The following is a 288,358-nucleotide window of genomic DNA, read 5'->3' as shown; positions in this document are numbered from 1 at the left end:
AATTTGAATTATCATATCAAGAATTACCGTCCGTTTCGGCTTGACCTGTCATCAGGAGGGGGAGGGTTGTTAGTGCTCATCTCAACAAATATTTGCCACAGGGCATGCATTTCTTTCAAATATGCGGACAATGAATGTGAAATCCTTGCGGTTGACCTCAGCGTCCTAGGTCAACAGCCCTTTACGGTAGCTAATGCATATTTCCCGTTTGGTGTGCGTGACACTCGGCCCCTTGACTCACTCATGTCTAGTAGCCGATCTCAGGTTCTATTAATTGGAGACTTCAATTCGCACCATGTGACGGGGGGATTAAAAACAGACAGCTTTGGTTCTAGACTATTTTATTGGGCTTCTGATAACAACTTGATCTGCAACAATTCCGGATTGCGTACGTTTGTTCGGAGCCAATGCCACTCTGCCTTGGATTTAACTTTTTCCTCCCCAGGAGTCTCTGTTATGTCTTGGGCGCCTGTTGACTATGCAACAAACAGTGGTCATCTACCGATTAGTTTCAAGTTTGCGTGTACATTAACTCTTCCCGTGCGACATCAGCGCACGTTAATAAATTACAGTTGCTTTAAAGACACGCTAGAATCAGCCCTCCAAATCACTTCGGACACTTGCGCTCAGACAAGTGCCGAAAGCAAGGCTGCACATCTAAGTTCAGTACTGGATCATGCAAGGCAAAAGTCTGAATTTTTGTTTAAGAGAACCAAGGGTGCAATCGCGAACAATTGGTGGAATTTTGAGTGCACGCGTGCATATAGACGACGGAAAGCAGCTTGCAAGAAACTTCTCATCAATCAATGCCCAAAAAATTGGTTGCATTATAAGTATGTTGCAGCAACATATAAGCGTATTGTCGCCCGTGCAAAGGAGGAGTATAATACAAATCATTATGATTTTCTTTCACAATCATGAAATAAACGAGCTTTTTTTAATTTCGTGAGACGCAACAAGGTGATTCCACCGGCTGCCAACATTGAATCGCTCGTTCAGACCCCTGCTGACATCGAAAAGGCCTTAAAGGATATTGCGTGTGGCCTAGAGCTTCGCTTTACATCTGCTCTACCTTCTCCTGCTATATTCACATACACCTGAAATGATTTCACTGAGGTCTTTATGCCTGAAGCCTGAACTGTCGCAAATTGTTCTGCGCTTATCCCTAGCAGCTCCTGGCCCCGACAAGGTCACTTCATCTATGATCAAAATTTTGTTCAGTGAATCTCCTGCAGACCTGTTGGCTCTAGGTAACCATTCTATTAAAGGTCCTTGGGTACAGCTGGAGTGGTGTCCTGCTGAAATAGTTCCACTGCTTAAAAAGCAAGGGGAGGGCTTAACTTTAGACAATACACGCCCCATTTCGTTAACATCGAACCTAGTGAAATTGGTGGAAAGGGCCCTTCTCAGCGATGTCATGTCATTCATTTCAGAAAATGCTCTATTGAATCCATGTCAAATTGGATTAAGGCCGGGTTGTTCAATTTGGTGTGCCCATACTGACCTAGAGAGTCGTATTAAATTAGCTCGCTATAGAAAACAGTTTGCTGCGCTTGTCACCTTGGATGTCAGTAAAGCATACGACAGCGTTGAGTACTCGACTCTATAACAAAGATTACAGGAACTGAACTTCCCAAGCTATTTAGTAGCCTGGATTTCTTTTTTGGAAAATAGAGAATTTTACTGCTGCCAAAATGGTAGTTCTCTTACCTGTTCTTTTTAAGATTTTTCTAAGCTCAATTCCATGCATTCAAAATGTGAAAACTTATGTTTACGCCGACGATATTGCATTTTTTGCATCAGCAGGTGACATTCACACTCTTTATCGAACCATGAAAAATTACCTTAATGTTCTTGACAACTCGTGAGGAAGAATTCATCTGTCTCTTAATGTGAAGAAATGCGCATTATTAGTATTTCCAGTTTCTGTTCCTGTAAATATCTGCCTGGTCTATAGAAATGACATAATACCTCAAGTTCAGACGGTGAAGTATCTCGGAGTAATTTACGGCTGTACTCTTTCCTGGCGGCCACACATTGAGCAAGTTTCTGCAAACGGAGTTCGGGCCATTGGCGTCCCGCGAGGCTTTGTAGTGCTAGCACAGGAATGAGAAGGCATACACTTCTGAAGATTTATAAAATGTACGTCCGCCCAATTTTGGAGTTCGGGTGTATTTTATTCTCAGGAGCTCCTGCCTATAAACTTCGCCCTCTTATGCTGTTGGAGCGTGAGGCGTTGCGCCTTTGTCTTGGGCTTCCAAAATATGTCGCCAATGCTGTTCTGCACCTTGAGGGGCGAATGCCATCGTTATCAGCTATGTTTCGCCTTTTAACAGTTCAAACATTTTTAAAATTGTGCGACTCAACTCTACACGCTTCCAGTATAAAATTTCTCAGTCAACCTTCCACCTTTTTTAGTGCTGTCTGGTCTCGTTTTCATACCCCGCAGATATGTTACATGCAGCCCCCTTTTGATCCCATAAATATTCATTTCACAGATGACCGCCAATTTTATAACAACTCATCATCTGTCCAGATTGAATTCGATGACATTTTTCCATCGAATGCAAAGCTGCAGCCCCTCCCGCTTCTTCGGGGTCTGTTGAAGGACCACCTAAGGTCCTTTCCTTCTCATGTTCTTATTGCTACCGATGCCTGGCAGGATCGCGAGAATGCAGGTGTGGGAATTTTTGCGCCTTCACTGGATTGGTATTTTTCTCTCCGTCTTCCTGACTTCACTCCCATTTTTCTGGCTGAATTAATAGCAGTAATCTTAGCCTTAGGCAAATTAGAAACTACCGTTTCGAAGGTCGTGGTTATGACAGACTCTCTGTCCATTTGCTCTTCCTTATCCTCACCCACTGCGTCTCGGGCATTACGCCTCTTTAGGTTCCTTATTCCTCTCCATCTAAATTCGGTAAGGTTGCTTTGGGTACCAGGTCACATGGGTTTTCACTTAAATGAGGTTGCAGATTCCTTAGAAAGAGCCTCTCTCTGCGGCCCAGTTGTTACTGTCCTGTCAACGTGTGCATATACAGCTTCGGTGAGGTTTCGCAGCTACACAATATTTCAGAAATTTGCTGCCTCGGCTCTTACATCATCTCCCGAATATCAGCATCTTCTGCATCATTGGAGTAGCAAAGACTGGCGCTCAGGCAGACTAGAGGTCTCTTTCACGCTCTTGCGTTCCCGGGTCCCCCTTCTAAATTTCTACCTTCACAGGTCTGGCCTGGCGGCTTCCCCGCTGTGCCCTTTTTGTGCCGAACCTGATACAATAGATCACTTCCTGCTGTTCTGCCGCCGCTTCTCTCATTTGAGGAAGAATCTTTTGCAAATTATATTTCATCAAATGGGCTTTCCTGTGTCCTCCGCGGTTGTTCTTTCCATTGGCGCTTCTTTGCTTGGATGAAGCGAGAGGAGTGTGCGCTTTGCTGTGCAAAATTTTCTTCAAGAATCGCAGCTACTCCCATTCTAATTTCTTCTTCCCGCTCTCAGTCAGTAAGACATTGAAACATTACAGGCATTGTATACTATTATGCACATTAAGCCATTGTCCCGTCTTCGATCTCCAAGTTAACAGGACCCCTGTCCTTCCCTCTTCCAATCTATCAGACTAACTCCTATTACCTCTCCTTTTCCCGTCAAAACTTTTCGGGATTCAGCAATTAACCGCCTGTGTCTTGGCCACTCCCCCGTTGTGGGTATGTGCCAGCAACGTCTGAGGCCTTCCTTCCTTCCTTCATTCGGTTCTGGACGCCTCCTACAGCAACGCCTCCAGGCGGTCTCTCAGCTTCGGCCCTGCTGCGGCGTAGCGGATAATACCTGGCGGTGTAGCGCTGGCTTGCTCAATTTCTCCTTCTTCTTGTCTGTGCCTGCTCGCTCCTGTTCGAGGGCGATTCGGCGCGGGACGAAGGCTTAATGTCTACTTCTTTTCCCGGCCGGGGGTTTTACCCTTGGTCAGCCTCTCTTCCTTGAGGCCAGCTTCCAATCGATCTCTTTTTCTGCAGTGGCGTTTCCAGCATTCCGATCGCTTTAGGGCGTTCCGACATAGGCGCGATCTGAATGAACAACCCGGGGGCCGTACAGGTGGCTCTTCAATCCACATCGAAGCACTACATGCGCATTGCTGACGTCCGGTAGTTCGACAGGGGTGGTATTTTGTGCTGGTCACCGGTTATGGACTGTATAAAGTGTTTTGCTCTGCGATGCACGACAGGCTACAAGTCTGTGCAAAGGAAAGCTGTTGCTGTTTTGGGAACCAAGCACGAAGAACGTTTGAAGGTATGGATAAATGCTATCCCATGTTATTACCTTTTGCTACAACGTTCTGGCTATTTATGTGAAAAACATTTCAAGCCTCATCTCGTGTCGAAAAGGTGGGAAATCATGCACAAGGGTCTTGTACTCGTACGTGCACCGCGCATACCTTGTTTTGCGAAAGATGCGGTGCCAACAAAGTTCCCTGACTGTTCTGCGCACCTTTAGAAAGTCAGCAAGCAACAAAAACGGCCTGCTGAGAGCCACGATATTCCTGTGCAAAAAAAAAACGCCGTTGTTAAGCTTCATGCCGCTCGACGGTCTTCGAGGATGCGGCGAATGAAGACGCGTTTATGAAGGAGGGACCGGAGGAATCATGTCCTCCTCGGACACCACACCACGCCGCTTCAGCTACTTCTTTGAAGTGTCGCCGAACAATTCAACTTCTAGCTCTTGGGGCTGAAGTCTACTCGAACTAGATTTGGAGTCAGAAGCCTGTACTTTTCGAAAGCTAAGCGCGCATCAAATTTAACCACTTGACAGCACCGCCAATCCCGTCTCCTCCAGTCGTGTCGACAAGGATCGTAAATGTTAATGAGGACTTGACTAAGACGGTAATTTTTATACTGGGAAGGCAAATCTCACTAGATGAATTTCAGCTGCCAAGTGATACGACCCGAAGCGCTGAAAATGTGGTCGCAATTTGCTCAAACAAGTGGATGACGCTGTTGTCTGTCGTGGTGGAATAAATCCGAAGGTTTATCCTCCAGTTCTGCCGGAAAGCGGATTTCTCTACATAAGAGTGGCGCGGCACAAGCAATGCAAGTTTATTCTGAAGTGTTGGACAGATAGAGGACATATTGCAGGAGACAGCGTCAGCGGTACATAAGTATGCCGAAGAGTGTGGCGTTAGGTGTGCACTAACGAGATCATAGATAGCTCCTTCATATCACGGGCGACAAAAAATCGGCAAGCAAAATTCAAATAATGATGAACTCGGGTCTCTAAGGTAGGAAACATCCGCGTGTTAGGGCTACATATCAACAAGAAAGCTAATAATGACATAGCGATTAACAAACTTATGTCCACATGCGAGCAAATTAGTACGACGATTGGCAGGGTTTTCGGCAAGCACGATGGGCTCATGGAAAAGGAGACGTTACGCCTGGTGCAGGCTTTCGTCATTAGCCAAATAACATATTCTGTGCCCTACCTCAAAGTATGGCAGAGCGAGAAGAAAAACTATACGTAATGAATAGAGCGGCCATCAGGAAGGCGCTTGAACTCCCATCTAAGACGTCCACTGATCGCCTTCTACACCTAGGAATGCATAACACGCTGGAAGAACAACTCAAAGCTCACCAAACAAACTGAATAACGCGATTATCAACAACCAAAGTTGGTAGACGAGTCCTCGAGGATCTTCACATAGCGCTGCCACCAACAACAGAAGACAGAGGGGACATATCCCCAAGGTATCGAGAGATAAACTACGAGTTAAATTAATACCAAAAAACATGCATCCCGAGAACAATCAAGGTTGGAGAGAAGCCAGAGCTTGAGCTATAGAGAAGTATTAAGGCAGCGAAATTGGCACGTATTATTCTTACGCGGCGGGCCCTACGCAAGAGGGCATCTGCACCGTCGCGGTCATACACGAGGGAAAGCAGGTAAATGGACTCTCGGTGTAAACTATTAAAGTTTCGTTAGCCGACGAAGTGGCGATAGTGCTGGCAGCCACTCTCTCCGACGCCACGCTGTTAAATTCTGATTCTCAACACGCCCCTCGAAATTGTATAAGAGTAAGAACCGCGCCACCTGCCTGCAAAAATTTCGCAAACGCGCAACAGAGCTCAATGCAGAGAACAAAGCAATTGGTATAGGTGCCCGGAAACCAGAGAATAGAAGGGAATGAGGCTGCTCACTCAGCCGTCCGAGCGTCTCTCTAACGGAGTTCCACTGAATTCCGAAACTTTGTTGAGACTCCTGTACCGAATCCGCTTACCGCATATGCGGATATTACAGCTTATCTGCGCCTCATTAGGCAGACGTTCCCCGAGCCTGCCAAGGGCCTGGATAGAATGCAGGAACGACACCTCAGAAGTCTGCAAACGGGGTCGTTTCTAAGCCCTGCGAATCTAATACACATAGACCCAACTTTTTCGAGGTACTGTAAATTTTGTGAGATGTGGGCAGACGCACATCATATGGCACGGGCTTGGCAGAAAAATCCGCAAATAAGAGAGTAAATAAGCAAATGAGGGAGGGCTGGCAAACGACTTTGTCCGGTTGCTTGGACCTGGAGTCCCAGAGGGCTCTGGTTTAAAGAGCGCAGGCAGCGGCTACCGCCAATGGCTTCCCGGAATGAGGACTACCACCTAGGCAAGAACGGTGAAACCCTCCACTCTCCTCTAAAACCCGCCCGAGTGCATCAAATAAATTTTTTACCTTCACCACCATCCACAACTAGGTCTAAGCACTGGTCTAAGATGCCTCAGTTTCTCGAACACCTTGAAACTCACCGAAAAGCGGTTACCGAAGACGGGTCGGGCAGCTGGAACACGTAGGTTTCGTTTCAAGTCTGCAGAAAAGGCTGAACAAATGACGGCACTGAAAAGGGCGTACTACTCACTTGAACTACGTACGCGAACTACGTCAATGAAGATTTGTGAGTACTCCAAAGCAAAAAAAAATAAATAATACCAATTGGGAAACAAGACAGAAACACTGAGGAAATTGTCAAAGAAGTATTTTTGGTTGCACCGTACGTGGAATGGCTGGGATTTTAGTTTCTATAAATAAGCGCGAAAAGCGTGGTCTAGCTAATTTTCTTGCGGTTTGTTCTGCAGGTCGTATATGCACTCTTTCGCTCATCAGTGACACCGATTACAGAGTGTCTTGCTTTCATTACAATAAAGCTCGTCATATATGTGCTGAATGAGTGCAATATTTTGCAGTTTCATTAGCATGCAGACTGATTCATTCACAGTTAGGCCTGCGCTCTTTTGGCTGGCGTGACATATTTTGACACTATGAATGAAATTTTAAGTTTCATTTATTTAACTATCTAGTACAGAAAATAGCAGCTATCAGAGTCTGCTCAGTCCAGCTCAGCTATCAGATTTTGCTCACCGCAGTCCGCATCCCTGCTCTGACAACCTCCACGCTGTGTTGGTATAAATCCCGTCAATGTTTTACGGTTTGACGGTTTGATGAATTACGGATGACCGATCAATACAGGCTTTCCTTTTTATCGGCCTGGTGGCAAGCGAATGGTTGGAGTTCCCAATGTTTCGCAAACGCTAAATAACCTGAAGGCCACGAGAACGACTTGTAAACACTGGAAATTATAGAAAAATAGGCCTCTTATTTTCTGGTTATTTACTCATTTTGGCTAAGCTTTGTATTTAAACTAGTCGTTCTAATTCCCTCTCAGTGTATACTTCCACAACACTCCAACATTTTCTTGCTAACTCAATTCCTGTCCAATTCAGTTTGCTTTTCCTAACTTCAAAAAGGGCCGAAGTTGAGTGGCGCCATCTAGCCGAGCGTCGAGAACTGCGAGGGGTTTTCTGCCACTTGCCGAGCGCTCGTTGAGACACCTTTCTATTCTTACACCGTGTTGCTCTCCATAGATGCAGCAGGTGGTCGATGGAATAAAAATTCTTACGGAGTACCTCATAGCCACATTTGCAGTAATATTCCGCCCGTCAAAGATAAAGGTGTGGCCATTGGTATTTCGAGTAGATACTTTTAACTCTCGGCCCCTTCAGTAACAAAACTGCAGGAGACTTGGCCACAGCGGCAAAGCCTGCGCATCGGTCTTACGTTGCTGTGCATGCTGGGAAGGTCATGGCAGAGAGAAATTTGCTGAACAGCAAGCGAAATGTTGTTTGTGTACTACTGCTAACAATGCTGATTCGCCTGACTCCTGCACGAGCACAAAAAGTTCAGGTGCTCGAGCTTATAGACAACGCAGGTGCACTCGGAGAGAAGCTTTTGCCGCAGTCAAGGAGAGAGGCTCAGCCTACTCTAGTGTGGCCACCAAATGCCCACCCATAATGGATGCCAGTTGGCATCAGGCTATCAGAGCTGCAGTTGAGAAAGCTGTTGCAAATGCAATGGATCGCATTATGGAAGCCACACTCGAGTGCTTTACGCAGGTTATAGCTACCCAGGTGACCAATCTGGTGCAGGTGCCCACCGCTCCGGTTTTGCCTTCTCTGGGTTCTGAAGCTGCTCCTCCTTCTTTGGACATTAATTGCGCTCCACAGTGCACAAAACAATACGAGCAACAAAAGACTTCTCAGGTATCTCTTCCGAACAGCCTTATGAACGCATACTGTATGGACTGTGTGGATATGGATTTAGATATCCGCGCCCAGAAGCTGAATATTGCAGCTCCATCTTGCCCACAGTTGAATACAAAGAAGAACAACGCTAGTCAAAATCGCAAGAACAGGATTGTAGAAAAGGCAGTCACCACTGCGGCACTCCCACCAAGATAGGCTTTTTAAGTGTACTCCAGTGGTATTGCCGTTCTATAGTCTCAGCTTCAACTGATTAAAATGGTTTATGCAATTAGCTTCTGCTGAATTTAATTGCATTACAGGGCTCCAGATTTCAACTATGATCTTAAACATTACCGCACGTTCCGGCTGGACCAGTCATGAAGAGAGGGAAGGTTGTTGGTGCTAATCTCAAAAAGCTTTGTTATAGGGCAGGCATTTGTTTACAATATGCCGACAATGAATGTGAAATCCATGCCGTTAATCTCAATATCCTAGCTCAACAGCTCTTTATGGTAGCTAATTAGCTAACGCAAATTTCACATCAGGTGTGCATGACACTAGACCCCTTGGCTCACTCCTGCCTAGTAGCCGTTCTCAGGTTGTGTTAGTTGTAAACTTAATTCGCACCATTTGATGTGGGGGTTTGAAACAGACAGCTTTGCTTCTAGATTATCCGATTGGATTTGTGAGAAGGATATTGTCTGCAACAATTCCTGGTTGCCTGCGTTTGTACGGACTCAATGCCGCTCTGCCTTAGATTTAAATTTTTCCTCCCCAAGAGTCTGTTTTACGTCTTGCGTTATTGTTGACTTCAAGAAGCAGTGATCATCTAGCCATTAATATAAAGCTTACGTGTAAATTGACTCTTTGCGAGCGACATCAGCACTCCTTCATAAAGTACAGTCGCTTTAAAGACATGTTACAATTAGGTCTCACAGTCACTTCAGACCCATGCGCTTAGAGATGTGCCGAATGTAAGGCTACATATCTATGCTCAGTGCTGGAAAGTGCAAGGCAAAATTCTGAATCTTTGCTCCAGGGAACCGAGGGTGCAGTCGCCAATAATTGCTGAAACGCTGAATGCACGCACGCATATAGACGACGAAAAGCAGCCTGGGAGAAACTGGTCCTAAATCAGTGCCCCAAAAATTCGTTAAATTATAAATATGTCGTAGCAACTTTTATGCGCACTGTCTCCTGCGGAAAGTCGTGTATAATACAAATCATTATGATTTCTTTTCACAATCAAGAAATAAACGAACTTTGGTTAATTTCATGAGGAGCAGAAAAGTGATACTACTAGCTGTCACCATTAAATCCTTCGTTCAGCCCCCTGCTGACATTGTCAAGGCCTTAGAGGACATTGCGTGTGGCCTAGAGCTTCGCTTTACATCTGCTCTACCTTCTCCAGCTATACTCACATTCCGTTCAGGCGATTTCATTGAGGTCGCTATGCTTGAGCTGGCGCAGATTGTTCCGCGCTTATTCGCACCACTCCTGGTTGACTCTTTTGAAGACCTGTTTGATATAATTAACCATTTCATTCAAGGTCCTTGGATGCGCCTTGAGTGGCGTCTTGCTGAAATAATTGCATTGCTTAAAAACCAAGGGAGGGTTTTACTTCAGACAATATACGCCCTATTTCATTAACTTCAAACGAAGTGGAATTTGTGGAAAGGGTCCTGCTCAGCCCTGTCATGTCTTTCATTAATAGAAATACTTTCTTGAATCCATGTCAAATTGGTTTCAAGCCGGGCTGTTCGATTTGGCGCGCTCATACTGACATCGAGAGTGGTATTAAATTACCTCGCAAAAAAGAACACTTTGCCGCCGTTGTCACTTTGTATGTCAGTAAAGCCTCATCGTAATCATCATCAGCCTAACTGCACCCACTGCAGAGCGGAGGGCTCTCCCATTTCTCTCCAACTAACCCGGTCCTTTGCCAGCTGCGCGCACCCTATTCCTGCGAACTTCTTAATCTCATCCGCCTACCTAACCTTCTGCCGCCCCCTGCTACGCTTGGATTCTCTTGGAATCCACTCCGTTACTATTAAGAATCAGCGCCGACACAGTGGCTGAGTGGTTAAGGCGCTTGACTGCTGGACCGAAAGACACGAGTTCATTCCCGGCCGCGGCGGTCGAATTTCGATGGAGGCGAAATTATAGAGGCCTATGCACTTTGCGATGTCAGTGCATGTTAAAGAACCCCAAGTGGTCGAAATTTCCGGAGCCCTTCACTACAGCGTCTCGCATAGCCTGAACCGACTTGAAACGCTAAACACCAGTAAAGCGATAAACATCTTAAGGATTAACGGTTATCTAGCTTCACATCATATGCCCTGCCCAAGCCAATTTCTTTTTCATTTCTACTAGGATGTAATTAACGCACGTTTATTTCATCACCCACTCGGCCCGCTTCCGGTCTCTTAACGTTACACGTATCATTTCACTTTCTACAGCTCGCTCCGTTGTCCGCAAACTAAGCCGAACCCTTTTCGTTAGCCGCCACGTTCCTGCTCCGTAGATGAGTACTGGTAAGATACAGCTGTTGTACGCTTTCCTCTTGAGGGATATTGGTTAAAGTGGTATTCATGATATGAGAGGACCTGCCATATGAGCTCCACCGCATTCTTAACCTTCTAATTTTTTCCCTCTTATGATCCGGATCAGCTTTCACTACCTGCCCTATGTAGAAGTATTCCTTTGCCACTTTCAGCACCTCGCTTCCAATTGTGAACTGCAGTTCTCTTGCTAGACTTTTGAACCCTACTTTCGGTTTCTGCATGTTAATTTTCAGACCCACCGTTCAGCTCTACCTGTCTAAATCATTGATCATGATTTGAAATTCATCTCCTGAGTGACTCAGCAAGGCAATGTCATCAGCGAATCGCAGATTATTTAGGTATTCTCCATTAACTCTTATCCCCAACTCTTCCCAAATCAGGCCGCAAAATACCTCCCGAAAAGAGGCGAATACCTCCTGAAAACATTTGCGATATCGTGTCTCGTTGCCTGACACCCTTCCTTATGGGAATTTTATTGCTGACTTTATGGAGAACTATGGTAGATGTGCAGTTGCTATAGATATATTGCAGTAATCTGTCGTAAGGCTCTTCTACACCCTGATTCCGCAATGCCTCTATGAATGCTGACGTTTCCACTCAGTCGAATGCTTGCTCATAATCAATTAACGCTATATAATGGTGTTGGTTTTATTCTTCTCATTTCTCTATCACCTGTTTGATAGTGTGAAAATTATCTACTGTGCAATATCCTTTACGTAAACGTGCTGATCGTTTGATTTATTAATATCTGAGGTTGCCCTGACTCTATAAAATATTTCCTTAGTAAATACTTTGTCGGCAACTGACAGTAAGCTTATCGGCCTGTAATTTCTCAAGTCCTTGGCGTCGCCTTTCTTATGGATTGAGATTGTGTTTGCGTTCTTCCAAGCTTGCGGAACGGTTGAGGTTATAAGGCACTGCGTATACGGGGTGGCGACTTTTTCTAGCACAATTTCCCCTCCGTCCTGCAATACATATGGTGTTACCTGTGTCTCAACCGGTGCTTTTCCGTTTTGCATTGCTCCTAAGGCTTTCTTTACTTCCTCTTTCGTTTCTGGCGGGATGACGCATTGCTGTGCGCTCCTGTCTCTCTCTGGCGCGCTCTCATAACATTGGCTACTGTATAGACTTCTTTAGAACTCATCGGCTGCTTTAACTATCTTATCCACATTTCTAATTACATTGCCCTGCTTGCCTATTAGTGCATGCATCTGGTTTTAACCTATGCATAGTTTCCTCTTGACCGCTTTCAGGCTACCTCCGTTCTGTAGAGCATGCTCGATTCTCTACATATTGCACTTCCTTATATCGGTTACCCCCACCCCCTGGCGCCTAATTGTTAACTTCAAAAGCTCTGCTAGTTCTATCCTGTCTGTAGTGTTAGACGGCTGCATGGTTTGGCGTTTCTTAATCAGATCTTTCGTCTCCTTACGTAGCTTGCCCGTATCCTGTCGAATCGTCGTACCGCCTACTTGTACTGCGCACTGCTAATGATAGCTGTCAGATGTGCGTAATGATAGCTGTCAGATTATCGTTCATTGTATGAACATTAGGATTATCTTCCTCAGCTAAGGCTGAATATCTGTTCTGCATCCATATACTGAACTGCTCTATTTTTCATCTTATTGCTAACTGGTTAATGGACTTCCTTTTCACTAGTTTCTTCCGTTCCCTCTTCAAGTCTAAGCTAGTTCGAGACCTTACCACTTAGTGGTCGCTACAGCGCGCCTTTCAGAGGACGTTCACATCCTGAACGATGCCATGTTGAGCGCATATATGAAGTCGATTTAATTTTTAGTCTCACCATTGGGCCTCTTCCAGGTCCACTTCCTGTTCTTCCTATTTCAGAGATCGGCTGTGTTTTATTCTCAGGAGCTGCTGCCTATAAACTTCGTCCTCTCGTGCTCTTGGAGCTGAGTCCTTCCACCTCTCTCTGCGGTTTCTAAAATATGTCGCCAATGCTGTTCTGCACCTTGAGGCATGAATCTTATTGTTATTGGCTAAGTTTCGCCTTTTAACAGTTCAAACGTTTTTTAAAATTGTGCGACTCACCTCTTCACACCTCCAGTATAATATTTCTTAGTCAACCTTCAGCTTTCTTTAGTGTTGCCTGGTCTCGTTTGCATACTCGGCAGATATTTTTCGTGCAGTCCCTCCTTAATCCCTTAAACATTTATTTCACAGATGTCCGCCAAATGTATTACAACTCACCTTCTGTCCAGACTGAATTTCGATGACATTTTCTCATCGAATGCAAAGATGCAGCCCTTTCCTCTTCTTCAGGGTTTGTTGCAGGACCACCTAAGGACCATTCCCTCTCATGTCCTTATTGCTACCGATGCCTCGCAGGATCGCGAAAACGCAGGTTGGGAATTTTTTCACCTTCACTTGGTTGGTATTTTTCATTCCGTCTTCCCTGACTTCACTCCGATTTATCTGGCTGAATTATTAGCAGTAATCTTAGCCTTAAGAATATTAGAACTACCCTTTCTCAGGTCGTAGTTATGACAGACTCTCTGTTCATTTGCTCTTCATCATCCTGACCCACTGAGTCTCTAGTAATGCGCTTCTAAGTTCCTGATCTCACTCCATCTAAATTCGGTAAGGTTGATTTGGGTACCAGGGCACAGGGGCTTTCACTTAAATGAGGTTGCAGATCCCTTAGCAAGGACCTCTATCTGCGGCCCAATTATTGCTGTGCTGCCAACCTGTGCATATACAGCAGTGGTGAGGTTTCTCAGCTACCCAATGTTTCAGTAATTTTCTGGCTCGTCTCTTATATCATCTCCCGAATATAAGTATATTCTGCATTCTTGGATTGGTTTGCCTGTGTCCTCTGCGGTTTTTCATTCCACTGGCGCTCTTTTGCTTGGACGAAGCGACAAGAGTATGCGCTATACTGTGCAAAATTTCCTTAAAGAAACGGAGCGACTCACATACTGAGTTTTTTTTTTTGCCATCGCACTCTCATTCAGTACGGAATTGAAACATTACAGGCGTTGCATACGATTATGCAAATTAAGAAATTGTCCCGTCTCTTTCTCCAAATTAACAGGAACCCTGTTTTTGCGTCTTCCAATTTGTCAGCCTATACATTATTACTACTCCTTTTGCAATGAAAAGATACCTGTTTCTACAATTAACCCCTTGTGTCATGGCCACTCCGTCAGAGTGGATATGTGCTAGATTTATTTGAGGCAAACCAAACAGCTAATATCATACGTCTTTTTCGACAAACCGGCCGCGCATAGAGCATTTTTCCTTTTCTTTGGAATTTCTATTTTGTTTAAACATATCGTGCGGTGTTGAAATACGAACGACCACACTGAGAACGACAAAGAATTCTGCTAAATCATTTACTTCACTTCTATGAGATGAGACGATGTAGGCAGGTCACTTTGCACATAAAATATATAAAACATTAGATGACAAAAATAACGCGAGCTGAAGTGGTGGTCATACAGGCTGGACGTGAGCAATAAGCAGGGTACAAAGCCCCCCTGCAAAAAGATAACATTGACGCAATGTGTCCTTTGTGTTCCCCGTAGATTTAATAGCTGGTGAAGTAACCGCCCTCGGAACTGATTGTCCTCGGAAGTGATCTTTGACCTCCTCCTTGGCATAAAATTTTGAAGACTAACGGTATATTCGTGGTAAGCTTGAAGGCTTTCCCACGAATGGCGTTCTACAGAGCGTCCGCTGTTGCCCTGGGCAAGTTTCGTCTGGGCAGTCAACACTTCATGCGCACCCACTCGTTTTCTATGGTATTTGGGTCCAGGAGACCAAGATTTTCAAGTGTGGCCATTTGACGCGCCATGTGCACGAGGCTTTTCTACTGCTGGAAGAGGAAGCAGCCGTCGGGGGAAGTACCCATCTAACACACACGGAACCATGGTGTCTTGTAGCTGAGAACTGTAACAGGACGCGATGAACTTCCAGGCAAAGCGGACAAGGGACCCTAGCTCAATCATACTCAAGGCACCCGACAGGGAGTCTGCAAAGCCGTCGCTAGAAAGAAAGCTCTGAGTATAACCAGGCTCTTATCTTTACTTTTGAAGGACCCGGAATGGACTCGCAAAAGATTTTTTAAACTGATTTAGCGAAAGGCAAAAATAATTTACAATATCAATTCTGTACCTTCAAAACCGTACCAACTTGCATGCAAACAGTTTAAGAACACACGGGTTAAGGTTGGTACAAATGAAAAGCTGCTTATGCGCATTTTTGTTTGCTGGCAGGGTATTTATTTCTTATTCGAAATTATTAGGCAATTCTCTTTGCGTTAATAATTGCAATAATTAATATTACCTGAACGAAAGCTTTCCTCATATGCAAAACACCAAATCAGTGAATAGTACTAAGAAGTGATGACAGTGATAACCTGGAATTCAAATCACACTCGCTGCTGTTATTTCCGCCGATGGCAAAAAGTGGGCTCATCAGTAAAAACGTACGTTCTGCCATTCATCTGTGCAATAATGCCCATGGTCTTTTTTCTAGTCCGGGCACTTTCCACGTTGTCGTTCAGTGAGGACAGGCTTTTTGCGCAGAGCACAATTTTATACCCGAGCTGCTTTCAAACGCCGGCATATTATCGAAGTAGAAATATTCATTTAGAACGAGTTACGTATTTTTTTGCCATTCAGAGAACAGTTCTCCAGATTTCGTCCTTATGCTTCGTGACACTTCGCCCTCATGCTTCGTTACCCATGGCCAGCTGGACCGTTTCGCATCTGCAAGTTATCTCTCACCTCGAAAGACACGGATAATTCTGCTTACTGAAGTCTTCGATCTGCTAGTTCTTCGGAATATCTTCGCGGTACACCCTCCACGAAAAAGTGTGACGACCTTCGATCTTCAATCGGAACACTCGGTACCATTTCATTGGACGGCACGCCTTTGATCGGCGCCAAACACTTTTATACCTTTCAAAACCATTAGTGGGCACTGAAAAGCACGAACACGTGACGAGGGGGGCGGAGATTAAGGAATGGCGTGGCAGCTGCGTTCTAGTGGGGCCAAAGAAAATGGCCTCGTTCATGTGTAGAAAAATCTTCGTGTAGGCGCGGTAAAATTCGCTGTTTCCCGAAATACTGTTGCCCCCAAAAGTCTGTTCCTCCAAATGGGACGGCCTTCATAACATAAAAGCCGGAAATATTCACCATGTGAGCATAGGACTTCATTTCATGGAAGCATCGATGAATGCATTGTTTTATTCATGAATACTTTTTAGGTTGACGCAATGATGTGACTATTCCTCTTTAGAAACAGTGTAGTGCAGGCCGCCACGTTTGCTTATAATTTCATACTATCATCGTAATCACCGTAAACAGCCTGACTACGCCCATTGCAGGGAAAAGACACCTCCCTCATTTCTCCATTTAACCCTGTGCTGTGCCAGCTGCGGCCTTTTTATCCCTGTAACTTTTTAATCTCATCCGCCCGTCTAACTCTCTGTTGCCCCTGCAATGCTTGCCTTCTCCTGGAATCAACTGCGTTGCCCTTAAGGAAAAGTTATTACCTCGCCTTCGCATCACATTCTCTGTTCAAGCCCATTTCTTACTCTTGATTTCGACTAGGATGTCATTCATCCGAGTTTGTTCCCTCACACACTCTGCCCGCCTCTGGTCTCTTACCCTTACACATATGATTTTTTTAATCTCACTGCGTTGTCCTTGGCATAGCTGCACTCATATCATTAGCCTCCACGTTTCGTCAGTCTCCACGTACCGGTAAATACATATACTATATACTTGTATACTATTCTCTCGGATATTGGTAAACTACCATTCATGATATCAGAGAACCCGCCATATGCGCTCTACGCTAGATTGTAAAGTTTCCTATTCTTAGGGGTGTACTACAAAGTGCGAGCACATGACGAAAATTCGATGAGTAGCTTAAGCAGTAAATCTGTTAGTGAAATGTGTGTTCTTTACGGAACGGGCTGAGCGTTTATGCACTGTGCAGCAAATCTGCCGAGCAATCTGTGGGCGAGCTATTTTTTCTCAAGCTTTATGGTACACGTGAACTTTCATAGAGATAAATACGGCAAAAAGATGTGGAATATTTTAATATGTATAAATTCATCAACCATATGCTTTAATGAAAAAACCTAGACGAAACTTTTTGTCATTAACCTTTTAAAATGCCGACGAAACGTCGAGTGGGCGGATGTGATTAGAAAGTCTGCGAGGATAAGGCGGCCGCAACTGGCACCGAGAATGAGGTCAGAGGTCAATGTAAGAAATCTTAATCCTGCCATGGACGTTGTCAGGCAGCTTCTGCTGCGCATGAATATGAATAGAACGTTGATGAACCATTCGTAAGTATAAGACTGAAATCGGCAGTGAATATCATTTATATTCCAATAGTTGTCCCGTTCGAATGCGTAAAAAAATGACGCGTGACTGTGGCTTCCGTTGCAAGGAATAAATAATCACAAAAGCCTGTCCACTAAATGTGCCATATTTCTCACAGGTGACCTAAGTATAATAATAATATCAGCCACCAACAATACTTTACATCTTGAGTGCGTCTGGACAGAAAAGGTAATTTAGTTTGGTGGGGACAGTACGCTTGCTTCATATAGTTATCTTCAGTCACGAGTTGCGCCAGTTCATTAAGCTTTTTTCAGCTCCCCATTTCACATCGCTATCTCCGTGGATGGTCACTGGCAAGGTGTTGAGGTGCTAAGCAATGTGTGCTCTCCTAACCTCGACCGCCGCAGTTCGATGGAAAGAAAGAACTAATCTACCGTTAATGATAGTTCGTAGACAATCAGTAGCACGAAGTGGACAGAACTGAAAATCTCCACTATGCCTCGTACCAAACCAAGTTTTCAGAATGCGGAAATACTATTTATTTAGTCATTATACGTTGGATGTCTCCAATATAAGAATGTCGAATGAACAAAAATTTGCTCTAAGGGTTTGTCTCTGAGGCACGAAAGTACAGACAGGAGGTGATGACGGCAGGCAAGAGCTCCGACTAATAGAACAGACGGGCAGGCTGGCGCGGCATTCACTTTCAGTCAGGAATATGAACCCACATATAAAAAAATGGTTGTCATTAAACGCAAACAAACCAATGCTTCACGTAGTCACACTCAGCAAATTATCGGAAAATTTTCGGAGACCAAGCCTTTAATTTAGAGAAACTGCGCAAAGGAGATCAGACGAAAAGACATTTAACCACAAACACAAAGCGCACTGTCTCTGCCATTACATGCGTTTTTGAACTCGTCTCCTTCACGCTGTTTCACACTGAGCTTCAACAAACGAACTAGCCCTTCGCACGTGACCACGTTCCTTTGGAGCAATCTGCTCTCGTCAAGCCAGTTTGAAAATTACAATGCGCTCAGTGTGGTTACATCAAATATCAAGGCCGCGTGCGATCAGCGAGGAACCATAGCCCATTCCAATAACAACGAAAGCAACCTCTCAGCTATAGCTATCTGTCTAGTCAGGACAAAGCGAGCACCGCAAGCTTCACCATCAATCTGCCCCGCCCGAGCGCACACCCTGGCGCATTGAGTAAAGAAAGCGACTCTTAAGACCATCCGCTGTCCCTATCAGCTGGGACGCTGCAAGCGAGGAAAAAAGCAAGGCTCCGAGCATGCATTGGATTTGAAAAGATACTCCTGGTATCTGTGAATCAGCTATTTATGCTGGTTCTTTATTTTTGAACTCTTTGTATAATTTATTTAGGTTTATGAGCGTGTTGTCGCTATCTCCCAAGTAGAGCTTAATGAGCCCTTTTCAAGTTGTTGCTACCAACTTTCAGCCCCTGAACCACTGCAGAATTGCATTTTCGTTCTAGAAAAAAATGATTGATTGATTGATTGATTGATTGATTGATTGATTGATTGATTGATTGATTGATTGATTGATTGATTGATTGATTGATTGATTGATTGATTGAAAGGAAGCTCACAGGCACCGCGATATCTCGACGACAGAAGTGAACATCCCGCCGGCGCTTCCATGCAGATCTACCCTATCTTGGCATCCTCTCAAGTGCCTCGACTTATTTTGCTAACGATTGTGTACCGCTAGACTGCACAAATACATTTTTTTCTTTTACAACAGCTCTCATTCAGTAATAGTCAAACGTGGGAATGCGACGAAATTCCTCAATATTGTCCCCGGAAACATTCCCGCAATAATCTGTCCTATGATGAAAATAAGCACATTGAGCGCTTACGTATTTCAAGCTTTGCTGTATACATTGCATCTGGGTGGTTTCTGCGAGTTTAGTACAGAAGAGGAACCTAAATCAAATATCATACCGTGATCCAAAGATAAAAAGGCTCATTATCAGCGCTGGCTAGCATACCTTGCGTTTCTGCAACTGTTGCATTTGTCATGAACTGTGAGCCACGCATAAGCCCAAGTCAATTGTGCATTCGTTTTGAGGAAAAACAAGAGTGCTATGCGGTGTGGAAAATGTCTTTCTACGGACTGGACCATTTTGTCGTGCACCGCGTTGGCGGGCAGCGTCCCGGCGCGTTTTTCCTCTGTTTGACCAGCCCTACCTGCCAGACTCTGGCCTCCAACCTACATACAAGGTTGAAAGGAAGACGCGCCTCCTCGGCTGCATCCGCGGCACCCTCGCTATCCGATTGGTGCGTCATTCTGGCACTGGCCGCTTTACCGTAACTGCGCCGGCTGCAGATGAGCGCTAAAACGCTAAGGACAAGCCGCTATTAGCGGAAGAAAGCTGGATGTTTTCCAACAAACAGCAAGCAAGCCTCGCCGTTTAGAGTGGCAGCGAACAAATTACGGCAATATTTCGGGACGTCCGTATATACCGGGACTCTATCATCTTCGCTAGAGTAGACGTTGATAGCACTTGGCGCAACAAAATCTAGAAAGCAGATGCATTGACGCGTTCTATACGCGTTCAACACTAGGAAACTTTATCGCTCGTGATAAAAGCCTGGCTGTGTGCTTCAAGGGAGGACAAAAGACAGATGTCAGAAGAGTCCGCTGATAGCAACAAAGTCAGTTTGCAAGAAGGAACTTCTCGTGAAGGCTACCTGAACGGAATGATTTCTTGGAGAGACGCAACACACGAACACAGCGACTTCTTCACATATCAATGCTCTTGGCATATAGAGATACTGCCGTGAATCATTGCAGATAAGGTAACACAGCAGCGCTCAACGAGGCTCCTCTACGCACAGAAAGGACAACGTTAATTGTTTGACAGGCAAAGAGGTAGTGTTAATGATACACTTCAGGAAGATACTTTCATGTATAAACTAAAAAGATTGCTGTGTTTTGCTTTCGGACACTGTCAGTTCCAAACCGTTCACTCATATTTTTCCAGCCACTTCATTTATTATCCTCTCTGGCTTTGCTCATTGTTTTGAAGGTAAAGAGAAGCAAAGAATGGAAGGAATAAATAAATTTTAATTTATAAATATATGATGAGGTCTTTTACCACTGCCACATGGCAAATTTAATGTCATTCAAACCGAATGTCATTCGATGCAACGAATGTCGTTCGGTCTCCTTCGGTGCTACACGGTAAAAAATTATGCAATTTGAAAATTATGGTAGCAACGATCAGTGAAAAAAAAAGTACAATTGAAAGACATCAACGATGTTTGAAATTGATATGTAGTGTTTCAAAAGTGGGTGAGAACATTTATGTACAATATTATAGGCTTGAAATATTATTTCCGGCAATTCTCAAGCTCTTTAGCCATAAAAAGCCGAGCCAAGTACAGAGTCAACCACAAATCTGATAAACGTCAACAAACAAAATGGCTGAAGCGGCGGCGCGCGTAGCGTGGAAATGACTTCCAAAAGGTGAAGTGCTCAGTTACATCTTTAAGTACTTGCGAGCTAAACGAACACGGAGCGCCAACTAGCAAGAAACGAGCAACCCAAAATGATCGACGGTCGAGGGAAAAGCCCTGCTTCACGGTCGGCCGCTGCCGTTGGCTGCTGCCGGGACCGAGAGTAACAGCTATCCACGGCAGCTTCTAGTGTCAAGAGGTTCTCTCCAAAATAATATTTCTTTAGCAGAACTAAATAAATACAATTTCTAACGTTGGCAGTGCGCAGGCTATTTTTCTGCGTCGCTTGTTTCTGTTGCGTATCTGATGCTCAGAGTACACATTGAGATCGAGATCGAATGCGATTGAGTTCCCCAAACACTTTCGATGGCGAATGTCTTTCCAACCTAATGACTATAAATGTTCCCGTGTAGCAACCGATTAATGACATTAGGTGCTACAGGGAATGACATTTACCGTGTGGCAGGGGTATTATTCTCAAGAAACAGTTTTAATAGACTATGCAACTCATCTCTATTACGCATGTAAAGGTAATACAGTACATTAGACGCCGCGGTGGCTTAGTGGTTATGGTGCTCGGCTTCTGGCCCGAAGACGAAAATTCAGTCCCAGCCGTGGCGGTGACATTTCGATGGAGGCTAAATGTTAGACCGTGTGATGTGAGTGCATATTGAACAATGCAAGGCGGTCCAAATCAGCCGGGGCTCTCAACTACAATTTTCTTTTTAGCCTGGTCCGCTCTTGGCCTTTAAAACTAACCAAACAAACAACAGCGCCCCGACGAAGCTGTAGTGAACTGCGCATACATCTGGAAGCAAAAACAGCAAAACATTAGTGGTGCTTACTTTCTAGTAACAAGTGAAAATACCTCAATACTACCCACGTAAACGTTTGATACGCATATACTGAAAGGTTTCACAGCCATAGAGGTCTTGATTAAGAAAAATTTAAAGCAGGAGATGACAAAACAGCCAAAAAGTCGAAAAACAGTTTTTCGCTCATTAGTGTCATTGTATTGTCACGTGGAAATGACAATATGGCGTCTAGGTACCTAAGTATGATAATGATGAACACAAGGAGAGTTGCAATCAACCTCAAACACGATCACGAATAATTCTTTAGCTTTTGCAGTCATTCGAATGACTGCAGAAGGAAAACAAACGAAATGATCAAGCGGAGATTACTCTTTGTCTTTATTTGTTTCTTTTCTTTGCAGAAAACGGAGCCAAAGCTAAAGGTTACAATGCCTGACGAAGGCTATCGGTTCAAGTGACGTTAAGCGAGCAGATAAAGGAACGTGCTCGAAAGCCATTTGACGAATGCGCATCGAAACATAAGCACCAATTGTAACGTTAGAAACATGGTCGTGAAATTAGGGCTGCACATAATCCCAAAAGGTAAAAACCTCTGCAACAGAAAAAACAATCAGCTAAGATTAACAATACATTATGAATTGCTTCGCAATAAACAAATCTCAGACAAGACAATCAGATTAGGAATGAAAATACTGGACAATCGATATCTTAAAAGCCTGCAACTGGATACCGCTTAAGGCAATTGTCTAAAAATATACATTTTATGACAATATAAAGCAGCATGATCAATGCCTAATCTATACAAATTAAATGTCATGCGTGAGCAATATGTAGTTAAAAAATAATTTATATTGCAAAATTACGTATGAAACGGCGGAATTAGGACGCTAAGCCCAGGAAGCTGCGAAGTCCTTCCAGGCGCTGGGGGCGGTGCTGGTAGCTGAAGCCGCACCGCTTTCCTACCCTGCGGCACCACCCTGGCCTCAGCTTGCGCTGCACAATGCTTAGCAGCGGTGCGCCGAAGTCCGCCGGCAGCGTCATCGAAGGCACCACGGAGTTGAGGCGCAGGTCATCTTCCGGCGGTGCTCGTGAGGCGCCGCGCCCGCCGCTGGGTGGTTACCGCGGAGGTCAGCGTGGATGACCATCCTGAGATCCGCAGCCTGAGCTCCCCGGAGGAACGGCGAGCGCTGCCGCACTGCGTGGCGGAACAAAGCGGCGAGCGTGGGAAGGCGGCGACTATGTACCAGGTTCGCGGCAGTCCTTGGTCGACCCCTACCCGTCATCCACTGAAGCCCTCCATGGTGCTGCCGCCACCCTCGGTCGCTGCATGGAGGGTGAGCCGAGGATGGACGTTGACAACCCAGGGTAGTTAGTACTGGCCGCCAACGATCGGTTGCAGCAATGGCGAGGCGCAGAGCTACGCGGCGACACACACCCTGGAGATGCACCGGCCTCGGCTACTGTGCAGGGCGCACACACGACTTCTGTGAGCGTACCTTCCCGGCCTTCTCCGGCGGCACTGCGGAAGAGCGGTGCTTGTTTCGAGCTTGGGAGCAACGATGCCCCTTGGGCGCTGGGGCAGAGACCCAAACTTCCAATGTAGTCATTATTTTTTCTTGTGACCCTGAACGCTGGCGGCGAGCGATTCCGGGGGCGTGCGGCTACCCAGCACCTCCACCACTTGTGAGCCACCGCTTGCACAGGCGTCTTTTATTCGGGAACAGCCTGGCACACAGCGTGCGCTCCCCAGAGCCCAGGCAAGCGACGACGATGATGATGGGGATATACGGATGAAAGAGGTGAAAGTTCGCGCAAAGCGCTCACAATATTTTAGGGCTGGTTTGTTTAAACTTGCAACCCCATCATACCTACTCAACAAGGTTGGTATCTGATAATCTGTGTGCTGCCGTTCATAGATTGTTCTTGTGTCTGATGATCTTGTGAGTCTTCTAAGAGAATAATGTGAACATGGCTTTAACTTTGTTGGTAGGTGAAACTTGCTGTTCTTTTGTATACTCTAAGAGTGTAATTCCACGAAGTTTGCTGTGAGTATTAAATGTTTTGGAAAGAACGGGCACGACGGATGCACAGGCTTGCCATTGAAATTTTAAATATCTCCATTCGTTTGTTCTCTAATGAGGTTAACTACTTATAATTTTGAGCTGTCTTAGTTCCCCATAGCAGATCGAAGAGGGCATTGAGTAGACTGAGACGAATACACCCTATAACAACCAAATCTGAGCGAGGGTTTTTATTCTTATACATGTAGCGAGCTGTCCTATTTATGTAGTATATTGATTTGCCAACTAGGCCCAACAGAAGTGGGATTTAACGCCTCTTAGACGACTCTCATGTGTATTCTAAGATAAGTTGCTTTCAAATCATACAACTGGAATCTAAGTGTTGTAACTTGGCCTATTAAGTTATTGCGGAAAAGTAAGGCATTTTTAAAACGCAGAGGCCTCTTTCTTGGTGCCCATATTACCTACATTGTTTTGCCGGTATTCAACAACAAATTATTATAAGCCAGCTTGTGAAACGGTGAGTAGAGGCAATTATTCACTGTGACCTCAAGCAGAGGAAGCGATGTGCCCGAAAAGAAATTATTGGTATCGTCTGGGTAGAAAATATATATAGATACGCTTGGAATGCTCCATATATCATTGATTTACAGATTGAACAACAGCTGTCTGAGAATTCAGCCTTGCGGTACAACGTATAGTACTTTATATTAGCCGAGGCCGATGCATGATATATTGGAACATATTGGGGCCTACTATCATTCTCATTACGTTTAATATATTACCTCTTATACCGCTGTCATAGAGTGTTATCTTAACATTTCATGGTCTTCCGAAATAAAGGCCTTTAGGAGATCCCAAAATATCTGTTGCGAAACAGTTTTTGTTTTATATTTCTTAATATATCGTTTTAAAGGGCAATATTGCCTTTTCGGAGTACTATAAGATCACAAGAACCAAATATCCTCTTCCTCACAAAACCCTAAGTAAATATGAAGAGCACATAATCAGGCGACTACAAACTAATACTCTGCCCAATCCTTACCTAATGAGTAAATGGTACCCAGACACCGACGATTCGTCCTGCCTCTTCTGTGGAGCAGTTGGCACACTCTTTCACGCGGTTTGGGAATGTCAAGAAAACCCAGACTTGGACAGCAATCCCGATCCGACTTATGAGCGCTGGGAGGCAACCCTTCATAGCCACAGCCCCATCGACCAGAAATCGCAGGTTGAGAGGGGCCGGATTATGATGGTGACCAATGGGTTCTCGTACTGAACCCACCCAGTTTTTATGCTCTGAATAAATGTTTTTCCTCCTCCTCCTCCTCCTCCTCGTGCCTGTTCGGTTTTATTGTATTTTTAGTCCGTATTTGGAATCATAAATTGCAATGTTTTGATGAGCAGCTTTCTAGTTTGACGGTTATGAAAACATCCAAGAGTTTAATGGTACGGAAGCGCTTATATAGAACGATAATTATTGCCTGAGCGATCACTTCCAAATTTGTAAATCAGGCACTATCATGCGAATTCGACCTCACAAATAAATATTTCACTCTGAAGCGTACTTTAAATGGTATAGGTTTGAACGCCACAGATCACATCGGAAACGTATTTCATAATGAATTGACTTAATACCATCGAATACAGCCAGCCCCTATTTTGTATCAAGATCTGCTATCAGATTCTGAAAATCGAATTTTCACTTAGTGATTAATACTGAACTTGGTATACCAGATTGGGGCAAGGCAACGACAGCTGTGCATTAAAATCGTTATTGTGTATATCGGCTGCTTCGTCGTAACTTATGTTTGCATGTTGCTATTAAACATAAGCAAACTTGGTATAAGCTCTGCAGTGCTTATAGTTTCTGACCTCTTTCCAAAATTTCCCGGAGTTCCTGCAACCATGCCTGTATAATTTTTAGTAGTTTCGCTCTGTTTACTGAAATCGCTACGTATTTACTGATCTCATCATTTTATAAGAGATTTCTATATTCTATATTTGGGTTTAATCTTATCCACGAGTGCTGCAACTATCCATGCTTCCCCTAACTTCTTTTAATGCGAAAACCTTCACTACGCTGAATAAAACATTCTTCGCTTAGGGCGGAAAATGACCTTGAATTACCGTCAGCCCAACCACGTTTTTTGTAATTGTATTTCTAGCGATCATCTAAAGTGCTTTATTGTAGCATTGATTTATGTTTTCAGTGAAAAGACTGTGCGCGATGCTTGGACTTAGTTCAACAACGAATTCCCAATTCATGACCACTATCGGCGACTTGTGAGCCACAGTGGTTTTATCTGCCAAATGAACCAATGATGTGGAGCCATGTTGTAAGAGCTTTGCTCGCTCCCCTCGTACCGTGAGCTTCGAAACAACATTTAGCGAGCTCGGCACCAGAAAATCATTCCACACAGGCTGGCATACTGCCATGTTGGCTGGCTGGCTTTCCGTAGTCACGGTCAGCAAATGATCATGAAAGTTTCAGAGAATTAGCCTATTAATTATAGAAATTACGCAAATGAGATCAGACGAAAAGGCTCATTTAATGACACAGATAAAGCGGACTGTATATGTCATTAAATGCGTTTTTGCAGTCGTCTCCTGCACGCTGCTTCACTCTGAACTTCAACAAACCAACTAGCCCTTCGCACGTGACCACGTTCTTCTGGTGCAATTTGCCCTCGTCAAGCCAGGTGGAAAATTACAATGCGTTCAGTGTGGTTAAAGAAAATATCAAAGCCGCGTGCGAGCGGCGGTGAACCATAGCCCATTACAATAACAACCAAAACAACAGCTCAGCTATAGCTATCTGTCTAATCAGGACAGAGCCAGCACCGGAAGCTTCACCATCCCTCTGCCCCGCCCGAACGCAGAATTGGCGCAATGAATTATGAAAGCGACTCCTAAGGCCAAGAGCTGTAAGTATGGGCATAGACGCTGCAAGCCAGGAAAAAGACAAGGCTCCGAGCCTGCTTTATATTTTCAAAGATGCTCCTGGCATCTGTGAATTATTTAATTATGCCGGTTCTTTATTTCTGAACTGTATATTCCAATAGGTTCATGTGCGTTTTCCCGTAATCTGTCAAGTAGAGGTTCATGGGCTCTTGTCTAGTTGTTGATAACAGATTTTAGCGCATGAACCTTTGCAGGATGTACATTTTCGTTCTAGAAAAGAAAGAGCTGATTAATTGATTGATTGATTGATTGAAAGGATGCCAACAGGCACTGCGATATCTCGACACCAGAAGTTCAACGTCCCGCCGGCGCGTCGATGCAGACTTATCCAATTTTGGCATCCTCTGGAGTGCCCCCACTTATTTTTCCACTGGTTGTGCACCGCTGGACTGTACAAAAACATTTTTCTTTTACAACAGCGCTCATTCAGAAATAGTGATACGTGGGAGTGCGATGCACTGCCTCAATAATGACCCAGAAAAGCATTCCCGCAAGAACTGTCCGACGATGAAAATGTGCACATTAAGGGCTTACGTATGTCTAGCTTTCATGTATGCATCGCTTCTAGGTGGTCTGTGCGAGTCTACTACAGAAGAGGAACCCAAAGAAAATATTAAACGGGGATCCAACCGATACAAAGGATGGTTATCAGCGCTGGCTAATACACCTTGCATTTATGCAACCGTTGCATTTGTCATGAACGGCGAGCCGCGCATAAGACTAATACCCGTGTCACACGTCGTTCCTCTAAACCGTTTCCAACAAATGCACCATTTTTCACAAAAGGAGCGAAAGCTTAAATTAGCAGCGACGCAGCTACACGGCGCAGCTCAAAGGTGAAACTGTCGTTCAGGCTTAGCACCCGCTGCTGTGCTCGAGGCGTCTGAAATGAATGTTTTAAAATTAAAGTGGTGTATTCTGTTCATTCGTTGAGCTAAGACAATTTTTTATTCCAACTGCATCATTAAAAGAACTGCAACAGCTACACTAATCAGCAACAGCATGTTTTGTGTATTGCCTTGGCCACCAGGGGAATTCGGTGTTGCTGCAACACTTTCACTGTCATGAAACCTAGGCATAAAATATAAACACCCGTACAAAAAGCAAAGCCAGACACACCTTTTTTATTTAAAAAAATTGTTTTCAAACATTGTCGGCCGTATTTATTTTTTTTATTGCTTTAACTTTTTAATGTTGGGTGGCACTGCGGTCGCAGGATCGCAGGAAGAAAATATCTATTATAACTGTAGGGGGAGCTCTTTGTTATTTGAGGCCAGGACTGGAGTTTTGCTGATTAAGACATATAGAGCCAGGTATCATGAAATAGACACGTTATGCGTAGCGTGCGGAGAGGCGGAGGAAACGGCTGAACACTTCATACTTTTCTGTAAAGGGTTTCACCCTACAGTGGAAAGCAGCGGGGCTGATTTATCCAAGGCATTGGGGTTTAATGACAGTGAAGGGAAAGTAGATTTTAAGCGGGTGGAAGTAACCAAGCGAAGGCTATCTGAGTGGTGGCTAACATCAAGAGAAGAGTAAATTTTCATGTCATGGCTAGGTGGCTTGAGCCACCGCCCGATTTAAAGGGTTCAGACGTATCCATCCATCCATCCATCCATCCATCCATCCATCCATCCATCCATCCATCCATCCATCCATCCATCCATCCATCCATCCATCCATCCATCCATCCATCCATCCATCCATCCATCCATCCATCCATCCATCCATTCATGCATCCATCCATCCATAATATCCATCCATCCATCCGTCCATCCATCCACGCACCCACCCGCCCACCCACCCACCCACCCACCCATCCATCCATCCATCCAACCAACCAACCAACCATCCATCCATCCATCCATCCATCCATCCATCCATCCATCCATCCATCCATCCATCCATCCATCCATCCATCCATCCATCCATCCGTCCATCCGTCCATCCATCCATCTTGAAGGCCGCGCCTTTTGGCTCCAAAGGTCTCTGACCGGCGCCTTCGCCTCCAAGACCCTTAGCGGCAAAGGCGCAACATTTGTGCTGTGTAGCTGCACTCCTTACGCCTTTGGTCATAAGATCATCATTCTAAAAGGCCTTTGCGGTGCCCGTGTGACAGCGGTATAAGTCAAGCGTGCAATCGTTTTGATGGAAAAAATTGGCGGTGGTTTTGCTCTGGTTAAACTTGGAGTGACGCGATAGCTACAGCTGTCCGAGTGCAACTTAGTCACGTGATCGACCACGTGACGAACCACGTGATCATCCACGGCGCCGTGCCGCCGGCAGCTGCTCCGCACCACGTGACCAACCACGTGACAGCGTGGCGGCGCAGCCACAGGGTGGCCCTGCCGCCACAGGATGCCAGCTCAGCCACATGGGGTCAGCGCCACCACCGCCACGGCGCCGCCTCGCTGATGGCTCGAAGTGCTACCGTAATGTAGCTATCGCAACAAAGTTGGCGCTGGTTTAGCTTAGATAAACCTGGAGTGACGCGATAGCTACAGCTGGCTGAGTGAAACTAGGTCATGTGACAAACCACGTGATTAGCCACGGCGCCGCTCCGCGAACAGCTGCTCGCACCACGTGACCAACTGCGTGACAGCGTGGCAGCGCAGCCACACGTTTGCGGCCCAGGGCGGCAACGCCACCACTGAAACGCTGAAGGCTCGAATTGCTACCGTAATATAATTTATCAATTGCTACAAAGCAAGAGTGCTATGCGGGGTGAGAAATGTCTTCGTACGGACTTGACCATCTTGTCGCGAACCGCGTTTGCGGGCCGCGTCCCGACGCGTTTATGCCCTTTTTGACCAGCCCTACGTGCCAGATTCTTGCCTGAAACCTACTTATATCATTCAAAGGAAGACACGGCTCCTCGGCTGCATCCGTGGACCCTTCGCTACGTGATTGGTGCGTCAAGTTGCCACTGGCGGCTTTACCTAACAGCGGCGGCTGCAGCTTAGCAGGCGTGCGTGCTTCTTTGGCGGCATCTATCGACCTCGCACCACACGCCAGCAAGACAGTTACCTCGATATGTGTTATATATGCACGACGCGGTCTTGTGACCACGGACTCACGATGTTAACTGACGTCGTCGATGCACAGACGGGGTAGCTTTGCGATTACAGCTAACACTGTTAACTTCAGGGCTAGGAGAGCCTCAAAAATAGACAAGTAATGTCTATATGCATAAGACATCGCTTAATCTTCAGTCGATTGCAAGCCTATGCAGCATGAACATATACTTCTCTGATATTACGAAGTTATCAAAGACGACGGATAAGAAAAAAATATATGAAGGCGCTGTGTACAAAGAAGCCTGCGGAATGCGTCACTAAGCTAAAGTGCAGCAAGCAATTCGCATGCAAGAGGATTTACATTGGCCAAAAAATACGATGCCTAAACGAAAGTGCGAGACAGATTTAGTCTGGTGCAGAATGGCGGAAGTGGGCAATCTGCCATTCACTGTCGGGAATGGAAAAATAAACTGCTGTTCTCGCAAAACGAGCCGCTAGGGCACGTAATTGAAGCAATCCGTACAAAAAAGAGGATAATAATTGTTCTTTCAAGGTGTCGTTCCACGAAATGGAAGTGGGTTTCTTGGAGAATTTCTATGAGCGGGCACGTCGCACATATTGAATGTAATAAAGAGTTGGTCTTGGCAAGAAAATATATGGAACTGCTGCGTCTGCTTTGTCTTTATGTTTGTTCTGTTTTGTTCTTTCTTTTTCTGTGAATTGTCTGCAGCGGTTGCGGTTGAGACAACTTCGCTTTATATATATATATATATATATATATATATATATATATATATATATATATATATATATATATATATATATATATATATATATATTGTAATGGGACCGACTGGCAGGAGTTCAAGCAGCGCAGAGAAGAGGTAGACGAAGTGCAGCTGTGATTCTCGAGTGACGCCTGTGAGTGTGTCCGTCGCCCCGCCGTCCGGAAACTACGCGCCGATCAACGCCTTCGAGTCGAGCTCAGCTCCCTGCCGAAACATTCACTAGTTACATCGAAGATATCGTTGACTTGTGCAAGCGTGTCCACCCGTTCATGACCGAAACTTTGTTAAAGTCAACCATATCCTAAAAGGGATCGCCAATGACGCTTTTCATATGCTCCTGGCGAAAAGCCCCAGCTCCGTCGCTACCGTCATCCAGCTGTGCCAAAGTTACGACGAACTCCGAAAGCAACGCGCAACTACGCGGCAGTCCGGCGCGCCTGCAGAGGGTCTCGCTGGCTTGGCCCTTGGTGGCTCGTCTTCTGAGCAGTCTCTGTTCATGCAGCAGGTCAGAGACTTCGTCCGCGAAGAATTCGCTCGCCAGCATTCACTGCTGCATCACATTCCCGACCCCGTCTGCCCTACGCCCGACTTTGCGCCATCCCTTGCGCCCACTATCCGCCGTGCTATTGAAGAGCAGGTCGCTGCAGTTCTGCCACCCAGCTCCCCACCTCCCCCTGTGCCACCCCCGCTCACTTATGCTGAAGCAGTCGCCAATCCACGGCGTTCGCCCACCGCTGCCGCCTACCGTAGCAGCCCGGCCATTTATGCTCCGCCGCCGTGCATGCCACCGCCGCTAGCCCCGTATCGTCGACACCGCCGACACCCAACGAACCCTTGGCGTACCGACGACAATTGACCAATATGCTACTCTTGCAGTCTCCCGGGCCCTATCGCACGTCTTTGCCGTCAGCGATCCCCTCGTTCTGGGGATGCCGTGCGCACGTTCCACTACGATTACAAGCCGCCATTGCCTAATCTCTCTTCTGGCTCATCTATGCTTTGCTCCCAGTACCCTACTCGCCGCTCGCCTTCACCTCGACGACGTTCCATCTCTCCGATGCTCCGCCGCACGGACCACCCTCCCTGAGGAAAACTGAATTCCGTAGTTCCGGAGGCAAGAACTGTATGTTTTGCGAACTCGATAAGTCCTCCGTTTCCTCCTGCTAACGTCATTGAGGTGTCTGTTGAAGGCGTCCCTGTTCTCGCGCTCGTCGACACGGGTGCTGCCGTGTCAGTAATTAGTGATGCCCTTCGACGCAAACTTCGAAAGGTGACAACGCCGCTGTCTAAATTTTCACTGCGTACGGCCACATCTCCGCGCATCCAGTCCAACGCAGCCTGCACGGTCCGCGTTTCTATTAACGACGTCGCCTATACAATGAGTTTGTTGTGCTCAGCGCCTGCTCTCACGATGTCATCCTTGGCTTCGACTTCCTCTCGACCCACCGCGCAGTGATTGATTGTGCGCGTGCTGAACTTGAGATCTCTCCTGTGTGTAATGTGTCATTGTGTGACGTGCCTTTGCGCTCCGTTAAGCTTCTAGTAGCCGCCGACACCGACATACCTCCTTTCTGTTCTGCCCTCGTTCCGCTCCACCCTGACTCTTCCCTCAGCAGCCCTGTTCTTTTCACACCCACCGCAGCCGCCGCCCGCCATAAGCGCCTTCCGATTCCATTCGCCGTTCTCACAATTTCCGGCAGCCACTGTGCCATCTATGTCGCCAACCCATTTTCCTGCCCGTCGTCTGTTCTTCGCGGCGAATGCCTAGGCTTTATTGAATAACTGAATCCTGCTCTTGCGTCCGAGTTCTCCGATACTCGTGTCTACATGTCCACCAGTAACTGCCATAGGCCGTTGTGCGGCAGCGCCCAATCTTCCCTCCGACGTCTTTCCTCGTGCCATCGCTCCCGACCTTCCGTCCGCTTACCCTGACCAGATCTTGGAACTTCTCTACCGCTTTCGGAACTCTTTCGACCTTTCCCAGCCATCCTTGGGGAGTGCCTTGGCCGTCTCTCACGCCATTGACACTGGTACGCACGCCCCTTTGCGCCAGCGACCGTACCGCGTCTCGCCGGGTGAACGCCGCCTCACCCTTGACAATATTGACGACATGCTTCAGCGCGGCATTATACAGCCCTCTCACAGCCCATGGGCCTCTCCTGTTGTCTTAGTGACGAAAACAATGGGTCAACCAGGTTCTGTGTGGACTACCGCCGTCTCAACAAGATCACACGCAAGGATGTTTATCCTCTACCCCGAATCGACGACGCAATAGATTGCTTGCTGGGAGCGAAGTATTTTTCATCTCTCGACTTACGCTCCGGCTACTGGCAAGTGCCGATGGCTACCGCTGACCGGCCGAAAACCGCTTTCGTCACCCCAGATGGCTTGTATGAATTCAATTTGATGCCATTCGGCCTCTGCAATGCTCCAGCTACATTCGAGAAAATGATGGATAACATTCTCAGCTTCCTCAAATTGGAAACTTGTCTAGGTCGCCTGGATGACATTGTCGTTTTTTCCAAAGATTTTCCTTCCCATCTGCAGCGCCTCCAGCGCATACTCACGTGCCTTGCTGACGCCGGATTACAGCTTAACTTGAAATGTTACTTCGGTGCTGCGCAGCTGACAATATTAGGCCATGTCATCTCCAAGGACGGCGTTCTCCCTGATCCTGCCAAACTCCGCGCCGTCGCTGACCACCCCGCACCTCCACCAAGTGCAAAGGTGTTTATTCGAACCGCAGGTCGGTAGGCGTTGGTCGGAGGGCGGCACGACGGACACATTCACAGGCGTCACTCGAGAATCACAGCTGCACTTCGTCTACCTCTTCTCTGCGCTGCTTGAACGGCTGCCAGTCGGTCCAATTACTATATATATATATATATATATATATATATATATATATATACACCTTTGATCCTTTGATTGAAGCTAACAGTCAGCGAAACAAAGTAGCATAGGGACATTTTTTAATCTTTTTTAATGTGTTGTGCTGATCAGTGGGATAATAATACTGAGATTAGTCTATCGCTTAAAGAAACTTAAAAAAGAGCAGAAAAAAACAACCATGCCGCCGGTCGGATCCCACCAGTGGCATGGTTGTTTTTTCTGCTCTTTTATGAGTTTCTTTAAGCGATAGACTTATCTAAGTATTATTATCCACTGATTAGCACAACACATTAAAAAAATTAAAAAAATATCCCTATGCACCTTTGTTTCGGTGACTGTTAGCTTCCTTCAAAGGTTTGCCAAACGAGCCCCTCATTTTCTTTACCATGTCTGCAATATATATATATATATATATATATATATATTGTAGTGTGGTAATCTTCATCGATATAACCACTGACATGCGTCGCGTGCTGCCGCTCTCAAGGACGAAGAAGTTGTTCGCTGCCTTGCTCTTTCGCCACGCCTGACGCTTCGCTGCGAGTCTCCCCTGAGCGGCTGGAATCATCTGGGTTCACCGAATAAACACACCCCTACAATTGGTGCAGGTGCTGCTGGGTACGTTCCCGTCCACCCTGGAACTAAGAAGCCGCACGTTACCCTCTGCTTCCAGCATGCCGGATGACACTGCCACGACATCGTCGCCCCTCCCAACCACCGTTCTACCCGGCGGTCCGGTGTTAGAGACGACGCCATCTCTACACTTGCGCTGGGCGGTTCTACCCCATCAGAGGACAGCCCTTTACTTCAGCAAATCAAAGCCTTCGTTCGAGAAGAGGTCGCCCGCCAGCTATCGCTGGTCCCTCAGTTACAGGATAGTGGCCGCCTTGTTCCTGACATGGCTCCGTCTTTGGCCCCTACCATACGGCGTGCCGTTCAAGATCACATCGCTGACGTTCTTCCTCCCAGCTCCATGCTCCCGCCCAGCCCTGTGCTGCCGCCCAGCCCCGTGCCAGCGCAAGTAACGGCACCACTGACTTACGCCCAAGTTGCGGCCAGGCCGCTCATGCCATCAGCATCTCTTTCCTACCAGGCCGCTCCTTCCAACCTTCCTTCGCCTTTGCCTGGGTCTGCATTCCATGTCCCTATTCCAAGGGTACGCCAACGCCCTACGAACCCTTGGCGTACCGCGGACAACCGACCAATCTGCTACTCTTGCGGGCTGCCGGGCCATGTCGCACGCCTTTGCCGCCAACGCCTTCCACCTTCTCGACCTGAACTATGGAACTACTCCTACAATACAGACCAGCCCTCGCCGAGAAATCCGCCCAGTTCCGAATTTGTATCTCGTGACAATCAAACGTACACAGCTCGCCGATCACCTTCCCCTCGTCGCCGTTCCCCGTCCCCACTCCGACGTTCTACCGGCACCGTTGAGGGAAACTAACAGTCGCAGTTCCCGGGGCAAGAACTGCGCTTGGTTCGAACTCTTCAAGTCCTCGGTGTTCTCCCACTAACGTAATTCAAGTGTTTGTCGACGGCGTCGCAGTACTCGCTCTAGTCGACACGGGCGCTGCCGTATCAGTCATCAGTGAAGCTCTTTGCCGTCGTCTTCGTAAGGTGACCACCGCACTTTCCGACTTTTCGCTTCGCACCGCCTCATCACAGCGCATTCATCCCTCAGCGGCGTGCACGGCCCGTGTTCTCATCGAAGACGTCTTATACACCATCGAGTTTATTGTACTGTCTCGCTGCTCACACGACATCATCCTGGGCTACGATTTCCTTTCCACTCATCATGCCGTTATTGACTGCGCCCGCGCGGAAGTTTCCTTTTTACCTCTTTGTGATACCGTCTTGTGTGACGTCCCTACCCGGCCTGCAAAACTCCTCGTCGCCAGTGACACAGACATTCCTCCATTTTCTGCTGCCCTCGTTCCACTCTCCTGTGAAAGCGTTATTAGTTCGACTGTCTTCTTCACACCTTCCGACGCCGCTTCACGCCATCCCTGCCTCCTGCTTCCATTTGCGGTCCTCAAGATCGAAGATGGCCTTAGTGCAATGTACGTCTCAAATCCATTTTCGTGCCCGTCCGTCCTGCTACGCGGCGAGTGTCTCGGTCGTATTGAAGAACTTGATCCCGCGCTTGTAAATACTCTTCCTGCAACGCCTCCTTCATTAGACGTTAATGTGCTCAGCTCTTGCGATACAGCGACCGCTTCGACGCCACCCGATGTTCTTCAACAAGCTATTGACGCAGATCTCCCACCCGCACAACGCGATCAACTCGCTGCTCTTCTACAGAACTTCACTTCTGCCTTCGACCTTCCTCACACTGCTCTGGGTCGCACGTCTGTCGTTACGCACGCAATCGACACTGGTACAAACGCACCTTTACGACAGCGTCCTTATCGCGTGTCGGCCTCTGAGCGCCAAGTCATTGCTGACAACGTGGACGACATGCTTCGCCGGGGCGTCATACAGCCATCTAACAGTCCATGGGCTTCTCCGGTTGTTTTGGTCACCAAGAAAGATGGTTCCATCCGGTTTTGCGTCGATTACCGTAGGCTTAACAAAATCACGCGCAAAGATGTCTATCCTTTGCCGCGAATCGACGACGCCTTGGACTGTTTACAGGGAGCCGAGTATTTCTCCTCTTTGGATTTGCGCTCCGGCTACTGGCAGGTACCGATGGCTGATAATGACCGCTCGAAAACTGCCTTTATAACACCGGATGGATTATACGAGTTCAACGTTATGCCCTTTGGCCTCTGCAATGCCCCGGCTACTTTCGAGCGCCTGATGGACACTGTTCTTCGTGGACTCAAGTGGCAGACCTGTCTTTGTTATCTGGACGACATCGTAGTTTTTTCTGCCGACTTTTCTTCTCACCTTCTCCGCCTAAAGGATGTCCTCACGTGTCTCGCCGGCGCTGGGCTTCAGTTGAATTTGAAGAAGTGCCACTTTGCCGCTCGAAAACTCACAATTTTAGGCCACGTAGTTTCTAAGGACGGCATTCTTCCCGACCCCACCAAACTTCGCGCAGTTGCAGAGTTCCCGAAGCCAACCTCCCTGAAGCAGCTTCGGAGCTTTATCGGCCTCTGCTCCTACTTTCGACGTTTCATCTTGAACTTCGCCTCTATCATCGCTCCTCTGACCCAGCTCCTTGCCGGCAGCTCCGACCTTTCCGCCTGGACTCCAGCCTGCGATAAAGCCTTTGACACTTTACGCCGCCTTTTGGTTTCGCCGCCCATTCTACGCCACTTTGATCCGGCTGCGCCTACGGAGATCCACACTGATGCCAGCGGTATTGGGCTTGGTGCCGTCCTTACCCAACGTAAGCCTGGTTACAGCGAGTATGTTGTGGCATACGCCAGCCGAACATTGACAAAGGCAGAATCTAATTATTCAGTCACAGAAAGGGAATGTTTGGCCATTATTTGGGCTATCGGAAAATTTCGTCCTTATGTGTATGGTCGACCGTTTTACGTTGTGACCGATCACCACGCTTTGTGCTGGCTTGCCTCTCTGAAAGACCCATCCGGTCGCCTTGCTCGCTGGGCTCTTCGTCTCCAGGAGTTTGACATTCATGTCATTTATCGATCAGGGCTGAAGCATACGGACGCGGATGCTCTTTCCCGCTCGCCATTGCCTAGAGATAATTCGTCTGACCACGTCTGTGCCTACGATATGTCGACTCTTACAACTATCGACATGGCTACCGAGCAGCGGAATGACCCCTGGATCAATGCACTTTTGAATTTTCTCTCAAGTCCTACTCCCGGTCATTCCTCCAAAGCGCTCGTCCGCCAAGCACACCACTTCTCCATTCGTGACGGTCTTCTCTATCGCCGCAATTATTTGCTTGATGGACGGAAGTGGCTTCTAGTCATCCCGCGTCATCTCCGCGCCGACATTTGTGCTGCGTACCATGGTGACCCACAATGTGCTCACGGTGGCGTATTGAAAACCTACACACGCCTACGTCTGCGATTTTACTGGCGTGGAATGTACCGCTTCGTCAGACATTTCGTGCGCGCTTGCGAATCTTGTCAACGCCGAAAAACTCCTCAGAAGTCCTCTGTTTCGTTGCAGCCGTTACCCTGCCCTGCTCGTCCGTTTGACCGCGTTGGCATAGATCTCTATGGCCCTCTTCCGACTACTCCTGCTGGAAACCGGTGGATTATTGTGGCAGTAGACCATCTGACTCGCTACACTGAAACATCACCGTTACCCTCTGCCTCTGCAAGAGACGTTGCTTTGTTCATTCTCAACAACTTGATTCTTCGCCACGGGACTCCGAAGGAACTGCTCAGTGACCGCGGACGCGTTTTCTTGTGCGACGCTCTCGAGGCCCTACTGAAAGAATGTCGCATCATTCATCGCACCGCTACTTCTTACCACCCTCAGACGAATGGCCTGACAGAACGCTTCAACCGTACTCTGAGTGACATGCTGGCCATGTACGTCAACGACGCTCATTCCAACTGGGACCACGTTCTTCCCTTCGTAACCTACGCGTACAACACTGCGATACAGACCACCACTGGATTCTCTCCCTTTTTTCTTCTTTACGGGCGCGAGCCAACCTGCACAATGGACGCGCTTTTTCCCTACCGCCCTGATGTTTCTGAATCGACGCCACTCTCGGACGCCGCCCAGTATGCAGAAGAATGCCGTCAGCTCGCTCGTTCGCTCACAAAGGAAAATCAATGGCAACAAAAACACCATCGTGACACTGGTGAGGCGCCTTCATATGCGCCCAACTCCCTGGTGTGGCTCTGGGTTCCTGCCACAACCGCCGGCCTGTCAAAGAAGCTTCTTGCTCGGTATCACGGTCCATACCGAGTGCTTCAAAAAACATCTCCTGTGAACTACGTAGTTGAGCCCGTTACGCCATCTGCGGACTTGCGTCGCCGCGGACGCGAAATAGTTCATGTGGACCGAATCAAGCCCTACTACGATCCGTCTGTCCTTTCGGCACCATGAGTCGCCAGGATGGCTCCTTCTCTGCCCGGGGGGAAACTGTAGTGTGGTAATCTTCATCGATATAACCACTGACATGCGTCGCGTGCTGCCGCTCTCAAGGACGAAGAAGTTGTTCGCTGCCTTGCTCTTTCGCCACGCCTGACGCTTCGCTGCGAGTCTCCCCTGAGCGGCTGGAATCATCTGGGTTCACCGAATAAACACACCCCTACAATATATATATATATATATATATATATATATATATATATATATATATATATATATATATATATATATATATATATATATATATATATATATATATATATATATCACTAACGCTGATTGTTGTCTCAAACGGTTTCGTTTTAGACATCAAGGAAAAGCAGGTCACTTTGGAAGTAAGAAGAACTTTCTTGTAGGCTTGTCGTTTAAACGGCAATCAAGAGGATGACTGCTGACCGGCACTAAAACGCTACAAGCAGGCCGCTATTAGTTGAAGAAAGGTTGATGTTTGCCAACAAGCAGCAAGCATACCTCGCTTTATTGAGTGGCAGTGAAGAAACTCCGTCGCATTTTCAGGATGTCCGTATATACCAGGACTCTATCATCTTCGCTAGAGTAGACGTTGGCAACACTTGGCGGAACAAAAACTAGAAAGCAGATGTACTGACGCGATCTGTACGCGCTATCGCTCCTGACTGAAGTGTGGCTATGTGCTTCAAGAGAGGACAAAAGACATAGATCAGAAGTATCCCACTGATAGCAACAAGGCAGTTAGCAAGAAGGAACTACTCGTGAAGGTTGCCAAACGCAATGATTTCTTGGAGAGACGCAGCACACGAACTCAGTGACTTCTTCACATAGCAATGCTCTTGGAATATAGATATACTGCCGTGAATCATTTCAGATATGGTAACACGGCAGAGCTCAACGAGGGGCCTCTACACCCAGAAGGAACATCGCCACCAGTTTTACAGGAAAAGAGGTAGTGCTAATAATACACTTCGGGAACATACATTCATGCATAAACTAAAAAGACTCTTGTGTTTTGTTTTCGGACACTCTCAATTCCTAACAGTTCATTGATTTGTTTTAAGCCACATATTTTATTAACCTATCTGGTTTGCTCATTGTTATGAAGGTAGTTAAAAGTAAAGATGGAAGCATGAATTTTTATATAGCCTGACTATAAATTCACCTTAATGTCTTATTATCAAGACATAGTTTTAATGCAGTATGCCACTCATATCTCAAGCACTTTAGCCGCTGCGGTGGCTTAGTGGTGATGGTGCTCGGCTTCTGGCCCGAAGACGAAAATTTGGTCCCGGCCGTTGCGGTGACATTTCGAATGGAGGCGAAATGGTATACCGTGCGATGTGAGTGCATATTAAAGAATTCAAGGCGGTCCAATTTAGCCGGGGCTCTCAACTGCAGTTTTCTTCATACCCCGATCCGCTTTTGGCCATTAAAACCAACAAAACAAACCACAGTGCACCGAGGAAAGCTGTATTGAACTGTGCATACATCCGGAAGCAAAAACGGCTAAAATTAGTGCCGCTTAGTTTCTAGTAACAAGAGAAAGTACCTCAATAGTACCCCCATAAACGTTTCTCACGGTTATATTGGAAGAGTTCGCAGCCCTAGTGGTCTTGTTTAAGAAAAATTAAAAGCAGGAAATGACAAAACAGCCACAAAGTCGAAAAATTGCTTTTCACTCATTCGTGTCAATGTATTGTCACGTGGAAATGACAATATGGCGTCATATCATATGTCATATCATATGGCGCAAAATAAAGGTTACTATTATTATTATTTTCAAGTACCTACGCATGATAATGATGAAAACAAGGAGAGTTTCCATCCATCTCGAATACGATCACTTATAATCCTTTTAGTTTATGCAGCCATGGTAACGACTGCAGAACGAAAACAAAGGACATGGGCAAGCGAAGGTTTCTCTTTGTCTTTATTTGTTTCTTTTCATTGCAGGAAGCCGGAGCCAAAGCTAAAGACTACAATGTCTAACGAAGGCTTTCGGTCCGGGTGACGTGCAGCGAGCAGGTAAAGAAACGTGCTCGAAGAGCATTTGACAAATGCACTTCAAAACATGAATAAAATTTGCAAAGTCAGAAACATGGTCATGAATTTAGAGCTTCACATATCCACAAAAGGTAAAAACATTTACAATAGGAATAATAATCCGCTAATATTAACAAAACATTATGAATTGTTTCGCAATAAACAAACCTCAGTCAAGAAAATTATATTAGGAATGAAAATATTGGCACATCGATACTTTAAAAACCAGCTACTGCATGGCGCTGAAGAAAATTGTCGAAAAATGTGCATTTTATGGTACAACAAACCAGCATGAAGAATGTCTGAACTATACTAATTAAATGTTATGCATGGGCAACATGTGGTTAACAAATGTTTAATATTTTAGGGATGGTTTGTTTCAATTGGCAACCGCTTCATATCGATTCGACAAAGTTGGTATCTGATAATCTGTCTTCTGCCGTTCGTAGCTTGTTCTTATGTCAGATGTTCTTCTCAGTCTTCTAACGGAATACTGTAAACATGGCTTTGAAATTATTGGCTCGTGAAACTTGCCGTTCTTTTGCACGCTCTAAGAGAGTGTAATTCCACGAAGTTTGCTGTGATTATTAAACGCTTTGAAACGAACGCACATGACGGAAGTACATGCTTGCCATTGAAATGTTAAATATCCCCATGGTTTTATTCTGTAATGAGTTTAACTTCTTATAATTTTGAGCTGTTTTAGTTCCAAATACCAGATCTAAGAAGGCATTGAGTAGACATATACATATAGCAACTAAACCTGAGCGAGGATTTTTATTCTTATACACGTAGCCAACTGTCCGCCTTCTGTAGTATTATCATGCACCCACTAGGCCCAACAGCAGATTGATTTAACTCCTCTTAGACGGTTCTATTGTGTATTCTAAGATGAGTTGCTTTTAATTCATGCACCTAGAATTTTGGTGTTGTTACTTGACCTATAATGTTATTGCTGAAACGTAAGGCATTTCTAAACCCACAGGCCTTTTTTTGGTTCCCAGAATACATACATAGTTTTGTCGGCTTTTAGCAACAAATTTTCATTATCCAGATTGTGAAACGGTGAGTAGAGGTAATTATTCACTGTGACCTGAAGTAGAGCAAGCGATGTGCCCGGAAATAAATTATTGGTATCGTCTGGGTATGAAATTTATATAGGTACACTTGGCTACTCCCTATATCATTGATATGCAGAGGCAACAACAGCAGTCTGGGAATTGAGCCCTGCGGCATAAGTACTTGCATTGCTCGAGGCCAGTTGCAAGATTTATAAGAACATATTGGGGCCTATTCTCATTCTCATTATATTTAATTTAATACCTCTTATACCGCAGTCTTACATTATTTTCATAACATTTCATGGTCTTTCGAATTAATAACATTTAGCAGATCGAAAAATATCTTTGTAACAAAGTTTTTCTTTTGTATTTTTGATGTAGCGTTTTTAAAGGGCAATAATGCCTGTTGGTTTCAGTTCTTTTTTTAAACCGTATTTTGCCTCATAAATTGCAATGTTTTGATGCGCAGCCTTCTAATTGACGTTTATGACAGCATCAAAAAATTTAATTGTACGGAAGCACTTGTATAGGACGCAAATTACCGCCTGAGCGATGACTCCACTTTTATTAATCAGGCACTATCATGCTATTCTGACTTCATAGGGAAATATTGCAGTCTGAAGCATACTATAAATGATACAGGTTAAACCGCCAGAGATCAAAACGGAAACGTATTTTATAGAGGATTGACTTAATATCATCGAATACCGACCCAATGTTGTCTAAAAATCTGCTATCTGACTCTGACATTCAAATTTTCAATTCGTGACATTACTAGTTATTTAAGTACACTAGATTGGGGTATGAAAACAACGGCTGTGCATGAAATCGTTATTGCGTGTATTGGTAGCTTCGTCGTAAATAATGTGTGCATATTGCTAGGAACCATACGCAATCTTGGTATAAGCTCTGCAGTGCGTAATGTTTCTGAACTCTCGCCAACAATTTGCGGAGTTGCAGAAACACGCATGAATAATTTTTAGTAGTTTCGCTCTGCTTACTAAAATTACTACCTATTTATCGATGTCATGAATTTAATAAACACTTTCAATATTCTATGTTTGGGTTTAATCTTATCAAGGAGTACTGTATCCATCCACGCTTTTCCTAACTTCACTTCAAGCGATAACCTTCACAAAGCTAATTAAACCAGTCGTCGTGTAGGCAGGAAAATGACCTTGGACGACTTTCAGCCCAACCACGTTTTTTCTAAGAGTATTCTTAGCGATCACTTAAAGTGCTCTTTTGTAGCGGTGATTTATGTTTTCAGTAAAAGGACTGTACGCGATGCTTGAACTCAATTCAATGAGAACAAATTCCCAATTCATGACTACTACGGCGACTGCTGAGCCACAGCCGTTTTATCTGCCAACTGAAGCAATGATGTGGAGCATGTTGTCAGAGCACTGCTCGCTGCCCCTCGCAGGCGTGAGCTTCGAAGCAACATTTAGCGAGCTCGGTGCCAGAAAAGCATTCCAGACACAGTGGCATACTGGCAGCTGCGATACTGCCATGCTGCCATGCTGGCTGGCTGGCTGGCCGGCTTTCCGTAGTCACGGTCAGCAAGTCATGAGAAAATTTTCGGAGAATTAGCCTATTATTTAAAGAAACTGCTTAAAAGTGATGACACGAAAATACACATATATTGACACAGATAAAGCGGACTGTCTCTGCCATTACATGCGTTTTTGCACTCGTCTCCTTCACGCTGTTTCACTCTGAGCTTCAACAAACCAACTAGCCCTCCGCACGTGACCGCGTTCCTCTGGTGCAATCTGCCCTCGTCAGGCCAGCTGGAAAATTACAATGCTTTCAGTGTGGCTACTGCAAATATCAAGGCCCCGTGCGAGGAGCGGGGAACCACAGCCCATTCCAATAACAACGAAAGCAACCTCGCTGCTATTGCTATCTGTCTAGTCAGGACAAAGCGAGCACCGCAAGCTTCACCATCAATCTGCCCCGCCCGAGCGCACACCCTGGCGCATTGAATAAAGAAAGCGACTCTTAAGACCATCCGCTGTCCCTATCAGCTGGGACGCTGCAAGCGAGGAAAAAAGCAAGGCTCCGAGCATGCATTGGATTTGAAAAGATACTCCTGGTATCTGTGAATCAGCTATTTATGCTGGTTCTTTATTTTTGAACTCTTTGTAAAATTTATTTAGGTTTATGGGTGTGTTGTCGTCATCTGCCAAGTAGACCTTAAGGAGCACTTTTCAAGTTGTTGCTACCAACTTTCAGCCCCTGAACCACTGCAGAATGTGCATTTTCGTTCTAGAAAAAAATGATTGATTGATTGATTGATTGATTGATTGATTGATTGATTGATTGATTGATTGATTGATTGATTGATTGATTGATTGATTGATTGATTGAAAGGAAGCCCACAGGCACCGCGATATCTCGACAACAGAAGTGCAACATCCCGCCGAAGCTTCCATGCAGATCTATCCTATCTTGGCATCCTCTCGAGTGCCTCGACTTATTTTGCTAACGATTGTGTACCGCTAGACTGCACAAATACAATTTTTCTTTTACAACAGCTCTCATTCAGTAATAGTCAAACGTGGGAATGCGACGAAAATCCTCAATATTGTCCCCGGAAACATTCCCGCAATAATCTGTCCTATGATGAAAATAAGCACATTGAGCGCTTACGTATTTCTAGCTTTGCTGTATACATTGCATCTGGGTGGTTTCTGCAAGTTTAGTACAGAAGAGGAACCTGAATCAAATATCATACGGTGATCCAAAGATAAAAAGGCTGATTATCAGCGCTGGTTAGTATACCTTGCGTTTCTGCAACTGTTGCATTTCTCATGAACTGTGAGCCACGCATAAGCCCAAGTCAATTGTGCATTCGTTTTGAGGAAAAACAAAAGTGCTAAGCGGTGTGGAAAATGTCTTTCTACGGACTCGACCATGTTGTCGTGCACCGCGTTTGCGGGCAGCCCGACGCGTTTTTCCTCTGTTTGACCAGCCCTACCTGCCAGACTCTGGCCTCCAACCTACATACAAGGTTGAAAGGAAGACGCGCCTCCTCGGCTGCATCCGCGGCACCCTAGCGATCCGATTGGTGCGTCATTCTGGCACTGGCCGCTTTACCGTAACTGTGCCGGCGGCAGCTGAGCAGGCGTGCATAATGTCGCATTGTCCTTTGGCGGCGTCTTTCATCGACCTCGCACCACACGACGGCAATACGAAGTTAACTGGAGATGCGGGATATCTGCACTGCGTGGTCACGTGACCGCGGACACGCGATGTTAACTGAAGTCGGTCGATGCACAGGCGGGGAAACTTTGCGATAACAGCTAGCGCTAATACCACCAAGCCTACGATAGCATCAGAAATAGGCAAGTAATAGCTATATGCACAAGACATTCCTTAATATTAAGTAATTAGCCAGCCTATGCACCATGAACATATACTTAATTGACCTTTGAAAGTTATCAAAGACGACTGATAAGGAAAAAAGTTATGAAAGCGCTGTGTGCAAACAAGCCTCCAGAATGCTTCACTAAACGAAACTGCAACAAGCTATTCGCTTGGAAGCATATTAACGTCGGTCAAAAAAATTCGATGCTTAAATGAAAGAGCTCGAGACCAATTTAGTCTGGTGCAGAATGGCGGAAGTGCGCAATCTCCCAATAACTGTCGGGAGTGGAAACACAAACTGCTTTTCTCACAAAGCCAGCCACTAGGGCACATCATCTTATACGTTGAAGTAATTGAAGCAATCAATACACAACAAACGATAAGAATTGTTCTTTTAAGGTGCCGTGGCGTGAAGAGGAAGTGGATTTCTTGGAGGATTTCTATAAGGCGCACCTGCGTTGTCTTTATGTTTGTTCTGTTTTCTTCTTCTTCTTCTTCTTCTCAAGTAATATTCTCAAGCGATACCTCTTGAGACAACAAAGACAAGTCGGACGCTTTGGAAGTAAGAAGTTCCTTGTAGGCTTGTCGTTTAAACGGTAATCAAGAGGCTTACTGCTGACAGGCGCTAAAACGATACAAGCAAGCCGCTATTAGCGGAACAAAAGTTGATGTTTGCCAACAGGCAGCAAGCATACCTCGCTTTATTGAGTGGCAGCGAAGAAACTACGGCGCATTTTCAAGATGTCCGTATATACCAGGACTCTATCATCTTCGCTAGAGTAGACGTTGGCAACACTTCGCGTAACAAAAACTAGAAAGCAGATGTACTGACGTGTTCTGTACGCGTTATCGCTCTTGACAGAAGTATGGCTATGCGCTTCAAGAGAGGACAAAAGACCTAGATCAGAAGTATCCCACTGATAGCAACAAGGCAGTTAGCAAGAAGGAACTACCCGTGAAGGTTGCCTGAACGCAATGATTTCTTGGAGAGACGCAACACACGTACTCGGCGACTTCTTCAGAGATGAATGCTCTTGGTTTCATATATACTGTCCTGAATCATTGAAGATAAGGTAACATGGCAGCGCTCAACGAGGTGCCTCTACTCCCAGAAGGGACAACGTTACCAGTTTGACAGTCACAGAGGTAGTGTTAACTCTGCACTTCAGGAATATCCATTCATGTATAAATCAAAGCGATCGCTGTGTTTTGTTTTTGGACACTGTCAATTCCAAACCGTTCGCTCATTTTTTTCAGCCACATTATTTTTTATCCTCTCCGGTTTTGCTCATTTTTTTGAAGGTAAATAGAAGCAAGGAATGGAAGGAAGACTTTTTATATAGCCTTGCCCTAAATTTATCTCGAGGTCCTATTCTCAAGAATCATTATTAATGGACTAAGAAACTCATCTCTATTACGCAAGCAAAGGTAATACAGTACATTAGACGCCGCGGTCACTTAGTGGTTATGGTGATCGGCTTCTGGCCCGAAGACGCATATTCAGTCCCGGCCGTGGCGGTGACATTTTGATGGAGGCCAAATGGTAGACCGTGCGATGTGGGGGCATAGTAAGGAATGCAAGGCGCTCCAAATCAGCCAGGGCTCTCAACTACGATTGTCCTCTTAGCCTGGTGTGATTTTGGCCTTTAAAACCAACCAAACAAACAACAGCGCCCCGAGGAAATCTGTAGTGAACAGTGCATACATCTGGAAGCAAAAACGGCAAAAATTAGTGGTGCTTACTGTCTAGTAACAAGTGAAAGTACCTCGATACACTCCACGTAAACATTTGATACGCTTACACTGAAAGGGTTCACAGCCCTAGTGGTCCTGTTTAAGAAAAAATAAAAGCAGGAAATCATAAAACAGCCACAAAGTCGACAAACAGTTTTTCGCTCATTAGTGTCAATGTATTTTCACGTGGAAATGACAATGTGGCGTCAAAGTACCTTAGTATGATAATGATGAAGACAAGGAGAGTTTTCATGCACTTCGAACACGACCACTTATAATCCTTTAGTTTATGCAGCCACGGTAATGACTGCAGAACGAAACAAAGGTCATGAGCAAGCAAAGCTATCTCTTTGTATTTATTTGTTTCTTTTCATTGCAGAAAGCCAGAGCCAAATCTAAAGACTACAATGTCTGACGAAGGCTTTCGGTCCGGGTGACGTGCAGCGAGCAGGCAAAGGAACGTCACCGAAAAGCATTTGACAAATGCACTTCAAAACATAAATAAAATTGCAAAGTGAGAAACATGGTTTTGAAGTAAGGGCTGCACATAATCCCAAAAGGTAAAAACGTCTGCAGTAGAAATAATATTCAGGTAAGATTACCAAAACATTATGAATTGTTTTGCAATAAACAAACCTCAGTAAAGATATTTATATTATTAATGAAAATACTGGCACATCGATAATTTAAAAACGAGCTACTGCATGGCGCTGAAGAAAATTGTCGAAAAATGTACATTTTATGGCACAGCAAACCCGTGTGCAGAATGTCTAAACTGCACAAATTGAGTGTTACCAATGAGCAATATGTGGTTAACAAATATTTAATATTTAGGGCTGATTTATTTAAATTAGCAACTGCTTCATACCTATTCATCAAGGTTGGTATTTGATAATCTGTGTGCTGCCGTTCATAGACTGTTCTGGTGTGAGATGTTCCTATGAATCTTCTAAGAGAATATTGTGAACATGGCTGTGAATTTGATGATACGAGAAATTTGCTGTTCTTTTGTGTACTCTAAGAGTGTAATTCCAGGAAGTTTGCTGTGATTACAAATGTTTTCGAAAGAACGGACACGATAGAAGAAGAGGCTTGCCATTGAAATTTTAAACATTCCCATGGTTTTCTTCTCTAATGAAAATAACTTCTTATAATTTGGAGCTGTCTTAGTTCCCCAAACCAGATCGAAGAGGGCATTGAGTACACTAGACTCGAATGCACCATATAGCAACCAAAAAACTGTACAAAACATTTTTCTTTTACAACAGCGCTCATTCAGAAATAGTGAAACGTGGGAGTGCGATGAACTGCCTCATTAATGTCCCAAAAAGGCGTTCCCGCTAGGACTGTAAGACAATGAAAATGTGCACATTGAGGGCCTACGTATGTCTACCTTTCCTGTATACATCGCATCTTGGCGGTTTGTGCGAGTCTACTACAGAAGAGGAACCCAAACAAAATATCAAACGGTGATACAACCAGTTAAAATGCTGATTATCAGCGCTGGCTAGTATAACTTGAATTTCTCCATCCGTTGCACTTGTCATGAGCGGTGAGCCACGTATAAGACTAAGTCAATTGTGCATTTGTTTTGAAGAAAAAAATCGGCGGTGGTTTAGATCTGCTTAAACGTTGAGCTGCAGTTGGCCGAGTGCAACTTGGTCACGTGACCGACCACATCACGAAGCACGTGATGTGATGTGGCGCCGAGCCGCCAGGAGCTGCTCCGAATCACGTGACACACCACGTGACAGCCTGTCTGCGCATCCGCAGGATAAGGCAGCGTCGCTGCAGGATGGCAGCGCAGTCACAGGGTGGCAGCGCCGCCACCGCCACGGCGCCGCCACGCTGGCGGCTCGAATGCTACCGTAATATAGATATCGCTACAAAATTGGCGATGGTTTAGCTCTGGTTAAATATGGAGTGAATTGATAGCAACAGATGGCTGAGTGCAACTTGGTAACGTGATCAACAACGTGACGAACTACGTGATCAGCCGCGGCTCCGCGCCGCCGGCCGCTGCTGCGCACCACGTTCCCAACCACGTGACAACGTGGTGGCGCCGCCACACGGTGGCAGCACAGCCACAGAGTGGTGGCGCAGCCACACGGTGGCAACGCCGCCACCGTCACGCTGAAGGCTCGAAATGCTACCGGAATGTAGCTGTCGCTACAAAGCAAGAGTGCTATGCGGGTTGGAAAATGTCTTGGTACGGACTTGACCATCTTTTCGTGCACCGCGTTTACGCGCAGTTCCGCGACGCGTTTTTCCTCTGTTTGACCATCCCTACGTGCCAGAGTCTGGACTGTAACCTACTTACAACGTTGAAAGGAAAACGCACCACCTCAGCTGCATCCGTGGCAACCTCGCTATCCGATTGGTGCGTCATGTGGACATTGGCCGCTTTACCGTAACTGTGACGGCTACTGCTGAGCAGGCCTGCATGCTTTGGCGGCATCATTTATCTACCTCGCACCGCATGCCACCAAGGCAAAGTTACCTCGGTATGCGTGATATAAGCGCGACTTGGGCACGTAACCGCGGACACACGATGTTAACTGTCGTCGGTCGGTTCAAATACTGGGTAACTTTGCGATAACAGCTAACTTTGTTAACTTCAGTGCTAGGAGAGCATCAGAAATAGACAAGTAATGTCTATATGCACAAGACATCGCTTAATCTTAAGTAAATAGCCAGCCTATGCAGCAGGAACATATACTTATCTCGTGTTTGAAAGTTATCAAACACGACTGATAAGGAAAAAAATTATGAAGGCGCTGTGCACAAAGAACCCTGCGGAATGTGTCACTAAGGTGTATTGTAGCAAGCACTTCGCATGCAAAAATATTTACATTGGCCAAAAAATCCTATGCTTTAATGAAAGAGCTCAAGGCAAATTCAGTCTGGTGCAGAATGGCGGAAGTGCGCAATCTCCCAATAACTGTCGGGAGTGGAAACACAAACTGCTGCAGTCATCAAGGCAGCCGCTAGGGCACATCATCCTATACGTTGATGTATTTCAAGTCTTCAATACAAAAAGAGGATAACAATCTTTCTATCAAGATGTCGTGTCATGAAGTGGAAGTGGGTTTCTTGGAGGATATCTATGAGCGGGCACGTCACACACAATGAATGTACTAAAGAGTTGGTCTAGGCAATATAATGTAAGTGCAACTGCAGCGTCAGCTTTGTCTTTATGTTTGTTTCTTCTTCCTCTTTTCAGGGAATTGTCTGAAGGTGTTTCGCTTGAGACAATTTCTGTTTCGGTCGTTTCGTTGAGCACTGCCGTGTTACCATATCTGAAATAATTCGGAAAAGTATATTCCGATAACACTGATTATTTTCTCAAACGGTTTTGCTTGAGACATCAAAGAAAAGTCGGTCACTTTAGAAATAAGGAGAAGTTCCCTGTAGACTTGTCGTTTCAACGGTTATCAAGAGCGTGACTGCTGACAGGCGCTACAACGCTACGGGCAAGCCGCCATTAGCGGAAGAAAGGTTGATGTTTGCCTACAAGCAGCACGGAAACCTCGCTTTATTGAGTGGCAGCGAAGAAACTACGGCGCATTTTCAGGATGTCCGTATATACCAGGACTTCGCCAGAGTGGACGTTGGCAACACTTGACGCAAAAAAAACTAGAAAGCAGATGCACTGACGCGTTCTGTACGCGTTCAACACAAGAAAAAGTTATCGCTCCTGATAGAAGCGTGGCTGGGTGCTTCAAGTAAGGGCAAAAGATAGAGATCAGAAGGGTCCCGCTGATAGCGACAAGCCAGTTAGCAAGAAGGAAGTACACGTGAAGGCTACCTGAACGCAGTGATTTCTTGGACAGACGCAACACACGAACTCAACGACTCCTTCAGATAGCAATGCTCTTGTCATATAGATATACTGTCCAGAATCATTTCATATATGATAACATGGCAGCGCTCAACGAGGGGCCTCTACGCCCAGACGGGAGAACGCCATCAGTTTAACAGCAAAGAGTTAGTGCTAATGATACGCTTCAGGAAGATACATTCATGGGTAAACTTAAAAGATTTTCGTGTTTGGTTTTCCGACAGTCTAAATTCAAAACCAAACACACATTTTTTTTCCGCCACATCTTTTATTATCCTCTCTGACTTTGCTCATTGTTATGAAGGTAATTAGAAGCAAAGAATGGATGGATGACTTTTTAAACAGCTTGAATATATGTTTTCCTTTATGGGTTATTGTCAATAAACAGTATTAAAGGACTATGCCTCTCATCTCGATTGCACAAGTAAAGGTATTACAGCACATTAGCCGCCGCTGTGGCTTAGTTTTTATGGTGCCCGGCTTCTGGCCCAAAGACCCGAAGACGAAAATTCGGTCCTGGCAGTTGAGGTGACATTTTGATGGAGGCCAAATGTAGACCGAGCTATGTCAGTGCATATTAAAGAATGCAATGCGTTCCAAATGAGCCGGGGCCCTCAACTGCGGTTTTCTTCTTAGCCTAATCCGCTTTGGTTAATAAAAAGCCAAACAAACAAACCACGGAGCACGAAAGAATCTGTAGTGAACTGTGCATGCATTTGGAAGCAAAAACGGAAAAAATTAGTGTTGCCTAATTTCGAGTAACAAGTGAAAGCACCTCTATACTACCCAGATAAACGTTTGTCACACTTATACTGATAGTGATCACAGCTCTGGTGGCATTGTTTAAAAAAACGTAGGAATAGATAAAACTGCCACAAATGCAAAAAATTGCTTTTCACTATATCGTGTCATTGTAATGTCACGTGAAAATGACAATATGGCGTCTCTTTACCTACGCATGATATTGATGAACACAAGAAGAGTTTCCATCCACCTCGAACACGATTACTAATAATCCTTTAGTTTTTGCAGCCCTGGGAATGACTGCAGAACGAAAACAAAGACCATGACTAAGCACACTTTACTCGTTGTCTTTAAGTGTTCCTTTCCATCGCATAAAGCCGAAGTGAAATCTAAAGGTCACAATGCCTGACGAATGGTTTTGGTCCGGGTGACGTTCAGAGAGCAGGTAAAGGACCGTGCTCAAAAAGCATTTCACAAATGCACTTCAAAACGTAAATAAATATATAAATTCAAAACGTGGTCACGAAATTAGGGCTGCAAATAATCCCAAAAGTTAAGAACATCTGCAATAGAAATAATATTCAGCTAAGTTTAAGAAAACCTAGTGAATTGTTTCGCAAAAACAAAACTCAGAAAAGACATTCATATTAACATTGTAAATATATTTTAAACACAGCGATATTTTAAAAACCAGCTACTGTATAGCGCTGCAGAAAGTTAACGAATTATATACATTTTATGGCACAACAAAACAGCATGAACAATGCCTAATCTATACAAAGTAAACGTCATGCGTGAAAAATATGTGGTTAAGAAATATTTTATTTTTAGGGATAGTTTGTTTAATTTGGTAGCCGCATCATACCGATTCAACAAATTTGGTATCTGTTTATCTGTGTGCTGCCGTTCATAGCTTGTTCTTATGTCAGATGTTTTTATGAGTCTTTTAACAGAATATTGTGAACATGGCTTTGAATTTGTAGGTATGCGATACTTTCTATTCCTTTGTGTATTTTAACATTGTGCAATTTCACGAAGTTTGCTGTTTTATTCAATGTTTTAAAAGAACGGACACGAGGGAAGTAGAGGCTTGCCATTGAAACTTTAAATATCTCCCTGGTTTTGTTCTGTAATGAGTTTAACTTCTTATAATTTCGAGCTTTCTCGGTTCCTACGTACCAAATCGAAGAGGGCATCGAATAGATTAGAGTGGAATACACCATATAACAGCCAAAGCTGTGCGACAATTTTTTTATCTTATTCAGGTAGCGAACTGTCCGGCTTTCAACAGGGCAGAAAGTTGAGCTAGTTGGTACACGTTCATTATGAAAAAACCTGGCGCTATCAAACGACGACACAGAGGGGACACAGCGCTACTCGCAACTACAAGAAATTTTATTCAGAGGCTTCTATATATACAACAAAAACCAAAACAACCCAAAGTAATCGCACGCCACTTGCCGACCGAAGTACAGGAAGAGATTAACACACGGATTTCAATCGCTCTTTCAAATAACTTATCTCTCCTTCAGACAATCCAACTGAAGGGTCACTGACACATGTATGTCCCGTTTCCGCGATATGATAGGCTTCAACAATCTCACTCGTTACACGATCTCGGTGACGAAAAAGAACACACGCTTTGGAAAAAATGGGAGAACATTTCTTCTTGTGCTTGCTGCAGTCACGACAATGGATAACCATACTATTTGAAGTGTCACCTCTTTCCAAAGCTCCAGCATGCTCCATCAGCCGCACATTCAAACATCGACCACTCTGGCCTATGTACACCTTTCCGCACGACAAAGGGAATTTGTACACTGTTCCCACTTTGCAAGCGACGTATGGTGATAAATGTTTGACAGCACATCCTCCTTTTCTTTTCTTTGCACTCTGCTCCACCCTAGCTGCAATCCTAGCTGGTTTTTGTTGTATATATAGAAGCCTCTGAATAAAATTTCTTGTAGTTGCGAGTAGCGCTGTGTCCCCTCTGTGTCGTCGTTTGATAGCGCCAGGTTTTTCATAATGTCCGGCTTTTGTAGTATTAATATGCACCAAATAGGCCTAAAAGCAGCATTATTGAACTCATCTTAGACGGCTGACATGTGTATTCAAAGATCAGTTGTTTTCATATACCTAGAATTTTGGCGTTGTTACTTGATCTATTAGATTACTGCTGAAACTTAAGAGATTTTTTAAAACGCAAAGGTCTCTTTATTAGTACCCAGATTACGTACATAGTTTTGTCGGTGTTTAACCATACATTTTTATTATACAGCTCATGGAACGGCGATACGAGGTAATTATACACTGTGGCCTTAAGTAGATCGGGGAAGTGATGGGCACGAAAAAAATGATTGGTATCGTATGGGCACGAAATTTATATACGTAAACGTATCATACTCCATATAACACTGATTTACAGACTGCACAACAGCAGTCTGGGAATTGCGCGCTGCGGCGTGGCATATAGTATTTTTATTACTGAGGCCGATGCATCATTTATTGGAACATATTGGGCCTATTCCCATTCTCGTTAGATTTAATGCAATACCTTTAATGCCGCAGTCACACATTGTTATACAAACATTTCATAGTATTACGAATTAAAGTCATTTAGTAGATCAAAAAATATCTATTGTAGCGCAGCTTTTGTTATATATTTTTGTTGTAGCATTTTTAACGGGCAGTAATGCCTGTTCGGTTGAATTGTTTTTTCTTGTCCGTATTTTGCCTCATAAATTGCATTGTTCTTATGCGCAACCTTATAGTTCTACATTTTGGACAGCATCCTAATATTCAATTGTACAGAAGTGCTTATATAGGACGAAAATTATTGCCTCAGCGATCACTTCCACTTTTAGAATCAGGCACTATAATGTTATTATGGCCTCAGAAGGAAATATTGCAGTAAGAAGGATGCTATTAATGAGAATGATATGTGTTAGAACGTCAGCGATTACATGGGAAGCGTATTTAATAAAGAATTGACCTAAAATCACCGAGTACAGCCGCTATGTTGTTATAAAGATCTGCATGCGGTTTCTGAAATTCAAATGTGCAGTTTGTGATATTACTTTGTGATAGGGCTCTGCTTGAGCTGTTATTGCGTATATTGGCAACTTCGTGGCATATCAGCAGCAAATGTGGGCAATCTCGGTATGTGCTGTGGAATGCGTAAATTTCTTGACCTCTGGCCAAAATTTCCCGGAGTTGCAGCAAACATCTCTGAGTAATTTATAGTAGTTTCGCTCTGCTTACTAAAATTACTACGTATTTACTGATCTCATGACTTTGCTAAAAGATTTGTACATACAATGCTTGGATTTATTTTGATCTAGGAGTATTGCATCTATCCACGCTTTTCTTAACATTTTTTGAAGCGAGAACGTTCACTGCGGTAGATAAACCAGTCGTCGCGTCAGCCGGAAATTGAGCCTGAACGACCTTCTGCCCCAGCCGCGTTTTCTTTTTTTGTAATACGATTCCTAGCGATCATCTAAAATGCTTTGTTGTAGGAGTGATTTATGTTATCAATAAAACCACTGTACGCGATGCTTGGACTTAATTCAGTGACAAAAATTCCCAATTTTTGACCACTATCGGCGACTGCTGAGCCACAGCTGGCTGGCTGGCTGGCTGGCTGGCTGGCTGGCTGGCTGGCTGGCTGGCTGGCTGGCTGGCTGGCTGGCTCACAAAGTCAGAGATCCGGAAAAACCGGACTGGTTTAAGACCGCAGTGATACTCTGAAGTTTTCGCTCGGTGCCATTAACCATTCGAGATTGCCAGAATAATTTTATAGTTCGTGTATCCCCGGAAGGCGTGATTATTCGTCAGACGGCGTTTCTTTTTCCATTCTTTATAGATTCCTCCCTTTGGCCTCCCATATATTCTCGGCTATCATTTCTCCAGATACCAATGTGCTTTTACGCCTTTCCTATAGGACCATCTAATTTTTGTAGCGTGATCGTACCAGACTCATCATTATAAACCATGAATCCCAATTTTTCAGCGCTAATTCTCAGTTATAGAGCCTCCGCGCCTTTTCCATAAATGTCAATGAATAGTTGAAGATCCCTCGCACCGTCTGCACAAAGTTCGATGTCATCGGCACATATCAGCCAAGGCATTTAACCCGTCTCCAGTTGGTACATTTGCTACAATACAGAAAAACCTAATCCGCTCATTTCTGTCTTCTTTCTTTCATTGTTCCTGATGTAGAGCATGAATAGAAGTGCGTATAGAGGACATCCTTGCCTGAGTGTCTTGTCAACCGCAAATTTTCTGCAATACCTGGTATCTCGAAAAAAGCTGATCTGTCATCACCAGCCCTTAGACAGCTCACGCTAATACATTTGTACGAGAACTACCGTGACTCAACGCATATTTACACTGTTGGATCTGTCCTTCCAAGCAGCTCCGAGGCGGCAATCGTAATTCCAGCGAAAGCTACAACAATCAAATTTAAGACGACCCACACGACAGCATCGACGGCAGCAGAGTTCGCAGCGCTCTTATCAGCCCTTCATCACATTGGTGATGAACCGCCACACAAATGGACAATATTCTGCGATTCGAAGGCGGCACTGCAGTCTCTACTATCACCTCTACGACGCGGACCGCACGAACAACTAATCTTCCATATTACAGAGACGTTACACCATATAAGTGATGCCGGCCATGAAATAACGTTCCAGTGGCTTCCAAGTCACTGCGGGATTATCGGCAATGAACGGGCGGATCACGCTGCCCGCTCAGCCCATACTGAGGAGCGCCACGTCCCAATTCCTCTTTCTAGAACTGACACGGCACGGAAGCTCCCCCTACTTGCTCGGCAGTGCACCGAGTCGCAATGGAATGAGCCACATTTAAGAAATACGCGACTGTACTCACTTGATCCAACATTAAGTCTTCGAGCGCCATCACAGCTTCGCCGTAGAGACGCCACGCTTTTATATCGACTTTGGTTGGGTGTTGCCTTTACTAAAGCCTATGCCTTCTGCATAGGGATGACCGACACCCAAACCTGTGACCACTGCGGCCATGAAGAATCAATTGGCCATATATTGTCTTCCTGCCCGCAGTACAGTCCACAGAGGGCATGCCTTAGCCACGAACTTGATCAACTGGACGACCAACCGCTATCCGAAAAAAGAATTCTACAACATCGAAAAGACCTACCGTCCGAGAAGAAGGCCGTGCAAGCGCTTTTGCGCTTCTTACAATCTACCGGCCTGTGTGAAATACTTTAACTGGAACGCCTTGTGTGTGTGTGCCTCCATGTGTGCACGTTCCTTTTTTTTGCGTTTTCCTCTCTGTCATCTTTCTAACCGCTATCCCCCATCCCCAGTGTAGGGTAGCAAACCGGAGACTCAGATCTGGTTAACCTCCCTGCGTTTCCTTTTCATTCTCTCTCTCTCTGCAGACTCTCTTTCCTGCTAATTCACAGTTGCGTGGTTTTCCTTGCGAACTTCATTGAATGATAATAATATTTCCAAGGCCATGGTCTATTTTTCCTTAATTTGCCTTACCAGGGCATTGGTTACACTGATGTCTGCACCGATGACATCTAAGAACGCCCTCTACAGTTGTTGCTCCTCACTTGCAGCCACTTCGATGCGTTACTTTACAATGCGTTAGATTACTATTACTTTTTAAAATAAATAATCTGAACATTGATTATAGCGTTTTGAAATGAATCGAATACTTTATTCAAAACCGATCACACTTTCTTTCCGCTAAAAACTACAATTCACCTTTCAGTGGCATTTACACGGGTGTGCCTCAAGGGTCAGTCATTGCACCACTTCTCTTTCTCATTTACATCAATGATCTTCGTTTCAAAGTAGCATCTAAAAATCACATCTTTGCTGACGACTGCTTTGTTGTTTGCGAAATAAAATCACCCGATGATGCTGACCTCATTCAGCGCAATGTTACTTATATTTCTGCTTGGTGCAATGATTGGCTCATGCACTTAAACAGTGACGATTGCAATGTATGCGAGTATCTCAGGTATCCCGAGTATCCAGACAGCTGGCCCTAGTGTTGTTATTTTTTTGACCCAGTTCGGTTTCAGGAGTGTTGTGTCAAAGAATACTGCTTTTCCACAATATGGCTGTTTCGAAACAATATTAACAGTGATCCATGGAAAGTGAGAGTAGCGCAAAACGGGACAAAGGGACAGAGAAAGACAGACACATCACCGTTACCGACTCGCCCAAGTTTCTACCCTTGTCAATATTAACAAAATGTTCCTCGACGTAAAACAATGGAAGCTTGACATGCACGGCAAATTAAAACTTAATACAACATTCCGGTTAGGTTTCTACAACACCATATTTATTCAACGGCGTCCTACAGGAACTACAGGAGACGCGCTCCGCATTAAGGGTATGACGCCATATCGTATTCGGTTAATTCCCATATATGCGGAAGGTCATTCTCTACTTTGCAATAATATATCTGTGGCAGTGCTCATGACCCTCCTGGCGCAGTGCTTCAGCTGTTCAGCGATGCGCCACTGCCCTGCAATGGCAGGAGCTCACAGCGGCGGCCTTGTGCGGCGAAGGTTACTCGTTCCAAGCGGTCAATCATAATTTTAAATGCCACCTGCCATTGTCGGCAGTTTGCTCATTATCCAATGAGGGCGTTGTGATGGCGTCACAAGGCCACCAGACCTAGGCGAACCACGTGCCTATTAGCTTCCTCTCTGGGGACCACCTTACTGAGCCATGCCCGTGATATTTGACTCACAGCGCCGACTCCGAATTTTTTGCGTAACGGGATTTTTAACGCTTAACGTCAATACACCCGCCTGTAATACGGTCGTCTATAATGATGGAGTTCCAGGACGATGTTCACCCAAGTTGGTCGATAATGCAGTATGAAAGCATTCCATGCCTAGACACTCCACTAGCATCTTTGTATACGTTACCTTTTTGATGGCCCAGAACACATAGGCAGCCATTAGGTGCGCGCTCTCAGTACCTGTCATCACGCTACATACGCTCAACCAGAGATTGGAATCTTTGGATAGCAGAAACTGAGATTACTTCAAATGTTTAATTCTGAAGTACCATTTCTGCGGCATTTACTGATGCAATTAAAAATAGTACCGTGTCTACGAGTGTTGATTCATGTTAGCAACCATGATCTGCTCAGCGAAGTAACAATAACAGTCTGGGCAAGAATGTACAACTGTTTTGCAAGTTGGGATGTTTGCAAGCAGAAGCTCCATGATTGTTACGCAAGTTTAATCGTGTCCATCACACCGCGAAAATTAATGTGTATATCGCGCCCCTATCCATAGGGACATCGAATGACTTGTGTCTGGGATGCTATGCAGGGTATGTAGCAGGGCTAGTTGGTAGTTGTCGAACATCATGAACTAGCAGCTCTGCCAGAGGAGGACACAGAGAGGACACACAGACACAATTGCGCTTATCTTGCCGAAATCGACCACTCCCTCAATGCATCATCAAGACGTGGCTACTTGAGACTGTCCTTATCACATATCTGTGTAGTAGATGCTCTTGAGTGTTCACGCCCTTCTGTTAAGTGTAAGGCGGGGAGCAGACGTGCTCAAAATAAAGTTGACAATTCAGCGCAATTTTGTGTGTGTGTGTGTGTGTGTGTGTGTGTGTGTGTGTGTGTGTGTGTGTGTGTGTGTGTGTGTGTGTGTGTGTGTGTGTGTGTGTGTGTGTGTGTGTGTGCGTGCGTGTGCGTGCGTGTGTGTGCGTGTGTGTGTGCGTGTGCGTGTGTGTGTGTGTGTGTGTGTGTGTGTGTGTGTGTGTGTGTGTGTGTGTGTGTGTGTGTGTGTGTGTGTGTGTGTGTGTGTGTGTGTGTGTGTGTGTGTGTGTGTGTGTGTGTGTGTGTGTGTGTGTGTGTGTGTGTGTGCGTGCGTGCGTGCGTGCGTGCGTGCGTGCGTGCGTGCGCGCCAGCGCTGGGATTTCATGATGTTAAGGATGCTATAAAAGAGTACCATAGAGTTGGTAGCGTCTTGTCATCGACTCGCAAACTGCTGTGACTACTGAGAGCCGTATGTGGCAACACATTCAGCTTGCAGCAGTGCGAAGACTGCTCAGTAGTCTGCTTTCTTTGCTTTCAGCTGACAAAATTAGTATTTGCTTCACTGATCGTTTCGGCCGCCTCTGAACATCGCTGTGCATATTCAACCAGGCGGCACATCAGAGACACGCAATTCACCGAAGCATTTCAAAAAGTTCGCGCTTAATTAAGTGGAGCATCGTTCCCGACAGGGGACCGCCGAAAAAAGATCTTGGTAACAATAAACCAAGCCCTATGTGGAAAACTGTTGCACACATTCTCATCTATAGAGCAGTTTTCCACGTATTGTGGTAACAATATTTAGCGCAGGATCAGTACGTACCGCGTTGCAAGAATAGATGAATAAAGCCTTTATTGCGAGGCAGAGATGGCACTCAGCCGCTGTTGTTCAATTAGGATGCAGGTATAGGCGCACAGGCAAGTTCTAGTGTCACGTCTTCACAGCCTTCAAGGCGGCGCCTCGTGAGTACGTCGCCGTCTCTAACACCACTCTAACACCCCTCTCTAAGACCACTCTCACTACCGTATGCCGCGATGGCAAGTCGGGGCTGCTGTGACGGATCGTATCTGGTCTGTTAGGGGGGCCATGTCGTCATGTGATATGTGCTGAATTTTGTGCCTTCACAGAGAGTTGATAGTCAAGTCCATATGAGACGTTGCAGATTTTCTGTACAGTGCGCTTGGCAGTGGACACATGTAGTGTTCATAGGTTTCACTTGATTGGTAAGATAGCACTTGTGAAGTAAGTAAGGGGAAGAAGATCTCTTGTTGCCGACAGAGCTTATTCAATAGTGTCAATCAGCAGCTCCTGTGTTCCTTCGAATAACCGACGCCTGTTTTCTGCTTTTATATTGGTGCTAACGTTGTGCGATAAGTATCCTGCCGGTGGAGTCTTCATTGAACATTTTTCGTCAGCAATTTTGATCCAGAGGGTTCAACAGGAAGTTGGAGTGTGGGGCGTTGAACTTTTCATCAAGCACGACCGCTTGCGTGGCAGCGTTTCCCCGTTCGTGGCAGTGTGACTAGGTGTCCATATAATTTGGATGTTTGTTGCCACGTCTCATACTTGTTTCAACCTGTTGCTGATATTTCTCGCCACAGCGTGCAATTTAGTTGGTGCTGTCAGTTCATCTATCGCTGCGTATCAGTCAGTTACGATTCGGCAATAATTTCTAATTTTTTTGTTCCGCAACAAGCTTGTGGCGGTCGTAGCGGCATTTTCCGCTTCCGGTATGGCATTGTATTCCGCGCGTATTACCGAGCCGCCATGTAGGTGGCATGTGTGCAGGTCTTTGCGTTGCTGTACTAGCGTACAGTCCTAGAACATGCCAAAAATTTTGTTTATTATTCAGCTTCTAAGAAGGTGGCATCTTTGCTGGTCATTGATTTGCTGTAGTAGCGCACAGGCCCAGATCATGCCAAATATTTCGTTTATATTGCAGTGTCGGTGTAGATGTCTCTTGTGTGCGGCGTTCCCGTCATTTATTTTCTCTATTAAAAAAGTTGCCTAGCGACCGCGTTTTGCCTTCTGATAGGTCGCAGTGGCGTTCGTCCGATTCCTGGCATCTCCAAGGGAGGTGATACGTCATTCTCTATGGGCTCTCGTTTCGCGTTGATGCCGTCGCCCATTACCATAGTCTATACTTCCTTTGTGTTGTGTTTTCACGTTGGTATCGCATTCGTACTTTCGCTTCGTTGATGATGTGTCGTATGGGTGGCATTGCTACCAGCCTAAGAAACTCTTCGTTCCTGGCATGTTTTTGTAAACCAGAAATGGTGCAAGGGTGGCCTTGTGTAGCTTTTCGATGTCATCGAGGTCGCGATGGGAAAACTCATACACAGGTTCCCCGCACATAATCCTTCCGTCACCAGCTACATTTTCGAGTGTTCGGCATGATTGAAACCAAGCTGCACCGCACTTGTTCGATATTCTTTTGATGTTTCCCGACGTCGGAGCCAAGTTTCTCTTGAGTATACAAATCCGTTTCCGAGGACTGTTACAGCTAACGATTGGTTACCCCGTGAACTCGATTTGCCCGTTTGTAGATGTGAGGTCGTGGCCGCCTATAGGCAGGGTGATCCGTTTTTTGCGTTAGCGGCATTCCTGAATTCCATCTATGCTGATCAGCTTCGTCTGTTCTTGTGACGACTGTAGTCCCATGGTGTCAAAGTTGCCATTGAGGCTAATAATAATCACTCCTTATGCTCTCTTTGTCTTGGCGGCTGAGTGCTTCCGTTCATATAGTGATACCATCTGCGTAAATAATGAAGCGGGCTCTGCTCCATGCTGCCTAACTTGGCCATGACCAGTGTAGCAGAAGCGCTCGAAAGAGGGACCTCGTGCTAACAGTAATTTCTTGCATTTTTCACTTACATTTTCTTGTATTTTTGTGATTATCAATTTATTTTTACAATCGATAACGTTCCGGGTAACTCAATTACTTTTTATAATTGATCACTGGTATTTAGTTTGTTTAATATCCAAGAACAGGTTTTAATCTCTGGTACAGCAAAAAAACCCAACCTGAAGGCAAACACTGTTTTTAGTGAGAGTGTTTCCTTCGCAATAGAGTGACAACGTACCGGCGGCGGTGGATAACCTCACGGCATGTCTGGACCACAACCAGGTCACCACCGAATTTTTCGGCAGTTTTCTTCCCAAGAAACACTACGTGACCGATTTGTAGGGGCATGTGCCTTGTCAGCTAGTGCCGCAACTTACCTCTTCCTACACCCCACTCGGAGGTGCCCACACAAAGCACAGGACAACAACGAAGCGCGGCGCTTCTTTGAGAACTTTGGCGCTAGCATCGAAGCATTGTGCAACTACGTGCTGGTGCGTAAGAAATGTGAAGTTAGCGTGCAAATGCGCGAGGACTCCTTGGAGGTTGTCCTGAGAGAGGGCACCTTGAGGCCCCCCGCTGAAGCACTCTCTTCACCTTAGAAACTGTTTATGACGCGCTTTAGGTCAGAGAGGTGGTAGTTTCAGTATTCAACGGCTTCTAGCTACGCTCCCCAACGTGTGATGATAGGCTCTGGCAGGTAAGGCACCGCCGGCAACTGCTCTATAAAAGCGCACACACGAGAAGATGATTTCAGAGATACACCCTTGAGGGAAGCAATAAGTTCACTAACGTCTTTGAAATACTTTTTGAGTTCTCTACAAATACAGTGAAGCCCATGCGCTAGGCAGGAGACATGGGTCATCTGCGGAATTCCTTAACCACAAGTGCGGTCTTGTGCATATACGTAGATTGCTGCATCCGTCTAAAACACCATTATCTTGCTGTCTTTCTCACAATTTGCGTAAGGACTTTTAAGGTTTGGTTGACAATGAGGGCTACAGTTTCCTCATTTGTTCTGTACAAAGCCTTACAGCATGCAAATGATGTCCTGTTACCTCTTCGGATACCTCCTAGGAAGTTACCAAGAAACCATCCCTTCACATTCATTGTTTCATATACGCAGACGAAAAGGCTGGAGTCGTTTTTCTCATCTCGTGTCTTTTGAAGCGTTTTACATACATAGATAGGAGGTTAGTTTTTCAGAGTGTAGATTCAGATGGCATATTAATATTGCAGTTGTTCTTAAGGAACGCTCTGAAATATCAGATTTTCGATTTTTCTCCAAGAAATACATGCAGCCGCTAAGTCCTCGCATAAATAAGAGTATAAAGCATTCTTACTATTATTCTTTACGGATTATTTTCAAAGACGATTGCCTTGATAAGCCTTCTGGCCTAGAACCTTTACCTGGTGTCGTGCAGTTTTTCATTGATCCTGATGGACTTCTTATCGCAAGGAATCCACAAGAAAACGAACAAGGATATCTGCTCTAAAGATATAAAACATACCAATAATCAGGACGTGAAGAGCTGAGTATTTGGAGTACAATACAGGGTCGATACACAAATTCCATCAAAACATGGAGAATATTCTTGAATTCGCAGCACCCGGCAAAATAAACGTGGTGAAGGACAGCAGTGGAAGGTTTCGCAAATTTCTGTAGATTCCTATAAATTATTTCATAAAACACGCCTCTTCAACTTGTCCATATTCTTTCCGCATGATTGGCGCTAGGCAGTTTCACCATCTGCAGTTAAGCTTGGTGAATCGGTAGTCCATTGCTGAAACAATGCGCTCTTGGTGGTCTTTCATTTTGGCATGGTTGGGAGCCCCAGTGCAGATCCCTAACCAATTTAAAGTAAGGACTAACGAGGCGTGATGCGTCAGCGCTGTTTCTGGTGCTTTTTTTAGCGGTGCTTTTACAGGGACTTTTACAGGGACTATCTGGCGAAGAACGAGGAAACCATTTCGGCTGAAGGATAGAAGGAATATGGCACTGGAGAGATGCCGGAAGAGTAGTCTTCATAAAAGCATTAAACATTGTTTGAGTGCAGGGATGCGTCTTTGTATGCACGCAAGACTTGATAATATGCGCTCACCCTAGTATCGTGTGTGATAAGGAGCTCCCCGGAAAGGGCGCTGCAGTGGCCACAAAAAGGTAAGGTATCGAATAAGCAGAAACTGGAAGAGGCAAGAGAAGAAGATAGTGAAGCGGAAGTCCAATAATGAGTTAGTGGTAAGAGGGAAAGGAGAGGACTTGAGGATATTGCTGCAGAACAGATTCCCGTCTCTAACTGAGGAATGCGATCCTATTCTTCAAACAATGAGCGATAATCTCAAAGTTATCATTACAGAGTGCGCAGTAGAATTAGGCAGTATAATGGTTGGACAGGTATCCAGTAAGCTATTTCAGTAGACGTAAAAGCTGATTAAGACACGGGAGAGCTTGAAAGCGGTTAACCCTACGAAAAGAATAGAACTGGCAGAGTTATCAGGATTATCAATACGCGCAAAGTAGCCAAAATATGGAACTGCAATAGATAGAAAATGGAGCATGCTCTAAAAAAACGGAGGTAGCCTAAAACAGTAAAACGAAATAAATGCGTTGGTAAAACCAGATGCATGGTCTTAGAGACAAAGAGGTAAATGTCATTAGCAATATTGATAAGGTAGTTCAAGTCGCCGAAAGTGTTCTCAACAAATCTATGCAATAGCCAAATTATCACAACCTTAATGAGAGAGGCGGTAGAGCACAATAATTGGACATCCCGACAGTAACGAAAGAGTAACTAAAGGAATCCTTAGAAGCAATGCAAAGAGGGAAAGCATCTGGTGACGATCAGGCAACAGCAGATCTCTTGAAGGACGGAGGGGAGATTGACTAGCAAAATAGACTCTCTACATAAGCAGTGTCTTATGACCTCGAGCGTACGAGAAGCTTTAAAGAACGCGAACATAATCTTAAATCATAAGAAATGATACATCAAGGAGTTGAAAAAGTACAGCCGATCAGCTTACTGTTTGTTGCCTACAAGGTATTTGCAAAGGCAATCGCAAATAGATTGATATGGCGGATTACGCAGGTGGAAATCTTCACCAGTTAAACTGTTTCAAAAAGTTCGTGAAAGCATTCACAGTTAGTTTCATCTGGAACCGACTGGGTTTTGACGAATCTATAACTTACTTGGTAAACTTTCCGAAATGTGGCGCCATCTGGTCAACCAACACATTAACAGCCGTCGTCTACAAGCTGCATTGATAAAAAGGCAGAAAACAGGAAAAAGACGGTTTCGATATTTTCGGCATACGTCGATGCTAATGTTTACATAGGCGGCGCTGGTGCGGCGTTCAGAACACACAATTGACCAGGTGTTCTAAAGTTGCCATGTGTAAGTTCAGCTCGAAACCTAAATGAATTCAAAATCAAACAGAATCTGAAAGCAAAACCACAGTATATATCAGGGGCGTTTTCTGCAAAAGGACCTTTTTAGACATCAACGTGAGAAATAGGCATTTATTGTCAAAATGAAAACAAGTACTCTCACCACCAGACATTCTCGTCCCCTCATTTGTGCTCAGATATATAAATGAGGCTGCTATAAAGCGTTAAAAAAAAGGCATTTGCCTAAAATTCGGTTTCGCGTCATCGCAAACGCGACCTAGACGCATCACTGCTCACGCACGACGTAGCTCGCTCACGAGGCTTGATAGAAACGCTGCAATCGTTGGTCTCCTTAACTCGCGTGAGGACCAGCTGCGTCTGCCCGGGGACATGTGTAACGTCGATTACGCAGCGTGGCGCGACGCTGCGCGCAGTTAAGACAAGAACGAGGTTGAAGCGCGAGGGCTCGGGCTGCGGTTGGTCTTTGGCTGGCCGTCCCCTATTTTCACCAGTTTTCCCGCTAATATTATTTTATATACCCAACCCTGCAGCAATATGTTTATTCCGTTTTGTTACGGTCACGATGGTCACCCTCGACAAAGTTGGAATCGTTTCTTTCCGCATTTACTGGTGTCGCGAAACCTTTTTCGACACCCACCATGCGGCTGTATCCGCTTTCCTTGGCTCATCTGCACTGATGCTAACGTTGCATACATAGGACGCAAGCAATCAGCTCTTTGTACTTGTGTCGAGTTTCTAGTTCTTTTATATCGTAAACTTTCTTGCCGCTTTTTCTCTGATGTCAATGTATTTTGTGGTTCCTGAAAATAAAATGAAAGCGGGAGTAACTTCGTAATCTCGGATTTCATTGCGACATTATGCAGCTAAATATCCGATCGGACTATTGCATAGCGCGGCAGAAGACCTTAATGCGTAAAGCAGAAAGATGCGGGAAAAATTAAACTAGGAAGTGGACTAATATAATGCCCTTAAAGCAGAAAGATTTATATAAATACGGGTACGCGGACATAACGACCTTGGTGTATTCAAAATATGCAATAGTCTAAAATGCGAGATTGAAAGAAAGGATATTCATTGTGTCTTTACTGAGAACAATGTCAGGTGAAAGGGTTGCGTAGCATTGCTAGACTTTTGTTTCCTTGAAAGGAAGCATCCCCTAAACTTTTGCTGCTGATAGTAAAGTTCCCAAGGAAAGAGAAAAGCGTTTACGTGAACAAGCCAAGCAAAGAACGCACTAAGGGATTACATCTACTTAGGGCAGACAGTCACTGCAGGTCCGAACCGAGACATACAGCTAGGACGCTCAGAATGGGATAGCGAGCACTATCAGTCAAGTAATAGCCAGTTGCTAATAACAGCAATTCTAGAAAAGATTTTACAGTTGTTGACACTGCAACCTTATATGGGTAGGAACATTAATGCTGACGGAAGTATTTATATAAATTCAGGAGAGAGAAGCGGCCTACAGAAAGAAATATTACAGGTTACGATAAAGAAATGAAGAGGACAGAATTGGCCAGCGAACAGGCGGGAAGGAATCAACTTGAGCAGGGTGTACAAGGCTACAAGGCAAACGTTTTATAAAAAAACTGTCTCACGGCAACTGAATTGGCTTCATGAGAAGGAAAGCCGAGTAGAGGACTGCACAGGGTGAGGAGCCAGCGGGCAAAAGTTGACGTAGGAGGCAAGAAACGGGATTATTTGCGGTGCGTGCGATAGCTTTTTGTCTTGCAATGAAATATGTGAGGTGATGACGATGCTCATGACGGTTGTGACAATATCGCCAGACTGTGAAAGCTATAGAAACATTTAGAAAATTTCCCCAGTCGTACGTCTATTGACGAAGAATTCTACGTATAATTCTCTGTAAGTGAACCACAACAGTAGCGTAGATAGCTTTCCCTAATACGGTATATGATTACCCTGTCTTCCGTTACGAAATCCCATGTATTGGCGATGGCTCTTCGTGAAAACTGTTATTTTAATATATTCCAATCCGGTCATACTTGAAAAGTGTCGGCCTTCTCTTTAAAATATTAACCATTTAGATCTATAAACTTTGAGTACCGTATGCTCCGTTACATCTCTTACTACTGGCATGTCAGTTGCTCCCCACTCATGGACCGCTGAAGAGCGCGATTTCATCATCACCAGTCTGTGAAAATCTACTGCAGGACAAAGCCTTCTCTGTTATCATTCCAGTTAACTCTGTCATGTTCCGGGCACGGCCACCATGTCCCTGCAGACTTCTTACTTCATCCGTCCACCTAACTTTCTGCCGCCCCCTGCTACCCTTCTCTGACGTTACCCTTAAAGGTTACTAGTTTGCTTGCATTCACATTACGTTCCCAGCCCAAGCCCATTTGTTATTCTTTATTTTGATCATGATGTCTTTGACCTGTTTTGCTGTCCTGGCCCACTCAGCTTTCTTCTTGTCTTATAACGTTATATATCAGATTTCCGTGTCCATAGCTGCGTTGTTTTCGATTTAAGTTAATCTCTTTTTGTTAGCCCACACGTCTCTGCACATAGGCGAATGGCGGCACGATACTCCTGCTATTTACGTTTTTGATGGATATTGGTAAACTGCAGTTCAGATGTGGGAGTAGTTGAAAAATGGGCCCGGCCCCATCATTATTCACCTAGTCATTTTACTCTCGTGATTTCGATCTGCGATCACTACCTGCCCCAAGTCAACGTTTAACTTGTAACACGTGAAACGCTAAGTATGCCTTACAATTTCTACCACATCGCAATAAACTCGTAAACGACTGTTTCCTTCTGGGAGTGATGAACACTGCTTTGGATTTCTGCATCTTAATTTTTTTATACCCACTGTTCTGATTTCCTTATTTCATTGATCATACTTTGCAATTCTTCCACTGAGTGTCCCAAGAAGGCAGCATCATAGAAAATAGCAGATTGCTAAGGTGTTCTGATTTACTCTTGAACCAAATTCCTCGCAAACCAGTTCTCTTAATGCCTCTTTTAAACAAACGGTGAATAGTATTGAAAATATCATGTCTTCCTCGCCGGCATTCTTGTATTTGTTCACTTCTCTTGTCTTCTGCTGTTTTCAGAGTAAACATTTTCCAATATTTTTTTCTACTGCAGTGATTCCACATCGTTGAAGGCAAAACTGCAAAATTATAAAGAAGGTGTGAATAGAGAACTATGGCGGCTTTATTTGGCGATATAAATAGCGCTACAGAGAGTCCAATGTATTAATATATTCTTAATAACAACCCGCTGAAAATAATTAGTCTCATATAAAACAAGTTTTCGCTTGGACCACTAAGGTGGCTCCTTAGTGTAGCTCCTAAGGTAGCTCCTTAGGTAGCTCCACAGTGTATGTCCTTGTGACACGATAAAGTGCGACCTGAGGAGACCTTTATGGCGTGCGATATGAAAGACAGAGGTGTTCAGAATTCATCGCACTGGCCAAGAGTTAACATATGTCGTAGCTCTTGCTTTGTATGTTGCTCTCCTAGATAAGGTTCAAGATAATACGCGGTTTACGAGAGTTCCTCATTGGAAGCAAATCGCTCTCACCACATTGGATTTTATCACCTCTGTAGCCCTTCAAATAAGTGTCTTGTGGGTTGCAGCCGAACTGGCAAGTTGTTCGCTGACAAAGGAAGCGCTGCTCAGAACACTCAGAGCAAAGGAATCGCTGCCCAAGCTGCAGGCTGCTGACAGAAGGCCGACAGGTAAGCTATTCTGCCAATGTTTTTGCTGCAAGTTAAAATCAATTGCTAAGTACGTCTTACATCGTCTTGATCGTTTTGGCAGGATTCATTTTGTTTTGTTCTGGCATGCACTTACTGTACAGTTGACTCGATCTATAATGGGGTCGAATTTTTTTCGTTACAGTGGGCAGGATTCGTCTACAATAGCAAGAAGACAAGAAAGCGTCTGTATCGTTTTGCAGAATGACGCGTTCTCTTCAGCTCAACACGCTCTTTGTGCTTGTTTTTCTGAATGCACGCACAAATTCACTGCTCTGCGGGCAAGGTTTGTGATTCAGTATTGCTATTATTTGATGTTCTGGTTCGTCAACCTGTACTTGCACTTCTTCACTTATCTTCGTGTTTTGCTCTTTTCAGTGTAAAATATTTGCAATATTTTTTTACTGTGGTGCATCCACGTTGGTGCAGGCGAAACTGCAATACTATAAAGGAGGTGTTTATAATGGCCATGGCGATAAAGAGCTTAAATAGCTTTCGCACGCAGATACAATGAGGCCATTTGCAACGTTTTCTTTTGCAACATGGCGCGCCCTAAATAATGATAGCAATCTATAAAAGTCTCTATGACATAGTTAAAAAAAATGCGTAAAGCTTCAAGTGGCAATTGCAAAGCGAATTTATTACTCGTAAATGCGAACCTCTTCTTGGAATGCAGTGCGCACTCATGTGCTGAGGGCTGCATTTTCTCTTACGTTAATTGCAAGGACGCACCTTTACAAATTAAAAAAAAAATGCGAACACTCGTTTATTCTTACAGGTTTCGAAAAAGTAAAAAAAAGCGAACAGTCGTGTGATCTTAGACGTTCTGAATTTAGCAGAATTAGGGTGACCGAGAAATCCACTTTTAACATCTGCCAACAAGGTTTTATAAAAGGCAATCTCATGGCTCCGAAGAGTATTTTCGCATGCCCGTTCTTAAGCAAAGAAACCATAGCAAGCGAGGAATAAGATGTGCGCCTGTTTTTAAATTCTTTCACCACTACATAAAATTAGCATGTCGACTGGGTTACTGTGCTGGTTTGTGGCCTATATAAGCGTTGCATTCGGTCTCACGAGCACTAGCAGCGAAAAATTCATGCGGAGAGGACTAGCTTTCCTGACGGATCGCTTAAATGAATGGTCGCATCTGGCAATCCTACTAAGCGAGAAGAATCCAATTCAACTCTTAGGCATGAAAAGCTGATAAGCATGTTGGCCAGTACCATTCAGTGCAAACCGAGCTTGGCGGTCTTGAAATTATTTAATACCTTATTTTTTAAATGATGCTACAAAGCGTAATCTTTGTAAGCCTTTGAAAGAAGGCCGAACAGCTGATGGGCTGAGGTTTGCCAGAGTTGTATTAGCAGTCACTAAGCTCTGAGGATTTGCCTTGCTAGTAAAACAAAATCCTGACTAGGCTCGTTAGACGAAATTCTGTCGGCGACCGTCGTTTTGGAGGCCGAAGGATAGTCCGAAAAGGTTAGCGTCAAAACTGCCATCGTCCAGCCACGCAAGCAGAGTATGATGACGGTATGCACAAAATATACAAAGAGCGCCCCCACCCCTACCCCCCAGTAGCCTCCCACAAACCTGTTCCCCTTGCGGCATGGTTGGCGGACTTCCATGTGGCACCAGGCTTCCCGGTATTCGTATCAAACTTGTGACGCAACCGTTCCTCAAACAGCGTTCCGGGTGGTGTCGCTCAATTTCCTATTGAGCATAGCTTACTCCTCTTGATCAAGTTGCAGGCTCTCTCGCGGCAGAGATTCCACCCAATAACGTATGTAGCTTTAATGGTATGTCTTTCCTCCGACTTCCGTTCCACAATTGTGGCTCAACCGTTTGACGTACAGCGTTCCGGGGGATTTCATACCATTTCTCGTTGCACAAGAATAGAGCTGCTAGTCAAGTTAGCAGCTAGCTCGTTTCTGGAATTCCATCCTATGACATATAAGCTCACGTTGAGGCATTTATGTTTTTCGCTTTGCAGCACGTATGGAACATTAAATGTCGTTTGTGTTTTTATTAGTCGTTCAACACAGCCAAAAAGAGCCCTTGTTACATTAACTAAAGAATACGGTGTCGACAACTCGATGTATATAAAAATGCAAAGCATCGGAACTTCTAGTTACAAATATGTAACCGAACATTGCACCTCCTGTTGCAAACGCAAAAAATAACAGCACCCAGTACAAAGTGTACAAGCATTAATAAGGTGTTCACACAATGAAACGAACTGCACGGGTCGCATTGTTTAAATACGAAGAACTTCATCCATGCACACTTGTGATTTTATTCAAACTCCATTTCAGCAGATATCGAGCCCGTTAAAGCGCAGACGCTTGCTTGAGAACACCTTGGGCCATATTCTATAATGTGTCCATTTTAACATGGATATTTTGCGTCCCTCTAGTACTGTGACATTGGTCACTCAGATATACTCGCGGCGTTAAAGCATCTATAGAACGCAACCCGGCCATTGGGTATTAGTTAACCGGACGTCTCCGTTGCCTGGCATTGACGGCGATATGTAGGCACTGGTGAATACATCGCAACGATCTGTCAACAGCAGGTGACCAGACCTGGAACTAGGTGCGTTTGGCTGCGATGTACTGCGAACCGTGAAGTTCCGTCTCCTACCGAATGGCGGACTCGCTTTCAACGGACGATTGATAGCCACGGGCAATCTGACTGGCCAATCGCAGAATTCCAGATGGACATGAAATGGTCATTTTAAAACGAACAGCTTACAGAATACGGGCCTTGGTCAATATTTGGGCAAAAGGTCTTTCTGCTCATGCTCCTTGCTAGGCTAATGTTTCTCATGCTAGGCAAATGCTATGCTAATGCTAGGCTAATCCAAGGCAAATAGTTTAACGTATTTCATGTCATTTCAGGTTTGTTATTTCAAAAATAATTTTGAATTGTCTTCCTCTAAACTCAATATACACTTTTTGTCTCTTCGAACCCAACCTTTTGTCTTTTCGAACTTTGCTGGCTGCGAAGGCGTTTGCGAAGTGCTCGTCATCAACCGCTGGCTGCAGAACACCATCAAAACTCATCGTCGAAGGTATAATTGTATAACTTTTGAGATTCCCAGAGCGAATAATTTTCAAACAGTGGATATTGCAAAGGTTTCTTGTGCAATAGCATATTTAACGTCGCCATGAATGAACTTCACTAAATACCACCAACAGTCGGCTTTTAAAGCCTGCTCATGAAGTAGAGGCCAAATTTGTGATTTGACTTCGTGACAATGGTCCGTGCCCCTGTTTTGTTAGTGTTTTTGAGGGCTGTTAACAGCATCTGAAAAGCTGTATTGCTCACATACCAAACTCTCCAATAATTCACTCTTCATGTTTTACTGCCTTGTCTTCATTTCTTTCTTACAGCGCAGGACTTGTACGAGAGGCAGGTGTGCGCTGAGAAGACTATATTCCGGTGCTACGCCAGCTATCTTCCAGCGCTGACTTCCTCGTTGCTTGGGCCTGCGGCTCAAGCAAGTATCAAAAGCAATGAGACAGCACATTACGTGAGAGCATGCAGGTATCTTCCGTGCAGTATTTTGGATATGAAACACATGACCAGTCCGGATTTGCAACAGTGTTTGCGGCGCGTTATATTCCACTTATGTTCTGTGCTGGAGCAGCGAAAAAGGAAGCACGCCTCAATTTTTATTTATCACTTCACTTGTCTGTAGTAGCACAAGTACCTCAAAACAAATCAGTCGATGTGAGGCAGAACCGGCTGCAACCAGATTTATTGCCCCAAAAAATCAGAGAATAACAAAACATAAGTTGGTATAACGCGCTTCACGCGGAAGAAGAGAACTGCTTTTACCTGCATTAAATTTAATTACTGTAAATTTCTGACTCATATTCAATAAAGCACAAAAGTAATTGAAACGCTGATTATGTGAAGATGAGTTGGATACATGCACTACAATTACAACGCCTTTAACAGCACTCACGCGTTGTTGTCTTCAAGTCCAACACCCTGCTGAAGATCTGCTAAATGTCCAAGTCTAAATACTTCGCAGTCTCCAGTGATATATTCTCTTACGATGAGGTTTATGGACTAATATCGTGAATTTTTTCTTCAGCCAAATACAGCAATAGTTCGCCCACCCAAGATAGCCGCAACATGACTGCTATGAAACATTTGCTCTAAAAAGCATTAATTCAGAAGGCAGTAAAACTAGTCCAGGGACCACATTCTATGAGCTGTTCATTTTCCATCGTCCCTTTCGCGTCCCTTCGGTCCTCGGTCAGTGGCTACTCAGGTACACCCTATGATTTTAAGCGTTTGTGGCAAGCGACGCCGCTATTGGGTGGTCGGCGACCAGAGCTCGCAGCCAATGGTAAGGTCCGATCGCCAGCCACCCAGTGGCCGGCCGCTGGCCACATACGCTTGAAAGCCACGGGTATACCTGAATGAGCACCATCGGAGAAACGAATTGATGCGAAGTGGACAATAGAAAATGGGCCGCTTAGGGAGAACGGCGCCATGTGCCCATTTTGTGAACGCCGTGTATGTTTCCCGACGGCTTCTGGAGGTGCAAAATTAGAAAGAATTCAAACTATATCGTTCTTCCACGACCCGCTCGCTTTCCAGACGTGCGCCGACTTTTGTGATAGCGGGTGCACTTTATTTAGCACCGCCTTTAAAATTAACTTCTCCTAATATTGCGCCTGAGCACAAGATGTGCTCGATTTCACTATCTTTACGTGAACCGCACATATTTTAGCATTTATGTTCGATTTCTCGTGTGGTTATCGCATAATGAGCGATACACTGAAAAAATTACGCAGCCGTTCCTCTTCAGCCGGTAAACTGCAACTTAGGTGAGGAGCCTAAAGAAAGATCTGAGCTCAGCTCAGGAGAAACAAGTCGTTATTTCGAAAGAGTTCTGAAGATACTTTTTGAAGTCTATCGCTTTTAAAGCCAATGCCCTATTTTTCATACCAAAAATCCCAATGTCAAGTTAGGTGCGGGCTTGACATTTAGCCGAGGAATCGGATGTGTGGAAAGTGACGCCTTACGACGTTACTCACAGTGGAGAGGTGTCGCAGCTGCGCTTGCTTGGTGCCTAGCCGCTGCTATACCACGCGACTAACAGGGGGCATAACAGGTGTTTCACTTTGGTTGAGGCACACGCACCGACTCCGGTGTCATGTGTCACCGTGCTTAACAGGGCTTCACTCGTGTCACTAGGTTTAAAAATCCTAAACCTCTACTAGTTTTTTTTTTACACGGATTGGTCCTATTGTGTACAAGGCAGATATACTGGCATGATTAGGTTGAAACGTGTGACACTTTCCTTCACAGCCTGCTCAAGGCAAGGTTGCCGTGCCACAGGAGGATGGAACACTGCTCAAAATATATTAAGGAGGAATTCATTGACCAGGAAAAAAGCTACAGATATATAAAGGACACATTTTGCGCTAGAAGCACCACGAGAGGTAAGCAAACGCTCGCTGAAACATACGGATACAACAATTTATAATATTCTTATTAACATCACAGTAACATCTATTGCACCGTTTCGGCGCAACACCTTATTAAGGGCCAGGGTAGCCGGAATGGGAGAAAAAAAGCTTTTTGCAGTCAAAAAATACAAGTTGATTAAGCCTTGATTGATATTAATCTTCTACTTGCGCCCTTTTCCGCTCTTTAGTACACAATGAAAAGTATCGCATAAAACATCCAAGTGGCCAGCTCGCGGGCCTGCTATTTTTGGAGTTTGCCCTCCTTCTGATTTGAATAGAAGAAAGGCGGCGTTCGAAGGAAAAGCGGCAAAATTTATTAAGCAAAGTAATTCCCTTACCAGCAGTAGGGAACAAAAATTATATATTTTGCGATTTATAGAATTTTGTAAACGTTAATCTCTGGTTTTCATAATGCCTATGAGAAGCGAAATTTCTGCAGTAGAGTATGGCTACTTTGAAACATTCCTTTTGATTTTTGCTTGTGCATTTACAAAGCACGGGTGAGGCTGTTGAGGCTATATTCTTGATCATGTTAGTGTCCGACAGTTACCCGTTTCACTTCTGTCCTTTAAACACGGCGGCATTTCATTTGCGTACCAGAGCCGATGGTCAAAAATATTTTAAGCAGAAATGCTGGCCGAATTTGGCGATTCGCGCTATATTCACAGCTTTCCAACACCTAACTCCAGCCGAACGTTTGAGCAACTGTCCGCATGTGCAAAAATAAAAATACATACAGACGATTTAGCCATGCTGTCTCGAAGCACGCCGGAAACGATGACTTCCTTAACATACCATGCTAAGTTCACAAACATTCCAATCACCAGTCACTACAGGGTGATATCGCTATGTATGCGGTATATCGCCATAATGCTAATTTATAGCTGGCTAAGTAGAGCGAAACGTTCTTTAAAGTACTGCCTTGATAGAAATGCAGAATCATAGTGAAGACCATGCAAGTAATATGCAAACAAATGTAAAAATTTGTGAATAACCAATAGACCTTTTAGGCGCTGCCTTCTCCTGACAAAAGTTAAAGAAGATGCTAAACCTTACGAACCTTTGCCTCAGTTTAACTGCGCGTTAAATTCGGCCGCATATTAGCAGAAAAGGAAAGATATAAAATGCTGATTTTTTTTTCCTCAATCCGTATATAATGCGCCACTCTAAAGCTTAAGTCTCACACTTCTACACATAGTTCTTGCTAGAACTGGTTTACTTTGAGGAACGGCGAAAAAAACGTATCGTTCCACACAATTAAAGGGCAGAATAAGACAAAATAAATAGAAGTAGGTGTGTATTGCAGCTTGTGAGAAAGTGACGCTTCCGATTGCTCAATATATATAGAAAGTGCACTTCGTACTGTGGTTCTCAAAACTAGGCTGATCACAACCTGCTCGAGTATGGTTTTGTTCTCCCTACCGCAGATTTGCATATGTTAAAATGGAATGCAGTTAGTTCTACGTATCGAATAAAAATAATTATTTAAAACAAACCGCTTCTCAGAATACGCCAGTACTAACCGTTGAAATGAAGCAAATGGTACAGCAGCTGATTTAAGAGTGCCTATTTCACTTAATTCGGATGACGTCATTATAACATAGAAGTTTTGTTAGGCCATGAACATCTAGCTAAATTTAGGCTCAGGGCCAGCTTGCCGGCTGGCTCTTAACAAGGTGCCGGATAAGTTCCAGTCAGTAACTAAAACTGAACTGAAAGCTTTTTACTTTCCTTTTAAATCAGTGGAGCAGATCCACCCATAAATATACCATGGCAATCTGCAGAACAACGTTCAATTGAAATTTAAAAAGTTTTATGTGCAGCAGTATTGCACATAGATGCATCTGAAACACTGATCCGGTTGTATTCTAGACAGTACTATGTGGATCCGGTTTCTAGGTATCTTTATTGAATAGGCTGATCCCCCATATGTCCTAATGTTTCACTGCCATGCGCCCTGCTCTGCGGACGATTCTCCTCTGAGTTTGAAACTCTGACTTCGCGGGCCTTATATGCTTAGGCGTTAAAGAATCTGTATAGTTGGACACGGCCTAAATGAATGGCAACTCTCTGCATGTGACTATTTTATGGCTGATAACACTTCGGCGACGATTTTAGACACATTTCTAAACAAGATGCTATATTGCGACCTGGAATAATATAGCATACACGCAAGCTTCCAGTTTTTATTCCTTACGCAAAACTCTTTAGAGATAGGAATTGTACTGGGAGTCCTGAAGATAGACATGCGTAGCAGTTAAGCGCTCGATAATTAAGAACTTCCGACAGGCACAAGAAGAAACGCTGCTAATGCTTTTTTCTTAATGACATGGACTTGTAAAGAGAAACTGGAGCATTACAGTGGTGTCTGCTTCAACATTAGTTCTTATAATAAACTTAAAAATGACTAGTCTATCAAGAAGCCTCACACAGTTTGTGAATGCTTGGGTGTAGGATTAAATAAAGGCAATAACGTCAAAAACAATTCTACTTTTGAACACTTGAATACAATTGTAAAGTGAGCAGCACCTTTTATATGCTGCTATCCTACTGGACTACTTTCCGACTAGGAACTATGATACTTAATACAGTTTTAATGTTGTTCTACAATGGTTGCAGGTATCCTTTGCAGCTTTCTCAGAAAATGTGCCACCTAAAAAAGCAAAACCATGCTCAACACACAGAAAACGCTAGCTCCAAAAGATTGGACAAGCTCTTCTAGTTAGTTTGGCTGTTACCCCGCGTCGCGCGGCGCGGAGAACGTAAAGCGAATGCTCAGTCCATCTTCCGATAACTGTTAGAAATAGTTATTGCGGACGCAGGAAGAATTTTGTAAATCAAATTTTGCAGAAGCGAAAGGGTAGGGCATAGTTCCCACCAAGTTCGCGTGAAATGCCGATGCCTCTATTTTTATGAAAGCTGCAAGTTCAAATTATTCTGTTCGAGCTATGCGGTAGTTGCTTCTGGTAGAGAACAGATATGACTAGTAGCGAGATCTCCAGAGAAAGTGGGTATCAGTGAAATATATTAAACAAGGTTCGTGTTCGTCTAAGAAGTTTTATGTGAAACAATTATATGGATATTTAACACACCTAAAAAGAATAATGCGACAGCAGTAGAGGCGCTGCTGTTGATGTATTTTGGAGCTAGTCTGTAGTCTCATCGGTTCTAGAGAGACCTCTAATAGGTGTGGATCCTCGCAAACTGGAGCTGCTCGGCGCACGTTGAAACTCAACGACGAGCTGCTGCAGACTGACGCCAGTTGCCACGCGGCCGGTGGAGGTGGTAAAAGCTGTTATTTAAAAACAAGGCAGAGAAAGCACCGAAGGGTCTCACTACACCATACTTCGGGATGTCAGCGACAGAGGCCCGTTGGACTAGAGTTCTCCGTTGCTGTCGTCCAGAGCTGCTAATCAGTGTTCCGCTCGAGGCCTCCCGAGAGGGGTTAGGAACGGGCCCTAGTGTTGAATTTGATTGACATGCCAACAGCAAGTTTCAAATATCTGCCACCACACAACTGTTGTTGAACTGTCCACTCAATTTAGGATTGAAATGATTTGCTGCCACTGGGAAGAGCAGTGGCCGCCAGGTACACCGAAAACGCGTCCCAATCTGCTTGTCTCGCCCTTTCCTGTTTCCCTGCTTTCTCCTTGACTTTCTGTTCATAGGTTTTAAAACAGGTTGCCCACGCTATATACCCTCCCGACAGGAATATGTTCCACCCATCTAGTTGGTTGCACGCTAGTCACCTTATTTTAAGTGAAAAGTTCTTGCGCCAAGGTCGCATAACCTTTCTACATGATTGCCGTCTCGCTGGACTCATACGATCCGCCATCAGCATGTGCCATGCCGCGCCAGTAGTACCGGAGTCGGATGTGAGTGTACGTCTTCAATACGCCCGCGTGACTGCATTGCGGTTCAGCATGCAAACAGGTGCAGACTTGCGGCCGGAGATGTCGGGTAATGACGAGAAGCAATTTCCGTCCATCAGAGTTTTTAGTTGTGCCGATAAGGCAGATCATCACGAGATTCAAAATTTGAAGCTTGGCGACGAAGGGCGCGGGACGCTCTAGCCATAGATGGGTTGCAGAGAAAGTGAAGAAGGGAGACAATCCATTGATCTTTACGCTGCTTAGAAGGCATGTCACAGGTGGTGAGCGAAGAACGCCGACTTGGGGGCATGGTGGTCGGTGATACGGCAAAAGGACGGCCATAGAGATAAAGTCTAGACTTTCCAAGGCCCAGACAATGGCCAATAACTGTTTTTCAGTTATGGAGTAGTTGGATTCAGCTTTCGTGAGGGTGCAGCTGGCGTACGCTACCACATATTCATCGAATACAGACTTGCGTAGGGCGACCACAGCCATGAGGAAAGTGCCACTGGCGTCCGTGTGTACTTCAGTTAGGGCTTGCGGGTCGAAGTGGCGCAAGATGGGTGGTGCTGTGAGGAGACTGCGCAAGGTGTGTAGGCTTCGTCGCAGGCAGCCGACCAACTCGAAAAATCCACATTGCTGCCAAGAAGCTGGGTTAAAGGGGCAGCAATGGCTGCAAAGTTGCGAATAAAACGTCGAAAATAGGAACAGAGGCCTAGGAAGCTGCGCATTTGCTTAATGAATGTAGGTGGAACACGCAGTCAAAGCACGAAGTTTGGCGATGTCGGGGCGGAAGCCCTCTTTTGACACATCGTGGCCTAAAACTGTAAGTTCACAGGCAGGAAATCGACACTTTTTTAAGTTCAGCTGAATGCCGGCGTTCGTAAGGCAGGTTAAGACGTGATTCAGCCAGGACAGGCGAGCCGCACAGTCGGGCTAAAAGATGTAGATGTCGTCGAGATAACAGAGGCACGGCTTCTATTTCAGGTCGCGCCGAATAGTGTCCTTAATGCGCTCGAAAGTAGCCGGAGCATTACAGTGTCCAAAAGGCATGACGTCAAATTTATACAGGCCGTCAGGGCAATGGAGACCTGCTAACGCCCTCAGCGTAAATCAAGAGAAGAGAATTGTTCCGCTCCTTGAAGGCAGTTCAGAGCACCACCAATGCTGGGAAGAGAGTAAACATCCTTTCGCGTGATCTTATTCAGGCAGCGGTAATCAACGCAGAAAAGAATAGAGCCATTTTTATTGTTTATGAGTACCACGGGTGAGGCCCGGGGATTGTGTGAGGCATGAATAACGCCGCTCTGAAGCACGGTGTCAACTTCTTCTTGAATAACTTGGCGCTCACTGTCGGAAACACGATATTGTCGCTAATGTCGATGGGGTGGGCGGCAGTCGACGTGCGGGTCTTAAAGCGGGTTGGTGTGAATCGAAGGAGGAACGAAATTGATGAAGCAGCGTCAGAATTTGAGCGCGTTGAGGTGCAGGGAAAGAGGCGTCGATGGACGGAAGGAAAACGCCTGGAGGCGAAATGTCGAGTGCAGGAACCTGCGGGTGGAGGGCATCTACGTTTAGGGACGGTGAATCGTCAGTCTCATCGCAATAGTGAATGGCATCAATGATCTGGACGGTACCGAGGCCCTCACCGCGAAGTGCAGTTGAAACATATGTAAGCGGATTGGTCGCGAATAACTCGTTTATGGCCAGCTTACAGGGAGAGGACGGCGTACGGTATGGGCAGGTACTTGCGGCACAGAAAGAGGGGCGATGGTGTAAAAAGTATGTTACCGCCGCGAACAAGGTCAGAAGTTATGAGCACAAGAACAGAAGAACAGGTACACACTTCCATCTCTTCGGCAACGACAGCTTTGGCAGGAGCACCAGAAGGGGCATCGGGCGACAAGGAACCGCTGAGCGCAAAGAACTCGAGTTCAGCACGAGCACATATGGCGCGATAGGAAGTCCCAACTGAAGATAATTTCATAAGACTAGGTTGGCAAAATAATCAATTCAATCACGTACAGATCTCCTGAATAACGACCCGAGCCGTGCACGTCGTTAACGGCGCAATAGCCTGCGCACTTGCTGTGCGCAGCGAGAATCCAGAAAGAAGTGTCGTCACTTTTCGCGACGAGCGGCAAACGGTGGCGGCCATGGCAGAAAGAGCAGCACCAGTGTCGACAAGCGTCGGAAGCGAAACACCCACTACAGAAATGGCGATAATATTTGCGGGATATAAATGAAGCATGGGGCATCTCGCTGGTGGCGCAGTTGCCACATCAGGAACTGCGGCATCTAGTTTTCCTCTCGTGAAAGATCAGGGCGCCTACGCATGGAAAAAGGTAGCGGCAACGAGGAGAGAGTGACCGCTGGCTGGAAAGGTAGTGCGATCAATGAAAGAGGGCGACTGTGGTGGCTCGGCTGGCGGTGAGCATTCACTGGTTGAGGACAGTAATCGGCACCTCCGCCAAATGTAACGGGGGCTTAGGTCAGCTCTCAGGCGGTGGCGACAGAGTCTCTGGTCTGTCTACGACAGCAGGCTCTCGCTCTGAGTGATGGCAGTGCGGCAAGGATAACCCCCTTTTTCTTCTTCACTCATTATCAAAATTCTCTTGATGAAATAAGAAACTTAGTTGTGAGCATGAACAGTACTGGCTGCAGCCTTAAACAATCTCCATGGAAGTCACCTGAAAGTGACAATTGATATCACTGCATATGCACTTAAACCCATAACACGTGTTTCGCACGAGTAATACAAACGTTATTTTGCAATGTTTCTCCAGTGTTTGTAAAGGCCAGAAATCTGTTTAATTAGCGGCCAATTTCAATGGTTCCTAATTTGAGTCAACTGAAATGCTAACAGAACGATGCTTATCAAAATGCCTCGGAAAGTTTCCTGTTCTGTATTCGGAACAATTTGGATTTCGAGCTGTACTTTAATTCTACAATACTTTCATGCTTATGTTTGCGTGACATGTGCAGATTAAAAACTGATAAAGGCAACTTGCTTCAGTTAATACTGCATGACTTCTCAGAAGTATTTGTCACAGTAAACCGCGACAATCTCTTAGCTAAACTTGAATCTTACGGTATCTGGGAAACCACTAAATCTACAACATAGCTACCTGTCCAACCGTAAACATCTCAGGTTTCTTCTGAGAAAAAAAAATTATTAACATCATTGATTCTCATGGTTCAACTCTTTTCACTTTAATTTTTTATTCTTCATTATTGATCTCACAAGCTGTGAGAATGATTCTGATTATATTTTATATGTGAATGTTACCACTGTTTTGTAATTAACTAAGTGCTTCGCTTGCCTAAATAAGACAATTATTCATTATCTTCCTACTGTTTTTACAAGACATTCTAAAAGAAACTGAAGATCTATCCCTTCGATTCAAATTTAAGGATATTCAGCTAGAAGGCTATTCTACGAGACGAAAATTGTCAGCTCTATATTAACTACTACAGTATCCTTCCAACTAGTCAGTGTATGTTTCTGACTCTGCATGGGATTATTGGTTGAAATCCGGCCACCATAAAAAGTCATGGCAAAAATATAGCTAATCTCTAATTAGAATTAAAGAAAAATTGAGAATTTGTTTTTGGGAAAGGAAATGGCACAGTATCTGTCTCCAATATCGGCGGACACCTGAACCGCGCCGTGAGGGAAGGAATAAAGCAGGGCCTGAGAGAATAAAGCAAGGAAGATGTGCCGTAGCGGAGGGCTCCTGAATAATTTCGACCACCTGGGTGTCTTTAACGAGCACTGACATCGCACAGAACACGGGCGCCTATGCGTTTCTCCTCCATCGAAACGCGGCCGCCGTGGTCGGGTTCGAACCCGGGTACTCCGGATCAGTAGCTCAGCGCCCTAACCACTGAGCCACCGTGGCGGGTAAATTAGAGTACTACAAAAACTCGTCGTGCCTTTGATTTGTCTACATTAATAACTCATTGCTATTCATTTATAGCCTGATGTTTATAACACGGTATTTGTATTATCTTGTGCACGTTAACCCTTCTCTTGAATTACGTCTGGATATCTTTTTACACATTTACATCACCTCTTTTTTTGTAAATTTATGATAAAATGTGACAATACCTTTAGGTGTAGATACAGATATATTGTATACAACTTTTGTACTGCGGTCACTGTTGCTTACCGCCGGCTCCCTGGCCTCCTCAAGCTGTTGCTACAGCTTTTTGCCTGGGAGGCCGTTAACGTTGCCAAATGTTGAAAAATAGAGGTGAATTGAATTAAATTTCTACGTAACATCTTGGCGACTGCCATCCCGTTCGCATTTATCTTCTGTCCAGTTTGTCTAGAATCAAGGCGTTATACTTATCACATGGAATACTAGGCACTTACCGTGTCCCATTTATACAACTGGCTTAAATCACTTGTGATTTAATATCTAAATAATTTAAATGTTGGGGTATTTGGTGAGACAGTAGTAAGTGATTATATTCTTTTGAAGTTTATATGCATGAGAGATATTACTGACCCAAATGTTAAGCCCTTTCCAGGTGCAATAGTTCTTGCTTTTTTAAAGACCGCACACACTTCAGAATATGAACAGTTAGATTGTCAAAACCTGGAACGCATCACCTTATAATATTAAAATTCTTCATGTGTATTGTCACTTGAACGCAAACTTCATATGTTTAGTGATAACTTATAGTAGTTACGCTTTTATTATTTGTTTGCTTATTGGGTGACGTTGCGTCTATCGGTTGTGCATCTTTTATGTTTTAATATGTACTTTTAATCAAATATGTTGTGTTATGTACCATCTAGGCCAAAGCGCGTTAAGGTCGTCGTTGGTAATAATAGCGAACAATTCTCATAAGTTCATACGTTTATCATAGAGGTACCATTACAGCCTATATCTTAGCGACCTTTTCCTGTGTGCATAATCAGTGTATATATGTTTGCTTTATGTATTACAAAAAAAATGAACTCCAAACAAATAAACTTAAAGCGTAGAACCGCTGCATTAGAAAAAGAATCGCGAAAATTATTCCTCCAGCCATCAGTGGAATACAAAAAAATCGATCGTCTCTCACGCGCCACCACAACACGGCTTAAAGTTTATACCTCAGCTTTCCTATATATTCCCTGGAGTTTCCGCCTAATTTATGAATGCGAAGTGCTGTACTTCAAATGAACTAATGGAGAATGGGAGAAGCTGTGGTGGCGTTAAAAAGAAGTGATTGCAAGCGTTGACCAAGTATTTGTGCTCCGTAGAGACTAGCTTTTGTAAGCGTTGTCTTTCGTCGCGCCAACTAGAGTTCGTTGTCATGTGTAAAAGGATGATATATCCTAGCCGTTTTACTAGGACCATCAATCAGAGATCAGTTTTTAGGGCTTGCACTAGGCTGATGGAATGACTTTTTCGATGGCAGCCAATAAAGACTGAAGCTGGGATCGGAGACGTTTTTTTAAAAACAAATCTGAAGATATATGCAGCTCCGTCTCGTTAAGACGAGAAAATCAACGAACTAGAATCAGTTACCAGCTGGCTTAGCACTTCGGAAGTAAGGCGAGTATATCGAAACATTTGTTGTTCGGCGGTACTTTGAGGCAAAGGAAATGAAACAACACACATGTGCTGCGACATGTGCGTTTACGTTTGAGAGCTCGAGTAAGGCGAGACTTACATTTAGCCCTCCAATACGGCTTGTTTAATACTCTATACACCTTCGATTTTCTGTCCCATTGCAAGAATATTTCTGATAACTGCAAAAGAAACTAAAGGTTTTCGCACTGGTACATGAGAAATCGAGTTGCTCTCAACAAGCGCTTGCAGACTGTGCAGCCTTCGCCACGTGCTTTATTGCGTATACCATGAAAGTTTAAAATTTGCCGTGGGAATGATGAAGTATGGCACATCATTCTGATTTACCATCATCAGAAATTTTCGCTGCCAGCGCAGGAAGAATTTTCTAAATAAGAGTCGGCAACCTCTATCAAGTACAAGCCACTACTCTCAAAAACATCGCACACCATTTCTAGGGCGGTTCTAGTTTTTTCTAAATTAAAATTCAAACTATTTTTCGTCAGTAACGCGGGTTTCGCAGTTTGCGGCTCACATTAGAAGCGAACTCTTGATATCCAGGAAAGCTGGTCCTTCATGGCTTCCGCCTCATGCTTTACACATAACCTGTGAATTTCTGCTTCTAGATCGGACACGACGTTTCGCTCAAGCAATTAAAGACGCTGTGAATGAGTGCGTGGACACCATGGAATTTCTTGCGTGCAAGCTAAAAAAGCTGAAAGATTGGGATAATGCCGACCGATCTGACATTTCACCAGGAGCAGTGTGCAAGTAAGTATGCAGAATTTAAGGGTAACTTTACTTCGCTGTCCACAACGCCAACCTAGAGGTTTAACCATACGCTGGATGCACTGAATGTGCGGAAGTGGGCACCATTCGGTTTGCCTCGTTCCATTTTCGGTTTGTCTGGGCTGAAATGGGCTCAAATACAATGCAAATGGGAGTCTTACGTTGAGTAAAGCAAAATACCTTGTGCCATGGTGCTTTTAGGCGAATGCGTCCTTGGGCCGTTAAGATTGATTATAATAAACTTAACGTCGCGATATCGGCGAACTGAAACTTTGCGCCACTGAGACCCTGTGGCCTAGTAAGGGCCCATGAAGTTTGGGCCCCATGAGGATTTTTATCAAGGCATTAAGACTATTCATAAGCGTTCTAGCATTGAATTCCTTAACATCGTGACCTTGCTAATATTACTCACTGGTGCATGTTAATGGCAGTGTTGCTCTGAGAAAGTGTTTCATAGCATTTAGCAATTCAATGGAGGCAAATTTCTAACGACTCGTAACCTGTGCAATGACACTGCACTTTAAACAGACCCAGGTATTCAAAATTATCCGGAGCTTTGCCCTCTGGTGGTCCTCAAAGTCTTAGTAGCTTTGTGATATTAAACCCTCCAATCCAAAAATTAGGTATTAAAAAATGCCCGCGTAAACCCATAGTATTATTGGGAGTCATTGGTTCAATGTAATAGCTGACAGGATACTGTATCCGACATTTGTCGTCTTCAGGACTTTTGTGCCGGTTAAATAAATGTCTGCTTTATTTTTCATTAGTTTGTGGAGGGGAAAAGATAATTATAGTGTGCATATCAGGTGCTTGGTTTTACCTTTTACAAAATTTTATTTTAGAAAATTAACGGTCCTTTAGCTTTGGTTAAATCGAGTGAGAAGCGGTAGCTTCACGATGGTTTAGCATGGCAAAGGCTTTTTATGCTTTTCGTTAATCGCCTCTTTGGTATTTTGCATGCTAAAGCATCGTGAAGCTACCGCTTCACGCTCGGTTTAACCAAAGCTAAAGCACCGTTAATTTTTTTAAGGTTGCCTGAACGCATGGCATCACGGCCTAGCACGTGAACACCGCATGTGGACCTCGTGCCTAGGCGCGCCGGCGCTCCTTCGGTAATGTACTCTGTTTAGGAGGCCGTCACGTCACTGCTTCGCACGTGAACACCACATGTTGACTTATTCCTAGGCGTACCGGCGCTCCTTCCTTCATGTACTCGGTTAAAATGGCGTGGCGTCACGCCCTATCACATAAGCGCCACGTTTAGGCTCCTCGACGAGCCCAAAGTCGATCACGTGACCAAACGTTGGATGACCTTCACCCTTGACCTGCACAACTGCTTCCCCATTGATCCAATCATTAACCATCCACCGGTTCTCCAAACTTAAAAACAGAATTTTTGACGCACGGCGATCTCAGCCCGAGACCTTTAGTAGCTAAGCTACCGCTTCAAAATGGTGAGAGACGTGTCGGTGCGCTGTAGAGTACATTCTACAAGTTTTGTCCGTAACGTTTCGAGGCTGAATTATTTCTTCCTTAGAAATGAATCTCCAGAACAAATGTTGGCGCGTATGTGTAGGACCAACTTTTTAGGGCTAACCTCAGCTATTTATGTTACTTGCTGTGGCAGCCGTTAGATAGCACTACATATAGAAAAATACGTTCTCACTAGTCGTCTGCGCATTCTACTGTGAGTGAATTTGGAGAGATGTACGTCCACCTCGAACAGCATGTAAACATAAAATTCTGTATGAAGCTTAGCAAGGCAGCCATAAAGACATATGAGCTCCTTCGTGACACTTACGGCAACGCGACATTATCGCGGGCGCGAGGTTTCGAGTGGCACAAGAAGTTCGTTTTGGGAAGAACGTGTGTGGAAGACGACACAAGGCAGGGGCGCCCTAACCCTCACGTAATTAAAACAACGTGGCACGGATCAGGGAAATCGAACAGCAAGACAGACCGCACCATTGCAGTCTACATGCTACCACAAGCTCCGAACATTACTAAGACAACATGCCGCCAAATTTTCCGTGAGAACTTGGGGAAACGAAAGCTGAATGTGAGACTTGTGCCGCACTCCCTCACACAGGACCAGAAGGACATGCGCACAACAGTGAGCGCTGATTTGCTGTCGGAGGCATAGAAGGATGCTGCATTATTCGACAGCATCATTGCCGAAGACAAAACATGATGCTTTTATACGATCTTCAAACAAAGAGGCAGAGTGCCAAATGCCTGTCCACTAGCTCTCCGGCGTCGAGAAAGGTGCGGCGATAGAAGACCGAAACAAAGGCGATGCTGATAGTTTTTTTTTTCGATGCAACAGGTGTCATACACCACAAGTTCGTCCTACAAGGGCTGACGGTCAATCAGGAGTTATATGTCCGCGTGCTCCAAAACATGTGTGATGCACTGCGACGTCGTCGCCCTGGCTTATGGACGTCTGGAAAATGGAGCCTTCTCCACGATAACGCAAGGCCGCACACTGCTCTCAGCGTGACAAAATTTCTCGTCAAGCACATCTTTACTGTACTTCCCCATCCAGCATACTCGCCTGACCGCTCCCTATGCGATCTTTCCCTGTTTCCTCTTGTGAAGAGAGCCCTAAAAGGTCGCTGGGTGGGGAGTGTTTAGGTCATTCAGGGCGCCACGGCAAAGGAGCGGACAATCCTGCCAAAAGAAGCGTTTTCCAACTGTTTCCAAGACCTTAAGATGCGTAAGAACCTCTGTTTAGTCTTCAAGGGAGACTATTTCGAAGCGTTTCTGCACAAAATGATTTAAATGTTAAACGCAGCTTCTTAAATGAACTCACTATCGGAACTTTATGGACGAAAGTAATATAGCAAAACAGACGTTACGTATGGTAATGATTTCAGTTATTACACGATAGCTAATCGCGATCAACCAACCAGCATTTCTCTCATAAATTTCAAGTAGCTAAATAAAGAGGAGAGGAAAATTTAAGGACATCAACATCGTCGGTGAGCACAGTCTTAAGTGTTTTTAATCGGATACGTGCTTCGAGATATGGATAAAAAAATACGCATTAGAAACCCTAATTAGTGCGCTTTCCCACGCTCCATACTTTAAAAAGGCGTCATTTAACTTCTTGTTGTAGTCGGAACGAAGCTAATTTCGTCCGCATCATCAAATACTGCGCCTGTACTTGATGAGTTAAAATTGCGGGTGACGTTACATCAAAATAATCTATGCGGGACGGGAACTGCACGAGCTTTGAAATGCGTAATTTCTACGTTCGATGTTTCAAGCAATATTACCGATTAAAACAATTAAAAACTGCACTAACCTTCGAGTCTGACGGTCTTGAATGTCGTAATGTAATCTTGCCGCATGAAGTCGATTATAACAATGTTGAATGCTTAATTTTAGCTAATTAAGCGCCTAAGTTCTAGATCTATTATGTGGAGCAAGGCGGAATGAAACGCGAACACGTATGTGCGGTACTCTTCTGGCGTATAACAAGGTATTCATTCCTCATTTTTTAACTGTGTTTTGTTCTTCGTGTACGAGGTACCGCTTTTATGCAAAAGAGTGTACATTGGACAAATGGAGCGATCACTGAACGTTCGGCTCATAGAATATGTTAACCTTTCTTCAGACGTCATTCGCTCAAGCATCGCTCAACCCTGTGCACAGTGCACCAAGAAAACAAAAAGGCATTTAAAGCTGTTTTCAAAGATACCACCATGCTGTACCAGCATCGTGACCAGCGCACTGGAGAGATTATGGAGGCGTATTTTATCGGACAGAAAAAAGATATCTGTGTTAGCACTCATTCTGCCACGTTGTTTGAAAGGGAGATATGATTTTTAGATGCCTCTTGATGTGTCACCTGCTGATCTGTGGCGCAATTTATTTCGGTTTTTTTGGACGTTAGAGATGACAGTGCCGCCTACGCTGTCTATGTACTGCGTGCCTATCGCACCTATGTCGTTTATTTGTATGTATATATTTTCGTTCCTTCTTAACAAAATTGAGTTTCGAGACAGCGCTTGTTTCGCCCCTTTTCCAATGTCCTTTGTCCCTCCGCACTGAATTTACAGCTAAAATGAACTACATCCAACTCGCCCAACTCACCACTCTTCTACAACAGCATTAACTTACATCTTGTTTATGCATGTTTTCTTCAGTAGGCCATTTACCCAGAAATCTGAATTAGGCTAGCTTTGCATTGCAGCTCAAAGTACACAGGTTAAATATCTTGCTTTTGTTCACAGGTGCTGCTCGCGTTTCATTCTGGCCTGAATGCACATAGTGTTCGCCTTGCTGCACACTCTACCTGAGCAGATTATACCTACGTACCTCTCCCGTGTTTTAAAGTCAAAATCTGCTAAATTTACAGAATATTGCTTGCAATGTTTCCGTTCTATACGAGTAACCACCGCTACAGCTCAGTGCTTCTCGTTTCGGATACGCTTCCTTATCAAAACTCAGTCGCACCTTATCAACAGCGGTGCCTTCATCAGGTCAGAGGCCGCTATTTCAGGTATGTTGGTACGAAATGGAGAAAGTGATCTAGAAAATTGACAAGCAAATATAGGGACAGCAGTAGGGGGAAAATCGGCAACTATCGGTTAAGAAAAAGGTTAAAGAAACAGAGAGAGCTCTGGAAAACAGGTATGTTGACCAAATAAGCACTGGGAACATAGAGAATTTTCAAGCAGGAAATTGCCAAAGAAAATATCTATAACTATAGGAGGAGCTCTTTGTTGTTTGAGGCCAGGACGGGAGTTTTGAGGATTAAGACATATAGAGCCAGGTAACAGGAGATAGACACGTTTTGCGTTCCGTGCGGAGAGGAGGAGGAAACGGTTGAACACTTGATACTTTTCTGTAACAGCCTTCACCCTACAGCGAAAATCAGCGGGGCTGATTTATCCAAGGCATTGGGATTTAAGGACAGTGAAAGGAAAGTAGATTTTAAGCGGGTAGAAGTGACCAAAGAAGGTTGTCTGACTGGTGGTTAAAGTCAAGAGAAGAGTAAAATTTCATAAGTAATGCTACATGGCTTGAGCCACCGCCCGATTTAGAGGGTTCAGTCGTGTCCATCCATCCATCCATCAAGCTCACATGAATTGGCGCACTCAAGGCAAGCGGCGCGAGCAGCAGTGAGCTAGACGACAGTCAGCGAGAGTCTGCTTACGAACCAAATAGCGAAATCGCTCGAGAAGTTCGGTTTAACCGTGTTCAACCAAAGCTAATTTTCTTTACCATGCTTAACATTATTTCCCTGTTTTCTTGGCATTTTGTGGAGCGCACCATCGTTAAGGTCATGCAACCATGCACACTGTAGCAACACTTGTCATTCTTTATTTTTTGCCTTGCTCTACCGCTTTATCCAGCGCCTGCACGACATGACGCGGTGAAGTGTATTATTATCTTCAAACATTGCTCCCCGCTTTGTGCTGTTGAGGTTGTGGAGCGTATAACACGTACTGCGTGTAATCCTTCGAAAAATATTGGAAGGTTTATCTTGTGTGCATGTGCGTGCGCGTGTGTGTGTGTGTGCGTGTGTGCGTGTGAGTGTGTGTGTGTGTCCTTCTTCCACTATGCTCATTGTTTTGCACAGCTTAAAATTAACATTTTCAAATGCGTATTTCTGGGACTTTACCACATTCGATGTATAATACACAATAGGGAATTACTGCTTTAAAGAAAAATTTTGCATATATGGCCTGAACACGGTATGTAGTCCGCAGGAATAAATTTTGGCTGAAAATAAGCGTTTTAGATTGTCCGCAAGCAGAATGCGGTCGATTCCATTCCTCCACTGAGTCTTCAGGCTCAATTTGCCCAAATATCATGTGCTGTGGAACAGCCAGGTGATCCTTTTTTAGAAACCTGGCGCACCACAACAAAGCACTCGTGGTTTCCTAGATACCTCTCCAGAAGCAATGCTACGCAGAGCCAGCTGTTCCTATCTTCACGGTTCATACCGTATTGCACTCTTCCCGCTCCTTTTCTTCCTATTCTGTCAGCTTTTCTTCAAGGTTTGGACTGAATTTGTGCATAGACGGTGACTTCTGGAGTGCACTTTCTTTTGCTCTGAGTGAATGTGTGCATAGAGGGTGACTGAGAGAGTTGAATATGCACTATTATAAGTGACTGTGCTCATAGTATGGCAGATCCGACAGTTTTTAGGTCTTCATTAACATATAAATGACGCGATGGTGAACAAATTGCCGGCAGACTAAGCAAGGCTAATTTCGCCTGCAGCATACAAAAACTCAGCTCAACTCTCTAAGATTTGGACTAGCTGGTGTCCTCCACCTCTGTCCTTTCTTCCGCGAAGGCATTTTCCCTCACATGCTTCAAAAAAGCAGCTCCCAAGCGTCCACATTTCGTATCGAATTCATTTTGTTTTAACACTTAGCGCTGTTCGGTTCAACATTAGTTCTTGCGCACAATCCACTGCGTTGAGCGTACAGCCATCTCCCATTTCTCGAGCCATCGCAATGATTGTTCTTCGTGAGGGACTACTCTGCCCTTGGCAATAATCATCGATATTTTGCGGACGTGGTCACAAATACATGCACTGATAACCAGCCACTGCGAGCAGAATTTACTTGCACACCAAAGCTAATTGAAGATCGCTGCTGATTTCGCTATCTCATTGATACGTAAAACATCGCAGGCGCAGTCGGACTTTGTTTTAAAAAAATGTCATGCACAGTCCGAACAGATAGAGAGACCGCACAATGGAAAATTTCAAGTTTTAGGCGCGTGTAACCTACGGTCTTAGTCCGGAAGATATGATACTACTTCTAGGGAAGGCTAGTCAGTTTCAGTGCGAGGGCGATCTGTCAGGAATAAATTACGCCACCCCTGGCATTTTCCACGCACATTTTGCAGTATCCCGCATCACTTTTGTTCGGTTTTCCATCTACTCATCATCATTCATTTTGCAGAGAACATCTTCAAATGTTTCTTGAAATGTATTATGTTCTTGCATTGATTTTTGTTTTGCCTTTCCAGGTTCTTCTATACCACGGCGGAGTGTTTTCAGAATTCAATGAAACCGAAGTGTGGAATACCGTACGAGCTTTTCAAGAGCAAGATTGAGCTGGCTTCCAGTTCTTTAGCCCGGCTTGCTGGCTGCACATCAACGGGATCAAGCCAGTTACCTCGTGCATATGTGCTTGTACTGGCAGTGCTACTCTTTGGAAGCTGGTTCAGAGAATAGAGTTTCTCAATATTGCCTAGAAGAAAAGATGGCTCCGCCGTCTATGCAAGCGTCTTAAAGTGCACTTCATCCCCGCGGGGAATGCCGGGAATACAAAGATCCATATCTGGTTCGGCTAGCGGTGGGCTGAAAACGTGGATTCTGCCTCTAAATCCGGCACTTTAGCCGCGGCGCTCTCCTCTGCATGCAGATGATTTTTTTTAACGCTGCGCTTTTAATTTCTTGAATAAATTCACCACAGGTGTTGGGCTGGTATGTAAACCCTTACATCATTTATTACAGGTTAGTCGCGAGAAAGGTCTTAGAGGTAAGCTCAACAATAGCCAAGCGAAATGGCAAACTTCATCTTCCCGGCTGTGCTGCGTCCCTCGGCGGTGGACGAAGTGCAGTGTTGCCCGAATTTTGTCTTTTGGTATAGTATTGCTAAACTCTTGGTTTTTAGCTTGCTTCAGACGGAACTTCAAATAAAACTGTTTATTTGTGTCCTATAAGAAATATTTACGCATCGCAACGTCATAAACTCAGTTTCTGGAGTTGATTTTTCTACTCTCTAAACCATATGACTCCTATTGAGGCGTCACCTTGTGCTGCAGTCCACGAACAATTTACAATCCCAACCAGTTCTCCCCTTTCGTGCACTTATGCCTGCGCTCGCAGACACCCTCAAAACGTGTGGCGGTAGTGGTCTCGGTCTGATCTCAAAGGAAGTGCCCTCGACTTTGCGTGGCAAGCTCAGCCAGATTCTAGCTACCAATAGACAAGGGGTTGGTCGTTTGGTGGCCAGCTTTCGCTGGTCTAAAGTCATAGAACGAGGTCGAGCCAAAGGTTCTCAAACAAAGCAAAGTTTATACAGAAAAGAGACGATACAGAGTAATTTATAGTCACTTGTACAGACTTATAAAAGGTGCTTAACAGTACAATGCAACTTATGAAAAGCAACACTCGAGAGAGAGTACAATACCGCAAGAGCCTTACACCGGAATTGCACTAAGAAAGAAACAAAACAGCACAATTAGTTCACCGCGCACTGCGACAGTCCGACGACCGAAGGATCACGACGGATTCTTCCCGGAGACAGATGCGCGCTGCATCGAGGGTCTGTGGCGAGGAGAGTGAGTTTATACCCGGGAGTCGTGCGGGAGTCTTCTCTGAAGCTGAAACGGCGGCACTGGCTGGCATGCAGCACTCAACGCCCTTCATCCGTATAAAGGCACGCTCTGCGTCTGTTCGTTCTTCTCACCAAGGCAGGCGCGCACGCTCACACAATATTAACTGCACAATTTAGTGCTCATTCTCGCACCAGGCACGAGTCCCCATTCGCCAGGCGTGGAGAACGTTTTCCAGAAAGTTCTAGATCTTTCTACCGACCCGCCGCCGCCAGCGCGCGATCGCAGTGGAGAGGTCATCACTTAGCACGCTTATGGCTACGCCGTCTCCGTCGGTAATGAGCAGCATTTAATCCAACCTTCTCGATTCGTTGACAGCGGGCCGCTGTGGTGGCTCAGTGGTTATGGTATTTGGCTCCTGACCCGAAAGACGGGGTTCGATCACAGCCTCGGTGGTCGAATTTTGATGAAGGCGGAATTCTAGAGGCGAATGTACTGTGCGATGTCAGTGCACGCTTAAGAACCCCAGGTGGTCGAAATTTCCTGAGCTCCTCACTACGGCGTCCCTCATAGCCTGAGTCATTTTGTGACGTTAAACCCCCATAAAACAAGCCAAACCATTCGTCGACAGCGCGCACGGCGTGTTTCTTTTGGCGGCACGTGGCCGAGCAAAGGGAAAAGGGCAGCAACACAGAAGGTTTGGCGCTCTCCGGGGTTTCCTTCTCCACAGTTCTAGAATACTCTATGGTGCGCATTAGCCAGATTACTCCCTTCCAGCCTTGCGAATGCGCGCTGTATTTTGTGACACCAGTGTAGAAAGAATAATCGCAATTTTGCGAAAATTTTCAGGTCTCTGAATTTTGTCAATCTCGAATATAATGAAGGCATCATGCGTCCACAGCTATCGTGTATGGCCGCCAGCCTGCCAACCTGAATACTGTGGTAATCGAGAAACTAAAGGCTATTAGCTGTGACGTTCTGATTACGCAAACATCAATACCCTCACAAAAATAGTTTAACCTACTTTTGTATTTACGTAGTATCGGTTCACTCCGTTTGCACTGTATCGACTTTCATTTCTATGAAAATCTGCTAATCCACAGTTAAACGAACGATCCGTCGCAGTGGCAGTGGTTATAGCTGTAGCTATACCGACGGCAGTGGTTATAGCGGACACGAAAAAAACGGGTTCGATCCCGGGAACGCTGTTCGAATTGCGACGGAGGCGAAATTCTAGAAGCCCGTGTGCTTTGCGATGTCAGAGGACGTTAAAAAACATAAGGTGGTCGAAATTTCCGGAGCCCTTCACTACGGCGCCCCTCATAGCCTGAATCACTTTAGGATGTTAAACCTCCATAAAGGAAACCATAGTGGTACGTTACTTGTTTGAAATTTTGCGCTGAGCAAAGAAGTTTAAGTAGATGACGCAGGTAGAAGAGAAGACTACGAAGAAAGTGCCGTATTATAGCAAGGCTTTCTAAATAACTGTATATGAATAACAACAACTGTCTTGTTCGTGCTCCGTCACTGTTGCAACGGCGCAGTCAACAAACGTTGGTCCTTACAGCCGCCGTAGTGGCGTAGTGCTCAGCTGGACATCCTATAGACGCTAATTGCATTCCGGCCTGGGAAGTCGCATTTCGATCGCGGTTCAAGGCTGCGACATTTTGCTTTGTATGCGCGTTAAAGAACCGCAGTTGATTGAAATTATCTGCAGCCCTTCCCTACGGTGTTCCTTATAGCCTTAGTTGCTGTTGAACAGTATACGGCAAGTTACCATAAAACTAAATCTTCGGGCTTTAAACGGATCTCCGCGAGCCGCTGCGGACGGTAAGCCCTTTGAACGACATCACTCGCCGACCGAAGATGCCTGCAAAGCATGTGGCCGACCGACCAACGCTGGCTCATCGAGCGTGCCGAGACAATTGAGGTGGCAAACGGTGCCATGGACTGAGAGATTCTTGAGACTGCTCTGACCGGCACGAACCTGCAAAACCAACGAACCAGCGACAGCTTGTCTGGCGGGCACGCATGATCACGCTGGCACATGGAGCCCTGGACTTAGGGCTCCATACAAAAGGACGAGATCACATTTTTCTAATAAAATTTTTTCCTCCTCCCCCTCCAGGGAGCCCTCATACCACTCCTGGCACAGTAGTGTGGCGGTTAAGCGATGTGCTACTGCCTTGCGATGGTGTGTGCTGCCACCTGTGAGCCATGTGAGCCAGGGGTTGGTGTTCCCGAGCGGGCAATCATTAATTTAACTACCCCCTGTCTAGGTGTGCTGTCTTCTCACAATCCGTAAAGCATGTTGTAAAGACGCCGCAAGGACACGTGACCGTGGTGGCCCACATGTGTCCTAGGTTTCTTTTCTGTGGATCTTTCGTGGATTTTTCGCATGCGAGATCAGCGCCACGCTCTGAAGCCTCGGCCATACGCGCCCATAAACGCGCCCATAGCTCATGATCCACTGCCTCGCTCTTCGTCTTCTGGCCTGTCGTCAACTGCAGGTGAGGCCGTTTCGCGAGTGGGGGATTTCGCCAGGTTTTTTCTTTTGGATATAGGCTTCATGCCTCTGTAGGATTACGACCAAGGCTAAGTCTTTCACGGGCACCGGTCTGGTAACCTGGTTCGCAAGTTTGCCGGCTGAAGACGTGCCGCTAAAGTCTTTCTGTAGGAACGTTGCAAAGCTTATCCCTGTGGCACTGGTCAGTGTAGGCGATGCTGTAATTAAAATTAAACAAATGCTGGCGGTTTAGCTCTGGTTAAACCTGGAGTGACGGCATAGCTACAGCTGGCCGAGTAGAACTTGGTTACGTGACAACCGCGTGATGAACCACGTGATCATCCACGGCGCGACGCCGTCAGCAGGTGCTCCGCACCACGTGACCATTCACGTGACAGCCTGGCGGTGCCGCCATGCATAGGGCTCAAAATGCCACTGTAACGTCGCTATGGTATGATATAAAACTATCGTATGATCTAGGAGCAGGTCAAGGCTGCGACCAGCCGCTATATTGAAATTTCCTAGGTGCCACCATTTGGAAAAAGAAAAATTTTGTGCACATCAGCTGACTTGTATTGTGTTGCAGACTTGCTGTATTGCACCTCTGAACGGGTCACCTAGCTCGATGAGTGGGACGAGTCCGCGAAGCTGGAGAAAGTATTCTTCAGCATGGAAGACGGCGCTCGTACGAGGTACGAGAACAACGAATAAGTTTTGGCATGAAGGCGTGAGTTCCGCCGTTGCCTGCATCGAGCCATGCACCAGCGCGGATCAACGGGAATGAACTAAACGCACTCTGCAGTACCAGATTCAGATGCGCAACGAGACGGTCGCCTTGTACGTTGAAGACATGACGCGGTTCTACCGGCGAGCTGACCCAGCCAGATCGGAAGCTAAAATTTACGCCAATTAATGCGCGGGGATAAAGAATAGCGTTTCGCTAGCCTCGTGCGCACCCCCCCTCCCCCGATCCCCCTGTACCGTTACTGAGTTTGTGACGGAGGCGGTTACAAGAGAGCAGGTGCAGCAGTTCCTGCAGGTCCACTTCGACGCCAGCAACATCGGCCTGTGTGCTATTCTTGTGCAACACCAAGATTGCGCGTTACGTGTGATTGCTTGTGCGAGTCGCGTTTTGTCTCACGCCGCAATCAACCGCTCTACTGCGGAAAAGTAATGTCTCGCGGTTTTCTGGTCCACGATGAAATTTTGATCTTACCATTATGGCCGCCATTTCAAAGTCGTGACAGACCACCATTCTTTGAGCTGGCTGGCCAATTTGCAGGGCCCATCAGGCCGCCTAGCAAGGTGGAGCCTCCGCCTCCAAGAATCAGATTACAAAATCGCGTACAAATCTGGGCACAAGCACGAAGAAGCGGACACGCTCTCTCGTGCACCGGTCGAGCTAACTGATGATGGCACGGGTGACGACAGTCGTTTCCTTGGAGTGGTTAGTGATACCGACGTAATAGCGAGGTAGCCACCTTACATGAACTTACAATATTTCTTGGACCATTTAGAGGGCCGCACTGCTACCGTACCGCGAGAGTTTCCCCTGAACCTCTAATCCTTCTGCATGCGCAATTGTATCCTGTCCAACAAAAACTCGAGCCACAATGACCACGCCTACCTCCTCGTCGTGTCATCAGACGTCCGTGCCGTCATACTTTTTTCCTCTCAAGACGAGCTCACCTCTGGTCACTTGAGATATACACGCACCCTCCCTCGATTGCGCAATGCCTATAATTGGTTAAAACTTGCTGCCAGTATCCGCTGCTACGTCCGTGGTTGCAGTGATTGCCAGCGCCGCAAGTCACCTCCACCCAAGAGCGGCAGATTGCTCCAACCGGTCGCACTGCCTCGCACACCCTTTGACCCAGTCGGCATAGATCTGCTGAGCCCATTTCCTGTATCAGCGCCAGGAAATAAGCAGACCATTGTCGCGGCAGACTATCCGGCACGCTATAGATCTAGAAGCTAAGGCTGTAACGCGTTAGACATCGTCTGAAATCTCGCAGTTCTTCATGCACGACATTGCTTTACGGCACGGCGCACCATCATACCTAACCACCGATCAAAGAACGGCTTTCACAGGACAGTTCATCCATGGCGGATTCAAGTTGAGTCACACGAGCCATCGCAAGACTTCTGACCACCATGCGCAGTCAAATGGGCTCACCGAGCGACTCAACTAAACAAAACTATAGATCTCAATATAGCGACTCAAGAAAACGAATGTAAATAGACGTCAAGCCTAAGACTTAGGACGAGATCCTCTCATACATGACTTTCACTTACAATACGGACGTTCAAAAAACACGCACTTTATGCAATTTCACCTCGTTTATGGGCGCGATATGGCTGATGCCATGTTTCCATGTGCTGCCGAAAACCGGGCGCTGACGCCAAACGCTGAGGAATTTGACCAACTCTTGGAGGAAGCCCGCCAACTCGTCCGCACGCACGTGAGGCGGCAACGGGAGACAGATGCACGCCACTATAACCAGCGACACCGACACGTTGTGCAGGAATCGGACGACTAAGTGTTGATGTGGTCCCCAGTCCGGCGCCCAGGCTTGTTGGGGAAACTTCTATGCCTCTACTTTGGCTCCTAGAGAGTGGTGCGCCGCATCACAGATGTGACTTATGAACTTCTCCCCTACAATTCTGCGCAGAGTGCGCGCCGTCGACCCCAGCCTGATGTAGTGCACGTACTCCGTATGAAACCCTATTTCAACCACTAACTTACAGAACTTGTGCAGCTCGTTTTTTATCGCACGGAGCCCATTTCACTCCTGTAATTTTGCCCATTCGTTTGTGGCTGCCCTTTAACCTCTTCAGTTACCAAGTTGCGCCCGAATATATTCATTGATGTTTTCGGGAGGGGAGAAAAATGCCACAAGGTGGCCCCAGGTAGCACCAACAGACAAGGAGCTGGCGCTTTGCACGCGCACCCTGAGGGATTTTATGGGAACATTGCTGGTGAACGGCGTCCCATCCCTTGGTTCCGTGACAATATAGAGCTTCCCATCCCCACATGTAAGAAATTTCAACTCTCTCTGCCGAATTTTGTAAAATCAGCCAGAAGAGCGCAATTTGAAAATTCTCCCCCTCACTATAATGATGTCACCACCCCTTTTATTAGTACTTTTCTACACATACATGCTGTAGTTACATAGGTGCAGTGCTTCGCTACTGCTGTGGTACCACGTATGGACAAACATTATGTGGTGGAAACGGAGGTTCGTTGTTTGCTCTGTTAGGCCTCAGGTTACAAAGAAAGTAAACTAGAGAAATCAGTTGGAGGAAGCGTTGGAAAGGAATGGATATTCCAGTGAAAAGCAATGCGCCCTAGTAAGCACAAGCACTCGAAAATATTTCCGGAACCCTGGAACAGCGAAATGCTGGGCGACTTAGGAGTCCAAGGATGCGCCCTCGTGCAGAAAGGTTACATTTGAACTCACCAGCGTTATCAGGCACCACGACCCTTCTGGCTCCGGCAGCCTCACTTTGATGTGGCCGGGATACGAAAACGCGCGTATGATGTGCAATGTCAGCGACAGTTCCTGAGGTGATCAAAGTTATTAGGAAGGCCTGAACTACCTCGTCCATCATAGCCCATGTGTCCCTCTGGGACAATAAATCACATAATTTACAATTTCAGTTAACATAGCTGAGTATCGAGGCGTAATGAAAATTCAGAATTTGTGTTATTATCCACTTGCAAACGATTCTGGGGGCTATTGTGCCGACACTTAGAATAGGCCTTTGCTGTTCTTTGTCACCAATTCTGCACCAGATGCAGCCTGTCAAGGTCGCTGTATACAGTGCGAGCGCAATAGAACGTTAAATTAGATAGGTGGAAGCATGTTAACTTCATGTGACACCTTCTGAGGGTTTGTTTTACGTTTCCTCTTGCAGCGACAGGTCTTAAGCGCAAGTCTCTGGGATTTCAGTCTTATCAGTGGTGTTATCAGTAGTAGTAGTAGTAGCAGTAGTAGTAGTAGTAGTAGTAGTAGTAGTAGTAGTAGTAGTAGTAGTAGTAGTAGTAGTAGTAGTAGTAGTAGTGGTGGTAGTAGTAGTAGCAGTTGTAGTAGTAGTAGTAGTAGTAGTGGTAGCAGCAGTTGTGGTATTAGTATGTCGTTGTCGTCGGCGTAACCAGTGAGTGCGTTACGATGGGAACCATTCGGATTGTGCTTACCTTGAAGCAATACGTTATAAAGTGATGGAAGTAAAATGAAACCAATGGGTGGTCACTAAGGGAACCATCAAGAAGGTGGTTACCATGCGAGCAAGAGGGTGTTGCGACAGCGGAGGAATTCCCAACCCAGGAAAAGGATGTCTGGCGTGGAAGGATATGGTGTAGTGTTTGGATTTGATTTGGCAAATTCGCATTCATGTTCTCGTTGGTGCTTCTGTTCTTGTAGAGTACCCTTGGCTAAGAAATATGCGTAGTATGAATATTTTCCCCGCATCATTTATCTCGATAAATGATGTTCTGCTCAAAGGATATCTCGAAAGACTACATTCCTTCACCTGAGTAAATTCCCTCAGCGGATAAAATAAGCACCGGCTACCTCTGCAAATGGCTTTTAAGGCTGGTCGACAACAATATAAGAACGCAAGTTGTAAATATTTTCAAACGCTTACGGATACACGCCTAATCCATTGGTTATAAAATAAGCAACAATGGCATTGACCGTAGATTCGCTTATGGACAAGCCTAGGCAGGGAATCTGGTATTGATACACTTGCTTAAGAGGTCATACGTACACTATGTCGCCCCATAGCAGTCTTGTATAGTCGTCCACAAACCTCTCTAGAGCTTTCGAGCGAAGTGCTGTGTGGTGCAATAAAAGATACATTTAGCATAGGGCATACCGCGATCACTACCGCGTACCGCGAGCCTGTACTGCGTATGTGCAGATCGCCCCGGGTGTGCCAGTGGGCGCAATGTTCCCGTCAACAGCGCGCATTCCTTGCGTGTCGTGACCAATCAGCGCGTGGGTTGTGGCGGGCCGCTGTACTCGGCAAGCGGTAGCGTTACGCTCTATGCTAAATGCATCTAATGACAGTCGCTGCTGACTAACGGGCCAGATATAGCTTCGAATGACCTGAGGAATTAAACACAATTAATGGGGATGTGCGTGCGTTATAAGGTCTTACTTCGGGTCCTAGTCCAATCATAAATGCTATCTTCAAGCTATGCTAACTTTAAGAGTACAGCTAACTTTACATGCTGAGTACAGCTAACTTTAAGATAACAGTGCTATACCATTAGAGACCGCTTCCGCGAAAGTACTTCTGCCGCACATGTTTTGCAGACATGTCTGTATTTCTGAGTGTGTCACTCTCTACCCTATATGAATAGAGGACGGGCAATCCTCATACGGATAATAATGCACAGATGCAGTGGTTAAGAGATGCGCCACATCCAAGGCACGTGGCAGTTTTAAAGACAGCCAGGGGTGAGGTTATGTAATATATCTCACAACTGCCATGGTTGGATGGTTCTGATAACGTCACACGGTCACGTGACATAGGTGGCAAGATTGGTTACCTGTTTTTCTTGAACGCCGTATATTCCGTGGAACGGGATTATTAACGCTCTCGCGTTAATAGAGGTGTGCCCTATGATAAGCTTTGACCCTTTATAATCTAATACACCACTCATACTGTTGGCATAAATGTTCGCAGCAATGCAACAGCTGCGGCATAAGATTTATGCTGACTATTTATCATCATAGACAGGTAGAGGCGGGAAACATTCATTTACTGGCGAACACATATTTCACTTGAAGAGTACTACCGCGAAGATGGCCCCAACGGTTAGTCGCAAAATGAAAACTAAATTCACATGGATAAGAAAAAGCGGACGAAAATGCAGCTTGAGAGAAACCATGGGCACTACACAGGGAAAAAAATTATTATCGATACAGATAGCCGATACACTCAAAAATAGTATTTCTTTAACGATGCAAGATAACGAGCCAAAAATAATCTCCGATACAAATACTCGATACTGTATCGTCGACACCTCCATGCATCCCTAAAATCGGCAATAATAATAAAGCTGGGATTACGGTTTGTCGATTAAGAAATTACTGCATGATTTCCAAATTTCATGTTTCGTTTCGTTTATGGAGGTTTAGCGCACCACGTTTGAAACAGTTTAAAAGAATCCGGCCATGAGCATTTCTTCATGCAATCAGTCGGCGCATGTAGTTTTGTGAAATCTTTAGCACTCGAGTGAAGCCACTGGGACGTTGAAACTATACTTCAATAAAGAGCCTACCAAATTCTTTTACACCCAGAGCTGTTAAGAACTAGTTGCTTTGTTTCGCATCTTAGTAGTGTGTCGTAGAAAGGAGAAGTTTGAGTAATTTCGTGGGTAATCGTAAAAAAATTACAATCAAAAAATAAAAACAAAGCAAAAGCGCTCGTGGTGTCTTCTTTCTCTTGTGTGTTCCGTCTAGTTTTCGCTGTTTTTCATCATTATAGCATGTCGATGTCGTTGTCTGTAGTAGTCGTCGAAGTAACCCGTGGATGCGTTGCCATGGTAGCCACTTGGAGGGTGGTCGAAGGAGGAAGGAGGAATGTATGATGTGTGCGGAGAGATGCGTAAGCTTCCTATTGGTGCTTGCCACAGGAACCATCCATAGGGCGGTTATGGAAGGAGGAGAGTTGAGGAGTCCTCAACCGGAGGAAGGTTACCCTGGAAGGACGAGGGTATGGAGAAGGGGAAACCGGTGAGCAGTTGCCCTGAAAGGAGAAGGAAGGTTGCCGTGGAATGAGGGTACGGCGACAGTGTTGGAAGGCGTACCAGGGTAACCATAAGGAACGTGATTAACGCGAAAAGAGGAGTAAGGGTGGTACCGAGGAAGGAGGAATGCAGCACGGTCTATCGGAGGGAGCTGCTGCGAAACCCACCAGCCGAGGAGAGGATCAAAGGCGGCGGTACGCTTCTTGACCGGAGGGCAGTAGAAAAGATGGAGACGAAAAACGGCTACGTGTGCGAAAACTAAAAATATTGCCCAATAACTATACAGGTGAGAGGCAGCTCTCATACTGTCTACCTTAACATACCATAACGTATAACTACCTGGACAGCTGTCGCTGAAATTCGCACTAACCAGCGGCAACCGTCCTATAAATTTCTTTTAAAGCTAATATTCATTATTCGAACCGGTCTCTGAGCGATTGTCTAAATGAATAAACTTGAATCTGTTGGTGGTGTTCTTCATTTGTTATTACAGTATTTAACCATTGACTTTCTCTTCCCTCAACTGAAAACTGCAAGCTCCGTTCTTTTGCAATGCCGAACGGTCATTTCACAAGGAAATTGTTTAGGACACATAGACGTTGACCATTATTTTTAAAAACTTGAATAGAAGCAAGAGGCAAGAAAATGGCAATAAATTTCAAGTAAAAAAAAACAGCTTTGATAACCCCAGTCAAGCGATTCAAGACAGCGTCTCTACAGGCGCACATGGCCACGTTGGTATGTTTTCTTTTATGAAAGTGCCTTTTATCAGCGAATTTCGCTCGAGCACAGCCACGTAGGTACGAGGATGGTTGAGGTGGAGTTAAGAAACTTAACTTTCACTAGCGCTTCTTCAAAGAACGGCTTGTTGCAGCCTGCTCCTCCTAATGAAAGGAATGCGTTAGCTGATGACCCTTCGCTGATCCCGATTGACTAACGTGTGGTAAAGAGCGTAATATTTGTCATGCTTACAACCTCAACAACAAACTTTCTGTATTGTAGAACTTCTTGCTGGGCGAGTTGGTGCATAGCTTTCCTGGTCTTCTGTCCTACTCTTTCCTGTGTTTGTTTCGTCGTGTGCGCAACGAAATTTTTCTGTAACTTCTGAGTACGAAGTCGACAGTTATCCTTTTCTGTTGGCTACCGCCGAGATTTTAAATAGGGGCGAAGCGTGTTGTTTCTACATGCCGGTGAGCCCGTCCCGTCGTCTCTTCTGTCATCAAGTGGGCAGAAGCGCAACGTGTGCGCCCTCTTTCTGCCAAACAACAAAGGAAGGAAGAAGAACGAATGAACGGGCCAGCGGCGTTAGCGTCGCTAGTACCTTATTATTTCCTCTTTCCAGTGTGCTACTGTCTGTGAGTGCCGCTGGCACAATGTGCGACTCACAGCAGCCTTAAATTTATAGAAATATTTTTTTTAATATGGGGTATAGCTTAAATTTGCGTTAAACTAAAAGTACATTTTTGATGCCGATACTCCGATACTTTCATTTTTGGCAAGCAACGCCTAATACCGATTCACAAATACATCTAAAGAGAGTATTGAAGATACATGTATCTTCGATACTGTCCACAGCACCACGACAATCAGAGAGACTCACCTTTCAGCGTGCCTCTGAGTCAGGCTCAAAAATTAATATCACTAGGGGTGTGCGAATATTCGTCAATTTCGAATACCGAATCAACTATCTTCCTATGCGACACTTCGAACGAATAAAAGGGTCAATGTTGAAAGCACTCGCAAAAGATCCGGATATGTCCTCAAGTTTCCAGTGGTTTTCGAATTACTGCCACGAAGTTGGAATCAGGCCTGCCGTATTTTTATACCACGACTTTTCCGAAAGCTAGGACAATACAGGCTGCGTACCTTGCTGCTGCCATTGGTACGCGCGGATGTAGAGTCACTGAATGGAGGGTTCAGCGTAGCGGTGCGGTCTATTCGCGTGGCGGCGTACGATATCATCACACATTGCCTCAGAGATTGGACGACTCGGCAGGACCCAGCCAGTTTCAGGAAACAAAGCCTCACCTCGGAGGCGATGCCTAATATGAAGCTGCCGCTCGTCTCATGCACCGAGATGTAGCGCTGGTTTATTGTATTCCGTTACCGCCAACTAAAGTTACTGTTTTTATAAGTGCAACATGAGAATGAAAAATTGAATACAACGACTTCGTGCTGCGGTCTCGCACAAGGAGATCAGTGTTGCGTCTTTTAAAAACAACAGCAATAACTGCGAAACCAGCGCTTCGCTGTTTTTCGTAATTTTTCATTGACTACTCGCAATAACAAATAAAGTTCCACAAAATTTTTGATTCGTATTTGGCGCAATTTTAGCCAAATCATTGCTATCTTACGCACGCGGTAGCAGAGCTGCACTATGCGCATTTAATTTGGTTTATAGAAAGTACTACTCGCACATCTCTTAAAATCACATATTACAACTTGTGAAGCAGCTGCGCAGCATTTATCACGAAGTCGTACGTCTTGCAAAGATTGACAATTTGCATGTCTGACAATGTGTCAAAGGCTTATCATCTATGTTCTAAGGAACCTGTAGGGATATCAACCGAAGTCTTGCGCGTTAGGTGCTTCAACAGCGAGTATATGAGGCTCGATTCCGCGCCCTGGCAAGGCGAAGACGGGCGGCGCTCGAAATAAGAAACAGGAACGCAGTGCGCACCGTCATGCCTGTTTCAAAATTACTCTCGTCCGGAGTTTATGAGAATATGCAGAGTTGTACGCACTGACTGGTGTTAATGAACAGCCAGAGGCGGAAAGACTTTTGACCATAATGAGCTCTTATGCCTTAATCAGTGAGCAGAGAATTAAAACAAAGAACAGGACACAATTACCTCAGTGAACGCTCACGACGTTAACGAAAATATAAGACATCTAAAATCCGTGCTAAATAATAAACCAACATCTAAGGTTGATTGCAGGAACGTGTACAGGAGATATGGACGCATTGCTCATGTAGAAACAAACGTTACTACAGCAACAGCTAGCCCGACACACGCTGAGCGCTTCCAATCGTGACTACATTTGGGACAATCCGGACTCGCTTGTCATAGAACTTTATGCTTTGTGCGCTCTCATTGAAGCCATATTTAAAATAGTTTGTAGTTCGGAAGCCGGCCTACTCCACGGAGACAATCAACGTTTCAGGATATCCATGCTTTAAAGAAGAAAAGAGCAATACGCGTCCAGAAACCTTGGACGCAAGGAGATGCTCAAAAAGTTAACGAGAGGAAAGCATACTCCTGCATAAATCAACTTCCGAACGCTAATGCCAGCGTTCCTTATGTCTCCACTCCATTCGTCCTATCTTGCCGTCACGTTTAAGAATTACACGTGGCGTGATACTAATGAGCACCTGGCCTATGCCTCATAACGGAAGCGGAGCAGGTGTGTTTTACGAGTATAACAACTAGAAGGGGGGCCCAGGGACTGGAGGAGCATGTAGGAACTGAAGGAGACTCAGGCGGTTCAGCACAAGTTCGAAATATTCAACCCAGGCCGCTAATACGGCGTTTGCCACATGATGTGGACGTGCGCAGGAACAAAGGCCTCATTGATATTAACGGTACGGGAAATGCGACACACGGCTCAAAGGCTGATTGCGGCTGATGGACAACAATGAGACCTGGAGCATGTCGACATTTCTGCCGGAGTATACGTTCTGAGGCTCCCCGTGTGATTTCTTAAATATAGCAATTTGTCCGATATAACAACAGCTGGAAAAATGTTTAACCTGCTACAACTCTGCCATGTTTTGAATTAATGCACGGAAATCGCAGCCTAGTAGACATCAACCTAAGTCGCCGTGTGCGCCGCGAGACAGCACACGCGGAAGAAGAAGAGAAGTGCATGGTTGGTGCAGCGGTTTCTATTGCTGCAATTTCTTTCTTCATGCGCTTTGAGCAATGCTAGTGGTCTCAATCTTTTATCATTTGATGCAAAGGAGTTCAGAAGTTCAGAGAGCACGAGTTCAGTCGGGTGCTGTGGAGTCTGTTCTAGTGGCGGGCTCACAGGAACGCTTCTCAGTGCGAGAAGATGTCGGCGGCCGGCACGTGCCGGAGCAGTGCAGGGACAAGGACTCCGGGAAGCGTCGCAAGCAGCGTATCGCGGTGACCAGAGGCGACCTTGATCCGGAGTGGTACCCTCCCGAGGACGCCTCGCACGATGGCCGTTGGCTCCGCTACACCTCGTTTGTAGTCTGCCTCACCGCGGCCGCGTCGGCGACGCTGTTCGTGACGCCCGTCGTACTTACGGGCTGGATGGCAAACTGTCAGCAGGGTTGCTTCTATCTGGACGAAGACCCGAGGCGCTCCCTGGACAGCAGCGTGCATCCGTGCGACGACTTCTACAGGTGAGAATCGAGATTCCGTCTTCGGCATGTTGTGCTCTCCTGAACCTAGTGTGACGCTCGTGGCCAGGGGCGAAGACACAAGGACGGCAACTAATTTAAAATAGTTGCATATATAATTATACACATTGCAGTCGCGACAGAATGACGCACACGAGACTCATTACACACGGCTTCTGCAGTAGACTGTCAGTCATCGTTTATGCCACGCAAACAATACAGAAGCTGCCACCTATCGAGCGGCGTGCGAAGCATGTGAATTATTCCGCGCTAAATTGTTGCCATCTGCCCGAAATGCAATTATATGACTCAAATCTCGCAGTATCAAATTGGAAGTGGCAGCGCGACCTCTCTGCTCCTGCCCACATCAGCTTAAAGAGAAAAAGTTGTGGCATCAGCCTGTACCCGATGAAAAGTTGTGTGCATCAGATTACGGTTCAAATCTCTTGTGAGCGCTTACCTCCGCCTTATTAGACCTGTTGCTTCTTTAGTTACGTCAGGTCCACTCTTCCACGGTGGTCAAGATATCTGTTTCTTAACTGCTTACAAGGAATACGGGACAAGCCTCTCAAGTTCTCTTGGCTGCCACCACAAGGCGCAAGAATTTAAGCAGTTAAGCGAACAAGAAAAGTGACAAGCCAATATCTGCACACAGTAGTAGGGCAAATCAGCAATTATAGGTTAAGAAAAAGATTAAAGAAACAGACAGAGCCATGTGGAAAACAGGGATGCTGACGAAATCGGCACTGGGAACATGCAGGATCTTTAAACAGGAAATTTCCAAAGAAAAGATCTATGATAATTATAGGAGCTCTTTGTTGTTTGAGGCCAAGACGGGAGTTTTGCGGACTGATATATGCAGTCAGGTGCCACGGGATAAACACGCTGTGCGTTGCGTGCGGAGAGGAGGAATGAACGGCTGACCACTTGATACTTTTCTGTAAAGGGCTTCACCATATAGTAGAAAGCAGCGGGGATGATTAACCCAAGGAATTGGGGTTTAACGACAGTGAAGGGAAAGTAGGCTTTAAGCGGGTAGAAGTAACCTCGCGAAGGTTGTCCTATTGGTGGTTAAATCAAGACGAGTAAAATTTCATAAGTCAAGGCTAGGTGGCTGTAGCCACCGCCCGATTTAAAGGGTTCAGTCTTATCCATCCATCCATCCATCCATCCATCCATCCATCCATCCATCCATCCATCCATCCATCCATCCATCCATCCGTCCATCCATTCATCCATCCATCCATCCGTCCATCCATCCATCCATCCGTCCGTCCGTCCGTCCGTCCGTCCGTCCGTCCGTCCGTCCGTCCGTCCGTCCGTCCATCCATCCATCCATCCATCCATCCATCTTTCCATCCATCCATCCATCCATCCATCCATCCATCCAACTATCCATCCATCCATCCATCCATCCATCCAGCCATCAATCAATCAATCAATCAATCAATCAATCAATCAATCAATCAATCAATCAATCAATCAATCAATCAATCAATCCATACATCCATCCATCTATGAAAAGAGAGCGCTGGAAAGGCATAACAAAAGGAAGACAATGACAGTGTGGCCGCAAAGAATAACGTGATAGGTCGTTAGGCTAATCCCCACAGCCTGGAAGTTGTCCCGAAGTGCAGAAAAAGGTCTCATTCGCAATAGAATAAAAACTGAGGAGGCGTTCTTGGACACAAAAGATGACAAGTGGCCCCAATTCGTTGTTTGTTTGATCCAATTTTTCTCACTTTCTTTGACAAGGAGTCTTGAGTTTGTGTTCGATAAATCTTAATCTATGGAGTCAGATCGAGGGCGCTTTGGTTATCCGAAACTGGCATAACTCTTTAGATGGGAAAGGAATGTTTTGTTTCCCGTCTCTGCTACGGTGTGGAAGAGGATCCCCATTATTTTCGAAGAAAATGGGTTTATTCTTATGGCAATAGAATGTGTAGGAGTGTATGAATTCCACCTCTAATTAGCTTCTGGCCGCTGCCCCTAAGACGGTTTAAGATAACTGGACATTTAGGACAAATACATGCAGTTTTCGTGGCTCCTAGAAACTGAGTAATTTCTTTTTCTCGGAGTCCTGATGTTTGATTTTAAGGTAAACATACATTATTTGCCTGGATGGAGTGATATTCTACAGAACCTTGCACGTCGTGGCTGGAAATACCTGACAAATTAATAGAATCCTCACCCATTTGCAAAGGAATGGCAGTGTAGTGCAACGTTTCTAGGCAATTTTAAATTCAGCACTTTATGGGAGACTGCTTGGGCGGAGGTCGCGCGAACTCCTGGGTCTGTAGCCGAGAATTTGTGCATCGTCTGCCGGCGCGGGAGCTTCATTCTCTGCAGTAGCAAGCAGCTACACGGGATTCGCGTCTGAGGTTTGTGTGCACGGCGCTTGTCGTGTTGGCGAAAAATTCTGCGGGGTGAAATCTGGAGACGTGGGAGCTTCTCGAATGTGTTACATATGCTACACTGCTTTTTGCTCCCGGTTGCGCAAGTGGGAGCAAAAACGCTTTTCCCATTGCCTCACAATTGCGGCCATGTGGGAGGACAGATTGCCTTGCAATGAGAAATGGCAGCCTGACACGTGTAAGGTATCTGAGCGTCATTTTGCAGATTATGATATTATGCAGGCTTACAAAAAAATTTTTAAATTGGCAAGGGTTGTGCATTTCTCACGGAAACTGGGCGCTATGCCCGGTGCCGCCCTTCTGGGCTTCACCGTTTTTCTGGAGCTCAGCTCAAAAGCAAAACAATTTCAATGAAGGCGAAAGTCACGAAAACAGCGTGCTTCCATGAATTCTTCTATGCACAGAGATATTTTTGCATCATTAGTATATACATTTTGCTAGAGTAAGCCGTGCGTAGACATTCATTCCGGGCTAGCTTGTGCCACTTTTCTCCTCGACTGAGGTCATCACCCTGCACTGACGCTAGGTGATATGGCCACTCTGACGCTACCCTCTGCTGGCTGGGACATGCATCTCTATAGGTAGAAATAACAAGAATGTGTCTGCAGTTTAGTACTCGTGCACGCTAACGCCAGATCGCATAATAATTGTCAATCCTCTTATCATGTGGAAGAAGTTAGTAGTTGCGTCCTGAATGTCTATTACAAGCTGCAGGCGCAGCTGGTGAAAACTTCAGCCTCTATTCAGTGCTTCAGAGAATCCGGATGAAGCATGCAGGTGGCTTAAATATCTGAGCAGCTGAAGTGAAAGGACAAATCTCGATGAATAGGTGGCGAAGTCATGAGCTTTAGGATACTCTTGTCTCAATTTTTTTTTCGAGCGGTAGCACTGCTAGGCGCATTTTCCAATTTCGGGTGTACGCACTATAGCGGCCAAGTCGTATACTCCACGCAGAGGGAGCTGGAGAAACGAAAAACTGCATCGTATTGCCATCTATAGCACGAAGCATTGAAACGAGTAAAGCAACAAGCCTGTAGAAAATAAAGGGCTCCCTTTGGCTGTCTCTATCCCAGATGCAGCCTGTAGATGGCGTTACGATGCAGTTTTCCATTGCTCCGGCTCCCGCTGCGCGGAGGAAAGCACTTTTTGTCCCCGGTAGTACGTACGTTCCAGAAGCCTGCTTTGTGCCAGGCGGCGCACCTGTCCAACGGGTTGTGCGCAACCTGCCAGCTGTGTAAACCTAGGAGGCCTTCGCTTCGGTCAAGGCCTGGGCGAAGGCCTTCAAGGTAAATGTTTTGAGTGTAAAAGCCTCAGGTAGAAATGCCTATAGGCAAGAGGCCTTCATGGTAAAGACGTTTCGTTGAAATTACGCTAGGTCGAGTGCCTTTACGGTTCAGGCCCTGGACAAGTACCGCACAGCTTTCAACAAGCGGATCGTCAAAGACATCCTCCTCCAGAAGGTTCCTCTGCACTCCACCAAGGCCAGTGGGAAAGCAGCAGGGTTCCTGTTCCGCTGCCTCAGCAAGGTGAGCCGCATGGCTATGGCCGTTTTTAGCACTTCTATTAACTAAGGTCCTGAACACCCAATCTGCTGGTGGTGCTGCATGAGAAATCTGTTTCGAGTGCTGCGTTTGTTGAGACACGACTGCTCAGGACTAGAAATGCACGGAGCGTTGAGGTAAAGTATCTTGAAACGAGAATGAGCAGCGGTTTCTTGGTGACTGGAAACTGCGAGGGGCAAAGAAGGGGAGAAAGAAGTGGACAATCGCTGCACTCAAATAAAGATGTTTTATTACGGCATTTACGGAAGTGTGCAGTGTGCAGAAAAGATTGTGAGACAAGAGAAAAAACTTAGCCGAGGTCGGCTCGGGACCTAGTGGACTGCTAATGTTCACAAAGTTTTCTTAGGGCGCAGTAGCTTTCACTGATATTACAAAACCAAAAGAAGGTGACTGGTAGAAACACTTAAGCCTCGCGTTATGGTTATGATGCATCTGCGGAAATTGGTTAATGGCCATATATTCGGAATTGCTTACTCCCTGCCTTATATCCATAGATATCGGAGGGTCCTCTTACCAGCCCTAGCGCAGTGGGGCAGCAGTTCAGTGATGCGCCGCTGTCGTGCGATGGCGTGTACTGTCACAGGTGGGGCTTGAGACCGAGGTTGCTCTTCCCGAGGAACCTCCCGCGAGTAATCATCAAATGCCATTTACATGGTTGGAAGTTTGCTCACATTCCGGTGGACACGTTGTTATGACGTCTCAATATAAAGTGACCTAGGTTACGCAACTGAAACCATGGTTGCTCTATGGGGATTCTTTCTTTGATTATTTGCTCACGGCTAAAGACGCTGATGCTAGCTTTCCTGCGACACGGGGCCTTTAACGCTATAGCGGCAATTTTGATTAATAATATTTTACCAGAACAGAATCCCATATATCGAAGTCATATTCAGTGCGTGCTGCAGATTTTTCAGATGCTCCAGAAGGTAGCGCACTTCATTTTGTTTATTGTTTTTTTGTTACGAAGCGCTTTTTCCGCTCATATTTTCGTCGTGTATCACAACATTTATTCACTGCATGATCAGACTACCCTAAGCTTTCTGCAATTAATAACTGGTGTCAGTCTTTATTATTCTAAAACTTAGGCGTAAAAATTAGATTATTATTGATTTCTTTAACTACCTGAAAATTGTACAGATAATGAAAAAAGAAAGGAAACGCCATCAATTTGTACATCTGTAATCAGTAATGCAGAACTTGAGAGGTTTAACTAACATTGATTTATGGCTGTAGTAATTGACTCCACGTTGCTCTGGAGCACTCATGATCAGTGTGCCGTTTTGGCTTCCTGAGGAAGCTACTGAGAAGACAAGGGTAGTGGAATAAGGGGCTCGCTAAGATATACATGTTCGTTCTCTCTGCTCGCCGAGCACATAAATATGCTTTTCTTCGCTTCCAGCAATCTATCAAAAATATGCCCGATTATGGTAAAAAAGAAAAGGCTGATATGCGCAAAAAAGCACCGACTCCGTGACACACAGTGCAGAGGTTACGTATTTATGGTATTCCATTTAGCTGCCACAGGATGAGCATAGGGCAAGAAAGCGTTATATTAAAGGGACACTGAGGAGAAATTGAAGTTGGCTTGTATCGATAGAATACCAGCTCCTGATCACAAAAACACCGCTCGTAATGAAAACAAAGCTCTTTTAAGGTAGAAAATAGCAATAACCAAAATACAGGTATCGCCACCATAGGCCAATCTCGCAAGTACAAGCGTAGTGACGCCATAGGACAAGAGACGCCACCTTGGAGGAATTTTCCATCCTACGTAGTGTCTCGAATCTCTGAGGCTGACAAAGGTAGGTTGCGCAGATCAATATTGAAGGAAGTAAGTTTTGTTTTAAAACCAATAGTGCACTTTTATCACACAAGGAAGGCAGGCAAAAGACAACCTGAATGTTGGAAGCAAAGAAAACGGATGCTTGGCGGCGCCACAGGCGGCCAGGAGAGTTTCGATTTTTTATGGCGCTTTGCGTCTATGAGGTTTGCGTGCCCCGTGGTTTTGGTTTTGACGCGCTTCGATTTACAAGCGCCGAACAGCAGAGGAACTCCAAGTATCGCTTCAAGTGCTAGTTAAACTGTGAAGGAGCCTGTTAAGGCTTGTCAGACGATCGCCACGGTCGATGAAAAGCTATGATGGCACGATGGTCGGTGATCGTACAAGGCAGCACTTGTGTATTCGCATGCTTGCCCGGCGAAACATTCCCGTCTGTGCCAGTCAACTTCAAACTACTCAACGGAAATTGTTTATTAGGGACGGGAGACAAGGTACAAGGCAGTTCAGAAAAATTGCTGATTGCCTAGCTCTGTTAGGCCAGGATATACCTAGCGAAAGCGCGGAGATTTCTGCATCAGAAGAGTGCATTCACTACATGCGCCTTTATTGACGGCTGTAACTTGAGCCGTCGTGGTGGAGCGGTAGCGTTCCCGCCTGAAACGCCGAAGGCCTTGGTTCGATTCCGAACCTCGGCACCTGATTTCTTTTCTTTTATTTAGTGAGTGGGCGGGGTGTTTCAGTGGCTCCCATGGATGCCGCAGCTGAATACGTTGGCTAGCGGCTAAGCGCAGGATCTGTTAAGGCGCGTTTATGCTGCGGCGAGGCGCGCGTGCGCCCTGCACGGCGAAGTTAGTCGGTCAAAGCGAGACCCTCTATACTCCAACTGCGCTTCACCGCCGACGCGTTCGGCGGCTTCGGCGCACTCTGACCTCATTGGCGGGGAGATTCGAGCATGTATCTATTTCGCGCCGAGTGCGCCAGCCGCCGCCGGCCCGGCCAGACTGATTTGGCTCCGCGGCGAGGTGCGCGTTATATTCAATAGCTGCGGCAGTTCGGCGGAGCTGTTCTTTTCGAGCTCGGCTATTTTAATCCATTCACAGTACATATCACAAGGTACGTACATGCAAGTTGGCGATAGAGCCAGATCCAGTGAACCCGTTGGATCTAGCGGAAGCCGTTGAACCGTCGTGCGCCCGGTTTGGTTTCAACCCGCAGAGTTTAAACGCGACCGCCGTCGAGCACCCATTTGTTTTTTGTGGCAGAAAATAGATAACTTGGCCCTTGCAACCGTGGGAGACCTCGACACTGCTTGCTGCGCCGTGCAACCGCTGCGTTCAAGGAATCACAATCCGTTGGCCCCAAAGCCCCGGCCAGCCTCCGATGGGCGCAACGCACCCATCGCGACTCCCCGCACTAGGGTTATGATATTTAGTTTGCAACGGCTGCTCACTGAGGAAGCGGGAAACGACCCGCCGGCGCCTAGCCTAACCGTGCTCCCTCAAAAGCATCGCACGCTCTGTGGGGCTGAGGTCGCTGAAATGCAGGCCAGAGTTTTTGCGAGAACTACGTCGTCGGGTGCGGGAACGAGATCCACCGTAACGCTGGCAAGACGCCGGTGCAAACGTAAACGAAGCGACGGTGGCGACCCCCGATAGATGCCTTCAACGTGCGGCGGCGGTAGCTTTCATTTCGGCAGCTGCTAGACGCACCGCTATCCTCCAGAAATCACGGAGTCTCCGTTTACGTCACGTTTCACGTCACTCCGTTCTGTATCGTCATAAGAGTTCTCCGTGTCGTCATTAGAGTTCTCGAGTTTGAATCTGAGCGGCATGAAAAAATTCTTCAAGTTCGAATCCAAATTTCTTTGAAATAAATGCATCTTTCGCTCCCGGACAAGCGTCAACAAAGCCATGAAATGCCGAACTATGAGATATTGCTAACAAAAAAAATTTGATAGGGTTCCCCTCAGTGCCCCTTTAAAGGCCTAGGGAACAAAACAGTAAGGTCAGTGACGGGAGAACCGGGAATTTTGCTGTTCACTGTCGGATTCTAAATGCAAACCCCTGGTCGATAAAAAGATATCTTCTTAGGCACGGAGAAGATGGAGGAGAAAGACAAATCATGGGGGCATATCACATCAGATTAGCAGGCAGCCAATGCGTCTGCATGCCACCATTTGTGCTACATATAGGGATTTTATTAAATAGAGCTCAACGTCTCAGAGCGACGCAGGCTATGAGAGAGGCCGTAGTTAAGGGATCTGGAAATTTAGACCAACTGGGGATCGTTTACGTTCAGTGACATCGCACAGTACTTAGGCCTCTAAAATTGTGCCTCCGCAGAAATTCTACCGCCGTGACCTGCATCGAACTCGTGTCTTTCGGGACAGCAGCTGAGCGCCATAACCACTGGGCCACCGCGGCGGCCTAACATGCCAACATCAATTTAGATGGTATTTTTGAAAACAGATTGACTTCCACAAGGCGAATTGTAGCAGTGTACTTAAGCTTCGTGTTTTTTAATTAAGTATCGGTTGGGTATGTAGCCCTCATTTTGTCATGCATGTTTACCTTCTAAGCCCCCTCTTCTTTATTATGCGGAATTTTTTTTCATCGTTGCTTCCGCAGAGTAATTTAGTCATTCGTGCTCGGACAACCGAGGGGAATTCAATGCATGCATTGTTATTCAGTGGTGTACGCAAAGTGCAAAGTATCAGTACCGATAAGAATGAGTACTACGACTCTGCCATAGATTAATATCATCCCGTTAACTTCATATCTTTTGTCTGGAACTGCGCTTCAAGCGAGAGTGTAATAATATTAATAGGTTTTGGTGCAAACGAAATGGCGCAGTATCTGTCTCATATATCGTTGGACACCTGAACAGCGTCGTAAGCGATGGCACAAAGGAGGAAGTGAAAGATAAAGGAAGGAAGAGGTGCCGTAGTGGACGGCTCCGGAATAATTTTGACCACCTGGGGATCTTTAACGTGCACTGACATCGCACAGCAGAAGGAAGCCTTAGCAATTTGCCTCCATAAAAACGCAGCGCTTTCCGTTTCTGTGTTGTACACTGAAGACCGTTTGCCTTCGAGATGATATGTCGATGTTAAGAATTTTGTTACTATTTTGCTTTTACCAATTGTGCTTATCTTTGCTAAGTTTTTGTCACATGTTCATTTTCCGCAAATTGCCCCCCTGCAATACTGCCCTTGTGGTGCTGCAGGTACTTGTATAAATAAAAACAAATAAATATATAATTAGATCCGCAACGCCTGGCCTGTGATCGTAGGCGGCTGTAGACTCATCGGGTGTCGTAAGTCGCCAGCAATGACTGCGCAGCACATGGCACATGTTTCTTTCGCTGTGTTTGGTAGTGCCGAGAGGGCAATTTAGCAGGCAGGAGGGCCAGCTATGTTATATTACCTTCCAGCGGCAACACAACCTGCCCACGGGACAGTGAGAGAACTGCCATTCGCGTCATGTGGTTGCTCGTAATGGCGTCTGATTTTATGGTTAGCGTTACCTGGGCTGCACAAAGCCCACTGCTTGGGGCGCGAAGAGGGATACGAAGATTACAAGTGATCTATGAATGTAAATTAGGTTAATAACATTTCCATACATCCGAATTAATCCAAATGCTATCATGTCACAATCTTCAGGCGTTGCTTAAGTGTCCTCTCCATGTTATGTGTCTGTGTGTCTTTAGCACAGAATGCACAAAACTTTTCTGCTTGTCTTTACGTTCTTGTCGGTGTTACGAAAAAATGCTTCTTTATAAGCCTCAAACGTCGTCCATACAGCCATTGTTTATTATGAAATGAAAGTTGCTGTACACACACACACACACACACACACACACACACACACACACACACACACACACACACACACACACACACACACACACACACACACACACACACACACACACACACACACACACACACACACACACACACACACACACACACACACACACACACACACACACACACACACACACACACACACACACACACACACACACACACACACACACACACACACACACACACACACACACACACACACACACACACACACACACACACACACACACACACACACACACACACACACACACACACACACACACACACACACACACACACACACACACACACACACACACACACACACACACACACACACACACACACACACACACACACACACACACACACACACACACACACACACACACACACACACACACACACACACACACACACACACACACACACACACACACACACACACACACACACACACACACACACACACACACACACACACACACACACACACACACACACACACACACACACACACACACACACACACACACACACACACATATATATATATATATATATATATATATATATAGTTAAACGATATGAGGGGCTCGTTTGACGAACACCATAAATGGAGCCAAGGTGCACAAGAGAGTTTAATTTTTTTTGACGTGTAGTGGAGATAATAATACTTAGATTATTCTATCGCTTAAACAAAATTACTTATAAAGCAGTTGAAAAAACAACCATGTCGCCGTTGGTATCCGAACCCACGGCCTCCAAATATCGCGTCCGGCGCTCTACCAACTGAGCTACGGGGACGGCTGTCCCGGTGAACACTCTCAAGGTTCTCTTGCACACAATAGACATAAATACCTACGAGAGCAGCAGATTGGACAGCCGTCGGCGTAGCTATATATATATATATATATATATATATATATATATATATATATATATATATATATATATATATATATAATCTTTGTATTGATCAAAGCGGCTGCGCTCAGCGGAATGAAAGGGATTTGACCTTCATCAGCAATTTACGTTTCGCCCGCAATCAGACGCCATCCAATTATATGCCCATCCAATGCCTACCCGTTTTCAAATGTTTTCTTTGCACCTGACTTTTGGACATGTGCTACGTTCTCCTTTACTTAAAATATGGTCGAGTCATAGAATTGACTATCAATATTGCAGCGAATATTCGCAGTGTTTGTTCATTCTTCGAAGCTGGCGGCACCCCGCTTCACAGCTTTGCTTGCAATGCAAGACGCGACAAGATTTATTTCGATTGATCACAACCAGGCGGAGCAGATGCTACTTTGTTCCAGATTGTTCTGGTAACTTTGCACGTTTTATCTCGAAAGTTCGCTATCAGCTTTAAATTGAGCACCGCCGATACCGGCGGCCATTCTGTTCGACAAGCGTCGAGCGCGCTTGTTTATTGCAACGCCTCCGCCGAGTGATTAAGTCCATTGTGGACGCAAGTCAGCCCAAATAAAGTTTTGCATAGTCACCATTTTCACAGCCTTTCTGATTTACCGACTGAGTCACCACTTCGTGACAATATCCAATCGCTTTTCGCATGACGTATTTCCTCGGCGCATTTTCTCTTTTGTTTTGTCTTGAAGATTTTAAATGTTTTGTCTTGGTTCTGTAAATCTCCATAACTCTTGCTTCCTTCTAATTCTATTCGTGTTCCCTTCTAAGGAGCTTTCAACCGATCCAGCATTTTATTTCACATCTTAATTTTGCCTCCAGATCTCTGCCTCGCAACATTGTGACAACCGCTTCGTGATGAAGAGATCTAGCATATGACTCTTGCTCCTTGAGCGACTGTCTGTATCGTTTATTCAAAGAGGCCCTCCTAGCCCATATGTCCCTTCGAGACGTGAACACTATAAATTGCCTTTTTTGCAAGACCGATGTCGGGCACCAAAAGTTGGTCCTTTAAATGTTGGAATTTCCACATATTCTCGTATCCTTCTGTAGATTTGCGAATACAATTGGTCCCCGTCAAACCATGGCAAAAACCGCTGACTGTTGTTATTCTTGGAGTTTTCGATTTTTACAGTTAATATCTCTTACGAGGGTTAGTGTAGACTGCTCTTTTTAATAGCTATAGTCTAAGCTCCATTTCAGTGGGATGTGGTACACTGCGTTAAAAAGGCGTGGTACAATTATTATAATGTTGTTCAGTAGGAAGCGCAAAAAAGCGGAAGTACGACGGAGTAGAAGACCGAGAAACACGTTCACGAGCGCTCCCCTACTCCGTCTCTCGTCCGTTTTTCTTTTTGCGTTGCCTACTAAACAACATACATCACCAAATAGCCCGGCAGCTTGCTCTCCAGAACTGCAGTCTAATGTTGCAAACTTTGCATCTGGAGTGTCTAAACGTTATTCACAGAGTTTTTCCTCCAATGAGAAGCCTGTGTAGGAGCGCCTGCGTGGCGCGCTTTGCAGTGCGTCCTCCCTGTTCTGTTCCGCCACGTCAGCAATCGTAGAGAAATTCCACAAAAAAAAAAATGTAATTTTGCTTAGTAGTCACTGAATTTTAATAAATTTCCGGTTTTCTGCGAGGGTAATGTTGTTCTCTTAGGCTGTGTATTTACCTGATTCGTGATTCGCGCTTGGTAACATCGCGGCTCTGGTATTGATTCTATTCGATCATCTCCTCACCCCTCTATTATTACTCCTTGAAGCTAAAGGTGCGGAGGTTTGGGTATTCGTAAAACGTTGAAGCTCAAGGAAAGGGCACGTGGCGTCATTTCAGTCATTCGGAGTGGCTTGGTGAATTAACGAATGAATGTAGAAATCAATCAGTCAATCAATCAATTAGCATATCAGGCTCTTCATCAGTCATTCGCTCAATTAATTAATAAATAAATTTTATTTAAATAAATGTTGAAATAAATTAAATCATAATCAATAAATGAAGGTTTTAGTCAGTAAATGAATAATTAAATAAATCAGTCAATAAATGAGTAATTTAGTCGATAAATGAATAAATTAACAAATCTGTCGCTAAATCAAAAAATAAGAACTAAAAAAATGGGTAACCAAATGCGTAAATAAAAAATACTTCAGTGAATAGATAAATCAATCGATAATCCAGTAATTAAATATAAAATAAATCAGCCAATTAATAAAAAATGAATAAAACTGTCAATACAACAATAAATGAATGTATTATATACAATGAATGAGTAAATAAATAAATAAACTAATAAACGAATAAAAAAAATAAGCGATTACATCGGTCAAGAATAAATAAGCCGATAAAATATATTTGACGAGGCACTAAATAGAAGGCGCTCAAAACGAGAAATTGAGAAGTCCTGTACCCGTTTTATAGTAGTAGCAGGTTACCGAGAATAAGGAATACATGTAAGTGAGAGAAACAAAAAATATCGTCCAAAGATGCTCTGATTTGAACAAACATAAATGTTTACCAGGGGACAAGAAAAAAGATAACTATCGTAACATAAACGTTCAACTTAGTGTTGTAAAACTTTCAAAGGCACTGGTTCCATCAGTGCTGAGAGATGAGAGGAATATATCTGATCAAGATACAGCTGTAAAATAGGAAACAAAACAAACAGAACGCTGTCTAGTGGTAGTTGTATTTCTCACCGCGACACATTTATAAGTGTACAAAAGTAGTCTCTGAAGTGAGCATTTCCTGCTTCAATGGACAGCGCGGCGTCCTAGGTGGCATACTTCTCGTTGCCTGAATGCAGCTGGCAAGAACTTGGCGCTATTCCAGGCCACGCGTGCCTCTTTATTCTGGGCTCTATTCCAAAGGCGTTGATGTTTTTCATTAAAAATAGCTACTCATGGGCATTATCTAATTTTGCGATATATTGAGAACGGGAAGGATTTCCACTTATCGCTCTGCGTAGACAGTGGAGGAGGAGAAGACCATGAAGTGAAGAAAAGAGCTATAACTCTCTGTTCGTGGACACTTTAGCTGGGCCTTCAGGAAACCCATGTAAGAATTTGACGAGGAAGGACTTAACATGCATTCATAAATTACATACCACGCTAGGAGTGATCTGATCAACCAAGAAGCTACAAACCATACTCGTGTCGTTTATAATTAAATTGCTGAGTTGGCTCTCAGTACTGTAGTCATAATAACTAATAGTACTTTGGAAGCAAGATCTTTACATTAGAATTTTGAAGCGAAAGCTTCACTGCGCCAGGTTTTCAAGAGGGTAGTGTAGCTTCGTTTATGACCTTCAAAAGCTTGAGAGGTCAAACCATAGAGCAAAGTCACGCTGGCTATGGTGGAGCATATATGCCTAGCTAAGATGGTGGGCCAGCCACCCCACAAATCTCTCCAAGGTCAAGGTCAAAATCAATGTCAAGGTTAAAGGTTGAAGAGCTGGGACATCTTTCGATGCTGTATGACGGTCACGTCATACAGAAGGAATTTATGTAAACAAGCACTTAAATCATGGAGATAGATACTCTGCTTGACAACGGGGGTGGAGCCACACTCTGTGACGTCAAAGGAGAGCTGTGTATATATACGAACGGTGAGCCGGTGGGCTAGATACCGGTTTTGCGATGGAGAAAGAACAACATCATGCCGTGATAGCTCCCCGGAAAGCCAAGCTGCAACGTTTCAATGAGGCTAGGAGGGAACGCCGTGCCGAAAAGGCAGAAGCAAAACCTGCCACACGCGTCGAGAAACGACGGAAGAGTGCTACTGGGGAGGGGGCGAAGAAACAGCAGAAAGAACTTCAGGCTTTACTTCTAACCAGCGACGCAGACTCGCAGCTTACTTTCGCTTCTCACCAGGTGTAACCAAAGCTAAACCACAGCTAATTTTTTTTTCTTCTCCAGTATAAAACCAACGCCAGCTACGGGTCCTAATGATTTGCGTGCTAAACTTCAAGAGCTCCCATTTAAACACGTACCTTCAGAGTACGAACAGGCGGGCCACGCGCCATTAATCCTCTAGGTTTGCTCAAAACACCCCGTTTCAGTGAGAAATACGCTCGTTTTACATCTCTCTCGCAAATGTCTCCATTTAAGTCAATTTTGCCTACTTTCAAAGTGCCCGCAGCCTAGAATTATTGGCGCGCGAATAAATGTTTGTACGCTCACATATCAGAAACACCACGGCCATCAAACCACTATCAAAGAACATACATCCTTCCTACCACGAAGGTAGGAGAACAGCTGTAGCCAATGCGCTAACGAAGAAATGCGGGGGAAGGCAGGATATATAGAGTATTGTGATGCGCTGGCATACAAAGGCAATATCGAAGCCTTCGCGATAGCGCTCTCAACAGAAAAGGAAGGACTAATATCGATAGCTACAGTCAGCGTCAAACATTCCGATGTTGCGGAGGAAGGGACCATAACGGAATCCTTGAATAAGCTCAAATTTTAAACTGTTATGGCTCCAAAATTGCCATTAATAACTATTCAAATGAAAGAATCTCATAAACCTGCCTGAAAACCCGCCAACATTACCCTGAAAAAAGGCGGACGTGGTGGTTACCTAGGTACCATGTGGCTATGGCAACACTGGGAACATAACGCTTGATACTTGTAGTGAGTTGGGGCCAGTAGTAGTACTGCCGGAGGCGGGACAAGGTGCGGGTGACACCAAGGTGGCCGGAAGTCGGTTCATCATGGCAGGCAAGGAGAACTTCATCCCGTAAATTATACGGTATGACGAGCAGATAACTTGCTGGACTTGAAGTAGAGTTCTTTTAAAAGCACCCCGCTCCGGAGGCAGAACGAGGATAGTCCACGAGCCAGATACCGTGGTGTCTCAGGGTGCCCACATGGTGCCTTGTGGAGGAGGTTCGACGGGAGCGCGTGATAGGATATCAGCGTCGGTGTGTTTCCGGCCGGACTTATAGGTGACGGTGAAATCGAATTCTTGCAGGCAAAATGCCCAACGTGCGAGGAGGCCGCAAGGGTTCTTGAAATTTTTCAGCCAGCACAGCGAATGGTGGTCGGTGACGACACAAAACGGTCTACCTTAAGGGTATGGGCGGAACTTAGCTGCTGCCCAGACTACCGCTAAACATTCTTTTTCGGTTGTAGAGTAGTTCAACTCTGCTCCCGACAGTGCGCGGGTGGCGTAGGCAATTGCTTTGACGACACCGTCTTGATGCTGGACAAGAACGGCGCCAAGACCGACGTTGCTCACATCCGTATGTACCCTCTTGTCGGCCTCTTCGTCGAAATATGCTAGGATTGGCGACGATTGGAGTCGGCTTCGTCAATTCGTCAAAGGCAGTTTTTTGTCCATTGCCCCAGGAAAATTATGTATCATCCCGTGTTAGGAACGTCAGAGGGCTGTCAAGCTGGTCGAACTTTCTAATGAAGCGACGATAGTAGGAGCACACGCCCAGGAAACTTCGGACTGCTTTTTTCTGAACGGGGACCGGAAAGGCATCAACGGCGGCAAGCTTCTCTGGGTCAGCTCTGATTCCATCAGCACTAATGACGTGCCCGATAAACTTCAATTCGGTGAACCCAAAGTGACATTTTTGTGGTTTGAGGGAGAGCTTGGTGGAACAAACGTCTTCGAGGACAGTTCTGAGGCGGTGCAGATGTTCCGTGAACGTTGCAGAAAAAATAATGACATCCTCAAGATAAACAAGACATGTCTGCCACTTCAGACCAGTGAGGATGGTGTCCATCGTTATTTGAAAAGTGGCCGGAGCACAGCAGGGCCCGAATTGGAGGGCGCGAAATTCGTAGAGCCCGACCGGTGTGATGACTTCTCATCGACTTCTATCTGCCGATAACCGCTCCTGAGGTCTAACGAAGAGAAGTACTTGGCTTGACGAAGACGGTCGAGGGAGTCATCGATACGTGGCAGCGGATACACGTCTTTCTTTGTCACACTTAAGTTTCTTATAGTCGACGCAGAACCACAGTTTTCCGTCTTTCTTCTTCACGAGGACGACAGGAGACAACCACGGGTTGGTGGACGGATGGATGACGCCCTCCGCGAGCATCTCTGTGGCCTGTGTTTGTATAGCTTCTCGTTCCCGAGGGGACACACGATAGGGCTGCTGATGGATGGGTCGAGCTCCCTCATGAGTGATGATGCGGTGTTTAACTAGCGACGTTTGTCGCACTATAGACGAGGACGTGAAACACGCGCGAAACTCCCGCAAGAGGTTCTGAAGTGGCCCCTTTTCAGCGGGTGAAAGGCCCGGATTTATGTTGACCTCGTTGAGCGCTTCTGCTTCACCTCCAGGTGTGCCTTCCTCGCAAGCAAAGCATTCGGCCACTTCCTGAACATGGTATACGTAAGCGATGGCTGTGCCACGGAAAAGATGTCGATGCTCATTGCAAAAGTTGGTAACAAGGACCACTGTCCAACCGTCATGAAGGCAGCCAATAACTCGTGCCGCCGCAATCCCCATAGTGAGTACGAGAGAGACATTAGGCTCGACATCCCGGAGTCTCCGATGTGGCTCGTCACAGGTAAATCTAGAGAGAATGCTAGCACGTGGGGGCACCGTAACGCTATCGTCGGCAACTTGCAGGGGCGACCGAGACCCCGGTGCGCCGGCTTTGCTGTGGCCATTTTGGTAGAAAACGTCAGCAAGCGATTCGGGAGTCTATTATAGCACCGTGCTCACGAAGAAAGTCGATGCCAAGGATGACATCGCGAGAACATTCGCGCAGAACAAGAAAAGTGGCGACGAAGGTGCAGCCTCAAACGTAACCCGGGCCGCACACATACCGAGCGGTGCGACAACCTGTCCGCCGGCCGTACGTATGTCGGGGCCTTCCCACGGTGTCGTCACTTTTTCAGGGCAGTCACAAGCCGTCCGCGAAAGAATGAGGTAATCAGCGCCCGTATCGACCAACGCGCTGAGCTCCAAAGTGTCGACGAGAACAATGATGTCCAAGGAGATCCTGCCTTCAGCGCAGCTTGTCGATGGCTGTTGGGATGGACTCAGTCGGTGCGGCGGCGGAAGCTGGTCGGCGACTGGGGTTGAGGGGAAGGGGCGATTCGGCCGACGTGTAGGGGAAAACTGTACGGCTATGCGGCGTTCAACGTCGGGGCAAGTTGGTCGGTACGGCGGTGGAAGCTTTGCGGCGGATCGGCGTTCGGCGCCTCGCCCCCAAAAGTCGCCGGAGCTAGTTTTCCCGATGAGGGCTCGAGGAACCACGTTGGGCTGAGGCATAACGGGAATCAGAAGGCGAAGACAGGCGTGGAGGAGGCGAGAGCGACTCGCGGCGAGGAGACGGGCGGCGGGGAGGAGGCAGGGAACTACGCTGGCTGACGACATACTCGGCGATGTCCTGAGGGTGTTCTCCAGGTCGCTTACGGAGACTGTCCAGAGAAAATTCGCGCAGACCCATTTCCCGATGGGGGCACTGCCGGTAGAGATGGCCGGCTTCGCCACAGTGGTAGCAGAGCGGGCGTTGATCCGGAGTGCGCCAGAGACCAGTCTTCCGCGGTGCCTGGCGCCGATCAGCCCAGTAAGGAAGCGGTTGAGCAGCGTGCATCGCGACCACTAAAGGGGTGCAAGGCGAACGCCCAAGAATTGTGACTGGGCGGCGCACGACGTCCACGTACGTGAACGGCTGAACAGGGGCCGGGTACGGAACGGGAACGCATGGGGTCCTTCACTATTGCATCCCTCACGGCCGGATTCGCTTTTGAGACGTTAGCCCCAAATATACATACGATCTATTTTAGACATAAGTGTGAGCATTCAACAATCTGGTACCTTTGTTAGTACAGTGATGTGTGTCTTTTATTGCCTTCGGTCTTATAACCGTCATGACAGCTCTTATTAAAAGTTGTAGGGGTTCAACGCAGTTAAACCGAGTAGACATGCAAAAGCAAGTATTCATTCTTCGATTGGAGGGTACACTTGGCTCCGATTTAAGGATGTGACGTGTTATCTTTATTGGGTTTATTCTCGTATATAAAAATTTTGTCATTCTCTACTTAAGATTTACAGATGATGGAGAGTCCCCATCCACTACCAGCGCACGGGTGCCGCGGTTAAGCGATGCTCCTCTGCACTCGTACTTGTCTCCTATCAAGAAAACTAGTGTGAGCAGACGTACTTGCTGTTGGGCTAGTTGGTTCATCATAAAGTTGCATGGCGCAAGGGAATCAGCTCAGGAATGCACAGATACAGAAAGAGCGCTTCACAGCGTCACAGTACGAATTTTGCTACCCCTGTTTCTCTTCCCGAGCAAGCTCTCGCGCACCGGGCGCGACGCTCCTCTGAGTGACTCTGCTCGGGTGGCAACAAGACTTGGTAGGCAACAGCACAAGATCTCAGGACCATACGTACATACGGCGGCAAGATTTTTCGTCGGTGTTGGCGACCGCATGAGTGATTTCGCTATAGTAGGATCTACCTCTAATCATACTATCAGGAATAGTTATCGAGGAGTTCAGGTCGGAAAATTCGTTCCTTAATACATTTACAAACTACAGGAGTGTCAAGGTCAGAAGAATAAGGAGGACGTTTATACATACAGTGGATAAAGGTCATGGAAAAGCAGCAAAAATATTTGGTTAAATATTAAGTTCACCGTGAAGTACAAGAATAAGCAACTACTGAGCTATTGCTTTCAAGTTTATAATTTTGAATAAATATGCGACATATGTTGTGAACAAGAACAGCAACAAAGGGAGCAGCAAAAAGTGGTCTGGATTAGTACACTTAAAGGCCAGTACTCCTCAATCGCAGTTTAGTACAGAATAGGAATAAATGTTCCGGTGGAAAAAAAGGAAGCATTCACAATACCTAAAGACATGTTTTAGTGCGATATGCATATGTTGTTGCAAATTTTTCTGGAATTCTGCAGATGTTAACAGGATTTGTAATATTTCATTAACTGATTCAAGCACCTCATACACCTTAAGTTCGCTATAAATTTTCCTTAATTGATTTCATCTTGGACGAATCCTTGCATTAGAAGCGTACTATATTTTTTACTGCAATTGACTGAAGAAGTGGCACTCATGTTTTTAAAATAATTGTTTTTTTGAGCCTCAAAATGATTATTGATATTTTTTTAGAAAACATACCGTAGTGGCAGTGTGCTGAAATGAAGAACGAGTGTGTCAGCAATTCTGCCTAAATGTTTAAAAGTAATAAGTTTAGCGCTAGATTTTGCATGTTTTGGAGATGTTGAAGGTGAGTAGCTGAAGTGTTGCTCCATGATCAAAAACAGTGTTTCAGTTGGCCGTGAATGAGTGCTGTGCAAAAATTTATCAATGTGTCTGCTGGGAAGTGAGGAAGTACGGACTAGTTTTTATCATTACTTCAAAAGAAGAACGTCATCTCTATCGAAACAATTTTCGTATGCCTATCAAATTTAATATACGTGTCTCAAAGGCGGTCTCTAAACTGGTAGTTTCGTCTGTCATGCAGCCGTTACCGCCCCGGACATCGACCCTGGCGCGCGGCAGCTGCACAAGGATATCGTGCGACTGGCGATGGTGTTGCAGGGCAGCGGACTCATGCCCGGTGCGCGACCCTCGGAACTGCGCGAAGTGTACCTGGAGAGCATTGCTGCGCACACGGCGAGCTACATACCACGCCTGCACTCCCCGGCCGCTTCTGAAGCCGTGGGTGATGAAGCGGAGCATTCGGGTGGCGAGAGGAACCTGTTCTGGGTCTTCCCGCCTGTGCAGGTCTTCTTCTACCTGCACAGCTTCTCTCAGTGCGGAAGGATGGGCAGAGCGCTCCAGGGAAAGGTTCGTATTCGTTTATGTTTCCTGAACAATATCTACTTTTATTTAACAAAGCACGCCGTCGTGTTAGTTGGTTCTGCATGATTGCTTTGAATAGAAACTCAGTGTTGTTTGTATACGACAGCCGCAAGTCCATATGACGTGATGAGCCAAAGCCCACTCGAACACTTCATTCCTGCGCACTCCCTCCTTACCGTTCCGCACCCTGACCCTGTAGCGCGGGAAAGCATCTGCTTGTATCGAACTAGCACTGCATGAAATGGGTTCTCTATGAGCGACACAGACGAGGTTTAAACCTTTGTTATTTAAAATTTAGCGCCTTCGCCATGCAATAACGAATACAATAGGTAGTGTACGAAAGCAGTGCCGTGCACGCATCTGCACAAAGCATGTAGAAAGGCATGCGAAGTCCCATATTGCACTGATTGCACTGAGGCCTTTTTTTGGTACCCTTATTGGAGTCTCAAAAGTGGTTTATTTCCATGTTTTAGTTTCCTTCCGTGTGCTGCAGCCTTCTTAGCCGTCAGCAGATCTGTCTTTTCCAGGACGTAGTTCCGCATGTAGGTGTCAGTGGCAACCCACAAGATGTTGTATATCACTGTGTATGGGTGACGTCTGTTCAAGCAAACATCCTAATGTTATCCCCAAACAAGTGCTTCAGTAAGCTGAGGAGAAACTCTCTTTGGCACCGTTTTGAATGTAGCTGTGCGGCATTCTCTTTCGTCGTCAATGTTTCCAGCATCGTTTCAGTGTGCAGAATAGCACTGATTACGATAGGCCGCGCAAATTTCAGCACTCATCTTGTTAGTCTTTTGATTAGGCAGTTTTATTGCTATGGAACAACCCTGTGCTCTCTTTCGAGGTTTCTTCTGTATGCTGCGCAGGGAATATTCTTGAACGTGGCATGGACGAAGCAACCTGCTATGTACATATTTTCGGCTGAACATACTTGCTTTAATATAATGTCCTCCCAGCTAACCTTAATGTTGTACTGACCTTTAAGTAATTTCCGTCACATGCAATGAAGCTGGAATTAGAAAGTTCTTTAATGTCGGGAAATGCCGATGTGTGTTGAAGGCACAGTATGGTTTCAGACTCGTATATCTGCTGAACAGAAATATGATGGTTTTATTCAACAAGCCGGCGGTATCTTCCAAACCATTCCCCGAACTCACTTTTTTACATTTCCTGGCCAAGAAAGGTTTGAAATTCAATTCTTGGAGGCAGCCTCTGCTAATATTATCAGTGCATATGACGTCAGCCGGAATGCCGTGTTAGTTTCCGCTGTCAATGCACAAGTACAGCCGGCACTTAAATCACGCAATACAAACAATCATTTTTTATTCTTCTTGGAAATTATGTTAGGCCATTCCGTGTGTCGAACCAGTCCACCAAGTCACCAAGAAATTGAAACTGCATGTCGCTCATGCTTCTGACAAGTTCCTGATAAATATTTCTGAGGTGTCGGGAATTTTATTGGAATTTTTATTTTACAATGCAGGAGCACTTGCATATTACTACTGTTCACTTCGCTGTGTCAGCAGCGTAGCGAAACTAAGGTTTCGTGGTGAATCTTCAGGGCTAGTGCTACAATTGGGCTGATTACTTTTGGTGCAAGTTTCGCATTTTTAGGATCAATATTTGTAGGGTGCAGCACCTTTTATGTGCGTCCTTACGCAAACTTGACAGTTTGTGTCGCTCCGAAGTAAACAGGTCCGAAGCGAAGCTTTTTGGTCTCAACCTTTCATTTAGTATTTTTCAACTCAGGATAAATAAGACAAGTGTGTGCATTTTACTTATTCAGCCAATTTTTTCTGAGGTGTTTTAATATGTGTACCGGCTCCACAACACACAAAAATAAACAATTGCCCAGATTCGCCTGTTGGCTAGAGATACACAATGTCAAATGTGTTTTACTTGGAAAAGAATGACAATCCATCTGAGAGTCAGCGTGAACATTATGACGCAGAGAAGTGGAGGGACACATTGAAACACGAAACACAGCGCTAACAACATTTAAAGAAAAAAAAAGAGATAAATCGAGCGGAAATATATAGAGCGGTTAGGGGCGGAAAGAACGATCGAGAGGGGAAAAACCGATGGGAAATGGGGCCGCAACAAAATCAATAACAAAACCTTAGAAACTATGAGGGAACATATTTCGACGGGAATACGAAACCAGTGAAGCCAGACAATCTGAGGCCGCGTTACACCTCTGAGCGCACGTGTGCTGGTAACCGGCAGATAAAAGAAAATCAGTCGTGAAAGCAGTCAAAACATAAGCTCTAGGCAACAAACCGGACACTTAAAGAACCTAATGCTGCGTCGTAAAAACAAAAAAAGAAAAAAAATTGCGCCAACAATAACACGCAGAAACGAACCTAAAGGTTTGTACTATGAAGATAGACAATTGTAAAAACTTGTAAAAACCTTCCCTTCCTGGCTTCAAGCCACACTAGAGTAGAGTTAAAACCAATAAATGGCAACAGTAACTCGGCTACACAGGGTTAAAAAGGCCAGAAACGTGTTGTGGTGACTAAAAAAATATAGAATCATAAAAACGATGGCGAAGAGGATTCTAAGAACAAACGGGACGAAAAATTGACCGGTTTATCAGACAGGACAAACATCATGCAGGTATGCTTTTTCTTTCGTAGACAGTCTAGTAGACGTGGTGGTTATCCAGTTCATTCCTTTCTTACGGATGGCAACAGCTTCGATGATCTCCCAGGCCAGCCTGTCTTTTTTTCTTATCCCGGGGATCGAGATGTTGTCTAAGTTAGCTGTGCAAGGGTGCTTAGGCTGGCGGCAATGAAGAGCCAGGAAGCGTGACGTGGCAGTTGCTCCTAATGAATTTGCGTGTTCTCTAACTCTTTCAGTGTCTCACCTGCCGGTCTGTTCGATATAGCACTTACCGCACGTGAGAAGGAAATTATAGGTGACCCCCTCCTCGAAATCTGCGTATATTGCTGGTGGTTGACTGCGCAGCTCATCCTTTGATCTTCGTTGTTGACTTTATAAGATTCACCGGTTTTCTGGTGTCTCCAACACTGGTAATACTGTGCTGAAAATACATATTTTCGCCTCAAAAGCCCCACTTTTCTTTAGCGTAACGCAAATTCTTCCGTGAAACACCTGGTACATGAGAAGCAAAGCGTAATCCCAATAGGTTGTTTGGATCAGCCGCGCAAGGTCGCGTGATTTTCACGTCGCGACCCTTCAGATTGGTCGTAATGTTTCCATAACGCTGAAGGCAACGCCGACACGGGTCCTTCTGCGACACCGGGGCGTTTATTGCTGGGCGTTAAAATTTATGTTCAAAGTGCATTTTTCCCCTCTGCAGATCGCCATCTGCAATGTCGCACTCCCGGCTGTCAACCGTTTTCGACAGGCTTTCAAGTGCGGGCCCCAACATCGCCTCGTCTCAAACTTCACCTGGCCAGAAATCTCGAAAGCGTCCATCATCGAGCCACCCTAGTTTGCGCGGTTCCCTACCTTTCCGAGTGTAATATTATGGGCTGTGGGGGTTCCTTTTTCTCCGATTTCTATATATCTTACAGTGTTGCAATTTTTGCGCTAATGTGGAAAACTTCATGCGGGTAACTTTTTTTTTTCGCGCGCTTAGATTTTCGTTGCTGCATCGACCTTCTACTTACGTGCCAGGAAAAGTGCTTTTTGGTTCTAAATTATGCCTTTTTCACAACTCTCACAATTACGAGGCATCCTTGTGGGCCTGGTTCAAGCACAGATGGAGCGCTGAAAGTGTATTTCTCGCCATTAAGGGAACAAACCGACGGAGTTCTCCTTGAAATCAAATCAAATCAGTTTTATTTAAACATCCTGCGATTCCTAGGGGTTGGTATTTGTTGACAAATACCTTGAGTTGGTATTTGTGACAAATGCGGTATTTAAGGCGCGTTCTTTAACAATCGTGTAGAGATATTGGTCTTGTTGAGGTGTTGCAGCGAACTGTTACATTCCACCGTTGATATCAGTCTCACTCGGTTAGCTCCCAGTTCTTTCTTTGTGTGTGTGTGTGCCATTAGTGATGTTAATATTCTTACCATTTGCTACTCCTTGGGTACTGACGCTCAGTAGCGCTATTATATTCACATGCAAATCAAAATCATTCATTCTATGAGGTCAAGGTGTTGATTTGCTTTTCGTGACTGCTGTGAAGCAAAAAACGACATCGATGTCAAATTTATTTGTTTTTTTTTCATTCCTGCCAGCAGCGTATGTTGTAATTCTTTGCATGGCAGTGTGTTTCCCGCGCATATGCAACTCCGACATTTTCCCCTCGAGCCGATTTCGCGCTGTACTGTGCAGATTGCCGTCATAGGCAGTGCGTTGGCTGTGCTTTATACTAATGCAACAAGAGCCAGAAGTATTACTGTGGATGATACAAAGACATTATCAGGTTTGCAAAAGCGCTTAGCAGTGCTTCTGGAGTTTCATTGATTTTGAAGCTTTTCAACAAATATTGTTGACTGCGCTGAGGACCTTGTCTGTTGAACTAGGTGACGGCTACTTTCGTCTACGTTATCTGCGGAACGCTTACAGACGACTACTCAGTGTGCATGCAGATATCAGTGGAATTTTGAGCCCAAGTTCTCAGCTCTGAAATTTTTCATTGTGTCTTGCTGTATGGTTTCTGTGCTTGGCTGTAATTGTTTTTACTGTTACATAAGCAAGCGACGCTACTACTCAAACGTGTTGTGCACTAAACTGTATCTTAAAACTCTTAGCATATAATTGCGTGTCACTACTCTTGTCAGACCTGACAACTTTTTTCATGTAATGTAGACGCTCTAAATAAACACTCAGAAAAGTAGCTTCACTGCGTTCATATCAACTAAGCTAAATCCATGCCAGTTGGCACGCACAATTTTCTAATATGGAAGGTGTACGGTGTAGCGCGAATTTAGAAACACCGAAATACTATGGCGACTTGGTCAGAACGTTTGCACCGCTAAAATACGAAATGGCCGAGGAAACTAACTTCGACTCCAGCCCACATCAACCAAAGTGAACAGGGCCTATGGGCGGAGTCGCAGTCTCCTATCCCACAATCCGGGACAGCACTTGTCTATCTGGACAAATTATCCATCATTTGCGCGTGATAAACCTTTGCCAAGAGGAGGAATATCCGGGGACGAGTAAACAGTTCTGATTTCGGATGATGGCGGGATTTGGAACGTTAACTTGATTATCCGGTGCAGTTTGGCTGCTAAAGAGGATTCGATCGGTCTATTTACAAAAGTGAGAATTAGCCAGATCAGCAGACCAAAATTACGTGTTTTTGGAGTATGATCAGAGAGCGACGTGGAAGGCTGTGTTGCCAGGCGTTGGGGCTCTGGAAAGTGTCATTCGAGGTACAGGTTTGACTCATCTGAAAAAGTAATAACACAATTGACCAACACTGCAGAACCAGCATAAATGTTTTTTTCTTCGACATATATACTATCTGCACCCGCGCGTCGTCTGTCACGTCTTGTGCATGTTGAAATGCTGCTCCTCACAGATACCATATTCGAGAAACAGGACAATCGATAAGCGTGAGCCTGAATAGGCACCAGCTTGACATAGGAAGGAACATCCCGAAAGTCACTTTCAGAACATAATAACGCTGTGAAAATTTCTATGAACTTAAGGTATTCATTCTCCAATAAGGCTTCACGTCTGCAAAACATACAGAGGCATGCTAATCCACAGTAATGTCTTCAGGTGAAACTTACAATCTTTGAGGTATATTCCACAGCTCATCCAATTTTTGCGCCTGCTCACATCAAAATAGCACGAGGGAAATCTGAAGAAGCACAGGTAATCGGCTCAATCGTGGAAATGATTTACTTCACTCTGGTCCTACATAGCATCGGCCCTCGACAATACGTTCTGCTATTGGTACGTCGACCCGCGCTGCTTGGGATGGACGCTGCACCAGCCTTTCCCGTGCTTCACATCGCCTCTCCAGCCTTACTTTCCTCTTGTTCCGGTTTCATTGTTTCTCCGATTTTTTTTATTATTGGGCATAAAACTGCCCTTTGGTGAAATGTTCAGGGAATTACCCATGGTGGAGTAGCTTTGTAATAAGGGAGCTTTCGTTTGTACCCGTGTGGCTGAGCTTGGGTGGATTCCAAAGAGTAATTATTTGCTTGCTACAAAACTGGGGTTTCTGTGCCGTTACAAGTCTCCGGCCGGGCCCATATGGGCAGCCCTCGTGGGACCCATTTGAACAACACATGATGAATACATGCGGGTTCGGCATCTAGTGCCTAGTTGCGCCCCGTGCAAGCTACGCAGAGATTACTCCAATCGGGACATTTCGCACCTATATGGATAGCCGAATTTAGGCCTCGCGCACTCAGCCAGAATTAGTGAGAGCGCCTTCAATACCGAAACGGGATCGATGGGGGTTCAGCAGCGGCAAGCCTCACTTGAACTTGCCCAAATATTTTGCAAGGTGGTTGTGGTCGGCTTTTATGGGCTGTTTGCGCTGCTTCATTAGAACAATGCGGGTTCTGCACGAGCCAGCTGAGTTTGAGATCCCACGCAATACAGCAGCAAATGTCCGTGGTGTGGAGAAAAACCCACGTTAATGCACATAACGTGGGTGTGTCAGAAAAACAAGGATCTAGCTGCAATAAACTAAAACCCGAGTGCAGAACAGTGGGAGGGGATGCTCTCCAGCGAGGACACGGCCGTCCAGCGCGGATTGGTGCGGAGAGCCTACCTGGCGGCATACCTCAGTGGAGCCCTGGACCAGGGGACCCAACCCTGTTAAGACGGGCTGCAATAATTCATCGGAAGATGAAGAAGACAGCCCGCGACCGCTAATAACACATTTTATTAACAAATATAAATAAAGTACTTACTCCTCCTCCCAGTTGTCCTGTGGGTCCCTGGGGAGCCGAAAAACATGCTTGAATTCCTGGCGCATCACTCTATTCTATCGTCCCACCGAGACTTTTTTTGTAGCACTTGACGCACATGGGCTACTCACGCTAAGTATTGAGCTGGCCGAAATTTTCCTGATAAAAGCGTTTGCGAGAGCTTTATTTTGACAATGGCTCGAAATAAAGGCAGTAGGATTGGGCTATGTGTGCATTTCTTACTGTAATAGAACGTTGAAAGTTGCAGGCGGTCGAGGGCATCTCGTAAGGCGGCGCAGTGTTTCCTGCTTTTTGTGTAGTAATTTTGCACAATTTACACGAGTAGGCATGTCAAACGTGTAATCTTCAATAACTGAATATATGTGCTAAAATATATTACGTGAATAAGGTATCAAAAAACCAAAGCGCACATATTAAATATTAGGTAAGCCGAAGAACAGAGAGCATGATAGTATAGAAGCACAATTGAGTGCTAAGCGCCGCTACGTCACATCACGAGCCCTCAGTGGCATTCCGACGGCAGCCCCTTTTATCTGGCCGGTTTTTCCTTAGCAGAGCGTGGAGTTAGGTTGCATATGCCCTGAAATGCCAGAAAAGGGGGGCAGATATGGGCAGCATGAAGGCAGCTCGCTTTCCTGCGCCGCTGCAGCCCGTGGAGGACTACAACAATCCTCTACGGGCAGACCCTTTAGTGCTATAGCCCAGGTTATTGTGCATCACGCTACATATACGTTGCATCTACCGTGAAGTACACCAGGAAGGACCGATTAGTGGATAAGGCAGGCACGCCCGCTGCCCAGTCACACCGCGGCCCCCATTGAACCTACAGCGGCTCTGTGCGGGTAACCCCACTAGGGCTAGCCTTATTTATTACGGCATAAAACCACGCTTTTGCGTGGAACCTGCCCTCAAGAATCCCATATGGAACCCATGTATAATGATCGCGTACAAGAGCGCAGAACTCATGCTCACGTTGATGGCTTGCGCGTTGTCGTTGTCGGCGTAACCGGCAAAGCTATGAAAGGAATGAGCACGGAGAAAGGTGAAAGTAGAGCCATAGCGAAGTGAGGCAGTTGGGAAAGATCGATATCGTGGAGGAGGGTTAGAAGAAAATGTTTTTCGAGGAAAGAAAATGGCGGCACTTTCTGACATCTCGATGCACACGCCAACCACTCCTTATGTGAAGGGATAAAAAATGGAGTGAAAGAAGAAAAAAAATTAGTGGACGCTTAATCTTCGCCTCTAAGAGTGGAACATGACAGAGTATTGCAGCATTGCCAGGGAGTCCACGGAACGTCCTCGCCTATTCGCTGCAACACGTCGTACGCTGGATAATTTAAGGAACGGACGCCTGTCTGACATATCTCGGTGGTCACCCAGGGAGGAAGAACTGGCGGGGGCGGCTGTAGAATGGAGTGCGATGAAGCATATCCCCGGAGAGAGAGACTCTTTAATGAAGAAACAGAGAATTTAGCCGGCGTTTCAATATCGCTGGCATGCTACTCTGCGTAGGGAGGGGAATTTGGGAGATAAAGACTGAAGGAGAGCAGCGTGGAAGAGGTGGAAAAAAAACGAAGATAAAATGCAGCCATGAAATGGGTACTAATGATGCAGTGGCGAGTATTGATGTAACCTATGGAATGATAGTGCATAGTCCGACGAATGGGCTGACGAAGTTCACTGCAAGAAGAATGCATGAAGGTAACCTGCAAGTGAATTTAGAGCGTATCTAGATGTCCAATGTCTTTTAAATATGTAAAAAGAAAGTTCAGTGCAAGTATCTGTTGCCTGAAGCAGGCTAAGGGGCCTAAAACTTTGTCCATTGTTAGGGGCACTGGGCAGAGCTTCTGCATGCAATGTTCATAGTACGCACGCTCGTTAGCATACGCAGGGCACTCAAGCAGGATATGTTCCACAGTTTCTATCGAAGCACAGTTGTCACAGTGCGGACTGTTCATTTGTCCAAAACGGTATCGCAGGCCATTTGTATATGCAGCATTCATACGAAGTCGGTGACAAAGTGTTTCGAGTTGTCGAGGAATTCAGGGTGTGAGTCTTGATCGAAGATGTGGGTCGATTGAGTGAAGAAATTGGTACTCATGTGTCGGCAAACTCCAAAGCCGATACGTTTCTTCGTACGCAAAACTTTTAGCCATTTGGGACGCATCAGATTTCGTGAGAAAACTTCGAATGTATCTCTAATGTTGATGGCCCTTACGGGCCGCTTCATCTGCTTTTTCATTAGCCATAATGCCACAGTGAGCAGGTACCCACTGAAATGTTATGCAGTGGCCTGCGGCAATAGCTAAATGATGGATATACCCAATGTCCAGGGAACTGGCTGGTGATTCGTTTTCTTCAGCAGGATGGCCAGGATCCCCGGAGTGCCCACGTTGTGTGTGTAAGGCTTGACTTTAGGCGGCGAGCATCGCGTCGTTGCTGTACCAGCTAATCTACTGTATTTAGCTGCGCATGTTCTTGGAGCGCGACGATCGGGGTAATGCGGGGAATGCAAGTAATGACCCTCATTGCCTCTCGATTAACAGCTTCTAGACGATCCCATTGAGCCCTCGTCAAATGCTGGATTTGGGCTTGGTAAACGATGCGCGGTTGCACATCCGCCCGCACCAACTGTCCTTCAACATGAGAGCGGGCTCCGCCTGTTTTAGGAGCAATGAGTCTAATCACACCCAAAGCAAGAACTGCTTTTTTTTTAGCCAGAAAAAGCCCAGCAGTACCTGTTCCTGACTCGTGTATTTTGAAAACCAAGAGTTTTACGGTCGAACTTTCTTGAATTGGAGTTCCTGGACTTCCTGATAGATGGAGATGAATTGGTGCTGCAGCCGTTTACAGCGCCCCCAGCGGTTGGCGACTGACACGAACGTGGTTTTGGTGACTGAAAGCTGCAGACCAATTGAAGAAGCAAAAGCCGATGTAATATCTATGGCTCAATGTAGGCCTGCTGCTTAAGTCATCACGTCGTTGTGAGTGCTCCACACCGTTTTGTCATCAGCATACAAGCAAGGTGGATAAAAGCAAAATTAAATAATGTTGGCGATAACACCGATCCCTGGGGAACGCCGCGAAGAGGCACAAATGATCCGACGGCCTCACCCCTCAGGCGTGCGGCAAAATGTCGGCCTTCAAGGAAGGATTTAACAAAATTGTGCACTCTAACGCGGAAATGCAGCATGTCAAGCGATTCCAGGATGGCATCATGACTGATATTACCGTACGACTTTTCAACGTCCGTGGCCAGTACAGTACGTACATTGTGGCTGCGAGTTGAGGCCAGAATTGATGACGCCAAGACAGCCAGCCCAGCTTCTGTACTTATGGACGTACAGAAGCCAATTTTGGCGGGATGGTAGAACCCATGGTGCTCAAGCCACCACGACAGTACTGTCGGCAAGAAGTTTTTCGGTAAGCTTGCATAATGTTGGCGTAAACGATTTAGGCCGGAAATTTCCGAGGTCTGTCGGTGACTTCTCCGGCTTCGGTATGGGGATCACAAATGCCGATTTCCAGGTTTCTGCTACGACGCCTTCAATCCATACCTTGTTAATGCTGCGAGTAATTGAGGCAGTACAGCGGAACTTAACGTGTAAACCTCGTAGTGAATGGAGTCAGGACCGGGCGCAGTGTTCCCACGGGCCGTGTCAATTGCTGTAAGCAACTCGAGCAATGAAAATGAGCTTGCAATTCCCTCGGCGTCTGCTGTAGTTGGGAGCTTATCGACATTTGCAAGAATGGCAACCAAGGGGGCTCCTATGACCCTTGGAGGCAACACATCATACTTGGGGAAAAACTTCCGCGCTACCTCTCTGGCGAAATAATCCTGAGCTACGGTAGCTGCGAAGCATGTTGTGGCTGCTGCGTCTGGACGAAGGGAACCATGCCCCATTGCACGAAACGTTCGCCAGGGAGCATCATTCGATGACTTTTTCGAGGACTGCTCACACCACGCATACCACTGCCGTCGCTAGAGATCGCGTTCTTATCTGCGAGCCTTGGCAGTAAGGTAATTCAGCCTTGTCCGTGCTTGCGCAGAAGTCGGGTCTCGGAAAGCTGCCATCTCCGCTTGTCGGCGAGCAGCCCAAAGGTTAAGCAGACCCACATCCGGCGCCGGCCGATTCACGTCTGTCCAGGCGACAGCAGCAGCCTTATTCAGCGCAGTTTGTATGCAGTCCACAAGTAGTATTGATGATTGCAGAGAGAGATCTTCAACGGTGGTGCGAAACGTGTCCCAATTGACAACAGAACAGCTAAGGCGTAATCGGCGGGACCTTGATGGATGGAGGCCGATGATGATAGGATGGTGGTCACTACCCCAGTAGTCTGACTCCAGGTGCCACGATGGAGTCCCGGGTCCTGACCACCACGTAAGGTCCGGAGCATATGTTGGATTGCGAACATGGTGCACAGTCTGCGTTGCTGAATCTTTACGGTTGAGTGAAACAAACAGCGCATCCGCGAATGCGTCCCGCACACGCCTACCTACCACGGGGGCTTGAAGTGGGGTACCCCCAGACCAGATGAGGGGCGTTAAAGTCACCACCGACTAATACAGGCCACTCTGGATACTGTCGTCGTTGAGTTAATAACCACCCCAGATTAATGCGGGAGGGAGCTGCTTCGGCGGGTCTTACATAGTATGACACGACCACAACAGTTGCCTCGGGAAGCTTCACAGTCACTGCGACTACTTCTTGATAGGAGATGCACCAGTTTTTCTATAGAGGCGAACATGAGGAAAACGCGCATCAACGTACACCGGCGCCTTTCCCGGAGGGGCAACAGTGCGCACACACGACGGTCGTTCCTTGAAGGAGACATGTATCCATTAAAGCCCGGAATGGATGGCAAGGCATTGGTCTCCTGCAGTAGCAAGGCCCAAACCTGGACCTTGTTCATGCGAAGTCCATATTTGAGCTTTCTTAGCTATGTGCCGAGGCTTCTGCAGTTACACACACACACACACACACACACACACACACACACACACACACACACACACACACACACACACACACACACACACACACACACACACACACACACACACACACACACACACACACACACACACACACACACACACACACACACACACATATATATATATATATATATATATATATATATATATATATATATATATATATATATATATATATATATATATATATATCAACTGTATGCGCCGCCCCGGACGCTCAGTGGTTGCGGCACTCGGCTGCTGGCCCGAAAGACGCGGGTTCGATCCCTGCCAAGGCTGTAGAATTTCAATGGAGGCGAAATTCTAGAGGCCCGTCTGCTGTGCGATGGCAGTGCACGTTACAGAACTCCACGTGCTCGAAATTTCCGAAGTCCTTTACTACGGCGCCTCACATAGCCTAAGTTGATTTGGGGCATTTGCAACCTTATATGCCATAAACCAAACTATACACTAGCTGATGACGTCATATCATGTCACACATTTTGCTTCCAAAATTTGCATCACTTTTGCGGACACGTCAGCTGCCGATGTAGCCTCATAATTCTTTGCGATTTATAACCATTAGTTTGGAACAACGTAGATTCACTTCGACCTGCCTGCTATCCTTCGAGAAAAATCTCGTCGCCTCTAGCATCACAAATAAAGCGATAAAGCCGCGTGCCACCGGTGTTCAACACAAACAAATAACCATTACAAAACTTATTACAAAGAATACAGCCTACAAAGCTTACAAACGAATGCGGATTGTGTCGTCCACCGCATGAATTTTAAGCGCAATTATTCTAGACACCATTGACAATATTGTAGTGTGTGCTTGTAACCAGGACAAAGTCATAAAGTGTAGCGACATGTTTGTAATTATTTCATTATTTTTTCAGAAAGAACAATTTACATTACTGCGCCCTGTTGGAGTTTGAGACACTGTTAAGAAGGTATGTAAAAGGACTGGACTTCAGTTTTTGATTAATTAATCGTAAAAAACTTTAGTTTTTGGATTTACGCGTGAAGTTATTTGTGGACAGCACGTCAGTTAGGCGCACGTACCAAGTGCTCAAAAAAAATTCTTGCCTCAAGTCTAGGAAGTCTATAAAGTCAATAGTACAAGCATGGTTTTCTATTGCCACGAATCAGCGTTTGCTAAATCGTGTGCCCATGATCTGCAGGCCAACTTTGATAGCCGTTTTTGGAAAATTTTACTAGGTAAGATTACAAGCGCCATCGTGAAGTTAAGACAGTGTCAATCGCAAGTACGCGTGTGCGCGTGTTTAGTGTTGTGACCGCGTTTAAATAAATATATAAATATATAAAAGTCACACAAACTTCTAGCCTCCAGAGGGACCCAAACCGTCACCACCGCCAACAGATCAGCTTTGATGGCCTCAGCTGTAGACCACTCGCCCATCCCCACAGCGTTTCAACGCACGGGCTAGATTGGCATGCTCAACACCGCAAGCACTTTTGTGCACGTGTGCGCTAAGAGGACGTCAAAAATTCATGGCGCACGCACAAGTTTTTGTCTATAAAGTGTCTGGAATAAATCTGAAATGCTTCGGCTAGTGATTTAATATAAATGATGTGTCATTTCAACTCGTTTGTGGAGGCACCGATCCTGGACCTTTTCCTTTGTGTGTGAGTTGCGAAGCGATAGCAAGAGAAAGCATACCAAAGAAAAGATGCGATATTCCTTACACATAAACATCTGCTAATGAGATTTGTGCCAACCAATTATTTTTCTATTCGCGGTAAGCTTTGTGGGTGCTGACGGCTGTTGCCAAACCCGTCCGAAAAAACAAGTGGTCAGGCACAACAAGTTCGAAGAGACGGGAAGTGAAAGTACCTTTGCGAGTGGAAGTTTTCCGCCACCTGCATAAATTAGAGCACATAAAAGAACTCCGTTGTGAGCGGTTTGGTTGTACCTTTCTTTTTCGCCCACGGAAAAGGTTGCCATACCATGCCCTCCTCTCTCCGGCAACGAAATACGTAGAAAAAAAGCAAACCCGGCACAATGTGCAGCATACATGAGGATTAGTACATGAAATGTCACTGCCATGTGAAAAGACTGTTTCGGTCAATCTCGCCGATGTGAGGACAAGCGGCTGTAGAAGCATGAATAAAATTTATATCATAGGAAAAGTGCACTTTGTGGTGGATTGCTTGTCTTGCTAGCAGTGTGCGCTATATTACGACAGTGCGAGAAGTCTACGCAAGAGTAAGGACAAGACAAGAAACTGCAACTCATAAAAAGACAAACAGAACAAAAGAACGACAAAGGAGAGACGCTCCTCCTGCTTCCTATTGGCGGTGTTGTTTCTGTTCACAAATAATACGCACAATGTAGGCCAAATTGTTATTCTTCTAAAGTGAAAACGGGCGCGTACATAAACTGCTGGAAGCGTGTCGAACAAATAAAGGGAATAACGAATGCATAAGCGATGCTTCAGTTATCATGTATAGATTGGAACGCGGGCTTCAGTCTGCCACAAGACAAGATGTTTCTTAATGAGTCTGTTACCACTATGTTTTCATTTCACACATTAGTGCATTATGTGCGCGCAGCTAATATACAGCATGATTCTTTGCAATAAATCGGTTTTGACTGCTCCGTTTTTCCGTGTATGTGCGCGTTTTTCTTCGTTATGCAAACGTGCATCTCTCGCTTCAATTGTGTCTGAAGATTTAGTTGTCGAAAACCTGAGAATCATCTTCCTAAGGTGAGAGGAAGAAACGCTAAATACCGGTGAGCTTAGGTGACCACTTTAAAGTACGTGCCCACAGAAGCATGTTTGCTCAACGTAGCAGAGGCGTAAACCTCCAGCGACAAGTAATTCTGCTGGGAACAGTGTTCACTTGACCGACTAAATCCCGACAGTGAGAAAACAAATGAACAAGAAGTTTCAAAGGGGCACTAAAATTATCCAGCCAAGATATAAAGGTTACACTATGTATTTTGTATTATATTTAAAAATACTTCAAGTGCAATAGTTCTTCCACAAAACAGACTTACACATGAATTGATAAATAATCACTCCCTACACGAGGCTACAGGTTGGTTGAAACAAATGGTCTCACGGAGAACGTTTGATCTAAGCTGCAAAGCTTTTCTGTGCAAAAACTTTGCATTCTGGCTTTGTGATAAATAAGGTTGCTTCAAGAGCTGCAGGTACCAGAGCAGAATCATCGTTCCATATTAATTCCCAGTCAGCCTTACGATGCCAATTGTGACTCATTCAGCAAAAGAAATAAAAAAGCGCTGCAGTTAAGAAAGCATTCCTGAACTTTTAGCCACCGAATAAGAGTCGTGTTACAGAAGCCTGACATTCAATTATAATAAACAGGCTATTTGCGCTCATGTGATAAATTCTCTTTGCCCCAACTTGCATCACTGTGCGGGTTTCAAAGGGCCTCAGGGCGATACATAGATTCAAGTATTCGTGCTAAATGCAACAGTTCTTTTTAGTGTTTTCGAAAGCATTTGACTGGGTGCGCCACTAAGAGTTCTTACTGGGTTTATTGCATTCGCATTCGAATTGCATTTGCATTATTGCAACCTCGTGTCAAATAATTAACTTTCCTGCCACCTGTTAGTGCAGTTAGTTTGCTCACAATCCGTCAACAGGTAGTGATCAAGCCTCATGGTCACGTGAACTAGTTAGACGCCCTTGGTTGGATTACACAGGACTGCTCGCTCACAACGCCGACTACGCGGAAGACCACGAGGCCGGCTTTTTGTCGACAAAAAGAACGTTGACAATATCCTCTTTTTAAATGAATCACTGCTCGAAAGATGTCACGTGTCGTTGTGACATCATTGAAAGCTGTCCACAGTGGCATGCAGTTATGTGCCAGCCTGCCAAACCGGTGTCCGTCTATATGAAGAAAAAGTGCATGGCTCATCTGCCACATTAAATTTCCTTTTCCTGAGGGAAGCTAGCGTCCGTCCGTCCGTGCCGCAGAATAACTGGTCGTCAACCTGCAACATAAGGGATGTGGAAACCTGTTCACCGTGTTGTGGCTAGCATGCCACCATGGCAGGTAGCAAGTGGCGTAGAGAGGTCACTCGAGGACTCTGACACATCGTGACGTCCGCGCAGTTACTACTAGTCGAGAGGGTCATGACGTCATCCAATCACAGTGGCGAGTACTTTGAAGAGAGCAAAATTTCAGCAGAATGAAAACAGTTGCCGAGAAGGAATCGAACCGATGCCTGTTGGGATTCAGGTAGCGTGACTGGGCCGGAGAAGAGACGAAGACGATCGAAGAAAAGTTGGAAAACTTTACACAAGGACTATTTACATTATGTACAAGTACGGGCAACTGGGAGGGCTCCTCAGTAAAGAGAGCTTCTTAGAAGTCGGGAGTCTCTGATACCTCTCAAGAAGGGGGCTCTCTCCTGGCATCAAACCAGCAGCTCCTTAAATACTCTTCGTATTCCCCAGATCCCTAGCTGGGGAATACAGTTCGAAGAATGATGTCCAATCACACGATGGCACTGATGGTAACACCCACTGCAAGGCGGCCCTGATGTTTCTTCGCAGCTCAGTCGAGGGAAAGAGAACAGGACCCGGTCACGTTGTCGTCCCCGCGGCCTCCAGGTGGCCGCACACGTGCATCCGGAGGGCACCTGCATGACACAGGAATGCAGGCTGTCTCCCCGCAGGTGTCGAAAGAGCTTGTACTGCTGACCGGAACGCGGAGGCTCTGTCTCAGGTGCGGCACTCGGGCAATTGTTCAAATTCAGCGTGACTGTAGGGGACCACACGGATACCGCACTTCGTCGTGGCGAGGACCGGAACGAATACGCTTATGGTCGTCGCTGGCATTCCTGTTGAACACGTGGGGACGTTATCGTCGCTGCTTCCGGCATTCCTGTTGGAACACGTGGGGACGCTATTGTCGTCGTTGCCTCTGGCATTTCTGCAGTCACGTCTCCCACACAGGCCTCACCCGCCCTCGCTGTGGTCTTCAAGGAATCCTCCCCATGCCCCACTTCGCCGAATTCCACGGCAGGAAAGCAGCGCGATCACAACAGCACCCCCACCGCCAGATATTGCGCCCGGAAGATGAACTGCTCGCACGTAGCTCGGCTGACTGGGCGTGCCAGGAACCATATGCTCTTTGGGAGTCTTCTGATGACCTTCAGTGCCGAAGCTCGGCATCGCTTCCCCTCGTCAGATGGCCGTTTTGGTAAATTCTCTGCAATGCTATCCAAAAGGGATCACAGACGCCAAACCACACCTGACAAAAGCACGTGCCCTCAGAACGCACTCATCCCGCCAGACCGAAACTCAGGGCCAAAACTGTACTTATCAAAAACTTCATCTAAAACTTGAAAGATCAAATGGTTTGCCTGAATGAACTCTTGGTGTCTCCCGACGAGTAGTATTGACAGGGCACCTGTCCAAGGCGTGTGCTCCTGCTAGAGGCGCACTTGGATAGGAAAAAAAATTCGCTAAATGAAATCAGGTTGGTGCTTAGAGGGCACGCGGTACGGGAATAGGTGACTTGATTTGGTCGACGTGGCGTTCAATTTTCCCCGCCCCAATACCTAGAGTCAAGGTACGTTACACCACTCACTCTTACTTATCCTTGCCCGAAATAAGGAAACGTACTCCTATGAATGTTACCTGATTATGAACAACATTACTGCGAAGAAAGTGGGAGATAAGGGCTCTCCATTAGGAAGAGAATATGAAATAAACCTCCTAAACTACAAATTTGGTGGACATCCCCTTTTCTAAAATCTTTACTAGCTAAAAGGCTCGGCTTAGCCCGTCGGCATTTGTTTGGAGCTTGCCTCTCTTGTAGCGAACCTCGAAGCTGTGGTGCTGGAGTGCCAGGCTCCACCTTAGTACACGACCATTTTTGGGCGACATATTGTGCAGCCAAGTCAAAGGGCAATGGTTCGTTTCTACTGTGAAACGGGACCCGTAGACGTAGCATGCCAGTTTGTCTATCGCCCAAACGAGGCATGCGCATTTTTTTCAGACGTGCTATACGCCTCTTCCCGCGCGCTGAGCTTGCTGCTCAATTAAAGTACAGGCCGTGTGTGCCTACCATCGCTTTCCTGGAAAAGAATAGCGCCTAACCCGCGGTCGCTGGCATCACATTTTATGATGAAGGGTTTCGAGAAATCTGGCGCAGCCAGTTTTGGGCGCTCGCTTAGGGCCGTTCTCAGACTCTGAAATGCCTTCTCTTTCTTTTGGTCCCAAGAAAGATTGGCAGGCTCACTTTTTCTCAGCGCGTCTGTCAGGGGGCTGGCTAAATCAGAGTAGCCCTTTACCTAATGTTGATAATAGCCTGCTAGGCCAAGAAAAACCCTGAGTTCCGATTTTGTGGTAAGGCGACGGTACTCCACCACGGCAGCCACTTTAAATTCTGCAGGTGTGCGTTATCCTCATCCAACCACGTGCCCAAGATAGATCACTTCGGCGCACCCCAGGTGGCATCCCCCCCCCCCCCCTTACCGTTAAGCCAGCCTCAAGCAGTCGGCTCAACACAATACGCAGGCGTTCACTGTGCTCCTCCCAGTTTTGTGAGAAAACGGCCACGTCGTCATGGTAGGGAAGATCGAAACCTGAAAGTCCCCGCAGCACTTGGTCCATTAACTTTGAAAAACAGTACGGAGAATTTTTCAAGCGAAGGCTCAACATTACAGGGCGAAACGTGCCCGAGGGGGGTCACGAATGCTGCGTACCTGCTGGCGCGCTCAGTTAGTTGCACCTGCCTGTAACCACGAACTAAATCCAGTGTGGATATATATTCTGATTTAACGACTGTTTCAACCCTCTCCTCGATGTCCGGAATAGGGTAGGTCTGGTCCACTGTGATTGAATTCAGTCTCCGATAGTCCACGCAAGGTCTCGAATCATTGCCTGGAATCTCTACAATAATGATTGGTGACGTATAGTGACTTTCACAGGACACTATGACGCCAAGTTCGCACATACGGCGGATCTCCGTCTCAATGATTTCTTTTTGTCTTGGAGAGACACGGTACGGTTTGCTCCTGATGGGCTGTTCGCTGGACAGCTGAATGTCGTTTTCGACGAGGGTTGTTTTTCCTGGCTTGTTTGAAAACACCGCCTCAAAGTCGCGGACAACGTTTTTCATGTCTTCTCGTTAATTTTCCGACAAACGTGGCTCTCCATCGATTGAATTTAGCAGCTCATTCGCTGCCTGCTCGTCCTCATGTATGACATAAGGTATGTCTGAGATCTCTTCCTCTGGCATGTTCAGCGCCATGTTAACCATGGCCTGACGCTGCACATAAGGCTTCATAAAATTACTGTGGATTATCCGATTATGTTTGTTCTTATATTTGACCTCATAGTTGGTGTCCGAAAGCTTGGACACCACCTTACTGGCCCTTCCCAATGCACCTCAAGCTTGTTCCTTTTTGACGGACGCAGCAACATCACCTGGTCACCAGGTTGAAAGGTGCGCTTGCGTGCCGATTTTTTGTAGTACACTTTAGACAGTGACTGCGCTGCTCTGACATTTGCTTCCACGAGGTATCTGGTTTTCGCAAGTCTTTCCAGTAGTTTCAGGACGTATTCCACTACACAGGGATCCTCTCCGTAACCCTCCCATGACTCCCTTAGCATGCGCAATGGGGTCCTCAAGTCACGCCCGTAGACTAGCTCAGCAGGGCTAAATCCTGTGCTTTCGTGGGGGACGGATCTCATTTCAAAGAGTGCTGCTGGAATGCAGCCTTCCCAATCCCCCTTATGCTCAAAACACAGAGACCTAAGTATCCGCTTTAGCACTGAGCGCATACGCTCGACAGGATTTGACTGGGGGTGGTGAATGGAACTGCGGAATATTTTAATCCCACACCGTTCAAAGAACGTTATTGTCAAGCAGCTAGTGAACACGCTCCCGTTATCGCTTTGTATCTCTGCAGGAAACACCACGCGAGATAAAATTGACAAAAGGGCGTCTACAACACATGCGGAAGTTAGCTCCTTCAAGAGAATGGCCTCGGGAAATTTGGTTGCCACGCACAGTGAGTTCAGATTGTAGCGACCGCCAGAGTTGGACGCTGGCAGTGGGCCGACAGTGTCTATTACAAGACACCGAAACGGCTCTGTAATTATGGCAGCAAGTGTCATGGGTGCTTTCCATTTATCCGTCGACTTGCCGACCCGCTGGCAGGTGTCGCAAGATCTAACAAGCTGTTCTACATCTTTCCAGCAGCGAGGCCAGTAATATTCGAGGGCTAATCTAGCTTTTGTTTTCTTTATGCTCAGGTGGCCCGCCCATGCATTTCCGTGTGCGAGCTCTAGAAGCTGCCGCCGGTAGTTCTCAGGCACTAGGAGTTGCTCATATGCGCGTCCCTTTGAGTCGCAGTATTTCCGGTACTGAAGGCCTGATTTCTCATGAAAGCTCAACTTCTTTCAGGCGACTCCGTCGCTCACCTTATTGCTTAGAGCTCTTAACGGTGGGTCGTTCTTCTGCTCTGCAATAAGTGCTTTCCTATCAACCTTAGTCAACTCCTCCCAACAAGTCGAAGCAGGTGTTAATGTCGAACCCTTCGCGTTGGATTCTGTTGCCCCATTCTGTACGGAATCGGCACTTCCTTGGATTTCATGAGCTACCGCTTGTTCGGGAACACCTTCATGGTCATGCTCATACGGTTTAGACGGATCAGTTTTTATGCAAGGATCCCCCGGCTGGTCAGGAGAGTGGTCGGTGCCTGCTCATTTATCGGAACGCAGTCGAGTTTCTTTGCGAGCTTTCGCGCTCGAGCACTTGTTAGCGCCATGCAAGCCAAGCCAGAGGTGAAAGAGAAACCTTTCTCTATCAGCAGCTGCTTTAATTTGTTCGAAAACAGGAGGGCAAGTGTGTCGGCAAGTTTGCGCTAACTGCGGCTTCCGTGTCTAGCCTTCCAAAAGTCCGCGCTAGGGTCACCTTCGCTATAGGCAAGCATACACTCTATTCTACGGCAACCTGCTTAATCCAGGCGCATTCGCCGGTGTAGTCCGTGGAGGAAACACAGGACGGGTGAGCAACATCCATGGTAGTCGCTGAATCCCGCAGTGCCCTGAATTTCTTGCCATTTATAACCACGTCCCGCATGTATGGCTCCAGCAATTTAAGGCTTTCCTCCGACTCTCGCATGCACGCGTACGCCATCTTTTGCTGTTTGCAGTTCACTGAGATGTGACCCTTCTTGTTGCAATTATAGCAGACAATGGGCTTTCGCGTTTCAAACGCGCAAGCCCCAGGTGCCTGCTGTTTCGTTGAATCGGCAGATTTCGGTGACTCCATCTTGTTTTCGCTACCTCCTCCTTTTGACCTCTCTTCCTTTGTTCGGCGATCCCGGCGTGCTGGTGGCACCCTTCAGTCGGGGATTCTCTTTAAATAGGTTTCTCCCTTTCCTAACCTGTTATCGTGCCCTGCCTTGCTTTGGAGGTTTCAGCGAACGTAATACTCGTCTGCGAGCAGTGCTGCTTTGTCTAGGTTTATATCTGTTAGCCTATCTTGCAGCCATATCATCAGGTCTTCTGGAATCGCGCTATAGTACTGCTCTAGTGCGATGCACTCCAGTACCTTGTCATGACTTTCGTGCACCTCAGCGGTCTTAAGCCACTCGTTTAAGTAGACTTTAAGCCGGTACGCGAATTCAGTATGCGACTCATCGCCTTTATTTGCCTGCCTGAATCGCTGACTAAAGGCTTCAGCAGAAAGCCGGTACTTTCTAAGCAGTGCGCTCTTTACCTTGTCGTAGTCATCACACTCTTCCCCTGAGAGGCGAGCCACCACTTCGGCCGCCTCGCACGGAAGGAGAGGAAGTAACTTCGCAAACCAAGCGATCTTGTCGATGTGCACCTTCTCGCATGCGCGTTCGAAATTTACCAAAAATAGTGCAATATCGCCTCTCACGCGGTATGGTGAGACGAGATCCTGCAATCTCTGCCTCCCTTGCTCTTCTACGGAAGCTACAGGGCTAAGACGCGCCATATTCCCTCCGTTCTACGCGATTTCGAGCTCCTTCATTTTTTGAGCATGTTCTCTCGCTTTTTACTCTGCCTCACGGAACTCCCGTCTCTCTTGAGCCAACCGAAGCTCTTCTTTTTCTTTCTGCTCGCACAACTCCCGTCTTTTTTTATCTTCTTTGCGTCCAACAATCGTTTCCCAAGCCTCGTCGACCTCCTCAGTAGTCACCTCCTCATGCCGCATAACCTCGAGAATTTCTTTTTTTCTTTTCGCAGAACCTAGCGAAATCCCCAGCTCCTGGCAAATTTCGAGCAGTCCCTGCACGTTTAACTTCTCCATCGATAGTTCCACCATACGTTAGCAAGCCCACTAAATCAAAAGCCCTAGCTTGATGTGGACAAAGCAGTTTCCCTAAATCAATTTTCGAGACAACAGGAATCCGCCCCTAGACCTGCGGTCCGGCGAAATGAATGGAAAACATTGGGCACTCACCCTGCCAATTTATAGCTGACGCCTTTCAGTCCCGTAGCTGCCGAGGTCCGTTGGAGCCGGTAACTTCACGTGGACGTCCCACAGCTGCCATCGAGTTGTTGGGATTCAGGTAGCGTGACTGGGCCGGAGAAGAGACGAGGACGATCGGAGGAAGAAAACGGGGAAAACTTTATACAAGGACTGTTTACCTTATGTACAAGTACGGGCAACAGAGAGGGCTTCTCAGTAAAGAGAGCTTCTTAGGAGTCGGGAGTCTCTGATACCTCTCAAGAAGGGGGCTCTCTCCTGGCATCAAACCAGCAGCTCCTTAAATACTCTTCGTATTCCCCAGATCCCAAGCTTGGGAATACAGATCGAAGAATGATGTCGAATCACACGCAGGCACTGATGGTACCACCCACGGCAGTGCGGTCCTGATGTTTCTTCGCAGCTCGGTCGAGGGAAAGGGAACAGGATCCGCTCACGTTGTCGTCCCCGTGGGCTCCAGGTGGCCGCGCACGCGCGTCCCGAGGGCATCTGCATGACACAGGAATGCAGGCTGTCTCCCCGCAGGTGTCGAAAGAGCTTGTACTGGTGACCGGAACGCGGAGGCTCTGTCTCAGGTGCGGCACTCGGGCAATTGTTCTAATCCAGCGTGACTGTAGGGGACCACACTGATACCGCACTTCGTCGTGGCGAGGACCGGAACGAATACGCTTATGGTCGCCGCTGGCATTCCTGTTGAACACGTGGGGACGCTATCGTCGCTGCTTCCGGCATTCCTGTTCGAACACGTGAGAACGCTATTGTAGTCGTTCCCTCTGGCAGTCCTGCAGTCACGTCTCCCCCAGAGGGCTCACCCACCCTCGCGGTGGTCTTCATGGAATCCTCCCCATGCCCCACTTCGCCGAATTCCGCTGCAGAAAGGAGGCGTGAGCACAACATGCCCTATAAATCACTGCAAATGCAATTTTAAACGTAGGTTAAGTGTTGTCGAAGTTCTTCATTTTTTCCTTTTATTATTTGTAATTCTAAAGTTGCCACTTCTGCATAAAACTTGTTAGTAAGAAACTTTATGAAACGTTACTGAAATCCGGTTATGAGTAAAGAAGTCATATAAATTTCAAGCGTAAATATTTTGAAACCGAAAAAAAATCGGCGGTGGGTTAGCTTTGGTTAAACCTGGAGTGACGCGATAGCTACAGCTTGGCTGAGTGGAAGTTGGTCACGTGACAAGCCAAGTGACGAACCACGTGATTAGCCACGGCGTCGCACCGCCGGCAGCAGCTCCGCACCACGTGACCAGCCACGTGACATCGTAGTGGCGCAGCCACGCTGAAGGCTCGGAATGCTACCGTAATGTAGCTATGGCTACAAAACTTCACTACGCTAGGTAAAGCAGTCGTCTTGCAGGCCGCAGAATGACCTTGAACAGCCTTCAGCGCAACCACGTTAGCCCTGCGTCCCCATTTGTGACACGGTTATGGTGTCGAGCCCTTGCCCCTTTACCAGGACCCATAACCTTTAGTTAAATTTCGACTTCTGACCATTGAGCTTTGAAACTGTGTGACCTTTGTGTTGACATTTCACTCCTGACCTTAAGAACGTCCAATGGGGTTATGTGAAGCCACGTGATGGCATCTGATGGGGGTGTCGGAAGACCATGTGATACCACGTCATAGCCACGTGGTCGTGTTGGTATATATTGAACGGCTGTCGCGCCCGTGTGGCGCAGGTGCCATGGACGAGCCTCAGACGCATTGCAAGCGTCCTTGCTTTTCGCTTGAATTCCAGGGTTAGACAAATTCAGCCACTGGCAATTTTTTCCGCCACCTACAAGTGGAAATTCGAGTCAGTATTGGATGAGAGGCCTGCCTCTTGAAGAACACGACCGCGCACCAGCTAAGCTCCTCGACATGCCTGAAGCAAGTGGTGCACATGCATTGGCGTCCTAAGCGGGTGATTCGCAGTGAGGAAGTTTTTCCGGCTCTGGAATCTTCTCACTTCTCACTGGTGGCGAACGGCATCCTTTTTGAAGGAACTTGCGAACTTTTAGCCGGTTCATTAGTTGCATACTTTCATCGTATGACTCTTCGGCAACAGAATCCTTTTATTTATGATCCAGCAATGGCACTTTCTTGCCCACTTTTGGAGTGCAAGGTCCACGCAGCGGAACACAATGTTCTTAGTTCTACTAGATAAATAGGCAGTTATGAGAGGCATGGTTAGCTGTGGCAACCAAGTGCAAAGAGAAGTGTGCACAATGCCCATTTTACGGCTACCATTTCAGAGAGCCACATCTCTTTCATGAACATGGCTGCGAATCTTTTTGTAAAGAGCTGCCTTTGCAAAATAATCTTGATTAAAGACACCTAGATTAAAGACACCACCGCCCTACTAACCTGCTAAACAGTATGTGGAGGTTACACCAGTGGTAATGCGGACGAAAAGCAGTAGTGGTTTATCTTCACTGTTTCCCAATCACTAAAATCTTTTTTATTCGAATGATCCTTTGAGCGTTGTTACAGGGAGGATAGACATGAATACAATTCGCAACAGGCAAAATAGACATCTCATAACGTCAAGTTGCACGCCGTCGACGCAAAACATTAATGGAACGTTAGAGTTCATGCACATCCGCTTGTACGACAACTTCAACTGGTAAAACACTCGAAATATAAACCACATCATATTCTGTAGTGTATTTGTGGATAAGGTCGCTAGAGTGCTCGTCCATTCTTAGACCTACTGGATGTGTGTAACTCCGGCCTCAAGCATATATGTGGCGTTCAGAACACGACGCTCTGCAGCGGATGCATTCGTGGCGCTCCCACAACATTGCTTATTATCGGGAAGACGCAGAAAGGACTTTATGACAAGGACGGTGACACCACCAAAGAAGGTCTATGGTGACAGCGGTCGCCACTCTACGGCTTGGCGGGATGTTATTTCGGCGCACAATAATGATCCAAAGTGGTCGAAACTACTACCAAAGACTCCACTACGGCACCTCTTGCCCGTTCTCTCACTTATCTCTCCGTTAATTCCTCTCCACGGCGGAGCTTGTCGAAAGACGGTTGCCTTGAGCATCGCCTCTCTGAAATGAAGCCTCACTCAGTGGCTAGTCGCCTCGCGTGGTCTGTGGTGCACATAATGCTTCCGGGAGATCCTACGCTAGCCAATAAAACTTTAGGGGTCACTTAAGCTCGGAATTAACGCTATGACTGAATAGCGGCAATGGGTACCTTTTGCATCGAGTTGTCCTGTATGCGTATGGCTTCAAAGACACGGGCACTGTTGTTCCGTTCACCCTCACATAGTGTTTAACCTACCTTAAGATTACAAAGCGGTAGGATTTAGGGATTCCTCCCGCGCAAGTTCTGAAAAATCAGGAATGGAAACAACGAAGAGAGATGCCGTCGGTCAGAGGAACTACAGTTGATTCTCGCTTTACTTCAACACCACACGCGCTAAATTGATCAAGATTGGACTTCTAGTTTTATTAGGGCGACGCGTTAGCCTGCTATAATGTCAAGCTTCGAAGAGCTCGTAAAAGTTAAGAACAGTATCAAAGAACCATTTCGAGGTTATGTATAGCTTGAGATCGGGCTAGTTGGCTGACTAATGGAAGCATTTTAGGACACTTATTTCCTGCTTGTCGCTGTCGTAATGATCCCCCCTCCCCCGCCAATTCTTCTGTTAATAAGTTGCTGGCAAGGCCTGGTTGAAACAGAATACGCGCCCGTGGCGATTTTCACCAGTGGCGGTTGCGCCTACGGAGGAGTCCAACCTAAACAGACCTCCCCTCCCCCCCCCCCACCCTAAACTCACCCACAATTTTCGCTGTGCCTTTTTTTCCGACCGTGAAGAAGAAGGCTTGGTCGTTTTAAACCAATCGCCTTTGTGTTTGGACGCTGGTTGGTAGCCCCAAACTATTTTCTGCCGACATTGTGACGCATTCTTACTAATCACGAAACAAGCTTGTATCAAGAGAACGCTAATAAGATGCGTTGCGGGGCTATAGTAGTAATGCATGTTTTCTGGAAAAATATTTCAGTGGTATTTTGATTTAAGCTCTTGTATAACGTGCTTCTCTGTAGGCTCGTCAGTATAAAGAGTAGCGCGTAATTAGTTTCATGGAAAAAACGTCCTGCAGAGAAGCAGTGATTTCTCTGCTACCCAACCATTGTTGGGAGCACTTCCTTTCATTCATACATTGAGTAGATTTATCAGCTCATTTTGACTGCCTTGTTGCCACATCATAAAGGAAATAAGCACAAATTATTTTTATTCTATAATTTAAAGGTCGGAGTGATTATTGATTCTTCAGGAAGCTGTAAAATCAATAAAAGCGGACTTAGTAAAAAGAATATTCACAATTTCTTATCTCCTAAATGAAGCTAATGAAAATTGGGTTTGTGCTGAACACGTTCTGCCAAAAAAATGCGCAGGAGCCCGAATCAGTTCTAATGCGGCCTACGCTTGTCTTGTGAAATACACAGAGTTATCCTTAGGCTCGGAGTCAGTTCATAGAAATAATTAACTAAATCTAACACGCAGTTGATCTTTTCCGCGATAACATAGTCAGCTGCCGGGAGAAGTTACACCAAAGTACATAAATTGCCGTGTTTAGGTGCACTTATTTCCGAAAATAACTGCATCAAATTTGAGACCCGAGCCGGGATTAGTACGTGCCGTGTGTCGGCTCTCGCTCCTGCCAGGTACAAAAGAGCGCCGTGTTGAGAAAAATGTTTTCATCAGCAGTTTTATCCTTTGAAAACTATTAAGGGTCATTTGCACAGCTCGCTCGAGCTGGTAGTTCGTGTCCAAGATAAGCGGTGGGCAGCGTGCGAGAGAACTCGCAGTTTCAAAACTTGCACGGCCGGTGACTTGAACGGCCGGTAATTTCGATAGCGCGCATTGCGCCGGCATCTGAAGCTACAGAAACAGCTGAACTCACTTTTTCGGCCTAACCAAGCTTGTCAGACGGGCCACATGCATTTGTAGAAAGCGTTGGAGACGTGACGTGTTAACGCATTTGATCTCCATTTGATTTTGGCTGCGTTGGCTATAATTGCACTCTTACGTGTCTCTTACCAGGTGTCCGCCTCTTGATCATGGCCACGAAGAAACGACTAGAGAGGAAGGAGGAGTGACGCGAAAAACAGATACTGTTTTCAACAGCGCGTAGCAAAACAAGGATTGAGGACAGATAGGCACAAAGGCGAACAATCACTGAACTTATCTTTAATGAGAAGGATCGCTAAACGCCTGAGTACATACCCGCAGAACGAAAGGAACCTCTGTGTTAAAAAACTATCAACACTTGGCGAAAGAGAGATGCCACAGAAATTACAGAAACATCGAGAAAGAAAACATATGATCCTGAAAGTTTCAATACCGATATGGTAAGCCGTGAAGCCAAGAACTTTCAACAAAAACGCGACAAAGAAGTGTGAAAGTACATAGGAGTTTAAAACTCCAGTAGCTAACACGGCTATAATGTTAAAACACAATTTTTCCCTTCCTTTATCTTTCTCTTCATGAAGAAAGTAGCCAGGAGCAACAAGGCGAAATTAAATCTTGAATGAAAAAGCGAGCATGGCATGAAATCATAAAGAAGTGCTTGGATAATTTTACCATAATAAAAAAAGATGCGCATGGGCAGTCCTGAAACATACAACATTTACAATCGTCAACAGAGAAAACACGACTGAAACAGAATGGTAAACAAAGATTAACACAAAGCGGCTTCTTATTTGTAAGTGAAAATAGCTTATGGTTTAGCGGTGCTAAGCACGAAATATTGAGCGAAAGCGCTGTTCTTTGCAGGTGGACGCCGCTGCCACGTACCTGAAGGCGAAACTTGTTTTATTACGTGATATTATCAATTCTCATGATCGTTATGACTGCGCTTAGTTTTGAAATGTTGTGATCTGTCGTCCGCTTATTCTGCCTTTGTGGAAGCAATTCTGTATTTTTTATGGGGGGAGGGGGGCGGCGGGAACCAGTCAAGCTGGCCTGCTTTTTTTCCCCAACCTCCCGCATCATATTGATGGAAATAAAGTTTATTAATAATATATTATTATTATAGGTTTCCACAGACACAGTGTGGCAGATATGAGCGTCGTGAACTTTGTCATCGTAATTGACAAATTTCCCAGTGTACGCCGGCGGCCTATGCTCCAGTGCCGCGTTTCTGCAGCAGTGTTGTCAACGCCAACGCGCATTTTTTTTAGTACCGTGTTTCTGCCACATCGTTTTCCACGCCAACGCATGCAGCGCACATCTCCTTTTCACTGCCCGCACATTGCACAAAGCTGGAATGTTGGTTTTGATCGTTGTATTAGTTGATGAAGAAGACAGTGTGCACTGCACAACGCGGATGTGTGTTGCAAAGGCGTGTTCGGTTGCGGCAGGAGCTTAGTGCTCCCGCGCAGTGACCAGCGAAGCTGATTCTTTCGCGCCGTCGGGGGTTCGAATCCCACTAGCGGTTATTTATTAGTTTTTATTTGTTTATTTCCCTTAGCACGAACCAACAACCATCTCAAACTCACCTTTTAACTTGGCACAAACCCATAAGCTTCTCAAACCCAGAAACATCGCAGGATCTTGTTCATGTTTTATCTGTAGGAATCGTGCTTTGACACTATAAGCGAACGACGACCTAGACTTGTTTTGGGCCTTGGGTGTCAGCTGTTTGCAACTAACTCGATGGACGAAACCTTGCTCCCTCAAGTGAGGGCTCAGTACAAGACCATCTCCCACTTCTTTGCAATATATTAGCGTAAGTATCCATTCCTCGCATAGCCCGCCATTTATCTCATAGAAAGGAGATTTGTTCTTCATCGCCTACACCTCATATTTGAGGAATACAAAAACCAACACACATGGCATAATAATAATTATCCTCGCGCTGTTACTGCAGCTAAAAAGTATGAACATGTGCAGCACAGACATTATCCGCGGGAGTGATTTAGAAATAACTCTCGCGTGTAGACTTTTTGAACTTACGAGAGGAAAACATAGGAAGATGCGCAATATTCGAGAAGTTTTTTCTTACGTCGTTAACTTAAATTGTTATTCAGCTTTCAATAAAAACAGGAAAGCAAGAACCTCTTTCGAGTAGCGCCATTAATAGGTAGTGATTGTGTCGTGAGTTAGGCGCTGTAACCTGCAGTTTTGTCTTGTAGCAACACATCAAGTTTTCGCACGCCAAATGTTCGCGTAATTTGCATAAACATTTTGTGGCGACGCTCTTGCTGCTCTGTAGTGCAGTTGGCCGCAGTAGCACTGCAGGGCACGCGCAATCTCCTTTTGATACCAATAAAACAAGGGATGACTTCCAAAAGGTATATCCAAATGACCTCATCTTAACTAGCATAAGCCATTGGTATAAAACAGTCACGCGCACGGGAACTTAAGATGTGACCACATCTAAGCCTTTCTAAGGCACCCACAATTTCACTGTGCTCGACGCTTTCATGTTGGAGAAAATGAAAAAGGCGCATTTTGTGCAGATTCCAAAAGCGACACTCACTTAACCGTTAGCGTTACTCCTCCTTCCTTTCTGTAAGGTAATTCTTGGCCGACATATCAGCACCAGCACGTCGGTGTAACAGACGCGTAACATGACAATTTTTAGGCCTGTATCCGTGGCATGTGGAGATGGAAGGCGATAACGCAGCGCATCCTCAACGCTTTCCACACTCGCGTGCAACAGGTCTGACTGGTCTGGTTGGCGGCCAGCACTCCTGTCACGGTAAGATCCTGGAGATCGACGCCACGGAGATCGCCCCACACTCTCACTAACTGGAAATTACCTCTCACGCTACCCAGCGCTCCTCTGGAGGAGGAACCACCAGAGCGGTAAATGAAGCGTGGTTAATTTTTTTTTTTCGCACAGCTGATTTATATCACGAAATGTAATTTTTTTTACAAGAGGACCTCCGCTGTCTTGGCAAGGAGAGAGCAGGCACGGTGCGAGTACTACTGACGCCTCAGTCATCCAATTAGCGATAGTTGTTTCAAAAAATATGCAAACGTGCAAGCAGAAACACACATCTTGGGCGTAGCCTCTCTGTGATGGAAACCGTGCAAACGCGGAAAGGCTTAAATCCCGTCTTATTATGCTATTTAGGATAGTGTCGTTCTTAGGCTGCTTATTTACTCAGTTGTGCGCAAGCTGCTTCGAGGATTGATTTTCATGCAGAAATTGGGGGTTAAAAAACCAACTAAAAAGGGTACATGAAGTGCTTAAAGCCTGCAGGACAACGGCACTGAATCCACAAGAAAAATAAATGGCATATTTAGGTATAAAGGTAATATTGGCTCCAGCATGCCAGTATAAGAACACTTTCAGCGTAAATACATGACCGAGTACCAAGGAATTCTGGACAACGCATTTTATTTCAAAGAAATGTGGTTTATGGCGTCTATTTTTTGGCATTTGTTAAGACTGCACTACAAACATCAATTTATTGGATGATCCCAGCTAAGACCAATTGTTGCTTTATTCTCTTTATTGTACAAAGCCGACCCCATTACTTTTCTACGGCAGACTCTAATAGCAGGTCAGAGCACTGGACGAACTAGAAAAATTTTTGTAGCTTTAGAACACTGCATTGTAGCGTTATAACACTGCAATAAATATGTTCATTGAACATAACCAGCAATTTCGGAAACATTTTGAAAGTTGAAAAAATTGTTTAACTCTTTTACAGTAATATTGATAGTAATGATTCATTATTCTAATATGTAGCAAAATACTTCTTTTAAAGCGTTTCCATCGGTCGCATCGAAGAGTTTAGGCGACGGTAGAAGACCAATGAGCAACACTTTTGACAATAGCAAAACGTTAATAGCAAAAACAATCAAAAACAGCCGTCAGCTGGTCAGCAGGTATGTTGATTGTTACAGTGAAATATTACGTTATTGAGAAAATTGCTTATAAAAATGGCTTCCCGTTCATAAATGCGTTTGTACAGAATTGCTAGGTATGCAAACAATGCTGCAGTTGCCTCGCAATTAAAAGTGATCACATTAAAGTCGGACTTGTAACTTCGTCTGGAGGACACCGATTTACTTAATTCGTCATCGCTCAGTCGGGATTGAAACACTTTTGCGGGTATCTGACGCGTCCAACTCGGGCCTTCAATTTCAAGGTTAAACACGAGCTGTTCTCCTCAGTGTTATTACCTGGCCACACAGCAGCGGAATGGGCAGACAACTAAACAGACTTCCTAAGCATAGTTTTTCATGAGAACCTTTCGGCGGAAGTTATGTCACTGGTCCGTCCTGCACTTGAAGAAAAGTTGTTTCAAGGCTACCAAGATGTTCTCACAACTTATAATGCTTTCTACAGAAGCGGTGGCCAAGTGGTTGAACATCAGCCTGGGTGTGGGGTTCGACCCCCAGTGCCGCCGGGTACCCACCGGTGGTACAATGGATACAAGCTTTCTCCTGGTCTTGTGCTCGACTTATTTAGGGTGAAATGCTTTAGGGTGAAGTCGAAAATACCTTGTGCCCTGGCGCTCTTTGGTCATAGAAGCCCTTGCGGCATAAACATCCATTATCATCATTAAATGGCTTCTGAATAAAAAACGCTTGTAGAACTCTCCTTGACTAGAGGCAAATTGGAAGAAACCAACACACTCACCCCTTGAAAAGTGTCATGTTTGTGAACAAATGTGGCGCTGGTGTCGCTATTGAAGCCCCGTGCAGCCAATAACGCAGCATATATGTACTGCGCCAAGCGTTACTGCCACAAAACTGCTATTTCGCTCTGGCGGTGCTCCGAGCAGGCACAGAGACAGACCTTGAGACGTTGCCTAGCAACCGCCGCAGCTGGGCGGACGCCGCGCGCTCACCGCGCAATTTGGCAAGACGTCATACCGCGCGCCTCGCCGCGGAGCCGCCCTCGCCCTCTCTTCCCTCACCCGCCCTTAAGCCCTTAACCGCTAACCAACGTATTCGATGGCGGCATCGATGGGAGCCACTGAAACCACCGCACACTCACTGAATAATAATAAAAAAACAACCTGTGTCGAGGCTGGCAGCAGGACCAGGTCCTTCAGCCTTCGAGGCGGAGACACTACCACTCCGCCACGACACCTCAAGGATTATAAATGAATAAAGCCGCATCTAGTGAATTCACCAGTTTTATATATTAACTCTTCCGATCCAAAAGTCGCCGGATTTTCGCTACGTATATCCTGGCCTAACAGAGCTAGGCCATCAGTAGTTTTTTGATACCCGGAGAGTTGTACAGCACTATTTAAACCTGTTCGTCAGACGAAATTACGTTGTGCAGCACTGCATCGGCTTCAGTCTCCGTTCCTAGTCTGAAGGAACAGCGCGGACGCGGTGGGCGGCTATCGAGACGTATCACATGAAACCTGCAAAGCACGAAGTGTATAGGATAACTAATCGTGTACACTCTCAACTTCTAGGCCGATACAGCATACCCGATTGCTAAGTACATAAAACAGCATGAAGGAATGCGTGAAGCGAAGCATGTTCTTCACAATACGAAACTTGTCATGTTCTTCCTGTTTTGGCAGAACCACTTCACACCCGGAAACACAGAATAATAATGAGCACAGCAGTAGTGCAGCTACTTTGAATAAGGCATGCAAATGCGTTCTGTCTGTTCTTTGGAACTTTGTCGAGTGTGCAGCGAACTACAATTCTTTGTTGTGCTTGAATAAGTAGACCTTTCTGGAAGGGGTTGAGGCCTGGTTTCACAGGAATTGTCCGCAAGGACACTGTTAGTTATCTTCGGTTTGGTTGAGCTGTACACGCAGATGCATAAGCTTTGTCCTCAAGCTTCCAACGAAATTTTCGTTTGCTCAGCCCATCAGAATAATTTACGCCATTCTGCTTTTGTAATATTTTCATTGATGAGGGCTTCTTATTCTCCTTGATCAAAGTGACATTTAATGTAGTGTTTGCTATGTTCGCAAGGTAGAGGTCCACCCGCAATGATAAAATTCAAAGAGTCTCAGAAATACGACTGCGGAACTTTGCCGAGATGCTGGCTATATAAAATTGCGTGCACCGACCGGTGTTGAAGACACGTGTTCAAGCTCACGAAAGTAAAAATGAAGAAAAATATGCACCCTACGAACGTCGTACGTAGGTGTACAAGTGCTGCTTCAAACGTCGCGCTTAGTGGGTCTCTACGACCGCCAAAGACGACTGGCAGCAGCAGTCGTGTGTTTCGTTTTTAGTGAGCAAAGGTGCCTGGGATGTAGTCAGGGGGATTGGCATCTAAAAATGGCCCCCTGCATTCAACTACCGATAACACGCACAGGGAATTATATTTGCATATTTGGTTTTTGGGGGAAAGGAAATGGCGCCATATCTGTCTCATATATCGTTGGATGCACAGGGAATACTGCGTCTAAACTTCTCATCATGAGAGCTCGACACAACGCGAAAGAGTTGCAGGCGTTTAGTCTCCTCCTTGTCGAAGCGCGCCTTGAGAAAAATCATGTGGATAAAAAGACGCTAAGTATCACACTTCAATGCAGACATGAAATACTAGCCGCGCAGCCGATCTGTTCGCCGAACTTTTCCAGCTCCACGCCGGTGTCCATCGCTTTCGCCCAGGCCTGATCGCGATTAAGGTTGGAAACTTTTGCCGCTGCGTTTCCTCAGCCTTGTGGCTCAAGCAACTGCACGACAAATCTATGGGATATCGCGAATTACGTTCAAAAACAAGCAAGTGTTGCATGTACGAGATGCAGGGTACCACCTTTTTGTGTACACAACAAAAGTCACAACTGGCTCCAGCGCCGCCGCATCTCGTCTACTGTACGGCCTTACGCTTGTGTATACCTACGAACGCTAAAAGACTCACAGGTTCTAACGCACGAAAGCTGCGATTACGCTGGTGCTTTTAAGCAGAGATCCTTGCGGCAAGACCTCATCTCTCTGCCATTCAGTTCAGTGATTACAAAATCCAGAGTATTATCTGCGCCGTTATAGACACCAAGAGTTTAAAAGAAGTGGAAGAGGAAGTATTAAGTGTTCACCTGTAAATGTCTCGGAAATGAACAAGTGATTTGCCGCTCGACGTACATCAGCCAAAAACATTAGCTCTGGTTTAATCATTCGTTAACTATTTTGCGTAGCGAAAGCTTTCTTTGCATGGCTAATTCACAAACGGCATCCACATTGCCGAATGGATTAAGTGTAAAGCGTCGATGAAATGCCCGATGCTCGATGGGGCAGTTGCCACCTGCCACGCTGGGCAGATTGTGACGGCGTCACAAGGCCACATGATCTGCCACGTGACTCCTGTCACGTGACTGCACTGACGCTGCCCTCTTGAAAACCTAGCGAAGTGAAGCTTTCGATTCAAAATCAGAAAACCTGAACTTTTACTTAGCGCTGTTTTCAGCGTCCCTTTTAGATGCATCATATAAGCACCCAGGCACAACTTTAGTTCATAGAGTGTGACAACAAGGACGGGACGCATATGTTCTGAAATGAAAAAAGAGTGCTGCGTTTTCATTTTTGCCTGAAACACAATTCTAGCTCTAAGATAACACTTTCTTTTGCGCTGTAAGTGTGAATCATATATTAGAAAATGGAGGCGCCTAAGGCCATGCCTTGCGTTGGTTACAGAATGCATGCGGGCGAAAAGTTTGTGATATACTGATTCATTTCTTTTTATTCTAGCTTGCATATCTTTTATGCCCTGTCTTTTGTCATTCCAGTAGCCTACGAAACACCAAAGTTTCGATCTCTAAATCAACAAGACAACGTCTGATAAAGCTGCCTTTATTGCTCGCATTTCTGCGTTGAAATATGCACTGCTAGCGCCGCAGTAAGCAGCATCGCAGCCCTGGAATCATCACTAATACTGACTCATCAATTTACAGTAAAAATCATGCTCGCCAAAAAAAGAACACTCACAGGGCCACTCAGAAAGTGCCTGCCGAGCAAGCGCTCTGCATCTGATCGGCAAGACTGCGTCTTTGCTGGCATTCGTTAAACCTAGCCGCGATTCGCGGAAGCAGGTACAGGGCTGCTATCTCTTGAGAACCTTTTGTGAAGTTCAGGTCGTGCTGTCAATCACGATGGCGGCCTCCTTGTACTGAGGCTGAATATGAGTCTTAACACTCTGACAACACTGCAACTGTAGCTTCTAAGCTCTGTGAATATTCTGTGGCTTCCTAGCCTTCCAGAGGCGTCCCTGTTCACAATCCCTGTCGTGATATGCGCAGATATCTTTTGCATCGAACCCCAGGAAGAGCTTCTTCGTTGCGTAGCGTATATTAATGGCTGGCTGATGCCGCTGCTGCAAATCCGGACGTGGCAGTTGCACCGCCTCCGCGAAGAACCTCAGCGACTGAATCGCGCGGTTGGATCGCTTGTCGTGCGCTCTGCGAATCGGCTAGCGCGGCAAGGTACTCGCTTGGACTGTCAATAGATTCGCCGTCCATGCATGTCTGCTGACGGAATACTCGGAAGGCTAGTTCTCGCAGCTGAATATCACGTACGTGGCCCTGTGGCATGGACGACCTCTTGTTGCTACCCACTCATTGGACGAAGCGCTCCGGTGGAGAGTATATGCTGTTCTCCGAGGCGATTTGAGCGACGACTCCGTACGAGCGCAGGACTTGCCGCCCGGCCTCTTCACCTTGGTCTTTCTTGTCGCTGCATCGCTTCTGGATGAAGTATATTTGAGGCCACAAGGCCGGCAGGACGCAGAGTTGAGGTAATTCTTATATCAGATGTTAACAGTGCATAAAATCTGTTTTTCTTGGAAGGCAATGGACCTCGTCGTGACTGAAACTCTTCCTCACGATACTATTCCTTCCAGCGTGGGCAACTCCCGGTGACCATAGTGAAAAATGTTCAAAGAGCTTTCGCGAGTTTGTACAACACAAAGAGGACCCAATGTAAGGGGCACATTATCGAGACTATGCTGAAGTTGTCTAGTCAATTTATTTCATTTTACTAGTGACGATGTCTTCCTGAACGGCCACACAATCACCCAACAGTTGCACAAAAGGGTGTGAATATCATGCAATATACACTTTTTTATGTTCATAGTATTTAAAGCTGCAGCGGTGGCTGTGTAGTTATGGTGCTGGGCTGCTGACCAGAAAGACGTGCGCTCGCTTCTGGCCGCGGTGGTCGCATTTCGATGGAGGGAAAATTCTGGAGGCCCGTGTAATTGGCGGTGCCAATGTACGTTATAAAACTCCGGGTGGCCGAATTTACCCGGAGCCATCCAGTACAATGGGTCTAATGGCCTGAGTCACTTTTGGACGTTAAATCCCACAAACTCGTGCAACCAAACCATGTTCACAGTTTTTACTGCATTCATGTTTGCTGACGCCGTACCGTTGCCTTGTTTGTGTTCGTCATGAGAAAAACGTTATATTACTCGTATCTTCTAAACCGCTGGCTCTGGCTAATAACAATAGGGTTGAGTCTGCTGTCATCGGTACAATTCGTGGAGGTTAGGTTGTTCTTTGTGTTAGACATGCTGTGTCGCCCACAACTTCGAGCGTTTAAATGTACTGAGCCGACACATATGCGATGTCCCGTTCCTTTACTTTATGTTGCGGCAAATGTATACAGAAATAAATAAGCTGTCTCGAAAATTTTTTCAGCCTGCTGGTCTGCTTGTATAAATTGTTCCCTCTCTCTCAAGCAGGTAAATAAATCCCCCCTACGCAATTTGGGGTGTAGTATTGGCTTATGCTCATTCAGCAGTTGTATATTCACTGACTTCCGTTTTTTGCTTTTGTAGTAAAAATTTTGTTTATGAAAACAGTGCATGTATTTTTTTGCTTGCATTGGTCACTTGCATTTTAGTTCATTGTCATGACACCAAATGTAGCTGCCTCGAAAACAGTTCGCTGGCTTTGTAAAGCCGTCTACAAGTTTTTGTAAAGCCGGTGATCGACTACGGAAAACATTGAAAAATAAATTTTATTTCATAATCGTATTCACAGCGAGGCATACAAAATACACACTTTCGAGCTACTGATGAACAGAGCAAGATTGAAGCATTGATTTACCAAGAGCATCTGCAGACTGTTAGTGAAGCGCTCTTGGATCCTTTGTATCAGACGAAATATTCGAGTAGCAACATTCTAATAAAGGTTTTTTGAGCACTTTGCTATATGCTTTGCCAACATACATAATATTTTCAGTAGATGTCTGGGAAAACAAGCCTCCGAAGATCATTTTCACCAGTTGTGTAAATGCGGGTGATTTGCCAAGTTAGCTCGGCGTTAAACTTCATCCTAAAATCCTAAAACGTATTACAAAATGTCGTTTTCTACCAAAGATTTTTACAAAGACAGAGAATGCCCAGTCGGACGTTTTCCAGCTGAGCCTGTCGGCTTCACTCAGTCTGAACTGAAGCCACCGAAGTCAAGGGCTAACATGATATCTGCTATATTTGTGGCATAGCGTTTTGTTGGAGAGCGTCCTACACGAGCTCGCGAAGCTACTTAGGAGCTAATGAGCTGACAAAACCGTCTGCATCCAGTGTAGTGCCGGCGGTTGCGCACTGCTTTGTTTCACCAGCGCTACAAGTGGCTTCTAGGCTGCATAAACAGAAGCGCTCGGTCCCTCTTCTTAGCAGTCATGGCGGCATTCTGAGCAGTGCGTTGCGCGTATCTTGCATGTTTCAGCATTCGTATTACGTGGGACTTGTTGCGTTTTGTAACTGTCATCGCTGCCACTTTGACGTTGCGGGGTTTTCTTTGCTTAAGGTGCCAGTTATATAGTGAATTTTGCTATGCTTATTAGAATCGAAAAATCTCGACATCAGCTGATGAAATAATTTCGGAGCGATATTGCAGCGACGGGCATATTGCGTTCCTGTGAATTAAGCACGACAGCGACAAAGCGCAGCAAATTCCAAGTATGAAGAATAGTTCGCACTAACTTGCAAATATATAAGATATGTGGTAAGCCAGTGCACAGAGTGCCGACATTGCTGCCAAGAAGAGGCACCAAATGTGTACTGTGTTTCTACGCAGCCTAGAAGCAGCTTGTGGCGGTAGAATGCGACTTGCGCAACAGCTCACTGAAAGTAACCAAAAGTGTTGAGCACTGCATCAAAAAGTTTGGTGGTTTACTTAAGCTGTCAACGTTTCCTTCTAAGAAGAAAACAAGGAACTCAGAATGTCGTTAACACTACAATGTCATCCAGATGTGACGCACCGAAGGAGCGACGTTCTGATTAGCAGCCACTGCTAACAGTTCTGAAATGGTATTCCAGGAATAAAAACACACAAATCAAGGTGGCATTAATGCTTGTCACCGTGGTCAAGAAGAACAAGAGAAGCGTGAATATAGTTCTCCAGTTCAAAACTCGAACAAGCGTGACACTGTGCTGGTGAAAGCAAAGAACACGCTTACAGGAGAAAAAGTTGGCTCTAGTTGCTCGAATCCTCTACTTGCGAATGCGAAATGGCTTGACGCACCTTTAACATGGGAAATGTACCAGACGTGAAAATTTGTAGAAACGCGAAATGGCAGATTCTGTCAAGAAAATCTGATCCATCGACAATTTTCAATATCACCTTCCCTACATAGGACATATAGATAACAAATACTCGATGTCAAGTTACCTATATTACCTATCAAAAATCCGATGTCCAAAGGCGGCCAAATTCTTTTTGCATTGTTAGGTATACGCTGCAGCTACATAGAAAAATAAAGCTGTGTCCCTACTTAATTTATGGGAACTTTTGCGTAGAATATGTGATGAGTGGGAAAAGATCTTGGCTCAATGAACTTCTGTTTCCACGAAATGAAATTGCCAAAACTTGGTATGAAAGCAGTACAAAAGGAGTGCCCTTTTCTGGCGGCCACACAATTATACAGAACTGCTCTGATGACCAGGGCGGCGGCTTCATGCCATACACTGAAAACACCTTAAAATGGAGTATTTCTGCTTGGATTAAAATGCAAAGCACAAAAAGAAACATTCCCGTGCGCTTTTTGGTTTCGGTAACTGTTGGATACCGTCATGCATGTCACAACCAGCGCTTCTTTCCCCTTCTCCTGTCTGCCCACGATAGCTATGGAATAGAGGAGCTGGAAAGCAGAATGATTATATTCATTACCCAGCGATCTCCTGAAGGCAGCGTATCGAACTTCGTTTTCTGTCCTGGTAATTGTCTGCAATGAATCAGGGAAACCAAACGTAATATGCTTAGAGTTGGTGATATTAACGTAGACTTTTTATCCAATCAGCGTGTGCACGCCAGACCGAGTTTTGATATTAAGTATGGAGATTCACCAGGAGTAGGAGGAGGAAAGACAGGGAGGTTAACCGGAAGAATAATCGGTTTGCTACCCAGCACGAGGGGAAAAGCGTGAGGCGATAAAAAGATGGAGAGAAGAGAGTAGCAGGAACATGAAGTCAATATGCAAAGTAACAGCGTTCCGTAAAGTCACAGCCTATCGTGCAACCTACAATGCGAGTGCGTGTTTCAGTTTAACGCAAGGTGCTTTTTGCTACGGTGATAGTATAGTGTCCTCGTGCAATGGCGAGCGAAGCTGAACTGTTCGCGCTGCCAGGGGTTAGAAAAATCGCTGCATTGTTTATTTTGTTTATTCATGGGCTGTTGCTATGCTAGGCTTTAGAAAGGTCACCTTGAAAGTGAAGCTTCACATAAACTATGAAGGCCGGTTAGACATCGTGAAGCAGTGCTTTCGTAGCATGCAGCCAATTTACCCTTTTAAAGAGCCTTGCAAAGCCATTAAATGTAGAAAACACTGAATTGACTTCAAATGATAAAACAAAAAAGAATTTATTTAAATCATCTATAAAAATACAATCTGTCGATGTCGTTTTAATACGTGTGTTTAAAAGTGTCGCATTTTCTATCATGAGCACAAGATGTTTGGGAAAATTTACTGCTCCCAGCCATATTAAAATGGTTGAGACTTTGTGGAAAACTTTAAATCAAATTTGAATCTTTTGCTTGCTAGCGGCATGCTTTGTATCTTGGATAACACCAAGCCACCGAGTGGCAGAATATCAGCAAATAAATGTAATTATTACTTCAGGTCTCTTAAGATTGCAGCATGGCCCATAGAATGTCAAATGCCTTCATTTTGGAGTTCCTAGGCTGTATTCTTGATGTCAATGAATGCTAGCGAAATGAAAAGTTGCCTCTTGGCCTTTAGCAATAGTAGGTTACGGACATAGCGTACGATTGAAATTTTAAAGTAAAACCTATAGTCTTTGTGATAAGCTATATCTCAAAGCATAAATTTGTTACCTCGAATCACATTTCATAAGGGCTGGGAGAATAAATGTCTATAAAAATTCCGCCCAGTATCAGTTGTGCCAATTTTCTAGAAGTGCTTTGAAAACAATATACAGGCAAATGTGAAGTATCGCTGATAAAAATATTCTACTAACGCCTTGTCAGCTTGGGTTTAGGAAAAAGTTGTTGGAAGAAAATAGATTTCTAACAAAAAAAGAAGGTAATTTTTGAGTATTTTGAGCTGGGATGACTCACATGGGTCGTTCGTTCATATCACGCTCTCGCCGGCATCAATCAGAAAAGAATGCTCGCAAAATCCGAGCAGTATGATTTTCCGCGAACCCCTCTTCAAATTATCATAGGCTACCTTAGCTCCCGTTTCTAACAAGGAAAATTAAGGGGCGGGTTGTAAAATTTCACACATGTCCATTTTGGCGTTCAGCGTATTATTGTTTTAGAACCACACCTTATCTTCATTTATGCCGATGACACCGTCTGCACATGCAAGATTGAAACTTTTGTAATTTACGCAGATGACAGCATTCCACTCTTCAGAGCCGCACACACGCGATATCTTGAACAAGAAACTGAATGTTGGCACTTTTTTCAGGACTGCCCTGAATCCATTTCGCTAATCATAGAGACTGCATAAAGGAAAGACGAGGAAGACGACGCTGCTTGATCTGTTGTCACCCCAGCTCAGTAATTTTGCCTTGTTTTCTAGTTATTAACTAAATTATTTCTATTCTTGGAAGACGGCCGCGTCTTTAAGGCGGTACTGTCCCTACAGGAAGGGTACGGCAGCTCCGGCGCCGGTATCCTTAAATGGACAGCGCCATCCGAAGGAGCCCAGTGGGGCGGAGGCGGCCATGGCATCACATGGCGGGGATCTGCCAGTCATCAGGGACGTCCAGCAGTGCAGTGCGTCATCATCGCTCAGTGGGGACGACTCAACTATCGTCGCCACTGACGAGAAAGTGCTGACATGGCGGAAATGGACAACGAAGGCTTCAAAGTGGTGAGTCATCGGAAGCACCGGACAGTCGGCATCCCAGTGATAGTTCAGCCAACAGAGAAAGGAGTTGACTTCAGAGAGTGGAACCCTATCAGGCTGTTCGATGATATTAAAGTACTACTGGGATCTGCTCCGATTCGCAGTCGCTTCACAACGCAAGGGGCTCTTCATCTAGATATCTCAACGGAAGAGCAAGTAGACATTCTTCTGCGGTGCTCTCAGATCGGTGGCATACGAGTTCAAGCCCGGTTGCCACACTCCTACATGATTAACACATGTGTTATAAGGGGAGTACCAGTGTGGTATTCGGAAAGTGCCCTTCTTGACTACTTGAAACCGCAAGGAGTTCTGCACGTGCGACGGTTAATGCGCCGGGTGGAGCATGGAGAACAACAATGGGCAGAGAAGCCTACAAACTCTATTGTGCTAACGTTTGCTCCCAACTCCGAGCGCCCTGGAATAATTGACCTTGGTTTCACCAAACAAGCAGTCCACGAGTTCGTTGAAACTCCTCCCCGGTGCTTCAGGTGCCAACGCTTTGGACATGTAGCGAGAGTTTGCAACAAAGATCAACGTTGTAAGCGGTGTGGCGGCGGCCATGATTACAAAGAGTGCAAGGCAGATTTTGCTTGCGCTAATTGTGGAGGTGACCATCCAGCGAGTTTCAGTGGCTGCACATTCCGTGTAAGCGCCTTACACCATCGCAAGTCCTTCATTAGTGGCCCCAAACCACAACCTACTGAGAAGCCGATACATGGAAGTGAAGAGTTCCATGCGCTCGAGTCGCAAGCTCGGGACGTGGTAGCAAGCGACGTCGCTGCACGACCTGATCCGAGCAAGTCGGCAACGGCCTCCGAGGGTGAGCTGGCTGTTCGATCTGCTTCTGCAAAAAGTGTCCATGTTCCTCAGCGACCAGATCACAGCAAGACTCGACAACATGGAGGACATCCCCTTGTCTTAAAAGAGATGCAGACACCAGCTACCGTGGCCAAGAGTGGGTCCCAGTCCCCGTCTTTTGTCGAAGTGGTGCGCCAGTGCGTGCAGCAAAATAAGGAGCTCAAAAGCCGGAATCTCTCCGACCTTCTACGCGTTTTGTTTGATGTCCTGCGTTAATTTAGCCAAGCGACGCAGCCTGGCACTTTGAAGAACTTTATACAGCTGGTGCTTTCCATTGAGACCTTGATCACCGCCTTCGCAGACAACTTCAACTCCTAGATGGCTAGTTTTCTTCAACCTGTTGCAACTAAAAACCCTAGAAAAGTGCCGTTTATCATGCAATAGAACTGCGCTGGGATTATAAGTCGATTAGCAGAACTAAAATTGTTCTTGAAAGAGAACTGTGTTCAAGTACTGGCCCTCTCGGAGGCTGGCTTGCCAAGCGGGAGGTCTTTGCCGGGATACGTCGCCCACAAGAATTGCAGCATCAAGTCTTCCCGCAGGAAGTGCCGCCCTTTACATACGAAGGGAGATTCCTCATGTGGCTTTGAACGTCACCGATCTTTGCACCGAGAGTATTGAGGTAGTGGCTGTGAGGATTCGGCTCGCCTTCCGAACTCTGTCCATTGCATCAGTATACGTGTCCCCGCGGAAGAAAGTCGATATGGCTTTGTTTCTCCAGCAACTTTGTGACCGCTGCCCAGCACCCAGAATCATCTGCGGTGACTTCAACGCCCACCACCCTGCCTGGGGTGACAGGAACACAGATCCTCGCGGACGCCAACTTGTAGAAGTCATCGACAGTTTGGACCTGTGCGTGGCCAATGACAAAAGTCCCACTTTCTTTCGGCCTCCAACCTCACCCACATCTATAGACCTAACCTTACATTCACCTGACGTCCGTGTGAAGTGGTCAACTAGAGCTGACCGAATGGGAAGTGATCACTACCCGATATTTGTGTTTACTGCCGACTTCCATCTGCGTGGTCCTAAAATTTGCCATGTTGTTAATTGGGACAAATACAGGGAGCACTTAGCCTGTGTTTCCGGTGATGTGACAGACAAAATGATTTATGCTAAGATGGCTGCTACCACGGCGCTCAAGCTACCTGATCATTTTCCGACTCCGGATTTAAAACTCAGGAACCTCTGCGCAGCGCGCAGAAGGGCGGAGCGACAACTGTTGCGGAAGAAGGACGACGGAGCCTTGAAGACAACTTTGAACAGGCTCAACTCTGCCATTAGACGTCATGCGAACAAGCTCTGTAGGTCCCAGTGGGCATCCTTTTGCGCTAGTTTGATTGTTTTTCCACCGATATCGAGAATTTGGCGTGTCGTTGGCAGTCTTGCTGGTTGCTCTAGTCCGAGTAAACCTTTCGAGGCGCTTGCATTGCGCACGCAGAAACATCTCGTGTGCTTGGCAGAGGAATCTGCGGATGCATTTGTAAATTCCAGACCAGGCATTCACCCCTGCGCTCTACCTGCTACGTCTCCGTCTGTTATGGACGCCCCGTTCACACTTCGAATACTACAGACAGCGCTCAGCAGCCTGCGGCGTCGCTGTGCACCAGGTCCTGACGGCATTACCAATCAAATGTTACAGAACCTGCCTCTGGAACACCGGAAGATGCTCCTAACCTATCTCAATCGAGTGTGGGAGTCTGGTGACGTTCCCCCTTCATGGAAGGTGGCTTGTGTAGTCCCACTGCTGAAGGCCAGCAAAGAGATGACAGACGCGGCCTCGTATCGTCCTGTATCGCTGACGTCGTGTGTGGCTAAGCTCATGGAGAAGATGGCAAGTAAGCGTTTGTCTTGGTGGCTTGAGGATAGAAGGGCAGTACCAACATGCATGACTGGATTCCGCACAGGTTTAAGTGCGCAAGATAGCGTCCTGGACTTGATAAGCCACATTGAACATCAGAGTGCTTTTGGACTTTCAACACTAGCTATTTTCCTAGACGTATCAAAGGCTTATGATAGCGTCCTCCAGAGCTCAATACTGAACAGTCTGCAGGTCATAGGCGTACAGGGCTATCTTCTGAGATTCATTCACTCATTTCTCAGTGATCGTAAATTTCGAGTGCGGTTAGGCAGTACAATGAGCTCCGAAAGGGCGGTATCGCGAGGGGTACCTCAGGGTAGTGTCCTGTCCGACACGCTCTTTAATGTTGTCACGGCTGGTCTTCCCGCAAAAGTGCAAAAACATTTAGGGCATGCCCATATGTCGATATGTGCAGACGACATTTTTCTTTGGTTAACCGGATATCAACAGAAACGCTTAGCTCTATTAGCGCGACAGGCCGTGCTTTCAGTTAAAAGTTACCTTCAAGGTGTTGGGTTGACTCTCTCGGCGAAAAAATCTGGCTTCGTCCTGTTTCCAGGTAGGGGACGACGGTATGCGCGGCTGAGCATAGACCTTGATCAGTCTTGCCTTCGTCAGGTTAACCACATACGTTTTTTGGGCGTCACTATTGACTCACGTCTACAGTGGCGACGAGCTGTGGACTCGATTGTGGCTTCACTATCTTCGCGTCTCAATGTGCTTCGTAGAGTTGCTAGTGAGCAATGGGGAAACCATCCTGCTTCAATGATCAGGCTTCACGATGCCCTAGTGACAAGCCGCATAATGTACCAGCTCCCCTTAATTTCCCCCTCGGTATCGCAGCTGGAACGCCTTGAGGTTTTGCACAGAATGGGACTAAGGAAGGCTCTCGGCGTTCCGCAGGCTGCTCCAAACAATGCAGTACTGTATGAGTCTCAATCGAAACCTCTTCGGCTAGCCGCTTCACAAAGACTTTTGCTGCAAATTGGCCGCCTCAGAGAGACTGTTGCCGGGAGAGCGCTTCTACAGCGCCTTCGAAAAAGACCTGAGTCCCGGGCGTACTTGGCCTCAAATACTCTTCGTTCTCTGGGTCTCGACCTTTGAGATCTACCTAAGACGTTGAAGCCTCCTTGGTCCTTTCCCGAGCCTCGATTGTTCCTTGACAATTCCCCACGTTCGCGCTAAGCGGAATTCTCCTTTAGCGGCAATGCGTTCGCTCGTACTGGAACATCTTGAGACCGAATATGCCAGTCATCTTCAAATTTTTACAGACGGCTCTGTGGACAAGGTCAGAGGATCTAGTGCAGCTGCTTTTCATATTCCGTCTTTGAAGTATGATTGGTCTGTTCGTTTTATTAAAGTCGTGTCCTCCACAATGGCCGAAAGCGTTGCCATTGAGGCAGCTCTAAAGAAGCTACGGTGTTGTACGCCTCAACCTACTGTCATAATTACGGATTCAAAATCTGCCCTTCAAAGGTTAGAGTACAGGTTCCCCACTGATGCCTTGAGTCTTAGATCCCTACGTTTGGTGCAGAATCTACATAGCAAAGGCTTCTCTATACGCTTTCAATGGGTGCCCTCGCACATAGGTGTCTTAGGCAACGAGATAGCAGACAACCTCGCCCATACAGCTCTCTCCGGGATTCCAGTACATGGAGTCCCTCATGAAGTCAAGCAAATGTTCAGAGATGTGGTGTTGTGCCACTTCAGTTCTTTGTGGAGCTCTCCTCATCAGCCATGTGTGACCAAGGGTCTCAAAAGGTACGAAGCCACTTTGCTGCACCGCGTTCGCACGGATTCTGCTCGTACGCCGGCGTGGATGTATAAGACTGGCCTGGCGTTGTCACCATTGTGTTCAACGTGTGGTGTGTGTGGTGACATAGAACATTACCTCTTGTGCTGTACTTTGTACAACGCAGAACGGGCTGTGTTATTCGGATCCCTCAAGAAGGCAGGAGTTCCTCACAGTTCTCTTCAGGACATTGTTTTCCCGCGCGGGAGCCAGTCGAGTAGAAGGGATGCTTCTCGCCTGCTTCTACTTTACCTGCAGGACACGGATTTGGCCTCCACATGGTGACCACAGGAGTGTCTATTTGTGTTTTTGCGGACAGTGTTTTTGTGATTTCTATTTAAGTGTCGCTACGGTGGAGCAATTGCCGGCAGCAACTGCAAGGCTAATCCCACTGGTGGCTTACAACCACTCAACTCAACTGCATAAAAAACCCTTCAACATTTAGTCCTCGTAATCAGCTGAATCAGCATGGACGAATATGATGTCACCACTCATTAAATTATTCCAGTAGACAAAATTATAGGGGAGCTTCTTAATGCTAATATATCGTGGTGACGCAAAGTTGTGAAATGGTTGTTTCTTCATTATTGAAAGTGCCAGCACGTGGCTCTATAGCGTTTTCTTATACAAGACACGACCGGATTTGTTCGAATGATCGCACCAAGCCAGAAGCGATGCTACGTTGCGCGTTACTTGTGATTCGCTTGACCACCGTACCTCGAAAGTTCATTGCCAGCTGTATATTAAGCGCGGCTGAAAGCGGCAGCCATTCTGTTCGACGACTGCCGAGTATGCTTGCTGCTAGTGCGGCTGCCGAGTTATTCAGTTCTTTGTGATGCTAGTTAAGCCCAATAAAGAGCTTATCAATGGAAGCTGCTTTAGCTGCCCTCCTCGCAGCCGAACTGCTACCACCACCATGTCACATCTGGCAGATGTGCTAAAGAATTTTATTGTCACCCTTATACCCCCCGAGCAGAAGAAGGAAACCGAGCCTTCCAGAAGCCGCAGAGTCCGGAAAAGGCACAGAAGCTGTGCAAACCAGATACAAACTGCCAAGCACTTGTCTCCAGATGCGTTCTCGTAAATGCGGACGACTTCCACACCGCAAGCGTGCACAGAAGCATTCCACATCGCTGAGGTCAACGGAGACTACACTAGCCTCCATTATTTTGCACCAGCCGATATTGCCGCTTACGTTGATCGGTTCACCGGGCCATGACCCCGAAGAATGACTGAACCAGTTTGAGATTTGGTCGCGTTCAAAAGTTGGTATGATGAGATTAAAGTGAGGCACGTTTTCTTCGCTCTGACAAGCTCATCCTGGGTTTGAGACGAAGACTATGAAACTGCCTGGCGACGCGGATATCGTTCCAACCGGAGTTCTTCGAGACTTTTACGACCATAGTCTGTGAAGAAAGGGAGCAGCTGCTTCTGCTGTCCTGCACACAACAGCCAAATGAGACAACAGTTGCGCGCATACAAGCGTTGTGCCGTGTATTTGGACGATAAGATCTTGACAACGTATAGGACAGGGAGGAATGCTTCTTAATGAGTAGCATAAGAAAACTCTTCTCCGGGTTTGTCCGATGGCTAGGAAACCATCTGCACCAGAGATCGGCAGTACGACCAGACGCTACCAGCATGTTCAAAGTGCCGAGCGGATAATTCAGTGACCACTATTTACATTTTACGCGGCATCATCCGCGAGGTCGTCCGCTAAAAGCTTCGCCAGCTGATGCCCTCGTAATTTGCCGCATCAGGTTGCGTCCGTTATAGACACAGTTCATGAAGTGCAGTTCGAACAATGAGTACAAATGAAGTCTCTCATGCTATGTCCTACGAAACCGCTGCGCATAAAAAAAAGCGTTCTGTTAGTGCCTGCCTCGCGTCGTACGAACCACCCTCCCTTTCACGGTCAGCCACCCGCCCGGCCATGATTGCGCCAGCCACATTAAGGAATTCTGATATTTCAAGAGCAGCTGACCAGGCCGTCTCCTCTGCTTCTACTGCAGTCAATCCAGGCGTATCATACGTCTCAGCCCACACGAAACAATGGTTTTGGATTGGTTTTCAAGGGTTCAATATTGCCACACTACTGACTCCTGTAGTGGCGCCGTATCGCGGCTAAACTGTATTACCTGGCAGTTGGCAAGCCTTGAGCCATCTCGGGGCCAGATGTTTTCCTCGTCTTCATCTCTCGAGCTGCCTGCTGCCTTGCGCGTTCCAAGCACTGCGTACGTCAACCGTTCCTCGATGACATATTTGGTGTAGGTGCCGGGTAGCGGTCCACGTACGCAGACCTCGAGGACATCCTTGGCGTCAGTTCTCAACGCGTGGCTTCAACACCAGTCCACAAGGTAAGCCTCCGCCTGCGAGGCTTGCAACCAGAGTTCGGCCAACTCACAAGATCAGTAAAGGCCATGACGTCCGCTACGGCTAGCCAGACAAGTGAGCATTGCGGGAATGCCCTGCCGTTCATCCTTCACACGCCTCGGTCGCCCCCATCATTCCACGGTGAGAGGTTTGAGGAAGTCGAAGACTGGTTGGCCAGCTTTGACCGTGTGGGGGGCTTCAATGAGTGGGAGGGCGAGCGCAAATTACGGGACGTGCACTTCGTACTACATGATTCGGCCAAGAAGAGGTATGAGAAGCACTTCACTAACTGGGAGATCTTTCGCCGAGAGCTTTTGGCCGCGGTCAACACCAGCGAACGAAAGGAGAAGGCTGAAATCGCCTTGCAAACGAGGTTGCAGCAGCGGAACGAGAGGGTCGCCATGTTTATCGAGGGCATGACGCGAATTTACAATCACGCCGACCCTGCTATGCCCGAGGCCAAGAACGTACGCCACTTAATGCGCGGCGTAAAAGAGCAATTGTTTTCCGGGCTGGTACGTGACCAGCCAAGAACTGTGGCCTACTTTGCCAAGGAGGCAACAAGCATGAAACGTTCTCAGCAAGAACGGGGCGCGCACTACGGCTGTCAGGCTTGTGTAGCAGCCGCTCACCACTTTACGCCCACGTTGCTATCCACTGAGGAGCTTCGAGAGCTTGTGAGGAGCCTGGTGCGCGAAGAACTCGAGAAAGTTCACTTCGAAGCTCCAAAGGCCAGCGTCGCTGCCATACCGGACGTGATTCGAGATGAAGTCCGGCGAGCTGTTCAGCCGCCACTAGCTCCGCAGCCGGCGCCCTATGTGATGCCATACAGTCAAGCACTACAAAGCCTTCCTGGGCCAATGAGACAAGCCATTTCCCCCATCACTCCTGTGCCTTCACTGCGGTACCCAACTGCAGCTGTACCCGACGTACCGCAGGGGCCCCGGTCCACCATGAGCAAAGTGCGCGTTTGGAGTACGTCAAACAAAAGGCCGCTCTGATGCCACTGCTGGGAGCCCGGCCACATCCTCCGCCACTGCCCCTACCGCAGGATGGGCTTAAGGGGGTTTTCACCTGACACACCTCGACCACGCTACGGAGAACGGCCGCGGGACATCGAGCAGTATCTGTCCAGTAACGTGCAGCCAACAACCTCGCAGTGACGCCAGTCCCTGTCGCCATCCCTGAGGCGGTTTCCTTCGCCAAGCCGCCCGTCTTCTAGCCAATTCAGAGGCGCGTCCTCACAACGGAAAAACTGAAGACGGTATCCCCCGGGGGTAGGACCGCCGCTATTGGATCAAGCCAAGAGGCTCCACAGCCGACGATCCGCGGCTACGATCTGGCCGAGGACGACCTCTCCCGACGGCGTCAACGACAACGACGTGCTGTGACCGACTGGTGTCTGCCGAATTCCCAGTAATCGCTGATAATCGCGATGTGACCGCACTTGTGGATACCGGCGCCGATTTTTCTACAATGAGCAGTCGGTTAGCCACGGCACTCAAAAAGGTTCTGACTCCTTGGTCTGGACCACAGATCCGCACTGCCGTCGGCCGTGTAGTTATGGGAATTGGTTCTGCACGTCACGAATACAGATCCGTGGTGCTACTTTCCCTGATTGCTTTGCTGTGCAGCCCGAGTGCTCCAAAGAGCTGAAAATCGGCTTGGGTTTCCATCGGGAGTACGGCGCTGTTATCAACCTGCAGGAGCTGGTCGTGTCATTTTTCTCTCAACGCCCTGTTGACGGCGACCCGAGCCACGCAAGACGAAGTTACGCGTCTTTGACGACCACGTATTGATCCCGTCAAGAGCTAGCATGTTTTTTACCGTAGATTGCGACAAAATCACCGGAACTCGTTGCATCGCTGAAACAAACATGTCGCTGCTCCTTGGGTGGCATGTCTGTGTTGCTCACGGAATAATTGAGCTGAAGATTGGCCGAACCAAACTCTTGGTGACCAATTTTGGCTCTGAACCTCAGTGTTTGCCTGGCAGAACAGGTATTGCATATTTGCAAGAACTCAGCGAATTCGCGGGAAAGCACGCTTTGTCCGAAGCCTCGGCATCAGTGGAGGCACCGACCACTTCCATAAAAACTGACGTGAATCCGAACCTCCCGTCTAATCAGAAACGCTGCCTCGAAAGCCTTATCCAGTCTTTCAATGGCTGCTTTGCCTCGAGCTCTAAGGTTAGGCAGAGACCGCTCACAAAGCACCGAATTATAGTCGACGCCAACCAGCGGCCGTTATGTCCATCGCCTTTCTGGATCTCTTCGAAAGAGCGTGATGCCATTCGCCGCCAAGTTCGAGAAATGCTCCAGGACGACGTGATACAGCCGTCGGCGAGTCAGTGGGCGTCGCCTGTGCTTCTAGTAGCAAAGAAAGATGGAACTCACGGTTCCGCGTTGATTACCGGCGTTTAAACAAAGTCACAAAAAAGAATATTTATCCTCTGCCGCGCACTGAACACTCCCTGGATCGGCTGCGCCACGCCAAGTACTTCTCATCGCTAGTTTTACGCAGCGCCTATTGGCAAATCAAGGTGGACAAACGCGACCGGGAAAAGACCGCCTTTGTTACACCGGACGGTCTGTTCGAATTCCGGGCGCTCTCTTTTGGCCTGTGCTCGGGTCCTGCAACCTTCCAGCGGATGATGGACACCGTTCTTGCCGATCTGAAATGGCAGTCCTGTCTGGTGCACTTGGATGACGTTGTCATCTTCTCTGATACGTTCGAAGAGCACCCGAGACACCTGCGGGCTGTGTCCGAAGCGATTCGGTCGGCCGGTCTTTCCCTCAAGCCCGAAAAGTGTCACTTCGCTTTCGAAGAGTTGAAATTTCTGGGCCACATCGTGAGTGCTAAAGAGGTTATCCCTGACCCCGATAAGACAGCCGCCATGGCTGCTTTTCTTTTGCCCACTGATAAGCGAAGCGCGCGCCACTTTCTTGGTCTCAGCGCCTATTGACGGCGTTTTGTGCACAACTTCTCCCAGATCGCTGAGCGGCTCAACCGCCTCAGGAATGATTCCGAATCGTTTTTCTGGAGACTGGAGCAACAGAAGGCCATTGAAGACTTCCGAACTCGTCTCCAAAGTACGCCCATCCTTGGACACTTCGACGAATCGGCCGCCACTGAACTGCAGACAGACGCCAGCAACATAGGCCTCGGTGCGGTCCTTATGCAGTGGCAGGATGGTCTCGAACGCGTAATCACATACGCGAGCCACGCCTTGTCACGATCTGAAGAAAACTATTTTACCACCTAAAAAGAATGCCTTGCCATTCTGTGGGCAGTGGCCAAATTCCGCCCGTACTTATATGGCCGCCCTTTCAGGGTCGTCAGTGACCACCACTCGCTGAGTTGGCTGGCGAACCTCAAAGATCCCTCGGGACGGCTTGCACGCTGGAGCCTTCGACTTCGGGAATTCGATGTCACCATCGTCTATAATTTATGTAGGAAGCACAGTGATTAGGACTGTTTTTCACATGCTCCTATCGAGGGCCCCAGAGCTGGCCCCGACGGCGATTCAGTTTTTCTTGGCGCCATCTCCGTGTCTGTTCTGATTCAGCACCAAAGAGACGACAGTGAACTACAGCCCCTCATTGACTATTTGGAAGGAAGCGCTTAGTCTCCCCCCGAATCTTCGCACGTGGACTGTCTTCAATCTGTTTACACGACGGTGTCCTGTATAAGAAACACTACAGCCGTACGGAACCTGCTTATCTACTCGTCGTGCCTACGGCTCTCCGCGACTAAGTCCTGCAGGCGTGCCATAATGACCTATCTTCTGGTCAACTGGGTTTTTGTCGAACTCTGGCACGAATACGGCAAAAGTACTACTGGCCAAGGGTTGCTGCTGTTGTGAAGCATTACGTATGAACTTGCGGCGAGTGCCAGCGTCGCAAGACGCCGCCGTATAAGCCAGCCGGCCTACTACAGCCTATTGATCCGCCTCAGGTCCCCTTCCATCAAGTCGGCATGGACTTACTCGGTCCATTTCCGGAGTCCTCGCTGGGTAACCGCTATATTGTGGTCGCCACCGACTACTTCAGCCGATACTGTGTGGTAACGCCCGACGAAATTGCGAACATTTTATCCAAAACATTGGGCTTCGTCACGGTGCACCCACCATCGTTTTAACTCACAGGGGAACTGCGTTCACCTCTGCCCTTACGCAGGAGGTTATGCGCCTGAGCGGCACCAGTCACCGCAAGACAATCGCTTACCACCCTCAAACGAACGGCCTCACCGAACGGCTCCACAAGACGATCGCCGACATAATTTTCATGTATGCCCACGCAGACTGCCGAAACTGGTGCGCCATACTCCCTTACTTAACATTTGCCTATAATAGTACAGTCCAGAAAACGACACGCTTCATTCCATTTCGTTTAGCGGATTATCGCGAAGCCACAACCATGCTGGATGCAGTGCTGCTTCCAGCTAGCACTACCTCCTCTGTTATGGGTGCTGCCCAATTCCTTCGTTACGCTGAGGCCGCCCGCCAACTCGCTCGAGAGCGCATACGGCACCAGCAAGTTCTCGACGTACGGCGCTACAACCTCCGCCACCGAAACGTTCGTTACCAGCTCGGCGAACAAGTCTGAGTGTGGAGCCCAATACGCATACGAGGACGCTCTGACAAGCTTCTACGCCGATACTTTGGCCCCTACGAGATGCTCCGTCAGTTCAGTGAAGGCACCTGCGAAGTTCTTCCCCAGGGAGCCGTTCGCGCTTCTAGACGGCCTACCTCCGAAGTTCTCTACGTCGCCCGGATGAAGCCATACCACGCCCGCTAGCGCCTCGCGCGTATCTACACCGTACGTCAGACACATTCGACTACGCTTGTTGTCCTGCCTCCCACTGCAGCCGCATCGAGTCGGTATCTAAGAGAGGGGAGTAATGCCACACAAATAACTCCTATAGTTGAGCCGTATCGCGGCTAAACTGTGTTACCTGGCACTTGGTAAGCTTTGAGCCATCTTGGGGCCGGATGTTTTCATCGCCTTCATCTCGCGAACTTCCGGCTGCCTTGCGCGTTTCAACAGCGTCTTGCGCGTATAAGTAGACCAGCCCTGCGTACGTCAACCGTCATCGGTGGCATTATCCTAAAGAGACTAAGGCTGTGAGGACCCGTCGTGGAGCGCTCGAATTATTGCGACCACCTGCGGTTCTTTAGTGTACAATGAGATGACACACTAGACCGGCCTCTAGCCTTTCGCCTCCATTGAAAATCGAGTGCCGCTGCGTGGATCTAACCGGCGTCTTTTGGGCCAGCAGCCGAACACCATAACCACTTAGTTACCACGGCGGCTTCCATACCAATGAATGGCCATTCGAGGCTTCTGATGAGACGCAACTGCGACCTCGCTCGGGTCAATGACCTGAAGAAATTGACGACTACCTCTGTGAGAAAGATCGCGTGAGTAGTCGTCTTTGAACCCCATGGTTGTCAGAAGCACTGTTTACATCGCCACGCTACACCTACGCAGCTAATGACCGCGAAACGTCTCTATGCCCATACGTCTCCAGTTGCCTTACGAGATCCGAAGCGGTGAATGCTCCCACGTTACAGGCAGGCACTACTGTTGTCGGATCCTATGATGTCTCAAATGCTATCTGAACTGCTAGAAGGGCAGATGCTCTTAGCCCGTGACATAGCCGACGTAAAGGCATTCCAGAAGTCTGTCGACGAGCGGTTCGACACTCTTGGTTCTTGTGTGACAGCACTTGAGTCCTCACCGCCGGAAATGTATGAGAAGCTTCGTACCAGATCTGATTCCTTAACTGTTGCCGTTGCCCAGCTAAGTAAAGAAAATGATGACCTCGAAAATGGATCTCGTCTCAATAAACTAATCTTATGTGGCATCCTAGAAGACACATATGAGCAGGAAGAGACCTTGCTGAACATGGTGTCTAATACCATTACCGAGAGTTTCAGTATTTAATGCCGAAAATTGAGCGCTGTCTGAAGATTGGTAGGAAACGCGAGGTCCGTCTGCGTCCCGTTGTCCTGAGAATTTTGCAATACTCCGAGAAAATAATTTGATTAAATAACGTACTCAATTCTAAAGGAACTGGCAGCCACGCAAAAGAAGACATTTAAAAGTTCAAGCACTTTGAAAAAAAAAACTTTTTGAAGAGCCCTAGGTATACCTCAACAATGGCTCGAAGGTGAATTTGCGTTACAATTACATTGTTTTCGATAAATCTCGTTAGGTTTGAAACGCTAATACGTATGCCCTTGCAAAGGACCGCAGGCACCCCCTAAATGCACCGCCCCACTGTCTACCTTACCACACACAGACGTGAACAGCTCTCCGGAATGAATTTTAATGCTAGAAGGATTACTAAAAAGTTTTATGACTTCCTGTTTCTTCTTCGCACTCCGCACAGGTTGTGGACGTCACAGGAACGTGGCTTCACATCGGAATCCATCATTCAGAATTCACTCCTCCAGGATATTTGGCTTTGAGCGCGAATTGACCGCATGGCAAAGATGAAAGCGACGCTCTTGTCTTTCGATCTGACAAAGTTTACTGTATTGGAGGCCCCGGCAGAAACTAAAACTGTCTGGTGTAAAATACTTCTTATTGAACACTCCGCTGTAGTCAGAATTATATCGCCAACCTGGTTCTTCCGTCGATATCTGGCACACCTTAATGATTGATAATGATGCTTATTGATTACTAGGGAGACAAACATTTCATTTGTCTAATCTTATTTGGATGGGTGACTTGAACACTCCACGCATCCATTGGCCGTCATGATGGCTCTCTGAATGGGATGCATGAATCTGTCGGCAATTGCTGAACATTTCCTTCTTCTTCGATGTTAAAAAATATTTGAAGGCAGTACGAGAGGTGACTTCATGCTTGACAAGGTTTTCTTGGGGCCATGCACATATCAGTAGGACTTCCAAAGCAATATTGCGGATGGAATTTCGGACCACAAGGTAATCGTTTTTTTTCAAGTGTCCTGTTGTTGCGCAGCTATCTACTTTCACCACGTGACTTGATTTCACTCCTGCTGATGATGTTGCAATCATCGACTTTCTTGCTGCTTCGTGTGAGACATTTCACGTGATTAGCCGCAGGAGTGACGTCAACGAACTAGTTAGCTACTTTCAATGTATTGTCACTAACTGCATGTAACGCTTTGTTCCGCTAAGAACTAAGAAAAAATCTTGAAGTGCTTTGGATTTCTCGTGAAATCCTGCATGTATCACGCTTCGTTCCAAGCCTTAGGGGCACGAAGCGCTTATCTGATCTAGAAGGTGTTGTCAAGTTTAAGAGGGCAACGGAAGTTCTTCGATTGCTAACAAAGTCAGCTGAAGAGCGCTTTTTCAACGTACAGCTGGGAAATATTCAGAAAACTAATGCTCGCAAATTCTTCGTTTTGTCTTGTCAAGAAAGTCAGCATCTTCGTCTTTAATCGCCAGTGACGAAATCACTGTTGAGCCTCTAAAAATAGCTAACGCTTTTAATGCCTACTTTAAGTCGGTGTTTTTGTGTTTCGTCATTTGGCAAATAATATCCAACGGACATGTAGAAAGATGATCTTTCTTTTCTCTCTCGCCATTCTATTTATCCCTCCGTTTCCGCGAACTATTTAATACTGGAACTTAATCCCTGGAATAATTAGGTCGCTGCCATTGAACACTTTTGCTTTCAGAAACTATTTCCACCTGATTTTATGTTTTGACGATAAAATGACGATAATATGTGGTTTTGCATCGATCAATGTTGATTAAACAATGCAACCAAGATAGACGGCTACTCCCTATTATTCATCGATCCTATTCTAGAGCCCTAGAGCCCCCCTGTGGTGCCAAGTAATTCTCGCTCATAGACCAATTTGGTAAACCATTTGGCCATCGGAAAAAAAAAAGTCGTTGAGAGGTACTGTGGGAAGGCCGCCTTCATCACGCTCTGCGGCCTCCATGAGCTCAAGACGATGCCATTTTGAAATTTTCTGGCAAGAAAATCTCCGGAGCGTAAATGAAACAATACTAAGAAGCCTGAATTCTCAGATTTGTCTCTTTTACGCGGCTTTACACAAGCCAGTTGCATCAATATTTTTCCATGGAAACTTTAATCACACAAAATAGACCATGGCCTCATGAACTATAGACATTGCACTATTTTTCGGCATTGTCGCCACATTCATTGAGATATTTGACATAGTGTGCATTTACTTTGAATCATATGCTCTGATAAAACCCGGTGACATGTGATGCAATGAAATCTTGCGGAGCCTGCTCCTCCTCAGCATTGTTTTGTTAGTGACATCCCGAGAGTGCGGCTTTTAAAGCAGGAGCAGGTGAACGCCCAATGGGACAACATATATTGTGTGAGCCTTGCTGTGTGTTGTTTTGCGTGTTCGTCCAAGAGCACAACACATTCACTGATGAGCCCTGGTCTTCTTCGCCGAATGGCTGACCTGAGTTTGGTAAGAGTGTCGCAGTAGCGTGCCGAATTAATATTCTTTTCATGGCAGAGATCAAGGAGAATCGCATATGTCTTGCCCCGGAATAACGCGGCTATAACCGTTCCTCTAGAGGGTGAGACTGAGTTTTCTTGCTCATTGGTGAACTGGTTTGTATTCACGTTATTGAGGCGGTCTTGATTCCTGGGTAAACGTAGTGAGCCCATGTCTCATCGCCTGTGATGATTTTGAATAGAAACTGATTTCTCTTTCGCTCGTACCAAATCAAGTGATTGAGGCTGATTCCAATTATTCCAATATTGTTATCTGGGGTAAAGGTTTTCAGCATCTGTCTTGCAGACGCTTTTCGGTAACGCAACACATCATGCAGCACATGATTGGCCTCTGTACGGCCAATATGCAGTGTGCACCCCACGTCTGACACCATTATGTTCCTGTATGCTAACACAATGTCGTATAATCTAGCCACATTGTTTTCATTCGTGGATGTGGAGGGACGCCCACTTGGACCTTCAAACTCCAAAGTCTGGCTTCCTTCGCTGATCATGCAACACCAGCGACGAACCATTTGACCAGACATGTATGTCCTCTTCACCATGCAAAATCTGTTGGCGTTCATGGATGGATGACACACTGGTCCCCCGTACCCATTCATTCCGGATAACAGCACGCAATTCTATTGGCAACCACGCTTTCCATTGCCGACTACGCTACCATCGTGACATGTACTCGAATAACCTCGGGCATGTCGGTCTGCTGCTACACGCTTCTTCGATGTCTACGCATGCGTAATTCCTCCATCTTTGAACCAGCAATGTGTGTGGATTCTTATGTTGATTGATTGTTTCACACGATGAGGCATTTTCACTTTAAAAGAATTGACTAAACCAACTTTCAGAACGTCTCTAAGATGATGTCGACCTGTTCTCTTTGATCTTTGACTATTAATTAGAGGATTGCGGGCAATAGAGTAAATGAAGTCATCTCAGATCATATTAAGTAGGCACGGTGGCGCAGTGGGCATGGTGCTCGGCTGCTGGCCCGAAGGACGCGGGTTCCATCCCAGCCCGCGGCGGTCGCATTTTGATGGATGCAAAATGCTAGGGGTCCGTGTACTCTGGGATGTCAGTGTACGTTAGCGAACCCCAGGTGCTTGAAATTTCCGAGCCCTCCAGTACGGCTTTCCTCGTAGCCTGGGTCGCTTTGGAACATTTAAACATCATAAACGACCTGAAGCCACAGAAGTGTCATTTCGCTGACGAGCGCCTGCTGTTTCTAGGCCACATCATAAGCAACGAAGGAGTACAAATAGACTCTTCAAAAGCCACTGGTCTGTAAAGATTCTACAGCCGATCGACGAGAAGGCTGTGTGTAGATTCCTCAGGCTCTGGGCGTATATCCAAATTTTTGCGATGAGCTTTTCGCGAAACGCCACACCGTTGACTCATGGTACGAATTCGCACGTGCCTTCAAGCGGGACGCCCTGCAACGTGAAGCATTCTACGAAGTTATGCGTTGCTAACGGTCGCCGCCTGCACTTCGACACTTCGAGTAAAACGCCGGAAGCAAAACGCGGATAGACACGCAAGCACCCTGGGGCAAGGCGCTTTTCTTGTCCAGAGGCTGCAATGCCGTGAACGAGTGAAAGCTTAAGCCAGCCGCCCAATCAGCGGCTCATTATTCTGTGAAGGAAATGTAATGCATTGCAATAGCGTAGGCACGCCGAATTTGCGTTAGTAATTGTACGGCAAGCCTTTCAAAGTGCTGACGGACCATCGTGCGCTGTGTTGGCTCGCCAATTTTTACTTGTCTGGCCGCCTCATGCAGCTTACGATGGGCTTACGACTCCAAGTTTCACGTCACAGTCTCTTACAAACCCCGGAGAAAGCCCTCTGACCTTGACTGCCTTTCTACCGCCCCTTTAAGTGCACCACCGCAGGACGACGATTATTACCCTTCCTATGAGCTCCATAACTTCTGCACGCAAACAATCCTTGGACTACAACTTCCAACGCCTGAAGTAAGTGGACGGCAGGGCTTCTTCACTCTCAGCTTCGTTCAAGCGGGGATTGCCTTAGTTCTCGCTACAGAACCATGTACTCAAGATGAACGTCGCAGCCAACTAAACAGCTTAAATTATGGTTTACCTGTAAGTATTCGCGAAGCTCTAAAGACTTCACATGATAAGCCGACCGCCGGGCATCGGCTTTTCTTGGAACCTCCGTTACATTCAAGACAAGTATTACTATCTGCCGATGTTCTATGTTTTCTGATAACCTGAAGATATTTTCAGCTTCAAAAAACACCTTCGACCAAACGAACAGGATCTCTGAACGGTATTGAACCTTCATCAAGGCCATTTCAGCAGGTTTGCATGGACTTGCTTTGTCATTTCCTGAAGTCTGCACCCGGAAACATATGAATCAAAGTAGCGAGCGACTACCTGACGCGAGACTTCTAGTAAAGAGACCTGTCAAACTAAACATTAGCAGAATTCTCCAAATTTTCCGTGGAATGCATGCTGCTAAAACAAGGCGCCCCTAAAAGGGCTCTTCACGGTCAGATCGAGGAAGAGCGTTCACGGCGGAGTTGATGCAACTCATCCTGCGCTAAATTGATTTAAGCCAACAGATAAAGTGTGCGTGCCCTCCGTGGACCAATGGCGATACGGAGCACTTAAACAACACCAAAGCTGACATGGTTGACATGCAGGTCGACGCCGAACACAAGACTTGTGACGTCAGTCTTCCGTACGTCGTCTTCGCATATGACCTCCACAATGACGCATTTATGGGCTCTACCACGGCAGGGAAGCCACGACTATGGTAGACATAAGGCTGTTGAACGTTACGAAAAACGACAACCTTGAAGTAGTCACCGCCAATCTACAGCGCTCTGAAGAAGCACCATGCTTGGCCAAGCACTGCATTAATGACCAACATGAACTGAAGCTCGACGCTACACACCCGCAAGGTTGCGTCTGCAGCTTGCAGACGTTGGTGAGTGGCGACAGCACAGGTTCCCGAGCATCCGCAGGTATATTCCCGCAGGGGGGTGATGGTGAACAGTGCATCATCACCACGAAACCGAGCACCCGCGCTTCGCCGTGCGTGGCGTCGCCGTGTCCGGGGAAGAGGGGACTCTGGTGGTTGAGGGGATGCCGAACGTTAGAACCTTTAAGGCCCCCCGGCAGAGGCAACACACCACTTTGGCTCTAGCTTCCTGTAGACGGCACCTACGGCCTGACCCGACCGGGGGAAATCGGCAGTCGCCTTTTCCTGTCCTCCCCTGCTTCTTTCACTTTCCTATCTCTTTCTTACAACTCTCCTGTTCTCTCCTCCCTTCTTAGTTATTCCTTTTTTCCTGGCGACGAGGGTTAACATTTGTGTGGCCAACTACCCTGAGTTGCGTCATATTGGGTTACAGTTGGGTGTACAGCTGGCGGGAGCAGGGCTTGCTTGTAAGTTCCTGTGCCGTCCCCTTGTTGGGCTCCGTGGTGGCTGGCTGGCACTGTGGAAGAAAAATATACAAATTTCAAGGCGTCCCTTCTTTTAAAACATGATCGCACTTTGAAAAGAGCGCGGTTTTATACAAGAGACTTTTATTCCAAAAAGGAGGGCAATATTCGCCAAATCCTACGTGTCCACAGCGAAGTACGAGATAAACAGACTAGACTACTATCTTCATTCGTGGTATCTAAGTGCTTAACACAGACCTTTGGTTCTGACTATGAAGTGTCGAAAATGGCCAGTGGTGATTTAGTTGTGCAACTCCGAGAAAATGTCCAAACCTCTAATCTCGCAAACATAGCTTCTGCTGGGCAAAACGCTAAGGCGCCCATGTGCTGTGCGATGTCAGTGCCCGTTAAAGATCCCCAGGTGGTCTAAATTATTCCGGAGCCCTCCACTACGGCACCTCTTTCTTCCTTTCTTCTATCACTCCCTCCTTTATCCCTTCCTATACGGCGAGGTTCAGGTGTGCAACGATATATGAGACAGATACTGCGCCATTTTCTTTCTCCGAAAAACCAATTATTAATTATTATTGGGGACATTCCTGTATTCACTACAGCGCACCGATCCCTTAACACTGTCCGTGGCGTCCCCCCATCTCAGAAAATTATTTTCTTAATCTAACAGAGAAAGAAATGCTGGAAGTGCTCTCCGAGCAAAATGTGACAGATGTATACCGAATTAAAATCCGAAAAGAAAACAAAGAATTAGATACCAAACACTTGGTCCTGACTTTCAACAAAAGCATGTTACCGAAAACCATCGATGTTGGACACCTTAAAATGAACGTTAGACACTACATCCCTAAACCCCAAAGATGCTTTGTCTGAGCATTGGTAACGGCTCACAGAGCTGCCGCGGCCGCAAAACTTGCGCGTAATGCGCTTCGAAGGACCACCATTCTGAGTAATGTGAGGCAGCACTACGCTGCGCAAACTGAGAAGGAGACCACGCCACGTACTCCTGGGCGTGTCCGTCCTGGAAGAAAGAAAAAATATAATCACCATAAAAACGAAGGAAAGCATTTCATTTTAAGAAGCGAGAAAGCGCTTTGCGCATACACATTCTCCTTCACAGCAAAACCAAACTTCGCTAATGTGGTGCGCAGCGGCGTTGCAGCACACAGCACTCCGGCACCAGCCGAGGCCACTTCCACTGAGCCTCTGGCAGGGCCATTCACGCCACAGGCAGGGATAGCGAAAGCTGCCCTGCCATTGTCAAAGCATGGAGCGCTGGTCCATAATTCGGCGTCCCGCGCGACTTCCCCCCCGTCGGGGAGGTCTGAAACAGACACACCCGCGGGTAAGCCGTGGTCCTCCAGCACCTCTCGTGAGGTGATGGATACAACTCCAGCCTCGCCCCCGCTGCAGCGGCGGCAAAACTCTCGCGAGCGCAAAAAAAGGATAAAGTTCCTATAAAAGGTCCAAATGACCCACCAACCTAGTTTATAAAAGTTATCCCCAACTAGTCTGTAAACGTGGCATTTCTAATTCAATGAAACTATCGTGGACATTTAGGCAATTACGGTGACGAAAATGATATTTTAACTTCATTCTCTTCGTTAGCACTCTGTCTCCAGGAGACTAACCTAGGACCACAGCCAAAAAATATTCTTAAAATGCACGAAGCATTTCGCTTCGACCGAGCGAACTCAATGAGGCTCTCCGCAGGCGCCACTATTGTGTTCCAGGGGGGTTTTGCAGCTAAAAAAATTGACCTTTAATCCTCATATGAAGTCGCTGCTGTCGCTGTACTCGATTTCAAAACAAAAACATTATGTTCCATATGCATTGAACTTCACATAGCCATCACACTTCACGATTTAAAAGACTTTTAACACAACTGCCGGAACCATATCTTTTAGATGAGGAGTGTAATGCTCATTTTTCGTTTTGGGGATGTGAGCAAACGAAGGTCAGAGGCGGGATTCTAAATGACTTTATCCTCTGCAACAATGTCTGTCTCCCGAACACAGGCGAAAACACTCACTTTTCTCCAAGCAGTGGGAAAATGAGCTGCCTATAATTATTGTTTTGTTCACAGGTGTTTTTACCGATTTTAAATGGGATGTTGTTGACAACTTGTACGGGAGCGATCACCTTCCTGTCATAATAAGCCCGTCTTTCTCACCAGCAGTCATACCAACCATTCCATAGCGTTGGAAGTTACATTTAGCTTACTGGGAATTGTTTAAAGGAAAGGCCAGTTTAGAGAATATTACTTTAGAAAATATCCACATAGACGAAATAAATGAAATGTTTAGGACATGCATTCTTACTGCCGCACATCTATCAATACTAAAGTCTTTAGGAGTGGTTCGCCAGTGGCATCAAGTATGGTAAACACGTGAATGCAAGGAGGCAGACAAAAAACAAACCTGGGCAGTCTTTCGCAAATACCCAACACACGAGAGCTTTATTCTTTTCAGAAATGGCGAGGGAACAACCATGGTATATACGGTGCAATGCCGAAAAATGATCATCGAAAGCTTACGTGCCTTCTATAAAGAGCTAAACAAAACCCAGAAAAATGTATGAACAAGTTCGTAAACTAAATGGCACCTTCTTACCTTTCCTAATTCCTCTTTTAACAACATCTGGTACACAAACAAGTATAGCAGAGCCGGCAGACATATTGGGGGACCACTTCGCGGCTGTTTCAAGTTCTTTGCACTATAGCCAGTCGTTTTTAAAGTACAAAAACATAAGGAAGAAACAATGACTGCCATCAAGTGGGGGTGCAAATGAAAAAATACAATAGCCTGATTACACTCCAAGAAATCAATACTGTACTGTCTTCTGGCAAGAAAACTGCTCCAGGACCCAACCAAATACACTGCGAAATGCTTGCCCATCTTTGGAAGCCTGCTGAAGAGGCACTTTGAATTTTTTCAACTAATATTCATACAAGAAAAAATGCCTGAGGAGTGGAAAGAAGCTATTATAGTACCATTCCTGATACCTGGAAAGCCACCAACGTCCCCCAGTAGCTATAGGGCTATAATTCGTTTCAAAGTGTTACGAGCATCAGGCTGATGTTTGTTCTTCAATCTCTTGAATTTCTCGACATCCACCAATGTGGGTTTAAAAAATCTTGTTTTCCACATCTGACGATCTCGTCCGCCTCGAAAATAGAGAAGCATTCATACATTAACACCACTGTCTAGAAGCATTCTTTGATATAGAAAAGGCTTATTATACCACCTGGAGTTTTGGGATTCTTCGCGACCTTGCAATCATAGGGATCCGTGGAAGGATGTTGAACTGTGTAAAAGAGTTTCTGTCTAGCGCTCATTTTACGTACGCCTCGGTTCCACCCTTTTCAAAAATTCCTTCAGGAGAATGGGGTTCCACAGAGGTGCATTTTAAGTACTACCCTGTTTGCCGTTAAAATGAATTCCATAGGTAAGATAATTCCAAAGTCCATTATGTATTCTCTATATGTTGATGATCATCAAATAGCATGCACATCTTCAAGCATATCAACCTGTGAGCGACCGATGCAACTAACATTAAACATACTTGCGGTCTGGGGAGACAGAAATGTGCTTAATTTATCTCCCCAAAACACAGTTCCTGTTCTGTTCTCGCTTAAAAGAGGTTTAGAGATTGATGCCACCCTGCACCTAAATCAAATATTACTTCCAGTAAAACATGGACATAAATCTTTGGACATTATATTTGACAACAAACTCGCTTTCGTGCCACATATAAACATCGCCAAAAACAAAGCCTCCCAATCTCTCAATATATTTAAGGTATTGTCAAGAAAACGCTAGGGATTCGATAGAAAATGTCTTCACAAATATTTAGGTCTGTAATTCGTTCTACCCCAGACGATGGATGAGTTGTGTATGGGTGCGCGAGGCCGTCATATCTAAAGCGACTGAGACTTTAAGATTTTAAGAGATTTTAAGCCACATTTCTTTCCATTCAAATGCATCCCGTCAGTGCCTTTGAAGAGGGGGTAATGAAGCAAACCTCTGCAATAATTAATTGACAATTCCCTAAAGCTAATGGCGCTCGGCTGTATCGCCTTGGTTTCAGAATGCAAAACGCCACCAGACACATCTCGAATGACTGAACCTAGGCTTAACCGATTCAGCGTTTTTTGGGACTGTTGTGCTTTCCTGCATGCCTTATGTAGAAAGCTTGTTCCCGTCTTTAGAATGGGAGAGGCACAGAGCAGCGGGAATTCAATTCGGCAACTGCCGAGCACTCTAGCTGCTAACGCCGCCACCGAGTTATTCATTTTTCAGGACGTAGTTTGGCCCAGTAAAGCGCTTTTTTTGGAAGTCCTTCACTCTGACTTCCTCACTGTTGGAATCCTCTCTCCACTACATGACAATCAGACAAACATGTCCCAAATAGTTCGCGCAAATTGTCGAAAGCTGATGGTATCTTGTCCAGACAGCAATATCTTTTCCCGAAGCATATTAATTTGACGCTCACAGCGCACTGTTTTCTTGCGTTGTGTTTTAATGTTTCCTGGCCTCGGTTACAATACCAATTCTTAAAATCAAACGGCTTCGTCTACTTCAGGAGTGATTTCTTTTATTATCGTATTGCTCTACAATTCGTAAATACACTGAACCGAACTTTGGAGCAGTTGTAGTCACTCTCCCTTCCCAAGTCTATGCAGCTGCGAGGGCTGAAAGAATGTAATGACCCACATTTTTTTTTCACGAAAATTGTCCCGAATCACCTAAATCGTGCTTTGAGCAACGTGCCGGTACTGACAGAGAGATGTGTGCTGCTTGCGTTTGCGTTGACAAGATTTTGGCAAAAACGCGGCACACTAGCAACAGCCCGCCGGTGTTCATAGGGTTCATTGGTTTTGCAGTAGACAACGTAGAAAAATTGAAAATTGGTTTTGAGGAAAAGAAAATTACGTAGTAACTGGATCTAAAACCTCGATGAACACCTGAACCGCGCTGTAAGAGAAGGAATAAAGAATTGGTTTCGTTATGAGGGCTTAACTTCCAAAAGCGGCTCAGGCTATGGGGGACGCCGTAGTACAGGACTCTGGAAATACCGGCTAAATGGGGGGTCATTAACGCGCGCTGTCATTGCACAGTACACGGGCTTCTATAATTTGGCCTTCATCAGAATTCAATCGGCGCAGTCGGGATCGTATCCGTGTCTTTCGGTTCAGCCGCCGAGCGCCATAACCACTGAGCCACCGCAGCGGCTAAATGACGCAAAATTTTCTCTCGGGCGCATGGGAATTCCATCGGTGGCTTGTGAAAGGCCATATTCTGTCCAGTATCTTGCGGTGTCTTTTTACGCTTTCGTAATGCTGATCGAAACTTTTATATGCTCCTTATCATTTTAAGTTAAGGGCCTCATTTTTGCACGTAAAACGGAAACCTCTTGCGGGCTACATGCAACATGCGATGCCGACTTGGCAAAGGCAATGTTGTTGTTTCCCATCTAGTGGTTTGGTCATGCTTGCATCTTTTATTTTACTCACATGATCCAGCAACGTGACCTTGTCTCCCTAAGTGGTGATGCTTATGTCTCTTTCTTGCACTGCAATACGCGATCAGTTAGGAAAAAGCATGGAGAGCGGACGGTACCTCTTGCTGCATCCGGATTTAAATTTCACGTCATCGTGTTCACAGAAACGTGGTACGAATCTGAAGAGGAAGGACTTTGCTTCCCAGTTTTAATACCTTTTAGAGCGAAAAGATATACTCCTCCCATGCTGACTCCCATGTCATCTGGCTCTTAGATTTGAACTCGAACGAGAGGCGCGCCGCGTGTGCAAAACTGCGCGTGGCAAGTGCCTCGGATCTTCATCTTTACCTTGTCGCTACAGCTGTGCGCCTGGCAGTCTCGTCCGCAGCTGCGCTGGCTCCTGCTCTGCCGCTCCTTGTCGCCAATTGTGGCCAGAGGTGGGCAGATGCCCTCATTTTCACTTTTCCTCCCTCACCCTCACTTTTGAATCCATGGCCTTCCCTCACCCTCTCCCTCATTTTGAAAAGTTATCCGGCCCTCCCTCATCCACACCCTCGCCCTCACATCACCAGTCCTCCCTCACCCTACGTAACAGTGGTTTTAAAACTCGAGTTATTTTTGTAGTCGGCAACTTCTGGCTATATCACTGAGTAAAAAGCATATAAGACAATCCCTGAGGGACAATTGGACGAGAGGCTAGATGGTTATATCGTTGTGTGTGTGCGTGTACGTATGAGCTAAAACGTGTGATAAAACCGAGGCAGTTACCAGCTGAACCCAAAAATATCACTCTGCCTTTACTTTTCGCACGCACTGAATGCATATATATGCCCTGCAGGCACTTATAACATTTCATTCATATCTAAATGCACTGCAAAAATGTGTAAAATCATTGTTATGTGGGTGTACAAAAACCAATGTACACCATGAGTATTTAGAACACAATGCGGTAGCGTTTACCAGGACAATTTGAATGTGGGCTAAACACATAATTGACTCAGAACAAAGACATTTTGCAGGTATCCTAATTACAACAACCTGAAGACATTTGACATCACAGTGTATTCTGAATTTGACTGCTTCTAACATCCCGCCATTCGTCTGCTGACGCTTTCACGTGCACGGATAAAAGATCACGAAGACCATGCTTTCAAACTACAGCGTGAGAGACCGGCATTTTAGCACGCGTGAAAGCGGGTACGTGACAAAGACGACATTACAAGCACCGCTCGAGAACTCGGCAGTTCGTTCAGGCAGGATGATAAGATTTGATTTATCCCAACTGTTTGTTCATGGGAGGAAAGTGTATGAACCGGCCGACTTTAAACCGGAGTGGCATTCCCTGTTGATGTGCTCAGCCATACCTTGTTCTGTCTTCTAGAGCGTTAAGTTCTACTTCTCGTGTTTCGGGTCTCAGCGTTATGCGTTATAACCCTGTGGTTGCCATAGTAACCGAGGTGGTTACATAACGGAATAAAATAATAACAGGCGGCAGCGTGATGCCTGAGCACCCAAACTCAATAAGGTTGTGCGAATACAACTTTTTCCAGACCGAATTGAATACGAATAGTGTAGCGCTGCTACCTAATCGAATACGGATAGTTTGGCTGAAAACCCATTCCAATATGAATCGAATATTGAGGGAACCGAGTCGAATAGAAATATTTTGAAGGATATGAAGAATTTTCGCTACTGGTGCTAGTGTTCAATGAGCAATCTTGAAGAAAAGCGACGAGCTGCCTTCGCAATAATAGCTTATGCTTTAAAAGAAGCAACATTGATCTCAATCAGGGGGTGCGCAACGCAAAGTAAGTGTATTAACTTTGTCACTGACATGTTACGCGCATAGAAAAAGTACATTTTGCTCTTCTTAACGGAAGATGATAAACTAGCGCCACATCGTAGTGCATGAGATGGGCGAGGTCTTACGTATGAGGCATGGCCTCCGAGGTCAGGCATTGGCTGAATTTGCTGAATCTGCCTGGGCCCTGCTGCAACGTCGAAACTCTGAAGCTATGTATGAGGATTACGAACACCGGCACGCGAACTGACCGCTCCATGGAGCTGAACACCGCATCGCAAGCATACCGGTCACGGCAGCATAATGCAGCAAGTACGGTCCCTGTTTTCGTTCAAATAATGAAATGCGAGGATATTCGATTCGGTATTCGAAATTTCCAAATATTCGCACACCCCTCCAACTAAAACCAAAACTATGTCGATCCGGTATATATATCCCATCCGTTTTTTCTTCGTCCTTCATGCCATCTTCGTTGCGCTGTAAGCAATATGAATAAGCGTCAGGTCGGACCACTTCATCTCAACATTCGTATAAAATTTATGGGCCAACCGTTTGCCGCAGAATGTTCCGGGTGATGTCATGCAATTCAGCGTTTTGTGCAGCATAAACTTTCTAGTTAAGTTGGAGCCTAGCTAGCGGCAGGGATTTGAACCGGCAACCTTGGTATCCCCAATTCCACATCCTTAGTAAATTTCATATGACAATTGCGGCTCAACCGTTTGTCAGAGTTTTTTTGGGGTGGTGGCATACAATTTGGCACTTCGTGCAGCTTAAATTGACTAGTTAAGTTAGGATCTACCTGGCAGTAGGGACTCGAACCGGGGACCTATGTTAGGTGCCTTAACGCACGATATTCTATCGGTGCCTCAGCATCGGCTCATTTATTTGCGATGTGTTTCGTGCACTTTCCTATAACCTTTGTAAATAATTGATTGCAAATAGGATATACTTTTAATGTAATAAATACTATGCTTTAAAAAACCTGTGGCGAAGGCGTAGTGGTAATAATAAGCTGCCAGCGGAACTGATTATTTAGCGCCGCCGAAGGTTCACATCCCGCTCCTTAAGGTATGAATTTTTTTATTTCTTTAGTGTATTCACCCATTGAGATACCGGCATTCCGCTGCAGGGAAGCTCTTATGTTGCTGCCTAAGATAAAACACTGTTCACGCTACATGGAAGTCAAACGGGTCGCTTAAATGCAGATTTTGGGCTCAATAATGGTAAACACTAACTCTACGAGTCTGGAGTATACGATTCCTGTAGTCCTCATTTTATGACCTAGTGCTTCCACTCCGTCGAAAAGAGGTTGTCTATCAGTCACAAGCCTATTTCTACCACGGTCACGTGACGTTGTGACTACATTACAAGCTGCCCACCGGACTGCTAGCAAGCTGCCCACCGGTGCAGTTCAAATAATGATTAGTCGTGAGGAATTCCTCAGGGTCAACATGAGCCTATAAAGCCCCACCAATGGCAGCACATGCCATGGCAGGTCAGTAGCACGTAGCACCTCTGCTCAGGAGTGGAATCAGGTCTCCCAGAGATGTGTGAATACGGAGAATTACCAATCATCCGAAGCACATGTCTAAAATGATGCAATATCACGCAAACTTACATAATACAATATATCAACAAAAGTAAGCCAGTTAAAGTCACGAAAAAGAATATAAAGTCAAGATAAACCACGAAAGACCACATCTGATGGTGCTAGCACTCGATAATTCGTGGTTAACTCCCAGCTAAGGTGCCCGTGATTTTTTTGCTTGCACATCTATGCATTACCCAAACGCTGGTCGTCAATTCGCTGCCATGGCCAAGAAATATGGTTAATAAAATCCGGAGCGTGATTACGTGGTCACACGTCTCACCACTGACATCAATAACCCACGAAATGTTCCAGTTATTTCGAGAGCAGTACAACTTTTTCTTTCTTAGCACATCGTACAATGCAAGGACTAGCGAGCGATGATTGAGATCAAGGTATTCAAGCTGCGGCTTTTTTTTCATCGTAAGGACATCTATTATGGTTGGCTGTGCCCACCACATTGCGGCACAGCTTTGCTATACCGCAATTCCAGCGAAAATAGAAAGATACGACTGTACTGAACTACTAACAGTGTGCATGAACAAATTCCACAGCCACGTCGCCAACTCGCTTTGATTTGAGTGGAATTTCGTAGGGGCATTTTTTCCACTGCAGGCAATTTCTTGAAACCTCACTAAACTAAAATAGGACTTCACTCCTGGAAACAAGGCTTAGAATTTGGCAATTCAACAGCGTTACTAGCTGGAGTTTTTTGATGTTTTACTCTACACTCTGACAATCTCACATACCCGGGGTAGATAATGAAAATGTTTACTACGGTACCAAGGTTCCCATTCGACCGGCAGCCACCCACACGGCCCGGCCAGTGCTCCCTTGTTCGCGCACTATGAAGGGTGTTTCACTAAGTATCTACACAGTTTCTAAATTAAAAGAACAAGCTTTTTGAGTTAGAAGAGTGTTTTTCGCGGCATAGTATTCACGGCGGTGAAGTACATCGCGGCGATGGAGAAGACTTGCGGCTCCCCGCCTTTCTTCTTCCCCTCGTGTACCTCTAGACTGCAAAAACTACGTCTTCCCCAGGAACCTTCACCCTAAGAAATAGTGTTTTAAAACGGCATTCATAACGGGCTGCACAGAGAAAAAAATATAAGCCCGGAGTACAGTGCCGGCCGCCGCCATCAGCCTCAGACAACGGATTTGGCTCGCCCTCACCCTCGCCTCATCATTTCTTTCCTCCCTCGCCCTCACCCTACCATGTCTTCCCTCCTTCACCCTCACTCACCATGTGTTTCTTTCCTCAGCCCAGTCCTCACGAATTTTCATGCACCCATCCTCCCTCCGACATGGCAGCCCGACGCTTACATCTTGTTCTTCTTCAGGTGCTGCAAATGATGGCGATTTTCGATGCTGCCGCGATGTCGACGTGCCTGCCAATGAACGGAGCCACTTCTACCGAGCAAGTCTGTTCTGCTGACCTGGCTTTTTTGGGTGACGCTTCGCCGTTGGACCTCACAGCGCTACCGGCGCTCGAACGCTTCATCGACTGGCAACCCTGGAACCTTCCGCACAAGCATGACCTACATAAGCAGCTGTTGTACCCAGCCACTCCGGGATCTGGCGCCGACATGGCAGCCAGACGCTTACATCTTGTTCTTCTTCAGGTGCTGCAAATGATGGCGATTTTCGATGCTGCCGCGATGTCGACGTGCCTGCCAATGAACGGAGCCGCTTCTACCGAGCAAGTCTGTTCTGCTGACCTGGCTTTTTTGGGTGACGCTTCGCCGTTGGACCTCACAGCGCTACCGGCGCTCGAACGCTTCATCGACTGGCAACCCTGGAACCTTCCGCACAAGCATGACCTACATAAGCAGCTGTTGTACCCAGCCACTCCGGCATCTGGCGCCGACATGGCAGCCAGACGCTTACATCTTGTTCTTCTTCAGGTGCTGCAAATGATGGCGATTTTCGATGCTGCCGCGATGTCGACGTGCCTGCCAATGAACGGAGCCGCTTCTACCGAGCAAGTCTGTTCTGCTGACCTGGCTTTTTTGGGTGACGCTTCGCCGTTGGACCTCACAGCGCTACCGGCGCTCGAACGCTTCATCGACTGGCAACCCTGGAACCTTCCGCACAAGCATGACCTACATAAGTAGCTGTTGTACCCAGCCACTCCGGCATCTGGCGCCGACATGGCAGCCAGACGCTTACATCTTGTTCTTCTTCAGGTGCTGCAAATGATGGCGATTTTCGATGCTGCCGCGATGTCGACGTGCCTGCCAATGAACGGAGCCGCTTCTACCGAGCAAGTCTGTTCTGCTGACCTGGCTTTTTTGGGTGACGCTTCGCCGTTGGACCTCACAGCGCTACCGGCGCTCCAACGCTTCATCGACTGGCAACCCTGGAACCTTCCGCACAAGCATGACCTACATAAGCAGCTGTTGTACCCAGCCACTCCGGGATCTGGCGCCGACATGGCAGCCAGACGCTTACATATTGTTCTTCTTCAGGTTTGTTACTCTTACCTTTCTGTTAATGGCAAACCGTTTAGGAAGTCGACGCCAGATCCCAACTTTGCTGTGTGCATGTTTTTACGCCTTCTGTACGACGTGTGCGCGAGCTGTTCAGGATACATAGGTTTGTTTCAAAGAAAGCTTTTGCTTGCGGGAGACGTAGAGCAAAACCTTGGGCCTCTGTCTGCTGAGCAGGAAAAGCAGATGTTCGATACTATCATGACAATACCTGTGACACAACAGCAACAGACCGAAATATTGGACGAACTACGTTCCATTCGGCTTGAGCAAAAGAATCTCGAAGAAAAACTAACAAAACTCGCAGAAAAAGTCAAGAGCGTTGAAGATAATGTGTCACTGGTGCTCCCGCTAAAGCCTGAAGTAGAAAGATTATCTCAAAGTTCCCAGAAACTTGCTGTCGCGTGCACGGCCCTCGAGTCATCGCATGATGACCTGGAGAACCAATCACGAAGAAACAACTTAATATTCTACGGCATCCATGACAAAGAAACCGAATCGTGGGAACAGTCTGAGACTAAAATTATCTCTTTTTTGCGCTGAAAAGTTAAAATTTTCCGTTGACGCCGCTGCCATTGAAAGAGCGCACAGACTAGGAAGATATGCGCCCGACAAGCACAGACCCCTGATCGTTAAATTTTTGTCCTTTAAAGAAAAGAATCGTGTTATTTCAAATGCTGCCAAACTAAACGATACTGACTGGGCGATAAGCGAGGACTATTCGGCCAAAGTACGGCAACAAAGAAAAAAGCTCCTGCAGTTTGCTAAGGCACGCGGCGGGAAGTTGAAACTGCGGTTTAATAAGCTAAACCTGGACAACAAAACCTATATGTACAAGATTGAAACAGACGATATCACTTGTGTAAACCAATAGCCATCACCGAGGCTTTTAGCTAGCCCACAAACTGCTATTAAAAAATGAACTTGTCTGTATTGTTTTTAATTGCCGCAGTCTAAAAAACAAAACTGACCAATTCCTCTCACTCTTACAAATGACGAGCGCACATGTGGTAATTGGAACCGAGTCATGGCTGGACAGCAACATAAGTGATGGTGAAATATTTCCTCCATCCTATACCACGTATAGGAAGGATCGCAATGTACGCGGTGGTGGTGTGTTCATCCTCGTTCATAGCAGTTTGAGAAGCGTGTCTGTTAACTTAGACAACGATTCCTCTGAAGCTGTCTGGTGAAGGGTACGGCTGGGCGATGGTACTTCTTTGGCAATTGGCTCTTTTTATAGGACGCCCGGTTCAACCTGCGCACAGCCATTTTTTGAACTTAGCAACACATTATTAGCCTTAGACGCAACACATATTATCCTTGCCGGTGATTTTAATATGCCCAGCGTAGAATGGTCCTGTTTTAAACCAGTAATTCGCACTGCATCCCTCTTGTATACCGCTTTCCGTGAAGTAATTGGTGCTCACTCATTATTTCAGTTTGTTCAAACCCCTACCAGACTCGGCCTTACCAGTGCTAATGTGCTAGACTTGTTTTTCTGCAATGACCCTAGCCTAGTCTCGTCTGTCATAACGCTGCCAGGCATAAGCGACCATGATGTAGTTTTAGCAAAAGTATCCTGTAATGCTATGAAGACCCACCACACCCAACCACGCAAAGTGTCTTTTTATGAAAAGGGGATTATGCTTCGCTATCACAGGAACTCGACGCATTTTTTCCTGAGTTTCTTTCACATCAGCCATCCCTGAATATTGATTCCTTCTGGAACTTGTTTAAAACTAAAATTCTGTCACTGACGCAGACTTTCATCCCATCCCGCTTGATTTCAGCCAAGCGTCGTGACGATATGCATTGGATGAATAGACAGTTGCGGGCAATGATCAACCGGCGGAAACGGCTCTTTCGCAGATATTGTGATACGCCCGCACTAACGTTGTACTCCGAGATGAAAAAGCAAACTAAGAACTTATCGAAAGAAATCCGTAAAGCGAAAAGGGCATACTTCAGCACACTAGGCCAACAACTAAATACAAACCCAAAGGCAGTCTGGAAATATGTTAAAAATAAGAGAAACAGCAGGGTCTCTGCGCCTGATATACTAGACGCAACTGATTTTGGAAGGGATTCAAAAGGTAAAGCGAGAAATTTCAATCTTTATTTCCAATCGGTGTTTTCCGATCCCATTAATACACATACTGACTTTCAATCTTCCAGCACCCTGACCAGAATGAATGACGTAGAAATTTCTGAACGGGGGATCATGCGTTTATTACAGAAAATTAAAGTTACATCAGCACCAGGGCCTGACAACATTTCCAATTACGTTTTGAAAAATTGTGCAGCTTCAGTTGCCCCGTATCTCGTTGCATTATTTCAGAAATCGTTAGAGAATTCTTCTTTGCCCCTTGACTGGAGAAGTACCAATGTCGTTCCGATTCATAAGAGTGGTGATAAAACTAAAACATGTAACTATAGGCCCATATCGCTGACGAGCGTGACGTGCAAAACACTGGAACATGTCATTTATACTCAGATAATTAGCCATCTACAAAACAATAGTTTTTTCTGTTCGACACAACATGGATTTTGGTCCGGCTTCTCATGTGAAACACAGCTTGTGGAATTCACACATGACATTTCTGTTTCCTTAAACTCCGCCGGTCAGGTAGATTGTATATTTTTAGATTTTCGAAAAGCATTCGATTTAGTTGCTCACAACCTATTGTTACAGAAGCTTTCAAAACTAAATATTCCTACCTCACTCTTATCCTGGATTGAGGCGTATCTTGCGGAAAGGAGACAGTGCGTGGTTATCGACGGTGTCAGCTCGGAAAGTGTGGGTGTAACTTAAGGTGTTCCGCAGGGGTCGGTTTTGGGCCCTCTTCTATTTCTCATTTTTATAAATGACCTCACTAGTAACATTTCAAGTATAATCAGACTTTATGCTGATGACTGTTGTATCTACCGCAATATTTCTTCTGAAGCAGATGCAATTTCACTACAGCATGACCTCAACTCTGTATTCTCTTGGTGCAACAACTGGAATATGGCGCTAAACATCTCCAAATGTAATCTGGTCCGGTTTACAAAAAAGAAACAATTCCTCCAAACAGACTATTTCCTTGGTAGCACTGAATTATCCGCAGTTTCAACTTATAAGTACTTGGGAGTCTTTTTTTCTACTGACCTATCATGGAATACACACGTAAATTACATATCTGCTAAAGCCAGTCGCACATTAAACTTTCTCAGACGTAACTTTAAGGACGCTCCCCTTACGCTGAAGGAGACATTATACATTTCTACTGTACGTCCGATACTTGAGTATGCTTCCGCGGTTTGGGACCCGCATACAAAACTGAATATTGAGGAGCTGGAGCGCGTCCAGAAACGGGCTGCTAGGTTTGTGTCCGCCGATTACAATTTCCAAAAAAGTTCTTCTGGTTTGCGCTAGAAGTTGGGATGGCCATTACTTGAAAACAGGCGCAAATATTTGAGACTCTCTTTCTTTTATAATGTGCTTAAAAATAAAACTGGAATTCCAAAAGAGAAATACATTAGTGAACCCAGCTACATTTCCGCCCGCACTGATCACCCACTTAAGGTGCGCGAGTACAATTGCCGTATAAACGTATTCAAATATAGTTTTTTCCAACGAACAGTGCATGATTGGAACTGTCTCCCTTCGCGGGTCGCTACCGCTCCTCCTACATCGTTTCTGACCGATTTGCAAAGCCACCTGTCAACATAAGTGCAATAATTCTTGTCCGAGTGTATTATGTTTTAAGCAGTGCTGTATTTTAAAATGTATCTTTTTTTTGTTTGTGTATGTGTGTGTTTAGGGTATGTTTGCCTTTCTACAATGGTTTTTATTTTGTTTGTTTGTTTGTTTGTTTTTGCTTCCGTGTGCATGGGTTTATTGTATTTTCTGTGTAGACCGCATCATTTGCCTAATTTATTATGTACTAGATGTTTGTTCTTATTTATGATGTTTCCCCCCTACAATAATGCCCCAATGAGGGCGCTGTAGGTACTGTGTATAAAAAAAAAATCTTCATGAGGTGAGGATGAGGGCGCCCTAATGAGGGCTCGCCCCCGTGAGGATGCCCATCACTGGTTGTGGCATGTGATGTGTCACGTGATGCGCTCCTGCGCTTGAAAGTGACGTCTGCCGCTGCGCTGACCACCGTTCTGGATGCTAACTCTTGCACTTGGATGCATCCCCTGATTTGCTCTCGCTGGAACAATTTGCTCTTACTGTAATTATTAAGCAGTAAAGATGAACCAAACCTAAACCTTGTCTCATCGTGCTTAACAGAGATTCGCAAGACTTCTCTTTACTCCCTGATCTCGTTTCGCTCGCCCACGTCGACAGCTAGGGCACCCGCGATACCTTTTCGGTTTTACCCTACTTCTAGGCGCCGCACCACGACTGGCGGAACCTCTTTGAGCCTGTTCGTGTTACCCCTATATTAGTGACATCACGAACACAAGGTTTCGTAGCGGGCCAAACTCTTAATCGATTAGTCCGCCACCGTAACGCTCGGGAGGAATCTTCCCCTCGGACAGAATTGCTGATATCGCACTCTGGGTTCGCGCACTTCATTCCGACGTCGATCACTTCGCGAAGACCTCCCAGCTCCACAACATGATGCCGATCCTCACTTAGGCCATCTGTGGGAGGCCCGCACGTTCCTCGTGCGCGCCTGGCACCAGCAGCGTTATAACCGATGCCTTTAGCAACGCGTTGCCCTCCTTACATTACAGGCACAACGCCATGCTGCCCATTTGACGTGTTAACACTGGCACGGCATTTGCGAGAAAGAGACAGGAAACCTTTATTAACCAATTAAACAACATGAGCCCGCGCAGGTGTTCAATTCCGTCATGTTCTTTGGCCACGTCTTTAGCCCAGGATGCCGCAAGATTCCGCCCCCTGGCGAGCCCGGCGTGCGAGGATAGCTTGTGCCGTTGAACTCCAGCACTCGAGGAGTAAGGTCTTCCAAGCCTCTTTAATGGGAATAGGACGGGAAAGAAGTGAGTGTGACGGGACTGCGTTCACAAGCCCAAACTATGTGGAAGTATTTGCGACTCGCTGAACGGTTCCTTGGGCACCTCATAAATCCCACAAAATTCCGCACAGCCAAATCCAAATTTCTCTCGGTTAACCCAGACGTTGCCTGGTTTGGATGCGGTCCTTTCACAAATTCGCCATCAAATAGCTTTCCCTACAGTCCCACTTGCTCCCACTCTGCCCCCGACACCAGCCAGCCAGATCTTGATTTGGACGCCCCTTTCATTAGCAAGGGGATTTGCGGAGTGCTGCAATCTCTTCCCAGAAAACCCGCGTCCAGAGCCGACCCGGTCACGTACCTCCTACTCCGCAACCTCAACACCACCTCCATCGCCGCTCTGAAGGCCTTGTTTAATACACACTGCTCAGCGGGCACCTTGCCTTCTTAGTCGCGCGTTGCCGATGTTACTTTCATACCGAAATTCGGCAAACCTATCGACCTGCGCAACCATCATCCTATCTCCCTTGCCTATTGCTTTGGTAAGCTCGTTGAACATGCCGTTCTGAGACGTTTCCAACCATACCTTGAATCACGCTACTTCTTCCCACCTACTAAACACGGTTGTCTCCACACATGATGTCCTGCTTCAACTTTTCCATGGTGTTATGAACACCTCATCCTGTTATCCATTAGGTCTATCCTGACACTGGATCATCACGCCGCCTTTGACAACGTCTCGCACGCCACTCTCTTAGACCGTCTACCCTCTACCTAATGTGGCCTCCGTACCTTGCTAACCGCACCGCTACAGTCGGCCACGGAGAAATTGGATCCCCATCCTTACATCTACCCACCTACCGCTCCTTCTCAACATTATTCTTGCTCGTCTTCCGATGCTCCTATCCGCCATCCTTGACATTCGTCACGCGAGGTATAGGAGAAGGATAACACCCTTTGGGTGAATGCGGGTACGGCGGGCCACGTTCATCCAGCATACAGGATGGGCTCAAGACTTTTACCTCCTACGCCACCTCCTGCGGCGTACCCTTTCGCCGTCCTGCTGCCAACTCCTTGTGCACGGCTGGTCTCGCAGCCCTCCCGACCTCGCCCCTTCTGTAGTTCTGTTCCTCCTTGGTACCATTATTACAACACACATTGCGTTTCGAGTCTTTGGCCTTCACCTACACAGGCCTCCACAGCACCTACGGCTCTGTACATGGGCCTCTACTTCTCGGGCTTTGTCACCGTACCAAAACTGTCGAACGGCCCTGGCAAACGCCGGCGCTCTCCACTTGGTCCAAGCGCTCTTCCTCAGCCTCTTCCACCATGTTGTTTCTTGCCTTGTTCTTAGTATTTCAGGCCACAAAAAACTTGATATACCCATTCGCCGATTCTACAAGACTGCTTGAGGCCTCCCCACATTCACCCCTTCCTCGGCACTTGCACTCGGCCTTAACACTTAGCACGAGTTGGTCGAATCTCATACCAATGCGCAATTTCGGACCTTTTCTCCCTCTGGTCGGGCACTCTTTTCCCGCCTCGATATTCACGTACCATATATTGACTTCCGACAAAAATAGGGTGGGGCAGCCAAAAAAGAATGTAAACCAATAGGCCCCTGCCTGTGCCACTTAAGTATAACAGGCTTAACCCAATCGTAATATAGACGAAATGGCCCGAAGGCAATGTTGTGCTTTTGCCACCCGTAGGTGGGAAAATTCCGACAGCCAAACTCTTCCTTGGTCAGTCCCGACTTTCTGTAAAGAGAACCCTATTCGACGCCTAATGTACCCTAATCTCCACACTTCCCACTGCTCCGTCCGGTGGAATATCTCCGCCGCTGCAATGACTCGTCCACTTCCGGCCTCCACGTGAACTCAGCCATATATCTCGCTAGCTTCCTTCACGGCACTCGTGGTCGACAACACCAGTCGCCTCCTGACGGTAGCCTCCTTTCATACCCACAGTGCTCAGTAAGTTGTCCATCGTTTTGACTGACTATCGCCCGCCGCTTCGCTTCCCGTCTTGATTTTACCGACTACGCCTCCGCCTATCGTGGTTGACCATAACGCCGCTTCTCTCTATTTTTATCTCCTCACTACCGCCCTACCGACCACGCTCGTTTAGACCCCGGGAAAAGACGCGCTTGACGGCATTCAAAAGGCACACGCCTAGAGTTCTTTCCTACCCAGCTGATTCGCCGTTGATTTGCCAGACCCACATCGGACAGCTTTCACCCCTGTACTCCCTATGTCCCCGTACATCCTCGACAACTACCGCTCGACCCAGCGCCACTTTCCTCGCCTCATCGCCGCCTCTCACTGGCCGAGCCGCTATCTCTCCGAATGCTCCAGACTTTCTCCTGCCTTTCTCGTCCACACCGCAGTTACCCAGCCAGCTGTTGCCCTCAGTGTCCACTCCGCGGTGCTCTAACATCCCTCTACCACACAGCCTGGGCTTGCGAAGCTATTCAAGCGCCCCCCCCCCCCCCCCCCCCCCCCGTATACCAGCGCCAACCGAAGAGGATTGGGAAAGCGTTCTTCGCGCAACCGACGTGGAAAACCGGTGTTTGCTCACTCGCCGAGCTGAGGCAGCATCGAGGGCTGCTTAGACCCTGGACTGAGGGCCCCACTTCCAGTCCCGTAACACGTACCCACCTTAAGTGATCAATGTTTTTCCAACATGCACCGTCGTCGTGTGTGTTTCTCTGTCATGGTGTGATAGAGGTGCCCACAAAAAAGTGAGTAAGTGCGTTTTTCCTTTCCTGAAATCCAGCTAAGCGTCTAGCCTGCGAATAAGGCTAGCCGTGGAATCTTACTTGCATTCGAAAAACTCTTTTTTGTCGAAAGTAAAAGCGAGGCGATGGCGTAGAGGTATAGCGTACGCCTTGCGTGCAATAGGACTGGGGTTTGAATTCCTATGGCACGCAATTCATCACCGGGTTAAAAAAAAGCTCCGCATGTTGACGGAAATGCATAACCAGCCCTGCGCTGTGTCCTGCTGTCGGCAGCTAGGATCGACCGCGCACTCCCTCAGCAGAGAAGGATTTGGCCAAACTAATGTAGCACTCGGCCGCAACCTTTTATGAACAAATCAATGAACCTTCGGCCCTCAGAACCCAGCGGCTGCGCAGGACTCACAACGGCCGTGGCCAGACCTGCGACGCCGCGAAGGGCACTAAATATTACGAGGTGCTCTGAAGTCTTCTTACATGCCAAAATTGGAAAGCTGTGCTTGGCCCGCCGCCTGCGCCATCTGCTGAGCCAGAGCTCTAAATTGCAAGGCGGTTTTCAGTGGGCTCCGTATGATACCGCTTCGACTGGATACCAGACACAAAAGAAATTTGGTACTTGGTTGAGTGCGACATCTGTATTTAACATGCTCAAAATTACTCATGTAAGCCTGAGCACACATCTTGAAAATGCCGTTTTTTTTAAATAGTGCATTAACTAGATGCGCCTTCATTCAACTTCAAGCCTGTAAGTGTCGTGGAGGAATTGCAGCGTCGTCATCTCGCACGCCGCCGAGCAGGCTTCGATTCCAACTTCAACCCCAATTTCCTTTCCTTGCGATTTTAAATTAGCATGCAACTTATGATTGCCAGTTCTTGCGCAAACGTCTGTGGACGACCTCTGTCTACTACGTTCGTCCACTTCACTCATGAGCGAAGTAAGGCTTTCGCCTTAAAAACCTCTGCATCCGGACAGGCCGCCGTTTTAAACTGAACCTGGCAACGTTTTTCGCTAGAACCTTATCCATCGAGGCTAGCCTAGCAGTGCTGTTTGAGGATCTGCCGGGTGCGGGATATGATACATTTTAGTGAGGTTCAGAGGAAAGATCAGGCGTATACAGCACTAATGGCCGGGCACGTACTGTGCTATCGTGGATTAGCGGAAAGACTAGAACTAGGCCTTAGATTCCTCATGGATCGCTATTTGGCTGGTAACTTACAGGAGCCCTATAATATTAAAACGGAGATGGCAGCTACTGCAATTCGGCTTAATAAGAAGTGAAAGTTGAAGGTGGTGCAGGCCTGTGCGCCTTCATCTGCAATAATGACCACGCCGTTTGAAGCTTCTCAGGACACGTGGAATTGCCAATGAGAAATGTGATATCAAAGTACACTGCACTGATGGGCAACTTCAATACGAAGCTAGGAAATGTAGAATGGAGTTATTAGTAAAGTTCGCAGAGTCAGATAACTCAAGAATACCTTCTTCCGGAAACGAAGGAACGGAAAGTAGGGAAGCGTCCACTAATGAGAGTATTGTATGAAATATCCTTCATACTATGATTTCACCTTGGAAGCATGCAGGCGGACCTCTCCTGTTCCATTAAAGTCCTTACTCCTCCTCCTTAGAAGCGTGCAGTATGTGGAGGTCCTTGAAAAGGTGCCCTCTAGCGACCGCAGAATGCTAAGCTCGCGAATTAGCTCACACTTTAAGAAGGAGCGGAAGAAAGAAGACAGTAACGAGTTAAGTGCAAGGGGGAGGCAGAGAAATTCAGGATATCGCTGCAGAACATATATTCGGCTATTACCAAGGAAGACAATCTGATTGTTCACAATTAAAGGTAATCTGACAGCTACAATTGCGAAGTGCTCAGTGAAAGTATGCGGTAGGATGGCTCGGCAGGATACAGGCAAGCTATCACCGAAAGCGAAAGATATCACTCAAAAACGCCAAATCTTGAAAGAGCCAAACCGTACTGACAGAGTAGAACTAGGGGAGCTGTAAAAAGTATTTAACTAAAGAAAATTACCCGACGTAGAATAGAAATAATTAATGAAGAGAAGTGAACGCACTCTCAAGAACGAAGGTGGCCTAATAGCGGTGACGAGGTAAGCATAGGCAAAAATCAGATGTGTGCGCAGATGGCGATATCATTAGCAATATGGGAAACATAGCTGAAGTAGCCAAAAAGTTCCAACCAAATCTATTGTAGCCAATGAAGTCAGAACTTTAGTGGGAGAGGCTGCAGCACACAGCAATGGTTCATCCCGCCAGTAACGAAAGAGGAAGCAAAGAAAGTCTTAAGAGCATTTCAAAGGGAGAAAGCAGATGGGGATGATCTGTTGAAAGACGGAAGGTTCTGCTAGGAAAAGTAGCCGCCCTATATGCGCAGTAGGTCATGACCTCAAAGGTTCCAGAAGTTTGGAAGAACGCAACATTATATTAACTCTTATCAAAGGAGACGTCCATGACCTGAAAAAGTACAGACCGATGAGCTTACTGTCCGTTGCCTACCTCGTATTTACAAAGGTAATCGCAAGTATAGTCAGAACTATCTTAGACTTCAACAAGCCAAATGATCCGAGCAGGCTTTAGTAAAAGTATGAGTTTAATGACAGAGAAATGAGCAGATTATGAGGCAACATTTGTCCTTGTCGAAACCTCAGCAGTCATACTGGCATTGCCTAATCATGGTATTGAAGAGCCCCATGTAAAAATACTAGAATACACCTATAACCGCTGCGCAGCTATCACTGTGCTCTACAAAGCGAGGGTTAAAACCTCTATAAGGAAGGGTGTCAGGATGGGAGACACAATCTCGCCATTGCTATTCACAGCCTGTTCACGGGAGTGATTTAAAGGTGTGTTTTGGGAACGGTTCAAAATAATAGGTAATGATTAATACCTTAACATTCTGCGATTTTCTTTCTGATGACATTATGAACTTCAAAGCATGGTGAATGAATGATCTTGGCAGAGCAGAACGGTGGGTCTGAAATTAAATGCAGAAAACGAAAAAACGTGCAAGTCTCGGTAAGCAGCAGTAGTTTGAAATTGCTAGCGAGATGCTCGCAGAGAAAGAACTGGAGCGCATTCGGCCGGTTCTCTAAGATCAGGATGGCACTTCACCAATTTCAATCAGCACAAATCTCTAATGCAACGACTGGAAGATACTGGAAAGGCGGCCTCTACGTCACATCGTGATAACATAAAAGAGGTATCTCACCGCTGCTCACCAAAGGACTAAAACAAGAAGGAAAACGAAAATGGTTCAAGTTAAATTCAGGACAACGCGTTGAGCTATGGAAAGGAAAATGATAGAAGTAACGTTAAGGGTCAGGAAGAGTGCAGAACAGGCTTGAAAACAAATGCGGATTTATGATATCCTATTGAAAATAGAGAACAAATTAGCTTCGACTGCGCATCTAATGCGAAGACTACATAATCGATGCTCGTTAAGGGTAACGGACAGGATACGAAGAGAAGGCAAGCGTTTCAGTAGGCTGCACGAGAATACGAAGTTTTCGGGGATCGGGTAGCTGCAGCTGGCATAGGGCAAGTTTATTTGTAAAGAAATGGGGAGGTATTTTCCCTGCGGTGGGCGTTGTCAGGCTGATGATACCTATGATAAATTATGCTGAAAAAATCTTGAGGTAAATGTTTGGGAATCAAACACATGACCACTGGGTTGCGAGTCAGGCAGGTTCGGTCGACAAGGGAGACCTTGTATGTCTTGTGCTGTATCACGAGGTCTAGTAACCCTACTGGTCATTCCAAAAGAGCTCGTTAAATTAGAAAGAGGTACTAATTGAGAAAACAACCGCCATAAACTTTCACTCCGCCACATCATAGCCTCACGATGAAATTTATGTGCCCCTAATTTTGTGGCGTTTTTCTATCTACATGCTCATTCCGGTGCGGTGTCGCGGAGGCTGAGAGAGGCTCTTCAATGTACACGTTTGGTGGCAGTGCTAGGTTTTCAACTTCAGGGACCTTCAGCGCCACATCGTTCGCTTTAACGCAGTGCTATGGTCACAGCTGTCCATTGTGTTTGGGACGAATTGAAATTGCTCCAATATGTGCTTTGACGGCAGCCGCACACTCGCTCGAAGTAACGATCGTTCGTTGCATCTTCGGCCGTTTATTGCGGTGGGACTGTATTGAACAAAGCAGCTCGTTAACACGTCGATCGCCTTTTCATGCAGCCAAATAATGCCATCAATAATGCCATTGTGCCATTAGCATCTCCTGTATGGCGCAGCTTCAACGAGCAGATTCTGAGTTGGCGCCATTCGTTAAGTATCTGGAGGGTTTGAATTCTCATGTACCTCGTGTATTTCGCCGTGGACTACAGACCTTCATTCTGCGGCGTGGAGTCCTCTACAAGCGCAACTTTGACAGCAACAAACAGACGTTTCTGATGTTGTGCCATCCTAGTTACGCTCCGAAATCTTAAGCGCTTGTCATGATGAACCATCCGCCGGCCACTTGGGGGTTAGTCGCACACTGGCAAAGATTCGGCTTAAGTATTACTGGCCCAATTTACTCCCATCCGTGAGTAGATACGTAACAACATGCCGGGATTGCCAACGGCGCAAATCTCCTCCTCTGAAGCCAGCCGGCTTTCTGCAGCCCATAGCACCACCAAAGACCCCTTTTCAGCAAATTGGCATAGACCTCCTCGGCCCTTTTCCGAAGTCGACCAGAGGAAACCGGTGGATTGCGGTCGCGACAGATTATTTGACCCGATACGCTGAGACCACGTCCCTTGCAAACGGTACTGCTGCTGAAGTCGCCGACTTCTTCGTCCACAACATCGTCCTGTGTCATGGCGCTCCTGCAGCTATCATTACTGACCGTGGAGCTGCATTTACGGCCCGCTTGACTCAGGCTGTACTCAAGCTCACGCACACCAGCCATAGACGTACACCAGCCTACCACCCGCAGACAAATGGCTTGGTAGAACGCCTCAACAGGACCTTGACCGACATGCTTTCCATGTATATTGATATCGAGCACAAGACATGGGATGAAATTCTCCCATACGCAACATTCGCGTACAATACGGCGCAGCAAGAGACGACGCAGTTCACTCCGTTCGAATTAGTCTTTGGTGGACAGGTTACCACCCCCCTCGATGCTATGCTACACGTGGACCCCCCTGACAGTGAGAGTGAACTTGTTGTCGACGTCGCCACCTATGTTCAGCGCGCGGAAGAAGCACGGCAACTGGTCAGACACCGCATTCACCGTCAGCAGGAGATCGATGCTGACCGCTACAACCTTGGACGCCGCTACGTTACCTACCACCCAGGCGACTATGTGTGGGTTTGGACGCCCGTTCGTCGTCGCGGGCTGTCCGAAAAGTTACTGTGCCGCTACTTCGGCCCTTACCTTGTTGTCCGCCGCCTCAGCGACGTAACGTACTAAGTTGCACCAGCCTCGCCAGCTCGTTCATCGCACAACGGCAAGCGCAGCGACGTTGTGCATGTGGTGCGAATGAAGCCGTACTACGAGCGACCTCCCGAGTGACTTTCCGGCTGCATGTAGTCATATTCCGTGATGTCAGACTCGTGGTGTACCTCTTGAGCACTTTTTCTCCCCGCTATTCGGTCTCACGGTAACACCGCATCGGGGCGATGCTCCTGAAGAGGGGCAGTGACACGAGGATTGGAAGTAGAAGAAGAAAGAGATCGCAGCCTCTAGAAGTAGACGACGCTGAAGTGTAGGTCCGTTTCTCTGGTGCCCTCGTTCAGCCGCTGCAGTTCCTTTTCAGCGTAACAACTGTTACAATATCACCTTTTTCCTTCAATTTCTTCATTATGGGAGACTTAAGAACAGAAAAAGGGGATTGTGTAGCGAATCTTGTCATTTCGGTGGCCACTATTCAACTGTTGTAACACTTTATTCGAAATTTAATTATTGCCTCTAGGGTGCGCGACACCGCTCAAAGAACAATGTTGAACGCCCTTCTCACGTTTCAGGCGCTGTCATGCTGGCTACCTGTCAGCGCATGCCCTTCCCGGAACCTATCAACGCCCGCATGCCTCTTTCCCGCTTCCGAACCGGCGCACCATATTCCCCGAACGGCATCCGACTTCTTGCCGTGGCACTGCATTCCCGATCTGGCGCTCGGATCCCACTTCTCCTGGCAACAATCTTCAATTACGTCATCGGTCACGAGACTCGGCAGGCGCTCCCTACTTAAGCCACTCGCCGACATGGGCCAGTTGGGGCGCGACACCGCTCAAAGAACAATGTTGAACGCCCTTCTCACGTTTCAGGTTAGTTATTTAAGCCTCTCTAAAGAATATCGCAGCAGTAATCGTTGCTTGATTTCGGTGTCGTGCCCCGACAGCTTGATGTGGCGAAGGTTGTTTACTCGTGCTTGTTGCGGTGCAGAAATGCTCGCCGCACTCCTTGAACTGGTGCTGTTGATTACTGGTGTTGTCGAGCTTAATCCGAGCCCTCCCAGTTCAGCCGAATTCGAATCTTTGATGGAAACAATAAAACAATTACAAGAAAGTCAGTCAACTATACTGCATGAAATTCAACAGCTTAAAACCGCACAATCCTCCCACAACGAATTACTAGTGTCCGTAACAAACCGCGTTGCGGCACTAGAAGCAACACATTCCCCAACACCTACCTCTGAACATAGCGCTACCGCTCAGATCAAGAAAGATATTGCCGTTCTTAAAGCAGCAAGCACTGATGCAAGCAACAGGCTACGCAGAAATAATCTTATTTTCCTTGGCTTAAATGACACCAAAGACGAGACATGGCAAGATTCAGAACAAGGAATAATAACACTGTGTGCGGACAAACTGAATCTTCATCTTGATTCCAGAACCATTGAGCGTGCGCATCGCATAGGTAAATTCTCGGAATCGAAGCATCGCCCGGTAATAGTTAAATTCACTCATTTCAAAACTAAGGAAAACATCCTGGAATGTGGAACTAAACTAAAAGGCACCAAAATTGCAATCAGGGAAGACTTTGCGGCTCCCACGCGGATGGCACGTTCAAAACTATTGCAGTTTATCCGACCACAGAAATGCCCCTTCAAACTTCGATTCGACAAGCTTCACGTTGGTGACAAATGTTACGCTTTCGACTCCATTTCTAACAGCGTGATAGATATCACCCAGATCACTGCAATCACTCCCGAAAGCAGTTCTACTAGCGCTACTTCTTCGCATATCAATAACTGACGATCAGTTCGGCTTACCGTATTCCCATCCCGGCACCAACCACCGTCATGCACAAGTCTTAACATCGGATTCACCAACATACGCAGCATCATACCTAAGCGAAATCAGCTGCTCAGCTTCGTTGAAGATATTGATGCTGACATCCTACTCTTAACAGAAACCTGGCTGAACGACAACATTAGTGACAATGAAGTTTTTTCTTATAACACAAATTACACATTATACCGACGAGATAGGAACTATCGGAGGGGAGGGGGAGTTCTCGTGGCAGTTAAAAATTGTTTATCATCTTCACTCATACGTCATGACGGAAACTTAGAACTTACATGGATACGTATCGGCAATGCGCCTCCCAAGGCGATCTTTGGCATATGTTATCGGCCACCTGACTTCATCCCGTCCTTCTGTGATCTATCAGATCAGGCCCTAACCGATATTGAAAAAACATTTCCTGGCATACCTATCTTTTTATTTGGCGACTTCAATTACCCTAATATCAATTGGTCTCTCATATCTACCTCAAATGGTTCGTCAGCCGACTCCAGACAATTTATCGACCTAGTGCTAGATCATTACCTCCAGCAAACGGTATCATGGCCTACTAGAGGCGATAACACTCTAGACCTCCTGCTCACGTCATCCCCCGATAGTGTAACAGGTATAAATCTCCTGCCCGGTATCAGCGATCACAACCTGCTTCACATTACCATTTCATTAGCTATCAAAAAACGATCACCCGCAAGAAAACTAATCACGGATTACAAAAGAGCAAACTTTGAAAGCATTAATCACGGACTTGATGAGTTTTTGAAAACTTTCCACAGTTCTTATTTATCTCGCACGGTAAATGCTAATTGGGAGTTGTTTAAAAACACATTAGTCAACTTAAAAAACCAATACATTCCTACAATTCTGGTAAAATCTGACAATAACAACCCCTGGTTTAATAAACGCCTCAAATCACTACTAAATCGAAAAAAACGACTTTACAGGACTGCAAAGGAGAATAACAATCCTGAAAAATGGAACCAGTACCACTTATGCGTAAAACAGTACCTAAAGGAGCTAACTGAGGCTAAGAAGAAATTCCAAACATCTGACTTGCTTTTAATTCTGAGATCCAACCCGAACAAATTCTGGCGTCTTCTATCGAACAAATCCCGTCCTAGCCAAATCGAACTCGCAGATCCCGGTGGCGACACTCTTGACCCTGAGAAATGCGCATCCGCACTAAACGACTACTTTGTTTCTGTTTTCACGCCCGCTAACATCACCCCTGCCAATCACACACCTATCATTCGTTCGCACCCCATGACAGAAATAAAAATTAATGCACAGGGCATATCAAACCTCATTAGCTCACTTCCGCTGTCAGTATCAGGTGGCTGCGACGAAATCAACCGCAAATTGTTAAAAAACACTGCATCATTCTCGAGCCGCATACTCTGCCTAATCTTTTCCCAATCACTGGACTCTGGGAACATACCTGACGACTGGAAAAAAGCCCGAATAATACCGGTTTTTAAATCAGGTGACCGTTCAAGCCCATTTAACTATCGCCCAATATCCCTGACTAGTATTCCTTCAAAACTCTTTGAACACATTATAGCATCTAACCTTATGGCACACCTTGAATCAATTAACTTCTTCTATCCTCAACAGCATGGTTTCAGGAAACTATATTCATGCGAAACGCAACTAGCCGAATTTACCCATGATATATTGCAGGTCATGGATGACCATTACCAGATCGATTCCATCTTTTTAGATTTTTCGAAGGCGTTTGATCGTGTCCCTCATAATCACTTGTTGCTAAAGTTGTCCGGCCTTGGTTTAACACAATAACTGTTATCATGGTTAGAGCACTACTTGAAAGGACGTGTTCAGTGCACATGCGCTAACAATTACACATCTCCTCTCTCGAGCGTGACATCCGGTGTTCCTCAGGGCGCCGTGTTGTCCCCATTACTGTTCTTAATTTACATCAATGATCTGCCCTCTAACATCAAATCTAAACTGAGGTTGTTCGCCGATGATTGCATCGTATACCGCGCCATAACTAACCAAGACGACACGTGCACCCTCCAACAAGACCTAAATGCTATCTCACTTTGGTGTGAAACATGGCTCATGCCTTTAAACACGACCAAATGTAAAGTCATGACATTTTCCCGCCTTCGCAACCAGATTAAGACACCCTACTACCTCAACTCTACACCCGTTGCCTACTCATCATCATACAAATATCTTGGCCTGCACATGACACCATCGCTATCATGGGTTACACATATTGAAACCATTTGCTCCGAAGCCTCACGCGTTCTCGGCTACATGCGGCGTAGTCTCTCCGACTCATCCTCAGACATTAAAAAACTAGCATATCTCACATTCGTCAGACCAAAGCTTGAATACGCATCAGCCATCTGGAACCCGTCACAATCATACCTCGCCGCTAATCTCGAAGCCATTCAAAACCGCGCAGCACGATTTATCACCTCGAACTACAAGAAATGCCAGCGTCACCTCAATGAAAAGAGACCTCGACTTGCCGTCCCTCGCATCACGCCGGATCATATCTCGTTTGTGCCTTCTTCACACATTCTATTATCACCCACGGTCCAGACATGAGCTACTAACAACACCACTAAGAAGATCTTCCCGTTTAAGCCACAGCCAGTCTCTAGCACGAATTTCCACCCGTACCCTTGCAATGAGTACCTCCTTTTTCCCCCATGCAATAGTCTTATGGAATTCCTTACCCGATAACATAGCCGAATGCACAGACAGAAAACAATTCCGCAATAAACTAAAACTTCAGCCATCCTGAATAGACTGTCCCCTTTGTACTCTTTTGTTACTTAGTTTGGTTCCATTTCTGCGCCTTGGTGTAATTTTCTTTTGCGCTTGCTTGTTTGCTGTTATTTGACTTAGATGTATGTCTGCATTTTTTACTGTATTTTATCCTTGCTTTTGTTTTTGCTTGCCTTCATTGTATTTTGTATTTTGCTCTTCACATTTTTCCACGTTCAAGATTTTGTACATCATGTTAATTCGCCCCCCCCTTATGTAATGCCCTCGGGCCCTTAAGGAGAAAATAAATGAAATGAAATGAAAGAACTCATTGGCATTTTCCTCTCAAAGAGAAATCAAACGCGAATTTCCAAGTTCTGTAGAGGCCTGGTTACAAGGTTACCGTGTTGAACCTTTCTTCTGAATGAAAATATTCCCGCATAGACGCGTTAATCAAATAGATAGTGAAGGAAGGCTTCCAAATTCGCAAAAAAAACTGCATGTTGCCGCTCTCTTGTACGACCCTTTTGTGACGCAATGCCATAGCGCAGGCTCAAAAGTAGATTTAGCGAACGAGGCCTCCGCAATCACCGTGTCGAAATAAGTGGCCGAAGCCACTATGAACATCCCCCTGGAAGGCAGTCAGCTGCACGGATGGGAACAACGATAGCGCGTGCCAATACCTCTGATAAGTTCTCAGCGGGGCAGCGAAAACCGAATTGGATAAAGAATTTTGTCGATCGTAACAAAAACTAGACAAAACGGAATACAAAGAAGTTCAGCCATGTTTTTTAAGGTAGCTGACATCTTTTTCGGTATCGATGTGCAGCCGATCGAAATGCGTGGTCGCCATTCAGTTTGACGGGGTGACTGCTGGAATCGTTTATTGGAAACACAGTTTGGGTTGCAACAGTACAGCAGATCCAAAGCGCGATCAATTATTTGTTAGCGCGAAAGCTGTAAGGGTCCCTTCCAGTGGAACACCCGGCGTTCATCCCGGCGGCGGCGTTGTGACGAGAGATCCCCCGCCCCGCGTGGAAGACTGGAATAAAAATAATTGGAAAGAGAGCTTGCAATAAGAATGAAAAGCAGCCGCATGTCTCCAACGGCTGAACCTCATTAGGTAATTGATTTAAATAAAGCACAACTTCCAGCAGCATCGCAGAACAGCCAAGAACGCCACCGATTTGGCAGCGATCTCTTGGCTGAGCTACAAGGGACGGGGGGGGAATGTGTGTTCGCTTATTTTAAGAACTCTAAATATTATACTTAATGGAGTGAACTAGACACGTGCTTAATACTGAGATCATAATTAGAGGAACCTAATTCACAACTAGATTGTAAGAGCTCAGAAACAAGACAAGACACTATTAATTATCAACTAAGTTGAGCAAGTAATGAACTAAGAAGAGGAGTAGGTTAACTAAGAAGAATAAATGTGTGTGAAGCGAAACCGCTGAAGGGAGTCGGTAACGCTATCGCGTCATGCCTTAAAATACGGAGCCTAACTGCCCCCTCCCTTATTGTTTTTGTTTGCTTTCACCCCCTTTCTTCTAATGCTAGCAAAACCAACCATTTTTAGAAAGATTATTGTTAGAAAGTTGCAAATGTTACGATCACCTGTTTCCGACCCGCTTTTCAGTTTATTGACATGGGCTTACTCGATTATGAATGAGAAGAAATGTTATTTAATCTAAGGTTACAGTCGAATTTCTAGCAATTCAAATAATCTCAAATGTGCTATTTCAGTGCACACTTCTTTGGAAAGTGCTGCCTCCGGTTACGAAACCCATGGTGTACGCGCGGATCCGGCGAATATGTTCTCGTACAATAATATAAAACTCTTACTTCACTTCATAAGGGTTTCTAAGATGTATCGTGCCGATGTTTCGAAGACAATACATGTGTGACTACAGATTAGGATGTAGTGAGCCCCAGAGTAATACAAAGCAGCTGCGGATATTTACATGTACAAATATCACTCAGAGGTTTTGCATTCCATCTGCATGACAATGCGGCCGCTCCTCTTTGGACTCAGCAAATGACAGCGAATCTTCTGAGCTATGTCGACGAGTTGGTATCGCGCTCTGGCAAAGTTGAAATTATTCGAGGTCTTGCATAGGTGATGAGGCGTCTTTGTAAACAGCAGTTTAGGATGTATTTATCCTGTGTTCTCTTTTTTCGAAAGCCACAGCTTCTATGACGCCGCAAGCAAGGTTGGCCAGCTCTAAGACACAACAGAAGAGCCGAAGAAGTGCTTTAGGTTTGGACTTGTTAAAGATTTTTTGTAAAATGTAATCTCTCAACAAAATCTATAATGCATGGACTATTATGTAAAAGACCAACTCATTTTAAATGCTTTCCGCAGGGAATTTAGACCACCAAGTTAAAAAGCTTTTCTTAAAAAAATACCCGGCCTATCAAAGCACTCCAAAAGCTTCACAAAATTCAGCTTTCAGCTGTATCACCGGAACATAGCATGTCTTATAATGAACTGCACATCTCCAACCAGAAATTTTAACTTACCCCAATGTTTCGAAGCCGACTCGGCTCCTTCATCAGAGGTGACTGAGGGCAGTAGCTAGTGTCTTGAGTATTGAGGGGGGGGGGGGGGTCAAAGGACTGACAGCTGTGACGCGAAAGGCGCAAGGGAGCGGGAGGGGGTCTATGTTGTTAGTCACGCTTGTGCACTGCAGGGAGTTGGTGAATGGCGAGAGACACCAAACCAAGCAGACAGAGAAGTTGTCGAAACTTCAACGCCGGCCCCAACATTCCCCACTGGACAATTCTGACCTGGTCGCCAACTTCTCGTCGAGGAAACTCACAACCGCCGAAACGTCAATCCTAGCCAACGGACACAAATTAAACCTCCAAGTGAACAGACCCCCCCCCCCCCCTTTCCAGCAATCGTATCTGCGCTGGAAGTCGGTATCCGGCAACTGGAACCTGGTGTACGAGAAGAGGTCAGGCTCAAAACAATAGGCGTACTTAATTCAGTGCAAGCACACCGAAAAGAATCAAATCTACAACCGGATGAAAGGCAAGCCGCGCAAGACCTCAGGACAGACACCAACATAGTGATCCTCCCAGCGGACAAGGACAACACAACTGTCGTTCTGGACAGACGGGACTATGAAGAGAAGATATCCGCCTTACTCAGCAGTCAACAATATGAAAAATTGAAGAAAGACCCCACAACCACTACCCAGGCAAGGCTAAACAAAACATTGAAACAAGTATTCCAAAACCTCCCCACCTTCCGAAACCTCTACCTTCAGTTATTGAGCAGCAACGGATCGGCTCCAGCATTCTACGGCCTGCCCAAAGGCTGCAGCGGCACCGGCGTCATGTTAAATCGATGCTTGTTCTTCATGCAGTTCATCGCTTGTTTTGCTGACCACGGCCCTTGCGGAATCGTCTCGTCTGGCTTGACTTCTTCGCTTCTGGATGGGCACGTGGATACCACCGTGTGCTTACCCTTGGACTTGCCAGCTGATACCCTGTGGGATGGCTTCGGGTTTCCCGCTTTCTTCCAATATCTGCAAGCCAGTCATCTCGCCAACTTCTCGTTAGATCAGCCAATCTCGCTGCACTGCTGGTCTATGACGTCACCTGCCAAGGATATAAAGGCCATGTGCGCGGATCGGCTCTTCAGTGGGCTAGGCTGCAGCGGCACCGGCGTCATGTTAAATCGATGCTTGTTCTTCATGCAGGTATGTTACTATTCTGACGCTGAGTGCGTCCGGTCTGATGATCGATACTTGCTGCTGTACCCTTGCCCACGTACTCTTGTGTCCTGCTGCTTACACGCGTTTTATTGCGCAAGTCATCTCCTCCTGAGTGGTGACGTGGAACTCAATCCAGGCCCCCCATCAAAGTCAGCGAACTCCAGTAAAAGTAATGCATCTGGTACCAGACCTTTAACCCGGTCTGTGAGTGGTTCCAGTCTCACTCTCGGGGAGGCTGACGATGCGAGTTCTTCCGCTGTAAATCTTGACAGCGAATTCTCCTCGAATCCTTCGGTGTCTGACATGTTTTCTAGAATACTAGCAGGGCAGAATCAGTTGGCCCGTGACATCGCCGACATTAAGCAATCTTTTGCTTGTCGCTTCGATGCTTTGGAGTCACGCGTGGCTGCCTTAGAGTCTTTGCCCCCGCCCGAAAATTCCAATCTAATTTCTGATTTACATGCTGAAATTAACTCTTTAAATTCCACAGTAACACAGCTGGTGCAAAAGAATGATGACCTTGAAAACCGCTCTCGAAGAAATAACATTATAATACACGGCGTTTCAGAAGACCCGAATGAAACCGCTGAAACATTGTTGGATAGCATCTCATCTGTATTTACTGATAAATTGAAGATTAGCTGTCCCATTATTGAGCGCTTCCACAGGCTCGGTGCAGCTCGCAGAGGTTATACTCGCCCAGTTATCCTAAATCTTTCTAGTTTCAACGATAGAAGTGTGGTTTTTAAAAACGTCTCTAAACTCAAGGGCTCTGCCTTCTTCATTACATAAGATATTTCTGCAAGGGTTAGGTCCATTCGGAAAAAAATATGGGACGCATCAGTGTCTTTTCGTGACAACGGTTCTATCGTGAGGTTAAGTTTCGATCATGCCTTCATTGACAAGGTTCGTTACAATTGGGATGAAAGTTCTAGCTCGTTGGTAAAAGCATACAATGATCCTGCTTGTTCTGCGCCTGTGTCCTTGACTGCCGCATCATCGACTCCCTGACTTAGCTCTGGCCGTCCTGATAAGCTAGTTGTTCTAAATATTAACGCTCGCAGCATTGTTAAAAAACTTCCAGATTTACTGTCCCTTATTTCTGTTCACTCCCCCCATATTATTGGCATAACGGAGACTTGGCTGCATAGTGGAATTTATGACTCCGAATTCACCCCACCAGGTTTTGTTACTGTGCGCTTAGACAGAAGTTGCAGTATCGGTGGCGGTGAGGCATTGCTTATCAGATCGGATTTACGATTCTCAGTTTTGCCTTCTCCCCCTGATACAGAATCCTTGTGGTGCAAAGTTTATCTAAACAATTATAGTATTCTAATCAGTGTTATTTATCGTCCACCTGGTTCTTCCGTTGATGTCCTTCACGCTGTCGCAAATTTCATGACCAAGATCAACATTACTTCATCAAGATTTATGTGTTTGGGAGACTTCAACACTCCTGGCATCCACTGGCCATCGTTGTCTGCATTTGGTCGTGACATTACAATTTGTAAAGAACTAATAAACATTTCCTTATTGTTTGGACTAACTCAGGTTGTTTCTAGTGCTACTAGGCTGAATTCCATCCTCGACTTAGTTTTTCTAAACTCTACTTTGGCCCAAAATGACTTCCCTTGTGAAGTAATTGATGGGCTCTCAGACCATAAAGGCGTGTTAGTTTCACTCTCTTGTCCAGTCTCCAAATCACCCTATTTGTTTACTACTTTTCCTGACTTTACTCGTGCTGACGACCATTCCATTATTGAGGTTTTAGCTGATCGTTTCGATACATTCTCTGCTTTCTCAGCAAGCCACGACGTAAATTTTCTTACTAATTACTTTGAATGTCTTGTCAAGGATTGTGTCCAAGGCTTTGTTCCTATTAAAACTAAGAAAAGAAATACTAATGTTCCTTGGATGACTCGAGACATTTTGCATTTGTCTCGTCGCCTTCGTAGGCTAAGGCGTTCGAGAAGAAGCAGCGATCCCATAAACTTAGACAGATTTCACAAGGCAAAAAAAGAACTTAATCTTAAGTTGCGCATGGCCAAGGATTTCTTTTTTCGTGTCCACCTGCGCGATCTGTTAAGAACTAACCCCCGAAAATTTTGGTCATCCATCTTACCTCGTGACACTTCATCCACTTCGTTCAGATTAGATAATGACGTCATCAGTGAGCCTGCTGTAATATCTGATGCTTTCAACAAATATTTTCACTCGGTGTTCGTTCCGGATAACAACGTCATTCCTCCACTCACTAATATAATTTCTTCTCCAGCAATCAGTGATGCTGTCATAAACACTGATGGCATCCTAAATCTTGTATTAAACCTCGACGTTAAGAAATGTACCGGCCCAGATGGAATACATAATGCGTTCCTGGTTCGTTACTCCATGTGGTCTTCGAAATATCTGACCATCATATTCAACAAGTCCTTATCATCCGCTACAGTTCCTTCTTCTTGGAAATTAGCCAAAGTGCTCCCTCTTTTCAAATCTGGTGATAGACAGTGCTTGTCGAACTACAGACCAATTTCATTGACATCACAGTCATGCAAAATGTTGGAACACATCATTCATAAACACATCATGCTTTTTCTTGAATCCAATAATTTGCTATCTAACTTTCAGCATGGGTTTAGGCGCGGTTTTAGTACGGTAACACAATTAACAGAATTTGCTCATGATATCTTACATAACCTCGATGTTGGTAACCAAGTTGATGCCATTTTTATAGACTTCTCGAAAGCATTCGATACTGTTCTACATTCCAAGCTTCTTGCTAAACTAAATGCTATACTAAACAATCCTCACTTGGTTGATTGGATTTCTAGCTTTCTCTCATCTCGTTCCCAGTTCGTATCCTATAATTCTTGTCATTCTACTGCTGTTGATGTAACGTGAGGTGTGCCTCAAGGCTCCGTCCTTGGACCACTACTCTTTTTAATATATATAAATGACTTGCCACATAACATTTCTTCTAACATTCGTCTTTACGCTGATGACTGCGTTTTATACGAAGTAATTAATGGCCCTAATGATCATCGTCACCTCCAAGAGTCATTTGCTATGTTTTGTAGTTTGTGTAGTACCTGGCAAATGAGAATTAATTTCGACAAAACCGTCCTCATGTACTTTTGTAACAAATCTTCCGTTTCCCATTTTAGTTACTCTTTCAATGGCCGTGTGGTGGATAGGGTCTCGCAGTACAAATATCTTGGTGTCATATTCACGCATAACATGTCTTGGTCTAAACACATTGATTACGTATGTAATAAAGCACTAAAAAACTAGGTTATCTACGACGCACGCTACCCAATTCACCAAAAGACACAAAGCTACTGTTGTATAAATCTCTAATCCGCCCTGTTCTTGATTACGCAGCTGTAGTGTGGAACCCGTACAAGCAATTCGAAATTAACATGTTAGAAGCAGTCCAGAAGAAAGCTGTGCATTTTATATGTCATCGTTATGATCGCGATTTCTCACCCTCTTCTACACTTCTCTCATTGAATTTAACCGCGCTGTCTGTCCGTCGCCACACTGAATCATTAAAATTCTTACATTGTGTCGTCAATTCCTCAGTAAGGCTGTCAGCTAACCACTACATTAACTTTGCACCATTATCATCTACAAGAAGTCATCACGAGCTTAATTTGTTACCGTATTTTGCGCATGCTAATTTGTTCAAATTCAGTTTTTTTCCCCGTTCAATAGAAGCCTGGAATTCTCTACCCGGGTCCATTCGTTCTTGTCCATTTCAAAACTTTGTTACTGCCATTGAAGACGCATAATAGCTGTGTATTCTTACCCTGTCGTTAACAGTTCCTTTCTTGTTTGATATTTCATTTGTGATTTTAAGTTTTTGTAGTGCTCACTTTGTACATTTTGCTGCCTTTTGTTTCCTTGCATTTTTGTGTTTTCCCACTCCTGCCATAGCGCATATAATTGCGCTGCAGTATGTATAAATAAATAAATAAATAAATAAATAAATAAATAAATAAATAAATAAATAAATAAATAAATAAATAAATAAATAAATAAATAAATAAATAAATAAATAAATAAATAACTAAATAAATAAATAAATAAATCCCTATGCACCCGATTGTCGATTGTGGGTGTTCCCCTCTTCGTTCGTTGTCAGAATACCTTCACAAACTCATATCCCCAATCGCAGGAAAAACATCAACCCATATCCGTCATTCCATTCACTTCTTCGAACTGGTGTACCAAGCCACCCTTGAGGCCGACGAATGCCTTGTCTCTTTCGACGTCGTGTCGCTTTTCACAAACATCCCCGTGAAGCTTGCGGTGACCGCTATCCGAGACGCCCTACAACGCGACGACACACTCAGCGCACGAACCCCGCTGAGTGTAAATGATGTGTGCCGCCTCCTGGAGTTGTGCCTATCAACCACATATTTCTCGTCCAACGGAGAATTTTACCGACAAGTGAAAGGAGCACCAATGGGAGCATTCATCTTTGTCGCCATGGCCAATTTTTCTATGGAACACATCGAACAACGAGCCCACAGCTCATTCCACCCAAAACCAGATTTTCATCAGGTATGTCGACGACTGCTTCGCCGTCATCAAAAGATCTGAGACTCAAAAGTTCCTTCATCATTTAAAGTCCGTAGAACCTGGTTTCAGTTCGTGCTAAAGGTGGAACAAGAAACCTCTCTGCCGTTTTTGGACGTCCTCGTGTCCCGAAACCACAATGGCCTTCAATTCTCCGTATACCGCAAACCAACTCACTCAGGCCGGTATCTCCACTTCTCTTCGAACCACCCTACAGTCCATAATGCATCAGTGGTGAAGACTATGTTCAGAAGAGTTGAGACACACTGCAGCACAGAACTTGACAGAAAAAAAGAACAACGAACGGTATTCAGACAACTCATCATGAACGGCTACGCAAAAGAATTTATTCAAAAAACCATTCGACGTCACAAACGCAACATTCGTCAAGAAATCAACGCACAAAGACCAACGCCACCACCAAAATACGCAACTTTACCTTATGTCGGAGGTGTCAGCGAAACTATCGCCCAAATCCCGAAAAAAATTAGGTCTATAGGTTGCGCACAGGCCCGCCAACACTCTTGCGCTTTGTCTACCTGTTCTCAAAGACAGGTCGCCGAAAGAAAGGGCTCAAGGCATTGTCTACAAAATTCCATGCTCCGACTGCGACGCCAGCTACATCGGCGAAACCAAACTTTTCAAAGAAAGAATTCGGCAACATAAAAACGACGTCCGCAAATTCGCAAGACAGGGCAATCCAGTAGCCGAACATTCGGAGTACTCCGATCAGAGAATGAAGTTCGAAGAAACCCGCATCCTCGGAACCGAAACAAATTACCACAAAAGGCTCCTTCTGGAATCCAGGCATATCCAAACCACCCCGAAGAATATCAACCGCACAAAAAGAAACCTCCCCAGTATATGCCCATGGACTTCGCTCTTCAACTCAACGAAAAAAAGTCGCCATTCAACACCTCCCTGCAGTGCGCCAGCGTGACTAACAGCCTAAACCCCCTACACCACCCTCGCGCCTTTCGCTTCACAGCTGTCATTCCTTTGACCTCCCCCCGCCCACCCCTCCATACTTAAAAAACGCTACCTACTGCCCTCAGTCACCCCTGATGAAGGAGCCGAGTCGGCTTCGAAACGTTAGGTTAAATTAAAATTTTTGTTTGGAGATGTGCAGTTCATTATAAGCCTTCAAACCCAACCAGATAGGCAAATCTGTCAAAATATTTAGTTTTCAAGACAGAATGCGGTCGCAACGAACACAATTATCAATCAATTGCACGCTTTTGATAGGGTTTGCTTTAAATAAGAGTGTCCTCCTTGCGACGCTGGCCTCAGGACACTCCAATAAAAGATGGCACATCTTTACCTGCAAAAAAGAATACATAGGAAAAGCTAGATCACGTGAAAAAAAGAACACGTTTAACAGAACGAATGCAAAATCCATCCATATTGCGCTGTGCACGGCACTTTAAACCAAACAACTGAGTATGAAATGAAGATCAGAAATAAAGCAGAGTGAACGACAAAACAAGAAGTCAAACTTTCTGCTGCTATTTGAAAGTGTCTGGCAAACAAAACACCGCTTAGCTGGTTTAATTCATGTTTCGGCGCAATAATGCAGCCGTTCTTCTCAAGGTGATTTTTCGTGGCGCAGCAATTTTGTTTCAGCTCTATATTTATTTTCTTCCTCTGAGGGGAGTTCCTCGTCGCCTGCTTTCCATGTCTGTTTTTAGTTATTAACTGGCTGTTCTCTACTCTCATGTACAGCACGTTCATGCATTACTGCATCATTGGATAAGCAATGAACACAGAGCCATATGCGCGTGTACTGACTAACATGGAACAAACGGTATTTGCCTGAAGTCACCGCTGTGGAATGAAAAACCGCAAGCTCTCCACGCAGTTCAGAGCAGCGCATTCGACGATTTGGAAAGGTTTAAAGCGAGATACACTCAGTGGAGGTTTCGTTATTCGATCTTCACCGGCACATCTCAGATCCACCTACCAAGTAGTTTACAACGACCATGCTCCCGAAAGCCAATATTGTCCAGAAATGATTTCTATCGATAATTTGAAAACATTTGATCCTTGTATGGGGCTATAAGAGTGCTCTGTAGAGTGTGAGATGCCGGCTGAGATCCTCTGAATAAAACGCCAGGAGGCAAGCTCAAAAGACAGTCAGACAGCTTGGGTTCAAACGCATGCCTCAAGGAATTCAAAACATATTACAGACCGCGGTTGTCTGCCGAAGTCGCACGTTACGTGAAAACTTGCCGCGACTGTCGGCGTCCAATGATGTTACTGACGAGACCAGCCCTATTGTCACTGACAATGCGCTTTGTGCAGATTGGATTGCGATGAATATTCTTGGCCTTTCACCGATGACCTGATCTGCTATTCTGACCCAACAACTTTGCCGAAAGATACAGCAGAAGTAGAAGCAAAAATTTCCGCCGAAGGCATCCTCGTGCTACAGGGCGCCTCCGAGGTGATCACCACAGGAAGAGGAAAAGCGCTTACGACAGAACTGACACATTACGTCCTCCGCTACACTCAAACAAGCCAGCGAAGGACGACTGCGTACCGCCCTCATACAAACCAGTTCAGGAAGCGCTGGGACAAAGCCACCGGAGACATGCTTGCCGCGTATTCTGACGCGGAACTCAAGACCTGGATTTCCCTCCTTCCCTACAATGTATTATCTTACAATAGTGCAAGGCTAGTGACCACGAAGTTAACACTTTTTAGGCTTTTTCACAGGTACTCAGCCAACAACAATCAGCGACGCCATGCTGCCGAACGCCACAAAGGAGGACAACCTTGATGATCATGATGAATATTTGTCCCGCAAGGGCATCTACAGCCAAAGAGCGCCATGGCAGAAAGTTTCTTCTTCCACTTAAGGTGAGTTCAAAGACCCATTTCTCCAAGAGCTTCACCCTAAAGAAGCCGAGCACCAGGCAGAGGAAAGCTTGTACCCATTTTATCTCCGGTGGGTACTCCGCGGTACTGCGGATCTCACCCCGCACGTCTTGCATGCGAAAAGCAGAACCTTGAAGTCGCCACTGAGGTGATGCGCGCAAAAGCCCGACGACTAGCACTGCTACTCATTACAGACAAACAGAAAATCCACGCACGATGCCACGATCAAAGCGGTGATCGCGCCGAATACGAGCCAGGTGACTATGTTTGGATGTGGGCGCCATATTGCTGCCAGAAACAGAGTAAAAATATTTCGCGCCGCTTATTTGGGTTTTTTAATGTCATTCATCGAATTCCGACACTTCGCAGAGAAGTCCTCCGCTGACGTAGAAACAGCAATCTTGCGGCACCGCTCCCGCCCAGGAGTTGTACATGTACGCCTGAACCCTTTTTATGAACGCTAACAGACACTTTGTGTTCATATCCTCAGGGATCATCTCCATTGGCTAAATTCTCTACTTCGATGAAATATTTCTAAAAAGTTATTTTTCTCGCGTCTGTTTTTTTAAGTGCATCGCTCATCACATGCAATGCAGGCATAACTTTCTTACGCTCTCCTTTCTAGTAACGTCTTGTCACAAACACCAAAGAAACAGTAGCCTAGTGAAGGCCATTTTCCTTCCGTTAAGATTGCTTGTTAATTAGCTGACGGGTTTTTTCGCCTCTTTACATTCTGAATTTTGCACTTAGGGAAGTATATTTTGAATGTCAATGTGGTTATTATGAGTTCCTTTCACTACTCTACTACAAGTATCTATGTGTATTTCTATGGTTTCACTCAGCGGGGTTAAACATAGTATCAAAGGGCAATTGTACACATAGCGTTATATGTTTTGAAGAAAATTGCTTTAACTCTGCCTGAAATAACTAGCTCGACAGTGCTACAAGATGATTGTGACCTAGACATCTTCCATCAAGAGTATATAAATCAACACGGCAAGAATCACCCAACACTTTCAGTAATGATGAGAAAAATTTCCTAAATTATTCTTCAATCGATTTGCTCCTTTCCACCGATTCTTCAGACTGTTTAGGCTACGAATAAACTTAGCCAGCTTCCTTCAGGTAGGTTTGACCAACGAACAGCACGCGTGCTGCAGCAGTCAACATCAATTGCCCGCCTTTGATTTTGGTAGTAGGTTCAATAGAGTAGAGTATTGCTAGAGCATAGAAAGCGAATAGTAGGCTCGAACTTTTTGTGTTATCCAACAATTCTGCGCCTTCTTTTGAGGCAATTTTAGGCGCGTGCTGTGCTCTTCGGCCAAGCATAAAAAAAGTTTGAGCGCGTTACAAGCAGTCATGGAAGATCTTTGATTCCACATTTTCACATTCCCGCATACAAACGTAAGGGCAAAACTTCTAGGTGAACGAAATGCCTTTAATTTAAGTTGAGGACAGCGCACAGAGCTATGGAAAAAAATCACAGACACAAAGTAAAGAGACACGAAGTGAGAAGAGTGTGTCAGAGAACAAGCGGGAATTTATATTATCCCCTTTAGCACAAACAAGGGGGCTTATGAAGAGCCTGTAATATGAAGGGAATACAACCAAAGGTTTCTGAAGGTAAAGGTGCACATTTCATGAAAGGGAAGGCGTTGCTGGGGGTGGTAAAAAGTCTGGTGCGCCAGTGAGGTTAGGAAGTTCCATCGCGAGAACATTAGCGTGAACGCTTGGCTGTAGGCCCGGGTGTGTAAGAAAGAAATAACGTTCGGCGGCAACCCTAGGCAGTACTAAAACTAAATTCTCATTGGTCGGTGACAATGTGACTTCAAAATATGACATTGCCCGGGGAATTCAACATCCCAAAACGATCACAAAGTTCAAGTGACGACGTCACTGCACGATTCCTCAGTGTTCCACAGGGTCATGACGTCATTCCACTATACGTAGTGCCACTGGAAAGAGAAAAGTTATGGAGCCCTTGCGCCTTGGGCTGAAAGCTGCATGCGCCACCAGGGGGCGATAACCTCCTCGGCAGAGTGAGCTGCTGGGCGCGCAGCAATATCTAGGTAATTATGATGACTAATAAGCGTCACCAATTGTTGTCGCCCATTAAAACTTATGCGCGCAAGCAATTAAACTCCGTTTTACATTTCACATTGGCGCTGGCGTGCAGGGACCGCAGGAACTAGCAGAGCGGCGAGGGTACCCAGCAACGCCAATAATTGGCGCCGGCGCGATTCCCACACATCAAACTGGCTGGAATGAGACGCCTTCTCCGCCCGTTATATAGAGAACAGCCACAAGTCACAATCATGATCGGTTATAGCCACTGTACCGCAGTTTATCACATTAAGTTTTCATTACGGTTACCAATGCGTTCTCAAGGTTTTTGGATGATTATGTGGTAGTAACTAATAATTTCAAGCAATAATTTGAATCATATGAGATATGTTTTGTCATGCAGGGGAAGAAGTTATACTGGTGACAAGTGTTAGGAACCATAAATTATGTCTTACCGAGAAGTGGTTGAGCTGAGCTTTTCAGCTTTCAGCAGCATGTTCCTGTTGAAAGTGCCTTTTGAAGCGTTCAAGTGTGTGGCAGTCCTCGAAACAACTGTAGCAGAAGAAGAGTCCCTGCGGTGAGGCGCCGACCAGTTCAGCGTCCACTATAATTAAATATAAACAGAGCAGTTGTCAAATATACAAAAACTTGGAAATGAGCAAAAATGCATTATTTGGCAGATGCAAACACACATCATTTATTCCTTCTTATATTAGAGCTTCGGCAACTCCATTTGCAACTTTCCGGCTCGTAGAATTAATCTTATAGTCCGTCGTTTTAGCCTCTGTGCATATACATTCAATGCTATCTTTGGGCCTCCTATGTTATCTCTCCAGGCATAGGAAGCCGACAGCTTACGACAAAACAATAACAGAGGCATTGTAATCATATATTGGCGGAGAGGACTGCGGAATTATAATCATCTTCAACTTCTAGTAAAGGTCGTGTGAAAAATTGCAGCGAGTGTTAAAAAACCACAAAAAAGAAGAACCAGTTCTCCTTTAATGTGGCAACATTTACTGAGACATAACACGCTCATGATTCATATGCATTTGTTTGCCGCGTTGTCGATATTTTTTATCCATCTAGACGTTAAAAAACCAGGAGCTGTTTTCATGCTGGTCGGCAAATGTCTGGCTGTTGTGTAATTCTAGAATTAACTAAACTAAAGGAATCCTTTCAAACGCTTTGCCTGCAGCATGAATCCCTCATATTTGCACTGATATATCGCTGCCACCCCCTTCCTGTCGGCAAAAGTTGGTTTCTTTCTTTCTGCATTCGAGGAAGTTTTCAGCTGTGCCAGTGATATCTGCGTGCTTTTCCTGGGAGGCGACTTCAACTTATACTTGTTTGACGTCTCGAATGTCCGTAAAGAACTCCTTTCAATGGTCGAATCTGATGGTTTTGAATACATTGCAGATGGCCCTATCAAGGTAACGGACATGTGTTCCACGTTAATAGAATACTTCATCTCTGATTGTTTACCAGAGCGTATATCTTTTTCAGGAGGGATCACAAGAGATATCAGTGACCACTTAGCAGATTTCTCCTCACCAGAAAAGGTTTATGGTTTATGGGGGTTTAACGTCCCAAAGCAACTCAGGCTATGAGGGACGCCGTAGTGAAGGGCTCCGGATAATCTGGCCACCTGGGGTTCTTTAACGTGCACTGAGACCGCAGAGCACACGGGGCTTTAGAATTTCGCCTCGATCGAAATTCGACTGCCGCGGCCGAGATCGAACCCGCAGATTTTGGGTCAGCAGCCGAGCGCCATATCCAATGAGGCACCGCTGCGGCTCTCCTCAGCAGAAAAGTGTTCATATCTTACACAGATAAGCAGAATAGTTTACGTAGGCGTGCGACTGGGTCGCAACAGCTTGATGCATTTATACAATCGATCGGGTGTACTGAATGAGTGTGGGTCTACAACATCGGTTCACCTGATGCAGCCTACAGGATCTGCCTCGAGGCCGTATGTCAAATTTTTAAAGATGACTTGCCATTTGACTTCATTAGGACAAGCAGAAAGGCAAGAACACCATGGCTTTAAAATGAATTGCTAAAAAAGGCAGGGTCAAAACCGTATATACAAAAAATGTATCAAATCAAAGAACATGAGAGAATTGAAGCATTTCAAGATATCCAGAAATAAACAGAATGCATCCCTCCAAAGAGCGAAGCACTAGCGCTTTTATTAACGTTTTGTGTACGCTCTGAAGAGCGATGTTGATACCCTGTGGAAATAAAGAAACTATTGTGGTGGTTGTGTTCTCTGAAGCTACCGCATATACCCGTGGAGGGGTATTGGCCAGGATTTAGTGCAGATCCGAATAGGATAAAAATTCATCCAGACTAATCTGAAGTGCCTTGAAAATAAAAAAAAATGTTTGCATCTTAAGAAAAGAAAGGTGAACTAAACGAAACTGCGCACGGAAGTAAACGGTTCGTTAGATCATTGCCAATACATTAATGTGTTACCTAAAATACGATGCAAACACGATTTCTACAGTCAACGAGCAAGATTTTGTTACCTACGTCAAAAAGCATGATCACTCGCTTTTTCAGCGCCAACGCATGAAATCGAAAATATATTGTAATAAGGACGCAGCACGCTACTAATACAGCACACACAGCACACCACAGCACAGCACAGTAATAAGAGCACAGCACAGTAATAAGCACAGCGTCACGAACAACCAGCTGAACCGTCCAGGCACAGAACAGAGAGCGCGTTCAGTCCAGAGCACGCACGAGCGACCGAGCGTTCGGCGCTCGAGCTTCGGAGTGTTCGGCGCTTCTCGTCGTCTTCTTCGTTGAGCGCCAGCATCTGAAGATTCTAAAGCCCGTGTCCAGTCTCACAATATCAATATTTTCGAACAGGAAAAACAGAAATGGGGAACACTTCTTTCCTAGCCTCATTTAGATTGCCTACATTTTGTTGATGTATAAAGACAGAGATAAACACGCGTTTAAGGCCTATATATATATATATATATATATATATATATATATATATATATATATATATATATATATATATATATATATATATTCAAAGTCCGTGCAGAAAATTCATCACTCCAAATAAACCTTCTATATGGAATGTTTTAATCTTCTGACAGACTGCTAACACTGATGTTGAAAGAAGAGCTCCCGGGAGGCATCACTGCTCTCTAAAAGCCGGAATATAAATAATAATATAGAAAGAAACTGTTGGCCTTACCTGTGTATTTTGGTTTCCCTAACGCATTCGACATATTAGGTACTGCCATTTTTACAAAAGTAATAATATTAATAATAGTAATAATTGGTTTTGGGGAAAGGAAAATGGCGCAGTATCTGTCTCATATATCGTTGGACACCTGAACCGCGCCGTAAGGGAAGGGATAAGAGAGGGAGTGAAAGAAGAAAGGAAGAATTAGATGCCGTAGTGGAGGGCTCCGGAATAATTTCGACCACCTGGGGATCTTTAACGTGCACTGACATCGCACAGCACACGGGCGCCTTAGCGTTTTTCCCCCATAAAAACGCAGCCGCCGCGGTCGGGTTCGAACCCGGGAACTCCGGATCAGTAGTCGAGCGCCCTAACCACTGAGCCACCGCGGCGGGGTTACAAAAGTTGGGGTGTTACGGAATTCGTGGTGTTGCCCTCCATTTATTAAGGATACACTAGAAAGTCAGACACAATTTTTGAAGGCAAAGATTCATATCCCTGTGTACAATCCCTTTATACAGGGGTGAAATATTGTAGTGCATTAGGCCCTTTTTTTCAAGATAATAATCAACACTTAGTTCCTGAATGCCATTGTGGCATATGCTTACAATTCTAAAGTCTTTTTTACAGCTAGAATGACTTAAATTATGGTATTTAACGTCTCAAAGCGACTCGGGCTTTGAGAGAGGCCGTAATGAAGCGCTTCAAATAATTTATTCTGCATCAGGTTCGTTAACGTACACTGTCATCGCAAATTTCATAACCCTCCAGCATTCCGCCTCGATCAAAACGGGACCGCCGAGGCTGGGATTGTACCCGCTTAAAGCTAGAATACGTAATAAAATTGAGATAAGAGCCTATCGTATGCTGTCACAGCCTCAGAGGTGGACTATTATTAACAGCTTTAAAATAAACATAACCAAAACTAAGTTTATTCTCTTGTGTGCAATAAATATGCTCGTTTAACGAGCTTTATTCAATACATCCGGTGATATAATTGGCGTAACTAAAAGCTCTAAAATACGGGGAGTATTCTTTACAGAGAAGTCTATCTTAGAATGAGTAAATTGTGTTGGGTTTTATGGCACATAGGCAACTAAGCCGATCACGCGCCAAGCTACACATGTTGAAATGAAGATATTGCCTATATTAAGCATTACAAAGCATTCCCAGTGCATTTATTTATTTATGTGGAATATATTCAACGTAACTATCGGATAGCAGTAGTAATACTTCGTATACATCGCTCCTTCTTCACTCAGCATGTGAATGTTAAAATGTATGACAATAAGCTTATATTGCTAACAAGAAATTGTAAATTTTTTCGCCGACGCAACACAAGCCAACAGGGCTTGTCGGGCTGCACCAAGCAGTCATTTCACCAGGCAGAACCAGCAATTTACAGAAATAAAATAAATATCGAAAAAACTTCAACTCAGGTGTTCACGAAAATATGTCTGCAGTACAGTTTTTGAATGTGAGTGAGGTATTTTGCAGGAATGGCGTTGAAAGTTTAGGGAATATAATTTGTCACGCGACGACCAAATTAGGTAAAATACCTTGAAATTCTGAATGCTACCTTAATGTACCTGCTGATAATATCATCAAAGAGAAAATTACTTGACCAAAATTTTCCAATAACAACTGTGTTTCTGAAAAATGCGTAGAAGGCATGTTGAAAGCGGAGAAAATAGTTTATCTCTCAGCATATGTATATTTTGGCAATGATACGTAGAATGCTTGCTAAAATAAGCCTAACTATTCCTTGTCATGAATATGAGCCAGTGACAATGAACAGTGATTCCACATCTAAGTACATTATAAGCGACAGCGTAAAGACAGCGCGTCTAGTTTCAGAGGGAACAAAAAATCAGAATTACACAGCCTTCAAGACACTGAGCGAAATTTGTTACAAACGGCTTTCAGACGAGTATTCTATGTCATATCACTGTAGAATAAACGGCTAAATATTTTACCACTTTCAAATAGGGACCAGGTGCACAGCCACTAATAGCACGATAGGAAGTATAAAGACAACTTGATTAATTAAGAGTGAGTTGCTTGTGTAAATTATGAAAGCAAACTAAATTTGTTTGGTGTGTATTAACAAAATTTGAGAAAAGAATTCAAAGCGCCTACAAAGACAAACACACAGGAATAATGGTACAGGAGAAGAATTAACTTCATCCAACTTTATTCGCTGAGAAGCCAGAAATTATAAGGAAATCCATGGCATGCAGAGAAGCAAGACCGCACACAGTCAATCAACTCTTTCAAGATACAATTCCTTCTTAAAATGCATCGCAGAGATCGCTAACACAATCCTTTCCTTTCTTATGGGAAAAAATAAAAAAATCTTCCGTGCACTAGTATCTTAGCTCCTGCCCTGAATCTTTACCTCATGATCCGTGGTTCACACTTCCTCCAGCGCCAGAATTTTACCCGTGGCGAATTTTCTACCGCTGGGTGACATATATTGCATTCTGCACAATTTTGCAAAAGTTCGGCGTCTCCAACTTTTTTTAGCGACCGCACGTGTTCTGCTGCCTGTCATTCACCCCAAACAGGGCGATGTCTGAAAGACCGGGCAGCCTCATTGGACTAATTTACACGTTTCCTTGTAAAGACGCTTCAGTTTTTTGCAACCTTGAAATCATAATTGATGCATTGGGTTAACCACTTGTTCAATTCAACCTCTCCAATTTTGACGTCAACCCTTTTCAACCAGTTCGGAGTTTCGCGACTCAACGCCAGACAGTGCTAATGGCACCATTCATTTCTCGCATAACGAGAGTCTCCAAGCTGTCGCTCTAAAAAGCAAGCAGTTTTTGACCCACTAGGGGCTCCACCCACTTTTGGGATGCAAGATGATTTTTCCGTACAGCAATAATTATCAACCACGGCTCGTTAAAATTTACTTTACAGAATAAGTCGAGATGTAATCGGTACATGGTAAGCCCTCTTTTTTTAAGCATTTTAGGGCAGATTTTGGTACACTTTACTCAAGAATAAAGAGGGATAGCGCCTGCCTGTTTCTGTCATTACTATTGTTGCTTCATACCCTTCCGACTGAACCTAGAGTATCGAAGACTGTTAATCACTAATTTTTTTATGAATTTTCTCCCTCGAGGACAAGACCTTTGACACTTGTGGCATTTTTTTCCGTCTATAAAAAATAAACAGATTATTGCACATGCGTGACTTCGGTTCGCTGTGTCTCAAATGATCACATAAAGAACACATCAATATTTGTCTTTATCTCTTGTATGGTTACCAAGATAACGGTACGTTCGCTACAAATAGTCTTGTTTTCAGATATGTGAGTTAATAGTGTGTTTTTGTTGTGCGAACGCATTTCTTGTCTCATGAGGGGCGTGTACCGGACCTGTCAGCCGAGTGTGTCGGCAGAGAGCGTTACCAGAGCGTATTACCAGAACGTGTTGGCATGAAAAGGACCCTTCAAAAAAAAACATTCCACATTCTCCGCACGAAATGATCATTCATTAGCCAATCCTTCAGTTTCTTTTTTTTTTAGTTGCTCTGCTGCTCGGACAGCACAGTGCAGGAGTATAATCGCCGGTCGACTTCTCTCAGCCAGCTGGAAGATTTACTGATTCACTTCAACCCAAAGGACTTCAAAACCTTTGCTCTTGCTATGTTACTGCCGTCGAATGTTAATTATGACACCTTTTCCTGCTGCCATCCTTAGAGCTTTTTATACTAGAGGCATTTTTCTTTATTTTGCGTCCAAATGATGCGAATGAGGTACCAAAATGATATCAAGGAGCCCAAGAGCTTCAAGGTTCTTCCGGATATTCTTTTTACCCCGACTGAACAAAAAAGCACTCACTTCGGAACAACTATTTAAAATGGCAGGCAAGACATTACCTTCGCAAGAAATGTGGCCCGGCTGTTGCTTCCTACTCTTCGAAAATATACAACGCAGGAAGAAGAGCCATATTGGAAAAGATGCAGAAAATAATTTTCAATCAGAAATTAAACGAAAGTAAAATTCATTTTTTTTATTTTTTCTTTGCCCTGTCCTCTTAAACTAAAACGCTACATTGGCCTACGCGGCAAATGCCCTGTCATCACTCAGTGCGTGATTCCAGTTACCTTGGAACGTCTGCTGACGGCCAGTGAACCCTGCCTGCGGCGTTGGAAATAAGTCGCATTGTTTCAAAGGCTTTATAGGCCTGCGAACGCACACATATTTTTACTGCGATGGTTGCAGAAAACCACAAACTGCTGAGGTGTGATAACAAGAAAAAACGATAACCAGTCACACCGGCATCAATTGTCCGGCTCGGGGTCTTTTGTGGACGCGAAAGGAAACCGTCGCACATTCAAGAAAAGAATTTCAACAGCTCTCGAAAGAAGCTAAGAACCCTGATTCGTAAGATGAAGTTGCCAATTTCCCTAGCCTGAAAAGAAGCCTTCCGTACGTACACGTATATGTGTGCCAAATTTACGTCATCGTAGTCTTTCCAGCTCCGCTCGCCTGAAGTTTAAATAGCAGGTTCATAAATATCGCCTTATGCATTTGGTCTGCGCAAATTTTTTCCGTGAACTAGAAAAAATGCCGTCCTGCTGCCACTAAGTCTACAAATACACTCTGCTCCCTGCAGGTTTTCTTCAGCCGAGAAAGTGACAGATTTCCATCGGTATCTCGTTGCGCGACAATGGTATTTCTATAGTGTGACGTCGCGGATGACGTAATTGCGTAGATACTGGAAGAAATAGCGTAATCTTTGTTCTGCATGGTGCTATGTAGGCAGCGTCCGGTAGAATAGCGGCTCCTCTTAATCCGAGTGCCGATAATGCGAAAATGTTTTGCCACTCCTCCATTTCGAAACAAGGGAGTAATTACGCACTGACATCCACCCAAACGCACCCGTACGGCTGCAGAGGAAATCTGTACAGCTTTCTCAAAAACTTCGTAGTTAAAGAAAATTCGTCCTGGTCCGGGGCTTGAACCCGGGACAACCGCTTCACAGGACCAGTCGCTCTACCAACTGAGCTAACCGGGACGGAAAGCTTATGGTAGGGCGAGAGCGAATTGATCAATAACTCGAAGTGGGAACATTGTTCGTGAAATAGTTAGGAGAATCCCCCATGTGTAGATTTGTAATAAGGGATTAATTACTGATTGGCATCCACCGAAGCGCATTCATAAAGCTACAATGTAAAGGAAAGAGTACAAAGGTAGCCGTATGGATGCGCTTTGGTGGATGCCAATGAGTAATTACAACGTAATTAAAAATCTACTCCACGTTGGGGGATTCCCCTGCAGCTCAAATTTCATTCATACAACTTCATATTTGTAGCCCATTCTAAGACTGCAACAACGTAATAAAGAAAACAAGTAGACACGCCTCATTTCTAAGCAGCGGGTTTTATGTATATTACCGCAGAAAACGTTCCTAATGTGCGTTTTTTGTTACATTGCAATTAACCTGGCCACTAGACGCTCTCAAAGGCTGTCTTTCTAAAAACGTGACCTCTGTATTAGCCGTGCCCTTTACTTCAAGGTTCTTCGTTTGAATTGTGCGTCTGGGGCAAAACCTCTGGAGAGAGCTTGGCCTTCCTACCAGTTTGCTTTGCGCTGTGCATTATTCATCCTGAACATAAAACTCGCTAACCCTGTAGTGAAGGGGCATCATATTTTGGAACTACAAGGAGAAATAATTCTCAAGCAAGAAGAATCGAAATGTCGAGGTTCCCAGCAGAGGCGTAACAATATCGCCCAAAAAAGAAACTATAGCGACTAACGAAGGCAGTTTAAGGACAGTTTGGTTTGTCTGCCTTTTTGTATTCATCTCTGGCGTCATAACTAAAAATTGGAATACTTTCTTTCTGTTCCACACTTGACATTGAAGCTGCTTGAGAAGTTTGTTGGGAAAAAAGCATCGCGCTAACAGAAAAACTAGACGTGCTGGAGGAATGCAAAATGTGCACGAGTAAAATAAGAACGAAATGAAGATATCTGAGTACAGTTTTCTCGTTTCAAGTTTGTAGGGGTGGGGAGTTACCGGTTCAAAGTAAGAAACAGCGATAAAAGAACGTGTAATACATTTTAAAGTTCCTTTCTCGACGAAAAAGATCGGTATTTCTCAAACAGTGGCGACAACTAGAAGCTTATTCAACGCCAGTTAAGGTAGGCTGCAGGGGACTGTTATCAACACACTGGAGCCAGGAACGCAATGAGAAAGCGGTGTTTTTAACATTGAGCGCTTTAGTTGCGCGTTTTGAGGCTCTGAATATTAAAACTCAGACACTTCGTGGCAGACTGTTCGGGTCAGGCTCGTAGCCAAGCGGTATCAGCTTGCGTAGCACTGTCTGTTTGCTGTTAACACTAGCTTACGACCGCCATTGTTTGAATAGGGTTTGGTAATCCATATCAAAGCACCAACTTTTCTACCCGAAACAAGTAGCCGTCAGCGCAAATCCATTCATTCACAGTACGAAAGTGTTAAGTTGAGGCTTCGGCGCAGCTCAATCAGTGTACAGTGCTTTACGTGCTTTCCAGATAGGTACCATTCAGTGCTCGGTCCTCTCATTCAACGCGGAGTTTCATTAAAACACGACAAGAAAGGTTTAGAACTGAATTTCGATTATGTTTCAGTCTCATGGTCCGTCCATTTTTCTACGACATCTTACTTTATTGTATAATTGTACTTCTTACTGCAGGTATATCTCTAAATAATGCCATTTATACAATAAATAGAGCTCATGAGCCAAAACTGCTGAATGGAAAAGACCAAAACGAGCTTTACGTATATTTGGACATTACAGCGAGGTTATATCACTCATAGGCAAATATTTAAAAAAAAACACTAGCTACGCCCAGTACCTTAGTGAGCATCGAAAAATTCCCTGAAACCATAAGAAATTAAAAACAGAAAACTAACTCCTAGATCTAAGTAGTCGGATAACTTTTTCTAACTTCCATCATCAATTCCGCAAACTGCACCGCTATGACATTTAGAAAACAGCCATGGAAACTCCAACATGTAGAGTGCTTTGTTAGGAAAACAAATTCTAGTGAAGGAACAAACAACTTGCCTCGTGCGCTGTCATTCCAAGAATTTTGTTCCACGTGGCCACCTGAAAAGGAATTCTCTGTAGGCTCTGCATTATCTACAAGCCGCACCTCGCAGTATCCTTGCGGTGTCGATGGGCAGAGACAGCTGGGCGTGGCCTGTGAGGCTGCCTGAACGTTGTCGTTGAGCACGTCTTGAGGCCGGTCGCAATTGACCCGCAGCAGAGAACGAAGACAGGCATCCACTTGCATCTGTATACTGCTCCCCATTGAGTGAACAGCTATCCGGGGACGGGTGGAACAAAAAACCACGTATACCACATTCTGTTCCCCGGACAGGCACTGCGCTTCTGTCATCATGCAGGAGTACACAGCAGTCCCGCGCACGCTGATAGCATGGGCCACGCTTTCGTTGTTGGAGAAGCGTTTCATGGCATTGACCAGATGCGTCAACAGCACCATACACTGCTGCAATGTAATCACCGCATCTAAGTTGTAGAATTGCCATTTCAGGATGCACTGCCGCGGCAACAGCAAACAGCGGATGAAGGCTATGCACCAAAGTGCCTCTTTCTTGTGACTGACAGCTTCCACAGCTTCGCAGATTGTGCTTCGTACGTCTCGTGGTGGCAGTTCTCTCAGCTGTGGCAGCCAGCCCTGCTTAGCGTCATCGAGGCATCCCAGGTCCTCTGTACTCACCTCATGAAGCAGCCGACGCAGGCTCAACAACTCTACGAAAGGCATCCTGGGGGCCCGTTCGTCGTTGAAGAGGTGATGGTCTTGCAATCGAATTTAGGCGTGGTGCCGCAGTAACAGAGAGCAGCAGTTCATTGACACTTGTATCGGCTGTAGGTCTGTTGACGAAGTAAGCGGCTTGGCACTTTACAGATCGAGCTGCTACGGGTTTGACAGCTTCCAAGTGGACCGCTAGTGGGAGGCGCAGAAAGTTCTGACATCGACCGCGACTGAAAGACTTTGCCTCATTTGAGATAGGATGACAGTGCTTATCATTAGACATCATGTGATTGCCTTCTCAAGTCATGTGATGTGATACTTTATCGAAGCGCAAGCGTAGTTAGCGCCTTGAAGCTTAGCAGTAGAAGCAGGAAAAGAGATATCACCGAAGTAAACCTCTCAAAACTGAAATATGCTCAGGAAATAGGAAAACCGCAACTATCATGTCCGATATGGATCGAGACCACTTGTTTGTCTGTTGACAACGTACAAAGTACAACGATTATCAGCGAAAAACGACGAAACTCAAGTTTTCAAGTGCTCTTCCCCAATAACCCGTATTAGTCGCTCGTTCGCTCACATGCTGAGTGTGTAAGGTTACTTTTCATCTTTGTGCATTCTGCTATTGTGAATGCATGTGCAACCAGCCTAACTGTTTATCATGAGTCTACGTTTTTCAGATAAAGCATTCGACGTGATCTATACAGTAGCGCATGGGTTTTGTTTGAAGTGTCGGTACCGCAGGCAGTACCATTGGAGACGGCAACTGAGTGGCCAGCAAGCTTTGGACGACCATCATTATACGAAAAATATCACGAAAATTATTCCTATGATGATCCGGATATTAAAGAAAATTTAATTTCCCGACAGAATGCAACAAGGACGTGTGTGTCTTGCGTCCCTCCCTTCAAATATACCATAAAATTTCTTTCCAGATCAATGGTGAACCACCTTGTTACAAAACGTGTATCTTTTCTTTAACGCCTACGTTGACCTCCGTGATATGTTTATCATTTGATCACTGCTTTGAGGAAATTCTGAATGGCGGCAGCGATAACAAAGGCCTCGCGGGCACATAAGAATAACAATCTTCTGTAGTTTCATACTTCTCGGAATTGCGAAATCATTTCCACACGGCAGGAGAACGGGCTTGTGGCGGCGCGATAGGCATAGCAGTATTTTTTCCCTTTCTCACTACAAGAAAGAAGCCTCTGCTACCATCATGCAGGGGCTCCTGCCAGAGTTTGGAGAAAAAAAATGATATGGATAAAACATCTCTCGTTCACAGCGATTGACGTCTGCCATATCCTGCCTTAAGCAGTGCAATAGCGCAAGGGTGCTTCTTGCGAGATGCACGTTTTTGAACAATGAAATGCAAAATCTACCAGAAAAGTGTAACATGGGAGTCGGACACAAAGCACGATACGCGTATCTAAATTGTCGTGATTATTTTCTTTTCAAAAGTGTCAAGATAGAAATAGTGGCTAATTATTATCTATGGTCTTGGCATCTCGCTCACATATTATAAAGAGGCCAGCTAAAGGCTACACAAAAATGCATATAAATGTCGCTTTAGCCTCCCTCTCTGCCTCTCAATAGGGCGAAATGAGGCTCCCCCACAAAGCAAACATGCTACTAACCGTTGCAATGAATGCGCAGGTACCATCTTTCCCAGCGTGTTCCCATGACTGATACTACTGATTCTACTCGTACCAAACCTGGCAATGTTTTGTGCGATGGCCCACTAAAGTCGGAGTTCTCTGCCCCGGGCTCCGATTGTGCCCTCACTACACGATGTTTTTGAATATCATGGCTTCACAACAGTTTGTTTTTGTCTTAGTGTAACAGTTGTACTTCCGCTGAGCTGTGTTCTAAGACCATGAATTTTTTTTTTGCTCGTGGCGTGTGAACACAGTGATTTTAAAGCGATTGCAGACGAACTTTATTATATTATGCTCTATTGTTAGATAGTGTTTTGCTAATAGCTCTAGTTGTCAATTTTATTGTGTCATTGCGGTTAAAGTGTCTTCCAGTATATATATATATATATATATATATATATATATATATATATATATATATATATATATATATATATATATATATATATATATATATATATATATTGTTGGACAGAACTGAAGCTTGGAAAGCGCCGGCGGCCGGTGACAAAAGAAGGCGACGACACAGTGTGGGTGCTTTTGAAGAAGGAGCCGACGACGTGTGCCGAACGCTAAAAAACGCTCCTGTGTCGTGTCGTACCGGGTTCCTGGTTTCCGAAGGACCTCTTGGTTGAAGGCCAGTCGACGTCTTACACCTCTTGGTTGAAGGCCAGTCGACGTCTTTATACTACAAGTGGTGGATGTGCGACGATCTCTTCACCCTGGAGCTCCGCAGCCGTGTCCTGCCTCCCACTTCCATCATGACCGAGACCAAGCCCCAAGCTGTACCCCCGTCACCCGCCGTCATCGGTTCCGGCGCCGTGCGGCTGCGAGTGCCCGCCATTTGCAGTGCCACGGATGACACCGACGTAGAAATTTGGTTGGCGTCCTACGAACGCGTAAGCGCTTACAACCGTTGGGACGATACTGTTAAGTTTACGAACGTCATTTTCTACTTGACCGACGTGGCAAATCTGTGGTTTCATAACCACGAGGCCGACATCTCCACCTGGACGGCTCTCAGATCCAGCCTAACCGAAGTCTTTGGGCGTCCCGCTGTCCGTAAGCTCCGCGCAGACCAACGATTACGAAATCGGGCCAGCTCACTGGTGAAGTTTTCACCAGTTACACAGAAGACGTGGTGAACCTATGCAAACGTGTCAATCCCTCCATAAGCGAGTCTGACAAGAGCGAGTCTGACAAGATTGACGACGATGCCTTTCAAATGCTCGTCACTAAGGATCCCCAGCGTGTCTCCGACGTCGTCAGTTTCTGACAAAGCTTTGATGAGCTGCGCAAACAGCGCCTTTCCACACAGCGTTCCGACCTGCAGGACGCCACTCTCTCAAGCTTGGCTTTAAACAGGAATGATGCCATGGACTACCAGTCCCTACTTCAACACATCCAAACCTTTGTTTGTGAGGAAGTCGCCCGCCAGCTGTCGGTCTCCACGTGTCCGCCTCCGCCTACCCCATCACTGGCGCACTGCCTTCAACGCGTCATCCAGGAGCAGGTCGCTGAGGTGCTGCCCGTTCAAAGTCAGCAACCTCTCGTTGCGGCGCCTCTCACATACGCTGATGCCGTGACCCGGCCATGACCGCAGCCTGTTGGTCCTGCCTACAGACAGCCACACAATCTTCACGCGCGGCAGCGGCATTCCCCTCCCGCTCCTCGGCCTGTTTCACGCTACCAGCCAATGCCTGCAAACCCTTGGCGCACGGAAGACAATCGGCCCATATGCTACGCCGGTGGCGTGGCTGGTCACGTGGCCCGATTATGCCGCAGTACCCGTCCCCATCCCTACGCTTATCGTCGTGAGCCAGCCTACGAGATTGCGACATCTCCGCTGCCAGCGTACCATGAAGAGCATCCTCGCGACCCTTCCCGCTATGACATCCGTTCCAGTCGCTCGCCATCTCCTCGCCATCGTTCTCGTTTGCCGATGACCCGCCGCCCACCGGCCGTTCAACCGGAAAACTGAAGGCCGCAGTTCCGGAGGCAAGAACTGCGACACCGGCGAATCGTCAAAGCCCTTTTTCTGTACCTGCCAATATCATTGCGGTGCTCGTGGAGGGCATAGCTGTCAACGCGCTTATTGACACTGGTGCCGCAGTTTCTGTCCTAAGTTAAGATCTTTGCCGTAGACCACAGAACAAGACTATCTTCCTTCGTGCCGTAGACTGAAAAAAGTGACGACGCTGCTTCCTTCCGTTTCCCTACGCACCCCCTCTGCTCAAGATATCCAGCCCATAGCAGCTTACAACGCCCGTCTCCTTACCAACGAAGTTTCGTATATCATCGAATTCATCGTCCTCGCCCACGCTTCCCACAACGTTATACTTTGTTGGGACTTCCTATCCACCCATCAAGCTGTCATCGACTGCGCTTGTGCCGAACTTAAGTTATCGATATTGACTGACGCTCCCTATGCCGTGCCACTTCCCGCTGACGCTACAGTGGTTGTCGCCGAAGACACCGACGTTCCGCCTTTCTCCTCCGCCCTTGTGCCGCTTTCTTGTTCCGCCCTCTCCGACGCAGCCGTTGTTTACGCTCCCTTGCCACACAGTACCACCATAAACTCCGTTTTACTGCCGCACGTCCTGTTCACGATGTGTGATGGTTCAAGCGCTATTTACGTTTGCAACCCGTTTTCCTGCCCTACAACTTTACTGCGTGGACAGTCGCTTGGCAGGGCCGGGTTGCTCGATCCCACCGATGCCTACCCCCTCGACGATACCGATACCTCTGCTGCTCTTCCAATCAGCGCCATTAAACCTACTCCTTAAGTCGTTGACCCGTCATCTCTTGATGTTTTCCAACGCTCCGTCGACGCTGGATTGTCTCCTACGCCACGTGCTCAACTTGCCGCCATTTCTCAGCGCTTTACCGCTTCATTTGATTGCAAGCAACCTTCCTCGGGCCGCACGACATCTGTTACGCACTCTGTTGACACCGGAGCACATACCACTTTGCGGCAGCGCCCCTACCGCGTCTCAGCCGCTAAACGCCACACCATAGATGAACAGGTCAATGATATGCTCCAACGTCATGTGATCCAGCCGTCCAACAGCCCATGGGCATCCCCAGTTATGCTGGTGAAGACGAAAGGTGGTTCAATTCGCTTTTGCTTGGACTACCGCCGCCTGAACAAGATAACTCGCAAGGACGGTTACCCTCTCCCAGGTATCGACGACGCTCTCGACTGTCTTCAGGGAGCTGAGTTCTTTTCTTCATTGGACCTGCGCTCTGGTTACTGGCAGGTGCCGATAGCAGAGGCCGATCGCTCGAAAATCGCCTTCGTTACACCCGATGGGCTCTATGAATTTAACGTCTTGCCATTTGGCCTCTGCAACGCTCCTGCCACTTTCGAGCGTATGATGGACAACCTTCTTCGTGGGCTCAAGTGGCATACCTGCATTTGGTACCTGGACAACAATGTTATCTTTTCTTCAGATTTTCCATCCCATCTTCAACGCCCGGAGACTGTCCTCTGCTGTCTGGCTGACGCTGGTCTCCAACTCAGCCTGAAGAAGTGCCGCTTTGGAGATCGACAGCTAACCATCCTTGGACACGTCATCGCAAAGGATTGCGTTCTCCTGTACCTGGCGAAACTGCGCGCTGTGGCGGAATTTCCGACACCAACTTCCATGAAAGAACGTTGCAGTTTCATCGGCCTTTGCTCCCACTTCCGCCACTTCATGCGCAAGAGTGGCCATGGAAGCAGCGATACAATGTGGTTCACCAACGTCTTTCGCTTTTTCATCCATCAGTGTCTGGTCCCCTTCACTGGCAGCGTCGCTTCAGTTCTAGTTCTGTGCTATGGCGGAATCCAATCGGCGTTTTTTCGACGGAAGTGCGCCGGCGTCAAGTCACAAATGCTCCCACGGCCCATAGAATGCTTTCATGACGCAGCTGGTGACCGCTCCGCAAGTTTTTTACTCCGGATTGGCATCGACGTCAACCATCGCCGAATATAAAAATGAGCTGCACCGTCGCCACCCCTTCAGTGGTCATGGGAGCAGCGATACGATGTGGTTCACCAACATCTTTCGTTTTTTCGTCCTTGAGGTTAGTCCAGTCTCACCCAAGCGTTCAAGTGATGTCTGCCTCGTTATGCTCCCTTGCCCACAAGTGCTGTTAGAAAATGTATGCCAGTGTTGTTATGCGCTCAAACTGCTCTTGTCCGGAGATGTTGAATTAAACCCTGGCATTGGCCATAACACTCGCACCAACCCTCAAAACCCGACGCCCGAATCTTATAGCGGTGCCATACTCGCCATCCTAGAGGATCTAAGAATCCCCTGAACAAACATTGAAGAGGGCAAGGTCGAAATATTGAACTCAGTTAAAGGGAAGCTGAAACGGTTTTAAAATCGCAGAAACACTGTGGTTGGGAAGACAGGACCTTGAAAATCATGTGTGTAATTTTTTTTCCCGATTCTATCCGCAAACAGAGCTGCAATCGCTTCTTAAAAACCCGCCGCCGACACGCCCTCGTCGCTTCCGGAAGCGCCGGGTGGGGGGACGGCAGAGACGGAGAACTGGCGGAAGTGACGCCATTCACGGAGAGTCGGCCGGCCGTCCGGCTGCGCTTGCTCCGCTGCGGCCCGCGCTTTGGCGAACGACAGATCAACGCAACCTTCTGCCAGTGCCGTTTGCTTTCTCTCGTTCCAGCGTTCCGTGTAAGAAGCCTGCATATAAACCAGTTTTCGTATGGTGCTCGTTTCGAACAGCGCTAAGCACACAGCTTGGTAGAATCCGTCGGTTGTTCTCCCCCAGCCTCTTCCACGTTAAAGGCCGCTAGGGGGCCAGACGAAGAGAACGCCCTTCGCAAGTGCTCCTGCTTCGACGCCTCCTTACACCCGGCAAACATCAACGCAGTAGAAAATGGAGTACTCCATCGCTTTCTACTGATCAAGCGGAATCCGTGGATACCCGCTTTACATCCGTGAGTCCAGATTTCGCCATTTTCTGCCCGTCGGAATATCCAAGGCAGAGAACGCCGCGCTAAGCCTAGGCGGCGTCGGGCCGTCGGCCCGAAGGAACGCTGCTACAGCTCACGCCGCACCCGTGAGGATGGCGGACGCTGACGCGGCGGCGTCGGCTGGAGCCACGACACCGCTCGAAGAGAATCTTCACAGCGACGACAACGCTACCAACAACGCTACCGACAACGCTACCGACCACGCTACCGACAACGCTACGGACCTCTCGCAGAAGAGAACAATCGACAACGGCGGATGGTTCACTGCCAAATACCAGAACTCGAGACTGATTGCCGTTCCAGAAGCCGGGACAGACGCGGCGGACAATTCAGCGCTGAGCCAACCCAAACTCAAGTGGAATCCCGTTCGGCGAGAGAAGCTACCTCCTTTGCCAAAAAAACGACTTCAAAGTCATCATTAGACCGAAGAATGGACTCAACATCAGCGAACTGAGCACGCATCAGATGGCCCGGGCTATAACCAAAGCATGCGGAAAACCAGACATCTGCAACGAAGGCAGATTCCTTATACGGCTGCACAACGGATCCAACATCGCTATACTCAGCACGCCAAGTATGGAGACTGCCAGTGCTGTGCAGTGTATTTCAAGTCTACGCTTTGCTGCAAAGAACTATGCAGTGACAGCTTACGTGGCCGCACCGGACAATTCGTGCAAAGGTGTCATTCATGGAGTGGACGCCGGGACCACGCCAACTGAACTACTATCGCATCTCCAGGTACGTACCCAAGGAGTCAAAATACTTTATGCAAGAATGCTTGGCAAATCCCAAAGCGCGGTCATTACCTTCGAGGGAAAGATCGTTCCGCGCTACGTCTATTACTACGGCGGCGAGATACGTTGCTACCTCTATCGATCATCGCGGCAAGTGTGTTATACATGCTTAAAGGCCGGACATAGGGCGGACGTATGCCCGACACCTGACGTTGTCGTCTGCTCTAAATGCACCGAGCCAGTGATCGAAGACGGACACTCCTGCGAGCCCAGGTGTGTGCTATGCACGGAAGCGCATCCTACGGGGGCAAAGGAGTGCAAGGAACGCCTCAGGAAACCGAGACCACGGACGAGAAAAAAAGAGGAACCAGGCGGCGGAGACAACGGCGGACGCGGCCGGGCCCGGAAACGCTGGTTCAGCGAGGACTCCAGTTCAAAATCCAAGTCCAGATCGGCATCGAGATCAGGATAAAAGTCGAGATCGGCGTCCAGGACCCGGGAGGATCCAGAAACCAAAAAGAAGCAGGAGCAGAAGAAGACCGCACCAAAAAAGGAGGAAGCAACCAGGGTGAGCTGGAAAGAGCATCTTATCCCCACCTCTCCCACTGCTCCAAAAAACACAAACACACAGAAAACAGTGATAGGTAACAACGCTAATGGGGAAGCTAACGAGGACGTTCAAGAGCTAAGACAAATAATTCAGGCGCTCAGGGCAGAAAACGCCGAGCTGAGACAGAAACTAAACGATCTGATAGACGAACTAAAGGCCCAAAGAACAAGGCAGAACAGCACTAACCCGCAAACAGACGAAGCTCAGGCGACAACTGCCATGGTTGCTGTTAACAATGCACTGGCAAATCTTAGCAACCTCATCTCCAATATCCAAGACGAGACGCGCAAGGATAGAGAGCGTCTAGTACAATTCACAGCCATGAAATCCAGAGGAAAACCCTATAACAGGCCATCCCAGTATGGCGAGCAACCGTAAACGCTCGGTAAAGTTGGAAACCCTTGAAATATGGCAGTAGAACTGCCGTGGGATCCGCCGAAAGCAGGGTCTTCTTAAACAACACATCACAAATTGCACCTCTCCGCCAGACATAATCGCCCTACAGGAAACCGGCTGCTCACTCACTCTCGCGGGGTACTCCGTCTACGAGGGGCAGGGGCAAAGCAAGGTCGCCACGCTGGTTGCAAAAGCAATCACCGCAATCAGACACGACATCGACGGAACGGACATTGACCACGTCCTTATAGAAATCATTACCCAAAAGAGAAGCCAAGAAAGCACCTTCCTACTTAACGTGTACAGCCCGCCAAGCCAGAGGAAAGCCAATTTCAGCTACATGCTAGGCAAAGCAGAAGAAGCAGCAGGCAAGAACGGTATCGTTATTCTGGGGGACTTTAATGCCTGGCATAAAAGTTGGGGCTACGTTCGGGAAACCCCGAAAGGCAGGGATCTAGCCAGGGAAGCTGATCGTAGAAGGCTCACCCTCATCACTGACCACACCCAACCCACGCGAGTGGGGAACAGCATCAACCGAGATTCGTGCCCAGACTTATCATTTGTCAAAGGGGTAAGGCACGCAAGATGGGAAAACGACGGCGAAACTCTAGGCAGTGACCACTGCATCCTGCGCATCCATATAGAAACCCTCCCGATCAGGCGACAACATGGCCAGGCTAGACTGACAAACTGGGAAGCCTATAGGAAATCCAGGGCACAGCATGAAGACGCTGAGATCACCGACATAAAAGGCTGGGTCGCAAGAATCAAGACAGACTGGCGAAAACTAACCCGAAAGGTCGCCCTCACTACCAACACACCCGAGGTGGACAAACATCTCTTACACCTTTGGGACGCCAGACGGGGCCTACTAAAAAGGTGGAAAAGGCAAAAGCATAATAGGCGGCTCAAGCGTAAGATCGCTGAGGTCACCAGACAAGCTGAATAATATGCGACGGAGCTCTCGAGGCGCGACTGGAACCAAAAGTGCAACGAACTTCAGGGGACTCTAGGTTGGGCCAAGACATGGGCCTTGCTAAGGGCTCTCATAGACTCAACCACCACCAAATCTGAAACCCGTAAGACGACCCAAAGGATCGCGCACCAGTTCCAAGGCACTGACGAGGAAATGCTACAGAACATCAAGCAGCGTTACATCGGCAATGCAACATACGCCGACAGCAGCGGCATACACGGGCAAAACGAATCCCGCTCTGGACGAACCTCTTACCATAGAAGAAGTCAGACACGCTGTGATGTCCGCCACAAAGAACACAACACCAGGGAGGGATGGCATCACCAATGCCATGATAAGGAATGTGGATGACAATTCAATCAAAAGATTCACGGAGTTCATCAATAAACACTGGGAACAGGGGACCCTCCCGGACGACTGGAGACATGCGGAAATAGTAATGATTCCGAAGTCCGGAAAGACTCCACACCTGGACAATCTTAGACCCATTTCCTTAACATCATGCTTGGGAAAAGTGTACGAGAGAGTTGTGCATCACAGGTTGCAGACCCACCTTGAGGACAACGAACTCATGCCACACACTATGTTTGGATTTCGAAAATACCTATCGACACAGGACGTTCTCCTGCAGATCAAGGAGGAGGTGCTTACTTCCGTTCCAAAATATGGAGAAAACATCTTGCTCGCTCTCGATCTTCAAGCGGCCTTCGACAACGTCAGTCACAGGGCTGTGCTGGAGGGGCTCAGCAAACTGGGTTGTGGGCAGAGAATATTCAACCATGTGAAAGCCTTTCTGAATAACCGAACCGCTACCATTGGAATAGGAGGCATCAGGACTGACACCTTCAACACCCCAGAAAAAGGAACACCACAAGGCTCTGTGCTATCACCTATGCTTTTTAATATTGCAATGATTGGTTTAGCAAGGGCGCTCGAAGAAATTGAAGGAATCAGGCATGCCATCTACGCAGATGATATCACAATCTGGGTGACAAGGGGATCCTTAGGCGAAAAACAAGAGCTTCTTCAGCGAGCGGCAGACACGGTCAACGCATACGCCCGACACTGTGGACTTGCATGCTCCCCTGAAAAATCCGAGGTGCTCAGAGTCTACAGACAAGGGTATGATCTGCAAAACTCCATAGATATCTACATAGGGGAAACGAAGGTTCCAGAAGTATCGAAAGTTAGGATCCTCGGCATGTGGGTCCAAAGCAACCGTCGTATTGATCACACGATCAGACAGCTAGCAAATACCACAGCACAGATCACCAGGATGATTGCAAGAATTTCAAACAGAAGAAGAGGTATGAAGGAGGAAGACACATGTAGGCTAGTACAGGCCCTCGTGGTCAGTAGGATCTTATACGGCGTCCCCTACCAAACACCGCTCGAGCAATAAAAGGAGCAGTTGGAGGCAATTCTTAGAAAAGCATACAAATGCGCTCTCGGACTGCCGGTCAGCACTTCGACGGAGAAATTCCTTAAACTGGGCATAAACAACACAGTACAAGAACATATCGAGGCCCACCTTATCGCGCAGAAAACAAGACTGATGCTGTCCGCAACAGGCAGAAACACGCTGCGGTTGCTGGGCATGAGGGACGCTTTGAAAGAAATCAATAGCACAGCGAGCGTTCCAAATGAAATCAGGAGGATCATTGAGATCAGTCCGATTCCAAAAAACATGCATCCAGATATACATAAGGCGAGAAGAAAGGCAAGATCTGAATTCCATGAAAGAAGCTTCGCCGGGGCAAAAGACGTATTATATGTTGACGCAACAACATACAGACACCGATATGGCTCGGTAGCCAGCGTGGTGGATCACCAGCTCAGGGAAATCAACTGCGCTTCGATAAAAACCAACAACATACTCGAAACTGAGGAAGCAGCAATTGCACTCGCCATCACATAGAAGAGTGACGAGCCCCATGCACACATCATTACAGACTCGCAAGAGGCGTGCAGAAGATACAGCAGTGGACGCATATCCACTGCAGCCATTCACATACTCAAGGCGAGGAGAATCACTTTTACGAGATGCTTCATCACGTGGACACCAAGCCATGAGGCTGTCAAAGGGAACCAATGTGCGGACGCCAATGCCCGAGCATACGCCAACCGGGAGGCGCGCACCGAAGGGGAACTGGACGCAGTCACTAGACGGTATGGAGCCATCTTAGAACACCAACGAGCCCATCGGAGGACCTACCCGCCTCCCCACAAAGACCTGAGTAAACAGCAGTCAGTTGCCTGGAGACAACTACAGACTAATACATACCCCAATATGAGTTTACTCAGCAAAATCTATCCATCCACTTATGAAAACAAATGCCCGCTATGCGGTGAACACGCAACGCTTTACCACGTTACATGGGCCTGCCAGAAAATGCAGGCAGCGCCGAAACAACACACCTACACCGGAGCAGTGGGAGGCTGCGCTGTCCAGCTCGAAGCCTGAAGAGCAGCTCAAGCTGATCGACAGGGCTCGCAGGACTGCAAAGGCCGCTGGGGCCCGGGACTGAGGGCTCCCCCTACGCTGCGAGAAATAACCCCTATACAATAAAGTTTTTCATTCATTCATTCATTCATTCATTCCACGTTAACCAAACAATCTGGTGTTACGCAGCATGCCGAAACTGCCTGCACAAAATGTGTACTGCAATATTTCTCTTTTCGTTATATTACTTTCTTACCTGTTTGTAGACTCTTTGCCTTTTCCAGCTGGTTCACATCCTCGCTGAGCTAAGGCCACTTCCAGCACTGTCTTTAAGGCACACAGTCTTGAACTTTTTTGAGGTCATTATGCACTGTGTGCCTTTTTGCTTTTTCCTTATTGCTTGCACCTCATGGCAGTATAAGCAATTCTCTTAATCTTTCATCAGCGCGCAGGACACGCAGCTGCACCTAACTGAACAAAAAACCGATTATATAAGCTTAGTATACTTGAGCAAAGCAAAGATTTTCCTTCATGAGCGCTTGGTCATGGCTGACGATCGACAATGGCGTCAGAATTCATACAAATTTGTCCTTGTGTCAGAACGGCAAAGTGGTCGAGCAGCGGTATGCATATATCTGCCACAAGTAATTCTGCTGGTTATCTCGATACACAGCAGCAGCAACTATATCTCGCAGAATACTAGTTTTGATGAGCAGCACTGCGAGCTCCGAAATTTTCGGCTTGCTTAGCTTCTTATCAGGCGGTGGCACCAGTTTTCTGCTTAGTCTGTAGTTCTAAACAATTTCGAAATAGGTTTGCGCGCGCTCGTCCAAATTCCGACAGTCCGGCGGTTCCACAGTTACCCGGAAACAAAGATTATGGGAATGCGCTGTCTACACCGGAGTCGACGAAGATATTGATAGCAGAGAAAGCTGGGAAGCCCTGCTGCGCAGCGAAGAACCCGCTCGGCAGAAACAAGCCAATCCGCCTGGCGGCTGACGCCGCGAAGAGACAAAATCTATTTGTTAGCCTTTAGTCACGGAGGCTCCGGCCCCCGCCCTCCAGGACTGCGTGCAGGGGGCGGTGAGTAGTAAGGGGTCTCCATTTCTGGTGGAAATGAAAGCTGTCATCCACCCATCCATCCAGTCGAGATTTCCAACACGTGAAAATGCCGCGAATTGACTTTCGCTGCCGGCGCACTCCGCGGCGTCGATCGTTGGTTCCTCCGTTTTCTGAAGCTGCTGATGGCTCGAACATGCATGGTGAAAGTCCAAACTGTTCAACACTGCTTGAATTATCCATAATTTCTAAAACGTAGTCCTTAAAAGCCCGCTGAAGCAACGCACTACGCAGCAAAGCCGTCGGTGCCGGCCGGAGATCCACGTGGATGACGTCACGACGGTCCCGACCAATCGCGGGCAAGAGCGGCGTTCGCTCGGCGCCCTGAGGCGATGGGGCGCGTTTTCTTCTAAAAACAGCTTTTTGCGTTTATTTCCGCTGTTTTTGAATGAGATATTCTGTTTCTGCGGACTGAAACTACAAAATGACGTAGAGAACTCATTTTTTTCGAAACGTGCTTCATCTTCCCTTTAAGTCTATCACATGCAATCGAGAAGAACTAGACGTGAAGGTTACTGATATTTCAAACCGGCTTTTAAATGTTGAGACCAAACTTACGAGTTTTGAATCCGTCCGTCAGGACCTTAATGCTCTCAAGACAACTGCTTAAGGGCACAGGGTAAGCTTTATACTTCCCATGCATTTTAGGCCATGTTGAGGTACATGTTTCTCACTAACTAATAACAGTAGCCTAATAATACATATATCATTGTTTGCCAAATTTTGTGCTCATTTTACTGAACTAGAATATTTGAAATGTGTTGAAAATTCGATTTTTAATAAAATTTTTTCCGGTAGTACACAAATCTGGCCTTTCTTTGCGCATTTCAAAATTCATAACAGAATAACTGCTCAGTGAAATTGCTTAATTCTAGTTCAGTAGTTGGCAACACTTAAGTAGATGATTGCAAAAAAAATCAGCCGTCTGTCTTGAAAGGCATTGGAAATAATGGTACCTTTGTAAGAAAAAACTGTTTTGAGATAATAGAGCGTAAAGAAAAAAAAGATGTGAAAAACCATTTTTTATTCGCAGAAACGCCTCCATAGTAATTGGTTTAATAGCCCCCTGCTTCGTAGTCACTGTCGCCGTCATTTTTTCGCTTTTCGGCTTGTCGTTTTGACTGTCGGGCCTCTTTTGTAAGCTGTCGTGTTGCTCGGTCCGCAAAGTACATGCGCTTATGGTCAGCTTCCCTCAGCCACTTGATGGTGTTGCTCCCTGGGTTCAATCCACACGCCTTCAAAACGTTGGCCCATGCGATGCTACCATCATTAAATGAAAGAACAGCATCCAGTGTTGCCATCCGTAGGGTCCGAAGCCTAACAAACACATTCTTTGGCGCGCGTTCCCAAACAACATGGTTGAACGACTCATTTGCATTTTGAGTTCGCCCATGCAGACACTTCTCTAGGAGCTCAGCCTTCGATAGCTCCCTATAAATGGGTTTGATAGCCTCCAAGACAGATGCAGGCAAACTCTCCTTGTGGAAAAATGGCTTGCCCTCTGACTGACTTCTGTTGAAGGCACACCCCGTATCAGGTCCCTTTGGGCAAAGTCCATGGCATGGGTCATCGTCGTGGCCGATAAGTGGAAGAAGGTTGCCCAAACGGCCTTTCGCATTTCATCCAGGTTTCCTACATTTCTTCTGATGGCCAAACCATAGTACGTCTGGAGCTTGTCTGTTACTGCATCAGTCAGTCGGCCTCGGCCCGAGAGGCTCTTTCCATCAGAGAGTTTTCCTACTTTGTTTCCTTTTTTTAGCCTTCGTAACCTTGTGCCCATCCTTTTTTGCACGTGCCCTATGCACTCAACCTTGGATATTTCAACGGAACCACCATATGGCATTTGTGCCTTCACAGCCATAAAAGCCTTGCTGTCACCATCCCCAAGGTATTTGACGTATCGAACGCCGTGAAGCTCCTCACTCCTGCCGAAAATTTTCAGTGCTCCTGCGACTTCCATTCCACCGCTGGTGCCTTGGTAGTTGCTTTGGCACACCTCTCTATGAAGGGGGCACTGTTTGTACCCTTGATGCTGCATTTTGGACAACGTTTAGACAAAACCTCCACATCCAGCACTTTCCCAGAGTCTACACTGGTCGCAGAGACTATGCCGTTATTGGAAGTATGGCCTCGCTTCTGTAAGCTTCCATCAAGAGCAACTGCGATGTCTTTATCCCCCTCATTCAGCTGCACAGCTTCGTCAGCTGCCCTTTTCATCGACTCCTGAGCAGCAGCTTCGATGTGACCTAGAAGCTCTTGATTGTATTTCGCAAACTTTGTCGGCGGCTTAGGAAGGTTTAGCATAGCAAAGAGTATATTTCCTGCAGCCATTCCCTTACCAGTGGACCTCAAGGCATGCACTAACCTGAGGTTGGCTTCATAGAGGCCAGAAGTAGTTTTCTTGGACGTCTCAAATCGTTGTGCGGCACTACACACTTCACAGTTCAAACTGTAAACGCTTGCAACACCTACCCGTTTTGTCACAATTTCGATGAGCTCAACACTTCCACCTCACTCTCTGCACACACAAATCTGTGTAATTGCGGCACAAATGCCGTCCATGTCCATTAAGGCATATTGGCTGCTGCTCTGTAGCACATCCTCTTCCTGGAAGTACAGAGAAAATCTTGAAAGCTTCGATGTCGAGGAGCTGGCGCGTTCGGCGTTCGGGATCTCATTTGGTCGTGGACATCCTTTTGCATTTTCACGATGAGCGTAGCGGTTGCCATGAAATTCACGCCTGACGAAGGCCTTCTTTGCCCTGGGCATCTCAACTTATCAGCAGCAACCAACACCGGCACAATTTACAATACTGATCGAAAGGGATAGCACTCGGACGCAGCTGCATGAAGGTTGCAGAAACGTGGAAAAAACGTGCAAAGCGTCTCAGGATTGTCTTGGCTAAAAAAGAGGAGCTGTACAATAGTTGCCAGACAATTTTTTATATGTAGTTGATTTTAGACAAGCTTTGAAATCAGGTGGTGGACTTTTTGGTTGAAAAAATTGACGTTAATCCTGAAAGGGGGCGTGGCCGCTCACTACTTGGTTTCGGAAAAAGCGTTTTTCAGCCGTAAATATGGCTTTCTGAGGAAAGTGCGATCATGGAACATGTGTAGAAAGAATTGAACTTCTAAAATTCTAAAAGAAAAAAAAAACGATTTTTTTCTAATTTTATCTTACCCTGTGCCCTTAACCACTTGCCTAAGAAAATTCTTCATTAAGGGCCCGAATGAACGACCGCGAAGATAGATCCCGTAGAGATAACCTCTTATTTTTCGGTATATCTGAAAGCATCGAAGGCACCGAAACGCGGTCGCAGTCGGAGGAAAAAATTGTGAATATAATACAGCAAAAAATGCCACTTACGCTTTCTAGTACTGATATCTCCCGGGCCCACCGAATCGGCATTGCAAACCCTACTAAAACACGGCCAATAATGGTGAAATTTTCCAACTACAAAACAAAGAATATGCTATTAAATGCTCAATATAAACTCAAAGATTCAGATGTTTCCATGCCTGAAGGTTTTAGTCCATCTGCAAGACATGCTAGAAAAAAACGTGGAATTTGCGAAGGAAACTGCGCCTAACACGAGCTTCAAACTGAGGCGCGTAAGGTTATTCTTAACAAGAAATGCTACACCTATTGTGCTGAAAGTTATAGCGTTTGTGAACAAACTAGCGTGTATGCTACAACCTCATGTGTTGATCTGGGTGCCGCGGGTGCGTCTGATGATTCGAGATAGCTGGCTGGGCGCCTTCGTCCGCGTGCGCAGCCGATCTCTAGAATTTCAGTGCTATTCATCAATATACGCACTGTTGTTCGCAACCGCAATGACCCTTCCTGTGCCGCCAGTACCACATCGGCCGACATTATTGTCCTAGCGGAAATATAGCTGAATGATTCTGCTAGAAGCGCGGAAATCCTCGCTAGCCAAAAGCGGTACTGCCTATTTCCCTGCGATCGCGCAGTCACACGTGGTGGAGGTGTTCTGGTCGCCGTCTCTGATTATATCGATAGCCTTCATATCGATATCCCTACAACACTGGAGTTCTTATGTGTGCAGATCACAACTGAATATCGAAGACTTCTATTGTGTGCATGCTACCGCTCGCCCTCTACTGGGATTGGTTTTTCGAGCGATCTTAATGACGCGCTAAGCGTTTGTGTGCCAAATTTCCGAATCTTCTTGTTTTTTATTTGGTGATTTTAATTTCCCTATTATTACCTAGTCTAGCGATTCGTATACCACTATCAACTCTACGTCAGAATCGTCTAATTTTGTAAATCTTTGTTCTGACTTATGTTTAGCGCAGGTAATAACGCAGCCTACGAGGGTCACATCTTCAACATCAAATGTATTAGACTTGTTACTAACAACAGCTCCTGAAGCTGTTTCCAATATTAGCTATTTATCAGGTATAAGCGATAATTCTTTATCACATGTCATGTTGAACTTCCCTGCTCGAACGTCGCTTAACAATATAAAACTAATATAAGATTATGCTATAGGAAATTACACTGCGATCAATAAAGTACTTGAAGACTTCTTTGACAAATTTCTGGAAAACTACAACAAAACATCCGTAAATACCAATTCGCAATTTTTCAGAATTAAGCTTTGCGAGTTGGTCGACTTGTATATTCCTCAAAAACAAAAAAAAGCTTTTAACTAACTGCCACTATCCATGGTACAACCGCTCATTAAAACGTCCGGCAAGCAAAAAAGGAGGCTTGTTCGCAAAGCTAAGTCTTCTGGAAAGCGTGAGCACTGGTCAGCACTCCAAAAAATGATAAGTAGTTACAAGAAGTCTTTGAAGGAATCGAAGCACTACAACTTTAATGTGACATTGCCAACGCTTCTAACGAGCAATCCAAAAAAAAAAAATTTTGGAATGGTGTCAATAAACGAGACCAGTCATTTATAGCCCTCGTTGACCCCCAGTCAAACCCCATTTCAAGCACTGATGTCGCTGACATCCTTAACGAGACCTTTAGTGCAGCTCTTTGAAGTATCGTAACTGATATTACTCATGTTAGAGACTACGCATGTAACATAAGCTTTCCAATGGATCCTGTCAGGATTGGTTATGACAGAATTATTAACATAGTTAACAATTTGAAAATATCCTCTTCTTGCGGGCCTGATAACATTAAGATTCAAGTCCTGAAGAATACTAAAGTGTACTCCGCAATTTTTTATTGAAGATATTTCAGCAATCGCTTGAAACAGGAGATATACCACAGGAATGGAAACTGGCTAAAGTGATTCCACTCCATAAATCTGGCGACAGGCATTCACCCATCAGTTATCGTCCCATATCATTAACTTACATTTCCTTCAAAATCATGGAGCATATAATAATTTCTCCATTCTCTGGTTTTATTGAATCATTTTCGTTTTTCACGCCTACACATGTTTTCAGGAAACAGTTTTCTATTGAAACACAATTATCTTTGAGCAACGAAATTTATTCCATTCTTGATGAAGGTTCAGAGGTCAACGTCATGTTCTTAGATTGTTGCAGGGCTTTCGATAAAGTGTCGATAGTCTGCTATTGTATAAGCTTGCTCATCTTCATATCGACCCGAAAGTTCTAGCATGGATTCGTTGTTTTTTATCTAATCTCTCGCAGTTTGTCCACGTTAACGGTCGTCAATAGAGAGTTTTTGTTTCACGTACGTAGAGGGTTCACGTACGCAAACGTGAGAAGTCTACGTAGTCTGCACGCAGGTCGTTTGAAACCCTTATAGTTACACGTACTCGACGCACGCCGCGCGTTACTCCTAGCACCATCTACTAAGAAACACAGACACTGGTTGTAGCCTAAATCATCCAAGACCAGTCTTTCAGCCAAGCTATTCGGTCGGTCCTCGTGTTTGGCGGTTTGGCTATGTTTGGCTGGTTTGGGGCTATCTCAGTTCGAGATCTCGCGAGACCGTTGCTATGTCGACGACGAATGCTACTTCGTCAGGCTTAACAGCTGAAAAATCGCCCTTCTGTCTGAAAAACAAAAGCTATTTGTCGCTTGAAACCTTACGCGAGGGTAAGAATGGGCAAATCGAAGGCGAATACAGCTGTTTAGAACACCATATCGCCTCGAGGGATTAGCGACGAAGCTGTTATCGCTGTGAAGCGGCGGGCAGGGCGCCGTCATGTTTGTCAACGCTACGTACGCAAGCAACGCAGAGACCGCAACGTAAAAATCCGAATTTCACGCACGTAAGTACGTGAGACTCGCGCATACACTTTGCTTCTGCGCATGCGCACTGGTCACCCGTAAGCGCTCTACGTACGTGAAGCCTATACGTATGTGAAACAAACTCTCTAATCATCTTCAATGCCGGTTACGTCTTTGATACCACAGAGATCGGTACTCGGACCCTTGTTATTCTTTGTGTACATTAATGATCGGCCTAACAATATAAAATCTTCTATCAAACTCTTTGCATACTATACTATACTGCATACTATACCGTGAAATTTAAAGCACTAATGATTTCTACATATTGCAAGCAGATCTTAACTGTGTTACTGACTGGTGTACTAAATAGAAAATGGTTTTAAACGCGTCAAAATGCAAATCCATGCGCTTTTCAAGTCAAGGTGTCTCGCCACCAGCCTCTTACAGTATCAACAATGCTTCGTTGGCCCCGGCTACATCATATAAATACCTAGGTGTACACTTGACATCAAAGTTATCCTGGAACCAGCATATCACCTACATTACTGGAAACGCTAACCATATGCTCGGTTACATAAAAAGAAACTTTTCCAATGCACGCACTTCAGTCAAACTTCTTTATAAAACACTGGTTTGTTCAAGGCTTGAATACGCCGCGTCGATATGGGACCCTCAAGCTAAGTCACTTATATCTGCTTTGGAAGCTGTTCAGAACCGTGCCGCTCGTTTTACCTTCCACAACTATGACCGCACATCAAGATTCACACTAATGAAAAACACTTTGTCAATACCATCACTTTCATTGCGCAGAAAAATTTCACGACTCTGTCTTTTTTTCTTTAAGATCTACAATCTAAACCCTGTTTTGAAAAACGCTTTGCTCTTTCCACCAACCTATGTTTCATCGCGCATTGACCATCCACGCAAGGTGGGCGATGCAACTTGACACACTACCGCTCGCATAAATTCTTTCATTCAAACTACATCATTCGAGTGGAATAACTTACCAGCAAATTTGGCACTCACCGACGATCTCGAGCATTTTAAGAAAAAGTTGAGTGCCTGCATTTCTTGTTCATGACATGTGTGCCCTTCTGTTCGTGGTCCCACATGAACTCTGTGTTGCTGGTTTGCAGTTTGCCTTATTAGTTCTTGTCTTCTTTTCTCGTTTTTTCTTTTTCTTTCTTCTAGCTTTCCATGTAGTTGCACAATTCCTGAAATCTGTTAAACTCAGTGCAGTGAGCCATATGTAGTGCTGTAACCCGTGAACGTATTTCCATTTCTCGTTATCTATGTTATTGAGCGTCTTGTTCCACTCCCCTCAATAATGCCCATAGGGCCATGAGGGTATTTGAAATAAATAAATAAATTTCGCAACTGTCACCGCCCCACTCACCAAGCTTCTTTCCCACCACGACCTGTCGGCCTGGTCACAAGCCTGTGATGATGCCTTTACCACGCTACGCCGCCTTCTGACCTCTCCGCCGATCCTGCGTCACTTCGACCCTGATTCGCCAACCGAAATCCACACCGATGCTAGTGGTGTCGGCCTCGGAGCCGTTCTCGCTCAGCGCAGGCTTGGCTTTACCGAATACGTCGTCGCTTACGCCAGCCGGACGCTCACAAAAGCTGAAGCGAATTATTCCGTCACAGAGAAGGAGTCTTTAGCAATCCTTTGGGCAATTGCAAAATTTCGCCCTTACTTGTACGGGCGTCCTTTCGACGTTGTCACCGATCACCACGCACTCTGCTGGCTGTCGTCTTTGAAAGATCCCTCTGGCCGGCTGGCGCGTTTGGGCTTTGAGTCTCCAAGAGTACGACATTCGCGTTGTCTACCGATCCGGACGTAAATATGCCGATGCTGATGCTCTCTCCCGCTCCCCCTTGCCGCCGGATGCCACTTCTACTGTCTCTGCCCTGGAACCTTCGTCGATCGAGATCACCGATATGGCTGCTGAACAGCGTCGGGACCCATGGATCGCTGCCCTTTTAGATCTATTATCGAACCCATCGTCAAGTCATTCTGCTCGGCCCTCCACCGTCAATCGCACCTTGTCTGCTAAAAGCCTAACGAGGGTCTCGGATCTGGCAGCCTTGCTGCCATAGGTAGCATAAGAGGGCTCTCGCACAGTTTCCGCCCTCGCCGTTGGATGACGCTCTACGTCACACTCGCGGTATTACAGGACGTGCTACGTCTGCCGCTATGGACGAAGGTGGCGCTTGTGAACACTCTCAAGGTTCGCTTACACCCAATAAGCGTACATACCCACGAGAGCAGCAGATTGGACAGCCGTCGCCGTAGCTCAGTTCAGTTGGTAGAGCACCGGAAGCGATATTCGGAGGTCGTGGGTTCGGAACCCACCGGCGGCATTGTTGGTTTTTCTGCTGCTTTATGAATGATTTTCTTTAAGTGAGAGATTAATCTTAATACTATTATCCCACTAGTCAGCACAGCACATTAAAAAAATTAAACATTCCCCTGTGCTCCTTGGTTTCAGTGACTGGTTGCTCCCTTCTAAAATTTATTAAAAGAGCCCCTCATATATATATATATATATATATATATATATATATATATATATATATATATATATATATATATATATATATATATATATATATATATATATATACAAAAAACGTATTTGTTCGAATCGAAACAATCTGACTTTAAAAGCAACTGCGCCACACTTCGTAGCGCACTCATTAAACAAAATTACCCCCCTCAGCTCATCGATGACGCCATAGAGCGCGCAGATGCACAATCCCGAAGAATTCTACTCGCTAAAGAAAAACCAGATACTTCCCACTCGAATACCAGCCTTGTCCTCACTCATTCTGCATCCGCACCAAAAGTTTCGGCAATCTTAAAAAAACACTATATTATTCTCATGCAAAGTGTTCGCCTGAAGGAAATATTCGTAGAGCCACCAAGGGCTGTTTATAGAAGATCGAGAAATCTACAGGACATACTAACTTCAAAAACTAGTCCTCCGCAACCCACAGGCGGCCACCCTTGCAACAAGAGCCGCTGTAAAGTTTGTCCGCATATGACTACGTCTCAGAGCGTTAGCAGTACGGGTTCTAACTTTCATTTAAAAATTCAGGGTGACTTCACCTGCGATAGTGCGAACGTCATTTACCTTCTCCAGTGTATGATATGTAACCTTCAGTATGTAGGCCAGACAGAAACCCCCTTTAGATTACGCTTCAATAACCACAGAGCCCAGGTTAGATCCCTCCCAAACCTGCCCCTATCAAGACATGTTCAGCTCCCATGACATTCATTTGATCACATTACAGCTACTATTCTGGAATCTGCATTTAAATCTAATCACGACCGAGAAATTAGAGACACTTTCTTGATCTATAAGTTTAATACAGTATCTTCTGGTTTGAACGAAAGCTCGGGGAAATTGAGCACCCTACCAGTTCAAACACCCTGATATCCATCGATGTTAAGTGCTATTCTGTTCGTGCTCTCTCTTCGTGTACATCGCACCCCGCGTTTCCGTTTAATCGCGCCTGTATGTTTAACTTACAGCTCCATCATATAGCTAAAATTTCGCTACGTTCATCTTTTTACTTCAGCGCACGGGTATGCTTTATATTTATGCTTTTCATGTGCTAGGACAGAACAGGCAGATAGCGTCATGAGTTATTTTGTCAGGATGTAATAAAATCTAATACTGCTACCATTTATGCTGCTTTATCGTGACCTGTGTTTTTTAGTGACGGTATCTTTTAATGTTTTGAGAGTGGGCAACTTCTAGCTTCTTAAGATTTTGCTGTCCAGTAATTCTGGTTTCTCATCTTTGCACTGTAAGCATGACACGTTTAATCATCTGTCATCGCATTCTGTAGCTAATAGTGTTAACACACTAAATTTCGCAACGTAGCCCTCCTGCTCAGCCATTGTTACCCACATTCGCGTTCTAGTCACGTGTGTGATATGTTTTTAATCTTCTGTGCATTATATGTTTGTACTTTTTTTGCACCCTCCGTCATATTCTGTGTCCTCCGTTCCTATTCTGTTATTCTGATGAAGGCCTTTCCACGGCCGAAACGTCAAGTTTTTTCTGCTGCTTTATAAGAATTCTTCTTTAAAAACTAATTGATTGGCACTAGATATTAAAAAAATAGAAACATTTCCCTATGCACCTTCGTTTCGGTGACTGTTGGCTTCTTTAATATGTTTGTCAAAGGAGCCCCTCACTTCATTTGCCTTCTCTGCTAATAGCTTAACGGGGGTCTCGGTTCTGGCAGTCTTGATGCCATAGGTAGCATAAGAGGGCTCTCGCACAGTTTCCGCCCTCGTCATTAGATGACGTTTTACGTCACACTTGCGGTATTACAGGACGTGCTACGTCCACCGCTATGGACGAGGGTGGCGCTGGTGAACACTCTCAAGGTTCGCTTACACGCAAAAACATAAATACCCACGAAAGCAGCAGATTGGACAGCCGTCGCCGTAGCTCAGTTGGTAAGAGCACCGGACGAGATATTCGGAGGTCGTGGGTTCGGATCCCACCGGCGGCATGGTTGTTTTTCTGCTGCTTTATAAGAATTCTTCTTTAAAAACTAATTGATTGGCACTAGATATTAAAAAAAAATGGAAACATTTCTCTATGCACCTTCGTTTCGGTGACTGTTGGCTTCTTTAATAGATAGATAGATAGATAGATAGATAGATAGATAGATAGATAGATAGATAGATAGATAGATAGATAGATAGATAGATAGATAGATAGATAGATAGATAGATAGATAGATAGATAGATAGATAGATAGATAGATAGATAGATAGATAGATAGATAGATAGATAGATAGATAGATAGATAGATAGATAGATAGATAGATAGATAGATAGATAGATAGATAGATAGATAGATAGATAGATAGATAGATAGATAGATAGATAGATAGATAGATAGATAGATAGATAGATAGATAGATAGATAGATAGATAGATAGATAGATAGATAGATAGATAGATAGATAGATAGATAGATAGATAGATAGATAGATAGATAGATAGATAGATAGATAGATAGATAGATAGATAGATAGATAGATAGATAGATAGATAGATAGATAGATAGATAGATAGATAGATAGATAAACGTATTCGTTTGCTAGAGGTAAAAAACAAAGTTGAGAAACGCTTCATTTAGCCACAGATTAATTTGAGTCGATGTTTTGGACAGTGCTTGTTCTTTCTCAAGACTGCAGTTACAGCGATCTTCTTCCTCTTCTTAAGGAGTTGGCATTGGCACACATGCACGACACATGAACAAAATGACAAGCGAACGGAAGCTGGAAAGAAGATGGGTACAAAGGAACGAATACTAGAAAAGAGAGAGAGAGAGAGAAAGAGAAAAGAAGAAAAATAAAAACCAAAAACGCGCTGTCCCCCGCCGCCCACCGGGAGCCAGCCCGGGAAAGGAAAAAAGAAAAACGAGAAGCGGTAGGGGATAATGCCACCCCTCAAGGCAACAGAGCGGCGGCGAGTAAGGAGGATATATATATATATATATATATATATATATATATATATATATATATATATATATATATATATATATATATATATATATATATAAAATCAGACAGATTAACCAACAGCCACAGAAACCAACAAGCACAAGGATTTTTTTACCCTTGGTGCTGATCAATAAAAATGTTTAGTGAATGTATTATCGCATAAAGATAATTGATTGGAAAAGGAGAAGCAAAAACAACCATATGCCGCCGGTGGGAACCAAACCCACGACCTCCGAATTCAGTTGTATTCCCGGTAACATGAGGAGCTCGGCTGGGCGGCACAGCTCCGACGCAGTTAGTGTTAGGAATGCAGTCTTCTACCCTATCTGGGGTATCAAGACGAAACATTTGTTTTCGAATTAATACAGCGCTGCAGAGTATTGCGTCAACAACGGGCGCATGTTCCCTAGAGGCAAGGATGGCCTTGACGTAGATCCTCGGTTTCTAGTGCAAGTGGACCGGGGTTGGAATACGGTACCGCCCAATTGTACATCGTGTTTGACAAAGAAACTCCGAGGGGCGACGGCATTGCATAACCAGGCCTGATGTGCGGCCGGATCTCGGTGTCCCGAACAGACCACGCACTCCCTACCACATCACGATTTGTCCAGCCTGGCCTAGTACTTGGCCTCAAATTTTATGAACAAAGCAAGTAACCCTCGGTCCTCAGCTCTCAGCGGCTGCGGAGCAACTGACCAAGGCGCTGGTGAGACATGTATTTTAGGAGAGGGTGCTGAGAATCTGTGGCTACGGACAGGCCGCAATTGGAAACTGAACCTGGCAGTGTTCAACGCTTGAACCATACACAGTGAGGCTAGCCGCGCAGTGCTATTAGAGGAAAATTAAACGGGGATGCGTATAAAGAAGATTAGAGGACATTAAAGGGGTTGCCTTGAGGCTTAGTGAGGTTAGCAGGGCAGATCAGGGGTATACAGTACTACTTGGTGGGAAAGTACTGTACTATCTTTCATTAGCGTACAGAGGAGAACCAGGTGGGGTATTTCTCATCCATGGGTATATATCTGGCAACCTATACGGGTTCTTTAGTATTAACAAGAGGGTGGTAGCTATTGAAATTAGGAATAATAGAAGATACCAGTACAAAGCAGCGAAGGCGTACGCGCCCACATCTAGCCATGATGACTAAATCGTCAAAAGTTTCTATGAGGGCGTGCAATCGGTAATGAGCAAACTAAAAACGCCGTGCTTTCTACTGATGGGCCACATCAATGCCAAGGTAGGAAAAAACAGGCTGGAGACCAGGGACTAGGCTACTATCGCATAGGCTCCAATTAAAGCTTGGGGGGAGTTAATAATACGATTTCCAGAAAAAAAATAATTTACGAATCATGAATACATTCCTCCGCCAACGACGGAACATGAAGAGCACGTGAATGAACCCCACTGGTGTGAATAAAAATGATATAGACTTCATACTATGCGCTCACCCTGGCATCGAGCAGGCTGTGAAAGTTCTCAAAAAGGTGCGTTTTTGTGACCTCAGAATTGTAAGGTCTCGAATTAGCATCTATTTGAAGAGGGAAGGGAAGAAACTTGTGATCTGGAAGCCCGTCAACGAGTTAGCAGTAAGAGGAAAAGTAGAGTAATTCAGGATATCGCTGAAGAACCGATATTCGGCTTTAACTGAGCAAGAGTATCTTAACGTTCAAACAATAAACGATAACCTCGCAGCTATTATTGGGAATTGGGCAGTAGGACAAGGCGGTTGCGTATTTTGACATCATTCCGGCAAGCTATGCCTGGAGACGAAGGATCTGATTAAGAATCCCGAATCGTGAAAGCGTCTAACCCTGCGGACTGAACAGAACTAGCACAGCTAAAAAATTAATAAACAAGCTTAAGTTATTCGACATAATGTAGATAAGTTTGCACAAAGTCGAGCATTACATAAATAACGGTGGTAGCCTGAAAGTGGAGAACAGCAAACTATGACAGCAGCTGACTGGCGCAAGGCACTTGTGGCACCAGTTTACAAAAAATGTGAACCGATATCTCCCGCAAGCTATCGTCCAATCTCGATCACTAGCCCGTGCTTTAAAATACTGGAACATTTTATTGCATCATGCATTCGACAACACTTAGAACAGAATCAGGCGTTATCAGAATTTCAGCACGGTTCTAAGAAAGGCTTGTCAGCAGTCGCACAACTGGTATGAAGTGTTCATGAACTTTGATGTGTATTGGGCGAGAACAGTAAATTAGATGTTTTGTTCCTAGACATTTCCGGATCCCTTTGACAGCGTTTCACCTGCCAAACTGTTGTCTAAATTGGAATGTATTGGTCTTTTTTCTTGAAGCGAAATTTACTTCCCCAGGGCAACAATGATGGGTGAAGGTGTGATGAAGGATGTAGTAGACATTAAATGAATGAAAAAAGGTTAGCTGATTTGATGAAGTCCAGTAGAGAATGATGGTACGGTCTCTGCGTCCAGGCATTGTATGAAGCAGGGTTGCTTAGTGAAAGACCTGCTACCATCAGGTGCCGGATCCCTGTAAGCTTGAGAGCTGGGCAGTCCCACAGTACGAGATGAATGTGGGCCTAAATGTCCTCGTGTTTACATATCGGACACCCTGGCCGAGGAAACAATTCTCGATACTGAAGCTCCGAGTTATGGCTGATGTGAGGGCAACCTCGAAACGGATCCTCCTAAGCGCAACCTCCTCTGCACAGGTAAGACCGCGGGGGAGGGTTACCGCACACGGAGGGATGAGAGCACGTGTGCGGAGCCGGAGGAGTTCCTTTCTTGATGAAAGGAGGATAAAATTGTCCAAATGAAGGAGCCGAGGCAGTGATGAGTTTGTATTCGCAAGGCGGGTCGCTAAATCTGCCTGGCTTTGACAGGTCAGCAGATCCCGTGGGACCCACTCAATACGTACTGGCTGCGTGACGCGTGCCGCGAGCCGGTGGATGCTCTGACATATCATCGGACAGCGGCTAGCACGTCGTAGCAAGCGGACAACTTGAAGGGTGTCAGTGCGGATGATAACGCGGGCCGCAGGGAGCATAGTTATGTCGAGCCGCCGCGGTGGCTGAGTGGTTATACGGCGCTCGGCTGCTGGCCCGAAAGACGCGGGTTCGATCCCGGCCGCGGCGGTCGAATTTCGATGGAGGCGAAATTATAGAGGTCCGTGTACTGTGCGATGTTAGTGCACGTTACAGAACCCCAGGTGGTCGAAATTTCCGGAGCCCTTCACTACGGCGTCTCTCATGGCCTGAGTCGCTTTGGGAAGTTACACCCCCATAAAACCATAAACCATAGTTATGTCGGCCACGGAGCAGAGTGCTTCTTGAACTGCTACGAGCTCAGCACAAAAGGCCGAAGGGGGTTCCGCAAGCTGAAACCAAGAGGTTTGATTCAGTAAAGCTTTGTAGGGGGCTAGTTGGTTGTACATACTGAAACTGGGGAGCGCTATAATCAAGCCAAGGGGACACCACCACATAAGAACACCACAAGACACGAGCGCAAACTTTCAACTAAGTTTATTTTCAATATAGCGCATATTTATACGCATCTAATCATGGGACACAAAAATAAAAGCATTAGACCCAGCCAAGATGTTAAAACAATCACCTACACCATGCGAGATATAAGCTAGCCTCGCAAGTCATGCATTTCACAAATAACCGGCTAAAAACAATTTTTCTTTTTTTTTGTAAATCCACAGACGGGTCGCTAACGAACCCAGCACCTTCTTTTTTCGAAGCCATGTAAAATGCTTCCCGCATTTCCTTTGTGGTCTTGTCCTTAGAGCCGTCGTTCTATCCAGGAGAGGTTCGCACTTGTGCTCAGCGCTGTGTGCTGCGAGGTTGCCAGGGGCACTGACCAGAGTGTTGTCATTGTGCTCCCGCAACCTCTCATTTAATTACCCATCTGTCTGGCCGACTAGGCCTTGCTGCAAGACAGCGGTATTTTATACACCACGCCCTCAACACATGCCACAAACGAGTTCTTGTGCATCACGCCACAAGACCATGCGTCGTGCTCTTCTTCTTGGCCAGAATTGATTTTTGCACACAAGCTTTTGAGTTTCTGAGGCGCGGAAAATACAACGGGAGCTGCATTCTTTTTTGCCACTTTTTTTTAGCCTGTGCGACAAGGCATGCACATATGGCAAAACAACGAGTTTCTTATCTTTTTCGTTCGCATTTGCAGGCTTCCCCTTAATGAATGTCTTCAAACCTTTTCCGCGACCGAGACCAGCAACAGTTTTGGGTATTCAGCAGCCTGTAAGTTAACGCTGTCAAGGATCTTGTGATGGCAAGACTGTTTTAGCGCATGCTTGAAACAAGCATCAGCTATGTTCCGCTCTATCAGCTTAGAGTGCGCGGAGTCGTAAGGAAAAAAAGCCCTTTTCGCTCCTTGTTTTGTACTGCTAGCAAACGTGGGGGCCGATTCCAAATGGCTAAGTCTAGGAATGGTAGGCGGTTGTCCGAGGGGGTTTCATATGTGAACGATAGTCCTGGATGAGCTAGCTGGAATTTTATCAGCGTTTTTTCCACCAATCTTCCACAGCCTGCAGCACGTGTCCGCGCGGAATGGTGTAAAATAGGTCCTGGACATCGATAGAGAACCACGTCACTTTTGGGTCTTCCTTGAAGAATCGCACCACCTTACCAGAATTTCGTATCCACACGATTGCGAACAGCATGGTGCACACGATTGCAAATAGCGCACACTCAGAAGAAAAAGCCGCGTGTGTTGCAGATGCACTGCTCTGCACTAAGCAGAGCACAACCAAGAAGACTAAGAAAAAGAAATAACGTATGGCTCCCAAGAAAACCAAGGAATTATTGGCCGAGAACGATATGAGGCTTTTGCAATCAGACAAGGCGGGTTGCTTCGTGGTTCTAGAGGCAACGGCGTACAACTCGAAAGCCGTGGAGGCAATTTCGAAGCACTTCCGCAAGGAGCAGTGACATGATGATAAAATTCTGAAGAAGGTACGAAGCCAAGCTGCAAAACTGTGTGAAAAAGCAGGCCATGAGAAACTAGGAAAAGAAGTTAGAGGCAGCAAGCAGCTTTTGCTAAAACCCTTCTTCACGGTCAAACCCATAAAACGGCTGCACCTTTTCGGACAATTTTGAAAGATCAGGGCACATGGCAACGCGAGGTGTCCAGATACCTCCAAAGGCTTTTGAACTTGCTTCCATTAGACGGCCCTTTTTTGTTAAGGAATTCTGATGAGGTGCTGCGATTCTTCAAGGTGGACCCAAAAGTTACGTGCTTTTATCGATGTCCAGGACCTATTTTGCCCCATTCCGTGCGGACACGTGCTGCAGGCTGTGGAAGATTCTTTGGACACCTACGGAACAGTCATGTTTATGAATGCGAGTGGAATTAGCACTTCGGACTTCCTTGCACTACTTGAGTTGTATCTCTCTTCCCTATACGTGCAGTTTGGTGGTGAGGTCTTTTTGCAGAAAGACGGCATATACATTGGCTCTAACATCGCACCAGTACTGTGCAACATTTTTCTAGCCAGAGGAGACCGTGCCCTACACTACACACTGTTTACGCTTGCCATCAAGGCGTGCTACAGATAAGTTGATGATTTTCTGATATGTGCCGAAGTGGGATGTGCAATGAATGATTTGGTGGAAAAAACGCTGATCAATTTACAGCTAACTCATCCAGGACTCGCACTCACATATCAAACCCCCTGGGACTACCGCTTACAATTTCTAAACTTAGCCATTGAAATCGGGCCCAACGTTTGCTGGCAGTACAGAACAAGGAGTGAAAGGGTTGCTTCCTCACGACTCCATGCACTCTAAGCTGATAAAGCGGAACATAGCTGATGCTTGTTTCAACCATGCGCTAAAACAGTCTTCCCATCACAAGATGCTTGGCAGCGTTAACTTACACGCTGCAAGACTGAAGGCTGCTGGATACCCAAAACTGTTGCTGGTCTCGGTCGCGGAAAAAGTTTTGAAGACATTCATTAAGGGGAAACCTGCAAATGCGAATGAAAAAGATAAGAAACCCATTGTTTTGCCATATGTGCATGCCTTGTCGCACAGGCTAAAAAAGTGGTAAAAAAATATGCAGCTCCCGTTGTATTTTCCGCGCCTCAGAAACTCAAAATCATGTGTGCAAAATCAATTCCGGCCAACAAGAAGAGCACGACGCATGGTCTTGAGGCGTGAGGCACAGGAACTCGTTTGTGGCATGCGTTGAGGTCGTGGTGTATAAAACACCACTGTCTTGCAGCAAGGCCTATGTCGGCCAGACAGGAAGGTGCTTAAATGAGAGTTTGCGGGAGCACAATTACAACAATTCTCTGGTCAGTGCCCCTGGCAACCTGGCAGCACACTTCGATGAGCACAAGTGCGAAACTCTACTGGATAGAACGACGGTTCTTTCTAAATCAAAGGACAAGACCACAAGGAAATTGTGCGAAGCATTTTGCATAGCTTCAGAAAAGGAAGGCGCTGGGTTCGTTAGCGACCCGTCTGTGGTTTTAACAAAAAAATAAAAATGGTTTTTAGCCGATCATTTGTGAAATGCATGGCTTGCAAGGATAGCTTATATCTGGCATGGTGTAGGTGAATGTTTTCATATCTTGGCTGGGTCAAACGTTTTTATGTATGTGTGTCCCATTATTAGAGGCCTATAAATATGCGCCATGTCGAAAATAAACTCAGTTGAAAGTTTGCGCTCGTGTCTTGTGGTGTTGTTCCCTTCTCTTGAATATAGCGCTCCCCAGTTTGTTTGATTTAGGGCAGGTCTGCCCGGGCAGTAGATAGCTGTTGTTGCATTGCAGTCTTGTATGCTTGCGTCTACGTAGACAACAATAGATCCTTGAGGGAGGCAAGCATTTGGTTCCTCAAATTTCTGGCGAAGCAACGATGCTGAATGAGCAGATGTTGGCCGGTGATTATCTGTTGGCTTGTTGTCGCTGAGCTGTACGAATTTTCATGAAGGAAGAACTGGCGTTGGCGGCTGAAGAATGGAATATGACGTTGCATAAGTCTTCAGTGCATGTGGGGAATGCGATAGACTGGCCATAAGGCTGCGCGCTTCACGGCCCTGCTGCACCATCTCATCAATGGTATTGAGCTGCGCATTTTCTTGTAACGCTATGACCGGTGTGATGCGTGGAAGGCACGTAATGGTCACATAGCCTCTCAGTTCATGGCTTCAAGGCGATCCCATTGCGCTCTTGTAATATGTTGAAACTGGGCTTGATAAACAATACGGGGCTACAGAACTGCCCTCACCAATTGCCGTGCTACGAACGAGCCTGCGCCGCCAATTTTAGGGGAAATTTTTCTAATCAAACCCAAAGTCTGAATAGCTTGCATTTTTTCCTGATAAAGCCATGCAGTCGCAGATCCTGATTGGTGAATCATTAAGCCCAGGATTTTTACACTGGGACTTTCCTGTAATGGGATGCCTGATAGACAAAGACGGATTGGACTTGCAGCAAGTTTATGGCGTCCCCAGTGGCTGGCGACTGACGTGTATGTTGTTTTATGCTAGGATAGCTGAATTCCGATGCATGATGCGTAATTACAGGTAACATTCAATGCAGATTTAAGGACAGCCTCCTGAGTACGGAAATCTTGGTGAGTACCCCACACCGTGATGTCAGCGTACTGAAGAAATTTTATGTCAAGGATGTCATGTAAGAGCCAAGCCAGTGGGATGAAAGCAATATTAAGAAACATCGGCGACGATACTGATCCCTGGGGCACACCGCAGAGAGGAACAAATGATCCGACCACTTCGCCGCTGAGGCGTATTGCAAAATTTTCGCCTTCTAAAAATTATTTTACAAAACTACGTACTGTCAGAGGGAGATGAAGCATGTCAATGGAGTTCAGAATGGCTGCATTACTGATGTTGTCATGTATTTTTTCAACGACCATTGCTAAAACAGTACACACATTGTGGCTGCGGGTAGATGACAAAACTGTAGATGCTAAGACAGCCAACCCGCCTTCTGTACCAATATATGGACGAAAGCCGCTTTGTGCTGGGTGATGAAAATCATGCTGCTCTAGCCACCTTGAAAATTGTGTGGCTAGCATTTTCTCCGCAAGCTTGCACAGCGTAGGAGTTAAGAAGATAGGTCGCAAGTTGGCAAGGTCCGTCGGCGGCTTTCCTATTTTCGGGATAGGAATCACGACAGCGGATTTCCAGCTTTCGGGCACTGCGCCATCCAACCATACTTTGTTTATGGTGTCAAGTAGTTGAGGGAGTGCAGAGCTACTCAGGTTCTTGTACACCTCGTAATGAATATCGTCTGGGCCTGTATTGACCAATGCTTAGTCATTCGACGACGAGCGTTTTGTGTTGCCTTTTGCTTTGTCGGACAGCTTGGAGATGTTATCTCGTGGTCGTCGTATTTACAAAGGCCGCATCGATAAGCCACTTTTCTTTCCGATGTACTTTCACCAGCAGCAGTGAAGAGGCAGGATTTGCGCATATGTCCCGTACGGAAGCAGTTATAGCAATACACCGCACTCGGCTTATATGGCCGAGGCCGTAAAATACAGCCATAATAGTACAGACGGGCTGGTAGTGTGAGAGGTCCTTGCAAGGTGACTATGCAAGGCTCCCCTTTCCCATGCGTAGGGCCTGGATGACACGGTGCGTGGGACAGTACAGCTCACGCTGGAGTGCAGTTTGCTCCTCAGTGATATCGACGTTGTAGACGACGCGGCGCTGCGAGTCGGAGCCTTCAACTAAATACACTTGTGTTGGCACTGTGATTCCGCTTGTCAGTGAAGTACTGGTGAGCTTTTGCAGCCGTTCTACGGCAGTCAGAGTCGGAAGCCACACTGCAATGGTGTTGGACTTGGTCCTGGCTGTGAAGCCCCGAAAACCTTTGGTTCCGAGGCACACGTCCAAGTCAGCTTGTAAAATCTTGTTCGGTATATCCGTAAGGCTTTTGTTGGCCAGTGATTTAATGGTCACTTTGTAGGAAGACGATCCGGGTGTAGGCTCCACCGAGTTCTCGATCGTAAGACAAGTGCGCTTACCTTGGGAGTATTATTCACTGGATCAGAGCGTATCTTACTGACAGTAAACAGTATGTCCCCATTAGGAACTGTAATTCTGGGATGCTGAATGTTGCTTACTCCCGGTGTGCCGCAAGGAAGTGTCTTGAGCAGCTCTTTTTTATTTTCGTCAAAGATTTGGCAGATGCTATTCCTACGCAAGTGTCTTTACGGTTATTTGTCGACGACTGTGGTGTGTTTAAAGAAATAACGTGAAAAAGGAATCAAGAAACAATACAGGAAATTTTAGAAGCTATTTCCTACTGGTGTGTAAATTGGGGTATGCAACTAAACATTGATGAAAGTGTAATTTTAAGAAAGACAAGGAGGATACTCTCGTTTACCTTTACACATGGGCTCCATAAGGACAATATTTCAGAGGTTGAATCATATAAATATCTAGTGGTCATGCTCATAAATAAATTAAACCAGTCGAAAAACATGCTAGAAATTTCTGCAGCTGCGCTTCGGAAGCTGTGGCTCCTTTAGCGAAAGTGCACGACTGTTCCTGCAAATATTAAACTTCTCGCCTATAATAACTGCGTAAAGGCTAAACTCGAGTATGTGGCGGTTGTATGGGAGCCACATAATAAAAAAAAAACATATAGTACAACTTGAGCGTGCGCTACGAAAAGCTGTCCGATTTAATTTTGGCAAATATAAATGGCATGATTACCCATCTATGCTAACAAAGGCACACAACATACAAACTTTACAATCCCGAAGAGTATTAAGTCGCCTCCCGTTGCTTAATCAATGCCTACAAGGAAAAATAAAAGTGAAGTTGCCTGCATGCGTCAAAACTCATTGCACGAGGAGGACCAGACACACGAAGGAACACTCTTTGTCCCCAATTTTCTACCGCGCCAACACATTTAAAAATAGCGCCTTTCCCAGAACTCTATCCGAATGAAATGCCTTACCCTTTGATTTCTTTTTGTCTGGTAATTTTTAACCCAAATCTGAGAGTCACCTTCTTATTTCATGAGTTTGTTCTACATCGTTTTTTAGGTTTATTTTAGGATGCTTGTCCTAATTTGCGCGCACTTGATTACTCTATTGATTTGTTTATCTCTACCAATACTATCTGCATATGCTTGTCATTTCCTGTTTTGTAAAAATGTTTTAATGTGCCTCTCTAGGTAGGAACATGCATGGTCTGCACTATAGTAAAGCTACAAATAAATAAACCAGTAGTACGTATTAACAGACAAAGAGGGCAATGTCATAAACAGTATGGTTGACACAGTTAAAGAAGCCGAAGAGTTCGACACAAATCTATACAGTAGCAAATATAGTCAGAGATTTAATAAGAGCGGCTTTAACGTACAGCAATGCAACATCCCGGCAGTAACGAAAGAGAAAACAAAGACAACCTTAGGAGCAAAGCAAAGGGGGAAAGAGCTCGTGAAGATCAGGTAACAGCAGATCTGTTGAAGGACGAAGGGAAGACTGCGGTGAAAACGCTAGCCACCTTTTGTACGCAATGTCTTACGACCTCGAGCATACCAGAAGCTTAGATGAACGTTAACATTATCTTAAGTAAGCGGATATCAAGGAATTGAAAAATCACAGACATATCGGCTTACTGTCAATTGCCTACAAGGTATTTGCTGAGGTAATCACAAATAGAGTCAGGACAACTATAAACTTGAGCTAACCAAATGATCTGGAAGGCTTTTGAGCAATTGATCTCATTCACACTATCAATAAGGTTATAGAGAAAGGAGAAGAATATAGCTGATCTCTCTATATAGCCCTCCTTGATTACGACAAAGCATATGACTCAGCAGTAACCTCAGCAGTCATGCAGGCTTTGCGGAATCAGGGTGCTACATTAGTCCTCCATAAAGTCAAAAATAAAGTCCGAGGCATGCTATCTGGGTAGGAGACACGGTCTTGGCAACGATATTAATCGCCTGATTAGATTAGGTAATCTGATTCCGGGATTAGGAAAGTTTGGGGATTGAGTTAAATGAGAAAACCTAAGTAATCTGGGGTTCGCTGATGACGTTACTTTGCTTAGTCACTCGGACGATGAGCCGTAAAGTATAATCAATGAGTTAGACAGGCAGAACAGAACGGCGGCTCTAAATTTAACATGCAGAAAGCAAAACCTACGTTTAATAGTCTCGGAGGGAAACAGCAGTTTATAATTGGTAGCGAGGTTCTGGAAGTGGTAGCGAATATGTCTGCTTAAGGCCGGTAGTGACCGCTGATACGGATAAGAGGGAATAACTAGACGAATAAAAATAGGGTGTAGTGCATATGGCACGTTCACAGGTGATCACCGCTCGGAACTTGGTCATGAATTCGCCCCTTCTTACGCAGGCTTTTATTCTGCTCTGCACCACCCCACCGCCTTCCTGCTTCAACTATCCCCTTGGATTCTTCGATTTCATCGACTCACCTTGGAACCCTTCCGTCACCGTCCACGAAGAACTTGAAACCTGCCTTCCACCGCCGTTCCAGCCGCTTGTCAAGTACGACACCTGGCAACCTGGCGGAACTATCAGCGCGGGAGATACGCACCGACTACAAAAGACGCATCTGCTTTGGAGCCACTTGGGGCACATCACCGCTCGGAACTTGGTCATGATTGCGCCCCTTCTTACGCAGGCTTTTATTCTGCTCTGCACCACCCCACCGCCTTCCTGCTTCAACTATCCCCTTGGATTCTTCGATTTCATCGACTCACCTTGGAACCCTTCCGTCACCGTCCACGAAGAACTTGAAACCTGCCTTCCACCGCCGTTCCAGCCGCTTGTCAAGTACGACACCTGGCAACCTGGCGGAACTATCAGCGCGGGAGATACGCACCGACTACAAAAGACGCATCTGCTTTGGAGCCACTTGGGGCACATCACCGCTCGGAACTTGGTCATGATTGCGCCCCTTCTTACGCAGGCTTTTATTCTGCTCTGCACCACCCCACCGCCTTCCTGCTTCAACTATCCCCTTGGATTCTTCGATTTCATCGACTCACCTTGGAACCCTTCCGTCACCGTCCACGAAGAACTTGAAACCTGCCTTCCACCGCCGTTCCAGCCGCTTGTCAAGTACGACACCTGGCAACCTGGCGGAACTATCAGCGCGGGAGATACGCACCGACTACAAAAGACGCATCTGCTTTGGAGCCACTTGGGGCACATCACCGCTCGGAACTTGGTCATGATTGCGCCCCTTCTTACGCAGGCTTTTATTCTGCTCTGCACCACCCCACCGCCTTCCTGCTTCAACTATCCCCTTGGATTCTTCGATTTCATCGACTCACCTTGGAACCCTTCCGTCACCGTCCACGAAGAACTTGAAACCTGCCTTCCACCGCCGTTCCAGCCGCTTGTCAAGTACGACACCTGGCAACCTGGCGGAACTATCAGCGCGGGAGATACGCACCGACTACAAAAGACGCATCTGCTTTGGAGCCACTTGGGGCACATCACCGCTCGGAACTTGGTCATGATTGCGCCCCTTCTTACGCAGGCTTTTATTCTGCTCTGCACCACCCCACCGCCTTCCTGCTTCAACTATCCCCTTGGATTCTTCGATTTCATCGACTCACCTTGGAACCCTTCCGTCACCGTCCACGAAGAACTTCAAAACCTGCCTTCCACCGCCGTTCCAGCCGCTTGTCAAGTACGACACCTGGCAACCTGGCGGAACTATCAGCGCCGGAGATACGCATCGACTACAAACGACGCATCTGCTTTGGAGCCACTTGGGGCACATCACCGCTCGGAACTTGGTCATGATTTCGCCCCTTCTTACGCAGGTTGGTTACCTGCCGTCCTCGGCACCGTTCCGTTCAAATGACCCGTTCTTGCTCGCGGTGGCGTGCCCCCCTGAAATGCTTGATTGTTGTCGCCGAATGCTTCGCCTGTCATGTTTCCACTACTTTAGTGCATTCCTTGTTTTTTTTATGCTTGTTCAGTCAGGTGACATTGAACTTAACCCTGGGCCCCCTGTGTCATTAGAGGATATTTCTGAAGCTTTCGCTCGCCTCGAGCAGTCTCATGCCACAATATTTGCCGAGTTGTCAGCTATTCGTGGTGCGCAGTCTAACATAGAAGAAACTGTCAATCATCTGTCGCTGCGTGTCGATGATTTGGAAAGAAATATTGGGAATGTTCAATCGAGTAGCCCCTGCCCGCACAATAATGCAAGCCAGAACAGTACTAAGCTTACGTTTGAAATCAAACAGCTCGCCGAAAAATGTGATGACGCGGAGAACCGCCTCCGCAGGTCGAACCTAATCTTTTTTGGAATTTCGGATGTAAAAGAAGAAACGTGGGCGCAATCTGAGGAACATGTCGTTTCCTTCTGCCGCGACAAACTTTCTGTGACAATTGATCCGGCTGACATTGAGCGCGCGCACCGAATGGGTCGTTACACGAAAGCAAAGAAACGCCCCATTATTGTAAAATTTGCGCATTTTAAAACCAAATCCTTAATACTTTCAGCAACATCTCAGCTTAAAAATTCAGGGTATACCTTTCGCGAAGATTATTCAGCCCGTGTCAGATTGGCCCGGAAAAAACTTTTTGCGTATGTTCAGCAATCTAGCGCTACATTCAAGATACGTTTCAACAAACTTATTATTGGTAGCAAGCAATACGTCTACAATGACACAACCGATACTGTAACAGAGCTATCGTCATCATAGCTATCACCACCATCTGTTTTCCGCTCACTACGTGCCAATCCTCGTCAATCATCATTTGCTGACAGAGATACGCGGTCTTCTAAGAACATGACTCTATTATTGACAAATATCCGCAGTTACCTCCCAAAGAAAGAAGCAATAGGGTCCCTTCTTGCAGATAGTTCCGCGGACAGTGCTATTTTCACCGAGTCTTGGCTAACTCCAGATATCGAGGACACAGAACCTCTTTCCGAAACGAAACCTTTTATTGCTTACAGGCGCGACAGAGCGGGAAAAAGGGTTGGTGGCGTTCTTGTTCTCTCGAAATCAGAATTGCATACATCATCCGTCCATGTTAGTTCCTCTCACGAGATACTTTGCGTTAAACTGGCCCTTCCTAGCTGTACGAACATTATTGTTGCTTGTTATCGGCCTCCTAATTGCGACTCCTCATTTCTTACCGACCTTCACTCCGTCCTACTTGATCTGCACTCTCGGTTTGTCCATGCGAACTTCCTACTTCGTGGATACTTTAACTTTCCCGATATCGACTGGGAAACCTTGTCAGCACGGTCCGGTCCGTCGACCAATTTTATTGACTTAGTCCTCACGTTTAACTTCACCCAGACAGTTAAAGTGCCTACTCGTGGCGACAACATTCTAGATCTTGTTCTCGCTTCCAAACCGGAGTTAATTGAGTCATTAACAAGCATCACTGGTCTAAGTGATCACGAGGTGCTTGTGTTCAATTTTTCCGTTCCCATCCTCACAAAGCAACGCTCCACAAAGTACATCCGCGACTACAATAAAGCAGATTTTCGCACTATTAACCGTGAGTTAGAAACTTTTTTCCACCTTTTCCAGCAGGCCGCACCCATTGGATCAGTAAAACAAAACTGGTTGCTCTACAAAAATAAAATCTTATCTCTTGTCGAAACCTATGTCCCCCTTGTCTGCATACGTGGTGCCTGTAACAAGCCCTGGTATAACAACGCCTTGCGACAGTTAGCAAACAGAAAGAAGCGCCTCTATCGCGCGGCCAAGCACACATATTCTGTAGAAAAATGGGAAACGTGCAGCAAATGCCTACATGAATACATTAGCATACTACGACGTTCTAAAAAGAAATTTTTTCACGAAGATCTTGAAAACATTATGCGCGTTAACCCCCAAAAGTTCTGGAATCTGGTCACCCCGTACAAAAGCCGTACTCAAAACATTTCTTTGGTTAACCATGATGGCTTACATGTTCCTGATATTGAGCGCGCAGATGTCATGAATTCATATTTCTCCTCCGTGTTCACCCACGAACCTGCACTTGGTATTCCCCCATTACCTGCCACTAATTTTTCCCAAATACCACCAGTTTTTATAACCCATGAGGGTATCGCTAAACTCATCGACAACCTTAAGTTGTCAAGCGCTCCTGGGCCAGACAACGTAACTGCCAAAATATTGAAGGGCACCGTGAGCATTTCTAGCCGTACTTTGCACACTATTTTTCAGCAGTCTGTTTCAAACGGCGAAATACCAAATGATTGGAAAACTAGTAAAGTAACCCCAGTATTTAAGGCAGGCAATCGATCCGATCCTTCTAATTACCGCCCAATTTCATTAACATCTATTCCATGCAAGCTACTGGAGCACATTTTATATTCGGAGATCGCGTCACGCCTCGACAATAACGCTTTCTTTTATGAAAAACAGCATGGTTTAGATCAGGCCATTCTTGCGAGTCCCAGCTTTTTGAATTCACCACAGACCTTCACTTAAACTTAGATTCTTCCTTCCAAACTGACGTCATTTACCTAGACTTCTCCAAAGCCTTCGATCGCGTTCCACATCAGCGTTTAATGGCAAAACTGTCCTGCCTCCACATTAACCGTTTAATCTTGTCATGGATTGACTGCTTTCTCCGCGAACGCTCACAATATACAGTAATAGAGAACCACAGATCGCAAAATACTACAGTCATCTCTGGTGTCCCCCAGGGATCGGTGCTGGGACCACTCCTTTTTCTGATATTTATAAATGATCTTCCTAATGCCATATCATCTTGTATCCGCCTCTTCGCAGACGATTGCGTCCTTTACCGCCGCATATCTACTCCCGATGATCACACTCTGCTTCAACGCGACCTAAATCTCATAGAAACCTGGTGTACGTCATGGCTTATGCAACTGAACATTTCCAAATGTAAGTTCATGCATGTATCAAGAAAGCGAAATAACCTCAGCTATCCGTATTCATTAAATTCTACACCACTCTCTGAAACAGAATCATACAGGTATCTTGGAATCATCGTGAACAACAAACTAACATGGTCTGAGCACATTGCAAAACTTTGTACAGATGCTTCCAAGTTGCTTGGGTTTATCAGACGATCCATCGCTTTTTCATCCAGTTCTATCCGTCAACTCACCTACGTAACATTCACCCGTTCGAAACTCGAATATGCCTCGGCGATCTGGAATCCCCATCAGAAATATCTAATCGATCAGCTTGAAGCCATTCAAAATCGCGCAGCCCGTTTTATCACATCGCAGTATGACAGACGACACAGTATAACTCTTATCAAGGCACACCTTGATCTTCAACCCCTGGCACTTCGGCGTAAAATTTCACTGCTTTGCCTATTTCACAAATTGTACCATACCTTCCCACAGCTAAGAAATTCTGTATTACACCTGCCGCTTCGCACCTCACGCCGACTTTTCAATTCTTTAAGTTTGCAGCGCATACATGGCTCCACAAACTCATTTAATAAATCTTTTTTACCTAGCTCCATTATATTGTGGAATGACTTACCCGATTCCATAGTTACTGAAGTAGAACCTAATAAATTCAGGCACTTATTAACAGCACATTTTAAGGACTGAGATATTTTTCCGTGTTTTTGAATGTGTATGCGTCTGTTTTTTGTTTGTTTGTTTTTTGTTTTTTTTTTAAGTTGTTCTTGAGCAGCTGTGTCTTTATTAGTGTTGATGCTTGTAATGATGTTAATGTTTAACAAGAACCCTGCACTTTGTATTGATTTTTTGTTGTACCCTTGGATATGTAACGACTACTCCCCCCCCTTATGTAATGCCCTAAACCAAGGGCCTTTAAGGGTAAATAAATGATGATGATGATGATATCCTTCAAAACAGAATATACAACAGTAGCATCTTTCCGGTACTCACCTATGGGGCAGAAACGTGGAGGCTCATGAAGAAAGAGGGCTCAGCTTCAGTTATTGAAAACGTAGCGATTGTTGGGAAAAGAAAATGATTAGTGCAGTGCTAAGCGACCGGGAGTGGTCAGAAATATTGATATATTGCTGTCATAGAGAGACGGCAATATATTGAGAGATATTTGTAAACTCCCATTCATAACCTGAGAGACCATGACAAATCCGCTTGAGGCCATTCTAATCCTTCTAGTTAGTTCACTCCCGTGAGCCGGATAAGCAGTCACTACCTGCCCTAAGGAGAAGTAATCCTTCACAACTTCCAGTACCTCGCTACCAAATGTAAACTGCATTTTGCTTCCGAGCAAGATGAACACTGGTTTGGTTTACTGCTTATTATTTTATGCCCATCCTAGCGCACTGCCTTTTAAAGAGACTGGTCTTTGTAGTTCATTCACGCAGGAATTAGCAAGACGAAGCCATCAGCGAATATGAGGATATTAAGGTATTCATTATTAACCAGGCCAGGAATTGTCATCTACCCCAGGCCTCTGAATACCTTCTGCAAACAGGCAGCGATTAGCAATGCCGATATCGTCGTTCCCTGCTTCAAAAGCTTCTTTACGGGAATTATATTGATGAATTTATGGAAGACTAGGCTAGTTGTGCAACAGTCACGGGTATCTTCCGTTTGCATACCACAAGGGTCTTGTGCCCCACCATTTCTCAATGCATGCATGAATGGTGCGGTTTGAGTCAAGTTATTTGTCATCATCTGTAAAGGCTGTATTGTGACGAAGCCGACGACGAACTGTGCAGTGGCACGGGCAGGAGCGCTCGCGCTAGGCCAGTGGCCATTAAATCGCCTAATTGCCATCGATCATCGCACCTCTTTCTTCGGCTGGCCGCCACGTAACATTTGGTGGAGGGGCTGGGTGTTGTCAGCATCCTGGTCCGGGGAGCTTCGGCGGCCTTCGTCAGTCATGGTCGTCGGCCGTGAGTTGGCCTGTGTCGCTCGGCCGCGCCCCAGTCTTTCAAACCCGAGCCGGCCTCGCCGTTGTCCCCCCCCCCCCCCCCCCCGCCCAAAACACTCAACACGATGAACTGAACCTATTGCAAGGACCTGACCTACCGACCCCACCGACCCGAGACGCCGCTTGCATCTAAAGACACCGTTCCCCTGTCCAGGCTGTTCGGCGCGTCCTGGGGCCTCGACCGTCGGCCTCGGGTGACCTGCGGACCGGAGGCTTCGTGGTCCAGGAATCATTCAGCCACCTCATTCATCGTGGCGGCCAGCACATCACCACTTTCTCGTTCCTGTCCAACCATCCTCTTAAGCCCGTAATCGCTTCATGCGTCTCTTTGTAACCGATCGGGACGATCGCTCGGTTGTCCTTGGTAGTGTGACGAAGACGACGAACTGTGCAGTGGCGCGGGCAGGAGCGCTCGCGCTAGGCCAGTGGCCATTAAATCACCTCATTACCATCGATCATCGCATCTCCTTTTTCGGCTGGCCGCCACGTAACAATATATAGGGGTTGATTATATTCTGCGAATTGCTTTACCACCCGGTTTTTTTTGCGAATATTGCCATACCGTTAGCCTTTTACTAGTGCTGCTATGCGGTGCGACAGCGCGCGTTGATCTTCGTTGTATTGCCGTCTCGAGTTTGAGTTGGCCGATTGCGTCTGCTCTGCCAGTCCTGGTGTGCCTTTATGCCATTTCTGTCGGCTCTCGGGGACAGTTTTGGTGGAGGTGCTGGGTGATTTTCTGAAGTACGATGAGCTCCCAGGGGCCTCTGATGGCCAGCTACACTCCGTGAACACGACAGTTGTCCACAAGGCACGCCGCCGCTTGCGATGTTTGGATCTTGAGTTCCGACCCCTGATGACACACCCCGCGCAATGACCTCAACTGCGGCAAGCCAGACCATCCAGAATGCCATCTGCTTCTCCATGCGCCTCGTACTCCCGCGTCGTTTCATAGCGACAGGCCAGAAGATGTGGAGGACTGGTTGGCCACCTACAACCGGGTCGCTGCGTTTAATCTGTCGGACAAGCACCGCAAGCTACGGAATGACTATTTTTCCCCGGAAGACGCCTCCAAGACGTGTTTTGAAAAACAAGAGTCCACCAACTCCACCTAGCGAGATTTCTTCCCCGAATGCGGAGCAATCGGGGACTCGCCTATCCAGCGACCGCAGTGAAGACCAACGAGGTCTGGTACATCGAGCTCAATGGGCGGCAGTGGCCAGCGGATCCCTGGACCACGAGCAACCGACCATTAAATAAAGTTGGACAAGCTAGACATAGAAGACTACTGGGGATACAACCAAGGAGAGAACATCTCTGAAGATGCCCCAAAACCGCAGAGTAGAATAAAGTCTCCTCCTCCTCTGGCGACAGTTGTTCTACACCTTCGGCAGCAACGAACGGAAGGAGTGAACTGAACTTGCCCTGCAGTCCTGAGCGCAGCGGCCAAAGGAGAGCGTCGCCATTTTCGTAGAAGACATGGGGAGGCTTTTCAACCACGCAGATCCTGCCATGTCTTAAGCGAAGAAGGTACGTCATCTTAAGCTGGGAGTCAAAGGGGACATTTTCTCTTGCTTTTGACTTTGCTCGGGAGGCGAGAAGCATAGAGCGCGCCTTGCAGCGGATGTTGGCGCATTACGGCCACCCGGGGAATATAAATGCTATGGGTGCCCACATGCCACTACCCGGCACCGAGAATGAGGCAATCCGTGACATTGGCAGAAGGATTGCGCGAAGAGCTGCAGAAGATTCGCCCTCTCGAGCAGCGACCGGGTGTAGGAGCCATCTCGGATGTCGTTCGTGATGTTTGTCGAGCGGTGCACCCAATGGCCTGCCCCGAGCCGCCGCCCGCGCCGTGTGTCATGATGTAGAGCGAAGCGTTATGCAACACAGCGACAGCGCCACCAGCCTTTACTGCCCTGCTCCTCCTACCCCGCATCAACGCTTTTCGACTTCTCCTAACCTGTCTGACGCACGACCACCCCTCAGCAAAGCACACGCGTGGCGCACAGCGAACAACCGGCCTTTGCGTTTCCACTGCGGTGAAGCCGGCCACATACTGCGCCATAGCCCGAATCGTCAGATGAGCCTGCGAGGGTTTTTACCAGACGCACCCCGGCCAGCTACGGTGAACGACCCGGTGACGTCGACCAGTACGTGACGGCCAGAGTCCCCTCTGCGCCCTCGCCACAGCGCCAATCCAGGTCGCCGTCGCCCCGTCGGTTCTCTTCCGCAGGTCGCTATCCGTCCCTCCGGCAGTCCTGTAGTCCACTCCGGGAAAACTGAGGACGGTGACCTTTGAGAGTAGGGCAGCTGTCACTCCGCAATTCGAACAAGATCCTGTGCTCGCCGACCTGACCCTTCTACGTGATCTTCCACCCCCTTTCCGCCTACCTTCCGACGCCTGGAATAGCCACTGCTCTAAGCCCCATTTCGATGAACACCGCGAGCTTCCACTCGGGACCCGTCCACGAAGCATGTTCCAGAAAGTGACCTTGTTCACGCCAAAATACCAATCATCGCTGACAACGAACAAGTGACTCCCCTCATAGACACTGGCGCTGATTTCCCCGTTATGAGTAGTTGTGTGGAACGGAGCACAAATCCGGACAGCTGGCGGTCATGTAGTGATGCCGCTCGGCGTCTGCACCGGCTGCTAAGTTCTCCAGCGACGCGCTCTTCGGTTTCGATTTTCTTCGCTAAAGTGGCGCTATCGACCTCAGCGAATTCATGGTGGCATTTTCGGCTCCGTGCACCATAAGCGACGACCGTGCGCCAGGCAGGACCGTTTTGCGTGTGTCCTATGATCACAGTACTCTACCACCGCGCGCCAGCTTTTGTTATGGTTTCAGTACGACAACCCTCGCGCGTCCAACGGCTTCGCAGAAGCAATCCTGTCTTTACTTCTGAGCCAACAAGTCTGCAGCGCACGTGGTGTCGTTGCCCTGCAGAGCCAGCGAACTCAGCCTCTTGTTGCGCACTTTCGCGCCGAGTACCGAGAATTGCCGAAGAATGTAGTCATCGCGTATTCCGATGAACTTAGAGAGACCGCCGCCCACTGCGTACTGTCAACGTCCAGGAACACCCCTCCAAGTGGCCTTGTCGAACAGATAAATTTGACTTGAATCCTGATTTGAGCACTGATCAGCAACGCCGACTTCAAGTCATCCTTTACTCTTTCCATGACTGCTTTGTGACAACCTCTAATGCCAGGCAGACGTCCATAACGAAACATCGCATCATACCTGATGACGATGGTCCGTCAACACCCGTACCGAGTTTCGGTGAAAGAACGTGAGACGATACGAGTGCAGGCTGACAAAACGCTCCGGGATGATATACAGCCGTCTACAAGCCCATGGGCTTCGCCCGCTGTGCTGGTCGCCAAGAAGGACAGGACACTAAGGTTTTTTGTCGACTATCGAAGACTTAACAAAATTACCAAAAAGGATGTTCACCCGTAACCTCAAAAAGATCACTCATTTGAATGGCGGCGTCATGACCGCTACTTTTCTTCTCTTGACCTCCGCAGCGTGTGCTGTCAGGTTGAGGTGGATGAAAGTGACCGCTAGAAGACAGCGTGTGTTACTCCCGATGGATTGTGTGAGTTCAAGGTCCTGCCCTTCGGGCTATGTTCCGCTCCTGTCAACCTTCCAAGAATGATGGTCGCTGTCCTAGTTGGCCTTTCGATGGCAGTCCTGCCTCGCCTACATAGACAACGTCATTTTTCCATCTATCTACGACGAGCATCTCAAGCGCTTTACTGCAGTGCTGGAGGCCATACGTTCGGCCAGCCTCACACTCAAACAGAAAATGCCACTTTGCGTTCAGCTGCAGCTGTTTCTAGGCTACGTCGTGAGCGCTCGAGGTGTTAGCCTTGACTGCAACAAGACGGCTGGCATCGCTGCGTTTCTGCCCAAGCGTGGTGCGTGCCATTTTTGGGATCACTGCGCCTTTTACAGACGTTTTGTGCGAGACTTCTGCCAACAAGGCGAGCCTCTAACTCGCTCTACAAGGAACGAGCAACCTTTCATCTGCGCCCATGAACAGCAGGAAGCCTTCGCGACTTCAGAAATCGACTCCAAACTAGGCCCAGCCTTTGCCACTTTTACGAGGAGGCGTACACGGAACTGCACACCGATGGCAGCAACGTCGGTCTGGGTGCCATCTTCGTTCAGTCTCAAGATGGTGTTAAGTGCGTGATTGCTTTGCAAGCCGCACATTGCCGCAATCTGAGGCGAATTATTCTACCATGGAAAAGGAGTGCCTTACAAAATTTCAACCGGGTCTCCCATTTCGAGTCGTGAGCGATCAACACTCGCTTTGTTAAATCGCGAAACTTAGACCCCTCGGGAAAGCTGACCCGCAGCTCCGGTAGCAGGAATTAGATATTACCGTCCTGCACAAGTCTGGAAACAAAGACAGCGATTCAGACTGCCTGCTCCGTGCTCCTATCCCGTACACCATTGCTGATATAGAAGACGATCCCGCTTTTGTTGTCGCTTCAACCACGTGGGTCTTTTCTCAACACAGCGATGACGCCGAGCTGCGACCCCTCACAGAGTACCTCGTAGCCCGCACGTCATCGCCTCCTCGCTTCTTCACACGCGGGCTCTCGTCGTTGCGCTTGCTGGTTGACATCCTCTACCATAGAAACTACGGCTACAAGGACACACCCTCCCTACTCGTGGTTGCAACGATGCTTCGAGACGAAGGTTTGCACGAATGGCACGACGAGCTTTCTTTCTTCCAGCCACCTCCGCTTTTCTCGCGAGCTGGCGCGGGTACGGCAGAAGTATTGCTGGCACAGGCTTGCTACAGTTGTACAGCACATGTTAAGACTTGCCGCGAGTGCCAACATTGAAAGACACCACTTTTGAAGCTGGCCGGCCTATTGAAGCCCAATGATGCGCCTCGAATTCACTTCCGCCATTTCGGCAAGAACTTGCGGGTATCATTTCCGATATCATCATTGAAAAACAGGCACATTACAGATGCCACCGACTCCCTCACCCATTATTGTGGAACGAAAGCCCTTCCATACGGCACGCTGCTGAAATTGCTAACCTTTCATCTTTATCATTGTCCTCCGCAACGGTGCCCCACTTTAGAGGCATGCCATTTACGTCAGCTCCGAGAAGCTTCTGCGCCGCTACCTCGGCCACTACGAGGTTCTGGGCGATTTTAGTGACATTGAATACGAATCCCTCCTGCAGAAATCTGTTCGCTCCTCCAGGCGGCAGGTGGCAGACGGCATCCGAAGTCGTGCACGTTGCCAAGATGAAGCCCTACCACGCAATCTAGGACTTATTCGGCGAAGTCGGGGAGAGGAAGAGGAAGA

General features: G+C 46.1%; 2 protein-coding genes and 2 non-coding genes across 4 annotated transcripts; 3 read left to right on the top strand and 1 right to left on the bottom strand.

Annotated features, from left to right (window-relative positions):
* Window positions 1–68,589: 68,589 nt before the first annotated feature.
* Window positions 68,590–92,199, top strand: LOC144103918 (uncharacterized). The gene is made up of 6 exons (XM_077636640.1): window positions 68,590–68,748; window positions 68,912–69,052; window positions 72,159–72,312; window positions 74,095–74,228; window positions 84,321–84,465; window positions 91,480–92,199. The coding sequence occupies exons 2-6, from the start codon at window positions 68,971–68,973 to the stop codon at window positions 91,685–91,687; spliced, it is 723 nt and encodes a 240-aa protein (XP_077492766.1). The 5' UTR covers window positions 68,590–68,748; window positions 68,912–68,970; the 3' UTR covers window positions 91,688–92,199.
* Window positions 92,200–105,982: 13,783 nt separating this feature from the next.
* LOC144103389 (uncharacterized) lies at window positions 105,983–213,868 on the top strand. Its single transcript, XM_077636121.1, has 8 exons — window positions 105,983–106,428; window positions 110,215–110,365; window positions 122,120–122,204; window positions 126,420–126,711; window positions 198,559–199,047; window positions 203,413–203,452; window positions 204,707–204,788; window positions 212,652–213,868. The coding sequence occupies exons 1-8, from the start codon at window positions 105,983–105,985 to the stop codon at window positions 213,461–213,463; spliced, it is 2,397 nt and encodes a 798-aa protein (XP_077492247.1). The 3' UTR covers window positions 213,464–213,868.
* A 23,805-nt stretch (window positions 213,869–237,673) lies between these two features.
* Window positions 237,674–237,747, bottom strand: TRNAH-GUG (transfer RNA histidin (anticodon GUG)). The gene has a single exon. It is a non-coding gene; the product is annotated as a tRNA-His (tRNA).
* Window positions 237,748–264,067: 26,320 nt separating this feature from the next.
* TRNAS-AGA (transfer RNA serine (anticodon AGA)) lies at window positions 264,068–264,141 on the top strand. The gene has a single exon. It is a non-coding gene; the product is annotated as a tRNA-Ser (tRNA).
* The last annotated feature ends 24,217 nt before the right edge of the window (window positions 264,142–288,358 follow it).

The sequence above is a fragment of the Amblyomma americanum genome, chromosome 9 (assembly GCF_052857255.1).
Source record: "Amblyomma americanum isolate KBUSLIRL-KWMA chromosome 9, ASM5285725v1, whole genome shotgun sequence".
Classification (NCBI taxonomy): Eukaryota; Metazoa; Arthropoda; class Arachnida; order Ixodida; family Ixodidae; genus Amblyomma; species Amblyomma americanum.
Note: the sequence above shows the minus strand (reverse complement) of the source record. Positions and strands in the feature narration are given on the sequence as shown.

What these genes read in the sequence shown, in the direction of transcription:
- LOC144103918 (XM_077636640.1), top strand. Translation starts at nt 68,971, where the DNA reads ATGACGCGTTCTCTTCAGCTCAACACGCTCTTTGTGCTTGTTTTTCTG. An exon ending in CATTACGTGAGAGCATGCAG is followed by an intron (nt 72,313 to 74,094) that starts GTATCTTCCGTG and finishes TTTCCTTCACAG; the next exon opens with CCTGCTCAAGGCAAGGTTGC. An exon ending in TCACCAGGAGCAGTGTGCAA is followed by an intron (nt 84,466 to 91,479) that starts GTAAGTATGCAG and finishes TTGCCTTTCCAG; the next exon opens with GTTCTTCTATACCACGGCGG.
- LOC144103389 (XM_077636121.1), top strand. Translation starts at nt 105,983, where the DNA reads ATGCTAGTGGTCTCAATCTTTTATCATTTGATGCAAAGGAGTTCAGAA. An exon ending in CCGTGCGACGACTTCTACAG is followed by an intron (nt 106,429 to 110,214) that starts GTGAGAATCGAG and finishes AAATTACGCTAG; the next exon opens with GTCGAGTGCCTTTACGGTTC. An exon ending in AAAACTGTCGAACGGCCCTG is followed by an intron (nt 204,789 to 212,651) that starts GCAAACGCCGGC and finishes GTTGCGGTGCAG; the next exon opens with AAATGCTCGCCGCACTCCTT.